At 43.8% G+C, this 288,358-nt stretch overlaps 1 protein-coding gene across 1 annotated transcript; it reads left to right on the forward strand.

The window, feature by feature from the left end:
• The first annotated feature begins 21,940 nt into the window (after positions 1–21,940).
• Positions 21,941–187,170, forward strand: KLHL14 (kelch like family member 14). Its single transcript, XM_078685674.1, has 9 exons — positions 21,941–22,102; positions 24,577–25,556; positions 64,222–64,343; positions 137,927–138,016; positions 139,915–139,993; positions 172,347–172,537; positions 173,083–173,241; positions 176,755–176,912; positions 184,126–187,170. The coding sequence occupies exons 2-9, from the start codon at positions 24,637–24,639 to the stop codon at positions 184,264–184,266; spliced, it is 1,860 nt and encodes a 619-aa protein (XP_078541800.1). The 5' UTR covers positions 21,941–22,102; positions 24,577–24,636; the 3' UTR covers positions 184,267–187,170.
• The last annotated feature ends 101,188 nt before the right edge of the window (positions 187,171–288,358 follow it).

Raw genomic sequence — 288,358 nt, forward strand, 5'->3', positions numbered from 1 at the left:
TTGATACTTTGATGTACGGAAAGACATCCTCAGAATCCCCCCTTCCCAGCCCGTTCCCATGCAAGGCTACAGTGGAAGTCCCCGCCCCGTTCACAACAGGTGATGATCATTGCGCAGCTGGGTATTCCGCCGATTCACGGAGTGTGCGGGTTTCGATCGGATCTCGTGGGATGGGGGGGGCTTTGATCATCTCGGGGGTCCTTTGAGGAGGGAAGCTTCCTATTGTAGGGGGAGGGGCAAGAGATTGGTATCGGCAGAGCTAGGTGTCGGCCTGGGAACGGGGAAGACAAACGGGCACACGGGAAAAAGGGGTTTGCATCAAAAAGGGCCGGAGGTCATGACGGGGAAGCAGGGAGGTGTCGCGCTGGGAACAGGATGAGGGCCTGGGGCAGAGCAGTGCCGAAGAGGGGTTTATGACTCAAGGCAGGTGCAAGCAGGGGGTGGTCAGCGTGCAGGCTTAGCGAAGGCAAAGGGCTATGTCAGGGGCCAGCGGCATGCAAAAGGGTTTGTTCTGATCGGGGCATCTTAAAATGGCGGGCGCGCACGACAAAAGTGTGGCATCAGGGGAAGAGGCAAGATGGCGCAGATAATGTTCACCAAAACGCACTAATTTTCCACAACCACATTCCACCTGCTCTCAAGAGTCTCAATTGAGTCCCAATAGAAAGAAGATGTATCTTCAAGACAGCTTGAATCTTCAACAAACCCTTTTATACAGCAAATCCTAAATATTTAGACAACAAACTTTTGAGAGAGGGTAGAAATTGGGCCCTAAGAAACTCCAACGCACTCCTTCGCATCCCTCACAAACTGAAGGAAAAAGTATCTCAGAAATGCTCTTTCCCAAGTAACGTCCATGGATTTGGAAGTCACTTCCTACAGATCTCCGCTGTAATCCTTCCTATACTTGTTTCAAACGGAACTTCAATCACCACTGCTGAACAAATACCTCAACTTGCTCCCCCTCACTTGCTACACCAACAGGATAATTCAATAAGGTACCTGACCCAAACCAACGTGTTAATCTGTCACCAATGCCTAAGATGTATAATGTTGTACTATGTGTTACTTTTAGATTTACTTATATAATGTTGCACTTTTTTTTATTCCTTCCAGGTGTATTATGACAACATTGAATCCTTCTATCAGTTACTATGGTCTATATTCACGTCTTTTAAAGTGCTCTGATACCCTTGGGTCAAGCTAGCGCTATATAAAACTCACAAATAAATGAATAGGAATGAAGTAGAAAATACTATGGATCAGATCAGAAATTAATAAATTGATTTAGATAGTGTTATAGCACAACTAAGTGAGGAATGGCCTAATTTGTATTTAAAACTTTACAGCTTCACTTGCTCATGTAATTCTGCATGATAAAACGGAATGTACCTGCAAAACATTAAAGCTTATATTTCTCTATGTTAATGGTCAGAAGACAATAGAAAAGATTTTATTATTGGTTGACTGCTCATAATATTGAGGGTATAACTTTATTCATCATCTATTGATGTTGCCAGTGGACCCTGACAACAAACCAGAGTATCTGAAGTGATCTGGTGATGCTTGTCATGCATTTTACAGAATTCTCTGAAAAACCAAAGGGTCATATTATTGATGGTGTTAGCATGGTTTCAAATTTGATGCTAGCTTTCATTCACCTGAGAATGCAAGAAGTTCTCAAAACAGACTGTGATATACCATTTGGAGAAAAACATGTCATAATGGGTAATTTCCTCTTTTAGCTAACTCCTGTGAAAGGACAGCTTGTTTTAACATGTTGCTACAAGAGCAAATGCAAAACTGTTTAGGAAGTATTGGAAATGTCAATATATTGTTATACTTCCAATATGCAGAATTAACAAACTAATTTGGCACTGGCTGCAAATGTGAAGTATGGTACTATGCTAAAAGATTTTAGAATAGCTGTAGTAGCTGCAGAAGCTAAACTGAACTAAAATGTAAGTGCAGTCAATCCATTAGCTAATATGTTTCCAAGCAAAGTTTAGGTCCAAGTATAATGCAGGAGTTGCAGCAAATGTAAAAATACATTTTGTATGTATGCTTCATTCCAATGTTGGATGAGTGTGCGCAATTTAATGAAGATTACAGAAGCAAGAAATTATTGAATTTAAATCTATAGATAAGATATAGCACCAAACACTCAAAGACAGAGGACAACATCAGATGCAGTAAAAACTATTGTATCTTATCAATTTACTGATTCATCTTGAGTGGACTGCTACTGAAATGTAAGAGTGAAGCTTTTATTTTAGTTAATTGGAGACATTCAGCAGATCCAGAAGAATGATGACAATGAAGGGCACTGTCAAGGCTACTGAGTAAAGTACAGAAAAAGAAAAATGAGTCCTAGTCAGCGACTTATTTTCGAGATCTTGTTGATTTCTGTGAAGGTAAGGTGAAGTGCAGTTCCTTCTTTCGGTTCTACTAAAATTCATAGAAAATTAGAATAATCAAATCAATGATTACTTAGGAATTAGCTACAAGTGGGAACATGAATGTGTGAATTGTCACTATTCTTCCAGCACTGAGATTCTTTCCGAGCATTTGGTCTATTTAAGTATATCACATTACAAATCAATATCGCTTGAAGAGTTCCTAAAACAGCTGGGCAACACAACACGTGTTCAAACTGTAGAGCAGAAGTGGTTTCAGGTTTAGTCATTAGAGTAGAGTAGAAAAATATGTAAGCTTGATGTTAACAGATGCAAATTAGATGGCATGAAAGCAAACACTGATATCACAATTTTTAATAAGGTGAAGTGTCTATAGGTCAAAAAAATATACTACTGTGTGAATATTTTTTTAGGAAGGAGTGATCATAACATTTAGATATTATTCTATCTGAAAAAATAGTTCAGGTTGGACTGAAAGAAACAAGTTTTGTCTTACATAGTGTGAAAGATTGCCAAGAAACTTGAGAAAATCTTATCTATTGTTTGATGTACCCCAAGCTCTAAAGAATATAGTAATATGCATTGTAGAGAAAACTATATGTGTATAGATTTTCTTTTTTAAATGAAAATATGTTGTTATTCAGCTCCAGAAGGATGACAATCACAATAGCCTTCCAAATTATTTGTTGTTACTGCTATGGATAAAGATATTCTTTATCACACAAGCAAGGCGCTCCTCAGGGGGATCCCTCATCTTAGTAGGGGTGGCTCGTTGCCGGTGGATCGACCGGTATTAAATATCACAAATAACACAGAATTCCGTCGAGCACTCAGGTCAAAGTATCACACAGGAAGCCATCCTTTAAGTCAAAACATCCTGGTTTATTGCAGTCATTAACCAAATGTAGATATTCTTTTGTATACGTTTGTTAGTCTATCTACTTATTTCTAGAATTCAATTTCCTTACTGGATGTAAAATTGACTAGTCTCATAGACAAATCCTAAATATTTACCCAATTGCTCTACAATGACAAATATTTATTAGAAATGTTTGGAATGCTGAAGCCCTACAGTGAATTGCAAGTAGTAATAAGGTACATATGGGTAAATTGCACTCAATGAGAACAAATATATATATAAGTATATAATATGTATAAATGTAAAGGCCCGTTTGTATGGTTATCCCTATTTTTGTTTAATGTTATTGCTGGTTTTAGGCTGCTGTTCAGTGCCTGGTGTATGTGTTCTGACTCCTAAAACATGGAGAAATTGGCTAACCCCTGATTGGCTTACGTAACTTTCTTATAAGGCCATAGGATATGGTGCAGCAAATACACCTATTATTAGAAAAATACAAGGGAACCCAGGGCGCAATCAGCTAAGGACCTTGGGTAGGTACTTATTATCAATAACAGCAGTCCTTAGTAAGGAAGGGGAATGTACAAAAAATGATGAATATAGACTAAATAGAACTATATTTTAAGAAATGCCCAGCCGGACACTTTAATGTCTTGATAAGAATAATAGAAAAGGAATAGAACACAAAGTGTGATTAACGTGGGACACCAGCCGATGTCCAGCCAACACACCAGGGGAACACAAACAGGGAGAGAAATAGTAGGCAAAATTGGGTCATATAAATATCATAGATCATAAGTAGACAATCCACAGTATACACATATGCATGTTCAATTTTGTGTTCACTATGCATTTAGTGCATTTTTGTCGACGACGTTTCGAACCATACAAAATATCGGTTCATCCTCAGGACAGAAATGATTGCCTAAAGAATTAACAATTTAGCTTGAACCCACTATATAGGAGTCAATATGCCATGCAATAACAAGGAGAATAAACAGGGGAAACAGAAGGAAAAGGGAGACATAAAAAATGAAACATGTCAGTTAATCAGTCCCTTAACTTAATTTATATATGCAGTGCCCCACTCATACCATGCCAAGGTGTCGAGGGCGGCAGAGTGCGGTTTACATGCAGTGAGCTTGGGGTTGTTAAAACGAAGTATATGCATTTAAGGGGCACGAAATCATGTTATTCAATCGGACTGGCAGTGGTGGGAAGGTGCAGTGTAGTGAAATAACGAGGCATATGTACTCGAATTAGTGAAGTGCGGCTCGCTCAGACTAGGGCGGTGCATTTGAGAGGCACAAACCCTTTTTAATCACACTGAAAATAGTGAGGAAGTGAAGGTATCGCTACCGCGAGGAAGAGGCACTCGAATTTGTGAGGTACGACTAGAAACACAGGCACAACGTGATTGGCTGTGAACAGTTAACAGGAGTGAATGGATACGGGGGCTTACCGGTGGAGATAAGCTGAAAGTCACTCAGCCAGGGATGGGCAATAGTTGGAATGAATTTCTAAAGAAAAGGAAATTGAGCGATAACAAGGAATACAAAGTAATCGCAAAGCAGGCTGACCCCAGACGGGGAGAAAACTTACCAAATGGTGGGGCCAGCGTGAAATCTGGAGGAAACTGAAGGGGGATTAGACTCTGACGGCGTAACACGGATAGACTATGTGACTACCGACAATGCGCTTAGAGAGCTTACCTAGGGGAGCGATAGCTTGGTCCAAAGATCTGTTGGCGGGGAAAAAATAATAGGCAGTATAAGAACGAATACTAAGTTACAGAGCCGGGGTGCTCGAGCGAGGTGCACAGCTGCAATTGCCAATAGCTTACCGGAAATTGATGTAAGTGCAGGTCCACAATGGGGGTCCTTGCACGGCGTGAGGAAACCTTCACGAAGAGCAATCAGCTCTGAGTGTCAGTAATGGGGAAACAGCTCCTAGTCACGTGGGGGTGAGTGTCCAATAGACGCGTGGCTCAAAGTGTCGGCCATTTTGGATAGGGCGCCCAGTGCAACTAATTAAAACCGACAACGGACATAGTCGATGCTAGCGGCGACCCTCTTGAGTGTACTATGTGCGAAAAAGTCCGGAGTGATAATGGCAGCATGCATAATTACGAGCTCGACGGCTCGGGAAGTGAGAAGTGTGCCATAAAAAGGTGCCCCGTTAGGCAATCAACCAGTGACTTATAAAATTAAATATAAACCAGGCAACAATTAAACACTGTTCTGATAAAATGACGAGTGTGTTAAAACAAAAGTAAATTAGGGGGAGCCAGTCAAGGTCATGTACAATTTTGCAAAAGTCAGATATATTGTCCAGCCACAACAAGGAACATTCATGTGTTATATGGCGCAAGGCAGGGCTAGGGTCTAGATCAGAGAGGTCCAGTCCTCCGTACGGTTCAAACCAGTGTGCAGGCTCTGGGTCTTAAGTATCCAACGCAGTTCCTCTTTGTTCATTAGCTGCTGTAGATTCCCTCCACGATTAGGGAGTTTTATCACAGCAATGATGGTCCACTTGAAGTCCATTTCAGTGTGTGACAGTTCAGTGAAATGCTGCACAAGAGGGGCATTCAGAGTTCTGCATCGTATTCTGCTCCTGTGCTGGCACATTCTTGTACGCGCTTTCTGGGTTGTCTGCCCTATATAAATCATAGAACATGGACACACAATAGCATAGATGACATTTGTACTGTTACAATTAGAGAATTCTCTGCGAGCATACTTAATACCATTGTGCGTGAATTCCTTGCCTTCTATAGTGCTATCACACATAGAGCAGTTACCACATTTCACATGCCCTGTTAGCCTTGGAAGACCCCAGAGGTTGTCAATTGTTGCCAATTGATCTGGAGCAGGTAATGCTGCGCGCACAAGGTGGTCTCTTAGGTTCTTGGATTTCTTGAAGGCAAACATAGGTTTGTCCAGTTGGAGTTGGCCTGCATTCAATACTGGCCAGTGTTTTTTGATGCTCTTGGTGAGTGAGTTAGACGCTGGTGAAAAAGTCGTAACACAGACCAGCCGGTCCTGTGCTTTCTTGGGTTTGGGTTCTAACAGTACTTCCCTCGGGCAAAACCAGGCTCTTTTAAGTGAGGATCTTATAAGTCTACGTGGGTAGCCCCTGGCACTGAGTTTGGTACTAAGTAAATTTGCTTCCTTAAAATAGTCGTCTTTAAGGAAGCAATTTCTTCTCAACCTCAGAAATTGTGAGTAGGGAAGGGAGTCACGGAGAGCTCTGGGATGGTTGCTCTTGTAACTTAACAGAGTATTGCGCTCCGTCGGCTTCCTGTAAAGGCTGGTGATTAGTAGTCCCTCTTTGTCCTGTATGTTAAGGTCTAAAAAGGGGATGCTAGAGTGACTCGTGGTCAAGGTGTAAGTGAGACCACTACAATTGCAATTAAGCCAGTGCAAAAATTGGGGTAGAAAATCTTCAGGGTCGCTCCAGATCATGAAGATATCGTCAATATACCTCTTCCATAGGGCTATGCCACTATGGAAGGGATTTGACGGGGCCAAAATGCGCCCACATTCAAGGCTGTCCATGTATAGTACCGCTAAATTGGGGGCAAAAACGGCCCCCATAGAAGTACCTTTGATCTGGCCATAGTATTGGCCATCAAACAAGAAATAATTCTTGGATAAACAAATCTCAAGAAGTTGTAAAATAAACATGGTGGGTATGCGATGGGGTCTTGGACGTGTATTCAGAATGTCTTGAATGACCAACATAGAGTCAGTCTGTGGTATGTTGGTATACAGTGACTCCACGTCCAGAGTGCAAAGCACACTGGACGTGGAATCAAAAGGGCATTCTTGTATCAAGTTGATCATGTGCATACTAACCCGTATATAGCATTGGGTAGAAGGCACAAATTCCCTGATGAAATAGTCTACAAACAGACCCAAAGGTTCCAAGACTGACCCGCATCCTGACACGATTGGCCGGCCTCACTATTTTCAGTTGATTAAAAAGGGTTTGTGCCTCTCAAATGCACCGCCCTAGTCTGAGCGAGCCGCACTTCACTAATTCGAGTACATCTACCTCGTTATTTCACTACCCTGCACCTTCCCACCACTGCCAGTCCGATTGAATAACATGATTTCGTGCCCCTTAAATGCATATACTTCGTTTTAACAACCCCAAGCTCACTGCATGTAAACCGCACTCTGCCGCCCTCGACACTTTGGCATGGTATGAGTGGGGCACTACATATATAAATTAAGTTAAGGGACTGATTAACTGACATGTTTCATTTTTTATGTCTCTCTTTTCCTTCTGTTTCCCCTGTTTATTCTCCTTGTTATTGCATGGCATATTGACTCCTATATAGTGGGTTCAAGCTAAATTGTTAATTCTTTAGGCAATCATTTCTGTCCTGAGGATGAACCGATATTTTGTATGGTTCGCGTCGACAAAAATGCACTAAATGCATAGTGAACACAAAATTCAACATGCATATGTGTATACTGTGGATTGTCTACTTATGATCTATGATATTTAGATGACCCAATTTTGCCTACTATTTCTCTCCCTGTTTGTGTTCCACTGGTGTGTTGGCTGGACATCGGCTGGTGTCCCACGTTAATCACACTTTGTGTTCTATTCCTTTTGTAATATTCTTATCAAGACATTAAAGTGTCCGGCTGGGCATTTCTTAAAATATAGTTCTATTTAGTCTATATTCATCATTTTTTGTACATTCCCCTTCCTTACTAAGGACCGGTTATTGATAGCAAATACACCTATGACATAGAAAGCTAAATGTCATCTGTTGTCAACAGCGTTTATTGTGTCATCTACTGATGTGACAATGACACGATTACTCCAGGACTACCTATGGCACTTCTGCTGGCATCCCACCAGGAGTTAGCATCTAAGGCCATGACGGGATTCAAGGTGCGTGGTCCCACAGCAGCAAGGAGAACAGCAGGCATATCAGAGGGCCAGAGGGCTGCCTTCGCTTCTAGCGCTTCAGTTTTCTCTTAATCTTCTGAGAATCGGCTGTCTGCTCTCCCTTTCGCTTCTGTTACCTTGCTGTCACAAGTGTACTATTACATTCAGGACTTTTGATGGTATCTGTCATTTAATGATAGCTGGGTGTAGTCCCACCTTCACCATAAACTGCTCTGCTTCAGCTCCTCCACTAATTTGCAGCTCAGAAGTGTTAATGGGTTTTACCATGTCTCAACTCAACCCATATCAACTCAACTGAGAGCTGTTTTCGCTGCACAGTGTAACTTTTTATCTTATGCCATCTACAAATGTTTTCATTGCAAACACATTGCTTGCAATTACACAAGCCTGGTCTCATATTCGGTGCCCTGCTGATTCTCAAAAGGAAAGATTATATGCATGAAGGGATTGAATTGGCCTAATTCTATGGTATGTTCTTCAATTCTTAAGAAAAATATTTTTCTTGGCGGTAATGTATAACATTGTGTTATAATTCCATGCCAAATACTCTGCAATATAAACAGAAGAGTTATAAAGTAGCACATAAAAATTAGAATAGGTAATGTGCCTGTTAGACCTGTCAGCCTTAGGGTGTTCTTTCCCAAAACCTTTTGCTTGTTTCCCTCCATTTTTGCTGATTTTTTTTTTATTGCTGACTTTAGGATGATGTGCACTTTACCACAGCTAACCAGTAATAAAGTGTTTGTGCTCACTCCCGTAAACACAGTAAAATGGGCTTACACCTGATTGGCAAAGATGTATTTACTTATAAGTCCCTAGTAGAGTGCTATGCTATATACCCAGGGCCTATAAATTAAATGCTACCAGCGAGGCTGTAGCACTTACTCCGCTACCCACTTAAGTATCTCTTTAAATCAAGACCCAGGCCTGCCATTGCAGCCTCAATGCAGTTGTGAACTGCCAATTCGACTTGGCAATATAACCCCTTTGACAAACCTTAAACTACCCTTTTATTGCATACAGTCACCCCTAAGGTAGGTCCTAGCTAGCCCATAGGCAGGGTGCATTGTAATTAAAAGGTTGGACATCAGGGCCGGACTGGCTACCGGGCAGTTTGGAATGCTGCTGAGCTGGGGGGCTGATTTCGTTAATGGGGACCTGCGTGTACTAAACGAAATTCGTTTTGCTTTCATATTTCGAAGCACACGCAGGTCTCCATGAAAGAAATCAGCCCCCACTGCAGTAAAATCAGCCAGCAGCTCAGCAGCATTCCAAACTGCCTGGTAGTCAGTCCAGCCCTGTTGGACATGTACATTTAAGTTTTACATGTCCTGATAGTGAAAAACTCTTAAATTTGTTTTTCACTTCTGTGAGGCCTTCCTGTGCCATAGGATAACATTGGGTTGCCTTATCACATTTAATAAGTTCTAACTGGATTGGGGACAGATAAGCATTTACCATTTGCTATCTATGAAATTATAATGAAATATCCTCCTTAGTGGTAAAGTCGGAATTTAAATTACAATTTTGAAAATGCCCTTTAAGAAAGTTAGCACTTTCCTGCCATCTGCCATTTGGTGCCTTCAGCTTATCCTATGTCACATCACTGGGTGTAGCTGGCAGTTAGACTTTGTGGATTCCTCCCAGACTGCCACACACCAGAGGGATTAGGTGTGCCTGAGTGGGCCCTCTGCTGGCAGGATGGGGTGCACAGCTGGGCACAGCCCTCCTTGTCACTGAATAGGCTATGCCCTGCCTTCACACTAAGGACTTGTCACCACTATTCCTGTGCTTAGCTTGGAGCCAGTGCAAGGGAGTCAGATAATTCCAAGCACATCAAAGCAAAATCTTGTAGACTTCTCATACTTCAAAGAAGGCACCAGGTATTAAAAAATAGGGTCTTCAAACCAACTCTTCAGTTTATTTCTGGACCTGTGGAAGGACTCTCAGAGGACTACCTACTACTATGACCTGCTGTGTACTCCACAAGACTTCTTTTCTGCACCAGAAAGGCCTGATTGGCTGCCTGGAGCCTGCCTTGAACACTCAGAGGCCTACCCTGTTGCGTGAGCCCTGCTTCTTCACCTGAACCTATGACTAAAAGAGTGACTCTAAGGGCTAGTTTCCTGGCCTCCTGTTCAGAGCCACTTAGACATAACAGGCCTCCACCATTAGTAACTCTATTTAGGTAAACCGGGTACTCGCTCTGGGTTTTTGGTATATAAAGTCAAGGGAAACTGGGCGAGTTTTCATTGTCTCTCTTTTCCCGGTTTCTGATCCCACCATCTTGAACCCGAACCTGGACCCAATATGATTGAGTATTCACCCTGCTCTCTCCAAGTGGTGCCCCTCCAGTCCCGGACCCTTGGTGTTGGTGCTATAGGTGCCCAGATCTAAAACGTAGGATTTTTTGAAAACTTTTAGATAAAAAGTGCTCTGGAGAACCCAGAGAAGATGGGGACTAACCTGCTCATCTATCCACCCAAGGTGCATCCTTGGTTGTTCTGACTTTGCAGCACCTCCGGCTGCATTATTTTCTGCAGCAGCAAATCCTATTCAGTGGTCCTTCGCCAAAGGGCTATCCAGCCTTCTGGAAAGCTCGTCAGCTGAAGCCTCCTGACTTGTGCCGCTGGAGATTTTCGACTTCCAAAAAGGTGACTAAGTCCAAACATATAAATCTTCACAGTGACCTCATCCAGAAGCTCCCCATTGACGACTCTCCTTCCTTGGACCCTGCCTGCAGCCTTCTCCCACTGAATTTCACCTTCTCAGAATTCTTCTCCAGAATGTCTTCTAAGCCCAAAGGTAAGCGCCAACCACGGCCAATCCACTTTCTGTATCCGACCCACAATCCAACATGGTTGGCCATATTTTTTTATTTTGACCTGGTCTCACGTGACTAGATGTCTGTGGTTGGCACTTTTATCTTTTAGGCATTGGTTTTTACTAAAAACTTTAAAAATTCATAACTCCGGTACTACTGATTTGATTTTTGTCGCTTTGGTGTCAAATCATTTATTACATTTGTACTCTATTTTTCAAAATTGAGGTTGGATTTTTCTTATGTTGCGTTTTCACTGTGCTACTGTTTGAATGCTGCATAGAAACTTTACACATTGCCTTGAAGTTGAGCCTAACTGTTTTTTGTATAAAGCTACCAAAGATTGAGCACTGGTTAATTTATTGACTTTTGTAGTTCACCCTGTCAGGGATTGCAGCTGTTTATATAGCAGGGGTCACCCACATTCAACCCCCAACCCAATCACACATATCTTTTACTTAAAATATTTGTATTATATATGTTTGTAACTCATATTAGTATAGTGAAAATGCACAAGAATAATAGTTTCATATATGAAAGCTTTAACTATGTAGTACTATTTAAAATTAGGAATTTGTAAATTAAACAATAGTAATGTTTAAATGTCACATACATAAGTCAATACATTTAACAAAGTAAATTAATAACGGCGGTGGATGGAAGTCCATCACAAGTAATAAAGTCACTATCTTGTTAGATCGAGTGAAAAATGTCAATAATTTAAATCTGAGCTCAGCCCCTGGTAGCTATGGCACAGAGCAGAAAATCTTAACTTAAAGAAAATAATCATATCATTTGGAACTACCAAAACGGTTAAAAAGTCAAAAACACAACACAATAAAAACCTCACCTCAATTTATAGAAAGATTTAAGAAACAAAATGACCCCAAAACAACAATGGGGAAACTGAGATATGAATTTTCTACGTTTTGGATAAAAACAGCACCAAACAGCACCAATCGTCAAATGTAAGTCAATGGTCGCTGTAGACAGGGATCGAGGTGGAATTTCTATGGAACCAAAGGCTCGATGCCGGAAGCAAGTTGGTCCCAAAAGCCACTCTGGAGATTTGGAGATTTCTCACAGAAACTTTTCAACGCGACACAGAATGGGACTTTTTCACTTTTTTGGAGGTGCAGAGGTTTCCACATGGAATGAAGCTGATATTCAGTCTGATGTTGTGGAACAGCTGGTCGGATACTTTTCGGGCAGGTCCCACTGAAATTTGGAGTTCTGGAGGAAACGTTTTTCAAACTTTCTTCTGGTGCCCCAACAACCACTAAAGTACACTTCTTAAGCTCCCAGGGCCGAAGGGAAGGCACACAAAGACTTAGGGTGTAAGCAGAGCTGAATAGCAGGGTGCAGTCCTGGTCTAGTTGTTATTATTTAACTGGGCACTTTAGGGTAAGGCCTCTTGCAGCTTTTTGTAACCCTGGCGCCACAAAGGAGGTCAGTCAACTGACCCGTGGAGTTTGCTTCTTGTTGTCCTGGGGACAAATGGGAGCAGGTCCAGTCATTCAGGTCCCCTTACAGGTCTAACACATCATGCACAGTCTTTTTCTGTTGTTCCACAAGTCCAGAGAGTGTTCTAAGGATGGTTCCTTGTGATGTCACATTGATGCCTGTCATCAGCTAGTGGGTGGGAGAGACCCCTTGCCCTTCAATAACCAATGGGGCAAAAGTTCCAGAGTGCAACCCTACCTATTTTTCAGTATTTCCTGTTTGTCTTACTGCAAACATGCCCAAAATGCCATGTGCCAGCGCAGTGCCAAGATGGTCAAAGTCTTCAGCCACACTAAAGCTGGGCACTAAGAGCTGCGGTGTGTATGGAAGGGTACTTTGAAAATCCCTGGAGTTGTCTCACATCTAACTCTAAAATCCAGTTTGAAGCAGTCCTTGGACACACATCAAAGTGGGAGACAGAAGAAAATGAGGGTTCTTTAGCAACCAGACTGGGAATACAACATAATTGTGCTCTAGTCCTTTTTGACCCATTGCAAGAGTGCAAACATTTTATATGCACCTCAGACCAACCTGTCCTGTAGGATTTTACACTATTGTGCCAAACTGGTGGCAAAAGCCCATTCCCTAAATATCCTGCTTAGCTCAGAGGAGTCATCCCTGCCCTTTCAGGTCAACCTTCCAATCACAGTGGTCTCTTCTGTAGCTTCTGCAAGGAATTTCAAACCTCATTGAGGTCAATCACTTGATTGCCAACTGCTGCAGAGCTAATGTACATTACCTGCAGCATCTTCAGGTGGAGAAAAGGTAATTTTCTAAATGTTACTTTCTCTAAATATTTATTCAAAATCCAATTTCACCATTTAATCACACTTTCGATAAATATTACACAGATTGGTTGAATTGTTTTTCTATCTGGTCCCAAATTCAAGATAGCTGAAATTATATTTTTATTTGTACTCTACTTTTCTCATAGGACAACCAGAGACTTTCACAGTGAAAATAGTGTTTGTGGCCTTGTCAAAGCAGGGACATGGAAACAACATCTACATGTACCATTTTTAAATAGTATGCACCCTACTATGTGGGAACAAGGCCTGCAAGTGGGTGGCTTATTCATATTTAAAAGGAAGGTTTTTCCCTGGTCAAAAGGGTTATTGTAACAAGTCGGGCTGTAGATTACACTGGAAGTGTCACGAAGCTGACGCCTGGTGGACAGTCTTTGGCTACGGCTGGGACAGAAACAGTTCTTGTCTGCCAGACTTATTGGCAACCACTTCCAGTAGCCTTGTTGATGCCAACAGAAGGAGCGCAGAAGCAGAAAGTGCCTTACGGAAGAGGCCAGAATTGGCCCCAACAAGGAGGAATAGGACCTAAAGCTAAAAAACCTCCACACAGACGTCAAGGTGCTAGACTGGACTTCAGGCCAGGATTCAAGGAAGTAAAAATGGTCAGAGAGAGACGCAGGATCTCAGCAGGTTATTCGTGGTGTGGGCTTTTGCCATTCCTAGACACATATTCTCTGAAAACTAGCTCTCTCCTGTGACTTTACACACAGCATATGGATTAAGCAAGAAGGTATTGAGAGACAGGCTGTAGAAGATGCCACACAGCAAAATCCCTCTTCCAAATAGTGTGATGGTTATACTTCTCAGTAGTAATTTATGGTCCCACCGGCAAGAAATGATCAAAATCTAGTCCCGGATCTACTAACGCTAACCATGCTAAGTATCTGCAAAATGCTGTTTGAAATTCATCAAACAGCACTAAAGTTCTAGACAAATAACTTTTCAACTCCTTATGACTGCACATATCTATATATATTCACTGACAAAACCAAAGGTGAAAATGACATTACAGTTAGTAGTAAATATCAGTTAAAATGAAACTTTTTAAACTCAAAAAACAATAAAATTCACCAGTTATACTTAACTGAAGTAACTGAATTTGCACTCCTGCTGTGAACAGTGTTGTCATCAATGATGCAGTTTCAGATGTCATATTGCTTTTATCAATGATCTTCTAGAACATGTCAAGAGTGATGTAATATGCGAGGTCATAAGCAGAAAAAGGCAAGGGCACGAGTTATAGTTGAAAAATAAACAGGGGTTGTGTGCCTGACCCCATGCCATGTGTGGAGTTTCATGTATCTGCCGATCCATTGTGACTCTCACAGCGACACCCCTGGAGATTTGCTCCAGATCTGCGAAACCACTGCAAAGCCCCTGGGCTATCACGCGAATCCCTAGAAACGCCCCCAAGAAACATTTTTCTTTTATTTGACTATGGGAATCCCTCTGAGATGCCTTCACAAGGCCCAGGGGATCTTATTTTGCTTATTGTTTTAGGACTTGGGGCCGACTCCCTGAGTCTTTAGATGGTGGCGCAACTTTTTCTTCAGGCTGTGGCCCGCCAATCACAATATGAAGTTGAGCTCACAGATCCGTCGCAAATCCATTGCGGATCCTCCATAGCCTGACATATCTATATTTTTTTAACCTTAAGTTCTCAAAAACTACTGAATGGAATTACAACAAATTGCAAAATGCACACTTTCTGGACCAAGATCTAGCTTTCTGCCAAATTCTGTTCAGCAGTTTTGGCAGTATCACAGTTCAATTTTCCTACCAAAAAATAAATGGCGAAAAAGCATTTTGGGGCCCCCATACTTTTTCTCAGCCCACACTTGATGGATCACCCAAAAAATTTCCACGAAGGAGCTAAGGTGGATGAGACTTTTTGGGAAAGTTTCGTGAAGATTCATCAAATGGCAGCATAGTTATAAGCAAACCAATCGCATTTATGTTTGACGGCCTTCCCGGGTCGTGGAAGGAGCTCACCTCTGGTTACAGCGGGTCCATGGCGGCATTATCTGATGCTGCCGCAGCGGAACGGAGTGAAGCAGGCTCTTTTGCAGAGAAGAGTCTGCTGAAAGCAGGGATGACAGCTGCAAAGCGGGGCAGAGATCTTCACGAACATGTGCAAAAATGATTATTAATGGACATTAAAGACCGAAGGAAGCACCCACTGAGGTTATTAATTAATGTGCACTTCGTATCCCAGAATGCCGTTAGGCCACGCCCATTGGGGCAGGATTCAAGAAAAGTGCACGCTGAGAACGCTTTGCCGAGTCTTTCCAAAGCCACTGATGAAAGGATTGAGGTTCCTGAAACGCGTTTGGCAAATTGGATGTAACTGCCTGTCCTGAATGTTATCTCTGCTGGCAAGCCGTCATTAAAACATTGGAGCTTGTATTCCATCTCCGTGTGGCTCATTTCCAAAATTGGGTCTGCAATCGAATTTATGTTTGACGGCCTTCCCGGGTCGTGGAAGGAGCTCACCTCTGGTTACAGCGGGTCTATGGCGGCATTATCTGATGCTGCCGCAGCGGAACAGAGTGAAGCAGGCTCTTTTGCAGAGAAGAGTCTGCTGAAAGCAGGGATGACAGCTGCAAAGCGGGGCAGAGATCTTCACGAACATGTGCAAAAATGATTATTAATGGACATTAAAGACCGAAGGAAGTACCCACTGAGGTTATTAATTAATGTGCACTTCGTATCCCAGAATGCCGTTAGGCCACGCCCATTGGGGCAGGATTCAAGAAAAGTGCACGCTGAGAACGCTTTGCCGAGTCTTTCCAAAGCCACTGATGAAAGGATTGAGGTTCCTGAAACGCGTTTGGCAAATTGGATGTAACTGCCTGTCCTGAATGTTATCTCTGCTGGCAAGCCGTCATTAAAACATTGGAGCTTTTATTCCATCTCCGTTTGGCTCATTTCCAAAATTGGGTCTGCAATCGAATTTATGTTTGACGGCCTTCCCGGGTCGTGGAAGGAGCTCACCTCTGGTTACAGCGGGTCCATGGCGGCATTATCTGATGCTGCCGCAGCGGAACGGAGAGAAGCAGGCTCTTTTGCAGAGAAGAGTCTGCTGAAAGCAGGGATATCAGCTGCAAAGCGGGGCAGAGATCTTCACGAACATGTGCAAAAATGATTATTAATGGACATTAAAGACCGAAGGAAGCACCCACTGAGGTTATTAATTAATGTGCACTTCGTATCCCAGAATGCCGTTAGGCCACGCCCATTGGGGCAGGATTCAAGAAAAGTGCACGCTGAGATCGCTTTGCCGAGTCTTTCCAAAGCCACTGATGAAAGGATTGAGGTTCCTGAAACGCGTTTGGCAAATTGGATGTAACTGCCTGTCCTGAATGTTATCTCTGCTGGCAAGCCGTCATTAAAACATTGGAGCTTTTATTCCATCTCCGTGTGGCTCATTTCCAAAATTGGGTCTGCAATCGAATTTATATATATATATATATATATATATATATATATATATATATATATATATATATATATATATATATATATATAGCAGTTAACTCTCCCCGAATTCACATCCAGCGTGAAAGAAAGAGCACGGACCACCACCACCATATATATATATATATATATTGTAAACTTAGACACCAGGGGTGGCAACAGATTGGATAAGCTGCAGACACTGTAATATAGATTAATTATGGAGTTCAACACTAATATCCCCAATGGTTGTAATTCTGATGAGGAGTTATATGTACATTTCTAAAAAAATCTTTTTTTCTCCTTGTCTGCTCATGCCTTGTTGTTCTCTGCCATGTTTTGATACCTGTTTTCTGGTTGTATTGCAGTGAGAATAGGAAGGGACTCTCATCTAGCTTAGCTGGTTCTGAGAGGACATGGCTTCGAGTAGCATTCCATCTCAATTTTTTTGCCCACCATACCACTTCAGTTTAGAACTAGCCATATGCAAATCAGTTTAGAACCTGTTGTAATAGAAACAATAGTTTTTTTGGTGAACAACCATATGGCATGACACTAAAAAACTTTTATTACTCCACCTCTTTTATATGATGTAGAAGAAACCTTTGAGACTTGAGGACATGAATGAGAACTTTCCTTGAAAAAGCGTTCATCAGGTTTAGTGGGATGTATACTCAAGCAGAACACACTAAAGGATAGACACAACGCTTTATACTAACTTTACTTACACTATCAAAACAACATAAATGTAAAGCAATTGGTGTTGTTGTTGATTTAGTCCCATTACAATACAAAATATAAATATGGTGGTAGTTGATACGTTTTATGAGATGGAATTTTACATGTTATTCCACAAAGTACAAAGCACTGCAAAATGGTTCCTTGCTTTCTGTTGGAAATCTGCCTTTGACATGATTATACTTTCTTTAATGCCCAGTAGAAGAAGCAATACTTACCATCATTTTATAGAGAATTCCACGTCATACCATCTGCAACCTGATTGACAGGATGAAAGGACAAATCAGAGCACTGAACAATGATTGTGCTGTTTTAATATTCAGCATTAGAATAATGTATTAACTTTTATATAAACATTTGATTATGTATAATAAATGCAACCAATATCCAAAAGGAGCGCTTTGGTCAATAATTTTCACAAGCTGATTGCCTAATAGTCACGTTCAAGGAAATTCCATAGGCAGTCTTAATGAATATCTAGTTGATATGTTTTATTTCCAAAACTTCTAATTTATTCAATCCACAACTCATCATAAAAGACAATTAGCCAATGTGTTTCGTCCACACTGGACATCGTCAGGGCTTAAAACTTACTGCTGAGTGATTATTTCCTGATACCCGTTTAGGCTTCGTCCATCTGTCCCCTTAATTGAGGTTTATATCTGTTATTCTACACGTTCACATCCAACGCGTCATCTTATCCAACCGGTCCGATAATTCCCACTTCTATGGCGATTTGGAGATAAACAGCCCAGTGGCGGTGGGACTACTGAGAGTAGAGCGCTCCTCAAACAATAGTGACTGATAACCAGTATTTTACATCTGTGCGCACACTTCTAAGCCCTCACCGCTTGTCGATTTGTTTGACTGATGTATAATAAATGCATGCATATTTCAAAACACAGTTTCTTCTTTCTTGCTGAAAGTTCAGCATGCCAGTCTTTATCATTACTTGGTTCCAAGTTATTTTTTCCCACAGCTAAAGCTATGGCAAAAGATGTACTGTGAATACTGTATTGAGAGCAGATTTCCACATTACTATGTAACATTATAACATAAAAATCTGCAGGAACTGAAGGACTAAATTGTCCCACTTTTAACTATATAGGTTGAGGTATGTTTTTTTTCCTTTTCTATTCTGTGTTTTATTTGGCCAGTATCCCTCAACTTGATATGCCAAACTATTGATGCTGCCACCTGGTGTTCCAAAATCTTGTGCGAAAAATGTCCCATATGCCCTTGTAAATGATCTACCTAAATATGAAATACGAAATGAATTCTGCACTATTGTACAATTATTGAAAACTTCAATGGGCTATTATATGGGAAGGTTATATTGTGGTAGTTACCTACATGGGGTTACACTAAGGATCAGCATGCAATGGCATCAAAGACATTTTGTGGCATCTGAGCATGTATATGTTGAACAAGGCCCTAATCACTGGTTCCCGTAATGGAATTTATGAGTGATGTTTACAGGCCCTAACTCTTGTCCCGCTGAAAGGATTCAGCTTGTTTACAGACAACATACACAAGAATATTCACTGGACACAACATTGGATCCCTGTACTAGCAATAAGTTACTTTGGTACCTATTAGAGGACGTAATGCCTTCTTCTGCTCACTTTTTCTTCACTTGTACTGCTGACCCACCCTTCCAGGTCTGGGACTGGTATTAAATCTCACATGGTTTGTCAGGATTAGTGTCTACTTAGTTAATACTTTTAGGCTCCACGTTGCCCTTAGCCCCTGCAGACCCTCCTTGAGTTCATTGCTCCTCACATTATCTTCCACTTAACCCAACCTCTTTCTGAAGCACTCTCTACAAAGCAGCTCCGGGAAATCTTCAGGAACGTTACTACTTTACTAGTGAGGTGGACCATCAGGTCAGCTGACATATAGCAATGCTAATATATGTTTTGTTTTACCTATTCTCATCATGCTAGCAAAGATTTTCACTCAATCCATCAAAACCTCAAGCAAAGGGAGCCCTCCTGTTTCAATTCCTTGCGAACAGCCATGCCCTTTTGTTTAGTTTGTTGTGATCTATCAATCCTACGATGCTGTTTGCTACTGTCAGATAAGGGAACTATAAAACATCTCTCCTAAATGATAATATTTTAGAGTAGGCATTCTGGGGTAAGTTAGATGTCACATCAAACCAACTGTCATTCACTAACTGACAAGGACTTGGTTTCTAAACCATGGAAAGTAGATTTGCATCTGGCAAACTTGTATGTTGATCGAGTTGAGAAAGGAGCCATACTTATAGTGACAGGTAGTCTGATGCTGTTGACCACCTTTAGTAGAAGCAGAACTTTACTACGATAAATCACTGCCACCACAAATGTTAACTTACAAGCAAAACCTGGCCAATGAAGATCATGCATGAGAATCGTCGCCTCCATCAAAGCAATACAAATCCACACATCTTAGTGTTTTCCTTGGAGTAGAAGACAGCCGTATTAAATTTAACAAAGGAGGAACAAGATGAAACCAACTCTGCCGCCATTTTGGGGAAGGACTCCTATGTCTTTGGGTGCCTTTGTATGGTGACATGGCTCAGTTTTCTTTAAGATTTTCGACTTGACCATTTGACAAAGGAAGTCATATAGTTTCAGTGTCTTCGTGCCATGGGACCATGCCTTGTGTGCCCAAGACAAATCAGAAACATACTTTAATCAACAATTGTCGACTAGGAAGGGAACAAATGTAATAGTAAAGTGCATGTCACAGTCCTTGACATTAAGGCTATGTGCACTTAAGCGGTGTGTGTGTGTGTGTGTGAAGGTTGCACCGTTACCAGGCGTGACACAGGCCCGTATATATGTGGGTTTTACATGTATATACTGCAATGTCTAATGTGTGAATGGCAAATCTGAAAAAATGCTAATATCTCAAGAAGAGCTGACGGTGAAGTTCAGAGACGGTCTTGTAACCAGACAAAAAGACAGAGCAATGTGCTTTCAATCAAGATCGTAAATCTTGCATGGTGCGATGGAAAAATGTTAGATGTAACTATTTACTATTTGTGGCAAGTACTAGCTTTTCTTTATAGCAAGCACTGGGAGACGTTTTGTGTGTATTATCCCGCCCCAGCAGCGCCAACACAGCCGACAACAAAGTACTGCTAAAAACAAGTGCAGAACTCTGAGCAGATGGAGAGCAAAACAGATGTATACTGTCTGTGTACTTGTCATCTGAAACACAACACCACACACGCCACGAGGAAGTTTGCATATAGCACAGCGCGACCCCCAGATCATAAATCTATGCACGAGAAAGATGTAGTGGAAATTTCGCTCTCTTTTTTTGGAGGAGGGATTAGGAGTTTATTTTTGTCATCTCTGCGAGACAGCTACTCATTCATCCAGATCACAGCTAAAAGGAGAAAAAAAGCTGGTCACAGAAATTAGCAGTTTCAGCTCAGCAGCAAAGTCGCCAGCCTGTGAAGGCAGAGAGAAATTGACTAATTAGCAATGCGCACTAAAACTTGACGGTTCTTTATAGAGAGAAGGGAGGGGGCAGAAAAAGAAGGGGAAGGGACGGGGCGGTGGGGGCCCCCGCTTTCCTCGCCCCCTCCGTTCTTTTTCCAAAAGATGTTTGAAATCGCAGTCATTTACGCTCGACAATTTTTACAATAGCCTTGAGCCATAATTTTGCGAGTCTCTCCAGCAGCCATCCCCCTGCACGGTCTCCCTCCACCGGCCATGCACGACCGTTTCTCTCCCCAACCGTGGATTTCCTATTACTCTCGTTACGACTCACTGAGCCCCAGGCCCAAGGATAATGATGTGTTGTTTCTTGGTAGCATAATTTGTCACACGTACATTTTTTTTCCTTCTTCTTCTCTTGCAGAAAGCCCTGCTCTCTCTTCTCCCCTTTCTTTCTCTCTTCCATCCCCTCTCCCCCATGCACGCGTTCCCTGACTGTTGCTAATTCATGGGGGATAAAGATGATGAACGGCAAAATAAATTGTAAAGAGTGACTGCTCTGGAGTTGCTGGAACAAGAAGAGGGTTTTTTGGAAGCAAGCGACCAAAATCTCCTTTATAAAGGAAAGAGGATTGATTTTGTTTTTGTGTTTTTTGGGGGGAGGGCTGCTGGAAGTGGACCCTTTACTTCGGACGGCCGGTGGTCGCTGGACAGGTAAGTTTTCTCGGGCCTTGTTCGGTCTGTTTCCTGTGTTGTGTGTGTGTATATGTCTGTGGTGGCGTTGTTTTTTTTCTTCTTTTTTTGTGAAACGGGGGGCGGGGTGGATAGTGCGCGAGGAACCCTCTTCGGAGAATAAAAACTCCAATTGCAAAAAAAAGAAATGGGCAAAAAGGGAAGGAAGAGGAAGAGGAGGGGAGGGGGAGAAGCGGGGGGAGGTTGAAGGATTGACCGGGTCCAGCTGAAGAGAGAGAGGCGCTTGGAGATATCAAAAGATGTCTTTTCATAACAAGCAGGTTGGGGTGGCACAAAGGGCGCCTGGTCCGACGAGAAAAGTGCGAGGGCTGGCTGAAAGCAAGGCGAAAACAACAACAGACAGCCCCTGGACGCCCGCGAGGAGTGAGCCGCGATGGAGTTAGGAGGTATCCGGTGCTTGCGGTTGTCTGCGCGGGGCGAGTGGGGTATTCGTGCGGACAGGCTCTGTGTCTCTTCTAGCATTCAGAGGGGCTGTGTGGGCGCTGTTCTGCGAGACTAGTGCCGGGGTGCAGTGCGGGCTCGGTCGCGTTTCAGGCTCCCCATTTTGTGAGTGGGGTAAGGCGGTGTGTGCGATTGGGCAGAGCGCGCGGACGCAGCACTGCGGTGGCCGCGTGCAGTCAGCCCAGAAGGAGCGGCGCGCGGGGCCCCGTGCCCGCAGCGGGCTGTCTCGCGGTCATGCGCGCGCGGAGCCCTGAAGGAGCGGCGCGCGGGGCCCCGTGCCTGCAGCGGGCTGTCTCGCGGTCTTGCGCGCGAGGAGCCGCCGCCACTCCGGCTGCCTGGGCACCGCTCGGTCAGCGCCGGGAGAGGTAGCGGCGCCTGGCGGGCGGAGGTGGGACAGCGCCTGCCCAGGCTGAGCACAGGGAGAGGGACGGGGGCAGGGACCAGTCACTGCACCGCCGCTGCCCCTCAACTTCCGCAGGGGACCGGCGGCGGCTGCGTCTTCACCTGTCGCAAGACCAGCTTGTAAATAAACCGTGCCGTATCGAACGGAGAGGGAATATTCAGGGACATTTCGTCAAGCTGACCCTCTGAAACATCCATTCAATGTCATTTAATGGAAAGTTGCAACCCTGCTTATCATTTTATATCTAGGGGGACATGCTCAGGTTGATCATGTTTTGCAAATTGAAATCTGCGCTTTGTGGATCGCAGGGTCCAGGAACTCGGAGATAGATGTGGAGAGGGGACTGAATGTTGGGGTACAGGAGCGTTGGGGGTTTGGACCATGACATTGTGTATTTTAAGACAAAACGTGTTGGTGGGGCTGGTGGGACTGTCTGGGGAAGTATTGTTTTTTTTTAAAGTGCTATTATGTTAGTGTGCAGCCTTTTATGATAACATTAAAACACAACAAAATAAGTAGCAGCAGAAAGAAATTGCTGCCTGTATCCGACCACCAAAGCCTGCTTATGTTATGGTGTCTCCGTATCAAGGAGCCTTTTGCTGTTCCTCTTCCAGGGCCCGACTTAGAAAGTTTGTTGTCCTTGTCAGAGAGGGACGAACGCAAAAAACACACCCTTGTGTGGAAGGAAGTTAACTGACTGCGAGCCACTGACTCGGACTCATTTTATACTGCAGCCCAAATACATTTACTAGTCTAGAGACTGTAGGACCAGGGCCCAGATGGAAGCCCACGTTAATTGACGTTTATTAAATGCTGGAGCAAGTGTCTACCAGGTTATGAAAGGAAAGGCCACAATCACGTATATTACGGGGGTTCGTATAGATTTTACTGAAAGTGTGCTTTTGTCCATTTCTGTCATGCGTTGTTCACGTTACACTAAATGGAGTGTACTTGCACATTAGGAATTATTTGCATGTTCATATACACCTCTGTCAGATCTTATGACTTACCAAGAATGCACTTACCTCCTAAAATCCTGCACATATGTCTGTCTGTATTTGCTAGATTGATTGTTACTTTGTGATCGGACACCCAGAGGTGTCTATGACAATATGCTTCCATGTGTTGGGCGACTCAAGTGCAGGATTGCAGTCAGGAGGGGTTTTCTTGCAGAAATAATCATTGCTAATGGACACGATTAAATATGCAGCTTCTTGCGGTTAAGACTCACTTGTGCATTTACTTATCATGAAACACACAGTGGCTGGTTAACACGGTTGTAAAGAAAATCTCCAGGGTGAAGAAAAAACAATACTATTCAAATATGTTGTGATGTTAATGTGGCTCATCCAGAGAAAAGTGTTCCTGACCTTAAGGCAGGACTATAATACATGAAACATTAAAGATGCCACACACCAGTGCCAGTCTTCAGGCCTCCCTGCTGTTCTGAGACACTATGTTCTGGGCAGCAGTCATATGATGTCATCATCTCACTTCTTCGCCCTACCTAGAGGTTTAGTATATCACTTCATTGTACACGTCTTGAAGAAAAGTTCTAAACAACATATGACAGGATTCAATAGACAAGAACTCTACAAGTATCAAACGACAGCGTTTTCCAGTTTACTACTAGACAAGAAAACGCCAGGCTAGTCAAGCTTAGCTGTTGCATTATGTACCTAGCTTAATGTATTTCTGTCTGATAAGAGGAAATCACCAAATTTGTCAAATACACTTTTAACTCGAATGACATAATCAATCCTTGTTCATTGAATATTCATTTGGTAGTTGATGCCTTTGTTCTGCTCTGTTCCTGTTCACATTTAGAGGGGACACAACGCAGCTTAGGGTTGAATCATGCCCAAGCTCAAAGCGTCCTTCATTCTTTGGCTCTAAGATATCCCTTCTTTGATTTTTTTTCTTGTTCTTGAGGAAGGCATCTACATGGGTACTTAATTGCTACAGTGCCAGAAGCAACTCTTCTACAGCTTATTTTTTATTCTCTTGTTTTGACAGGTTGCATCGGACGTGTGCCCACGAGTGCCAAGCACCAGCTTCCCGAGCTTCTCTGCTGCCATGTCCAGGTCAGGAGACAGGACGTCCACCTTTGACCCCAGTCACAGTGACAACCTGCTGCATGGCCTGAACCTGCTCTGGCGGAAGCAGCTCTTCTGTGATGTGACGTTGACTGCACAGGGCCAACACTTTCACTGCCACAAGGCCGTGCTTGCCTCATGCTCCCAGTACTTCCGGTCTCTCTTCTCCTCCAACTCCTCCTGCCACCCTGGGTCTCAGGATGGTGGAGGGGGACTACGGGGAACCCCTGGGCCAAAAGATCAAGAGGAACCAGGCACGCCCTCATCATCTCCAGATGACAAGCTGCTTGCAGGAAGTCCGCGGGCTGCTAGCAGCATCAACAACCTGGTGCTGCAGGGCTGCTCTTCAGTGGGCCTGAGGCTAGTCCTTGAATACCTTTACACAGCAAATGTCACCCTCTGCCTGGACACCGCCGAGGAGGTGCTGTCAGTCAGCAAGATCCTGCACTTGCCACAGGTCACCCGCCTCTGTGTACAGTTCCTCAACGATCAGATCTCAGGGCAGAATTACAAGCAGGTGTGCCGCATCGCAGCGCTACATGGCCTGGAGGAGACCAAAAAGTTGGCCAGCAAGTATCTCCTGGAGGACGTGCTCTTGCTCAGTGCTGATGAGTTGCGTGCCCTGCTGGATGCGCTGCCCCCACCTGTCGAGTCTGAGCTCGCTCTCTTCCAGATGGCGGTGCTCTGGCTGGAGCATGACCGCGAGACCCGCATGCAGTATGCACCCGAGCTGATGAAGCGCCTGCGCTTTGCCCTCATCCCAGCACCTGAACTAGTGGAGCGGGTGCAGAGTGTGGACTTCATGAGGAATGAACCTGTCTGCCAGAAACTGTTGCTGGATGCTATGAACTACCACCTGATGCCCTTTCGGCAGCACTGCCGGCAGAGCCTAGCAAGCAGGTAAGAACTGGTGGCCCATGACCTACTCATAACACTGTGGGAGGGGCTTGTTATTGGGGAGAAAGGAAAATGCCCTTTTTGAAAATCAGTTGTTAAGGGTTCTTGTGACGTAAACTCCAAAGACATCAACAGTTATAGCAAGAGGGGAGAATTCCATGGTTATGACGTACATGGGGAAGGTTTTTAGGAAGAGCCCAAGAATTTACCTGACAAAACCTCAATGGACTTTTTTTGAAGGAGAAACACCTATATGTTGTAAAAGGTATACACACACAACCATGAAAGAGTTTCAAGACTGGAGGCTTATGCTATAGGAAGGGTACATAAACTAGTTTTGGTGCAGAAAGGCCTATTTCTACCCTTATTAATCATGGGATAGTAGCTATGTGTACCCTCAAACATTGTGGCAATAGATCATTTAGGAAAGGTTATTTGAGTGCATGCTTAGGGATTTTGGAACACATAGAAAGGGATTCTGGTAGAGCAGTAAGAGGTGTTCAAAAATTTAACCTAGGGACATAGAACTATTACATATGAGATCTGTGTATAAGCAGAGCATAAGTTGAATGAATGGGTGTTTGGCTTAGGAATTACAGCAGTGATTGTATCATAGATGTAGATATATCAGAAATGTGGGTATACTGTGAATATCACAGAATACACAATCCAGTATACGGCTACTCCTGGTATGTATGTCAATAATACATACCAGGAGTAGCCGTACACTGGATTTTGCTAAATCGTTAATGGTGAAGTGTGGCCTGTACTATGTAGAGAGTACTATGTAAGTGCCTACATTCATTCAACCAAGAACACCAATAATTTTTTACTTTAGATCAGTGGTGTTGGAACAATTTTCAGAGTGGGGGTGCTGCTATCAGTGTTGCATCACTAAGGCTACAGGGATCATAAAAAAACAGCTTAATTTGAGCCGCTGGTTTCCAATGCTCAGCACCCCCACTTATTTGCCTGTACCTGCACTTATGACAGCTGCCACTGGTGGTGCTGTTTGTGTAATTTAAAAATGAGCAGAAAAACAGTTGTTTGTTAATTCAATATACATTAAAAACAACTAATACCTGCCACCCAAGCCATTCTTAAAGCTTTGGCGGCCTTGAACAGTCTGAATGGTCACACTTGTAGCAGTGTGATGGTTAGTAATTGTGTAAGTACAGTGGCAATGTGTGGTGCGAACTGCAGTGGCCTCCTGACATCCCAGCACTTATGTTTTTTAAGCACTTTAGAAAACCTAAGCATCATACAAAGAACAAGTGTAGTAAATGAGTCACACTCATTCAGCAGGAGAGTGGTACAGGGTGTAGTATTTAGCTTGTAGGGCATTTTAAAGCACACTGATGCAAATATATTACTAACACACGGTGTGGTAGTGCCCTGGAATTAACCGACAACACAAAGTTCTTTGAAATGGCAACTAAAATTGCATAGACAGGTAGTTTTATTGATAAGACTATATAATGTACAAACAATAATATGGGGAAACCGACTTTCAGCAAATATTTATAATTTGCTCATCACCAAGAAAAGTGTCTTGATTTGTTTTGATCCCATTTAAACAGTTGTTTCCATCACAATTAAAAACTGCTAAAATGTGGTTCGCATGTTTACTTTCCTAATGGTTGATACATGTCTCCATGGTAAAAGAATAGGCAGCAGTTTGTCAAAAGACGAAGCTTGTCATCTGACTCCTTTCTTTGAACAAACAAATGTGACAAGATAAGTACAGTGTGTAAAGGCCTATGTATTGCTCCAGCACCCTCTGAACTCCAACATGGTTTTTGTGGGGGTCTTGCACCCCTACTTCCATTAACTTTGCTGTAGATGTGCAGGAGCAACCAATATGGGTGTTCTGCAGGGTACCAGGAACAGGCATGAAGAGCAGAAACTCACTGATCTTGAAGTGCACATGTGGAATGGCAGTACATAATATCTTGAAATATGAAAGGGTACTTAGAATTTAAATTGTATTCACACTAAATGGCACTTGAGTACATAGCCACAAAATGTGCATTCTTTAATCATTTTAGATTGTGAAACTTTGAAAAAATAAGCCTGAGTGTACTCACCTTGAGCATATATTTTCTACAACATGGTGTAAAACTAGTAAGGCTGAGGCCCTCATTGTGAGGGGCTTTGCTCCTGTGGTGATACCACATGTGGTAATACTGCAATGATATTTCCAATGCCAGGGATCATAGGAAATAGTAGGTGGCATTACTGCAGAGGGATCTCACCTTGCCATATATTACACAATAATATAACTTGGATTCTGCTGTCTTTCCACCACCTCCCTCTTGATTCAATTTCTCTCTCCCGCATTGAACTTACACTCTTTTTTTTATAAGTAAGCGACGAGGAGCGTTAGTCAGGGCCACTGCCAACGACGTAAGAAGACGAGGGATGAGTCAACTTCCCCATGATAGCAACAGTGCAGTGAATAACAGCAATTTATATCCTTATTTTGTGTTCAAACGGATTTATTTAAAAAAATACAAATAGAGTATAACAAGTGCGGATGCAAAGTAGAACAAATATGCACAATCCATTGTAGAGAGTTGGACAATATACAAGACACTGGATAACAGTATCCGTAAAGTCCACTATATGAAGTATAGATAACAATGATGGAGTTAACAATTGAAAAGTTACCAATAGGAGAGGTGAAGGCGAAGAAGAAGCCACACATAGTCACAGCTTACAAACCATGCGTTACACAATTGTGCGCATACTCAATGGCCCGTTCTGGCAGGAACTTCAAAATGGGCTCAAATTCCGCCAACCATGTTAATACAGAAAAAAGTGAATTCCCAGTGACCTGGTAACATGAAGGAAGTCTAGTTTGAAAGAGTTACAAGAAAGCATGTTAAGAAACATTGATATCAGAAAATATAATAGTGCGAATACTGAATTGTGTTAGAATAGCAGTAATCACCCGATTAGAACTGAAGAAGTACAAGAAAGAAAAAAAACCTGAAGGAAAGTGTTTTACAACTAAACCATTAGAATATGTAGCAGCACGCCCCTGTCCATCAGGCTCACATGATCACTTGTTCACAAAATATTTAAACAATAATGTATTCGAAGATCATCTCAGTGATCATCAACAAGCTTCACAGGTCCCTGTGCTTACCTATGCCCCATTCAGCTGACATTCATTATCCCTATGCTGCCCAGTAAATTTATGCACATTCATGAAGATCTGGAACCGGGAGCCTGTTTGTAACCATTTTAAACTCTGACGCTTATTTCATTGTGAGCAGCTCACTATAGGAAGCTTGCTGGTAACTAGAAACTAGGTTCCATAAAAACAAAAAAACGCTCCAGTCAGAGTCGCATGAAGATGAGAGGCTAAAGCATACAGAAGGACCGAACCAAATCCAAGGCAAAATAAACTGTATCCACAAATAATATCTCTTAACAATCCACAGTTCCAAATAACTTTTCTATGACTAGCTGATCCCTCTTGTTTTTTTAAATGAACTTTTAGCAGACCTTCATAGTAACATAGCAAATTTCTTCCAAAAAGAAGAGTAACATGATTTCAGATGACTTCTCATCCACAACTTAGATGGCCACCCAAATTCTTGCAAGACCAGAATACACTCTTAACAATCTACACACTCTGAAATCAGGGATTACACTGATAAAGCTGTTCTTGTTTTTTAACTGAAATATTAGAAAACTGCCTTAATTACTTCCAAGAGAAGATGGACATAATTACAAATTGCTTCACATCTGCAACTTGGATGGCCACCAAAAGTCCTACCAAGTTTGTGTTCAGTCACAGCCGAATACACTCTTGATAACCTTAAATTAGGGTTATACTGATTAACCTGTTCCAAAATTAAGCATTGAAAAGACATAACTGGAGAGAAACCATTTACACGATAATTAGTTTTAGAATTGCTGAAACTATTGCTTTTTTTATTTTAAGAAAAGTCATAGCAATCAGTACTAGGTGACCACAAACCTTCCAGTAGTAGAAAAAATACTAGAGAAAGCATTTTTCATTTAACTGCAAGCACATTGCAGTATTGGGGGTTTATTTCACGTTAGATGATCAGGCTCTGTGTGAATATAACATAATCTTTTTAATTGTAAGTCTTAGACAATCCATACTAATGCAAATGAAGTAAACATTGCATTGTGGCTCTGGAATTTCTTTGCCACTAGTTTTTGCTCCACATCACCAATCATACAAACCCACCACACCTCCTTGGAGCTGTAGCCTATTGCTCTGAATCATCACAGGGTTGGGTCAAACTTTTCAGAGACCATATCAGCGACAAATTGCTTTTTGATGGTGCCCCAGAAGGCTTACTTTACCCATTTTATTTAACAAACATATTAAATGTATTCAAATCCTCACTAGGAACCAGAAACGATTAAAACCTGGGAGAGGCGATATCCCGAAGCTTGAAAGTCCCATATTAAAGTTATGCTTCTGCCCTAAACCACCATAAAGAGATCTTGTTTGCTGCTGTCCTTCCTCCTACATACTGGGTCACCATCACTCCAGCCAAACAATCATAATATGTAGGTGTCATTGTGAATGGTGTTTTTACTATTAATCATCAGAAACAGTATCGTCTTTTCCTGTGAAGAAGGAGGGGCAGCATTACATTACTTTTCTGATCTCAGTAATGTTAAAAGAAGTGGTATTATACACGGCATATCACCGAGATGATCGTATGAAGTCACATATGATGTCACATACCTTAGTTTAGGACTGGTGACCGACAACACCTAAGCAAAGCTAAGTCTCAGCAACATTTCCTAACAGACTTACTTTTTTATTAATGCTCAGAATGACTCAGTTCTTGACAAAACTCATTACTCAGTATTCGATGACAACTAGTCAGACTTTCAATGATGGCCATGGTGATTCAGGGAATGACAATGCCCAGAGTCTGAATAATGCCCAAGATGACTCAGTTCTTGATAATCTTTAGACGGAACTTCATCAGTTCTCAGTGTGTTTGTTGCACCCTTCCAGGTCACGGAACTGTGTCTGGAACGTGGCATTGCCAGGGACAGGCCTTAGCCTCAGAACACACACACTAGATTGGAGTGGTACCTGGGCTGGTTAAAAACAGAATACCTCATTCGCATGTAATTGTTTTACTCAGAGCTGAAGTACACATTTATGTACTGTGCAGGGGATTTTCCTACTCCACAAGGTCCCTGATTACAATTCTTGTATGTGAATGTAGCCCCAGCTTCTGTTTTAGTTGCTGATAAGATGACTGCAGCTAGACATTTCTATAAGTACCTATGTTCTTTGTTATAAAACAGTCCGTGATTATGATTGTATCTGCTATATATTAAAGCCCATCTTTGATGTGAGCATTTTCAGTGCATCTTATAGTATGTGTTTTCAATATTTTTCATGATGTCTGTGAAGATATATTATGAATAGTCATAATAAAAGGGGAAAGGGGCATGTCCAAGATAGTACTCTGGTCGGACGCATCGCGTTGAGGCTACATATTCATCTGGGCACGGTTGCAACAATCCTTCCTGATCTGGAGGCCCAGGCTGCCATTTTGCCCCCCTTGCCCATCTAGATATACTGGGGCCCTGGATGAGTGATGCCAGCAATGACTGTATTGCAGCGGCGGAGAGTGACCCGGGCGCAATATCTGCAGCCTGTTTGTTTCGGCTGTGGCTGCTGCATTCCCAGCTCATAGTGTACGCTGCCATGAGGAGGGAAGCACCGCTTCAAGAAGCAATCCCCCTGGATAGTGTGGGAGCCGTGTTTAGCAACGGCAGCGCACCACCTTCTCTAAAATTCGGAGGCATTTCTGGCGCTGCTGCACCCGACGATGAGCACTTCCCCACTGTTGGGGGAGGAGCGGCGACTCAGCGCAGAACCTACGAGGCAGAACAGGCGTGATGCCTACAGCTATCCCAGATACAGACTGCAGTGTGGGGAATCTCCGGTTGGGGTGCCCAACTCCCTCCTATATGGGTACCGCTCTATTATAACATGCTACGTGGAGGACCGGCCTGAATTCCCCGAAGGAACTGTAGGGGTTTCTCCAGGGAGAACCCCGGGGTGTATATCCATAAGTGACTGACAATCTGGACCCGTATTAGCACTGAAACTGGGGGCCTTCACAAATCACACCCTGTGTTTTTCCCAATGAGCCATGGGACTGACGGGCCGGTTGCCTCCTTCTGTGCACTCCACTGAGGGCATCCGGGCAGCGCTACATGTCTCAACATTGCGTGAAATCCACAAAGTTCTCCTAATCTTCAGGCCTGAGTTGTGACTGGTATTTGGCCTCCCTCAATAAGCACCTCATATTTTGCGGCATCCCCTAAGTCTGTATCTGTGACAGTGTTAAACCTCGCTACACCGAGGCGATCTCTGGATTTTGGGACCGCTCCAGCTCATCAGCACTTCTCCTGCAGCTCCTAAGATATATACTGGACACCTGCCTGCTGACTTCGGAGAGGCTGGTGCAGACGGTGAGAAGCAGCATGACCAGGCCTCCCACCCGACCTCTGAGACCTGCGCTGCCTCCATGGGCACAGCGGTGCATGATAACTGCAGCGTCTTAAGCACCCCTACAATACACAGGCTTCCAAGGCATGTATGAGACCCACCACCTACTTTGCTCTACGGGATTGGTCACACATGCGCTGCAATTGTGACGCCTGAGGTTCCATAGCTGGACGATTGAGCCCACGCTCCTTAGGGGTGCCCCTCAGATGGTAGCGCTAGAGACATCTGGTGGCATGATGCGCCCTAAGGGCTCTAAACCTCCGCCCCAGAAATCCATTATGACCAAGCTATCGGCCACCCGACTTCGGCGGAACCAATCCGCCAGCTGGAGCGTACATTGGAGAAGCACACAGGCAATGGCCATACAGGGCTCCAAAATTGCTATGGAGACTCAATTGGGAGCAATACAAATCGAAACTGTGCTTCTACAAGCGGACAGGGGCATGCTTGTTGAGCGTGTTGATTAAGACTGTATCCAAGCGAACATCCATTGGGCCCAAGGTGCCGACTTTGCAGGACCAGGTGAAAACATTGCAGAGAGAGGTGAGGGGCCTTGCACCGAGAGCTGAGAACCCAGAGAGGTGCTCCAGGTGCAATAATATTAGCTTGATGGGGTTTTCTGAGGGCTCAAAAAGCGCTAAAACTGAGCTGTTCTTAGAGTAATGGCTGACAATGACAGTACTGGCTGCCAGTGTCCCAAAACTCCTTTTGTTTTGAGAGAGCGCATAGGATTCCGGGTTGCCCGCCATCCCCCTGGGTTCACCCCCGTGCCCCATCATAGCGCGCATTCTCAATTTTCAGGACTGAAACCTCCTACTGCAGCTATTTAGGGTGAAGGGCCCCTGGACATAGAATGGTGTCATGATCACAGTTTACCCAGGTTACACCATTGAGGTCCATTGGAAGCGCAATACCTGTGGGGCAGTTAAGGCACAACCCCGCACCTTGGGCCTCTCCTATGCTCTACTATTTCCTGTCCGCCTGTGAGTGGTGGACTTTGATTCAACCGATTTCTTTTCCACCCTAGAGGAAACTTGGGTGTGGCATACACAAACAGCTTGACGTCTCCGGTGATGGCAGGCAGGGCTGGTCTGATGGGAGGCTGAAGTACTGCCGCTGTCCACACAAGACATGTTCCCACCCTACGAACAAACAAGCAGCTTGAGAGAGGGCACATGCGGGTGCTAAGGTCTCCACACACAGCACCAACAGGTTCCAAGCCCTGGCCACAGACTCTTATTTGGACTCTGAGCTGGAAATTCCTGGCTCCACTGCTTCCGGGAAAGGTTCTTTGATCACCTCACAGGGCTCTCCTAAAAGAAAGATGTTGGATCCTTATGGACTCCTGCAGGATGGTTAGCCTCGATCAGTACAGTGACTGCTGAAACTGTCAGTGTGCTGGGAGGTTTGGTACTTTTGTTTTGTGGACAGAGAAAGTGGGGCTTACTACTTAGATTCTCCCTACTAGGTTCAGATGGTTTCCCTTGCGACACAGTAATCTAATTGTTCACGGTGCTTGGCCAGCCCCCCTGGACATCCCAGCAGGACTTTTCAATTGTTGATGGTACACATCGCATTTAGGTTTCTTCTTTGAGACATGATGACACAATGCTCATTGGCTTTCAAGTCTAGGGTTGGGTCGTTTTGTTGTGTTGCAATTTTGTGTGTTTATTTTCTCCTGGCTGTAATGGAGGGCTCCTGGGTACAGTGGGTGACATGCTAATTGGAGAGAGGTACTGCCTTGCATGCTTTTGTTTAGGGTACACACCATTAACGATGACCACCTCTTTTAATGTGTTAACCTCGAATATTAGGGGCATGGCGACACCTATGAGACGGCATAGTATAGCCACACTGACCCGACCTTGGTGAACTTACTTCTGGGCTGTGGGATCACCCGAATCCTACATGTCAATTAGTAGCCCCTTGCAACTTCTCCTTATGTCTCCCCTCCCCCGCGCTCCATTGGGATCATAGATATTGTATCTTCTGCTTTCCCTCCTGGCCTCCCCACTTCGCACTCTGTGGGGGGGCGACCTCCAGCCGGAAGCTATAGTAGGTGTTAGCATTGTTTTTGAATTCATGCATTGTTTTTGTATTCATGCACTGTTGGTTATCATTTTACGGACTCTATGCAAAACCCTGTAAGGTGTTGTTAATTGTCTCTCTTAATATGCTATGAGGTCCTATCTACTGAGCCTTGTGCTTCACTTTCATATATCGATTGCCAACTACTCAATTACAGTTGCTGTTCCTTGTATCTCTCGGAGATCAAACTTACGGATGTACGTTTCACTGTCCAGTGTATCCTGTATGAATATATCTTGAAAATGCCAATAAAGATATTTACAAAAATAAATAAACAAATAAAAGGGTAAAGGGCTGAGACCTTATGAATAACTAGAGGTCTTAGACCTACAATACATTATCTAAAAGGGTGATACCCTCCCTGATTATAAATGAGTACATCTTTGATCTCTGTGCAGATTCATAAGTATCTGTTGCTATTTTCTTCATGGATATTCATATGTGTTGTTTTATCATTTTTTAGTTTCAGTGCAAGTAAAAAAGATTTGTGAAAAACAGTGAAAAGGAAATAATCTGTGTAGTATTTTGACAGACACCATATGAATTAGATAGTGACTAAAATCAGCAGTTCTTCATAGACATCAGCCTGATTTATGTTTAAGGAGGAGGCCCTGTTCTACAGTGATAGTTTAGGTTCCAGTGCTCCCTCACCATCTAGGAGTAGGAGAGAGAATATGGACAAAAGCCTCGTAGTGAAGTTCTTCTTGTAAACACACTGTAGTTTTATAGTTCTAATTATTTTGTTCCTCTTGCGAAATGTGATGCCACATTTGCACACCTTTGTATTAATTCTGGCAGTCTTCATCAGGGTATGGGTATGGTGTTGTTTGCTATTTATAGGTCTGGATGAATCCAATGCTGCCTTTCTTGGGCAAGCCTTTTGGGCGACTTATGTGGGGAGGGTGGTTCTGTCAAGCCTTCTGTCGCCTGGTGACACTTTGTATGCAATGCATTGCTGGGGATATAGCCTTCAGCACTGAGCTGTGTTTTAACAGCTGCCTCACATATGACACTCTACTTTGATTCTTGTAATTCTTGTATGGGAATTAAGGGGCCTATTACGATGGAGGATTTTCGGCATCCTCCGGGCCGGTGGAAGCTACCGCCGGCCCGGAGGATGCGGAAAATCCTCTGCGGACCCACCAAAGACCCACCGCCACATTAGGATGGCTGGTGGGTCCTGGTTTCCGTCCGAAGCTTTTGCGCCGCGGTTGGCTTACAACCACGGCGGAAAAGCTCTAATATGGTGACGGTGTCTCTCAGACACCGTCAGCCAGATTAGGATGGGCTGTGCAAAATGCTTTTCCGCGGCGGGTTTTCCGCCGTGGAAAAGCATGTGTAACTTCACTGCGGGGGCCCGTTGCGGGCCCCCTGGGTGAAGGGGGGTGGGGGTGCACATGGGGGGTACCTATGGTACCCCCCTGCATTGGTATGCAGAAATCGGCAGGCACCACATGGTGCCTGCCGCTTTCTGCATACAAATGCAATGTATGCATTTTTACCATTGCGGCGGATGCAGCTTGAAGCCGCACCCGCCGCAATGGTAAAAATAGAGGATGTGACCGCCAGGGTGGCGGTCACATCCTAATTGCACAGGAGGGAACTCCGCAGGCCATGCGGAGGTTCCCTCCTACTCTATGGTGGCGGACGGACTCAGGTCCGTCCGCCATCATAATCGGCCCCTAAGTTACTTTGTTTGTCAGGACTTAAAGTTAACCTTTTATGGTGCTCGTGTTTGGTATAGGCATGATATCCTGAATGGCTGTGCCTGCCTGGGATTTGTGTTTTTAGTGTATCTAGTTTCTGCTTGCCGTGTGTTCATCATTAGAGAAATGTATACTTAAATTGTGGGTGAGGCGGGGCCAGACTGGGTGGATGTTCTCCTAAAGTGTTGTTGCTACATAATGATGGCCTTGTGACCCTAAGATTCGTGGGCTGTTTATTGAGGGAGCTATGTTTATTTTTGGACAATGCTTTGAAGATGAACGCATCATATGATTAGTTTTTACACATAGCCATATTTCCAATTAAGCTAATACATCAGAGAAATTTGTTTATTTTAAACCGTTTTCCATGATTTCAGACTGTTTACAGGAATGGAGGACTAGAAGATACACATCTCTTCGTTGTTTACCTGGATTATATGGTTTTTGTTTGGATACATTTTAGAACCATGAGTACAATTAACTTGCACAAAGCCACACAGAGGCTTAGCCAATTACCAGCTCATGACAAGTTCTTTCATCGCTCTCTTGGGCTACGAAATTGGTTGTGACACAAAGATGCTATTTGCTGTTTTCTTCTCCTGAATCACTGGCCTTCTAGATGCTCATAAATTTTATCCTGATTTGGTGCAGGGTTGGTATGTGGTGAACCTACTGAATCACGCTGCATGCATGACCAGGAACAATGATAATCACACCTTCACTAGTGGCCAGTCTGCAGAGATTTGGCATAGAGCTGCCAACACTCTCATCTGAACTGCTAAGCATCAGCTCATAATCACTCTAGAGGTCAGTGTGGTGTCATGTGTACTACAATATTAATACAGTAGCACAAAATAACATATACGATGTGGGTGCAAGGGTGTCTTGACTGCAGCTGATGATGGACGCGCAGATGGCATTGAATTGTATCGTGCAGGAACTTTGCTTTAGCAGCACATTTATGCGTCTGAGGCCACTAATGTTAAAGGGACATTCCACCCAAAATGGTTTTCCTAGTATTTTCCTTCCAATCTCTGTCCCTACATTCTTTGGCATTCAGTGCAGCACACTCTGTCCTTATTCACCACATACACAAAGTCCTTTTGTACATGTCTGGAGATTGTGAGGTCTGTTGTGGGAAAGGTGGTTTATTGACCAATGAGCCAAGAGATGTTTGTAATCTAGGATGACACGATGGAAGAAGCAGGAGTAAGAGGGAACATGGTTGCTGGGCCTAGCATGTTTGTTTTATTCTAAAGTTTAAAAAAAGAAAACTAAATGCATTGAAAGAAAAAGAAACCTGAAGTTGTGGTTAGTTCAATTAAAATGTCTTCGCAGAACTTTCCTTTTACTCAGGATAATATTTCGAAAGCAATTCTAACAGTGTCTGAACTTTATGTCTGTAGGTACAATGAGTCATTTTGGCTTCATTTCAATATTCTATTATGACTGTTTTAGTAACAGAGGGCCATATGTAGGTAATATGTGTTGTTGCGATTCTCAAATTGCGATTTTTAGGGAATCGCAATTAGAGAATCGCAAAACGCAATGTAGGTAGGATTAGCAAAATATTTAGCGAAACCCCCCTATTCCTTATTTGCGAATCTCAAATTGAGATTCGCAAATAAGGAATACCGTTCCATTCATTCCTATGGGCTAAAAGGCCCATAGGAATGAATGGGAAGACATTCTCAATTTGCGATTCTCACTTAGAGAATCGCAAATTGAGAATGCAATTTCAAGGTTGCAAGGGTGTCAGTAGGACACCCTTTTGCACCCCTGAAATAAACATGTGTGCACATGTGGCGCACATACATGCCCTAAGGGCATGTATGTTCGCCACAAGGCACTTTGGAAAATGCAAAAAATTGCATTTTCAAAGACATCGCAAATTACCACCAACCTGAAGTTGGTGGTAATTTGCGATTCCTTAAGCCAAAATCGCACAACTTGGGTGCTACCTACATTGCATTTAAGGAATCGCAATTTGGGATTCCTTAAATGCATTCGCAAAATAAGGAATCGCAAATTTTACGATTAATTAGAGGGTTGGATTGGTATGAATGCCTGAGTAGGCACAGATTTGGTCACCCTTCACCCTCCTGTGACCTACAGTCCTTTCTACGAATGCTACTCCCAAATTGACCCTCTAAGTAATCTGTTGTGATGATGACCTACAATTACCATTTAGGGTCGAAACATCATTGGTACTCTAAGCAGAGCGACAGTTACCTCCCTTATGCAATATATCCTGTGCAGTACAGTGGTGGTATATTGAATGTTGCTCGCATTTTGATTGACATTGCGATCCATGACTTTTATGTGAGATTTAACCATCATTAGCCGTTTTCCATCTTAATCCATATGTCAAAATTCCTTATCAATGTTAAAGATAAGTAGTATTGGTGGAGTGAAGCAATTTGCCTAAGTGTTTTGCAAAGTGTTATTAAGCTGTTAGTTCATTTGAGAGGTATTTTGATCATGTTAGTCTACAGATGGGGACCTGATATTAACACACAACTTGCCCAATTCCTATTGGCAGTTTAAAACACCACTTGAAGAAAAAACACCACAGTTGGTTCTATTCCCACAGGGACCTTGAAACATTTTCCTTTCTTTTTTTGCTTTTTTCTGTGTTGATTTATTTCATGTAGAACTGTTACTAACTATGTGGAGGCACCATATTGCTTGAAAGGAAGCAAGAAGAGGGCATCTGCTGCACTAAGCTTGTTCCCGCTATAAAATGGTAATGAGCAAAATTTGGCCACACAGACAAACTTTCAATACTGATGGGATTAATTTTAATACAATATTAGCAGAAAATGCAATTTGTATCACACAGACTTATACCTAAAATATCACACTTATAATGTCAGATAGCAGAGATCTGGAGAACTGCAATCATCATATTAATATTGATGTTTTCCGGATAAAGTTTCAGAAAAAAATAGAGCATCTGACAAATTTGGTAATTTAGATATCGTCCATTTAAAATGCAAAGAGTGCATGTGATTAAACCTTAATAATCAGGCCAATAACAATTGACAATTTTACACTACAATTGACCTATTTCAATTATTTTCAATGTTTTTGAAATAGCAATATTAATTACAAAAAATCCCCACTCTGCAAGAAGTCAAGTGTATTAGAAAAGCATTAGAGCAAAGAATCATTAGAGACCCATAAAGACATTGTTAGAATGATGAAAAACGTTTTGGAAACAGAATTCTAGATATAGTTGAAAGACGTTACCAAATATAGTTGACACATGGACAACATTCTGTTAACTCACTAACTTCAAATTGAATTGTAAATATGCTAGCTGCTGCCTTGAACAGCGACAGACCCAAGAAATATTCTGTATTTAAAAAATTCAGTCCACTTGTTATTTATAATTGTGCTTTATCACATTGCGAAATGGTGGGATGAAAATGTTCAATTTGTGACTCTCCTTCTGACCACTAATATTTTTCTATACATATACCCGAGGTTTCCAAGGACCAAACTTTATTTCCTTAAATAGGCGCTACATTAGCTGTATTGCTTCACTTTTGAGATGGTCCATGCCACGCCTCGGGTGGGGCATTGAACAGGAGGGCAGTGTAGGCTGTAGCTACACATGAAATGCTCACCATGGGGACACAGTTATAAGTTCCCTTAACATTGAATATCAGCTGTGCTATATAGCCACATCTTACTATAAAATGTTCGTTGTTGCATTGTTATACTGCAGCATAGACACTTCATAATTAATGAGATACTGAATCTAAGAAATTTCAATGATGCTGTTATCGTGACTTGTGAATGGAAGAAAACATTAAATTGATATTCTTATCTCATAGAAAACCATTGTCTATTTTCAGTTTTGCCACACGATACTGAGGAATATTGGTTATGAATGACAATACATTTCACACCAACTTTCACTCCAAAACACCTAGGCTCCAACTGCTGGCTCTACATCTTTCTGGGAACAAATATCAACTGGATCATCAGATAGGGACATAATAGATATGTCGTGTCTGATCTTAAACGTACACCAGTGCTCATTGTGCCGCATGTGTGGTCTTGATTTTGAATATATATTCACTAACATGTTAATATATTTAGCTATGCAAATTGTGTACACGTTGCACATTATAGGCAATGCTGCATAGTTTATCTAAAGCTGACCCATTTGTTGTGGCAGATTTTATGAAAAAGCATAAAGTTAAAACTGATCATCATTTCTCAAATTAACATCTATCCATCAGAAAATTAGTTAAGTTCCATCTTAAGTTTTACGTATTTCGTGCCTTTTCATACAATGCACCCAGGTTGTGGAATTCCCTGCCTCTCCGTCTACGTACGGAATCGAATCTATCGATTTTCCGTAAGCACTTAAAAACTCTGCTCTTTTCACATCCGGATTAGGAAGGCGGTCTATCCTCACAGCTCTTGTTATCTGCTAGCGCTAGGACGCCTCCGGGTAACTACCGCGCTTTATAAATCGTCTTTCCATTCCATTCCATTCCATATTTCATCCTGATGAAATTTAGTTTAGCAGTTAATATGGCTTCTAGAATTTATGATGTTATTGTTTTATTCTAGTTTTTTACTTTATTTAGAACTAAATCCTGGATAAAAATAACTTCTTTTCCTATTTGATAAACATTGGTGCGGAATGGGTGCTGTATTCTAAAAGATGCTACGCGAACAAATGATGGTCGGAATGCTGAATAAATCATATATTCACCCCCAGTCAAGAGATCAGGGTTAAATCCATTGTTCTTTTGCTCACCATACCACTCCAGTGTATTCTAAAAGATGGCGCTTATCAAATTCGGTTGAGCTATGTAGCTGTATAATCTAAGAGCACATGGAAATGCACAATGGATAAGTCACCAAGGCATGATTACCCTGCAATCTCTGTCACAATTGCTCACATCTCTGTAGCATATTTTATAATCCCACAAGTTTGAAGTCAGATGAAATTATTATTATTAACTTTTATAAAGCTCGTAGCTACCCGGAGGTGTCCCAGCGCTCACGACTAGACAGGAGTTTACCACAGGCTATACAACTGGTTGTTGGAAGAGCCAAGTCTTAAGAAGTTTCCAGAAGGTAAGCAGATGGGATTCAGCTCGGAGGAAGAGGGGCATTGCGTTCCACAGTCTAGCCCCATTGTAGTCAAATAACCTTCCTCCGCTTCTTGCTCTATTTATTTTCGGGGTGACTGCTAAGTGGAGATGGGTAGAACAGAGGCATTTTCGAGGGAGATAGGGGGTGATCAGAGGTCTATTAATATCTGGGCCATTGCCCCAGAATGTCCTATGGGCTATGCACAGGGCCTTAAATTTAACTCTGTTGGTAGACAGGTAGTCAGTGTATGAATCTCAGTATTGGCTTGGGTGAATTATTTTTCGGTACTCCCATAAGTAGCCTAGCCGCATAGTTCTGGGCCATTTGGAGTTTCCTTAACGTTGCAACAGGAGCTCCAAGGTATAAGGAGTTTTTATAGTCCTAGGACCAGGGACTGAATCAGGATCCACCTGGCACTTAATGTCAGGAGGGGAAGAAGCTTGTGCAGAAGTCTCATAGTGCCAAAGCATGCTCCTGTTACTCTTACCCCTTGGTCTTCAAATTTAAAGGAACTGTCCAGCCAGACACCCAGGCTTTGTCTTGGCTTTGGGGGCGGGGGCAGGTCCTAGGCAGTTTGGCCAGACCTATTTAAGGTCCAGGCCGGAGATGTTACCCAGAAGCATTAGTTCAGTCTTTCCACCGTTTAGTTTGAAGCATGAGTGTTCCATCCATGAGACCACTTCTTCTAGGCAGGTTTCCAAGTCCGAGGAATGGTTACGCGGGCCATTAAGGGAGATTACCAGTTGGGTATCATCTGCGTAGGTGTCTATTTTGATCCCATATGGCAAGATGATATTTGCCAGTGGCTACATATACACATTGAATAGTGTGGGGCTCAGGGAGGATCCCTGAGGGACTCCATAGCTGAGTTCCAAAACTTTAGAGGTGGCTTCCACTGAGAAAACCTGGAGGGTCCTATTCTCTAGGTATGACTGGATCCATTTGAGCGCCTCCTCTGAGACGCTTCTCCTCCTGAGTCTCTCCCCTAGTAAGTTAAGGTTCACCGTATTGAACACTGAGCTTAAATCTAGGAGGATGATGGCTTCTGCTCCCCTTTGATCGAGGATCAGTTTGGATCGAGTTATAATTTTAACATACACACATATACATGGCAACACCACATATAAAGCAGATGGGGAGGTAAAAGGCCAGGGACACACAAGAAAACATGCAATTCATTTCCATCAGGGGATCACAGAAAGTTGGCAAAAGTGTTACCTTTTTGCCACAATGGGGCAATGTATATTCAACATCTCTACCTCTTTTATATATTTTTCTAGCTTAAGCAATTCAGCCACTTTAGTTTCAGAGACAAAGATGTTTAAAACTCCTAATTCCTGCCCCTTGAACAATGTATTCTTTCTTTGATGTATTAATTGACTTACTGATAGGTAACCCCTCCAATAACCCTACTACTACAGCATGATTTAGCTGGGATGAATCAGGTTTGGAACCCATCAACTTCCCAGGTGAGGTTTACCATGTTTCCCACAACATTATGATAGCAAAACTCTTCAGAAAAAAATCGACTTCCTTGTTATCCTGCTTGGCTCCCCTGCTTGCTAGATTGTAAAAAATTATTTGTATCCTCTTTCTCCATTCCCGAGAATCACTATGTATGCTTCATGTGTTTCTGAATCTAGGTCTGTCCCCAAAAGCAACCCTGACTCCTTACCTTTCTTTTTTATCTTACTTCCATTTTTAGTGTGGTTCTTTAATTTAATTCATGCTAAATGGAACATCAAATGACTCGGGTGTATTCTTTGGTCTATTGTACATGACTGATTTGATACCCTTTAGTTCTTTTCTTTTAACCGCAAGGGTTATAGTTGTACCTTGTCAAGGAACACCTACTTCAGAGAGCTTGTGAACTGTAGCTTCCACTCTTTCAAATTTTGGTTTTGGTTTTTGTGGGGCTGTGCTATCGGCTTGAAGCCATTTTGTTCACTTGAGTATTCCTCTATTTCTAATTTACCAGGCACGGTTTATCTTCCTCCTATGTCATGATTCTTTTAACTGCCAGCCTAAAGTATTCCCTGGTGGCCAGGTCACGGTTGTACCCTTTGACTTTCGATTCTGTGCCATTTTACCATATTTCTGTTTTGTTCCATTCTCTTTACTCTGTCCGGATCATATACAATTTTCACTTGATGGCATGGGCTTACCAGAGGATTTTTCTTCATGAGATATTCTTACAAAGAGGAGTCCCCAAGTAATATCCCTATACATCTCCATTCCCTTGACCGTTCTGGGAACTTCATTCTTTTGACAGTCTTTAAGTCTGACCATCACACTGCTTTGCTCTATTTGTTTACTCAACCACTTATTCACCATTGCTGTAAAAAATTTCATTTCAACTCCACACCCTTTATTGGCGTTATTATGAATGCATATGTTTCTTGTATCTTTAATAGAGTATTTTCATTTATTAAATTCATATACCTCAGTTAAAGATCCCTTTTCTATTAGGAGCTTGTATGCTACTAGCCTCCACTTTTCATCATGAGGGTCACAATCGACATTTCGTACAAATTTCCAAATTCATGGTGACGAGTCAACCTGTATAACACTGAAGGATTTGGTTTTACTATACTTCCTTGAATTCCACTGCTATCACCCACGAGTACTTATTTGGATGCTTTTTCGGCCTTCATCACTTTTGCTCCCTTGGAGTCAATCAATTTGTTCCTGCAGTCCTTCCAAATTACCAGCATTTACTGTTTACCTTCCCCCCATGCTTGTAGCTGAAGTTGAATATTCTTTGTCATTAACTTCATTTTTTCCAGTCATATTTGAGTGGCTCTCCTTTTTTTACCTTCTTCTTCCTTCCAAACTTGCTATGCTTTCTTATTTTTTGTCACAAAACAGGGCTATAAGAAATGTCTCATATCCCCTTGTGGAACCTGAGCAAACTATTGTTTATAGTGAGGTGTCATTCAGAAAGGCATTTCAAACTTTAACGGTATATTCAATAAATTACATTGACAATTAATGAAGAGAAAAAAATAAAGGCCTAAAAACAAATGAACCAAAGCACCATGTAAACCAAGCTTTGGCAATTCATTAGAAACCATCTTCACAAATATATATATATATATATATATATATATATATATATATATATATATATATATATATATATATATATATATATATATATATATATATATATATATCAAACAGGAAATAACATGCTAATTGCAAAGAAGGTGAATACATGGTGCAAAGTGATACAGAAAAGGTTACCCAAACATGTTAAATAGACATAGATAATGCCTTGGATTCAGTGACAGTGCTTCTTTGCTGCTGTATTCCAAAGGAGAGCTGATGCTGTGTCGGTGGTATACAGTGCTATGAATGATGGTACATGTATATTAATGCTTCTTGATCTCTCATTGTTACTTGACATAAAGGACCATGCTGTGCTCCTATCTATTCTATCCACTTGTGTGGGTATTAAGGAGACATACTTGAATTGTTAATTTCCTACTATTTTGGGGATCCCCAGTTCATTACGGCTGCAGACTGTGGGTCACACGTGTGCACCTGCAATGTAGGGCAACCAAGGTTTCCAATTGTAAATCGTTTTTTTCTTTATGTAGGAGTATGCCTATGTCGTAAGGTGTCACACTTGATGGACCTTCACTGCCCAAAGATTGTATTGGTGCCATTGAATGCTGTATGTTTTATTATCTATATCTTCACATTCTTCCTCTCCCATTCAGCCCTGGCTGTCCCTGCTTTTTTGCCTTGGCGTCCATTGGAATCCGCACCAGTGGTTGACTCTCTTGGTATCTTTCTTCATTCTTTGTCACTTACTTTACATTTACAAACGTTACCAAGCTCATGTTTTTCTACTCTCTCTGTTGAGAACCATAAGCATGGACGTCATTTTAGGGTCGCGAGGGTTTGCAACTGCGACCCCTGGCTTACCCCTTGCTACCCCTGCCACTGCTTTTGCAACCCCTGGCCTCAGAGGTGAAACAATCAGTGCCTACAAAACAGGGGCAGCTCTTCCTAATGGACGCTGGTTGGAACTCCACTTGCCTGGTTTCGGTAAAAAAAAAGTATTATACAAATAGTAAATAGTTGTGTAATAAAAAATGTAGTGCATTAGCTGGATAATTGACCCATCTGTAAGCTATGGTAAGTAAAAATACTGTTAAATGTATGTTGCATGCATGCTGGCGGGTGATAGTGTGCTGTGTGCACAGGAGTGTGTGAATGTGTTAGTATGTGTAAGCATGTGTGTGTGAGTCAAAGTGAAGGTCAAGCGGCATGTGATGTCACTTCAGCTACCCCAGCATTTTGGTGAATTGACATCCATGCCATTAAGCCTTTCATTTCTTCTGATTTTTTTATCAATAATCCAGGACTGATTCTTATAAGACTCTATGATTATTTATAATGCTCTTCATATTGGTCATCACAATGCTGTCTTTCATTTCGCATGATAATTGCAAGATAATTAGTGATTGTAACCAATTTTTGTTAAGCACCGCAGTTTGCCCCTGATTCAATATTCAAGCGAATATGATTGATGCTTTCAATTACTTTATTCTCTCAAATACTGTGTATGTGGAGGAGAAGATGTAAATTGCCACTGGAACGGGATTTAGGAGAAGCCAGGATTTATGTTACTTACACACGATGTGATTACGCAAAGAAAAGTTGTGAAACCAGTAGGTAGGCAGGGCTATACAGCTCCGCACAGCAATGAGTTTTCTGAATCTATAATTTTGTTGATTGCTTTAAAAATAACTTGTCTGCGGACTTGTTAAGGTTTGATGAATTTGATGTAGCAGACAGCTGTGTGTTACTGTCTCTCAACCTTGTTGGTTGGAGTTTACCCATTTGCTACAAGTTTAGAGAATACCGCTAGCTGACAAATGGAGTTCTGTTCTCTGTGAAGTAGTTTAACATGTTTGTTGATTGTTCAGGTTTTGTCTCTAGGTGACAAAAGGAAAACAAGCTACAGCTGTTATTTGTGTAGTTTGTCTGATGAATAAATTTATGAAAGACATGTCACCTTGCCAACCACTGACACAGTAACACATTTTCAAATTCTGTATTGCGCTAATATTGAGTAACAAACAGGGTGTTGACCCAATGTAAACTTTACTGTTGCACACATCATTTGGCTTGTTCCAGTGTATGATTTAAAGGGAACATAGAAATACCAGCGCTGGATTGGATGTTCAGGTTCTGACTAGGGAGGTACTTATGATGCCCTGAGAAGGAATGTATCATATCAGTATTACATCAGGTTGAGAAAGTACCATTACATTCCTGGTTACATTGGGAAATAGTTGTTGTTTTGTCTTGAGAAGCTGAATAAGGAGAAAAAAACAAAACCCAAGGATCTGGCTGTGTGACTCAAACATGGTGTATGAGTACAGATTGGTTTACTTGGTTTGTTTATTTGCTTTGTGTTGAATAATTGTGTAACGTATTTAAGAGCATAGACGGCACTGAACAGTCTTTCACAGTGAAACTCTCTGGAACACTTTGTGGAGATTTGCCAGATTTCTTTCCTGATTCTTTTTAGAATTGTTTTTTTTTTTTTTCCCTTATGTACCGTCCAGATTCCTGAGATCAGGAGATCAGGAACTACTATGTGTTCCCAGGGCCATGAAGGCAAGAAAGGGGGGAAGAGCCCTATCGGTAGCGGGTCCAAAGTTGTGGAACCTACTCCCGAAGGAAATTAGAGTATGTAGGGAACATTTCCCTTTTAGGAAAAAACTTAAAACATTCCTCTTCAAATCTCTAATTGACTGATCTCTTGCCGATCTCTTGCCGATTTCATTAAAATGTTGACGAGTCTTTCTGTTCTCTGGTTGTGGCCTAAGGCGCGGAGATATTCCTTCGGGAATCGATTCACAGCGCCATACAAACCTGAAAATAAAATAAATAAAATAAATAGAAAGACATCAAATATATACCTGTTTACACAGGCATATAGTAAAGCATGATAATACAACAAATACACTGAGTAAAAAAAGCACAAGTGATTTAGGGTCATAAGTATGAAAGTTAATTTTGCGATTCTCAAATAGCGATTTTGAGGGAATCGCTATTTGAGAATCGCAAAATGCTATGTATGTCGGATTCGCAAATAATTTTGCGAATCCTACATATTCCTTAATTGCGAATCGCAAATTGCAATTCGCAATTAAGGAATACCTCCCCATTCATTCCTATGGGCCTAGAGGCCCATAAGATTGAATGGGAAGACATTCTCAATTTGCGATTCTCAATTAGAGAATCGCAAATTGAGAATGCAATTTCAAGGGTGCCAGGGTGTCAAAAGGACACCCTTTTGCACCCCTGAAATGTGCATGAGTGCCCATGTGGCACACATACATGCCCTAAGACAATGTATGTGTGCCACATGGCACTTTGAAAAATGCAAAAAAGTGCATTTTTCAAAGAAATCGCAAAATTACCACCAACTTGAAGTTGGTGGCAATTTGCGATTCCTTATAGCCAAATTGCACTTTTTCTGGGTCTCATACATTGCATTCAAGGAATCGCAATCGCAAAATAGGGAATTGCAAAATTGTGATTTCTTATTTTGCGAGGCTGTTTTGCTTACATACATACCACTTAGCTATTTTGCGATCATAAATGGCGTTTGCGATCGCAAAATTGCCTTCATACAAAGGGCCCTATGTTCTATAAGTGAAATTGCACCAAAATCAAAGGAATTATTTTGTATTACTAATTCTGTGCCTGTTGTATAAACCCAGCGACCAGATCATATTATAGAAGTCCCCATGTCTTCAAGTCCACAAGTGGCATTGCAGCTTTTATCTAGACTAGGCCTTAAAGCAAGATGTAGGAATCACAAACACTTAAGGGATTATGTAACTTTTTCTATCTATACAGTGTAGATGTTTACCTCGTCTGACAACCCCGTTGTCTGAAAGAGTTGTTGCTCTGGTGGTATGGACTTATATCTTCTTAAATCTGCTATGAAAAATCAATCAATCGCTGGACACAGTTCAAACAAGTAAAGGGAAGGCTACATCAGTCCAATTCTAAAACGTTTTGAACAGCAGAACTAGTTTCCATAATATTGATGAACACATGTCCACCTATATCCCCCCGTATGCCATTGTGCATCAGAAGGGGAGCGTTATGAAAGCTGGTTGATGGAGTTAAAGATCAGGTGTGGTACTGGAGGGATTAACAGGGGGGCACCGCAGGTGCCCCCTCGGCCACCAACCGGAGGCTACAAAGGAAAGAGGGCCCTGCTCGGGGGCCTCAAGCACACTTTTCGACAGGGTTTCCATGTCGGAAAGGCCGGCATGGAAACCCTGCCGGAACCCGTGCATCGTAATCCGAACGGCGTAAACTGCCATCCGTTTGGATTACAAGCCAGTTCCGACTGGCCGATGGGCTCCTTGAGCCCATTGGAAGCCAGTCGGAATGACCAGTCAGTTTCAATTCTGACCAGCTGAAAACCAGCCAGTCGGCATTGAAACTGACGATGTCGGTGGGGGGCCTTAAGACTGACATCATAATAGGCCCCAGAGTTTTTACTACTTGAATAGTACTTTGTAAACCAACCCTGTGTATTAAAAGGTTGATTCCCAAATGATAACTTGCAGGGTTGTCGCAGGATGACCTGGCTAATTATCATTCATTAGGCAGGTTGGCCATGATTGAACTGCTATCACAGGGATGTTTTCCTTCATGGTGCAACAGACCATCATCCCTCTGATTGCTTTTCAAAACAGAAAACCTTTTTTGTTGAAGCAACCCAGGTTCTTTGAGGAAACCCGGGCTGTTTCTTAAAAAGAAATTTTTTTTCCATTTTGGAAAACGTCAGTGAGAGCAGGTAGTGCCCAAGGGACCACTGCCAACTCCCACTGAAGCTGCCACTTTGATTTCCAAAAGGGAAGAGGTTCAATGGGGACCCCTTACTGTTTACAAACCAGTTACCACCCAACTTTTGAGAAGGTAATAAATAAATGGTTAGAGACCAGAAATACAGTTGCAAACCATTGATACATACCTTCTCGACTCACAATTTGGAAGGAACACCCTTAACACTCTCCGTTCAAACTTCACTTCGATATGGGTTATCAAACCCATTTTGCAATTCAGAAAGGTTTCTGAATCAGAAAATGGGGGAGTACAGCAGAAAAGGTGATTTATCGGTCACAACTCTCATGATTGAGGGTCGTGGATGCTACATCAATACATCAGCGCCTAAGTAATAAAGGTTAGAGTAGACAAGAAGTAAAATAGTGTACGAGGAAAGCTGACAAAGTGGAACACTGAACCACAAAAAGACTAGCATCTTCTTGAGCTCTTTTTTACTCTTATTAAAAATATTTGTGTGTCTATTGAGTGAATAGTTTTTTCCCAGCATCCTTCTAGATTACAATGGGTACTAACCACTTCCATGCTAATGACAAGGTCAGCTCGTCATGCAGTTTACTGGAGCTGTGCTTATGACGAGTTGACCTTGTCATGAACAATGGGAATTCATGAAGTTTAGCACCCAGCGGGAATTGCCTTAGCAGGCAAGGTGTTATTATATTAGTTGGTGGGGTGACCGTGTTGGTGGTGGTCTTATTTTTGTGTGGGTACCATGAATATACTCTACGTTGACAAATATTTATCAGCCCTGGTGTCTGGCATTCGGTTGGGTGGCAAAAGAAACTCTTCTGATTTATGGAGGAATTGGTAAATGTTCTGAATATTCATCCCAGTGGTGGATTCTGTAGCGGAAGTACCTCCACTATTCTACCCTCAACCTTACAGTGGAGATAAATCCACCGGAGGATTCTCCTCAGATGAAGACCACGCCCATGGATTACTTAATACTTTTTCCACAGATCACGATTGTCCCTTTCCATCCTATGTTGGATCAGACCATGGTCTTAACAAATGAATGTATTTGCTTTGCGTGCTTCATTCTAAGACCCTACTAAAATGAATCATTCTGCATATGCTGCATCCCATAACTAAAGAGTTACTTGCACCGGTCCAAAACTGGGCAGAAATTGGGACACCATTTTGTACAGCTCATTTCCCTTCCATCTTGGGTAGCCTTTATTGTGAAGGCTGAGAGTAAGAAAAGCTACTTTTAAGCAGAGCAGTACAGCTGTTGTAGAAACAGTTTTTCCACCATGACCTTCCAGTCATCCACAAGTCTACTCCAGAGACTGTTCAGCGTGGTAAAAACAGGCTTGTAGGCAGTGTCTGAAAATACTAACAGAAGTACTCCATGTGCATTTACTGAGCAGATTGCTGGTCGTCAATTCAGTGAGTTTTTCACATCTGCTGTCGGGAGCATTGTGGGAAATATGTAGCCTAATCTAGCAACATTACAAGATACAGCACTTTATTAAGGGTTCCAGCAGTAGGTGAGACAGTGGCCAACTGCGCAAAAGAGGAAGTTTTTGCATTATAGTGCGACCACCTTCTCCCTTTGCAAAAAGTCACAATCCGCCTATCTGATGAGTATTAAGGCCGCAGGAATTAGATTACACATGTTTGGACAGAGGCCTGTATCAAACAGCTGAGATCTCTCTCTGAAGCATCTACATTTACAATATGTGTGTACTGCATCATCTGTTTTTTAAAAGAACCGAGGTCACAATGCCATAAAAAGTAGCATGTTGGGAATGCGATATATGGGGCGTGCATGTATTGGTTTCTGAGACCACTATTTTTACCTCTCGATGTCTACAGCCTGCACAAGTAGTGTAGGTAAACTGTTACATTTTTATTATTTACTCTACGAATTTTTCCCGCTTTAGCAGAGGGATGCCATTCTATACTCCGCAACTACACAATGTTTGCAAAGCATCAACACTTAATTTGAGCCTGTGGTTTCCGGTGTTGAACACTAGCACTTAATTATCAACGCCAGTGCTTGTGACAGTCTGCCACAAGGTGGCGGTGTCTGGCTAATTTCGAGATGTCCACAACAACAGTTAATTATTAATTCAATATACATTAAAAATGAAAATAACCTGTCGCCTATGCCTTCTTATAGCTTTGGTAGCCTGAAATATTCTGAACTGCCACACTTGTAGGAGTGTGATGGTTAGTAGTTTTGTTGTTACTATCACCAGCAGCATGCCAGGGCCAATGTGTGGTCAAGCTGTAGTGGCTTCCTGACGAGAGTCCTGGCACTTATGTTTTTTTGGACAAATCAAGCACTGCAAAGTATTTATGCATTCCTTTGCTCTTGTGAAATTAAATGGGGAGGGATGCATCTTGGCTGCTAGCTTCCCCATGCCACTCGGAAGGGTTTGCAGTGCTTGCATTGCGATTCATAATGCCCATTGCAAATCTCGATGAAGGTGTGCATTGCAAATTGTGACTATGTATTTGCAAAGTCAGTTGCACTAGCTTTGCAAATGCAAAGCTGTTAGAACATCAGGCCCATAGCTGTATAGAAAGTGTATTAGTATTTGTGGTGGCCAGAAAGTGGCAGTACATGGATATAGTAATTACTCCGCAGGATACCCTTCATTTTGTATTATTATGCCCGTTTTATTCATTGCCCAGGCGCCGATTTTTAGTTAGTTTGCTGAAAATGGCTAAATTTAAGCATGCTAAGGTGGCCCTATTATATTTACAAATGGCCCAAGATCCCCTGACCCTGCTCTGTATCACGAACTTCTTGAGGTTAGCAGTAAAATTGAGAGAGACAAGAGGGACCTGCTGAAAGAAGCCCCAACAAGATCATGTGTAATATGTGGGGGTTTGATGGGGGCTTAATGAATTGCAATCGGAATAGCTTTTGTGTTTTCTTGTAAACTGCATATTATTGTCATTTTAAATTGTAGTTTTATGGTAATCTTGTAAAATGCTGAATAAAGTAAATATATATATATATATATATATATATATATATATATATATATATATATATATATATATATATATATATATATATATATATATATATATATATATACACTGTGAATGTAGACATGTAGACTGTGTATTCATATGAGCATTTCCATTTTAGTAATCGACATGTTTATTTTAGTAATCTCTAGTATAGATGGATACTTTTAAATCTAAAAGAAAAAGTACTTGAATCATGCATAGCTTTAGTTATTACTCTTTGTCCCCATTCCTGTTTTTTTTGCTCCCAGTCTCATTAGTTTGGCAAGGCCGCCAAACTTTGGTGAGGCTCATACTGCATAATGACAAGGAGATGTAGGCAAACGGCATACAAGTGGTCGGATGCTGTTTTGTGTACATATAATTGTAATGTGGAAAAGACAACAAGGATGTTTCAAAGATCCTTGGAAAGCAGGAGATGAGAGAAGTTTGGGTGCAAGGAGGGGGGTGAGTAGATGCTTGACTGATTGAAAAACGTTTATTCTTCTGAATTGTTGGCAGTGTTAATCTTATCAAACCAGGAGAGCTTCTCGTAGACATCAAGCTGTTCCTACCTCTAGAGGCCGTATCACCTGAAGCAAGGCCTGGGATCGCAAAGTTAGGACCAGTGGTTAATTTGTAAAACAAATAAGTGCGGGGGCTCTCGTTAGGAGGCAACTTGCACCAGCCCATTTCTCCTGTTAGCTCCGCCTAAAACAGAACCAACTACTAACCATGAAAGTAGGGAGCAGATGTAGCATAATGGCCAGAGCTGCCAACTTCGGAGCTGGGGAATCAGTTTCGGATGTCAGCTCAACATCCTGTGATTCTGGGCAAATCACGTAATCTCCCCGTGCCTCCCATATACTAATGTGTCCTTAACGGCGCCAGTGTTGAGGATTTTCTGCCTGGGCTGAGTACCGGAAACCACCGGCTCAACTTAAGTACTGGTTAAGACCCATACTCTGCCACAGTTCTGGGCTGTCCAGTTTCTTAAGTAGTTGAAGAGCTTGATCAGTGCTATTTTACCACCATAGACATTGGTAACTTGTTGCTTGTGGTAGGAACTTTCAAGGCATGTTCTGCTTTTCCTGGTACTATAGTAGCATTTGTTTATATATTTAAAGTAAACTACAGAGCATAACACAATCCCATACACAAAGCAACATAACATCACAAAATATGATACAGCTTTTCTGACCAAATAGTCAAAAAAGAATGGAACACAATGCAGCACAATGTAAAATCACATGGCAACAACGGCACAAAAACACAGCAACTCAAAACACGACGGAATACATCCCCATCGTCACACAATTCCACACAGCAAATGTGCACCGACGTTCTTGTCACATGTTAGCACTTCCAGAATTTTTTTTCTCAGGGTTCTGGGATAAAAGGTGTTTGATGCCTGAATTTCCCACCATGGACATGAAATAGCACCACAATGGTTTGTGATCTGCCCCATTTTTTTTGTGCCCGATGCCATCTTTAACAGCACATACACCGCCCTCAGTCCAGTCTCCGCAGCAGTCAGTGCGCGCTACCTGCAAACTGATTGAAAATCTTCTCTCTGTAATCTTTATAATCCATGACGACTGCACCACCCCTTTTATCAGCGTTTCTAATGACTCTGCTCCTGCCTTGTATTGTATCAAAACTGATGTTCTGAATATTAACTTTCGAGCATCCTTCATATGCTGTTGGTGTTTTGAAACAATCATTACCTCCATGTCTTGCATAATGTGTAGTTTGAAACCTTTTTTTTACCATAGTTGGATGAGATTTTATTATCAGAATATAATGCTAATAGGTACACCTTATTCTTTCTCGCAAAACTGAGCATCTTTACATACTTGCCACCAAACTGCTAAGAGGTTTTTTTGCCGGCATGTTAACGGCTTCATTCTAAATTGGGCTAAATGGTAGGAAACCGATTTTTGCGTCCAGCTTTTCATTGTGCGACCCTTAAGGGATAAGGACAAATTCTTCTCATTACATAGCGTTAGAGTGACCATGTCTTCAAGGTCCTATCTGGAGGAAATTACGAATTGAAAACTATGTAACAACGCTCATACTGTGTGCAAATTAGTTGCAAAACCGTCTCTGTGTGTTTTTCTTCCTTTTGCTCTGCAGATATAATGAGGCACACAGATGACCAAGCACAGTGCGCAAACTCAATATTTTTAAGGGTGTCTTAGCACTAGATATGACAGGGCAACCTGGAATGTGGCCGCAAGACTTCCTTAAGCATTTATACTCCGCCACTTCACACCTCAAAAACTTTATTTAATACCAGGTCTGTGGACATTTGATGTGGTTTAACAGGGATGACAACAAATGGCCCAGCAGGCTTATAGTTTTCTAAGGTGGAGAAGTGTGGCTCACTGGTTAGAGGAGGCAGACCCTGAAGCAGAGGTCAGACCCGGGACCAGGGTTCAATTCCCGACGCGCCAGGGTCTTGAGCCCAAATATCCACGGACTCGATAATTCTCGTTTCGGTGCCTACTCGAATCACGGGTTCACACTCTGCAGCTCTGGGCATTAGCTGCTTAATCTCCACTACGGCCCCCCGCGGCGGGATGCCTGGCTTTCACCTTGGGGATGCCCAGTACGGGTATCTCACAGGGAAAAAGCCAGGACGGGTTCCCAAGGCAAGCGCCGAGATGCCTACGGGTAATCGAGCGCTATATAAGAACGCATAATAATAATAATAAGGACCTTGGGCCAGATGTACAAAATCGTGTGTTTGCGATTTCCTAATAGCGAATTTTAGCGATTCGCTATTACGAAATCGCAAACTGTGATGTCCAACAGGGTGTTCGACACTATTAGTGACGCACAGTGGGTCGGTGTGGCAAATGGGCCTGTCTCAATTCATGAGGCAGGTCGCAATTTGCAACCCATTTTGAAGGACTACAATCACAGGGATAGTGGCCTGCTGGGTTCAACAGACCACCATTTCTGTGATTTCTTTTTAAATAAAGCAATGTTTTGTTTTGTAATGCAGCCCATTTTCCTTGAAAGGAAAACAGGATGCATTTGAAAAAAAAAATGAAAAGCTGCCATTTCATTTTTTAAGAGTAGGCAGTGTTCCGTCGGACCTCTGCCTACTGTTAAAAAATGTTGGCGCCCACATTCACTCGTTTGCGAATGGATTACCACCAATTTGAAGTTGGTGGTAACTGCAAATGTTTTGCACCTGCATTCCCGGCTGCAAAACCTTCCTACATACCAGTGCAACTCACTATTAGGAAGGAACGCCCTTAACTCGTAATAGGTTAACGACTCGCAAAATAGGGTTGGTACATGCCAAACATTTTCCCGGTCTGGACGTTTGCAAGGGTTAAAATGCTTTGTACATCTGGCTCCTTGTTCTTAAGCACAATGAAACATGATAAAGGCTGTGCCTTACAACAGATTGTAACCGCAAGTGTGTAAAATCAGCAAAATTGAGTGAATTACGAAATGAGAAGCTCAAACTGTAGCAGTACTGAGAAGTGGTGGCCCTTGTCATACTCGAAGCTGCATTCATGGTGGAGAGGAGGCAGCTGGTTATGTATCCAACTATGTCCTCGGATTGGTAGGCTGGGTTTCTGGTTTGAAATAAATTCATGGTCAGTGTACATAGTATGCAAGGGCATGTCTTGGTGTTTCACCCATGGCACCAACAGGGCCATGAGTTTGGAGGTTGGAAAAGTGAGTCTTAGGTTTTCATATCTTGAAAGAGCTATTGTTTTCCCCCTTAAACCGGCGATCTTGAGCCCTGGCCTCTTTAAAAGATTTTTCATGGCAGTGGTATAACTGTTAAACACAGCACTGAACTTCTTTCTGTCATACCGTGGTTACTGGCATTGTCTTGACCAATTATGGAACACATTAGATGTGCGGCGCTCAATCAATCAAATTAAACCGAACTTGAAACTGAAGGTTGGAGAGGACAGTCTACATTTAGACTGTAAATCCATTTCTCTACAGCGTCCACTTATAGTCTGTTGTCGAGGTACTCTTCATTCTAAATAAAAGACCGGTTCTCTCTGTTATTGATCCAGAAATTCGATCATCTTGAATGAGATTGTGATTTGCATTGCTTACAATGGGAGGTGTTCAGGGAAGTTCTACAAGAACCTACAGATACAATAGAGTCTGTTACCACATTAGAATTGCTTCTGTAGGTTACTTTAACATACACATAACGAAAGTTGTAAAGGCGTGGGCAGTTAAACAATCATACACCTATGGTCTCTATTCAATGGTTGCAATAAACCCTCTGTTTCTTCTATTACTACTGAGAGAACCATACAGACTACTGGTAAATAAAAAAGTATTTTACAGTTGTGTGCAGCATTTTCTCTGGCTCATTAGTGAGTCCACCGTTATGGGACAGTGTCTGTCCCGGGTACAACTGTTGGGTTTCTATTCTGTGTTTTTTTCCCTGCGTTTTATATGGCACAAACTAGACCCGAAAATATCAGAGCGCTTTACATGAGCACCAGTTGTGTTACTGACAGACACATTCATTTATGCTAGGCACGGGGAGATTAAGTAATTTGCCCAGAATAACAGGAAGTTGAGCTCCCCTGCCGAGACTCAAATACGGTTCCCCAGCTTCGAGGTTGACCGTTCCAGCTGTTAGGCCTCACTGTTATACACAAATTGGACTGACCAGATGATCTCTTTGCACCCTTAATTCTCCACTGATAGCTTGGCAAAGCTCAAACCAGAAGTTGGTAGAAGGTCTGGGACTCATGTTCCCTGTGACACGGTATTAGCACATAATACAGTGTCTCCACTTAGACGTATATCTTTCAAATTAAACATCCATTTATTTAGTGAAGAAAATATGGAACCGTTAAAATACTGCACTCCAAATAAACCAGAGGTTATTTCACAGTTTTATTTTATTGTTTATGTAGGAAAATGATAGGGTTGTTTTACCATTAGAATCTATGGGCAATGTTATCTTCATCAGCATCAAATGCATTGCTTATTAGCAAAAATTGTTAGAATACATAAATATATACGGTATAATAAAACATACGGGTTGATAAAGCTTTATTTTTTAAAGAGTTGTAAAACTTTACAGTCTGCCAACCTATTGCAAACACAAGGCGCTCATAAAAATAGTTCTACAATGTACATATGCAGACAAAGGCTTTTTAACGTTTAAATAGTACTCATTTGACTTGACTAATATACTTTACCAATCTGGCAACCAACTGTGGTTAGGGGGAATTTAAGCACACAAGATGTTATGCCCCATCTTGTATTAAAATGTGATTTCACATTTTTCATTACTGAGTACTGGACAAATGTAAAGTATATAGCTTAGTAGTGTTTCCTTGTATTTATTTCAAAGCCTGCACATGTCTCAGTTTTCTACCTCTAATTCCCATGGGGAACTGATTTCCAGAATATTGAATTGCACACACCTTAGTTTTAGAAACCCGAGTCAGTGATCTTGTTAAAGTGAACCCTAAATCAGTTCGCTTGCATTTCTTGAATTCAGAAATATCTTGGAAATAAGAATGCATTTCAGGTTGTTGTTTACCATTGACCTTGAAATATAAATGAGGGATTTGTGACTCAGACGTTATCCTTACCCTGGACAACATAAGAGCACCAAGTACATTTAATGTATCACAAGGTGAGTGTTTCATCGCTGCCTTGTGTTAGGTGAAGTAAGACGATGGAGGTAATTTCCTATATCCTTAGTACGTTCTATACTAATACACAGTATTTCTTACAAATTTCATAAAGTTAGTTTTAGCTGTTGACATGCGGATTGCTTGCATAATGCCTTTTAGAAAAAGCAGCTAGTAGACATCCTTCCTATGTTTTGTGTTGTCATAATATAACCTTATAGCCGGCCGTAGTGGTCTATACCGCCAATAAAGGCCCACTCCATTCTTAAAGGCCCGAGCCAAAGGAGAGGGCCTTTAATAACAGAGCAAGATTTTAATGCCAGTATAGGCCGGCTGACTACAGAGGGTTATAAGGTTATAAGAGCATTCCGCCACTAGGAATTTAAATGCCCTCAGGCTTCTTGAGGCCTTTGTTCACAGCAACAGCTGTGAAGAAGTACTTTGTAATGTTGGAGCTCCGGGCTTCTACCGGCCATTAGAAGCCCGGCTCCATTGTTTTCAATGGAGTTGCCAACATTCCAATGTTCTAATGATGATGAGACACAATAGAGATTTGAAGCCCTTTGCCTTGGGGTGGTACAGCCTACACTACAAGGATCTCTTTAATTGTATTCACAATCTTTTGCTAAGTGAATTTTCTGTGCCATTAAAAATATGCTTTCTATTTTAAGGCGAGGGTGAGTGTAGCGTGATAAGGAGGAGGGGCAGATGAAGGAGAGGAGAATTTGGTAAAGAGTTGTAAAAACTTTTAAAGAGGACTTGGGTAAGGGCAGTCAAAGACTGCATCATCTATAGGATATAACACTCTAGGAAGTCAAACTTTGATTTAAGCAATCTTCAAATATTCTGCATGCTATGTTTTGATGTTTGACCTTATTTGACACAGTTTTAAAAGTGCTAAACTATAAGAAAAACACTCAGTACAACTCAGTTCTTTTGCTAAATATGTTTACTTGCTAATGTTTTGAAGAGAAAACACGTTTCAAACATCATTCTGAGAAGTCTGGAAAATGAGAGAAGCTGGAAAGTGGCAGAAACTAGAATTCTTCAATTGTCTCTTTCCAGATAGACCCAACTTTTAAAAAAGCATTGGAAAAGCCAATAAGTGTCAATTCACTTTGGCATTCGGTGTGGTGGGTACCCAAGGGGTCGGTGGGAATGGATAGCAAGGGGTGGGTAAGTTGTGGTAATTGGGGTGAACAGGTGGGTAATGGGACAACAAAAAAAAGCACTAAGAAGCAGCCAGTGCTGGCAGATTCATTGCAATTTTTTTTTCTTCTGGAATGGTGAAAAGAAACATGGACGGGAGGGAGGAATGGGGGTGTTAGGCAGAGAAGAAACAGGGGCAAATAGAAGGGATGAGAAGAAACAGGATGGGGTGGATGGGGGAAGATAAAAAAAAAGTGCTATGACGCAGCCAGCGTTTACCACATCAAAAAAGAAACCGTACCTGAATCATAGTGCATGCAGGGGATGGCCAGCAGAGGGACACAAATTAAATGTATTTAATCTGTGCTTGGTCCATGTGTCACCGAAAGAAAAGGAAGTGACACATGTCAAGTGTAGCCCAATTAGAAGTCCGCAAAGAAGAGTGACAATGCTGCAAATTAATGGCAAGTAATGGGCTGGTTCCACACTCATTATAGAATACAGGAGTCTTGCAAGCTAGAGATCATATGTAGAACATGTTCATGCAGGTGAGATCTAAAAATGCAAGACAAAGACACCAGGGAGCCAAACATAGCTGCCACATTCAGCTTGACTCTGCCCTATCTGTATCCACTATAAACATTACACTAGATTCCAGGTTACCTGTTGAGGACTAAAGTCAGCTTCAGGGTTTACGCTGTCACTTCCACCTTTTTCTTTAACTTTAGGGCTCTGCATGTTCTTCCGTATGTGAATATACTGTGATGTTTACTCATTGCTATTGTGAGCAGACATATTTCATATGGATTCAGCTAGCATAGTGCAAACAACAATTAGTCAAGAAAAGATTTTGCTCCATGGATAATTATGTGATTTTCAAGGACAGCAGAAGAGAGTATCTTTGTACCAGGATACCTGTTCGTATGGCACACTGTAATCACAAAAGAAAACTATAAACTAGTGTGCTGATTTACTCCTACATAATATTACATCTGTATGGTGGAAAATAATAAGGCACAAAATCTGCTCCCTCAGGCAGGGATTGGCCCTTCCAGGACAAGGAAGCCCTGGAAAGTTTTTGAACCCCCAACAAACTCCTAAGCTTGTGGGCACTCGCAAACCTTTCCTATGCATATTCTTAAGCTGTATACTGAAGGAGATTCATTCAGGTTAAGGGAAAAAGTAGATCCATGCTCAAACCGTAAATGGGGAGAGAATACACCTAAAATTGGTATGGGTGTGGAGGAGGAGATATCTGCTTAAGGAGAAATATTTTCTCCAAGGATTGAAAATTGGCATGTAGAATAACATTTAGTTTTCACAGTTACCGAGTTGTAAGTTTATACTATGTAAAACCATGCATGCAAAAAGATGCCCACATAGGCTTAAGTGGGAATTCATAAATGAATTTTGGAACTCTACTTGGGAAACTGCAACAGTTGCATATTTTGTGATTTCAAGAAAAAGGTAAATTCACTCCAACAGCATGAATAAATGTATGGGAATAGATTTGCATTTTTCTTTTTGAATCGGGCCACAAATATTTTAGACCGTATATTTGACTATTACATCCACACCCAATATATTCCAAACTTGGGCCCAGATTTACTAACGTTTTGTGCTGGGTTGGCGACACAAAAGTGAGGCAAACCCCATGCACAGATTAGGGTTGGGATTTACTATCCAACGTAAACCAGGATTTGTGTTGGAAAGTATCCCAAAATGAAGCAAAGTTGATCTATGTGCTACTTTGCCACAAGGAGGGCTTGGGGGAGTTCTGTGGGTGGTACCTGGGCAGTCCAATCCTACCACCCATTAGTTCTGATTCAAATCCCTATCTACGAACATTTGTTGAAAGGGATTTGTGCCAAAACCTTACGCCTCCTCGAGGTAAGCATAACAAGGAGAAATCTTTCATTTCTTTTCTTCTTATTTTCCGAAATGTACATGTGTCTCGCATTGTACAACCCACAAACAAACTGGGGAAAGCTTTAAGGGATAGTTTATTCATTGGAAATGTCTCCCTCCAGTGCAAACCTACGCTTTAGAGAGCACACACATCCTTGCACTATTGCACAAGAGTGTCTGCAGTGTATCATGGGTTTGGCCTGTTGGACAACATACCTGTACTCACACCATCAGCCACCAGCCACACCGCCACCATTACACATGGGAATTATCACTAGATTAAACATATTCTTACCCGGTCATAATGATCTTTAACCAAAGATATGACACAAGGGTCACCATTTTGATGTGTTGTTTTGTGGTCATTCAAGGGAGTACATTGGTGCTGAAAATACACTGCCCATGTTAACTGTAATTCACGCAACAGAAGTTACTGTTATGATGACTGTATGTTTCTGCTGTTTGCAACATGCAAGAATTTTTTTTTTTATATATTTTTTTTAAAAGAGTGTCAGCGGTGGCACATGGCAATCAAAAGTATGCAAACGGTGGGAGAGAAAAAATATTGAAAAAATGCACCGTATATATAGTAAATATGATGCAATTTTCTCTCTTTTATCCTTGGCAGCGCAGTAACTCTAGTTGCTTCTCTGAGGGGCGTCAAATATTTGTAAATATGGGCCTATGTGCCTTAGAACAGATTCATAAACTACACCCTCATAAGTTACCAGCACAATGGTACCGACTGGAACGGGGACCATTAAATATAAACCTGGTACTTATTTATGACCCATGACCTCTTAATCTAATCCGGATTCTTAGATCTTATCTTTGGTTTATTAGTGTATTTCCATGTTTCTGCCCAAAAAACATTTGAACCTCAGGCCTATTGACCAGAGGCAGAAACTTTATAATTTCACTCTGCCAACCTATTTACCATTCCAGCAAAAAGGGGAAGATTTGGAAAAAAAGACTTTCAGAACTATATCGAGAACATTAAAAGCATAAACCCCATAAACGCATTAGCCTAAAAAATATCTAGCTTTTTACTGTTTAAAATAATCCACAGGCAACAGATGTACCAAACAGTTTTTCTCAAAGTTCAGAATACTTGTACAGCCACCTTGCTGTGTTCTTGAAGAGTATAATACCAAGATGTAGTGTAGTATCTGGGGCCACCCAGCTTAGCACCTCCCACAGGCATGGATAGGGTCTTAGGAACCATTGGGCAGGCAGAAGGCCAACTGTCAACACAGTAAGAGCGGAAATGACGTTGTAGGTAGTGTTGGGAGGCAAATGTGGATTAGCATAGGGGCGGGATGAGTAGCAAAAGACCCTGTAGTGCACTGTGGTTGCTGGTGTAAATCATTGTGTCTGATACATAATGTAGAATGGAATGTTTTTTAGTGTTTGATCACACTTATGGACCCACTGTGGTCATTCCTATCATTTGATCAGATTGATAAGTAGATTATTTTATCTAGCACATAGATGAGAGCCCTTGACAAGTTTTTAGACTATCTATTAACTTTGTGTATCTCGCTTTTCACAGAAATATGACCTCACTTGGGTGTGCATCACACTGTTATGTCATTAATAACTCTTGCGCCTCAAGTACAAGTATTCAAGATATCTAGTGTTGCCCTAATTTGGTAACCCCTCCAACGAGGATTCCCGATTAAAAAACTCCTTAATAACTACCCACTCTGATGATCATTGCGAAGTTCCTCGGATACACAGTTGATGGGGTATTGAAAGTTTCAAAGCTAGTCCGCTCGAAAATCTACATTTTTTTTTAAATGTGGGTAGCCATACAGTGCACAGTTTCCTGTAGTTAAGAAAAACATGGTTTGCAACAGTGAGGACATTTTCCAACTAACACAGGAGGGCACAAGATTTGATAGGGGTCGGAACTAGTGCCACATGGCAGCCATTTGTCCTGTTCCTGGCTCTGATTCCCCACACTCCTGCACAAAGCCCATCCGCACATCACTTCCTGACTTACACCCATGTTTGGTGGACATTATACGTCCCATATGTCAGCATGATTTTTTCCACGAAGTTTAATATTTAAATGCAGACTTTTCTGTTTACAGCACAGAAGATGCAGTCCCATATAATCCATTTAGAAATGTTTCTTCATTCTTTCAAGTATCTGTATTGCAGTTTATATTCTAGATACACTCACGACAAGGCAGTACTTCCGTAGCAAGGCCCAATGCCACACTGTCACGCCATCCTCCACTGGCACCAGCCGGTGATAGAGGGAGGGTCCTTCTTCCAGAATCACAGTTTCTTCCTCCAGGATGTCCACCAACCAACATCATGGAGCAGAGAAAGGTCTTGGGGCGGGTAGTTAACATGGTCAGGTGTCATAAAAAAACTGCAGCTACTAATTAAAGGCTGAAAATTGCGAGTCTGAAAAAAGGCTACCCATTTTGAAAACCAAATTATATATACAGATATGATAAGTGACGCCAGATCAACATATTGTGTACTGCATATGTTGGACATACTTTGGACTGAATGTCTTATGTCTTTTAAATATTGTGCTCCAAACGTTTTGGAGCGCAGAGCTTTTATAATAGTGCTATATTCTGGCAGAGTTGTCACTGAAAGTACTATGTGTGACTGGGGTCTCACGGCCTACCCGTTTGAGTCACAGGTCTACGGCAGCCATTAGCGTCGTGAACAGGAGGGCATTCATTAGGTCTGGCGTTAGAGGCTGGGACGCACATTAAGCTGCCTGCGAGACATGGCGCTCATCTACTCCGGAACTGCCAGGCAGATTGGGAATTGCTGTCACGGTTAATGGCGGCGGATTTCCAGCTCATGAGGAGTGGGCCGTCTCTCCTTACAGAAGGTGCCCCCGGGGGAAATGGGGCGAAAGTAAAACACGGGCAAGGAATTTAGAGTGACTTTTCACAGCTGAGTGGGTCCACACGGCCTTATGAGTGCCTCACATTGGCAGGTCCCAACTCTGGAGAGGGTCTAAGCAACAGTACGGTCTCCGCGCGCTCATGGTGCTGAGGCAGCCGCCAAGGCGCGGGTCAAGAATGTCAAGGGAGGGTAAGGAGCTGTGTTAAAAATAGGGAACCGTGGTAAATTAACAAAATGGCAGAAGTGCATGCATGTAGACCTTAATCTGCAAGTTTTATCACACACTTACTATTCATGCATGTGCACTTCATTGTCTGAGGAGGGAGTTGGCTCTCACACGCGACGTATAACCTTAATTCTTTCAAGGTTCTTTGAGTGTAGAATGGCTCATAATAATGATTTTGACTAATAAGATTTTTGACATGCAACTTTAATGCTTAACCTTACTACAACTCCAGAGTATTTCATGTGTAGTCAACTGTAAAAAAAGGGATGATTTAAAGGGATAATATAAGAAAAAGGTCATTCAAAACGAACCTCTAACAAATTGCATAAAAGGGAGCATATTATTCCGCAAGTAGAAGGATGTTCAGCTTTCCTGATCATTTTCCTGCTTCCTTCCTCAAAACAAGCCATAGGTCTGGCAAGGGGGAAAAGGAAAAGGGAATACAGAGAATAATAGTACAAGGTTGTGTTTGGTTTTACATGGTTCTTCTGTAATCAGTTCTGCACTCTATGTCTGAGGTTATTTACCACAGTTTCTCCTTCTTTTTTGGGTGAAGAATTCGATCCAACAAGAAAATGTTGTTGCTGGTTGGTGGATTGCCTCCTGGGCCAGACCGGCTACCCAGCAATCTGGTGCAGTACTATGATGATGAAAAGAAGACCTGGAAAATACTGACAAGTAAGCATGTTATTGATAGCTGACTTTGTAGTGTTGATACCTGTTTAGAAATTCACATGAAAAAGGTACAAAGAATAAGTGTTGCTTTGAAGGATGGAAGTGTGGTGTGCCTTGCGTCTACCTATCTGCTTGTCCTTCATTCTATTTTGGTGCCTAGCTATCGATCTACTAGTATGCATCTATATCTATATATTTGTATCACTTCACCGGTCATTGGCGATGTCTTGTGTATGTCAATGTGTTATAAGGCCAAACAAATATTCAGTGTCTATGGGCCACATGTATCATTATTTCAAATAGCGATTACCTAATTGCAATTCTCTGCAAATAATAATATTAATGAGGCAGGTCGTAATTTGCGACCCATTAGGAATAGCTAAAATCGCAGTGATGCTGGCCTGCTGGAGTCAGCAGGCCACTATGTATGTGATTGCTTTTAAATAAAGCAATCGTTTTTTTTAAATGCAGCCCGTTTTCCTTAAAGGAAACCAAGCTGTTTTTAAAAAAGAAAACTTCAAAGTTTTCTTTTCATTTTTTAAGAGCAGGTAGTGGTCCTTGGGACCACTGCCGCCTCTTAAAAAAACATTTTTACGAACATTCACAAAGGGGAAGGGGTTTGGTGGGGACTCCTGCCGGTTCGTGAATGGGTTACCACCTACTTTATTAAGTGGCAAATTGCAAATGTTTTGCGATCTCATTTTGGTCACAAAACATTCCTACATATTGCTGCGATTCATTTCAGGAAGGGACTTTCTAAACACGCCCCTTCCTAACACTGAATCAGTATGTATTCACTCCAAATTGTGATACGGTAACATGTTACTGAATCACAAATTGGAATTCATACATACCAAAAATATTAGAAAGTTTAGATAGAGAGGCTGTGTAAACAGTTGACAATGGCAATTTGCTTCTTTGAATTTAGGGCAGTACTAGCAGGTTTCCACTTGTTTCTTGCTTTCACTCATTTTGTGGGCCTCTTTAGTGGTGTGCCTGTAGTTGTGAGTGTTATCTGTTCACTTTCTCATGCAGTTGGTGAATGTCGGGAGCCCCGGTAGAGTCCTACATTGTTCTGGTCGGCCCTCGCTCCTGTAGAGTGTTTGACTGCACGTGATTTCCCCAATGCAATGGGATTCGGGTTAGAGTTACACTGGTTATGATTCCCCGTCCAACTTCCTGAAGGAATCAAATCTGACTTTTTTGTTTGCGCTCAGCAGGCGTATGTGCCCCAGACCTCCCAGAGGCACGAGCCACTGCATTTGTCAATAAAAACTACATTTTAACTGTCAAAATCCCCCAAAGCTACATGGGTAAAATAAATGACTGAATCTGCCACATAAATCAAACTTATATTTTGAGAAATGTACTCCTGTTGACAACTTGTGTTTAAACTGTCGTTGTTAGCCTGTGTCTAAAAACATATCATCTTACATATACATAGAGGTAAGTTATGTAATCCAGCCCATGTGGTTTATATTTCTTTTTTTTCAAATAGAAGACATTACCAATATTTTTGTAGTGAGGAAAGTGAGATATTTAGCGCTAGAAATTATGATATACTAAGCAAGGAGAGGATTTGATGGGTTAGTAAGTGATATATTGGCAAGAGGGAAAGTCCTTTAAAAATTCAAACGTGAATACTTGAGTTGCAGAGATGGCAGGCTGAAGCAAATTACATTTCAAAAAGTGTCAGATTGTCTAGGAGAGCTGGCAGTTGGAAGACTTCATATATTTGCCTGTTACTTGGGGTATTGCAGCTTTGAATACCAAAAGGTTTATACAGTCACTTAGTTTGATGAACTACCACTAAGGTAAAATAAATAATACCTGCTGTATAGGGCTTTCAGATGTAAAAAGGTATTTAGTGCAAGGACTTAGTACGATAATATGCATTCCCTTAAAGTTATGGTTAAAATTGCACTCTTACATTGCTTGGTGAAAGATGTCTTATTATTGCATGTTTTAACATGTTTTCTTGGGTACATCAAAGGAGCCGTGCGTCATTGGACAATAATGTATTTCACTTCCCGTTTATTTCTACGCTTGAATTATCAGTTTTTCACCTATAAGATTGTCTATCACCACCAGGAAGAACTAGATTTCAATTTGTTGCATTTTTCTGCACATTGTAAGATAATATTCTTTAATAAAATGTATATCTACAACATGGCAGCCTTCCACCATTGGCTTACGTTTATTTTAATTCCTTTTGATCAGTATCTGCTTAAATATATTTTCGAGGGTACTGCACTATTTCAGGAACCATATTCAACCTACTCAACAACAGTCTGTGATTTCGGAGTCCCTGGACCAATTTAAAGGAACATCCAAACCCAGACCTGAGTTGCAACCCGGAGCTGCTTCATTGTTTAGCAAGGGCAAAGTGGATGCAGGTTTTGCACCCTAGACATTTTAGTGGTAGTTCACATACACAGATTGCATTATCCATAAAATGTTGTATTGTATTGCTTTAGGGTCTATACAGTGCTTCTATACCCCTTGTGAGGCCAAAGGAGTATTCTGTGTTGTCGAGTAAGTAGTGACTCAGTATATATAGACTAGACAAAGGCACTGTGCGCTCTGATTTTATCATGTTCCCAGGCTCCTTTAAACTGTATAGTTGAGAAGTATTGGTTGTAGGTTGGACTATTTGGGAAAAGTTAGTGTTGCGAAGAGTATAAGAATAGTCACAACTATGCATACAGGTGCTTACATTGCTTTGCATAGATATTGTTATAAACAGAAGTTGCCTTAAATGTCGTCTCTATGGTGCTGGGTTTCTAACACCATCTTGGGCAAGGTTGGAAAGAAGAAACACAAACCCTCCAATAATATCTTGTTCACCAAGTGGTGCTATTAGATTTAATGCACAAGGACAGTGAGAACCATTGTTAGTTTTTTTATACATGACAAGGAAATTGTAGAATATTTGTAACATTTTTACTCTTGAAATCACCTTAATTGCTTTTAACGGCCGGTGATTGTGTTTTTCTTTTGCTTCTGTAATTAAGGCCAGGGATGTCATTGGTGTTTGTAAAGCTGAAGATTACCTATATTACAGGGAATGGCAGCCCAGCTCTACTTGTGACACTGCTATTCCATTGGGGTGTCCCCCTTATATTGCTTTGTGCCACATCCTGACCTCAGGTCTTATGTGATCTTTGGGAAGTTCAGAGATATATTGGGAAACATGTCAAGTTTTTGTTGACTCGTAGTTGTGAACTGTCATCCACTGAGGTCTTCAGTTAGAGTTTTACTATATATTAAATTGATGTAGAAGAACATGTATTGATAGTAACTGTTTGCAGTTTGTGGCTGCTTTTTAGGACGAAGCCTACCAGAAAGCACAGCTTTCTAGTTTGCTGAAGACATCTTGGGGACATTTAGAAAGCTGACCTAGAAATTCATTCTCCCTGTTGCTTACCATTGGCTTTGGGGGTTATAACTCACATTTTCTGGCTTTCTGTCTGCTGGGTTTATTTGCTGTAGGTGGAAGTCCAGCTTGAGCTTTCGTCCTTTTGTCCAATTCTTGTTTTCAGTATTATTACATAAAATTGCTTTCTTTAAACGGGTCTTTAAATATTGTTCCTATCTTGTCACATTTGCTGTGCATTCAAAGACAGAGGTCAAATGTCAAATTCTCTTTTCCGAGGGAACTTTTCTTTCTCAGACTTCACAATCAGAGAATGTATCTGTCAATCCTGCCGAGTATCCATGTAAGAGGAGAGGGTGTAGGATGTACTTTCTTCTAGCACACATATCAGAATTAGTACAAATGAAGCAGATTTTATTGCAATTCTAAAGTTTGGTGGAAACAAATACTTGAATATGATCAAAGCACATCAATACCCTAGGTGATGATATTTGCAAGCATTATCGTTTGTTCGCACTATAACCATATTTTGGGGCTAATGCAATGGTCATTTCAATTGAAAACGCGTTGTTTGCAATAGCAGTGCTCCACCACACCATGCATACTCCACACTACGCCACTCCACTCCACTCTATGCCCTTCTCCACCCTATGCCACGCCACTCCATTCTAAAACACTCTACTCCACTGTACAACATATTACTCCACCCAACGACCCTCCACTCTAAGACACTCTTCGACACATCACACCACTTAACTTCACACCACTCCAATTTACACCACCCACTCCAAGACACAACACACCACTCCAATCTACACCCCTCCATGCCACTTACTGCACTCTAATCTCCCCCACTCCAATCTACCCAAATCCATTCCAAACTATCCCACTCCAATGTACCCCAATCTATCCCACCCCACAGCACTTTACTACAATCTACCCAGTCTACTCCGCTTCAATCTACTCCACTCAACTCAATTTACCACACTCCAATCTACCCCACTCCAATATTCCACACCCCAATTTACCCACCCAACTCCACTCCACCCCACTCCAATCAATCAGTAGATTTGTAGAGTGCTGCTTGTCTACCATGAGGGTATTCAGGTCCTGGCAGGGTCCATTGATTAGCTGAATAGCTAGGTTTTTAGGGACTTAGGGCAACTAGATGGGGAGGTCCGTAGATGAAAGGGTAGTTTGTTCCATGTCTTTGCTGCTAGGTAAGAGAAGGAGCAACCGCTGCATCTGCTACGTCAGATGCATGGTGAGTGTTAGAGAAAGGGATGTGGAGCTGAGGTTTCTGGTGGACTGATGGAAGGCCAGGCAGTGGTTCAAGTAGGCAGGTCCACAGTTATGTAGGGCCTTGTACGCATGGGTCTGGAGCTTGAATTGGCATCCTTTCTGTACAGGGAACCAGTGGAGTTCCCTGAGGGGGGGTGATATGAATCCGTCTATGGTGATCCAGTACGAGTTTGGGTGTGGCGTTCTCTATGGTCTATAGTCATTAGAGGCGGTGAGATGTGATCCCTGCGCAGAGAGCGTTGCCGTAGTCCAGTCAGCTGGAGATTAGTGCCTGGGTGATGATGTGTCTCAAGCTTTGGGGGAGCCATTTGAATATCTTCTGAAGAATGTAGAGGATGAGGAGGAGCTACGATAGCAACCAAGATGGCCGCGTGAGTTCCCGCCTCCGCCGACCTCCGGCTCCTGCCAGTAGATCCTGTCATATATCCTGAATTTGCGCCCTGCCTTCTTGTGTCTGAACTGGTCTGGATCGAAATGGTGCAATCCTGAGATTTGTGCCATTCCGGTGGAAAAAGATACGTCGTATGGCACTTTGCAGTCTACACCAGCTTGAAAGCCGGGGTCTCGAGTACTGGTCCAGCCGGGCTGAAGTTGAACAACATCGGCCGTGGTTGTGTGACAGGGTCCGGTCAGCTGAGGTGGCAAGTATTCTTTTAACCCGCTACGGACGGCGATTGGTGTGCTTGGTATACATTGAAAGAGGGGTGACGACACATAATTGCAGCAGCGAACCGGGGTTCCTGGCCCGGTGGCCCAGTTTTGGGAGCGGCCGGTGCTCGCCGGGTGGGGTTCTCCGCCTTTGGTAGCTGCGTCCAGACTATCATTGTCGCCAACGGAGTGTCCCCCTCTGCAGTCTTCCGTTCCGCATCCACTTGTTTTCCCCTTCGAGGGACCGGGCTCTCCGGAGCCGACACTATGATTGAAACCGAATGCAGTGTTGTGGAAGGAACCGGTAGTATCCCGTCACTACTAACTGTGTTGGCGGCCATAGGGTCATTCCATGAGTGTATTGATGCACACCGACGCACAATGATGACTTGCTTGACTGGAATTGCGCGGACCGGACCGGAACTACTCGAGATGCCCTTGATGGCCACTTCGACGGGGGATCCAGACCCTGTGCTGTGGGAGGTGTCGGAGCCTTTGAACGGTGTTGTGTGTGAACGGAGAGAACACGAAGTGGTGACTGGATCGTGTGGCCTACGACTACTGCTGATTATGGATGGACTACCTGCTGATCCCCTTCCGGAACCCAACGCTGGGAACTGTTGTCGGCCTGGACCTGCGTTACTCCCCTATGTGTCTATGCCGCTAAGATGGCGGCCGCAACAACACTGTGCATCCGTGAGGGTTAGGGGAGTCTCGGACCCTGGGGGAGTTATTGGCACTCTCCACCCTGTGCTACATCCTAGTTTTGGTTTTGACTCTGTTCCGATCTATTTATGTTTTGACTATCCTGCTGAAGCGGCTATTCGTCCGGAGGGGGTTCGGGTGTCTGCTCGAAGGGGACAAGGTTGAGATTGAGAGACTGAGTTTCACATCGAGTCTCGTCGGACACGGGGTTTGCGATGGTACTGTCTATGGAAGGCGGGGTGGTATTTGAAGTTTCCCCTGTTACGCTACGAATTTACAGCTTACTACGTTTTTGATTTACTTCAGGGGATTCTTGGTTCGGGCGGCGGGAGGGGGGACCGGGGATATGATAGACGATGCCCTCCTCCGTTTTTTCCTTCTTTTAGGGCTTAGTTAGCTGGGGCGACAGGCACGCTGCTAGTGGGTTGGGCTGTAGCCATCTGCAGGGGTGCAGGGTGGGGGGGATGGTTTTTTTTTGTTTTGTTTCTATGGCCTTCTCTTCTTTCCTTTCTTCTTCTACGAGATGTGGGTGGATTATCCTGAGCTGTTCTGTTTCTCATATTCGGGTGTCATGTGTTCTGGCTATAATCATCCTGATTTTGCAGGTGGACGGGCCCTGAAGGTTTCAGCCTAGCTGGGTTGTGGATTGTTATGTCCTTGCTCCTGCTACGTATTTGCTAGTGTTGACGTCTCAGTCATCGTTTAATTGATATGTACCCCTTTATTTTATTTGCCTGTTCACCTCCGCAATGTGCTCCGTTGTATGTTACCCGATGTATGAACTCACTCTCTTGTTATTCTTCAAATAATAAAAATATATATAGAAAAAAAAAAGAATGCAGAGGATGAAGAAGCAGGAGGAGGGAAGATAGTTGATCTGAGTCGTCATGGTTAGCTTGTTGTCCAGAATGAGGCCATAGGTTCCTACCATAGTCAGTGTGGGTAGGAGTAGGTATGAGTTCTGAGGACCACCAGTATGCAGTACCTCTGTCTTATCTGTGTTGAACTTTAGGCAGTTATTCTTCATCCAGTTGGTGACGTCTGTCATGCAGTTGTAGAAATTGGTTTTGGTGGTGTCTTCTGAGAGGGAGAGGAACAGTTGTGTGTCGTCGGCATAGGATATGATGTTGAGTCCATAGGATTTGGTGATGTTGGGCAGAGGTGTCATATAAGTATTGAAGAGGGTGGGGCTGAGCAGGGATCCTTGGGGTACTCCACGGATGATTTCCTTGGGTTTGGAGGAGACGGTCAGAAGGCGGACTTTTTGTGTTCTTCCAGAGAGGAAAGCGGTGATCCATCTGAGAACAGCTCCTTGGATGCCTATGTTGTGCAGCCTTGTGATGAGTGTGTGGCGGGAGACCATATCGAAGGCTGCAAAGAGGTCTAGGAGGATCAGAGCCTCAGACTATCTTCGGTCGACTAGAGCTTGGATGTTGCCTGTAGCCGCAAGGAGAGCTGTCTGTGTGCTGTGGTTGCTGTGGAAACGAATTGGGAGGAGTTGAGTAGGAGTCTGTTCCAGATGTGAGGAGAGTTGTTGGTTGATGGCTTGTTCTAATACTTTGGATGGGAACAGGAGCAGGGAGATCAGTCGGTACTTGTTAAGTTTGCTGGGGTCTGCTGATGGTTTTTTCAGTAGGGTGTTGACTTCTACATGTTTCCAGTCCTCAGGTAAGGAGGGTGTGGCAATTCAGGTGTTGAACAAGGTGGTGAGTACGTGGCTGATTCACGTTTCACCTAGGTTGAAGATTTGGTGAGGGCATCGTCAGTTGGGTCCCCTGAGTTGATCGAGTTCATGATGGAGGCAGTGTCCTATGGGGCAAACTGGCTCCATTTGGTCAATCAGATGTCTGTGGTGGTAACAGGGTCATTGTGGTGTTTGAAGAAGTCAGTGGCCTTGGGCTAGGGTTTGACGTTTCTGTAGATGTCGGTGATCTTGTTGTGGAAGAAGTTTGCAATGTTGTTGCAGAGTTCCCGTGAGAGGGTAATGTTGTTTGTTGCAGTTGAGGGGTTGGAGAATTTTTTGACGATGTTGAGGAGTTCTTTGCTTTTATTGGAGCTCGATTCAATGGGTGAGGCTAAGGCCTTTTTTCGATTCTCCCAACTGTCTGTAATGGAGGTTGAGGACTATCTTTAAGGTGGTCTTGTGAGTTGTGTCCTTGCTGGTGTGCCATTTCCTTTCCAGTCGTTTACTGTGTTATTTAGCGGTGTTGAGGTCTTCAGTGTATCAGCTAGCCTACTTGGTGGATGTTCTGTGGGTGTTGTTGACGTTTCTGACATTCTGGTCTAGGTTGTTGGAGAGGATGGGGTGGGTGGTGTTGAGGACATTGATCAATGTGTCCTTCGAGACTTTGCTCCAGCTGCAGTGGGGAGCATTGGGTAGACTGAGGGCAGAGGTCCGTGAGCTGGCAATGTTGAAGTGGACGATGGAGTGGTCATTCCAGGTGAGTTCTGTGGTGTGGCTGTACCAAATGCGGTTGCTGGAGGTGATGATGGGAAGTAGCATGTGGTCTGAGGTGTGCATGGGGTCATGGATGAGCTGGATGAGCCCAATGTTGTTCATGTTGTCAAGGAGGTTGGTAGTGTTGAGGTCATTGTGGTCATCAAGATGAAGTTGAGGTCGCCTAGGAAACGTTTGTTGTTGGAGTCGAAGGTGAGGGGGGCGAGGAAGTCAGTGATGAAGTTCCAGAAGGCTGGACGTGGTCCTGGATGTTGGTAGGCGAGGGTGCCCCTGATGGTGGTTTGGGGTCAGACGTTGAGGTATTACAGTGGCGATCTTGGGCGTGGAAGTGGGGTTGAGGCCAGGGCTCAGTGAGGAAGAGGACATTGGGTGTGATGGTATAGAAGAGGTCCCACTTGTTTTGAGTGTGTTTGCATTGAGAGCGTGTGTTCAGAAGGGCACTTGCGAGTTGGTGTTTTTGTTCAAGTGGTGTCTCTGGTGTGTTGAGGGTGGGCTTGGTAGGTGGGCTGGTGTGTATGATGCAGCAGGTGAACTAGCAGTGGGTGCAGGTGAAAGGTCCTACCATCGAGCGCGGGTCAGTGGGGTGGCAGTGTTTGTTGTGGCGTCCAGGGTTAAGGGTGTAGAGCTCGGCGATGGTGTATCTGCAGGTGGCAATCTACCCCACTCCAATCTACCCACTCCAATCCACCCAATCTACCCCACTACACTCTACCCTAATCTATCATACTCCATTTCACTCTACCCAATCTACGTCTCTCCACTAAACTCCATTCTACCACTTGTCAACCAAATCTACCCGACTCCAGTCCAATCTAACCCACTCAACCCAAATCCACCCTACTACATCCCACTCTAATCTACCCAACCCCACTCCACCCCAAACTATCCTACTCCAATCTGCCCCATTAAATCCACCCTACTACAATCTACTCCACTCCAATCTAATCCAATTCACTCTAGTCCAATCTGCTCCACCCTAACTCAATCTATTCCACTCCATTCTACCCCAGTCTACCCCACTCCAAACTAACCCACACCTATCTCACTCCAATCTACCCCACTCCACTCCACTCCAATATACCCGCTTCCCTCCAGTCTACCCTACCATAATCAACCCAACCTATCAATTAAAGTCAACCTATCCCTCTCCTGTCTACCCCATGGCACTCTACCCCACTCCACCCTAATCTACCCCCTCACTCCAATCTACTCCTCTCCACTCTTATCAACCACTCTCCACTCCAGTCTACCCCACTCCAATCTACCCCAACGCACTGCACTCCACTCTTCCCCAATCTACACCACTCTATTCTACACCTCAATATATCCCAATACACTCTACTCCACTCCAATCTGCACTATTCCAATTTAACTCAGTGCACTCCAGTCTACCCAACTCCACTCCAATCTACCCCACTCCACCTCAATCTACCCCACTTCATCCCAATCTATGCCAATTTAGTCTACCTCACTCCTTCAACCCAATCTACTTCATTCTACTTCCCTCCAGTCTATCCCACGCCACGCCAGTCTACCCCACACAATCCAATATACCCCACTTTTCCAATCTACCACACTCCACTCCACCCCAATCTACCCCACTTCAAGCTACCCCTATCTACCTGGACTTTATTTAGTTTTACCGAACTATAATTCACCCAATCTACCCCACTCCAATCTACCCCAATCCACCCCCTCCACTTCAATCGACCCAAATATTTTTCCCATTCCACTTTACCACAATCTACCCCAATCTAATCTACCCCAATCACCCCCACTCCACCCCAAACTACCCAAATTCAATCAACACCACCCCACTCCAATCTACAATGCAAATCTACCCATCTCCCCTACTCCAATCTACCCCACTTCACCCCACTCCAATCTACACCAATTCATCACACTCCATTTTACCCTACTCTACCTCATACCAATCTACCCCATTAAAATCTACCTCACTCTACCCCACTCTACCCCACTCCACACCACTAACGTTTAGCCATGCTGAACAGCTGCCACACTGGTGTATATAGTGGCTAAAACACATTGCAAAGCCAATAGCTCTCGAATAGGAGAGACTTATTAGCTTTGCCAATGCTACTTGCTGTGGTCGCTAACGTCTGTTTATGATCTCAACTTGTTCACTACTACCACTGCAAGAAGGATGATGAGATAAGAGGCAGTGAATTTCAGCACAATGCTCATATGATTCTGCTTTTCTTCTGCTCAAAGCTCAAGACTGTTACCTCTGTTGCATGCCCTTTCTTCCTCTGTATCCAGGTCCATGGCATACTGAAATTTGTAGCAGAGCTTGGCCCTTGATGTTATTATTGGGTGTTTTCGTGGTATTTGACATCAAGTGAACATATCTACAAAGGCATCAGAACTCTTTACTGAGTATTATGAGCTGCCGCACATAGAACTGCTGAAACACGATATGATGGCAAAATTTACTTGTAAATCCCGAGTAAATGGCGCGACCCATACCCAGGGCCTGTAAACTGAATGCTGCTAGTAGGCAGCAGCACTCATTTTGCCACCCACTAAAGTAGCTTCATAAACATGTCTCAGGCCTGCCAATGTAGCCTGTAGTGCAGTTTTAAACTGTCATTTCGACCTGGCAAAATAAACCTTTCACCAGGACTACACCTTCCTTTTTAATACCTATAAGTCATCCCTAATGTAGGCCCTAAAGTTTCATAAGGCAGAGCACATGGTATTTATAGCGTGGGTCATTTCCTGGTAGTGAAAGACTCCCAAAGTCCTGTTTGACTGTTATAAGGCCTATCACTCCCATAGGCCAACACTGGGTCACCGTAGTTTAAGGTTCAGGATAAGGTAGAGATAGGGGGCCCTATTCACAATGAGCCTCCACTATTGTGATGAAGAGTCTGCAGTCACAGCAGGATCTCCACAGTTGTGGCGGGATTTCCGAGCTGCAATTTCTCATTGCGGAGATCCCTCCACAAGTGCAGAGATCCCGTCATGAGTGCGAAGGCTCTTTGTGAATCGAGCCCATGCTGTTTACATTCAAATGACTTGTAAGTTAAAATCATTTTTTATGGTGAAGACAGATTTTAGATAACAGTTTTGAAAATGTCACTTTTAGAAAGTTGCCATTTTCCTGCCCCTAAGATTCAGAGTCCTTCCAGCTGCTTGGGCCTGGTAATGGCTCCCCCATTAAGGATGCATATTTGTACTCGACAGTGAACAGTGGGGCCTGGGTGTAGCTGGGAGAGGGCCTTCCTGACAGAATGATGGGAGCGGAGCTGTACCCTGCCCCACTTACACTTCAAAAGGCTTTGCCTACAGCACACACAAAGGAACTTGACACCAGGCCTGCCCTGCCTTGTGTCACCCAGACAGTTTGGAGTCCTGACCAGGGGAAGGGGAAGAACTTTCCAGAACCAGTGTTTGGGGAAGAGCAAGGAGTCCCCCACACAAAGACTGACACCAGGTATAAAAATAAGACCTTCAGGACTCTTCTTCAATACACTCCTGGGCCTGTGACAGATTCAGAAGAAGGACTACCCCGATGCCCGGCTGCCAGAAGGACTACCCTGTGCCTTGCTGCTGGAAGGACTGGCTTGCTGCCCTGCTGACCGAGGAAGGATGGCTGGACCTTATCCTTTGCCCCAGGACCACTAGAGTGACTCCAAGGGCTAGTTGGCTAGCCTCTTGTGTGTGCTACAGGGTCACAACAAGCTTCAGAGGCCTCCGTGTAACTGCCCAGCTAACCAGCTGCAATTAGACCAGACTGCACTTGCCTGAGCCCTGCCGATGGCCTTTGCAGGAGTGAGTCCTGATCCCCAAGAGGTGCCCTCCCAGGCACTGGCCCCTTGGCTGGTATCAGTGGGAGCTCCTACATGAAAAAAGGTGAAAATCCTAAAGTTAGGGTTCCTCACAACTGTGAACAGGCCCACTTGCGCTAAAACTCTGCTGCCCACAACGAACTCCAACGCGAAGCTCCAGTGAGTCCTGATGTTCGCGCCATCAGCAACAGTCTGCGAGCTGGCAACATGAGACCTGCACTTTGTGCTACAGCAACAATAGACCATGGCGACCACCAACGTGAAGCTCCAGCAACGACCGGAACTTCATGCTACAGCAATGACCATCCTTGGCATTCGACCTGCTCTTCACACTGAAAGCCTCCTCCTCCTCCTCAGTGCCTCGTCCAATGATAACACAACACTTACTGCCACACTTGAGAAAGAAACTCTTCAGCGGGCCCAACCTGGTCCCTGTATCCAGACCCACGGTCACTCATGTGCAAATAACACTCGTTACAACGCATGCGTTTCTACGCATGCCATTACAACGCAAGTCGTTAAAACGACACTTTGTTACATCACATGCCATTACAACGTAAGTCATTACAACGACTTGCTGTAGGGGGCGCTTGAGTTTGGAATAGTATAATTTACTATTCCAAATCCAGTTTGTGCAACAGTAGAAAAGGTGTTGGATTGAAAATCCAACAAATCCAACACCTTCTGACCCCTACAGCAACTCGTTGTAACAACTTGCGTTGCAATGGCATGCGATGTATCGCATGCGTTGTAAACAAGGTTTCCCTCATGCTCAGCCTGAACTTGTGGCATTTCCCAGTTCTACTATGACCAGATGACGGTGACTGGTGCTTTGTGCATTTAGTCGCTATTATCAAAAAACACTTACATATTTAATATCTTTGGAAATACTCATTGGATTTTTGTCATTCTGGTATCATTTTATTTATTAAAATTGACTCTATTTTGCTAAATTGGCTTGTGATTTTTCTTTTGTTTTATTTTCTCTTTATTACTGATTGTGTGCTGCATAAATACTTTATACGTCAACTTGACAATGATTGTGTCTGTTTCCTTACGGCTCCCTCAGCCATTACCCAAATGTTCTACAATTGCCCAATAAGTGTGTCACTACAAAAAGTTCCAGGGCCGTGTTGCATTCCTTAGCTCAATAAAATATACACCAGTAAAAAGCCGCCTCTCAAGAAAAATGCTATGAGCTGATTCAAATTATTAGAACAGAATGTGACAATAAATGGCAGAATATAACCTGCAGCAGGAATTGGGAGGCCAGCAATGATCATTAATGAGTATGTGAAATAGGACACACCTGTAGAACTGCTTCAGATAGTCTTACATGCCTTTGGTAATTGGCCCCGAAACATGTAAAATAAAATTGAAATATTTATATAGTTTGTAGAAACAGCAAGAACTGTGCCTTCTCTGCACTTTTACCAGTAGGGAGTTGGCTGGTTGGAGCAATTCACAAAAGCATGTAACAGTAGGTAACAGAGTACTCCTGTAGCTCTACATACCATACTTATAAACACTTTCATGGTATATAATCATTTTTTCTGGAAATGCCAGAATCATTTTCCTGCTGGCTGGCAGCATGGAGAGATAGTCACATACAAGAAAAGCAGTCAATGCTGTGATGATGTCTCCTATGCAGAGGCAACTTCATTTCCACTTCAATTGGGCAGAGGTACTAGGGAGAAGGTATTCCATTCTCTTGTCTAACCTCTACCGCTTTAGAGGAACGGCTCTATATGCATTGGCCTCGTAGTCTAACCAGTGGTTATACACTGACAACGGCATGGTGGGCCCTGAGAAACAGAAAACCTGGGGTACGAATCGTAAATTTTAGGCGTTTACATTACTAAAATGTTCCACAATAAATATTAATCATTGGTCTCTTGGATTAAAGCACAGGGTATTTTGGTGTTAGTTCAGTAAGTTTTCTGTGCAAACAAGGGTCAAGTTGACTTCAAATGGGGACCTTTGTTTGAAAATGAGGCTCTTTGATGCTGCATTGCATAAAAGACATGGGTGTTGGCTGCTCTTCTGGAGGTCAGCAAATATTTGTGCAGTAATACTCATTACACTAAAGAAGAATGCATGGTGTGGAAACACAATTTGACTGACCCCTCAAATCCCCTTACGTGGCGTGAAGCATTGCAAGGAATGTAGGGAGTCCTGATTGTAGTGTCTTGATAGTAAGCGAGCTAGGGCCCTTGCAATTCTGGGCAGACTAAACAGGAATTAAGTCATCTGCTGGGAGGTGTTATGGTGCGGTTATAAAAGTTATGACGCTATGCATGCAGTGTGTGGTTGTATGCTGAGGAATAAAGACGTCTGTTACAGAGCTCCGTGTGTGGCGTGTTCGTTTGCATGCTCCTAAGCTTCAGAAGACGCTACAGTGATGCCATGCTAAATGCAGTGCGCTGAGATTCTGTTGAGGTGAGTGTCTTGTTGTCCTGTAGATGGTAAGTAAAACTCTTAACGCTTTCATAACGCCTTAGCTGCGGCCGTTATTTTGGCGCAGTGCTGAGCGTTCCAGAGAGTGGGCGGGGACGCACGGCCGTTGAACGTTCCCTACACCAGCCAGGTAGTGCTCCGAACGTTCAGCGGCCAACGGCAGCAGCTATGAGGTTAGAGTGTTGTCTCCTGCAAAAGTGCAACATGCAGGTTAGAGCAAGAGTCCAACAGCACATTAGAGACGCGCAGGTACTGATATCCGTAGTTGTGATAATTATTGGACTTGCCTTTCAGACAGTCTGGCACTGCCAGATGTGCCAACTTGTATCCTTGTTTCCTGGATCCACATATGATGAATAGATGATGCCCACAGCAGCATATCATGACGAAATAACGACAACCGGGCAGGACATAGTTATGTATCTATACAACGATACATGTATAATCAGTGCTTAATTTGACCCAGTGGTTTCCGGTGCTCAGCACCGGCCCATAACCCTCAATACTAGTGCTTTTCATGAGCACCAGTTAAGGACACATTAATTTACGGGAAAGTTAAGGATGTTGAGCTGAGCCCGAGACTTGAACCTGGTTCCCCAACTTTGAAGTCTGCAGCTCTGGCCATTACCCCACATCCTCTCCCCACTTTTATGATTAGCAGTTGGATCTGTTTTAGACGGCACTAACAGGAGAAATGGGCTAGTGCAAGCTGCCTCATGATGAGAACCCTGGCACTTATTTTATTCCCTGGCACTTATTTTATTTTAAATAAATTAACCACCGTGTATATTATCACACCCGAAGATCAGAGCTACTATGTGTTCCTTTTCGTTCAGAGCCCACCCCAGCTACTGATTATCGAAAAGCAGTCCAGAATCACTTGGCAGTTATCACACTTGCAAATCTTTAGTAAAATATCTCCAGTGTCCTCTTTCATTTTGCTATTCCGGCTGACCCACTTTCTGAACTCTTCTGACAGTCTAGAGAAAGCAGCTTCACCGCGTGACCTTTTATATTCCGATTTCTCAAACAATCCTTTCCCCAAGATCAAGAGGGCATTGAAAAGTAAACAATAGATTCTTCAAATATATCCAGGATTTTTTTCAATGACTTGTATTTTTATTAAAGTCTGTTGTTTACATGCATGCGTTTAAACGGGCAAGAACAGCTGAGGTCCGCTAGTTTTATAGAGCATAAAAAAAGGCTTACAAAAGAAAGGTGTTGCTGTAAGTCAATTGATTTAACCCAAACGTACGAAAATGGAAATTTATCATTATGAAGCAATTAGCAAATATGCATAGAAACAGCCGTGTACCGTTTCATTGGACATTTTAACATATTTTTTTTAATTTCCACATATTTTTATTAAGATTTTTTTTTGTACATATAGTCATTACGCTTTGTCGTTACAGGGTGGCAGCCCACATTTATAGGCATAGTGTATTGTAAGACACGTGCATAAAATGCTGTCAAAGTGTGAATAATACACTAAATCTAGCTCTTCGAAACAACAGGAGTACTGTTTCAAAGCGCTAAATAAAGCAAGTGGTTATTAATTATTGTTTTAAGGAAGAACCATTTTGACCATGAAAGAAGGTTCTAGTGTTTCAGCAGTCTTGTGCCGAGAGACTTCACCATTATCACGCGTCTTGGATAAGTGTAAAATAGATGACGCTATTTACAAACAGCGACTCACCCAATGAACATTTGTGCTAAAATGAAAATTATTTTTTTCTTTACGTTCCAGTTTTCTGCTTCTGTTACTATTATTAACATTTATGCGAAAACTTTGTTGATGCAGAGTGAAAATGCTTTTCCTTTGCATTTACTGTAGGTGCAACTGCTGTGTTATAAATGAAGTTATCAGGCACCATTCATCAGTCTTTGCAGTTGTGCCCCAGCACTATGAAGTGGGCTGCACGCGCAGTGTCAAATGCGACACAAAGAGCCTGGGACCTAATTGTGCATGTGGAGGTGTTGCCCATGCAAATGAGCCCCACTAGCCTGACTGGCTAATCTGTCACTGACTTGTGTACCTTTTGGTGCTTGCAAGCGATTGATAAATGACCACCGCCAGGGTCAAGTCAAGTCAAGTCATAAAATTTATATAGCGCACTACATACCCAGAGGGTTTCAAGGCGCTTAGGAAGGGGGGGGGTGATTATTTGTCAAATATCCACGTTTTAAGCTGCTTTCTGAACGCTAGGTGATTCTGGGTGAGGCGAAGGTAAGCGGGGAGTGAGTTCCAGGTTTTGGCAGCCAGGTAAGAGAAGGATCTGCCTCCCATGGTGGTCTTGTTGATGCGAGGTACAGTGGCGAAGGCTTGGCTGTAAGAGCGGAGTTGGCGGGAGGGGGTGTAGAAGGACAGTCGAGAGTTGAGGCAGTCTGGTCCGATGTCGTAGAGTGATTTGTGTGCGTGGGTGAGCAGTCGGAAAGTAATCCTCTTATTGACGGGTAGCCAGTGGAGATCTTTAAGGTGACCAGAGATGTGTTCGTTGCGTGGGATGTCTAATATGAGCCTGGCTGAGGCGTTTTGGATTCGTTGTAGTTTATTCTGGAGTTTAGCGGTGGTACCTGCGTAGAGGGTGTTTCCGTAGTCCAGTCGGCTCGTGACCAGAGCATGGGTGACTGTTTTCCTTGTTTCGGTGGGGATCCAGCGAAATGTTTTTCTGAGCATGCGAAGAATGTTAAAGCAGGAAGACGATACGGCGCTGACTTGTCTGCTCATTGAGAGTGAAGAATCCAGGATGACGCCAAGGTTCCGTGCGTGGTCTGTCGGGGTGGGAGCATTTCCGAGGGCTTCTGGCCACCAGGAGTTGTCCCATGCAGAGGGGGAATTACCTAAGATGAGGACCTCTGTTTTGTCTGAGTTCAGTTTCAGTCGGCTTTGTTTCATCCATTCGGCGACTTCTTTCATTCCTTCGTGAAGGTTAGTTTTGGCGGTGCTGGGGTCCTTGGTGAGAGATAGGATCAGTTGAGTGTCATCTGCGTAAGAGATGATGTTGAGGTTGTGTTGGCGGGCGATGGCCGCGAGGGGGCTCATGTATACGTTGAAGAGGGTGGGACTGAGTGAGGATCCTTGTGGTACGCCGCAGATGATTTCAGAGGCCTTGGACTTGAATGGTGGGAGGCGGACTCTCTGGGTTCTTCCGGTGAGGAACGAGGTGATCCATTCCAGTGCCTTTCCTTGGATTCCGATGTTTCTGAGGCGTTGTAAAAGGGTGCTGTGGCAGACAGTGTCGAAGGCTGCGGAAAGGTCGAGGAGGATGAGGGCGACTGTGTCTCCATTGTCCAGTAGAGTTCGAATGTCGTCTGTTGCTGCGATGAGGGCGGTCTCAGTGCTGTGTTTGGCTCGGAAGCCAGATTGTGAGGGGTCGAGTGATTTGTTGGCTTCGAGGAAGGCGGCGAGCTGGTTGTTGACAGCTTTCTCGATGACTTTGGCCGGGAATGGAAGAAGCGAGATGGGGCGGTAGTTTTTGAGTTCGGTGGGATCTGCTGTTGGTTTTTTCAGAAGGGCGGTGAGTTCAGCGTGTTTCCAATGTTCTGGGAAGGTAGCGGAGTTGAAGGAGCAGTTGATGACGTCTCGGAGGTGCGGAGCTATGACGGAGTCTGCTTTGTTGAAGATGTGGTGAGGGCAAGGGTCTGTGGGGGATCCAGAGTGGATGGAATTCATCAGGCGGATGGTGTCCTCAGTGGAGATAGGGTTCCAGGCGTTAAGGGTGTTAATGGGGGAAGATGGACAGCTGATGGTAGGGTGGGTTGGCTTCCGGGTTGGTTGTCAAAGCTGTTGTGGATGTCAGCAATCTTGTTGTGGAAAAAAGAGGCTAGGGAATCGCAGAGGGTTTGAGAGGGGGTGATGTCGTTGGAGTTGGCCGAGGGGTTGGAAAATTCCTTGACGATGTTGAAAAGTTCCTTACTGTTGTGGGCGTTGTTGTCAAGTCGATCCTTGAATGCTGTTTTCTTGGCTTTACGGATCAGTTGGTGGTGAGTACGGATGGCGCTTTTGAAGGCGTCTTTGTTGCTGGTGGATGGGTCTTTTTTCCAGGCTTTTTCAAGGGAGCGGCACATTTTCTTGGATTTCTTAAGATCATCGTTGAACCATGAAGCCTTTTTGCTGCCAGGTTTGCTTTGACGTTTCTTCAGTGGTGCTAAGGTGTCGGCGGTGTTGGATAGCCAAAGGGTGAGGTTGGAGGCGGCTTCGTTGGCGTTGGAAGAGAGGGCTGGGGAGGTTTGAAGGAGCGATGTGGAGATCTGCTCCGTGGTGATTTTGTTCCAGTTTCTTTGTAGGGTTGGTTGGAGGTGGTTGGTGGGTTTCGGCTTGTTGTAGGTGAAGTGAACGCAGCTGTGGTCAGTCCAGAGGAGATCCGTAGTGTGGCTGAAGGAGACATGGTTGCTGGAGGTGAAGATGGGGTCGAGTGTGTGACCTGCGATGTGGGTGGGGGAAGTGACCAGTTGTTTAAGTCCGAGGTTGGCGAGGTTGTCTAAGAGGGTGGTGGTGTTGCGGTCGTTGATCTTTTCAAGGTGGAAGTTGAGGTCTCCCAGAAGGATGTAGTCTTTGGAGGGGAGCGCGTGTGGGGTGATGAAGTCCGTGATGTCTTCACTGAATTTTGCGCGGGGTCCTGGTGGTCTGTAGAGGAGGGTGCCTCTGAGTGTGGTCTTGGGGTCGATGTGGATCTGGAAGTGAAGGTGTTCGGAGTTCACGAGGTTGGCGTCAGAGCTGGTTGAGATGCGGATTGATTTCTTATGGACGATAGCGATTCCTCCTCCTGTATGGTCGGTGCGGTCCTTGCGTGTGATCTTATAGTCTTCAGGGATGGCAATGGCGATGTCAGGGGCGGAGGAAGCGTTCATCCATGTTTCCGTTAGGAAGGCGACGTCAGGAGAGATGGTGTCTAGTAGGTTCCAGAGGTCAATGGCGTGCCTGTGGACCGAGCGGGTGTTGAGAAGGATACATTCTAGGAGGTTGGGGTTGGGAGTCTGTGTTGTGGTCGTAGCGGGGATGTTGGCGGTGCCGATGAAATTGCAGGAGTAGCAAGAGAACGGTCCATGGGTGCGTCCCGGAGCGGCTTGGACGCAGTTGGGGGGGCGACCGGGGTTAAGGGCTAGGAGGGTGGCAGCATCGTAGGTAATGCGGTGGGGCTGGGCAGCGCGAGGGGCAGGGGGTATGGCGCTGGGCGCGGTCCAGGCGCGGACGGGCGTAGACGGGCTTACCTTTGGCGCACCTTCGGCGCGGGTTGGGCGCGGTCGCTGCGCGTGAACGCTGCGCGCGGGAACTACTGTCATATATGGATAGTGGAAGGGGAGGGGCGAGGGCGGCTCAGCTGGGAGGCGTGGCGGGCTCAAGGGACGGAGCACAATAACAACAAGCACAAAATGGAGGGGAGGGCAGGGCGCCGGGGGCTCTTACAAACAATGCGCAGGAATGGTCAATGAATGAAAACGGAATGCAGACGCTTTAAATATGGCAAACTAGTTACAATGCAACTTAGAGATAAGCACGATATGAAAAACTTAACTGCATGCGCTTTTAAATCGCCAAACTCGGACACAGTGCAGCGAGAGTAATAAGCAGGTAATGAAAAGCTAAATACTGAATTCACACGCTCTAAATACGCAGATCTTGGAGTCAGAGCAGCATAAGAATAACGATACCACTTTCAGAGGGAGCGCAGGCAGGGTAGCGAACACTCGAGGCAGGAAGCGAGGAGTGAATCACAGCGCCGTGAGGACAGAGGACGCGTTTTAATGTTAGTGGGAGGGCGGCTCAGCTGGGAGGCGTGGCGGGCTCAAGGGACGGAGCACAATAACAACAAGCACAAAATGGAGGGGAGGGCAGGGCGCCGGGGGCTCTTACAAACAATGCGCAGGAATGGTCAATGAATGAAAACGGAATGCAGACGCTTTAAATATGGCAAACTAGTTACAATGCAACTTAGAGATAAGCACGATATGAAAAACTTAACTGCATGCGCTTTTAAATCGCCAAACTCGGACACAGTGCAGCGAGAGTAATAAGCAGGTAATGAAAAGCTAAATACTGAATTCACACGCTCTAAATACGCAGATCTTGGAGTCAGAGCAGCATAAGAATAACGATACCACTTTCAGAGGGAGCGCAGGCAGGGGAGCGAACACTCGAGGCAGGAAGCGAGGAGTGAATCACAGCGCCGTGAGGACAGAGGACGCGTTTTAATGTTAGTGGGAGGGCGGCTCAGCTGGGAGGCGTGGCGGGCTCAAGGGACGGAGCACAATAACAACAAGCACAAAATGGAGGGGAGGGCAGGGCGCCGGGGGCTCTTACAAACAATGCGCAGGAATGGTCAATGAATGAAAACGGAATGCAGACGCTTTAAATATGGCAAACTAGTTACAATGCAACTTAGAGATAAGCACGATATGAAAAACTTAACTGCATGCGCTTTTAAATCGCCAAACTCGGACACAGTGCAGCGAGAGTAATAAGCAGGTAATGAAAAGCTAAATACTGAATTCACACGCTCTAAATACGCAGATCTTGGAGTCAGAGCAGCATAAGAATAACGATACCACTTTCAGAGGGAGCGCAGGCAGGGGAGCGAACACTCGAGGCAGGAAGCGAGGAGTGAATCACAGCGCCGTGAGGACAGAGGACGCGTTTTAATGTTAGTGGGAGGGCGGCTCAGCTGGGAGGCGTGGCGGGCTCAAGGGACGGAGCACAATAACAACAAGCACAAAATGGAGGGGAGGGCAGGGCGCCGGGGGCTCTTACAAACAATGCGCAGGAATGGTCAATGAATGAAAACGGAATGCAGACGCTTTAAATATGGCAAACTAGTTACAATGCAACTTAGAGATAAGCACGATATGAAAAACTTAACTGCATGCGCTTTTAAATCGCCAAACTCGGACACAGTGCAGCGAGAGTAATAAGCAGGTAATGAAAAGCTAAATACTGAATTCACACGCTCTAAATACGCAGATCTTGGAGTCAGAGCAGCATAAGAATAACGATACCACTTTCAGAGGGAGCGCAGGCAGGGGAGCGAACACTCGAGGCAGGAAGCGAGGAGTGAATCAGGGTGCAGATGGTTTACCAATTGTCCACAGACTAAGGATTTCTTTTTACATATCTTTTACTTTTTTTAGTTTAACGCAAATAAGAAAATACAAAAGACAAATAAGATATAAAATATGTTTTTGGGGAGCTGCATAGATACAATCAGAGGTTTTCACACTAGACATCGCAACAGCCTCCAATCACTCTAACAAAATACATAAAGAATGTCTTTGGCCCAAGCCTTTCCCCAACCTGTCCATGTTAGTGCCCTCAGGTGAGTTTTTATGTACACTGCAGGAGACTGATGTCCATGCTACAGAAAAAAAGCCTATCAATGCATTACCAAGGGGACTACTGTCAGGGTCAGAGTGGCCTACAGGGGAATCGAAATTTGCCTAGCTTACGTTACGGCAAGTTTCAATTCTATTAAGGACACGGAGGCGGGGATTATGCTTTTCTTTCTCCGCCATTTATTAACCATACACAATCACAGCACCCTCAGAAAAGCTTCCACAAAGAAAATGCTTAAACACCAATAAAAAGTAAGCATTCCATATAAACTGATAACCAATAAGTCTTGACAAACATCATTTCCCATAAAACCATTGTGACTGGACCAGGGTTAGTCCTTCCATAGTGTCCATAGTCCTTAGATAGGGAGTCCCTTCTCTCTGTTCCTCCTCTTTCTTCGTGCGAATGACGCTCCCATCTTACTGGCCTTGCTTGGAACCGTCATTTCTTAGGAGAAAAAAACAGAACAGCGTAAGCGTTGTACCGGGATACAACACCTGCCTTCAACCAGAAGTTAACAACAACATTGACTTTTACTAAACACAAGTCTTAAAACCATTAAAACGTAGCTACTTACTGGCATACGGGTGGGATGTCACTCGGAGACGTCCTGGGTGGGATAATCCTCGCCTCCGTGTCCTTAATAGAATTGAAACTTACCGTTACGTAAGCTAGGCAAATTTCGATTCTATGGCAGGACCGGAGGCTCAGATTATGCTAGTTTAAAGCTTACTCACCACCAAATGAGCCATATCCACCACTGGCTTGAAGTAAAACTTCTTAAAGGTGGAATCCGAGGACCAGTCTGCAGCCCGCATTAAGTCCTCCAAACAAGCTCCTACAGAGAAAGCCTTAGAGGTCATGGCCCCTCTGGCGGAGTGAGCTCCAAAACGCTAGGTATCAATACCTGCCTCTTGCATGACCCAGCATACCCACCTAGCTATGGTGGGGGAAGAGACTGCATGGTGTGGTTTTCGTAAGGCAATCAACAACTGACGCTCGCCCGGAGGGCGAATATCCAAAGTCATATCCTCATAAGCTCTTAGACATTGAACTACACACAATTTTGGAACATCCACAAAAGCCAGATACAAAATCGTTCTAGAAGCCGACTTCGTGCGGCGTCCAATCGTAAAAGTGACTCCGTTCGGTGAAAACACTCGTGCTGAGACATCCAACGCACGCACATCTGACACTCTTCGACAAGACACCAAGCATAAGAGCATAACCAACTTGGCCGAGAGTTCCTTCAAAGACAGGTACTTATTAGGCTGCCAGGACAGAAACAGTTTCAACACCACATTGACGTCCCAGAGGACGGAATACCGAGGTTTCGTCGGTAATGACAACCGGATACCCCGAAGAAGTCTGCACACAAAAGGGTGTTCTCCCACCGGCGACCCGTCCACCAGGAGATGTGCTGCCGAAATTGCCGAACGCATGGCATTAATGGTGCGGTACGCAAACCCATCCATGGCCAACTCCGCCAAGAAATTCAGGATGGGAACAATTCCTGTGACCAAGGGATCCAAGTCCCGTCGAAAACACCAACGTACCCACCTAGTCCAAGCGGACTTGTAGCGCTTCGACGTACTGATTGCCCAGGCTTTGGACAAAAGCCCTTCAGCCAATCGCGAAAGGCCTGGGAGCGACCAGCGTCTCCTGAAAGCCTCCATGCCATGAGGTGGAGAGAACCCTGAACGATGAGAGGATGCGGCTCCCGATCCGGGCTGAGAAGCAGGTGAGGAAACCGGGGGAGTAGGATTGGAGAATCCCAAGAAAGTTCCAGAAGAACTGGAAACCAAACTTGGTACCTCCAGAGCGGTGTCACCAATACCAGATCTACCATCTTCCGGCGAATCTGGGCCGCCGTCCGCACCACCATCGAAAAGGGGGGAAACGCAAAGGGTCTCTCCTGACTCCAGTCTTGGAGGAATGCGTCTGTGGCTTCCGCCAGCGGATCCGGACTCCAACTGAAGAACCTCGGAAGTTAATGGTCCAAGCGGGATGCAAACAGGTCCACTGAGAAAGGGCCCCACAGATTGTTCAGCCAGCGAAAGACCTGAACATCCAACATCCACTGACTGGAGTCCCGCAGGTGTCTGGAATGCCAGTCCGCTACCTGATTGGCCTGGCCTGGCAAGTATTCTGCCGTCACAGAAACGTGATGATCCAGACAATAATCCCAGAACTCCTTCGGCAAATTCGCCAGGGCCCGGGATCGTGGACCCCCCAAATGATTTACATAACGCACTGCGGATACGTTGTCCATCTTCAACAGTACACGACTGCACCGAATCTTTGGTCCAGCAGCGTACTGCAAAAGAACCCGCCAGAAGCTCCAGACAGTTGATGTGCAACTTCTATTCGTTTGACGACCAGGTGCCGCCTGTGGAGAAATCTCCGCAGCGTGCCCCCCCGCCGACCCTGCTGGCGTCGGACTCGATAATGAGATCTGGCACTGAACCGAAAATCGCCCGACCATTCCAGGCTTCCATGTGTGCCAGCCACCACGTCATTTCCTCCTTCACATCCTCCGAGAGAGGAACCATCTGCTCGTAGGACATGCCTCTGCGAAGGTGGTGAGCTTTGAGGCGTTGAAGGGCCCTGTAATGAAGAGGGCCCGGGAAGATAGCCTGGATAGAAGACGACAGAAGTCCCACTACCCTGGCGACCGGCCGTAGGGATGTGTGGGACTTTACTACCATCTGCCGCAGGACATGTCTGATTTTGGACAGTTTCCTCGACGGAAGGCTGAGAGAGGCTTCGACGGAGTCTATGACGAACTCCAAAAACTCTATCTTCCGAGACGGAACGAGGAACGACTTGTCCCCGTTGATAATAAAACCTAGCCCCTGTAGCAGAGACACTGTCAGGCGCAGCTGAGAATGCAATCTCTGAGGACATTGTGCCATCAGCAAGATGTCGTCCAAATAGACGATCAACCGAATACCTTGGCCCCGCAGGAACTCCACTACCGGGTGTAACACTTTTGTGAAGCACCACGGGGCCGATGACAGCCCGAACGGCAGGGTGGTGAACTCGAACACCCGGTCCCTGCAGAGAAACTGCAGGAAACGCCGATGCGGGGGATGAATAGGAACCACCAGGTAGGCGGCCTTGAGGTCCAGCCGCACCAACCAGTCCCGTGGGAGGAGGACATCCCGAAATGTCGATAAACCAACCACCCATTGAATTCCTTGAGGTTGATTACTGGCCGACGACCGCCACCGGGTTTGTCCACCAAAAACAGATTGCTGAGGAAACCTGGGGGATGCCGAGCTGATTGACAAATGGCCCCTTTGCGAAGCAGCTCCGCGACCTCGTCGTCTATAAACTGCGCATCTGCCGCTGAAAAAACTATAGGGCGTGGAGTACCCACCTGTATGGGCTGATTGTAGAATTCGATATGGAACCCGCGGACGGTTTGCAACACCCGCGCGTCCGCCGTAAGCTCTGCCCACGCCCCCTGAAAGGCCGCTAGCCGACCGCCAATCTGTACCTGCTTCGCAGGGATAACACTCACCGTTCGAGTTGGTAGCTCCAGCGTTCTTCCTGTAACCTCGACCTCCGAAGCGTTGCCCCTTGTAGGGTAGAAGTTGGTGAAGTTGGCTGAGGTGTTATTCTGCCCTCGCCCAGAGCATTGCCCTCTATTGCCGGCATTCTGCCCGCCACGGCCGGTCGCGCAGCCTCTACTGCGACCGGCCCCTTGGGAGAAACGTTGTTGGAACACACGTTTGATACTAGATTGGGCCTTATCTAGAGAAGTGAAGGTTGACACAAACTTGCCCAACTCCTTAATAAAAGGCTCCCCAAAGAGACCTCCTTGGGCAACTGCCCCGACCTCCGAGGAGGCTAGGTCCCCCAGCTTTGGATCAAGTTTAATCAAGAAAGACCTCCGGCGTTCGGTCGATAGGGCCCAGTTGGCGTTGCCTAAGAAAATAATCACCCTCTGCGCCCAATTCGACAGGACGTCAGGACAGATGGTAGCCCCCGAGACCTTGGCTTCCTCCGCCATATCAAGGATTTTGTTAATGGCCCTACCGCATCCAGCAACTTATCTTGGCATGACCGCCAAGAGCGGTCAATACCTTTACGTGGATCCTTCATGAATTTTGCCAGAAAAGTCGCCATCTTGGCATCCAAGTCCGGCGTCATGGCCTTTCAACATGGGTCTAGGGCACTCCCCACGTAGACACCCCCAGGCCTCTTTCTCTAAAGGCTTGCGCAGTAGACTCGCCACGAACTTTGCCACCTTGTCGCCCGGGGCCCAGGCAGCAGATGGCAGATGGATGATCTCATCCGGATCCAGCATGCCTGAGCTGTCCCGAGGCAACTCGGCGGCCGAGCTCGAAGGCCGCCAGGAGCGCACCGATTCCCCATCGTCCTCTGAATCCGGGGAATCGCCTGGGGATGAAGGGGCTGTCTCAGGAGCCACCGTAGGGGCGGGGGCCGAGGACTGCTCCGGCGGTGGCGCGGTCGCCTTTGCCAAAAAAGCGTCACGCAGACGCTCAAAGGCGCCCTTGTCCACCCCTGGGCACCCTCGGGCAACCCCTCCCTGCAGAGCTTCTTGGGGGCAGGAGGGCCCTCCCCTGAGGGACCTGGGAGGGAAAACGCCGCTCCCGTGTGGACTTGTGTGAGTTTGGCGCACTCCTCTACAATGCGCGCCGAGAGGCGCTCCTCCGTGGGGCCCACAACATCAGTAACACAGCGATAAATGGAGCTATCCACTGCCTGATAGAACTCCTCGTCATTTAGATAGGATTGAGACTCCTCCTCATAATACTCTCCCTCCATACTGCCAATAAAATCAGCCCTGAGGGTCTCCTACTCACTGCTCAACCAGCGTTGGAGTCCAACAAATTGGGGCAGACCTAAGAACTGCAATGTGTTTAAAAAGCCAAGCCACTGGCAGCATATAGGGCGCACTCAACCGCCACAGCGCGCTGACCCTCCTCAGAGGGACCAGGTCTGCCCCCTCATAGCGCGCAACCACACCAAACCATTAAGGAGTGCAGGTCCTGCCAGCCGGCGTCAAACGCGGTATAACCGCTGTACAGACCCCCACAGGGGCATTCAAAAGGAGTTCTGGGGGCTACAGACCTGGGAAACCGGGCGTTCAGTGAGGGGACTTGAGGGCAAGCTCCGGGACTGTTAATCTCCTCAGCGCGGTGCCTCAAAGCAGAAAAACCGCGCTGGGGATCAACGAGACGTGGCAGTGCCCTCTAGTGGGCGGTTGCACACCACACTTCACTCTGGAGATAAGAGACGCGATAGAAGCGATAACGCCACTTCCGCGACTCCGTCGGGGCTCTGTGGAAACAAAACAGCATCAGAGCCCCCCCCAAACCCCCAATAAAACAATATTCGCAATCTTTCCCCCAACAGCATAACACAACACTGGGAGAATAGGGAAAACACACTTAACTGGCTGCGTGAGCAGCGAAGAAAGAGGAGGAACAGAGAGAAGGGACTCCCTATCTAAGGACTATGGACACTATGGAAGGACTAACCCTGGTCCAGTCACAATGGTTTTATGGGAAATGATGTTTGTCAAAACTTTTTGGTTATCAGTTAATATGGAATGCTTACTTTTTATTGGTGTTTAAGCATTTTCTTTGTGGAAGCTTTTCTGAGGGTGCTGTGATTGTGTATGGTTAATAAATGGCGGAGAAAGAAAAGCATAATCTGAGCCTCCGGTCCTGCCATAGAATCTGGCGGTACTAGAGGGTGCTGGTCTGACAAATCAGTGTGTGGGACGATTTTGTGTCTGTGTGCCTGTTTTATGGCTTGATAGGTCGATTCTTACTGTAGATTTTCTTGATATTACCACAAACATTGCCAGCTCCAAACTCAAATCCATGCAGTTTCCCATACCATGCATACAACTTGTACAGCATGCCTTTACCAGTTCAAACAAGCAAGATTCCCCCTGAGGATGATTCGTGCGCCATACAAATGAGTTTAAAGTAGAATAAAAAGTAAAGATTTGCAAATATGGACCACTTTCTGATCTGATTCACTAATGAGGCGCACTTGCCTGTTTGCGTACTGTGCCCCTGTTTGAAGGTACACTGCAGCGCAAGCAGGGAAACTGCGCCCTATATGTAATAGGGCCCCAGGTATTTAAAAGACAAACAACACCTAAGAATGCTGATCTTCATTTAGAAAGCTCCTGAAACTACAGTTTTTTTTGGCCCATGTGCAAACTCCAAAGCCTGTGAAAAGGCTTGAGTAGGACCCTTTTTAAAGAAGGAATGAATTCTAGATTTTCTGGAGCAGAATACATTTCACAAACATACATTTGTCATGTCATTCACAAGCCGAACCTTTTTTCAATATCAACTCATGGAACCTAATAATTTCTTTGAGGTGTAAGTCCAAGAATTAACTCAGAAGCAAAATCTTATTATATATGAATCACTGGAAATTTATACTGAAACAACGGCATTGGAGAGTGCATGTTTGTTAATTACTGCAAAACTAGCAAAAAAGGATTATTTTGGATCAGAGAATAAAGTTTTTAATACATTTGTGGCAGACCAATGTGCACGTTTTCATTTATAGCTACTATATTAGCTAGTAAAATTAGTTTGAATGAATAATCACAGGTTTGAGTACAGCTCTCAAAATTCCAGCCTAAAATATTTTATTTATATAATGTGAACGGGAAGGTCTTCAACAAAGTGTGTGATTTTTCTTTTCAAGTGCACGGTTTCATTAAACGCTTAGGGCCTTATTACGATGGTGGTAGGACGAGCGTCCAACCGCCATCGCAGCGGGAGTGGGACTTCCCGACAAGTGACCGAAGGTCCCACCCACCATATTGTGATGCGACCGCCATGTAGGGCAGTCGGGAACATCCCTTTTTCTAATGCAGCTTTTTGATGTGGCCCGGAAAAGGATCGCAGCACAAGCCACAATAGAAAAAGGGATGTTTTAAAACATCCATGCACCATGTGCTAGGCACCATGTACGTCCTGGTACATGGGGCATGGATGTTTGGGGGGCCACAACATGTGCCCCCAAGCCACATAGTGGAGGCCCACAGGGTACGGGGGGCCCTGCTAGGTGCCCCCACAGTCCTTTTCCGACAGCCTGGAAAGACTGTGGTAAATGAACATCGCAATCCCAACGGCAATGCTTGCGCAGACACAACCTTCATTGTAGGGATTACAGTTCGACCGACACCATGACAGGCTCTGCCTGTCGGAGGTGTAGGTTTGTCCCTCTGACTGCTGCGGTCCGGCCAACCACTGGTTTGTTTTTGTGTTTTTGGACTTAAAGTGTGCATCTAAATCTTTCATACAGAGTTTAGTTGCCCCCAGGCTTTATATAATTGTTTCCCTGTGGTACATATCATTCTCTCCTCAGGAATCACTTCTTTAATGTATAAGTCTCTTTTTCAGATTAGTCAGGAGGTTTGTGGTGGGGTTAACTAAGTGGGGCCTTTGTGGAGTTTTGCATCCATCTCGTTCCTGTCCGGTGAAAATATAAATCTCAGACTGACATCTGGGCGGCTCAGGTTTGCACCAATCCCTATTCCTCTTTCCATGTGAGCTTGGTTAGTTAGAGAAAGACACTTTGTGTCCACAAGTGAGCTGTAAATTGATAGAGCCTGACTCTTGATAAGAGGTGTGCCAGTCTCTTTAAGGGCTACGAAAGTTTCCCATCCTACAAGAAGGAAAGAGCACTTCCATGCTCAGTATGTGGCTCTCAATTAAGGGGCATATACTTGTTTCCCAACACTTACATGCAAGGTAGTTAAGAAGCCTTATTTTATCCACTGATACTTTGAACAGCATTTTGATTTGCCACCTAATTCTGATAGAATCAGTACTGCTTAGTTGCAGCCAACGATGTAGACCCTGAAAGTGGCCTCTGGGTGAAACTCAGGGGAGAAATAAGGAATTACCAGGGCAGTTGCCCCCCAGAATTACCAATCCCCCCTGTGAACAAGCTGGTGCCCATTTTTAATGGGCACCAACTTATTCCAAGTAGTAAGCTCACCCTCCTACAGTAATTCCACCGTGGAGAGTTATCCCGTGTGCATCCACTATTGGTAACTCCAAGGTAGAGGAGTTCCTAGGAGAAGTAAAAGTCCACTTGGAAAGAGCAACAATGAAGGAATCAAAGAAAACACCCAGCCACTGCAAAAAAGCAGAACAAAAGAAGCTTAAAAGATGTATGTAGTGTTGGAAGATCGTTGGTGCTGCTTAAATGGTGTGTATAAGTGTTGCTTGCTAAAACACAATTTTAGGGCAGAGCAACACTAGGAAGCCACTTATGGTACCCCAGCAAGGGCCATTATATTTCTCTCAGAAGATGTAAAGGTTTCTTCAAGATGAGGAAAGGAGCAACAAAATGTGACTTCATACATGGTAGCAAAAACCATTGCACCTGCACAGACTGAGACTGGAAGTAGCAATACTAAGTGGTTATTGTTTCATATATAATGATTTTTTTATTACATTTTGAGGTAAAAAATTAAACCCAATAAATCTCACTTACCATCCAGTTCGGTTGTGTGTATGAATATCTTTAGCAAAAATATTGCCTGAAAATATTGTATTCTAAATATTGTGTACAAAAATATTGCCCCATTGTGTGTAGATTTTCTATTATTAAATCGAAAGTGGCAATATTTTTTAAAACCATATGTAGCACACAATATTTTTGGTCAAGCAACATTTTCATATAATACTCAGGTACGTTACCTCCAATTCCATTGTGGGACAAGGCAGATTTACACAGCAGGCACCAAAAATGATACACTTAAGACGAGAGGACAATGTTACCAATACAGTAATCAAATTTAACATCAATCCATTCTTTACCAGATTTTTCTCCCAGTGAAGTAATAAAGACCTCCTTTGGCAGCCCTTTATGCTAATAGCCTATGTTGTCACTGTAGTAGGCCCCTTCGGTAGCTTCACACAACTCACCCATAGACCAGCAAACCAAAAACAAAGTTATTTACTAAAGATTTTTTCTCAATGAAGGAGTGCCTAAGTCAAGATAATGTATCCCGTAGCCTTGCGAAGGTTTACACGTAGCTCATTTACTATTTTACATTGAGACATATCAGGAGATCCATAGAAAAATTTGATTGCCATCTGCTAACTGGTTGCTCTCATATGTGTCTTAATATTTCCTCAGGTGCTTTTAAATACAACTCATCTCAAAGATGTCCCATGCTTTACACAATCTGCTGCAGTGTGCTTTTTTGTGAGCGATGTCTAGATTGTCTGGTGTAATTTTGACACTGTCCTGCCATCTTCAAAGAAAATCTGGAGCAAAGCTTGGGCAACATGGTCTTCGATGGACAAGAGTTGTTCGTTAGGATGTGGTGTGGCAATCTGGATAAACATATTAAGAAACCTAAAAGTTCACTTTGAAACTGTTGGAGGTGATCTCGCTTAGTAGATTCAACTGCTCATTTATAATTCATGTGTGGTTATCGTTGCAAACGGTGGTTAATGTTGGAATGGGTGAAACCCACTGGCAAAAAAAGGACATTATTGTTTCAATTCACCCTATCTTGTTATTTGGTGGCCAATCTATATACGTTGGCATTTCCAAGGCGCCAGATGAAAACAACGTCAGAGGAAGAGAGTCACAACAGATCTTTTCAGCATACCAACTATGATATACAGTGGCATAGCCATCTGTCTTCATAAAGGCATCTGTTATGTTCCAGAGGCCCACAGCCAAGACAATTGTGCAAGTTGCAGTGAGGTGATAGGCGGACTGAGGGATCAGGGGAACACAACAGCGAATTCATAACAAGAACAGATGAATTAAAAGCGAGACCTTCATCAGGATCGCACCCACAGCTCTGACATCCATGATGACTAACCGAGTCCTCTTTGATACATGGAGGGACTATCCTAGATGATATGGCGTAATACTATTTTCTAAGTTTGATACCGACATTTTCATAGACAATATATCTTTCAGCAGCTCCCTGCTGACATACAACCAACTCACGCAAAGGTAGTGTCCCTGTCTCTGATCAGGCACTAATCAATGTTTGTTCATTTAAATATTCAAGGGACAAATACAACTTAAATAGTAGATTCAAACCTGCTGGGGTAAAATCACCAGGATATAAAAAGTGATCCAAGAACAAACAAATAGTTATTTGTGATAGATGGAATGGGGGGGTATATGACAGGTCCCAATCTAATTTTAAAGCAGCTTTGAGGGTCAAACTGAGTTCCAATAAAGCCTAATGTGACTAGGCTTTAAAACTTGGTCACCATTTAATCTACTTCAAATCCATAGGAAAGTAAATAGATTTAAGATGCAACTTAATTATTTCGGTTTGGCCACAGACAAAATGGTATTACTTATTCTGCAGCAAACTTGTTATCAAAAAGGCATCAACGTTGATAGCCGCTTAGCTCATAGACTCAAAGCTACACTTACTCAATCCATATAGAAGAGGTAACCTCTGAAATCTTGCAGCTAATTACCCCAAAAGATCAGACCTTGAAGCTTTTAGGGTTTTCTGTCAAGCCCTGTATACGGCAAACATATTTGCTGATTGCCACCCAGCCACATATTTCATTATTTCAAGTCTACTAGCATTACATATTTCTAAACCCATACTTAGAGAATAAATCAAAAGCAATTAAGAAGCTAAAACCTAAAACAGCGAGTGGATTTGAAGGCACTGTGTACAAAGCTTTTGCATCAATTGTGCCGTAGTCCTTGTGCCTTTATTTCCCTATTTCACTCCTTTCTGCATAGAGGTACAGGGATGAGCTCTGTTGCAGAGTATGTTACTTCTACTCAATTTAAGCCCAGGAAACAAAGCACGTTTTTCTCTTTTTCAAGACCAATTGCACGCCTCCACATTGATGTAAATATTTGTATAACTTTGGTAGCCAAGAGGTTATAATTCCTTATGCCACAACTGGGTTACCCTATCACTCAAAGTGTATCCTAAGTATGCAGATGCAGCATAACATATGCGGAGTAGCCCACTTACCAGGAGAAGTTGCAGTTAAAAAGATCCTGGTGGCTCTGTTGCGTTTCTGTGCCTAGAAGACATTTATTCGTGTGGATCTTGCATATATGGACAATTTACTAGTTGGTGCAGGATTTTTGGAATACTTCAGGAAATGGATATTAGCTAGTCCTATTCGAACGTCAGCTAGGATGAATATGAGAGAGTAGTTTAAGTGTACTTAACATATTTTCCCTCTTTTACCACTTCTATTTACCCTCATGGTTGAGCCACTGACCAGGAAGAAGCAGTTGATTCCGAGAATTTGAGGGATCTGGTTTAGACACGGGAAAAACAAATTGGTCATGATTACTGATGATTTGCCAACCACCTTCTGATCTGTCAGAAGTCTAGCCAGTTTCAGCGTTAAGGGTGAATCCGAAATATGGAACATTTTACTTTTGACGACCCGGATTGCCAGATTTCAGACAAAGATATTAATTAAAACAGACACCAAAAAGCATGAAATATTAAGGTGTCCACGTAACTAGCTCTATATCTAGGCTGGTTAGGGTCAGCATTCCAAGACATTTTGCTGTTATTTTTTACGATCTCAATAAATGCACAGACTTTTCATTTCCTGGTTTATAATAATTGAAACAATTAAAATGAACAGATGTTCCTGCTTAAAAATCACCGTTGTCTACGTACAGTCTAAGATTTTAAAGTTCATGTGGGACAGGGGAAAAGGACATGAATAAGAGTGACCGTGTAATATCGTCCAATATTCCCACTGAGTGGTACTGGTGGCATTATAAGCATTTAAATGCCACCAGAACACCAAGTTAGTAAGATAGAACCATAATATACAAGGTACCTGTTATGCATTTTTACATGGAATGTTCATTTTGGGGCAATTAGATATAAAAAGCTGTTTTCTCCATAGTGCAGCTAACAATGGGTAGTAATTGGAATTAGAATGCTTAGGCTTTGTTTACTTTTCTAAAAGTGAGGTTCAGTGGATTTACGCAATTCTGTGACTGCAGTGTTTACCGCATAATTATATTTCTGCATTTGTCACATATTTTGCAAATTTGACCAAAAATGCTGTTTCTATGATAAATGGATAAAAGTATTACTGACGGAGAATGTGCTGCATTATTTGAAATGTTTGCTACATAATTTAGATAACCTTGTTTTTAATGTATTCTTCTGTGCTGCATAATCCTATCCACGTTAAAACTCTGCAGAGTGGTTTGGGAGATGTCATAATGATGATTAAATCCTTATTTCACAGGCAAGTGTGAAATATTGTATATATTTTATGGTTCTTTGTGAAATATGGGGTTTTATGCCACTACATTTTGTGCAACATCCTTTGGGACTCGGATTTGTGTCCAATCAGACACTACTAGAAATTTGGGAATGTTGAGAGAGAAGACTGCCTGGTGACTTAGGCTTTGCTTGTTTTGTCATCCATTTCAAAAAGACATTTTCACCTGGACTTCCTTTTAAATATTTGAGAGTGAAATAGGAGTAGGGTCTTCTGAGAAATATCTTCCAAAGGCAACAGTAATCTGTTTAACGAAGTAAAAGGGAGCTAAAACTGCTAAAGGGACAAGTACTTCATGGAAACAATTATTCGCAGGTTCAAGGGCGTGAATACCATCCATGTACAGAAAATTACATATAGTTTTAAAAGACACACGTCCAGCCTTTCACTAGGCACTGGGAAAGCAATCTAATATGATCTTAAGGAGAAGAGAGAAGAGGAAAACTATGTGAAGACGTGGATAGGAGCACACGTATCATGCAGCACATGGTCATCGTGAAGGGTATTAGAGCACTAGTAAGTTGGAAAGATTAATCCTAAATACATCTGTCGATTGTTGAAGTCTGTGTACTTGGTGGTACTACTATAACAAGGCACTATCTTAGAAGAATATATCTCTTTACTACGCATGCGATACATCGCATGCCATTACAACGCAGTCGTTACAACGACCGTGGTGTTACATTGCGAATCATTACATCGCAGGTCGTTACAATGACTTGCTGTAGGGGGCGCGCTGGATTTAGGAACAGTATAATTTACTATTCCTACTCCAATTTGTGCAACAGCAGGGAAGGTGTTGGATTGTAAATCCAACCCCTTCTGCCCCCTACAGCAAGTCGTTGTAACGACTTGTGATGTAATGGTTCATGATGTAACAGCGTGGTCGTTGTAACGACTCTGAAGTAATGGCATGCGATGTAAACGCTGTTTCCCAAGTGTATCACAGATATGAAAGATTAGCTGGAACTGTTGGACCCAGCTTTAGTGCTCATAGGATTCATAGACTAGTTTTTGAAGGTTATGACACACAATGACAGATCCTACTATGGCACTTGACAATTGTAATTGTAATTGCATTTATATAGCGCTTACTGCCCCTGACGAGGGGTTTAAGTGCTTTTTCGGTGAGTAGCGCGCTACTCCGGAACCCAAAAAGGATTATTTGTAAATTAGTATACGGAAATATGAAATTAGTTTGAGTCGTGGACATGTTAGTCTGTTATGTTATTTGATAGAAAAGGATAGTGGAGGGATAGAAGAGGAAAGGGTTTGCATTTATATAGCGCTTGCTACCCCTGATGAGGAGTTAAAGCTCTTTTCGCCGGTTGGCGGAAGTATTGTAGGAAAAATCCAATATAACTTCATGGCACAAATGCCACTAGAAACTGTGGAGGGTACTAATGTTGGAACACATGACTCATCAGTGTAGGACAAGCAAAGCAGCTGTGTGTCAGCATGCAAGCAGTGATTGAACCAAAGCCGCTACAAGACTGATTCCTTCAGTATGATATAAGTTATGAAAACACAAAGGCAGCGCAGGCGCTTCTCAAAGGCAAGGTAAGGAAGCAGCGTTGGGGCACCAGCTAGAGTTGGAAAAAGCCCAATATATTGCATGCTTTCTCTTTATCCGGAGTGCTCCAGGGTGAAAATAGCATGTTGCCTGGAGAACTTAACTTTATTGCATCATGGGAGAAGGGTGGATGGAGACAATAGGGTGTCATGTAAATTGAATATCTGGCTCCCACTTGTTATTGGATAGCACACAAACTGGATGAATCAGTGCGTTAAATGGCAGATACTTGTGAGACTATGGAGGTCATGAGTTCAAATCCCACCAAGGGTGACTCAGCCTTCCATCCCTTCAAGGTTGTTGAATTAAGTACCATAAATGGGGCAGCAGTGACATTTGCTGTTGGATAGCACTTAGATACCACACAAGTGTGGTACGAAATCTGCATTAAAAAATAACTAATTAAAATCGCGGTAGTCGGTGTGGGGCTGATTCCTTTCTTTCTTTTGTAAAACTTAAATAAAATGCATTGCCCAAAAAATGTAATCTCAAATATATAATATATAGATATAATATTTGTGAGCTGAGGGGAGCTGCAGCTTCAAATTCCGAATTAAGCCACATCGCATATTACTTCCAAACAACCCACTGCTAAGTCAATGATGTGTTACTTTCACTTTCATTATATGTTTTTAATCAGAGCGTGACATCGCACTAGACATAGCGACGCTTTACGCTTGGTCTCACTTGTTTTTGTTAAAATCTTTGACATGATTAATTTTACTTTAATGCCTTTGTCTTGTTGTAATGGTATGGCTGATGGGTAGGAGCCAGAGTGGAAATACACGCTTGCTATCATCTCACCTACTGCCGGAGCATTAACAAAATATTCATTAGATGACAGAGGAACAAAAAATCTGTCTACCGATGCAAGAATTATATCCCTTTCTATCTCTAGAATGATCTCTGCCAAGGTGCAAAAAGCTGCATTTTGTGGGGATTTAATGCTTCCCTATAATATTGTGACAGTAGTGCCTTGCCATATCATCTGAGAGGAAAGCTGTGATATCTGGTATATGCATATTCTTTTTAGGTCTGACGATATCCAGGATCTTTTGATGTTAGTAAAATTATATATATATAGATACACACACACACATAGACATATACACGTATTAACTACTGGCAGTCGCGTGTAGGTAGTTATCGTAGATAAGATATGTTTTCCATCTGAAGGGCATTTTTTCATTGGCCAATAACTTTGGCGTCGTTTGAAGAAACTTCGCAAAATTTTCAAAACTAGTTTGGCACTCACTGAAGCTCCTGTCTGGAAAGTTTCCGGGTGATCCGTTAAGCGGGGGTCAAGAAAAAGATGGGCGGTGGTCCCATAATGCTTTTTCTCCATTTTAATTCCCATAGGAAGATTTAGACACAGCTACAACCCGAACTGCTGAACAGAATGACAGCAAATTTGGCAGAAAGGTAGCTCTTGGTCCCAAAAGCGCTTTTTTTGTTAAATGGTGTAAATTCATTCTGTAGTTGCTGAGAAATTTAAAGAAATTCCCAGTTGTATATATGGGAACGCGGTGGATCTGCGACCTATCACGATCTCATGCTGAAATGCGATTGGCTGCCAACACTTCAAACCAGAAAGTGTTGGCAGCCATCTTGTGACTCGATTGAACAGAGTCACATGAAAAAAGGTTAAAAAAAATGGAAAGGGGGCAGGGCAGAAACACTCTGGGCCTCTAGGGCTGGTCCCATAGGTACCAGGGCCAAAAAAAGCATTTTTTTTTTACAAATGCGATGGGAGTCGCGCTGGTTCTGCGTCTCCCGCCCAAAAAAAAAAATGCGGTCTCCGGTGCTTTGATAAATAAAGTAGCAGCGGGAGTCCTTGTGCGTTGTGTGCCGGGCGTGTGCGTGTTCAGGCCCTCTTTTCATGTGCCAGCCAGTAAAATATGAGTGTGAGTTATTTCAGTGCCTGTTACAAACTTATAAGGTGCCAGTTGGCAGTGTAGACACTTGGCCTTTGCTAACCTTCCATAGCTGCAGTGAAGGAGCAAGAGTACAGTCCATGGTGGTCATGCAGCAGAGCACCAGCACTGGGATTGTGATATGTGTTGGCAAAAAGTGATCCCCTGGCAGCTGGATCACTGTTGGACATACTTTGAGCAGTGCACATGGCAGGGGTGTCCAAAGTGATCACAAGAGTGCTGGAACCATATGAGATATTCAGGATAGTCACTTTTTAATTGAGTTCCACCTAGATTTATTGTATGCAAATTTACGTTCTTGGGATATCCTGAAAATCTGGCCTGGATCTAACTCTTGTTCGTCTATGTCGGACACTCCTGGTATACGACTACTACGTTATAGGTCGAAGTGTTTATATTCCTGATAAGATTTTGAAAGATCAGTAACATGCTAAAGTTTACTTTGGACAGTCACTTTGCTATTGTTTGAATAACCCTGTGGTCAGAGTGTAGTAAAGCTTCAGAAGAATCCATGTATAAGCACAAAGACACCATAAAATAAGAACAAGTAAATTTAGAAAGGCACTTTAGAACCATGAGTAGACGGGTAAGGGTAGCACCATTATAATTCATAGAAACCAACAGGGATCGAGAATGAGATTATTTCTTTGGAGCTTCCTAAAATTGTCTGATGGCTTTCGTAAATCGGCCTATAGAATATCGTCTAGACAAACTGCATCATAAAATTGGTGCATTAGGGGTTGTTACAGAATTACATTGCACCATAACATCGAAATTGTATTGTTGCTAGAGGATACCAAAGGGCAACAAATCATTTTTCCTGAGGCTCTGAGAATCCGGGAACAGGGTCTGTTTTAGGTACAGTGAGTCTATAAATTGTTACCCTGAATAATGATAGTTACATACATCATTTTATTGCTTCATATTATAGGTGCACAAGTTGATACGTGCTTTAGAAAGCGACAGAAGGAACTCTTCTGAGATGATTTGAACATTTGCTCTCTTCAAGATCACAAATCACAAAACTCCACGCGTTTGAATCTTTGAATTACCGCCTCCATCGAGTGAAATGTGATGTGCTGCAAGGATTCATCCCATGAGCTCATCTATTCAACGTCTACATGGAACCTGTAGCCATCTCTAGTCATCAATATGCTAACGAGTCCCAGATACACCTATGTATTTCTGAGCTTCCTAGCCCTGTTACTAACTACTGTTACCACACATATCGCAGTTTTAACTTTTGTGATAAAAACCAGCAGGTCGAAGCTTGTCTGGCATTTACCGGAACGTGCAGATTGTGGTGCGGTTAGTACAAAAATCAGCATGTTATTCCCCAAGACAAGTAATTAGTTGGTATTTGTTGCATCCTATAAATTTTATCAGGTGCGATAATTATCCTGCCAATTACCAGGCCACTCATAATGAGGGCCTCAATGTATTCTAAAAGTAGTTTTTGCTGGAGCACACCTATATTAAGAGGGTTAAATGCTCAGTTGTATTTTGGCTTCTGGAGACTTCACAAGCACTACATCTGAGCAAGTCATCTAGAATTCGGCTGCAGTAGGGGATATCAGGTAATTGAATGCAGTCTAGGAGAAATAAGCATTCACAACCACGATCTCACACCATCTCTTTGTAGATGTCAAGTCCACTTTGCAGAATCATTTCCAGAATACTTCATTTAAATTTAAAGGCCTTTATTTTTCAAATTGGACTCCACTCTATTTACTGAGCTTAGATGCCTCTGAGAATGTCTGTCTCGGGATTCAGCGCTAGGGATTCTATTATACCCTTTTCCCCTTATAGAAAAAAGCCGGTTTGATATTCGGGCTCCTTGCACATAGGTGCAAATACCTCATTTAGGTGGACTTGGGATTCTGAGGCCGTTTGTGCACCTTGTGTGGTCTTACTTTATGAATAAATGTTCACTCTTCTTCTCTTTTGAAAGATACACCCTTTACTCCTGGATACCAGGAAAAACCTTCAAATGTCACATAGTTTTGTGCAGTCATATTCCCCACATCCAAGCAGTACTATGATTTGACACATTTTTTCCAATTTTCCAAATTATTGTAATGCATATGTATGGGATAAAAAGCTTGGTATCATTTAAGAAATAGCTATGAGATTGCCTGCTGGGAGGATTCCCTCGCCCTATACCCAAAAAGGTGGGTAATCAATTGCTCGACCTAGCCCTGGTGTTGACAAAGTAGTATCATAGCTGGGGGCACTCTTTTTTGGGGGGGGGCAAGGTGAGCAAGTCGTCTCTGTCAACTACCACCATCCCCCTGAGAACAAGTTGTCTGCCTGCCACTAACCATCCCCCCTCAAACAAGTTGGCCAGCAGTCTCCCGCTCTAACCTGCACTCGGCGGCAAACTTAGGGGCCGGCCCCCGGGCTGCAGTGGGTCTAGCTACAGCACTGTCGCAAAGCAGCATATTGCCATGACTCTGAAGGCAAGACAAGGCCCTACGTATATTAGGTGACACAGCGATGTTGAACAATGGGCTAGCGCAGAAGAACACGCCTTGCTATCAGAAGAGGCATGTGGTGTGAGTAGGCGCCCCTTGTCTGACATGTGGCGGTAGGTGACGCAGAGCTTTGTTGAATATACACTCTCACCCTAGCCCAAAACACATCCTCCACTCAGGCAGATGATTAAGTGCAAGGTAGTTATGGAAGCTCACGACACACCTGAGATATGATCTGAGTGATGTGCCCCAAGAGCGCTTAACTATGAGTTTGATAATAACTTCAGAAGTCCCTCGTGCACTGATTAATAGAATACTGTCAGCTGACAGGTGAATTTTGCTCACGCTGGTTTAAGTTTGAAATGTATATTAAACCGGGGAACCTCATTCCTAAAATGATTATGTACATTGTTCAGATACGCACTAATTAAAAACTGTGTTCAGATGTACTGTATGAATAATAATAAAAATAATAAAAAGAGGTTTTAGAAAAAAAATAACTATGAAATTTTAAATGAAAATAAATATCTTTTTTCTGTAAGGCACAAGTCATGAGGTGGGATCCTAGACCCCAGATATTCAGTTGACTTTCGTTTCCCGTAAAAGATACAGGTCCTGAGATACTCTGTGTTTTTTCTGCAGTCCTCACTGTATGCTTCCAAGTACTCTGCCGCTTAAGGACCCAGTGCATCAATGTCCTTCTAAAAGCCTGCCCTCAAAATGAGAGAAATTGAGTAGATGTTCAACTAAATGGGTTAGAAAGAGGTTTCCGAGTCACTAAGCTGCAGCTCTCCCAGTTCTTTTTGGGTGAAATGTTTTGTAAAGTCTTCTTGAGTTAACCTCGCTCCAGTCCCTATCACTTGTGATCTCCATCGCGGTTAAGGAAACACTGTGAACTCCTTCAAGGCCAGAAACCTTTGGTCAGAAGAGAAGAAAACATTGCAAGGTAGCAAGCTGGTGCATCGATTTATGTCCTTCCACCTGTTCTTTTCCAGGCAGCGTGGTCCTTATGTATGTTGCATAGAATGCACAGCATCAAATCAATATGATGGCAGCCAAGCACAGTCATGCGGCACTTCTGTAATATGGATATAGGCCTGATTATGAGTTTAGCATTGTGGGAGCAGGGTGGCACTCCACCGCCCTGCTCCCACACCACCAAACCTCACCGCCAGCCGCCCGCCAGATTATGAGTTTTCTTGTGGTCTGGCACGTAGTCCTTTGGCGTTCCCAAGGCGGTGCCTATTAAAAGGCACCACTGTGGGAACGCCAAAGGCCGTTCCTGCAAGGCAAAGATTGTGCAGCCCATTCCATGCAGGAAAGGTGGCGCTTGCAGACAGGGGGTACACCATGTGCCCCCCTGCATGCATCCTCAGGCCATCATCACCACAGGCTCATGGCGGGCTCACCGCCATGAAATCTGTGGCAGTGAGGAAACTCGTAATATGCTTGGCAATGCCGCAATGGCCCCACCAGCACATTGTTGCCCTCAGACTGGGTCATGGATCCCTGGTGGTTGCAGCGGTCCAAGTTGTAATACAGCGGTCGGACCACTAGTGTGGCGGTCCCTGACTGCCACCACATCTCCACCGTGAGTCTGCCAAACCGGTAATTAGGCCCATAGTATTTTGATGTTTTGCAGGTTGCTGGGTAGAATAGTTTTTTATAACCCAGTTGACTAGGACTGGGATTTGTGTGTTGAATTGTCTGTGAAATGACATTACCACATTCTTGTGTTTTCTAAAGCGGCAAGTTACTGCCATCACCCTCCCCTCTGGCTACCTTCCATTTTACTGATGTGAAAATGTTATTAAAAATATGGTCAGTCTCTCCAGAGTCTAATGTGAGTTCATTAGTATTAGTTGAACTGAATAGTTTACTAGAGCTTCCGGAAAACACTGGACATCTTCCTTAGGGCAACGCATTTCACACCAAGCCTTAAGTTTAGTTGGTAGACCATTTTCAGCTATCACACCTTTCATGTAGGATCGTACATTATTAATTACATAACATGAATGCATTTCATATACTTAAATACATTGAAAGGGGTTTTGGGATCATGGTAGCTGTTGGAAAAAAATTACTTATAAAGGTTTTGTTGATAATGGTTAAGAAGTAACAATCTTTCGGTAGCTGTGTTTCAGCTTTTCCTAGTGTAATTCTTCCCTCTGATTCCAGCTTGTACTGCAGTATTGGGACTGACATGTAGAGACGCTGAGATTTAAATGGTGCTGTGTGTTAAATACTGGATAGTATTCTTCTACTACTGTAGGATGTGTAAGGCAGTCACCAAGGTTTGGCCCTGGCCTGGTAATACATCCTGGTTCTTTTTTTATGAGAGTCTCTGGAACTTGAGGTGTTGTGTATTATCTTGTTTTGGTGCTGCATCATAGTATACAGCTTGTCTATTTTTTAGACTGAGCATGTCTCAGATGTTTTTGAGACAGCTAATGTAAGATGACTTAGGTCATGGTTTGTCTTTGTTCATAAATGTAACTGTTATGCTGAGGAGTACAACTAAACTGTGACTTTTTGTTGCCAACAGTTGCCTTATCTTAGTGCCTTGATTCCTTCCCAACTATTATCAATCAGGTGTATGCTGTTTCTGTTAGCATGCTTTACTGCATACACAGTATCTGGATTACTTAATGGTAATCTTCATTAAACTAGTTTTACTGTTTCTCAACACTGTTCGTATTTTCGGGGTGATTACACTCACGAGGAAATGGCAGGTGGAAGTCCTTACACCATCCAGACATCTATTGGCATCCACATCCATGAAAGTATTTTGATGTGGAGGTAAGAATAGGAAATCTATGCTTCCCTATATTCATATAGTTTGCCTCTCAATATTATATCCTCGATATTCTTGTATCGCTGTATTCTGGGGTCGATATACATTAGTACAATCGAGTATTCTGGCGTTTACATAAAGCTGTGTATCCTTGGAATGGAAGACAAGACCATTTTAGTGATTAGAGCCCAGCGTAAAGGAAAAAAATATATAACAATAGCATTTGGCTCAATCTCTGCTGTTTGACTTCAGAGAGCTCTTCATGCACAGAGGATTAATATCAAGGCTGTTCTCATGTGCAATGGTTGATTTGCCAGGTCGCCTTACTGTATGTGTTCTCCTTCAGTGGAGTGTGAAATGAGGCGCATATCCAGCATTCTGCATTTCAGCCTGCAGGAATCTGCATCTTAGGTTTGACAACTGAGCTGCGGAGAGCATTCTAAGGTGAAATATTTCATGGAAAGTAATATAAAGTAATCTCTTGCTTTTTTTTGGAAGAGCAAAGTGTATCTTGCATCTCAGTCTCTCAATAAAGTCCTTTTTGTAGCATACTTTTATTATTTTCAGGATCCGAAGCAGTGAGGACTCAACACCCTCTCTTGTCCTTTGTAGACTCAGCTCTGGTAATTGTATTACCGCACGCCTCTCCTTTATGGACATCGTACAAGAATGAGAATGCAAATTTTCATTCTTTTTGGTCCCCCACATGTCCAAGTATGGCTGTTTGGTTCCGTTCTTCACCTCCATTTATTGTGTTGAAGGTCATCAGAACTTTTTGCCAACCGAGTAGTTCTGAAAATCCAATCAATTATTTGGTACGGAAGTATCTCAGACCAGTGATCTTGAAAGGTCTGATTTTCTCCTTCATCTTGACATTCCCTCAAGTAAAAAAAAGAACAATTGATGGACAGAATGCCAAACAATTTCATACATTCATCCTCATTTTGCTCACCATGCCATTCCAGTTTGGGCCCAGCCATATGCAAATCGGTCTTGATCCTGTGCCCAATTTGAACACGTTCAGCCCGAACTGCCAGGCCAGGTCCTGCCTGAACTGGAAACGAGCATCCTAGGACCGGTTTCGGGGTTTTGCCCCTCATCAGCCAGGATAGCTTGACTCTAGTGTCATGGAGAGCACGGAACCCACATCTGGACATACCCACCCCACTCAGGGAGACACATGCAAAAAGAACAATTGATGGACAGAATGTAGAACAATGTCATACAGTCACCCCAGTACAGAGTTCTGGGCCTAAATCCATCCCTTTTTTGCTCACCATGCCATTCCAGTTTGGACCCAGACGTGGGTCCCTGGCTCACTTTTCCACTGGATTCAAGCTAGCCTAACTGATGAGGGGTGTTACCCCGAAACCGGTCTCACGATGCTTGTTTCCGGTTCAGGGAAGATCTGGCTTGGCAGTTCGACTGGACTGTTCCCATGAGGCACAGGGTCAAGACTGATTTGCATATAGCTGGGTCTGAACTGAGGGGGCAAAGTGAGCTAAAGAATGATGAAGGATTCCACCCAGATCTGTGACTGGGGTTGAGTGTCTGAAATGTTTAAGACTTCCGTCCATCATCTCCTTGTGTTTACTTTGTTTGCCCTAAGTTGGCCGGTTATGCCCTGACTTGGATCTCTTGCTCACTTTGCCACTGCATTCAAGCTAGCCTGGCTGATATGGGGTGTTACCCCGAAACCAGTCTCAGGATGCTTGTTTCCGGTTCAGGGAAGACCTGGCTTGGCAATTCAGGCTGGACTGTTCCCATGAAGCACAGGGTCAAGACTGATTTGCATATAGCTGGGTCTGAACTGAGGTGGCTAAGTGAGCTAAAGAATGATGATGGATTCAACCCAGATCTGTGATTGGGGTGAGTGTCTGCAATGTTTCAGTGCTCCGTCCATCATCCCTTGTGTTTGCTTTGATTCCCTCAAGTACCCCTGACTATTTATCTAGGATGTGGTCCCACAGCTGTTCTCCAGTGGGAGCCATATCTTCTAATTTTGTGATGATGCCAAGGATGATCCACTTGACAAACCTGGTAGAACTTCAAGATATCCTTCGGATTCACTATTTGTTCTTCATCCATCTGATCGGGTTTCAACTTAAAGTGTCCCCTTGGATTAAGATCCAAGCATTCTACTTCCAGTATACAATTTTACCTCTGAGGCTGAATGAGGCTCACTATGTCTTTCTATAGGCCGAATCCAACAAGAATTGGCCTTATAGCCCCAACGTTGGCATTGAGCTAATGTTTCACTGTGACAGGGAGATATCCATTGGTTGTCACGATTATTGCTGTTCAACTCTAATAGAAATTTCAGCTGACATCATAGAACTTCAGTATTCATAAGCATCATCTTCACAAACAATGTGGGCCCAATGTTTACTTCTAGCTGTCAGAGTGTCAGTGGTGTAAGGCATTCTGTTGTCAGTGCTCTCTTGTCTTTAAGCTCGGTACAATGATGTCTCAGAGTCCAGGAATGCAGAATGGTGTGCATCTTTATGATCCATGGGCTTTCTTCTGTTTTTCTTCTCCTGGCTCATCTTACCAAGTTAGTCTCTGTCTTCGAAGATTTTGCATGCCTGATCTGAGTTTCTGAGGTTAAGAGAATAGTTTCAGTGGGGGCTGGTGCTGGATAACTGTTGCTTGGTAGGCCCCCACAACCCTGGATCCCATCAGTTGTAACTTTGGACACTAGCTGATTAAGACAGAGAGTGACGATTGGTGCTATGGACTATAAAAGCATGTTGGGCCACATCTGAATAGTTTTACTCTTCCAACGGATGAGAGGTTTTCTAGGATTGCGGAGGTAACAAATATTTGGAGAAAACCTCATTGCTTACTAGTTACGGTGTCAAAGTTGGTCTTCTTTGTTGAGAATTCAAGCCTGCTCAGGTCTTAGTCATTTCCATGCCTAAGGGCTTTCTCTCACTAAACGGTTTCAATACTTTTCTCTCTTCTTTTTTGCCTCAGTGTTCCCAATATGGTGTCCCCTCGTTTCTTCCACTTTTTGCACAGTAAGTCTTGTCTGGTATGCAGACTTTTTTTGAAGACAAACATTTTGCTGCCTGTACTGCATCACCTATTTGAACAGCACTGCAGTTGGAAGTGGTGAAATGCTTGGGGGAAGGAGAGCGGGATCAAGTGGGGGGTGGAGGGGCATAAAACAGCAGCAATCACCATGGGCAAACACTGGCTTTGAGAATTATGTTATGTTATGTTATCAGCACTTATAGAGCACATGGCTACCCCAGCAATGGGGCGCCCCAGCGCTAAATTAGATAGAGGCGGACAGAGAGGAGGTAGGCTAAAGATTGGAGAAAAGCCACTTCTTGATAATTTTCCTAAAAGCCCAATGTTCTTGCATGCCATGGGCATCAAGAGGGATGTATTCCACAGGGCAGGTGCCAATCCCCTGAAAGAGTGCCCTCCTGCTGTGGTCCTGCCCACCTGCGGGACACAGGCTAAGTGCAGGTCCGCAGAGCGCACGGCTCGAGCCGGAGTGTACACCAAGCATAACTCGCTCAAAATTTGTGGACCCAGGCCATGCAGGAACTTATGTGTGGTGCATAAGGGTTTACAGTAAACTCTCTGTTCTATAGGTAACCAGTGAAGCCATCGAAGGAGGTCAGAGGCATGGCAATGTTTAGGTAGTGCAAAAAGCATGAGGGCAGCCGCTTACTGAGCCCGTTGAAGTCTTTTCGTCACAGCTTTGTTGTCGTCAAGTATTAGCCCATTACAATAGTCTAGACGTGACAGCACGGTGGATTGAACAATCGTCTGTTGGGGGGTTGTGTAGAGTGGTGTGGCTCACTGATTAGAGGCGGCAGAGAACGGCCCGGGACCAGGGTTCAATTCCCGACGCGGCAGGGTCGTGGACCAGGGTCAGCGGACTCGACAATTCTCGCCTCGGTGCCTACTCTAACCAGGGATCACACTCCACAACTCTGGGCATTAAGCTTGCCTCATCTCTACAACGGCCCCCCACAGACGCCGGGGATGCCTGGTTTCACCTCGAAGATACCCAGAAGGGACCATCTCACAGGGAAAGCCAGGACGGGTTCCCCAGCGGTCTCCAGCGCCGGGACGCTTACGGGCAGCCGTGCGCTTTACAAGTCCAACACATTTACATTTACATTAGAATAATCCCAAAATGGGTTTCAGAACACGTAGAAGACCAACACAGTTGCCCTCCACAGCCTTAGCATGCACCTCGAACAAAAGGGTGACGTATATAAGTAGTCCCAGATTCTTAACCACTCTTTTCGGCTGGGTAAGGGTATCAGGGCTTCAGGCCACCATTGATTGCCCCATAGATGGGTTTCTCGGCCCATCAAAAGCACTTCTCACTTTGCTGAATTCAATTGCATGTAGTTGTCGGCCATCCATTCAGAGATGGCCATAAGGTTGTCTTGAAATTTTGACTGATCTTGTTTAAAATTGCTGGAGAAAGTAAACATCAATTGGGTATCATCGGCGTAAGATACAATAGCCATGTTTCGGGCTTTAGCCAGAAGGGCGAGGGGGCGGACGTAAATTTTAAATAGAGTGGGACTCAAGGCAGATCCTTGAGGAACACCACAGCCGAGAGGATGGACATTGGAGGTTAAGGGAGGAACAGAGACCTGGAAAGACCGATCTGTCAAAAAGGACGCTGTTGCATTCTGCTTTTCCTTTCTTTCTGTCCTTCTTTAGTGTTGATTATAATTACCTCAGCATAGATCTATGATGTCACATAGAGTGCTGGGTGTGTATGTTTGAAATGACAGTTGATTACATCTGAGGCTGAGCAGCTACCTGTTGCTCCCGGTGGGGATTCATCTTAGACTTTACTGAATAAAATTCTTGTTTATATCCTGTACATCAATTCCTGATGACTAAGAATAAATCTGGATAAAGCAATGCAAGGACCTTTCATCATTTATTTAATTATTAAATTTTACACTGGCGACGATTACGGAAGAAACTACGCGTGATGACACTACAAAAGAAATTGAAATGAACTACCAGAACTTCATGCCAACCCTTTGATTTCCCCACCGGTGTCTACAACATCTGACAGCCATAAGTAAGTCGAGAGTTGGTATGAGCGTAAGACAAGCTGAAGTATTCCTAATGATTGGATATTTAAATTGCCGCCTGCTAAATTAATTCCGTCTTGAACAAACTAAAATTGCCACTTCTTGGATCAAATTTACAATTTATAACATTTCGAGAAAAGGGATATGAAACACACCTCAACCGGAGACAAGTATCGAGTTCCGGTGTGAAGTGAACTTGAAATAAGAAATGGTGTGACTTCGAGTAATGTTCGTTGTTATAACATAAGGCAGTTACTAATTTTAGAACTATTAAATTTATCATCTTCAAAGTGGAACTATTTAACTAATCAAAATTAAAGTGGCATATTGGACATGACGTTTTCATTTCTTACGGAGATTTACCAAAACACAAAATATGACATCGACAAAAGACGTGCAGTTTTAATTTGGGAGTGTGAAAATTGCAATGTTTCGAAATTCAAAGTTTCTAGCGCAATTTGGGTGCCTGACAATGATTTTTCACATATTACTTGGAATTTTACTCATGAGGTGATTTTCAAAAAAGTAACGACTTACGAGTACATGACTCGAGCACCTACATCGTCTTCGGGACACTGTGTGACGAAATTTCAGTGGCGTAATCATCACCTTGACAACGGATTACTCTCCATGTTCACTCCGTCCAAGCTAACAGCTGATGTCATCACTTTGCTTACGCAGCACAGCGCACGCGACGCAACATAGCGTCAATACGTCAATGGCAGCCATTTTAAATTCACTTTGCCGATATCATCGTCAGAAATACCGAGAAATATTGCCTACATCGATCGGAAACACAAATTGACAACTTTTCATTATTTTGTGAAAACCAAAATCCAAAGGTACTTTGAAAATATTTAGTTACCTATTGTGACTCTCAACTACGCTGATATGCACAGCTCAAGAACGAGTTATAACGTGCACGATTCAGAAATTCAGTATGCTCATCTGTTTCATGGATGACAGTTGAGAGATAGCTCCAATATTTCTTTATGTAAAGTGCAAACTTTAAAAGTTATACTTTCTTATCTACAGTTAGTATACATAATTTAATTTTGTTTGAGTTTTCCAGTAATTGGTGATTTTGTTTATTTAATGAAGAGAGCCATTCATATGCTTAACTTAGGTTGAGGTGCTCTGTTTTGTTTGATTCAGATTTTATTGATTGCAGACATGCATATGCTCATACGTTTATTACAGTCAATTTCATTTAGGGAAATATTGAATATGTACGTTTGCAGGACCACATTAGTGCCCAAACTCTGAAGTGCTCCATTCCTTTTAATGTGAGGGGTTCTAGTACTTCATGGTTTTAGGAGTTTACGGTTTGCATCCGATGATAAACCATGTTTTAAAAAAAAAAATTTTTTAAATCTTTTGAAGAGCTTTAATGCTTGTTGAACCACATATGTGCTCTAATAATTTAGAGATGTTCAATTAGTTCAATGTTTGTAGAAGTATTTTATTATGTGAACCACATTAGTGCTCTGACAATTTAAGAGGTGTTCACATGGTTTGATGTATACAGGGCCACAGGATGCTCATGTATAGAACCACAGGGGTTCAGTATATTAAAGAGCCACAGGATGCTCATGTATAGAACCACAGGGGTTCAGTATATTAGATGTTAGAACCATAGGGGTTCAGTATATTAAAGAGCCACAGGGTGCTCATGTATAGAACCATAGGGGTTCAGTATATTAGATGTTTAAAGAGCCACAGGGTGCTCATGTATAGAACCATAGGGGTTCAGTATATTAGATGTTTAAAGAGCCACAGGGTGCTCATGTATAGAACCATAGGGGTTCAGTATATTAGATGTTTAAAGAGCCACAGGGTGCTCTATAATTGATTCAATGTTTGAAGAGCCGATAGTTGTTCAATTTTAGAGATGTTTTTCAATGATATGAATCATTTAAATGCTCCAATGTTTTTCATTGTTATGAAACATTTAAATGCTCTAATGTTTTTAGAGGAATTCATATGTATTTTACCTAATCCATATATTTCCATTCTTGTGGATTTGTTATGTTGTAAGTGACGGTACTTACTTTCTTACTTTCACCTTTTAATGTTTTTACCTTTTCTTATTTTGTAGTTGTTTCTATTTCCATTCATGTGGATTTATTATTTTGTTTCTTACTTTCACCTTTTAATATTTTTATCTTATCTATTTACGTTACTTCCTTTCATACTTTCACCTATTGATGTTTTTATCTTTTCTATTTTGTTGTTATTTTTATTGTTTTTATTTCTTTCAAGGGGAAAGATGTGTTGCATTCTGCTTTTCCTTTCTTTCTGTCCTTCTTTAGTGTTGATTATAATTACCTCAGCATAGATCTATGATGTCACATAGAGTGCTGGGTGTGTATGTTTGAAATGACAGTTGATTACATCTGAAGCTGAGCAGCTACCTGTTGCTCCCGGTGGGGATTCATCTTAGACTTTACTGAATAAAATTCTTGTTTATATCCTGTACATCAATTCCTGATGACTAAGAATAAATCTGGATAAAGCAACGCAAGGACCTTTCATCATTTATTTAATTATTAAATTTTACAGACGCGAACCAGGCCAGGGCCTTGCGTTGACCCCAATCTCCTCTAGCCGATGTTGCAAAATCCTGTGGAAAAGGAAACCATGTCGAAGGCCTCCCTGAGATCCAGTAGGATCAGTGCCGAGGTTCTGCCCTCATCCAAAGCAGAGTGTATGAGTGTTTGCCCTGCCCTGAAATATCCTCAAATCTTCATGCCCTTGTACCACCAGTATAGTAGTAAGTCTTTTTGAAGGAAATGGTGGTAGAAGATGCTTTGTTTTGCATTTTGTTCTTCAAAGATTATAATGATACACTTGTCTGGTTTTTACCGTGTTCAATTTGCAATCACAACTCTTCCTAGCCATATCATTTTTACCTGCTCAGCTCATTAGCAGCAGCTATTATTTAGTAACGGAATAGACTAGAATAAAATATGGTTTTCTAAAGCGTGACAGAGTCACTCTTTGTGTAACCAGACCCTGGAGCAATTGAATTAAACATGGTGGAATCGAGGACGCTATGACGGCAGATGAAATCCAGCTTTCAAGGACTTTTCTTCAATTGTAGGCGATTAGTTAACACTCTCGGGCCAGGAGGAAGACTGTTCAAGAGTGTGTGGGACACAGTAGGACATACATGGGCCTCCATCCTGTGCTAGACCAATTGATGGTAAGCGGCTCAAAGGTGGGGAAGGGCGAAGAACATATCTGTGTAGACGATCTGGTGGTGTCCTAGAGAGCTTTAAATCCACCGTGTCTGATCTGCTAGAGGAGAGGTCGGTTAGATGGACTGTTTTAACTTCCACAAATGTGCCTGGAAAAAGAAACAAACGTAAATATGCAGGATTTTATATAAAGGTTGTGCCATTATTCCTTCAAAGAACAATCAGTTGTGAGGAGATTTTATGAGAGCCACATAATATTGGACACTATCATTATTTTCTCATTGAATTGCAGTTTTGTTTTGAAGTAGGCTTTGGCCAATAAAGAAAACGGAGATATCATCCTATAGCTTTAGGTTATTATGAACAAGAAAACATTAGATGCCATCAATGTGCACGCTATGCGCCACCTTGCGGCCTTTTTTAAAACTGCAAGTGGAAAAAGCTCGGGAACGATGAAGCACTTCAAAGGGATCCTGGCTTGCAAACCAACGATATATATATATACATTTTTTTTTAAATATCTTGATCGACGGTAAATAAAAACGTCTTACATGGTCTACATGACCTACACGTTGAAGGTCTGTTAAGAACCGCCTTCATATCTTACATTTTCCAAGACGGTGCGAACCCTGAAGAAAATGATTTGACAGCTAAAATGCAAGCACATATTAAACAACGAATGACTGAGAGTGTGCAGACAGCCATAGCGTTCTTGATGCCATGGCTGGTTGCTCATCGCGCTTTTTTTTTTTTTAGATGAAACTACTTTCTCTTTTTGCATTTTATTGGCTGCAGAGATTGCTCAGTGGGTTAGAAGCCTGTTTATATTTTGCACGACTCAGGAATAAAGCTTTGGCTATCTCTACCGTTCGATAAATTATGTTGCACACTTTCAAACAGCTGCCACATTTTCAGATCGTCTATGTGTAACATTTCCACGGCTCCGGAGTACGGATGAGTTACATTCTGCGGCCAAATGAGTGACACTTCGAGTTAGACTTTCTCACGAGTAAAACCACGCAGTGAAGCCCATGGAAAGAGATACATATCAGAAACTGACTCCTTTTGAGGAAAGATAAGCCCTAAAAGGACTTGAAACAGCTGTTATCCGAGAGAATGCGGAGTGGCAGGGCAGGTTCAGCAGCCACGCCAGTAGACAAGGCCTCTTCTGATCAGGCGGGTGGCTACCGGATGTGGTGTTGATTATTGTTGGCAGAGGCCTGCCAGGGCTGGCATCAGATGATGTGCCTTAAGGTTACTGCAGCTCTTTTTGCTGCAAAGTGCTCAGAGGCTGCCTGCTTGAGTGCTTGCTAGGCGCTGCTACTGTGAGTCCCCAGGCTTGTGCAGCACTGCAGCTTTTAGGTGTGCAGCTGCACAGACTGGGTGGGTATCCCAGTACACATGTGTCTCATGACCAGAAGAGGGCACCAGTGGGTTTTTGTCAGGGCATGAGTCGGGGGTCCACGCGGGTGAATGGCGTCCACCCACTATTTTCATAGGGTGAACACCGTCCACCCTGCCAAGAAGTTGGCCCCACTAAATAATGTGCTGAAGTCGCCCCGGTGTAACTACCAAACACCAGGACACTTTCAGCAGCGCCTGCGCGTTGTCGGCTTTCAATCTGCAGCAAGCAACAACTTGCCGGCGGGGAGGGGGCTGTCTTAGTGCAGACTCCTGCTGGGCCCATAACAAAGGCCGAATTTGAGAGGTCATCAGGCCTCATTTTGTTCCAGTCTCCTGGCTGGGAGCAGTCTGGAGTTTCACACCTAGAAGCAAATGCAGCAGAGGGGAAACAAAGGTTAGCACTTCACACATACTTAAGAGAGACAGCTTTTCACTTTGTTCAGGCTCTGTTTACTAGATATGCATGCACTGTAAGAATGTCAGATGTGTTTGTCTCTCCCAGTAATTACATAATATTAAATGTAATTTATATAGCGCTTACTACATCTAAGGAGGCGTTGAAATAATTTAAGTACCACTATTTTTTCTTGTATAGCGTTACTCATCCCAAAGCAGAGTGTCAGAGCGCTTTACATCACACCTACACATTAAACTCCTGGCTTGTGATGCCACTTCCTATGATGTCAATTCCTGTGATGCCACATGTAATGTCATGCGCCGTGATGTCATGTGCCGTGACATCACACATCGTGATGTCGCACACCGTGATGTCACTTGCATACTGCCTAACTAGGTTAGTCTCCCTACGTTTTTGTTGACTCAACTTAAGTCAGCAATATGCAGCAAAATGTCTAGGGGGAGGTGGGACCCTGGGAGCGGAGTTGATGATACTGCTGTACACCGCACTAGCAACCATCACAGCCCCTAGCGGGCACTTGTGATTGACACGCAGCACACCCTGTTAGGGTTGGAAAAGGGTTGGAAAAAAAACACTAAGCAATCCTGGACACCGAACAGAGAAGGCGCCGGATCCACTTGAGGCAGGGCCAGGACCCCTTTTATGGTTTTAACATGAGAGAGAGACTATTAACACGGCCCAGAGGCCACAGATTATTTGTTTATGAAGGAAGTTACAAAGTAACAACTTTTATGCCAGCAGCATGGGCCATCTCTATGAGCAACGAGTCACCTCTACTCGACCTGGGCCTTGCAGGCTATTATTGCCCGAGGCAGCCGCTCACAGCATGCGCACAGGCTGGTATCTTTACTATAATGGAGCTGCCTGCAGTGCCTCGCCATACTGGTAGGAGTTAGTAGTGCATGAAATAAGGTTTGAGTGCAGTGCTGTGAACGCCAGCACTAAAATGCGTTAGTCTAACCCCTGATACGTGGTATCTGTCAGTGCTGATAATAACGCACAGTAATCAAACATCAAGAGGCAATTGGGTTTGAATTGTGAAATACGTATATCATTATTTGTAAACAAGCCTCAGCTACTTTGCAGTCTGAAATCAGTAGAAAACTAATGACATAAAAAGCTTTAAAGTAGTACGTATCTTGCTATTGTGCTTTTGGCAAAAGAGAGCAAAGGGAAAATTGGTTAGTTTCCAAACACTAGTTACCCGTAGTGTATTTTACACTGTTTATTAGTCCTACCCCCATATTTGCTCATAACATTCCCTTTGCACTTACTCTCCACATCTGTGCTTTGAGCCCTACCAGACCCTATAGTTCGTTGTCCCCATGCTGCTACCCCTCTCCTCTTTCTGTTTTCACATTTTTTTCAACCTTCCTCTTCTGAACTGCCTTTCTTCCTCGCTTCAGGCTTTTGTGTGGTTCTGAAACAACACAGTCCTCTTTTCCCTGTCTCGCTCAAGAAACCTCATATGCGATTCCTGTCTTTGCTCCTAAACCCATATTTGCCTCTTTCTAACACTCTCTCCATTGGAGCGGAGAAGAGTTGCTCCACTTAAGTGCCACCCAAAGCCCCAGAGATGAAAAATAAAATCGTGATTCATTAGAATTTTATTTTTCATCATCCTAAACTGTGCGTCAAGACGGGTAGGGCCTGCTGAGTGACAGCAGGGAGGAGTGGTGGGCTGAGGGCTGCCTTTGCACGGTTTAAAGTGCGCATTGGCCAGCCGTCTTGTGACGGCCAGCCACATTAAACCTCTCAACCCAGCTGTCTTAAGACAGCTAGGTTGAGAGCAAGTGCAGGGCTCCAGTGCATTGCGAAGCACCAAGAGAGGCCGCTCCCACCAATGAGGGCACTGCTCACATGCTGGTTAACAGAACATTAGCAGGCCAGGATCAGTCTAGGGAGCTTTCTGAGGCCTGCCCTGCAGTCCACGGCAGAAGAGGTCGGAGTAAGGAGGACGTCATTCTTCACGATCCGGTAAGTGTTTTTCTTTCTTTCTTTTGTCTGCCTGGGCGCGCACCCATCCATTTGCCCGCCTCCCCTTAGTAGATGCCAGCTGCCACTGTGCTCCAGGGTCTCCAGGGTCTAGAAGCTCTCCAAGTGGCAAACAGGCAACATAGCTAAGCTGCATAAAATAACAAAACGAAATAATTCGCACATAAACTAATCAATAAGTACCATTGTCAGTGTCTTATTGTAAAATCCCAAAGTGGTAATGGAAAGTGTTCAACTTTGCTTGGAAGGAACTGTGAGTAAACCCAGAGCTGCAGTCCATCACTTGTATTAGCTCATTGGTCACTTACAAGAAAGGAACAAACGTAACACCAATCATTCCAGCCCCAAAACCAAATTAAGAAGTCGAGTGAAATATCTAGATCACGTTCTGTGTACTAAGAACAATCAGCAACACCTTTGTATCAGTTTTCACTGTTCAAAAAGTCCCAATGAAGGTCATTGTCATTGGTTGTATCTCTGAGGGACCCCTTTATGCATTCTAGTGCCAAATAATGAGCTCTAATACTAATTGTAAGGAACTAGAACAATGGTACACTGAGCTAGGAAAGCATTTTATTTGAAACTTACAGCTCGAAACAATTAGTTTGGAAAAATTTGGAATTGAACTTTGATCGCTAACAAAACCTATATTGGCTTGACCACACAAATGAGCTAGGACAAGAGTTAGAATACTAAACCTACTAATTTGAGGTAACGACAATAAAAGATAATAATGAGCACCATGGAAAGCCTGGAACCCAAAAAGGACAAGAACTGAGGCATTGTGTATGTACATTTGAAATAGGATGATTGAAAGGGGCCATGCTGCAGGAAAGGCGTTGTATCCAAATGCAGGCTTTATTTGGGCATGTTCAAGGAACAGAACAGCATTTTGTAAAAATGTCTACTCTAGGAAATTGTTTATATATTTAAATGTCAATAGTAGACACAAACTCCCTCCTGAGAAGTGTTGTACAAACAAGGATTTGCTTTGCAAAAGGTCTTGCATTTGCGAGAGTTTAAGCTATTGGCATTGTAAATGACAATGCCTTTTATTTATGTTTTAAAAACCAAAACAAAAATAAAAGGCATTGTCATTTACAATGCCAATAGCTCGAAATTGCGTAAATGCGAGACCTAGTGCATTGCAAATGCTTGTTTAATATGGCCCCTTGACAACTTTCCTCACCTTTGCTTGTTGTTAAGAACACTCAAGGGGAAAAAGAAAACACTTAAAGGCGTGTATGGAGCAGAAAATTGTACATAGCTAAGCATCAACAAGTGAATATTTTCCTCCTCAGGGTTCTTTGGTGACGTAAGCAAAGTTACTTGGAACGGCTCTGTGGACAACAACCCGCAGTTGTTATTTTCACACATAAAATCCTTCTACAAATAAGGTAATAGTTTCTGTGAATTATCTGAACTCTGCTTTGCAGTGCTGCCATGAGTATAGTTCTTGGAATAAGACCCGTATTCCTGAGTAGTGAGCCAATAGCAGCATTCTATATGATCAAATTACGCAACCGTGACCTCTCGCGAAGATCTTGACTACACGCGGTGTGTCGTGTTACAGCTTTATGCAAATTACGCTTGATTGAGTTTGTGTTTTCATGAGAAACTCTGACGAATCGCATGAAACATTTAACCAGCTTATAATTATTTCAGTAGCACTTTAAAATAATGGCATATCAATTAAAATCGAAATTAGTGTTGAATTACTCTGGAATTAGAGTAATGAAATCAACCAACATTAATGATGTTATAAAGAATACCAAATGAATTCATAATGACCGGTCACGGGCATATTTATCTGAAATTTAAAAACAAACGCAGTCGTGTTGTGAAGGTTTCGACAGGCCACTTATCTTCACAGGCTTCAGTATCTGAAGCCCTTGATGAAATAGAAAATGCAGATACTGTCAAACATTCCTTTATAGCCTTTAACTTATGGAACACTAGAGTCCTGTTTCTCTTCCCTTGTGGAAAGTTTGTCATTTAAGTTAAAAGTCCTCATGTTGGCACCTTCCCAGCGTTTGTTATTGGACTTCAGACCTGTTTGGAAAGTGCCTCTCCCAGTAAAGTGACCTTTTTAAATGGAGGGAAGTGGGTTCAGATGACAGTCATGATAAATGCGGTCATGTTCACTCAATAAAAAAAGACCCAGTGCATTTGAGGATAAATCAGTGAAATGTACAGCCCCACCTGTCTGTCTCCATCATTCATTTCCACTGTCACTTCCACAGTGCCTGATGGATCACAGTTGCTGTAAAATTAGACAGCCTTTAATCTCATTTCATCCTGATTAGCTTCTCTTTACCCTTTCCCTCTAACTCACTGACTGACACGCTAGGCGCTCACGCCGCGCACCGCGCTCTGAGCAAAGAGCACAACTTATTCCCCACTTCCCATCTTTCAGAGAAATCCACTTTTTTCTCCCCCTTATCCATAGCTCAGCTATTGACACCATGCTCAGGCCTTGTAAATATGACTAATATTCGAATTAAATCACATTGGAAGTGAAGCAGAATCACAGGACACCGTAAATGTGGCTTGGGTTGTTAATTTAGCACAGGATTAGGGAAAAAAGCTACAGTATGAAAACCAAGGATCCTTGTGAAAATGAAGAAGTGGATGGGCTTTGCTGTAACTAGTCCAGAACTTTTATTGATTTTTGGAAAGGCAGGTTGTTGCTACATAGGCAAAAATACGTACATTCTATGTTTTTTGCTACCATAAAACATCACTCATTTCTACAGAAAGGAATAGGACACCACTATGATAGGTAACATTGAGTTAAATAGCATTTTGTGCAAATAAGCACGATTTGTCTGTGTATGTACCTGCCTTCTCGGTCTCTTCTGAAGGAGCCATTGTTCAGAACTAGAGGCATTAATTGACGCAGGTCTTTGCATATAGTTCGGCCGCACTGGGGCCATCACCCCCTCCAATGCAGAAAAGTGAATGGTTGCCTCAACACGTTTGACCTGTTTTAAAAATAATTTCAGATTTACTCTTTTTTGTTTCCTTCTGTGAAGTAAATTAACTTTGTTTAATTCACAAGATAAGTATGGAGTACTCCTGAGAACGTGTGACAGTAAGTTTCCAAAGATTAGTTGAGGAATTAATTTCTTCATTCCTGACTTCTGGAATGTGAGCATTTTTTCACATACATAATAGTAGCAGATGTACCACCACACAAGAAAGGATGTGCCACTTAAACGAAATTATATTTGTTTTTTTTATGTGTTTTTCCCCACTGAGACATTTTTATTTCCTCATAGGAAAAAAAACCTATTTCATAAACCGCCACAACGCTGTGAGGTGTTACCAGTCCATTTTCCCTTGGCTGCAGATTCATACCAGACCTAGATGGGAGTATATTTCTGGTTATATCTAATGTGGCAATGTGTCTGCCAAAAGTTTGTTAATACCCACAGCAAAATCAGAAGCACCTATCAGTAGTACTTTTTCAAGAAGAGGTCATTGAGAGTGCTGTAAAATGCATTAGAGTGCAGGCATTAAATTGGTGACTAGGAATTATTTAATTTAGTATAAGACTATTTTTGAAATGTGTTTCCATATGTTACTGAAATTAGTTGACAATTTTATCTTATCTCTTATGGTATTTTCTAGTTTTACTTTCCAAAAGGTTCAAATCCAGCAAAGTGACCTGCAGTCACAATGTTTCATGCTATTGATTTAAATCTCCAAGACAGTAAAAGGATGCAAAGAAAATTATTATTGTGCCACAGTGCAAACTACTTGCTTCAAGGCCCCAACCAACAACTTCCAGAATTCCAACCCTTTGGTGAAAAGTTAGAATCAAACTATTTCTGGTCAGTGGTAACGTTTTCCCTTTTTCTTTGCTTGGTTTCCTGTGGGGGATGTATTCTTTCAGTGGAAATCTTTAAAGAAGAGCAGTGTCTTATAATAATGTCCCCAAACTAGTATACATCTTAGTTAGTTGGATTTTCCCCTCAGCATGTCAGTACAATTGATGTCTGATTGAAAAGTCCTATCCACGTGCTAATAACTTGCTGCTGTAGTAAAATTAACTCTCATTTGAATTTGTTTTACAAATCCATTGCCATTAAAATGGATTCGTTCCTACACCAAAAGCCAATAAAATGCCCTTCAACAAGAGACTGGGGTTAATAGGATGCAGGAGACAACAACTAGCCAGAAACCTTCCCCAGGTCTCACAGGCAGAGTATGTCTCCCCCATTGGCCGCTGTGAGGTAGACCGTTCTGTCTGATGGGATACTATACAGGTAAAGGCCAAAATGTCTCATTACATAAGGGTACTGCTTCCTTAGAAGAAGTCCTTAATTTGAGAGCAACCTTTGGTCCAAAAGAATTCATCATCCATCGCTCCTAGTTTTTCCCAAATTTCTTGGCAAAGTTTAACTTTTTTTAGTTGAAAAGACAGGGAATAAATCTTTATAATGTTCTACACCAACAGAAGATAGAAGGGAGCTGAAGCTCTCATTCTGACTTCCTGGTGTCTGGCTTTGTGGTATGTCGGAGAAAGAGCTGTGATCCTGTGTGTGCACAAGAGTGCCTGGTTTCTTCCTACTCGTTAGGCGCCCACACACACACTATAATTCCAGCGCTACCAAACTTTTTTGGCAAACTCTGAGGTTTGCTGCATGGAATATATGGTTGGCTTCAATAATACATTGACCAGGCCAGAGATAAGGAACCATATTTTCTGAAGCACGGCCCAGCTCCTCCATTTCTGCACCCTGAGGTACAAAAAGGGTACATCAGTGACACATTTCAGTTTATTAGATAACAGATTTATGATATCTACTCCAAGGCAAGACAGGCCGCACTGATCAATTCAGTGGCGTAACACAGGCCCCCGCAAACCCCGCAGTGCGGGGGGGCCCCAAGCTGCAGGGGCCCCCCTCAGCACAGTACTAAGGCCTGAGAGCTCCGGATTAAATCCGGAGCGGGGGCCCCTCCATGTACCTAGCAGGGGCCCCCCTTAACTTTCGTTACGCCACTGGATCAAGTCACTGGGAAAGTAAGTGAGGCACACCAGTAAGTTCTGCATGAGATGGACATTGGCAGAAGAAATGTGAGTGAAGTAGAGTGTTTGTGTGCTGGGGAAATGGTGTATTTAACTAAAAGCTGATGCACTATGGGGAAGAAAGACGTGAAGGCCTGATTTGTTAAAATCTTGTAAATCTCCTGATACTTAGGCATATTCCTATATGCAGTAGAGCTTTACAACTCAATACCCAGTTCACAAACCCTTTAGAGACATGCACGACTTCTTACACTTCTCGCCATACCCCGGTGTTCCATGTCGAATGAGAGACATCCAGTGACACAGAGAATGGCTTAATACACTGTGTAGAAGAAGCAAATCTTTCCCATAAATCAACTATTTTTGTAAAATAATCAAGCAATATTTGAGTTCATCCCACTACAATAACTAATAATGACTGGTCTAATGTAAGAAACAAATACACATTACATAGCCAAAGAAATGACGAATGGCATGTGTCCACTAACTGGTACCACTTAATAATATAAATTATCATGAATTAAAAAACATTTCTCAAGTAAATATACACACATTTTTTAAATTCTATAAATTCTCCCAATAGAAAAGTGTGAAATTGTATTTATGAATTCACAACATCCCCTCCTTGGTAATAGAGATAAGCAGCATAGCCGCATCATTCATACTCTCACCATCCGAGATGGAAATACCGTTTTGTTGCATTCAATTGAAGAGTCTGTTTAATTTAAAATGCTTTTTTTTACAAAATGGATAGAAAAGGTTGCCTTGCAGACCTCCTTCTCTTTAAAGTATATTTTTTAGAAGTACAATCAGTAAGGGCCTGATTATGAATTTGGCGGTGTGGGAGCGGGGAGGCATGGCACCGCCTGCTCCCACCCTGCCAAACTCACCTGCCGACCACCCACTGGATTAGTACTTGTAATCCGGTTAGGCGGTCCTGTGGTGGCTGGCCCACGGTGCTGCCTTTGAAAGGCTAATAGGAGAGCCTTAGAAAGGCAGCAATGTTGGACAGCCACAGGGCATTCCCGCAAGGCTTGGACTGTAAAATCCATGCAGTGCTGGAACCGGGAGTGTAAAAAGACAGGGAGGCACACCATTTGCCCCCCCATGCACTGAGGCACCAGGGGGGCCAGTAGCACCCCCTAAGTTTCCTCACCACCACCCTTTTTATGGCTGACTCACCACCATGAAGAGGAGGGCAGTGAGGAAATTCATAATATGGTTGGCGGTGCCCCAACCACACCATCAAGCATATTGTGGCCTCAGACTGGCGGCTCTCTGGAGGTTCAACCATTTTACTTGTAATACAACAGTTGGACCACTGGTGCTGTGGTCCCCAACTGCCACCGCACCTCCACCCCAAGTTTGGCGGTCCAACTCCTAATCAAGATCTAACTGCTGAGGGGAAGATTTAGAAGGACTCGTGCATCCCTACATATTAGCAGGGATGCGCCAGTATCGATGCAACACTCAATTCTACACTTACGCCCCCACAGATGTGTCGCATTTACAGTGCTGCGCACCATGGCGCAGGGATAGACAGATGCATGTCGCATCTGATGGCGTAAGGGCGGCGCATTGCTGGAGTCGTGTCACAAGCACAACGCAACTCCAGCAATGTTAAGGGACCGCCCATACCTAATGTGCTGCGCCACTCAGCGTAAGGTTTCGCTGCAGCGGCCTCTGAAAAGTGCACTGCGTCACTTTTATGAGGATTTTTCCTACTGAACGCCCACCCTCCGGGGCACATTTACAAGCCCCATATGACATTTTTGCGCCGCTGTTGCGTCACGTTTCGTGACGCAGCAGCAGCGTAAAAATGCGGCCCATTTTCAACTTAACGCATCTAGGGAGCCCTGCGTCACATACCTGCGTCAGGTATAATGTATGCAGGGTGGGGGCTCCAACGCAAAAAAGCCTCGTAGAAGTGACGCAGTGAAATCTACAAGATTTCACTGCGCCACTTCTAGGGCGCCACTGCGTCAAATTCTTACGCCTGCTTGAAGCAGGCATAAGGTGTGACGCAGTACAATGATGATAGGCCTCCCCTGCATTGCTGGGGTTGCGTCGTGCTTGCGACATGACTCCAGCAATGCGTGACTTTTGCGTCAACAGATGAGTCAGAATTTCGGACACATCAGAATTTCTGAAGCATCTGTCAATCCTTGCGCCATGGTGCACCGTATTGTAAATACGGCGCATCCATAGTGGCTCAAGGGTTTCTAATGGTGGTGCAGGGAAAGTGACGCATCTTTACAGATGCGTCACTTTCTTGTAAATCTGCCTCTCCATATATTAAACCTGACGCAGGTTTAATATGGTGTAGGGCTTTACAACCTAGAGGCGTCACTTTGTAAATAAGTCGCAATGTGGCTCATGGTTTACGCCACGGCTGCATCACAGAAGTGACGCAACGGCGGCGTAAATGTGTCGCAAGGGGCTGGTAAATCTGCCCCAGATAATCTTGTTTAAAATCTCGGTTGTTAGCAAGAACTACCCCTTCAGTGCTATACTTGGTGTTGAATCCCAAGTAATATCGAGCTCCTATTCTCATTCTGAACCCGTCACGAACCCTTTATACACAAGGTCCACAAACTAATCATGTTTCGCACTTTTTTCTTCACAAGGACATTTTGTATATGTAATGTATCTCCATCTTTCACACTCCATGCAAAAAAGAGGGTGTTTCCACACACATTGTGCACTACTTATGCATGACTCATTCAACTATAGTGGACCACTGAAATTGTGTGTAAGTAGGATAAAAGTATGTTGCAGTGCAGAGTTAAGTATACTATGCAGCCAGAATGTGTGCATTAACCTTCAGAATTCGGTATATTCTGGGGCTTCATTATAGAGATATGTTTCTTTTTAACAGATATTGATGCAAAAGGCATACTAGCGCTATGCATTTGACAATGGTTTCATAAGAAAGAAAAGATCCTCTTGAAACTGTTTTTCACTAGCAAATACTGATTTGACGTTGCCTTGCTTGGAAGCCTCGTTTAATGAACATGCTCCCTTCTAATTCTCAGAGCAAAATAGCTAGTCTAGAATATACAATGGTGCACTAAGCGGAAAGAAGTCTTCATGTGCACACCTCTTGTAATAAAACGTGTTTTTTTTTATTCTGCATATCAAGGTTATATGTTAGAACATAAGTGTTCATGTTTAACAAAGCAAATCATTTTTATGTTATTTAAATAGGCTGCTATTTTTTTCATGCTTCAGGCAAAAGCCCTTCTCGTCCAGTCCATCAGTTGGGAACATTATTGCTGTCTGGAAAAATTTCCCTTCATTAAGGCCATTTTAATACCTGAATGTAGCAATCAGCAACTGAAATGTGACTAGCTAGCCCCTGCAAATTATCCATACAGGAGAAATGGCATGAACAACGCGGACAGAGCCAACTGTGCCACGGTTGCCTTAACCACGCATATGACTTAATCACGCATATGCGTGGTTAAGGCAATGCGCGGTCTAGATGCTGAAATGGGCGGGCCCAAGAACAAGAATGATCGGGAGAGGACGCAGTGAGGTAAGTGAGGCTGCGGCTCAGTTTTGGAAGTGTAGGGGGTAGTTTTTAAGGGTCGGTGTCGTTTTTAGGGCATTGGGGACAAAGTAGTTTTTAGGACTCTGGGGGTCGGGGTAGTTTTTAGGGCTCAGGGGGAGGGTCGGTGTCATTTTTAGGGCTCAGGGTGCGGTCGGGATACTTTTTAGGGCTTGGGGTATCGGGGTAGTTTGTAGGGCTCAGGGGAGGGTCAGAGAAGTTTTTATGGCTCTGGAGGGGACGGGTTAGTTTTAAGGATTCAGGGTGGAGTTGGGGTACATTGTGAACTCGGGGGACAAGGTAGTTGTTAGGGCTAAGGGCAGGTGGCGTAGTGTGTGAACTTTACCACACATCCCTATACCAGTCATGCCTTTACCACGAAATTGCACTGTGAAGGAATGCGTGGTAAAGGCATGCGTGGTAAAGGAATGCGTCGTTCAGATGCATTCTTGGTTTAGGCAGCGTAGTAGAGGCATGCGTGGTCTAGCCATGCGTGCCTCTGTCAACACTGCACTGCACTTTACGTGGAGCATTTGTTTGAGTAAATTTAGTTCCCTTTGAGCTAGAAATGCTTTTGTTCAATTCCTTATGTTATGCAACAGATGATGGAATATGTGTCCATAGTGACAAATCCATGACTCCAGGGGCCCCTAGGTATAAGTTTAGGGTATATGTGAAAATTGCATTTCAAATGTTGGTAAAATCTATGGGTGCTGAAATCATTACATTGCATGTCTCTAACCACTACTTCCCATGACACTCTCCTAGGTATGCCCTCAGGGCACTTCTTATGAATGATGGAAAAAATGCATACGGTTTGAAACTTCTGACTCCTAAGTGACATAACCACATGCTTGTAATGGTCATTGAATCTTTGAGAAGGAAGAAAATGGTTTAACTGAGGAGCTTGAAACTTTTTCGATGCATAAGTCAGTCTTATGCATTGTAAAATAACTGAAAATCAGGCCTAGGACATGTGCAGCTGTTTGTAAAATATATGAAATGTGTTTGTATGAGATTGTGTAAAGTTGGTAAATGTGATGGAGAAAGGTGGAGTGGGTCTGTAGCAGAGAGTTATCCTGCAGGCAATGGTGTGAGCTGTGTGCATATGTCTTTGTGTGATTAGGTATGTGTGTGCTTATGAGAGAGGCAAGGTGTGCTTGTATCGGAGAGCTCTATGGTTTGCATGTGTGTGAGTGGGGTTTGCTCTGTGTGGCAGCAGCCCAAGTAGCTCTCTGCTGTCTAAATGTAATGAATTTGTGTCATCAGTCGCCCTCTTCACTTACTCTTTCGGGATAGGACTGGGACAGAAAATAGGCCCAGGCACCAAAATAAAAGTGCCCCCCATTAGCGAATCAGGTAGCTAAACAAAGTGGCCCACATTTACAAATAGGGCATTTTAGAACATGTGAAGACACCTTGTAAGGGTATTTTGCAAGGTATGGCAGACTGCATGCATTTGTGCTTGTTGCAAGCAATGTCTGTTTTAATATCATGGAAACCAACAGGAAAAACCATCCCACCATATCATAAAATAGGCCTACAAACCACCCAAAAACTGGCCTACTCACTGATCTATCAGGTCAGCCTCTCTGGCACTGCCTGATTGTCCTGTAGGCAGGTCCGACCTTGCACACTTCCTATAATCTAATCTCCACCATTTTCATAACCAAAGAACTCACCAAGGTGATAGTATAAGAACCAAAAACTGCCATTTCCTATGTGATTTGAGAGCACTCTAGCAACAAAAATAGGGCATTCTTGAACATGATGTAGCAGCACTGACATGCTCACGCTATTGAAAAGGGTGTAAATGAACTGTAAGAAACACACTGAATGGCCAAAAACAGCATTTTGTTTTGGCACTTCTGATTGTCATCGCCCACTACATAAGTTATCGAAGAGGATTTGAGTTTTGCCCTCATGATGCTTCCTAATTCAATACAAAACACATTCCTCACCTTTATCATAATTTATAAAAGTTGTGCAATGTTACTGTTGTGTTGAGACAAAGGATATATTCCCTTCACATGAGCCTCCAGGACTCTGAAGTCCCATCCTTTGAGAATCCGTTCTTCCACTACTTCAATCAAACAGGATTTATAAATTGTGGCTAGTCACCCAGAGAGTATCTAGGCGCTTGCAGGCCCCAGAGGCTTATTCGAACAGTCAGGTTTTGAGGGCCATTCGGAATCCCAGAAGTGAAGTGATGGTCCTGAGGTGCGTAGGGAGGCTGTTCTAGGTCTTAGCTGCGATGTGGGAGAAGAAGCGTCCTCCACTTCTGCTTCGGTATATGCAGGGAGTATGGGCAAGTGTAAGGGAAGTGGAGCATAGTCTTCTCGATAGTTGGTGGAAGTTCAGGCGGTGGTTAATGTAGGCGGGTCCTTGGTTGTGTAGAGCCTTGTGTACGTGGGGCAGCTGCTTCAATTGGCATCTCTTCTGTACGGGGAGCCAGTTGAGATTCCTGAGGTGGGATTTGATGTGGGTTCGTCGAGGAATGCCGAGGTTGAGCGTTGAGCTGCAGCTTTCTGTATGGTCTGAAGTCCTTGTAAAAGGTGTGCAGCAATTACTACATAGAGGTCATTGCAATAGTCCAGTCCACTGGTGTTGAGGGCTTGTGTCACAGTGTGTCTTGTGTGCAGTGGCAGCCACTTGAAGATCATATGTAGCATGCAAAGAGTGAGGAAGCAGGCAGAGGAGACGGCGTTGATCTGTGATTTCATGGTGAGCTTGTTGTCAATGATGATTCGGGGGTTTCTGATGTGGTTGGAGGGAGTGGGTGTGGGTTCTAGGTCTGATGGCCACCAGGAGTCACTCCATGTGTTGCTGCTGTTGCCAAAGATCAGCAGCATCATGTCTTTTAGGATTTGGGCATTTATCATTACAGATTCCTTTTTGTACAGAATCTTTAACATTTGCAATCAGATGGTGTAACAGTAATAGCCCTTTTACAGAAGATCTTCACCCATTTAATGAAGTCGGTCTTTGTATGCAAGTCCCAAATCTACATCAAGCTCATATGAACAGAAGGATAACCTAATGTGGGCACATGAAAGAAATGAAAAGAGGGGCATCTGCAAGCTCTTAGAGTCTAATGTCCTCCCAGCAAAAGTCGCACATGACTCACTTGGAGCACAGGTTTTCCTTGATATGTCAGTTAATGACCTTCTCATCGACCCTTAAACCTGAAGATTGAGTACCATAAGGCTAACCAGGCACTAGTTCCTAGTCTGTACCAGTGTGCACCCTTAATGGGTGCACCCAGGGCAAATTGGGACCAGGCAGCTTATTGCAACCTGCACCTACAGGCGGCTGTCCCTTAGGAGTCGCCGGACCCACCATGCCTCCTTCCAGAGGGCATCAATAGAGGCACACTAAGCTTTGCCTTGCTTTTTGGATGACTGACAGCTAGTGCACACTCCAACATCCTCTTCAATGCTTTTTGCTCATATCGGTACTGTGGTGTGAGCCCGTGGGCAATAGCGTTCCCTCATTTTGATGGGGCCATGAGCCTATGGAGAATGAGGGAACGTGACCTTCACGTTTCCGGATTGTAATTAGTGTGCCTTGGAAAATACACAGTAGTGATTGCAAATGGGGCTGCACAAGTCTGTGTGTCCCCTTCTCTTACAGGAAAGTGCCCCAGCTGCCCATAAAACAGACATAAGCACCTGTTGTATCCCAAGGGCACGTCTCTACTCCACTTCGAGCAGGAGCAGTTAGAGCAGGCAGACCTTGATGCAGAGCTCTGGCCAGGGACCAGGGTTCGATTCCCCCCTCGGTGGGTCTCCGGCTCATTAATTCCCCTGACTGGATATTCCCGCCTCAGTGCCTGTTCTGATCATGGGTCCCACGCTGCAACTCTGGGCAATAGCTTGCTTAGTCTCCACAACGGCCGCAAAAGCGCTGGGATGCCTGGCTGCACCTGGGGGGTGCCCAGGAGTGGACATTTCTCAGGAAAGCCAGGAAGGGTTCCTAAGCGGTATACGGACAGCGCCGGGACACCTCCGGTGGAGGTAGCTGTGCGCTTTACAAATTCCGACATTTTACTTCCCGGACTCTATTCCCCCTTTCAGAACCCAAGAAAAAAGTGTGTGATCCCAAAACAAATCTTGTTGTTTCACTCTGCCTCAAAATTACAACAGTTTGTAATTTGAAAGTGTAAAAAACACTATCCTCTACAGTTACGTAGTCCCCTCGTCATCACAGCCTGGTTTCTGTAACCTAGTCCTAGTCTTAACCTAGTATTAACTACACCCATATACTGATATATATTTCAGAAACTCATTCTCGAGAAGCCCCCCCCCCCTCCCAACAATAACAGCCTCCGTAAAATTGTTCACCACCCTATCATCCAGGTCTGCACTATACGCACTATTAGGAATAAAAATAAAATGTAAACATTGGATAATTCAAATTTGAGGCATTGTGGCCGTAAACACCAACGCTAGATATTAAACAAGACTTTCATTGCGCAATTTAAATGATGTTCTTTTCTTTTAACAACATTTTGAAGAAAACCTTTTTTAATCCTATAGTGTGCATTTAATATACGATATCTCGCAGCATTAGTCTGTAAGAGTAAATAATAAATCGAGTGAGATGCGAGCTGTGTAACCCGCAGAATTCCAGGCGCGAGGCAGCCCGCCTTTTTGGCAGTGGCGAGCAGAGGATGGCGTCGGAGCTGGCCCTGAGTCATATTGATTTCCCACTGCACTGGTTTCCTAAGTGCTCTGTTGATCCGTGTCAAGCAATAAGTTCCCTGCCTGCGCGTGCACATCACCCCCATTTGTCCTCACCTAGATTTAAGGTGCCATTTGATGAGTTGAACAAGGACATCATTTTGTGCCAGTGGCCTGAAAGAGTTTTATATGATATGAAAGCTTATCCCGTGCTTTCTTACATTTATCATATCATTGTATTACACTGGAAGTGAAACATATAATTCTGTTTTATACACGGATCATGTGTCGCGTGCCGTGGAACAGCGCAGTAAAAATGCAGTGTATGCTTCTGCCAGTCCTTATTTGAGAATCTTTAAACAACATTCCATGTGAGCGGGCGCACAGTGGCATAATGATAGTATTTACTACAGTTTTAATCCGGCTCCTTGCGGTTATTGCGTCATTCTTTTGATTACTACTATTAAAACGTGTGAATAAAGTACACTTTTAAAAACCAGCATCTAAAAATATCCATCTGCATAAGGAAGACATCATCTTCGCAAGATCAATTGTTTTAATATTTGCTATTGCAAAAAAAAAACAGCAGTTAAATTAAAATACACTCAGAAAAATCAGCTTGTTTTTATCTGTAAATATTCATAGGTGGATGAAGAGTTGTGTCTCTAACCAGTTACAGCAAAAAGGCACCAGCACTAAGCCACCAGAATCTCTAGGGTCACGAAAATGACCTTTGAGATAATGGCATCACAGGAAGTGATGTCACAGGAAGTAGATAAAAGAACCATATTTTATGCAAACATTTTCATATGGCCTCACAATCTATCTGTGGGAGGTACAAAGGTTTACATGGAAAGAGAAGTTCTCTTAAGAAGTCAACAATGCTACATTGTTACATTTGACTGAATGAAAGGGCTTTGGGAAGCGCTAAAGGGAATGAAAAAGGGGGCATGACCTCATATACCTCAGTAATGTTTAACAGCACCCCAGGTACACTATTCACCATCACAACCTGTCCTGTTGCAGAATCATATAGTCCTCGGATTTCAGAATCATAACTTGTCACCCAGTTTCAAAGGCATGACATTTATCTCTAGTTGTAGGACTACTGCTTGTCCCACTCATTCGAACAAGGCAGGTACATCCGTTTTGGAAGCACTGCCTGGCATAGTTTGTCCACCTGCTCCAGAATCATAGCATTTTCTGTAGTCTCCAAAAGATGACATGGCTACCGGGCTCAAAATATTGTCCAATGTTATCTGACACATTGCATGTCAGACAGGTTATGAACTATGGCAGGCCCACTGTTTCAGAATCATGACTTGACTACTGGTTTATGAATAAAGGCATGCCTTCTTAATGAAGAATCAGGTAATTTCCAGCAATTTCCGGAACTATTCCCTGGTTTCCTGAGCCAAATATGCCAGATTTCCCCAGCAAATGAGCAATGGATCACTCTACAAAGTAGGAAGTTAGGGACCATTTCAGGATTCTGCAAACAATTGACTAGGGGTGAAGGCAAACAAGGATGATCTGAAAGAGTTAGGAGCATCCTTGTTGCTGGCAGATGAGGTCCTCATTGAAGATAAGCATGTTTACCATCTTTTCGAAGTGGACGAGTGAAGAAGCAAATATGATCTCTTGTGGGATTTGCTGTTCCAAACTGAAGTTATGTATCACAGGAGAACGTGTCTTCGTTTCGTTTTCGCTTCTAGAATTCAGGTTTGGGGATGCGTCTTCTTTTTGTTGCATGGGACTCATTCATGTATTGGGCTTCCCTATAGGAAGCCTATCTCTGATCGCATAAAGGTCCTTCACTTGCTTCTTGTCCACAAGTGCATCCTATTGGGGACGTTTACAACAAGGCACTAGGCAACATTTGCCCCAGATTAATGTGTTTGGGAAGTGCAAAGTCAGACAGAGGGAGTGCAAAAGCAGTGAGGTGGGTGACATAGACCCCACTAATGGATGCCACTTGTTTTAGATATGCCCACTTGGGTTTTAAGAAAAGCACGCATGTTCCTGCTTATGTATGTTGGTTATTAGGGTCAGCGATAGCACACATGTTCCTGATTTTGTATGTTGCTGATTAGGGCCAGCCATTACTGGCGGCGTCACATGGCTATGCTCTTAAAGTTTCAGTGTCCGTGTCTTTCCCACATTATCATCCTTAGACCCAGAGATCATTTTACGAACCTAATCCATACATTTGATGACACATGATTGTGTACCCCATAGTTTAAGTAATGACCACCACTGAGATAAACATTCAGAGTGTACACAATTAGCATGATTTAATCATTCCTTCAAACTGTGTTTCAGCATCACATAACATTTTATAAATAAACAGTATATTGGTGGAGGTGACGGCACAGTGCTCAAGTGAGTCAAATGTGTAGTAAACATCAAGAAACTGAAGATACATGCACATTAAATGTACATGTTTTGACTGAGTAATCGCTGTGAGTCAAAACAAGATGATATATTCCTCTTTATGTTTTCGCTAGGAAAGTTCACAGAGCAAATTCGGTCCAAAACAGGCATGGTTGATATTTTGTTCCTTAGGAGATAATCTGTGGGGCTCTTCATCCATCACAGTTAGAAACTTTTAATGTAGTATCCATAGAAAAATTAGAGCAGTGCCTCCGAGTGCGGATGTCCTAAAGGTAGAAAAAATACTAAACAAGTGTGGTTCAGGGACCTACTTCTGGCAGTTACTTGTGAAGAAACCCATATGACTTGTACTCCGAACAAGAACAGAAGCCAGATTGGAACCGGAAGCAGTCCTGAGGCTTCTGCAAGGTGGGCGGTGTTAAGTAAGAGCCTGTCACATTCCAGACTCTACCGCAGCAAACCAGCATTTCAGATGTATTAGCTGGTGGGCAATGGAGGAGTTATGGGCAGCATGAGGGACAATGACAAGAACGAAAGGCAATGGCAGGAAATGGGAAGCGATGGCAAGGTGGGCAGTGACAGAAGGGGGAATATTTAAAGGAGGGAAGTGAAATGATGAGCATTGACGCAAGAGAGAGGCATAGATGGGCGAGAGCGACATTGACTAAAACGATGGGAAGTCATGCCAGGAAGGTGAACACCTACGTGAGAGATGCAGGATGTCCAGGAGTTCCGGTCCCATGTCTCTTGTGTCCGCCACTGGTCTCAGCTTTGCTGTGAGTGAAGGTCGGGTCAGAGATGTCTGGAAGTCCATGTCCTGTGTCGCAGATTCTTCAGGATCCGGCGGGAGACTCGAAAATGCAGACCGGCAAAGATGCTGTTGGTGCCTGTTTGAAAAGGGTGGTCACTCCTTGACTACAAGGGAGATGTCTTCCATCTTCCAGTCAAAATGGAATGTCGAAGGTCCAGGATATATGTTTCAGAGTTTCGTCCAGGGTAATCTAAAGTCCTAGGGACTGGGATCCTTTACTTATACTAAGTTTAGGGTTTGGACTAACTTTAAGGTCCCTCCTAGGGGTGGACCTGGGGTGGGGGTGGTTACACCCCTTCCCCTTTGTCCATTTTCGCGCCAGAGCTGGGGCTGAGTGCCCCAGCAACCGGTTTAAACTGGGAAATGCATGGAACACCTAGTGTGCCCCAGGCAGTGTCTGAAAAGCATTCACTGAATGCAGCCCTCCCTGCCCCAATACACAAAGAGCCTGTCAGGGGAGGTGCTAGCACCTCCCTGGGCAGGAAACCTATTGTCCAAGCCTCCCCTGCCAGAGTTTCGTACAGCAGCAGGAGGGGAGACTCGTGTCTGTGACAGCAGCATCCATTTTGTAATACTGGGGCTCTGTTTAACTTTAACCGGGTAAACCAGTAACTACATGTCTTCTCCCTCTAGAAGGGTGGAATGATACCCCTGCCGCCAGGATAGGTGGGGGAGGGGGGTAGTATTCCAAAGTGTTTGACACCTTACAAGACATGTTTTGATAAAGCCAAACCAAAGTTAGCAATAACCGTGAGGATTATAATGCACTTAAGAGTATATGGTATGGCTATATCACAGAACAGCTATAAGGAGATGGTTCTGAAAATGCCGAGGGGCTCAGCTCATGCTAGGGCACCCTCTCACATAAAACCAAGCACTCTGCCTCCAGGATTGTCAAGGCCTGCCACAGGAGTGACTTATAGGTGTATATGTGTCTATATGTATATATAGATATAGGTATACTATATCTAAGTAAGGGGTGATTACACCACCTTACCCAGGTTGTGTAAACAGACCTGTGGGGTCAGTTAGGAAGGCAAACCAGGGGTGGCATAATACATGCTGCAGCCCCTGGTGGGCCTAGGGTGCACCTATGACCTGGGTACCTATGGTACACTATACAGGGGCTCACAAGGGTGACCCATAAAACCAATCTGGTATGTCCCTAAAGTACATTGAGTCCATTTTGTAGAGAAAGCAGATAGACTGGGGCCCTGAAAAGCAGGGTCCCACCCAGTCCAACTAAGTCGAAAACCAGCAAAACACCAGGCAAAAAGTGGGGGTAACCATATAGTCAGATATCCACCTTCCTACAAGTACTCTGGCCGGAGAGTTCCTGATTGAATCTGGAGGGGGGATTGCAGGTGGGCCCCCTCAAGTTTTGTTACGCCACTGTGGTAGGCACAGATATCTTTGATTGTTGGTAATGTTTATGCTTTATCTTCTTCAGTTTCACAGTCCTCGTTCTTTTGGCTAAAAATTAAAAAGGTTATTAAAATTTGTTCTAAGTGCTTGTAGTTTGCATGAGTAAAAAATGTTCATAGAAGTAAATTTTGCCTTACACCATTTGTACCCCGATAACATCACAGGCTGATGAAGCCTATTTGCTGATTAATGGCCAGGGTTAGGGCAACGAGTGGAAACTACACAAAGTAAACAGGAAGTCCTGTTTACTTTCTGTTCCTGTTGCTGCCTTCGTGACCCAGAGAACAACCATAACAAGAGAAGTGCCAGGGTTTCCAAAGAGCCAATCATGTCTTGTAAATGCGGTCCCTGGTACCGCTAATTGACATCCATTTATGTGTAGTTGGTACATTGAACAACAGTTTGGGCTTGCTAACATTAAGTGTGTGTTTTCTTTTGCAGTCATGCCGTATAACAGTGCTCATCATTGCGTTGTGGAAGTTGAAAACTTCTTGTTTTTATTGGGAGGAGAAGACCAGTGGAACCCCAATGGTGAGTGCCTCTCTCCTCGTGCACAAAGGTTTCATGTAATGTGGTGGTCGCTCTGGGTTAACCGGGGCATTGTTCTGTGGCATGGAGCATCCAAGGGCCACTCGGAGCCACATTGAAGCCACTTTTGAAAGCACTCACTGAATATAACATAAATAAATTGAAAGATATGACTCTACGAACTAGATAAAACCGTAGAGAAAATACTTTTAAATATGGATAACACCAACACTGCCAGTTATATTTCTGATGAGGATTGAACAAGGACCCTTTCGTAATTTGTTTTAAAATGTTAACTTCTTCATGATCTACGTAATCTTAATTTTATCTGCGTGGGTGATGGACAGTAGTATCCCATGCCACGCTTCGGCATGGCTTAATTGCCCTCTTAAGCGCCTAGAGTGCACAAGATTTCTGTGTGCTAGTGACACCGTTTCTTTATTCACTTATATTGGCCTATGATGGTGCGAATGTGGTGCCCCTTCTGTTCCTCTGTAAAGTGGTGTCTGCTGGCTGAGAGCATGGTAAGTGTGCTAGTGCATAGACTCCTTACTCTCTGGGACTGGTAATGTCTGTAAATGCTTGAAGCCACCGGGTATCTTCATGGAGGCTCTCTTTCGTGCCCTTGCTTTGGTGTGCAGTCAGAACATTCCTGTTTGCACATAATGGCTACTTCATAGATGTGGACATTGCCCATCTGTACAAAAACCTGGATAGATACCTCTTGGCGATATTTTGCCCAGAGTACTTAAAAGAAAAACTTGTGTTGAGCTGGTGTGGTACCAAATGCCAAATCTATACACCTGTTTATTAATTTGTAAATGTTTACATTGATATTTTGCTGATCAAGGGCCAGGTTAGTTAATTGCCATGCCGCTGTGAAAAGTTCTTAGAAGACATGGTACATGTGGGGTGGCCGAATTCTCACAATTAAAAGCCGGGACAGACTGCAGACATAGAAGCAGAAGTACACTTTGGGAGTAACTAGGCATAGAAGAGCTTCAATGACAGCACATTATAGGGGGAATGTCGTTTACGACGCAACTTTTAGCACGCAGTGCTATTACAACGCGGTCTTTAAATCACATTCTATTACAACGCATGACTCTGGGGGGCGCTCAAGGATAGGGAATACTCTTAATTTACTATCCAACACCTTCCCTAGTGTCAACAGGGACTGGTGTTGGAATAGTAAATTAAAATATTCACTATCCAACACCCCTTTCTGTTATGCGTTGTAAAAGAATGCGTAATAAAAACGGCGTTGTTACAGCATGCGTGCTAAAAGCATGCGTTGTAACAACGTACATCCCATTATAGGAGGAAATTATGAACAAGTAGCTCTCCAGATGTTGACAGATACATTTTGGAATTAAACAGTGAGGGCATCGTGCTGTCTGGCATTACTTTGCGGCAGGGAGGCTTTCCAAGGATAGTGCATGGGTGTTCCCGTGCATCCACCCTTGGATTTTGACACAAACCCATATTTACAAATAGTTGTAGACGTGGGTTTGCACCAAATTGGTTCACCTGGCTGAGGCTAGTATAACGAGGAGAAATATATGTATTCCTACTTGTAATTTCTTCTTTGCATGTGCCCTGCATCCTCTAATAAGATCTACACTCATGTGTGCAGAGACTCTGAATTTGGGGCGAGGTTCTCGTACATAAAAGTATAGACAAAACATGCATTTTGTGTTTTGCAGTACGTTATGTAGTACTACAAAGTGCATTTTGAGACTCGGGCTCTAAGAGTTTATCTGAGAGGTTCCTACTTCAAATAGAAGTAGAAAACTTTCTAGCCCAAACTATTTTCAGTACTAGAAAAATAGTAGCATCAAACAATTTTTCTTGATGGTCTTACTTTATATTTTTCTTTAACATGCATTCTTCTTTTACAGGGAAACACAGTACAAACTTTGTCAGCCGTTATGATCCCCGATTCAATAGCTGGATTCAACTGCCCCCCATGCAGGAAAGGTGAGTTACTGTGTTTTCTTTCTCAACCGTTTTTATTCCTATGTTGGCCTATGTGTTTTCACAGAGCTGCAATGTGTTTTGTAAGCACTGACATATCTTGAAGAAGGATGATAAGGCACGAGGTCCATGCTGTATAAAATGCATGTCATGCCCACTTCATCTATCATTATGGGGCATGATGATATTGTAATTTTTTACAGAGAATTCATTTTATTGAGCATGTTCATTTAGTGGGCATTACCATCAAAATTCCCACAGCAGAAGCGCTGCCTCCTTTTCCAGTTCTTAAACAGGACATGCTTTTGTAGTCCAAGGACTCTTTACTGACTATGCTTTTCAAGACCATCTTCTAACCCTTTCATTTGAGATATTCCCCTCTCTACAACCCATCACATATTTTTTTCATCAGCACCTTCACCCCTTTGCTTCCTTTACACCAACCCTGGTGAACCACATCATTTATGTGGTCCACGTTATCGTGAGTTCCCACCTAGAAAATGGGGTAAAAATCAGACCCATATGCACCTTGTTGCATACAGACATGTTGTGCGCTCCCTCACGTGAACCCTTAGTTAGGACAAATCTTCATTCTTTAATGCTTTTATTTCCTCCTACCAGACTGGCATCAGCGCCTATACATCCTATTCCCGCTGTATGATTATTACGCATTCCCCATTCATAGTGAATAGCTATGCTTCATCTTTACCTCCATTGTCATAATAATCCTTTATCCCTCTCAGCCTTGCTGGCTCTTCCTACTCATTCTCCCAGTTCTATACTTAAAGAAGAATAACATCTTTATTATCATTTCAAGTAGCATGGCAGTTTGTACCTTATGGCAATACCTATTACTAGCCTAGAAAAGTATGCTTCAGCTTCTGCCTGTACATTAGTAGTAGGTTACAGCGCATCAACTGTCGAAAAACAACAATACTATATTCACCAATATCAGAAGAAACAGTTTACCAACTTGTGTAAGTAGAACAGTGCCCCCTCCTGCTTCCTCCCCGCTAGCTTCCAATCATGTACCGATCGATACATTAAGGAGTACATGCAATCCCATCTACAGGTCTTCTACTTTTAACAGAATACGAGCAGTCACTTATCTTCTCACATCCTCTCACCTCTCCTATTCAACAACTCTGATATTTGGCATTACGTAATCAGCTAGTTGCAGATTGGTCACCTTCTGGGGGGTTCCAATAGTGAGTGCGTCATAACCAGCCGCAGTCCGTGCAGGTAACAGTGGTGGGGTGGTGGGGCTGGCCGTGCGAGGGGGGATTTCTAGGGACGATGCTGAGGGAAAATTAATGAGTTATTTTTCCCTCGGAATCCCCCCTTTTTACATCCCCACTGCCGTTAGCATCACGGACCGCGGCTGTTCATAACGCCCCAAGAAAGCAGATCTTCTGCCATCTTCTCATCTCGCCAGCTTTTCTTATGTGTGCCTCACCCTTCTCGGCCCATTACAGCAGGTCTTTCTTCCATTCCCTTAGCAAGGGGGGTCTAGCACTTAGCCAGCCAATCACAGTACATCTCTTAGCTACTGTGAGTCCCAATACTGTGAATTGTCTCAATAATTTTTTCTTTGGATTGTCAGGGAGCAGGCCTAACACACACTATTTAATCATGTGTGGTACATCGCACCCTGTCACATGTTTGATTTGGGTTAACATCCTCATTCACTAGGTCATAATAATTGGGCAGTGCCATACGATGTGAAGGAAATCCGCCACAGTAGCACCATATCTAGCACAGCTATACTCTCTGATTAGGTATCTAGTGTGCAGCCTTTTGGGGGAGATATAGGCCATGTGTACTATGTTGTATTGTAGCAGTTTAAATCTAGCACTGATCGACACTTTACGCACACCTGTGTATATTTTATGCCAGTCTTTGGGGCTAATGGGCTCATTGCTTACACGCTGCCAGGCATCCTTGCTGCAGCGGTAATCACCTACCCACACGCCATGCACGATATAAGTGTTATAAACCTATGCCTTCTGGGCCCTCAGGGAACAACAGCCATAACTGACGTGCCGTGGCCGCGATTTTGGCATATTGGAGGAACTGTCCCCTACCCAAACCAAATGTCTCAATCGCATCCTGCATGATGATGAAGTGGCCCACTGGGTAAAGATCTGACAACATAATGCAACCTCCCGTCTGCCATCTGTCAACTGCCATTAACTGCGCTATCTGCACAAATGGTCGCACAATCCACAGGTCCAAGTCTGGTGCAAACGGTGCCCGCTGCATCACTCGCTGCACTGCTCTCTCTCTCAGAGGTGGCCTAGTAGTAGGATCACATGACGGAATGTGTCAGGTAGCCCTCTTCCCCTCATCATCAGTGTTCTAAGTGGATCTTCTAGTAGCAACTTTTCCCAGTTTTTCTCCCTATCCAACCTGTTGCAGGTGAGCCACCGGATACTATAATTTCAGATTCATAGTGAAGGCTACACAGTTGTGTTCCGATGGGGGATAAATCCTGACTGATCCGTGTGGATCAGGCATAGAAGATGGGGCTGCAATCTGGCCAACAATGTGCTTACCAAGGATTTTCTGATCAACATTCAATGTGGAGAACGTCCAATAGGAGCCCACCTTCATGGGGTCTTCTCTGGGTTTCAGTATCAGTACGATAAGGGCCTCTCTCATTGAACCATGGAGCATCCCTCTTTCCAGTGCTTCAGCATATACCCGCAATAGTTTATCAACTAGGGTCCCTAGGAAGATGTTATAGAATTTTGCTTTGAGACTGTCTCCCCTTGCTGTCTTAGCAGCTTTCAATGAGTGCACTGCTCCAAGCAATTCCTGTCTGGTCAGTGTGGCCTCCAGCATCTCGCAGTCCTTCGAGGAGAGTTGCAGCACTGGCAGCTCCGCCAGGTATTTGGGAAGCAAGTTGACATACGTACAGCTCGGCAGCATGGCATACACCTCAAGCAAATGATTCGCAAAGACTTCCTTGATTGCCTGCTGCATATACACAAGTGCGTCCCTGCCGGGCCCTTACTGCCAATACAGGTTGTACTAAATTCTCTGATCTAATCAGGTGTGCCAGTAGGTGCCGCCCCCTATCGTCCTTCATATACTATCATCTCTGACCAGTATGGCAAATGTGTTTTTCTAATTGATCCCACAGCGCATATACCTGTTGTTGCTGTCTATTCCAATCCCATAGGACCTCAGGATTAATGTACAGTGCTCTCTCTAGTGGCTCCAGAACTGCCTCTTGTTGTGTTAAATCTCTATCCAGTGTCTGGCGTTTACCAACTGATGTTACCATACATACTCCTTGGAGCACCACTTTCATGGTGCCCCACTCCATCGCCCTGCTGCCACACAACTCCAGTTGTGTTTGAAATATTGATCTATGGCGCCCAATAGTGTTCCTTGAAAGACCTGGTCAGTCAGTGCTTCTGCGCTGAATCCCCATAACGACACTCTGGGTGGCAGACATTCCAGAGAATATGTAATTAGCAGTGGTGAGTGGTCTGATATGTACCGGCCCAAATAGTTTGCGTCTACTACTCTATGTGTTGCAGCAGATTGAATGAGGAAGTAGTCTAGCCTACTGTATGTGCCTGCTGCTGGAGTGTAGCATGAAAATGCAAGTGTGTGCAGATGTTGAATTCACCAAATATCTATTATACCCAAGCTCGTCTGAGCAAGCGCTGATGTCATGCTGGGCTTAGTGTCTTTTTGGGGTGGGGATCTATCTAGCAACCGCGTCCGGGACGTCTGTGTACAGGGTGTTGAGGTTGTTTGGGACCGTGACGACTGGCTTGTCTCCCCACCCTGCCCTGCAGGTCACCATGTGCCTTCCATTATTTGGGGTAGAGAAGGGCACACAGCCCAGCCTTCCTCCCCCCCATTTAAACATGTCTCCCTCTCATCTTCTACTTTGCCTAGGTCACGATCAGGAGTGGATTCGACTACTGAGTCAGTTGCTGAGACAAAAGACTCCTTAGCCCCAGGCCCCCACTGATCACCTAGAGGGATACTTCCCCTTCTATTTTCACTTTTTTCACGTGCACTATACCATTAACACTGATTTATGCTTGGCCTGATGATCACTTTGACTACTGAGGCGTGAAACATGTCGACCTGATGGTTACCTGGGCACATTATGCCTACAGGGGTAACCCATTAACCTACGGGTTTTTTAGCCTGCCAAGGGTACCACTTAATTAAAGTACGTTACGTTCTCAAAAAGATCTCCGATAAAGTGACCCTTCAGGGGACCCGTAGGGCATTGCAGCGCCGGCCCGACGAGGAGCAACTGCCTGATGATGAAGCATGACATCCTTCGGGGTGTCTGAGGGCACCAAGAGACAAGACTTGTTCTCCCCCATCTAAGTCTTATACCTAGGCCACTTCGCCACCTCCTCTACTTTCTTCTTTGTACTGACAGAGGGTTAGTGACTTTCCTGCACTTCTCACGCTTGGAACAGTGTCCCCCCTTTTAGTTGCATTCATGGTGAATATGGAGCATGGACACTGGACCATTAACTAGCTCCTGGTCCCCCCCTTTCACCTTTGTTGATATAGATCTATATAGCAAGCCATTTAAAACACAGTTGAAATCTGCAAGCCATAATTACTTCAGCTGCCAGGGAGCTCTGCGTGGCTGCAAACACTGTACCAAGAAAATTGCAGTCGTGAATGTTAGGTGCATATATATTAACAAGACAGAGCTCGTGGGTATCCAGGGTGTCCTCCAGGATGACATATTGTCCATCCTCATCTACCTGCGTGTGTGACTTCTTGAACAGGCCACTTGTGTTACCCATATCAATACCCCACCCCCGGGCATAACCAGAGTTGGATATGATATATACCTGACCCTGCCATAATTTCCTCAGGTATTTAATGCAGTTCCCGCACAAATGAGTCTCCTGGGGGAATGCTATAGCAATGCCATATCTCTGGAGTTCCCCAGATTCCCCAGATTTGTCATAGAAATCTTGAGTAAGTGACAAATTCCACCCTAAATGCAAGAAAGACCCACATCCCAGCTTACTGTGCCAGAGGACGTTGGAAGCAAAAGACGAGTTCATATCAACGCGTTTCGGGAGTCAAGCTCCCATGCTCACAATGTTCTACCACCATTTTTTCCAATACACAGCACAGTGACAGTAGAAAGCGATAATGGACACAGAGTTGCGTGTGGGACTTAGCTTCGTGGAAAACAGCGGCCATATTTAAATGTGTTGCTTCATTCACACATGTATATCTATTCACCACAAACCAGCTCAATTGCAAATTATTTTCTTTACCCTAATTCTTGGTTAAAAAAAATATATATATATTTGCGGGGACTCGAGAGGCTTTTATGAATATTTTGACTGTTTCCAGTTCGCCCAGCTCTGCTGATGCCAACAACACAAGGACTGTTACCTCGGTTTCCCCACGTTACACACCCAGGTTTGAAGCATGCTGGGAGTTGCAGTGTTAGTGGTTTCACGCTGCAGCCAACGATCACATGGTTGGGGGAGGCGTGCACTGAGTAATCACGAGTGCTGCAGAGACTTAAAACAGCTGGGCGCACAGACTCTCAGTTGAGCAGAGGCGTCTGAGGAAGGCTCACGCCGAAATGCATTACGCTGTATCTGCATTCAATAAAGAACCTCTTTTCAAGTCCCCGTGTGTGGCTCCTACCTTCTGCAACGCTGGAGGGTGTTTCGGATGTTATTCGTGTCGACCAGAGACACGATAAGGAGCTCACGCTTCTCAAGTTGGCTGCCTGCTATCTGGTGTCTGCGCAAGCAGTTTGTTTTTCGTCATGGTAGTGGCATCAGGCAGCTCACCAGCGGGAGAGCAGGAAAAGCATGGGACGTTGCTCAATGGCAGTCGGTGTTTACCCGGACGGTGTTGGTACTCCGCTACCAGCCCACGACCTGGCGGACCTGTGCCCTGCGGGTTGAAGCGTTTGCGGGGACTCGAGAGGCTCTTATGGATATTTTGACTGTTTCCAGTTCGCCCAGCTCTGCTGATGCCAACAACACAAGGACTGTTACCTCGGTTTCACCACGTTACACACCCAGGTTTGAAGCATGCTGGGAGTTGCAGTGTTAGTGGTTTCACGCTGCAACCAACGATCACATGGTTGGGGGAGGCGAGCACTGAGTAATCACGAGTGCTGCAGAGACTTAAAACAGCTGGGCGCACGAACTCTCAGTTGAGCAGAGGCGTCTGAGGAAGGCTCACGCCGAAATGCATTACGCTGTATCTGCATTCAATAAAGAACCTCTTTTAAAGTCCCCGTGTGTGGCTCCTACCTTCTGCAACGCTGGAGGGTGTTTCGGATGTTATTCGTGTCGACCAGAGACACGATAAGGAGCTCACGCTTCTCAAGTTGGCTGCCTGCTATCTGGTGTCTGCGCAAGCAGTTTTTTTTTCGTCATGGTAGTGGCATCAGGCAACTCACCAGCGGGAGAGCAGGAAAAGCATGGGACGTTGCTCAATGGCAGTCGGTGTTTACACGGACGGTGTTGGTACTCCGCTACCAGCCCATGACCTGGCGGACCTGTGCCCTGCGGGTTGAAGCGTTTGCGGGGACTCGAGAGGCTCTTATGGATATTTTGACTGTTTCCAGTTCGCCCAGCTCTGCTGATGCCAACAACACAAGGACTGTTACCTCGGTTTCCCCACGTTACACACCCAGGTTTGAAGCATGCTGGGAGTTGCAGTGTTAGTGGTTTCACGCTGCAACCAACGATCACATGGTTGGGGGAGGCGTGCACTGAGTAATCACGAGTGCTGCAGAGACTTAAAACAGCTGGGCGCACGAACTCTCAGTTGAGCAGAGGCGTCTGAGGAAGGCTCACGCCGAAATGCATTACGCTGTGTCTGCATTCAATAAAGAACCTCTTTTCAAGTCCCCGTGTGTGGCTCCTACCTTCTGCAACGCTGGAGGGTGTTTCGGATATATATATATATATATATATTCCGCGCACTTCTAACTCGGTTGAGTTAACAGATGGCAAGCACTCAGATATCCGTTTTTTAGATGTTTTTATTCACAAACCCCTCACCCCCGACAGACGCGTTTCGCTTCCCAGCTTCGTCAGTGTCGATTAGTGTACACAAAAAATCTCAAATTTAACCCTTTGCTCCGCCCCACATTTACAACAACATAGAAGATGGTGCATACTACCTCCTATGTCATTGCGGAAACCATCTTAGAATGCATATCAACATGACCATTTCTTAGGCTTATCATGGATTAAAATAAAGTGCTCAGTGTCCATTTAAAAAAAGACTGTGTCCATAATTCATTCATATAGTGCATACGCGCTTAGGACATGAAAAGGAAAAAATTATTCTGATTCTATGTAACATCAAGTCTAATTATCTTATGCTTTTATAGCAATCCCTCATACTTCTGTTACTGTTCTTTCCCTTATTTTGTTGCTTTGTGTCGCCCTGTATGGGTAGTTATTTCTGTATAAACACAAACCACATGGTAATCGAAGCACTCATTGAGTTCTGATAAGTATTCTTTAACATTTTTTCCCAACAACAGATTCCAGAAAAATTGTTTTCACCGCATGATCCCATGCAGTAATTAGAGGTGCACCCACATTTCCTCATCGTTATTGAGGCCCCAGGGGGCCATCGTTTTGAGATCTATAATATATTTTGATTCGAGCACTCGGAGCGCCTTAATTCTGTCCCCTCCACGTTCTGAGCGGTCAATCTGATCTATGCAATAGAAACTCAACAAGTCTCTATTACTTTGATGTGACTCTGCGAAATGGCGTGCCACCGGGTATGACTTATCATTTTTAACGATGGCACGCAAATGCTCTAAAATACGCAGTTTGGTAGGGTTGATTGTACTCCCTATATATCGCTTTTCACATGGACATACTAGACAGTAAGTCGTGAACTCCGAGTTACAATTGAGGAGTTTCTTAATTTCTCTGTTGGGTTTGCCCTCATTTGTTCGCCCAGGATAGCTTGCAACTTTCTTACTGTTCTTGCACGCCTTACATCATAGGCAAGGAAAAATCCCTTTGCTTTGGACATTTTAACTGGCTGTGTTATGGGGGAGAAGTGACTATGTACTAGGTGATCTGCTAATGATTGACAGCGTCGATATGAAATCAACTGCTTTTCTGGGAGGTGTTTGCTCAGTACATTATCTGTGGCCAAAATGTGCCAGTTGTTCTTAAAAATCTGTACTAGCCCCCCTGCCTTGGTGCTGTAGTCTGTAATCATTCTTATTGGTTCCTCACTTTTGTGGAGTGTTTTAACAACCAGGAGATCCCTCCTATTGACTTTGGAAGCCTTTTCTGCAGCCTGCCTAAACAAGTTGGTAGAGTACCCCCTACTCTGAAATCTAGATTTAGCTTCTGTTTTAGCTAGTTGGAAATCTCCTTCCGCCGAGCAGTTACGCTTTAGGCGTAGGAGTTCCCCATAGGGGACATTTTGTATTAGGCTCCGCGGGTGATGGCTAGACACGTGTAATATCGCGTTTCCCGCTGTCGGCTTTCTATACAGTCATGTCTGTATGTTCTCATTTTCTATAAAAACCTCCAAGTCAAGGTAGCAAACACTTGTGGCACTTATAGTGCTGGTAAACCGAAGAGTATAGTCGTTGTTGTTTAGCGCGGCGATGTAGTCCTAGGCCGAGGCACGGTCGCCGTGCCAAACAACAAAGAGGTCATCTATATACCTACTCCATAATAAAATATTATCTGTCCAATGATCATAGGCCTCCCCCATGCCCCGTGCCTCTCCCACCAGCCCACTAACAAGTTTGCGTAGCTGGGGGAGAAGCACGAGCCCATAGAAGTCCCTCTCGTTTGCTTATAGAGTTGGCCTGAAAATATGAAGATATTATTATAGAGGCAAAACTTAATCATATTTAATACCATGAGATTATGCTCATAATACATTTCAGGCTTTCTGTCCAGAAACCATTTGACTGCCATTAGTCCATTTTCATGGGCTATACAGGTGTATAAATTCACCACGTCCAGAGTTATCAAAAGCATATCTGTAAGAAACAGTAGTTAGTATTAGATTCCTTACCTTAGAATATCCCCAGGCGTCAGTCTGGATCCGGAAACTTTTGCGTAGCAGTACCCCTGCGCGTCGGTAGGCGTCGTCTGCAGGCGTCCCCTGCGGCTCCGCGTCGTTGGCGTCGTGCGCCGTGATGACGTCGCTGGAGTATATAGACGCCGCCTCCGCGCGCAGGAAGTCCTGCGTATCTCTCACAAAAAAATAAAAAAATAAATATATATATATATATATATATATATATATATATATATATATATATATATATATATATATATATATGTATTACACGCACATTATTTTGACAATGACCTAGAAGAGCAGTGCAGATGGGCCTCTCGCTCCTATTTTGTGCTTTGTGCGTACTTCTTTGGAATTTTTTTATTTTAATTTACCTTTCTAAAAAGGCCAACTGCATCATGATACATGCACACGCAGGTGCAATGATGCCGGCATGCACACTTGGCGCCTACATCATGACGCATGTGTGGACATCGGTAAACCAGCTTAGAATGGGTTTTCTGTAATAGAAAATGAGTTCCAAGATGGCCAGTCATCCGTGTGCTTGCACCTATTTTCTGTGCACGTGTGCCATTGCAAAGAAGCATTGGCCAAGCCAGTAGCTCAGCCTTTTATACTCAAGATCTAGTGGCCTTGCAAGTGTTTGTTGTAAGTGTCCTGAGTGTTGATGTGGCGTAGCAGACCTGTCACTCAAAATCACTTTTCAAACTGTAAATTAAAGTCACTTTACCTGTGAAAGGGCAGCAGTGTATAGGACGGCAAGTACACAGAACATTACTGTCGTGGCAGCGGGCAGAAAAAAATTAAAAATATATAAATGAGGAAAAAATGATGATCTAATTCCTGGTAAATTGAGAACAATGACCCATGAAGGACTATAAAGAAAGTGAATGTCAAGATAATTTATTAATGTAGCATCATCTACCTCATTTTTCACTGTGTTGCACAGAAGAATCATATCCTCAGCAAGGTGCAGGAGCCTTCAAGCACAATGTTCCATCATATTCATAACCCCATAACTCATATTCTGTAAATATGCAGTGTGATGTCTCAAAGAATGAGCTGTGCTGTCAAAACCACACACCTTAAAAACACAGTGAGGCCTGAAGCATGGTAGCATACCACAAAACACCCAAGGAATTTAGATGCTGGAAGGAAGGTTCCAAATAAATAGGAAACCAATACTGTTTATTACATGTATTTCTGTGTTCTCGCGCATTCCTTTTGTACTCTTAATCTATATTAACGTCTGTAGGTTACAGACTACCACAACTCACCCAATGTATTAACAATGACCATTATCCCTTTTAAGGATTACATTACTCTAATTGTTATTCACTCTAAAGCCCTCTGATGCTCATTGGACAATGTATGAAGGCTGTACGAGCTATATAAAAAAAATAATGATAACATATAAATACATACAATTCAGACATTACTTTTGTGGGTCAATTTTGAAACCAGCCTGTTTTTGTTTGGGGGGTCCAGTAATGTTTTAACCCCAAAGGGTTTTCTAAATTGAAATCACCCATTGGCATTTATTTACACTGTGTACCATATTTGCATTACTTGAAAATGTATACAGTGCTTACATCAAATCATTGGGATTCTTTCCAAAATTAATGGATCTAGTTGCAATTTGATATTTAATTGTTGTTTAATTGCATGAATTTGTCATAAGTCTGTCATTAAACAATAGATTAGCACATCCATAAAAACGATTTTTATTTTATCCGCCGAATTTGATTTTAAAATTCTTGTAAAAAAATACATGATTTATAACATGCAAATTAAGCCCCAGTCACTTGTATCATATAGTCTATTATACACTGATTTATATTGCTCTCCGGTAGACCTATCGAAATCGAAAAAGAGCATAAACTCTTGACCTCGGAATCCAGGTCATACAATGAAACCCTCGAGGATTCTTCCCATCATTCCCAGAGTGGAGCAATTTCATTATCATAAAAGGTCAAATTTGGAAAACTGATTATTTTTTTTTTACTTCATTTGAACTTTAGGACAAAATGCTATTTCCCTTATCGCGCAGACATCTGAAATGTTTAAGGATCATCCATGCAAGTTTATGAAGGCATTTAAATCTGTTATCCCTTAGCAGTACCCCATGTTTCTAAAAGTCATAGTTTATACACGCACTGGACTGGTACATGTGGCAGCTATAGTATGTACTTCTTGAGGGATGTTGATAAAGTTGGTGGGCCTTCGGTCAAGGAGAAAAGCATCACAGCCGGACTGGGAACAGAAACCAGCCCTGGCAATTCCACTTGACCTGCCCCAGGTGCGGGGGGGGGGGGGGAGGGGGGGGGGGAGTTCCAAGATGGTGCCACTGAGAAGCGCCGGCCACGGGCGGTGCTTGTGTCAAACACTGCTGGCGCTTTAGTTGCAGGGGTCAAAACCAGCCCTTATGGGTCAAAAAACGGCTCCCACCCTTCCACCTCACTGGGAAAATGCCTGGTGCCCACTACGGTCAGTCCGGCCCTGTAAAGCATTCCAGTGCAACAGTGCCATATTGAGAATGGTTGCAACTGTTATGTGGGCTTGACAGTTTGGGGGTCATGAGTAGGGAATGAGAGGTAGGCAAAAGAAGCTCAGGAAAATGTTTTATTGCAAGCATCGTATATAACCAAGAACGCATAATGCAAAAAGTTACCTCATTTCCCTGGGAGTTGGGAGAACATTCTGCTAGATAATTTTTCGAAAGGAACACAGTTATTTTACAGCACAGGCTTTTGGATACAAACGTGAAATACTTCAATCTGTAAGGCCCTGGCACAATACCTAGAACAGTATTTGCCTGTAGTATCCTATAAAGTATTTGTCTATGACACAGTTGTGTGGTGATCCATCAGGGATGTCGGAGCTGGATAGCAGAGCATTCCACGGACAGGAAGTCCTGGCAACGGACTCCTGACCCTTGAACCCACCATAGGTATTCATGTGTCCTGTGTGGCCAACCCAGCAGCCAAGCAAACAGGGCCTTCATTCAATTAATCAGGGTTCTTATTGAGCGCTTATAATCACCGGGCAAGTATAAGGGGGCAGATACAAAAACTACAATGAGGGGGAGGAATTGGAGGAGCAGGTGTTGAAATGTAAGGGACAGAATGAGGGCTAGGGTAACATATATAGGCTCCTGATTGATGTTGTTTTACCTGCAGATAGGTCAACCTGCTATCAATGGCTGCTTTAAACAAATACAAGTTTAAGAAATTGGGCTATTAGTTGAGGGGAAGTGTTGACCCGTCTTGAGCAATAAGTCACTAAAGTCACACCTCAGATCCCCTCACCCATAGCCCACACCCAAACGACTTACTTTCTCCTTCGTTCAATAGCCACTTCCAACCCCTTGTATTTTCGTTTTGCCATCGGCTAGATGGGGAGTTGCAGTGGCCACTGATGTGGAGTTGCAGTGGCCACTGGGCCCCTGAAAGACTGGCATCTCAATTCAAGAGAGGTTGGAAGTGGCTATCAAACGAAGGAGAAAGCAAGTCATTTGGGTTTGGGTATTGGTGAGGGGGTCTGAGGAGGTGAATAGAAAGGAGACCAAAGCTCTAAGTAGGGGAAAGCTAATTCGCATGTATAACAGCAAGTTATTACTAATGAAGACCCAACCCATGTATGGTCTCCGGGTAAAAATCAATAAACCTCTCGCAGGCAGGGGAAGTGAGACAGAAAACGGTGCCCTGAAAATATGAAGTCGAGTGTGAAACTGCGAAAGAGGCCATCACTGATAAACGAACAAGTACCAGAGATGTTATAGTCGCCCCCAAGAAAAAGAAGTAACAGATGCGGGGAATTCGGACCTGCAGCAACAGGTACCACCTGCTGCTTGATTCTCAAAGCTAAGTAAAGAACTTACCAGATGCCAATACTGCTCCCTTATTTAAACTCTTTTAAAGCTTAGTCCTATTGAAATCAAACAACATGGACTGCAGACTTCTTTTTCTGTCTGAAATAAATCTTTTCTTTTATTTATTTTTTACATATCAAAATTTGAACATTATTTTCTTCTTTTTTATCCTACTCTAACAACACACTCATTTAGCATTCTCCCATTTAGTCACTCACATCCTGTCTTCACACACTCTTCACTTTCATTCATTTGCTGCACATACCCCATACACCCTATATTTTATGAAACTTTTTAGTCCCTATCTCTATAACTAGCCATAATTAACAGTATACAACACAAAAATTCAAGTATTCAAAGTGATTGAGACTTTGTTTGAAAGTCTTATGGCTAACAACACATAATGGTCTACACGTTTCGAACTCTTGCCCTTTCTAAAGTTCTCTTCAGGACCACGCAGCTGAAACACAAACAAATAAACGATACTTAGATTTCCTCTTAAAACTCCACACTCTATTCTTACCACTTGGTGACTTATTATATGGAGAAGCTCACCTTCTCTTATGCTTGCTTAATTCAATATACACCTTTCAATGACAGACACTGTAACTAAATTAAATGAACAGATAGTTTTTAGTGAGTGTACTTATTGTGTTCATTGTTAGTGCTGATTTGTTGTTAAAGAAAAACTTACGTTCGTATTTCGGACTTGAGCCTGGTTGTCTGAGTAAAGGAGGAGTTTGAACGGGAGACGCCTAAAAATAAAAATAAACGGGGGGGCGTTAAATGAGCTTCCTTTTGGTGGACACTAAGCTTTCTTCATGTGTCTGCATCTTGGTAGAAGCACACAATGGCTTACTTGGGCAGAAGTATTATTGCACGCTGGGGAGATCGAACGATTCTTTTTCTCCACTCAGTATAATTCACCATGGGCTCACCTGCAAATTGAACCGACAATTTTTTCTTTAATTAGCAACCTTTATTCTAAACACTTCCTCTTTTGAAATCCTACAGTTATGACGATTCTTACCCCCTACTGTCACTAGAAACGATTAACGAGCCTCTTGAGTCAGTCGGAGCGTCCGCAGCTGCGGCGTCTATTCGTCAGCCGGCTTCGGAAGAGAAACACGGAGTCAGTTATATATTCTTCTTCTTTGGTCGTATCTGTGGTAAATAAAATCATAATAGATGACCCTTCGTTGGCGTTTCTCCTATGCTTGGCATGTTAGGGGTCCCAGCTCTCTAGAAGTTACCTCGTATTTTAATCTAGGTCCAAGTCAATGGCACTTCCGAGACGCGTCTTTGCGTGCATTCTCTCTGCAACGGTGCGTGCTTAAGGCGCTGCCTTATTACGCATTCATCGAGGCTGATTCGCCGCATGAAGAGGCTTCCTAGGAGTTGTAGTAAATGTGCTGAGTTTCTGATTTGGTCACGTATTCCTTATATTCTTTTCGTGGCATATATATATATATATATTACCTACTGGCGGTCGCCAGTAGGTATATATAGTTAGGATTTCTTCCCTATGGGATTTTTGAAAATTCTATGTCTAATAACTTTGGCGTTTGTGGACGGAATTGGCTGACATTTTCTGGAAAATGGAACATTTTGTTTCTGAGCAGCCCTTGGAAATTTGGGGGGGTTTCGTCAAGGGGGGGCCGAGAAAAAAGGGGGGTCCCAAAACGTGTTTTTAACATTGAGTTTTCCATAGGGCGGTTGGCCTCACTTTTAGCCCGAACGGCTGAATGGATTTCCATGAAACTTGGCAAAATTGTAGGGACTGGTAGCCCGATGTGCCTTTTCTAGGTCTCAATATATGTGCTCCAGTGGATTTTGAGAAATTAACGTTTAAAAAAAGATATATATCTGTAAGCGCGCTCCGGGCAGCGCTCCGGTCCGCGGACCTTAAGCGTACCGGAACTTCGCGTAGCTAAGCTGATTGGCTCTCCGGTGTCTGTCAACATTCTAAACAGTCCGGAGCGGCCGCCATCTTGTCTCTCGGTAGGATTGAGAGACAAGAGGAGGCCAAAACAAAGGCGAAAATGACCATAAGGGGGCATACTAGATCCTCCCTGACCCCCTAGGTTTAATGTGGAGGTTTTAAAAGGGCCACGCGGAGCAAAAAAAACAAAAACATTTTTTTGTTTTTTTTGCGTGGGGAGCGCCCGGTCCGCGAACCGGGAAGCGTTCTGGGCAGCGTACTGCAATGAAAAATGAATGATAGACTTTTCAAATGCTGTATGTTAATTGATTGTTGTTTTTGTTGATTATTTTTTATTTTCTTTATTTTTTAAGCATTTTTTTTTATTGTGATTGTGTTTCATAATTTATTAAACTTTCTAACATTTCATTGTCAGAAATTTCATAATTATCATGGAATATACATTGTAGTCTCTGAGGGTGTAAAATGTCCTCATTTGCAAGGAGGTTATCTACTGCTTGTACACATTGCAGTAGTTCATTGTCCCAAGTTTCATCGAAAAATTCAATGTCAATTTGATCAATTGTATCAATCAATTCTTGGCTGCTCTCTTGCAGGTCCATTTCAAAAGAAACTTGGTTTTCGCCTTCCATTTTGCCTGAAATTTGGATTAAAAAAATATATATTAGTAGAGATAGGGCAATGTTGGGAATAATTTTAGATAGGCATTTTTTATCAGTGAATTTATCTTTGGGCAGTGTATAGTATCAGAGTGGAAGTAGGAATATAAAAAAGTGTATGTGATTTAACGTAAGTAAATTCATAATTATACAAGAGAAGCCTAACTCCATCCATAACTATAACAGAGAAGTCTCTCTAAATCTATAACTACTACAGAGGGATAGTATATATCTATCAGAAAAAGTTTACCATATTAACTTATAGTGCACAATATACTTCAGTTTTAAAAATAAAAACTTACCTTTAGAAAGAAGTTGAAGGAATTAGTGAAAATACTATTGAAATGTACAGCAAGAAGTAGTAGTCAAAATGGCTGTGTTTTCTTCTCTTCCTTTATATATATTCAGGTATATAACCAATGAAATGTCAGGTAAAAAAAATAGAAAATGAAAGTAACATTTTCATTGGTTGTCAATTCCAACACTTCAGATGTGTTTTGTGAAGTAATTTACCTCAGGGTATTTAGAGAGGTCTACAGGCTAAATGACTAAATGGAATTCCAATCAAATTTGTGAAAATGGTAGGGATTGGTATGTAGTATGAGCTAATCTATATTTGGTGAAATTGTCTCCAGTGGCTTTTCTGTGAACTACTTTCCCACCTTTTTTGATGGTGCGCTTCCCAGAGAGCGACCCGGTACGCGAACCGTTGAGCGCCCCGGTTCGCGAACCTTAAGCGTTCCGGGAGTCCACCATTTTGTGTTTCGGTCGAATTAAGATACAAGATGGAGGGCAAATAATGTTCAGAATGGGTAGAAGGGGGCACGGTAGAGTTATCTTGACCCCCTAGGTTTTCTGAGGGTGGCTGAGGAGGCTTATATGTGCGAAAAAAAAACATTTTTAAAAAAAAATTCGCGAGGTTAGCTCCCGGTTCGCGTACCGGGTAGCGCCCCAGGGAGCGTACTTTGTTGGAAATTAGTGAAAAATGTTAGAGTAAAATAATAATTGTGAGTGATCAGATGTAGGGTAGCTCTGAGAAGAGCTTTTGGGTTTATGGTACATTTAGGTACTTATAAGTAGGTACCAATGCACATTCTTAAATTCAGAGTGAAAACTCTGTTGCCCTCATCTGAGAAGTGAACTCCATCTCCTCTGTAGATATCTTGCATGTAGTAACGCAAGTTATTGTTGTACAGGAAGCCCATTCCATGGTCTCTCATGTAAGCTGAAACAGATTTGTTTACATGCTTCCTCGACTTCTCAATTTGTGGACAAAATTGGTTTGACCACCTCCATTTCTGTCTTTGGCATATATTTGAATATACCAAGGCAGTCTGAGGAAAAAGTGCCATTAATTGCTCAAAGGTGTCCTTTAAAAGCATTTCCAGACCTACACCAGTCAAAGTGCCCAAGTCATTACCTCCACAGTGCACAATTAACAGGTCAGGTTTGGGCAAATACATAAAGGTTTTCACCAATGGTATCAATTGGTGACATTTTAATCCTCTGTGGCCAAACCACTTAATTTCCACATCTTGTAAATTGAGGTTAGGTAATTTCCTGTTTTCAACGTACCTTTGAGCCCAGTGAATATAACTATGTCCAACAATCCAGACAGAAAACATGGTGAGAGAAGGTTCTCCTGCAGTCAGATGAAGTGTGGCAATGAAATGGCAGTTGAAAAAATGAGAGTTTAAAATGAAAAAAACTGTGGAGTTTCTGTGTTCATGAAGCAGTAACAGTGATTGGTGGATTTTGATTGCTGAAAACAGAAAGTTAGGGTGCACGGATGTGTTCTTTGAAAGATGTATTTTGAATGGTCAATAAAAAATCATTAAATGAAAGAATGCACTGGATATGCAGGTGCACTGAGAGTTCAGAGTTCAATTGCAACAAAGTTGTGTGAACTTGCAAACACCAGAAGTCTTCCAAGAGGTGGTTGCCATGCAGAAAAGACAGAAAGGGCAGAGGGGGGAAGGGTTTTCATTTGAAAAAAAGTGAGGGAAGAGTTTTGATTGGGTGACATGAGAGATATGTGTGAAGAATTACAGCATTTCTGTGCTTTTGATAGCTGCAGACTCTGGAGTGCATACCTTTTGCTCTGCTGAAGACAAATTGGTGTGTTTCTGAGACTGTTTTCAAACTCAAAGTATTTGCTAAGGTGAGAAAATATTTCTTTAATTTAGATAGAGAATAGTGTGCTTTAAGGAGAAAATTATGAATTATGTGGCGCAAATTGCTTGTAAATATGCTCCCACCTGTGCATGGAAAATTTAGATTTTGAATGTTTGTGTTACATAGCCATGTTAAAAGTGACCCAACCATGCAGGAAAGGCAATCAAAAAACGCTTTTATGTGTCTTAAGGACATTTTAAGTAATTTTCCCATGTGCAGTGTTTTGAAATTATGATTTGAAAATCGTTTTTGAGGTAAAGGAATTGTTTTTAAATTTATGACAAGGACATAATGGTGTATGCTTCTTTATAAGGCAATTGACTGTCCCTGATGTTATTTTTCCCATTTTAATGTAAGACTTTTCTCTGTGGCGCAAATTGCTTGTAAATATGCTCCCACCTGTGCATGGTAAATTTAGATTTTAAATGTTTGTGTTACATAGCCATGTTAAAAGTGACCCAACCATGCTGGAAAGGCAATCAAAAAACGCTTTCATGTGTCTTAAGGACATTTTAAGTCATTTTCCCATGTGCAGTGTTTTGAAATTATGATTTGAAAATCGTTTTTGGGGAAAAGGAATTGTTTTTAAATTTATGACAAGGACATAATGGTGTATGCTTCTTTATAAGGCAATTGACTGTCCCTGATGTTATTTTTCCCATTTTAGTGTAAGACCTTTCTCTGTGGCGCAAATTGCTTGTAAATATGCTCCCACCTGTGCATGGCAAATTTAGATTTTGAATGTTTGTGTTACATAGCCATGTTAAAAGTGATACAAACATGCTGCAAAGGCAATCAAAAAACGCTTTTATGTGTCTTAAGGACATTTTAAGTAATTTTCCCATGTGCAGTGTTTTGAAATTATGATTTGAAAATCGTTTTTGAGGTAAAGGAATGTTGTTAAAATTTATGTGCGCCATATGCCCCCAAATTTCTTTTTCAGGGGTGCAGCAGGGTGTTATTGAGACACCCCTGCAGCTTTGGAAAAATTCCTAATTTGCGATGAGCAAATTGTTAATCGCAAATTGCACCATCATTTATATGAGCCTCCTAGCCCATGGAAATGAATGGGTAATTTGCAATTAGCAATTTGCTCATCGCAAATTTGGAATGGTAAAGAATCGCTATTTATTCCTTAAAATTCGCTATTTTGGAAATGCAAAATAGTTATATGATACATATGGCGGTTGATGTCTAAGAAGATAAGAAGCTTAGGGATACATTTATGATGACTGGCGCAATGAAGTTGACATCACTTACTTCATTGGTAGAGCTTTACATGTATTATGTCCTCTGTATTCTTCATCAAGCGTAACTTTAATCTGCAATCCTGAGTAGGCCTCACCTTAAACAAACCTCTGGATAGGCCACATCTTATTGTCATCCTGAATTAATCATTTAAAATGCTAGGGACAGATTTATGATAGGTGTATGCCTTTTTTGCGCCACTTAGAAAACACTGTCCATGGGGAAATGACTTAAAATGTCCTTAAGACACATGAATGTGTTTTTTTAAAACGTTTGCAATTTTTTTGGGTCACTTTTAACATGGTTATGTGACTCAAACAGTCAAAATCTAAATTCGCCATGCTCAGGTGGGAGCATATTTACAAGGAATGTGCTCCATGGGGAAAGGTCTTATAATGTAATATGGGAAAAATGACATCAGAGACACTGAAATGCCTTATAGAGAAGCATACACCATTATGTCCTTTTCATAAATTTGCAAACCATTACTTTTCCCCAAAAACGATTTTCAAATCATAATTTCAAAACACTGCACATATGGAAATGACTTAAAATGTCCTTAATTCAAAATTTGCTATTCCTTATTTTGCGATTGCACTGAAGGATTTGCAAATTTTACGATTCCTTAAATGCAATGTATCAAACAAAAAATATGTAAAAAATGATATTAAGGATTTGGAAACTACCACCAACTTCTAGTTTGTGGTAATTTGCGAATTCTTTTCAAAAAGCATTTTTTTCTAAAAAACAAAAGGTCCCATATGACGCCCATACATGTCCTTAGGGCATGTATGTGTGCCATATGCCCCCAAATTTCTTTTTCAGGGGTGCAGCAGGGTGTTCTTGAGATACCCCTGCACGCTTGAAAAAATTCCTATTTTGTGATGAGCTAATTGCTAATCGCAAATTGCAACCTTCATTCCTATGAGCCTCCTAGCCCATGGAAATGAATGGGTAATTTGCAATTAGCAATTTGCTCATTGCAAATTAGGAATGGTAAAGAATTGCTATTTATTCCTTAAAATTTGCTATTTAGGAAATGCAAAATAGTTTGATGGTACATATGGTGGTTCATCTGTAACAAGATAAGAAGCTTAGGGATACATTTATGATGACTGGCGCAATAAAGTGGACATTACTTACTTCATTGGTAGGCCTTTACATGTATTATCTCCTCTGTATTCTTCATCAAGCGTAACTTTAATCTGCAATCCTGAGTAGGCCTCAACTTAAACAAACCTTTGGATAGGCCACACCTTATTGTCATCCTGGATTAATCATTTAAAATGCTAGGGACAGATTTATGATAGGTGTATGCCTCTTTTCTGCCACTGTGCGTCACTTTTATGATGCAGCGGCGGTGCAAAAGATTTGCTATGAGGCGACAACATTACAAATTGATGCATTTAGGCAGATATGTCATGGTGTAAAAAAAACGTACCACATGAAACCGATGCAGCAGTGATGCAAAAGATGCACCATGTCGCAAGACAGGCCTCACTTGGGGCCATATGTATCAAGCTAATTAGCATTCGCAAAGATCAAAATTCTACGAATTTCGGCCTTTGCGAATGTTAATTAGACAAATGGTATGTATCAAACAAGTTTGATGCAAAATAAGGAGTAGCAAAATTTGCTATTCCTTATTTTGCAATTGCACTGAAGGATTTGCAAATTTTTTTGAGACTACTTAAATGCAATGTATCAAACAAAAAATATGTAAAAAATGACATTAAGGATTTGTAAACTATTGTGGTAAATTGGTGGTAATTTGTGAATTCTTTTCAAAAAGCTTTTTTTAAAAAAAACAAAAGGTCACATATGACGCCAACACATGCCCTTAGGGCATGTATGTGTGCCATATGCCCCCAAATTTCTTTTTCAGGGGTGCAGCAGGGTGTTCTTGAGACACCCCTGCACCCTTGGAAAAATTCCTAATTTGTGATGAGCAAATTGCTAATCGCAAATTAAACCTTCATTCCTATGAGCCTCCTAGCCCATGGAAATGAATGGGTAACTTGCAATTAGCAATTTGCTCATCGCAAATTAGGAATGGTAAAGAATCGCTATTTATTCCTTAAAATTCGCTATTTAGGAAATGCAAAATATTTTGATGATACATATGGCAGTTCATCTCTAACAAGATAAGAAGCTTAGGGATAGATTTATGATGACTGGCGCATCACCAGGGATGTTCCAGTCATCCTGCGCCGCTGTTCCGCCACCCATGGTGTGCTGCATTTACAATGCGGCGCAGCATGGGGCAAAAACGGCACAGATGCGTGACGCATCTGTGCCGTTAAGGTGGCGCATTGCTGGAGTTGTATCTCAAGTGCGATGCAGCTCCAGCAACGCTCAAGGGTGCACCATCTCCACAATGTTGCGTCAAGACCTATGCCTGCTTAAAGCAGGCGCAGGGTTTTGACGCAGGTTTCTCCTATCTGATTGTAAATGCGGCACACCATGGGTGGCAGAGCAGTGGTGCACGTTAACTGGTGCATGCCTGGGGATGTGCCATTTAACATAAATCTGCCCCTTTACATTTAAGTATGTGCAGGGGACACAGAGTCGGTGAGGCTTATCCAAGGTTAAGAAGAGATGAGTCCTGTTCAGTGAAAAATTAGACATAGGCTTCACCTGCTCAGCATCGCTGGACATGGCTAAATAATAGCTGCAAAATTTTACTCTTGTTAAACAATTTTTCTATTATAATCTCTGAGATTTGTCTCTTACTCTGCAACATCTCATTGTTGTTATCTTTCTTTAAAGATAAAGACAACCTCAACATGAGCGACAATCTGCAATCAGTTGATTTTGACCTCATCATTGAACTTGTAATTGAAACATCAGTGGATGTTGATCCCTTGGATGATTTAAATCCTGAGGATGAAGAAGAGCGTGATGAGGATGCAGATTTGTCGGAATTATATGAAATAGGATGGGAAGCTGACCTGCTTGAGCCTATGGAAATATAAACATTTATTTTTAAAATTTATAATTAATAAAAAGTAAAAAGGTAAACCGTTTAATTTAAAAATAAAGACACCTTCAAAAGCAGGTTATGTGTAGTGTCTTCAATAAAATATTAAAATATGCTCATAAAATTAGATCAGATTCACATATAAAATAGCATAGGTAACATAAATATAAATGTCATTTCTTTTCTGGTATTTCTGTATTGTAAATTTGCAAGGACTAAAAAATCTTCTATTTAAAATGTCAAGTAGTGTGTTAAGTTTTTGATCACTGTTATCGTTTTACTGTTTGGTAATAATGGTTAATAACATTTTTTATTATATTTTACCACAGATTCAACTGCAGATCATTTCAAGATTTCACCATGCCTACAATAGAAAGACAGAGAAAGGCTGCAAAACGTCAAAGACAGCAGGTGAAAAAAAATAAGCAGCAGTCCTCTAACAAAAAGATTTGTCAAGTCACGAAGAAAGCACCGGGTAAGAGCACAAAACAATTCATAAGAAATATGTGTAGTAAAAAAAATATTACTACAGAAAATGTTTCAGTCCATAAAACGAGAAGGAAATCAAATGGAAAGGAAAGGCCAATGAAAAATGTTACTGCTAGAGCAAGAGATAACTCTGTGCATGATAGTAGAAGGAAACAACAGTTTAGGGAGATTCGTAAACGAATGTTCCGCAACAGGATAATTGGCAATTTGTTAAAAAATATTAAGAAACGTCAACAGAAACTGGTTTTTTATAAGAGAAAAAAAAAAGTTGAGAAAGTTATTGATCAGGCATTTGAAATTAAACGTAATTTATTTATTTTGATAATCAATAGAATTAGGAAGCTAAACAAGGCAATTTATGATTTCAAAAGAAATAGTAGATGGAAGAGAATAGTTAATCGTAGTAATTTTTGTGAAGTTTTTTCTGGAGAATGGATGCATAGTTCAAGCTGTGAGGCATTTTTTAATGAGGAGAGTTATTTCCAGGATAATGATTTGGTGCATGCAGTTGACACCAGTGGTCGTGCTTATGAAGTGAAAGATGGTTGTCCAGTTGAAAAAGAAAAACTTGTGACAACAGAGGCAGAAGAGGTGTTAGGTAATGAGGTTTTAGGAAGACGTGCTAAGGGTCCTGTGTACACCTGGAAGTGTAGTAGTATCTGCAGTGTGAGACAGGATTCCATCAATTTGCTTTGTGATTTTGTACGGTCATTTAATAAGAAAAGTTTGAAGCAGAAAATAAGGTTGTTGCAAGAATTAGATCCTTGCAGAGTAAGAGAAGTGACAGGTTTGCATGGTCATTCACTGGCTTGTCTTTCCAGGAGAGTATGCCAGAGTGTTTTTCATCATTTCAGGATGCTAGCAGTGCATCATAACAAAGTGAGGAAATTAGTTAGAATGTTGTATTATGCTAAGAGTCCAGCAATTATGCTTAAACAATTATGCGCTGCTCTTTTGCATGGTTCTGAAATAGATGTGAAGAATATATGTGAAGAAATTGAGTTTTGTTACTTTGGAAGTAAAGAGGAGAATGTTGAAATTGAGCAAGAAGAAGAGGGTCATGTGGAAGATAGTGTACAGGTTTCCAGTACAGATAATTTTCAGAGGGAAATTGCGACATTTGAGGTGAAATCAAGTGAGAGGCCTAATTTCACTTGTGTGTGTTGTCGACGCACTTATTATAAGAATCAGACTAAGTTAGTGGATTTATATGCAAAAAGTGAAAGGGAAAATAATAGTGAATGGAAGGATTTTGCAACATACTTGATGGTAGAAAATTGTTTTGATTTGGGATTGGATCAACGTGTGTGTACTTATTGTTGTTGCAAATTAAATCAAAACCAGATGCCTGCTAGAGCAGTTCATAATAATCTGGAATTGGTTGAGATTCCTTCTGAATTGAAGGATTTAAATACTTATGAATCTATTTTGATTCAAAGTATCCATCCCTTTCAGGCTATTGTAAGAATGGAGCCAAAGACAGGGAAATTGCCTCCATCAGATTTACAGAGAGGATTAAAGGGAAGAGTTGTTTATTTGCCTCTAGATTTGAAGAAAAACATTAACACAATTGGAGTAGAAAAAGTGGAAGAGGAACCTCTGGTTATCTTAGTTAATGGGGTTCCGACAAAGAATAAGAAAATATGGCAAGATTTAGTAGATGTTAGGAAAGTTAAAAAGGCAACATTGTATTTGAAAACAAATAATAAATACTATAAGAATGTATATGCTGCAGAAGAGGAAGTAAGTGAGGAAGAGGATAGCGATTTGTGTGCTGGTCAAATTGAGAAAGTAGAACCCTCTACTAGTGAAGAAATATATGAACATTATAGTGTTCATCCTTTGCATTCCAAGGAAGTCATGGGGAATGCTATTGAGTTGTTTCAAATGAAACAAGCCAAAGGGAGTCCCATTAGTGTTTGGGAGGAAAGTTTGGAAGCTCGGTGTTTCCCACAGCTTTTTCCAACAGGTCAGGGAGGAAGATATGATGAGCGACCTCATCAAATTCCTGCTTCTGAATACCGGACTTTGCGATTGTATGCAGGAGATGCTAGGTTTCGACAATGCATTCCTTATTTGTTTCATCTCCTGTTTGAAAGCGATCTGTCTGGACTGTCATATGCAGTGAACCACATCTTGAAAAGTGGTATACACATGCAAAACATCTCGGCAAGTGACTTTATGGATAAAGTCAATGTCCAAGACAGTATTTTGGATTCTCACCTGATTAATCTCATGGCGTGTCAGCGTGGTACTAATGAGTACTGGTACCGTCGTCATGGTGATTTAAAATGTATGCTGAGGAACTTAGGTACTCCCACATGGTTCCTCACTCTGAGCTGTGCCGAGTATGGCTGGGAAGACTTACTTGAATTTCTACGAGAGGCAAATGCTAACGTAGATAACATCGAATTCAAGACACCTGGAGAACTGTGCTCTTTGGATCCAGTCAATGTATGTAGGTACTTCAATCATAGATTTGAAGCTATGATGTCTTTCATCATGAATAAGAAGAATCTACCTCTTGGAGAGGTGTTGGATTTCTTCTGGAGAAAGGAGTACCAAGCAAGAGGTGCTCCTCATATACATATGTTGCTGTGGATCAAGGATGCACCTAAATTTGGAACGGATCCAGAAGACTCAGTGATGAGTTTCATCCAACAGTATTCTACGTGTGCTGTTCCAAACGCAAAGGAGAAGAAAAGCCTAAGAGAAAAAGTTCTGCGTTTCCAAAGCCATCGATGTGGAAAGTACTGCCGTCGTAAATTCCGAAACAAGGACAAGTTCTACACTAAATGTCGTTTCGGCTTTCCACGACCGGTGATTTCTAAAGGAAGAGTAAACAGTTTGATGTCTTCGCTGCGACACAATGTCATGAAGAAATCACCTAAAAACACTTACAATTTGAAGAGGAACCAAGAGTCCAAGTACATCAACGACTACAACCCGGTGATTTTGTCCATGTGGAATGCTAACATGGATATACAGTTTGTGGCTGATAACTGTATGGCTGTGGCTCGGTATGTGACATCTTACATCACCAAAAAAGAGAAGACAGAATTGAAGGATATGTGGGAGGACATTTCCCATGAAAAGAGCCTCAGCAAGAAGTTGTACAGTTTCAGTCTGAAGATGTTGTCGCATCGAGAAATCGGAGCGTACGAATGTTCTGACCGGTTGTCTTCAGCAAGTCTCTATGCCAAGTCCAGGAGTATCGTTTGGGCGAGTCTTGGTCTTGCAGCAACGCGTAATCGAGTTCTCAAACCTGTGCGGGAAATTGAGTATTTGGCGGAAAAGGAACCAAACAGTACCGACATTTTGAAGACAAACATGTTGGATACATATTATCCAACTCGAAGCAGTCACCTCGAGAATGTTTGTCTGTATGAGGTTCTGCAAAATTACATATTCAAGAGGAACATCAAAGAAGATACTGAGAAAGGAGTGTATGCTGTAATAGGAAGTGAGGGATGTCTGGTCAAGCAAAGAAAATGCCACTTGGTAAACCATCGAAAATTGAGTGGTGAATCTCCTGAAAAAAAGGAGTTTTTCTATTTAGCACTTTTGCAACTTTTCAAGCCTTGGCGTGCAGAAGAGGAACTGCTTGGAGATTTCCTCTGTTACGAAGACTCTTTCAATGCCGCCAAGGAGACCATAGAATGTCCTGCTTTTCCCAAATATGTAGAAATGTTGAATGCGGAAATTGAGCAGGAAGCAACGATTGCAGCCGAGATTGCCAGAAACAGTTCTCAGGACAGTCAGAGTTCTGCTTCATTGAGTCAGGATCCACTAGGAGGACCTGTTATCGAAAATGAAGCTGCCACTGCTATGAATGAAGTGGAAAGAGCCATGGCACATGCTCAAGAGGATGCGGTTAACTTAGAAGAGTTGGAAAGACAACTCAACGTTGAGCAGAGGAAAATATATGACGAAGTTACCATGCAAATTGATCATGGATTAAGTCATGATAAGAAAGAGTGCTCATGTACGTCGTTGAAGCCTGTCCGACTGTACGTGAGTGGAGAAGCGGGAACTGGAAAAAGTTTCCTCATTAAAGCAATTTCATGCTATTTGCAGGAAAGGACAGAGTCATCGCTGTCTTGTGTTGTCACTGCTCCAACTGGACTGGCAGCACATAATATTAAAGGGATTACTTTACATCGTTTACTGATGCTGCCAGTGGAGCATGACAACAAATTACAATATCACAAGCTATCTGGAGATGCTTGTTTTGAAGTTTCAAGAATCTTGAGGAAAATGAAACTTCTTATCATTGACGAAGTAAGCATGGTTTCCAATGTCATGCTTGCCTTTGTGCATTTGAGGATGCAAGAAGTTCTCAAAACAGAGTATGATGTGTTATTTGGTGGCAAACACATCATTGTTTTCGGAGATCTTCTGCAGCTGACACCAGTGAAAGGGCAACCTGTGTTCAAAATGCTCACGCATGAAGATACCAGGAAGTGCCTAGGCAGCATTGGCAACGTCAATATATGGTTAAACTTCAATTATGCTGAACTGCATGAAAATATGCGTCAGGCGAAGGATGAAGTTTACAAGACTATTCTACAAGATGTTAGAATTGGAAAAGTGACCGAGCATGGGAAAGAAGCTTTACATGCACGATTACTGTCAAATTTATATCCAGAACAAGATGTTGTGCCTGAGAATATTTTTCAGAAAATTACTGAGAAGAAATCTGGAATATGTTTGATGCCAACTCTTGCAGAATGTGCCAAATTTAACAACAAAATGTTGCATTTAGAAAAGCAAGAGATTGTGAAACTGGAAGCTATTGATAGAGTAGAGCATATGGGATCAACAATTATTTTGTCTGAGAATCTGAAAACAAAATTGGATTCATTAGAGAAGAGTATATCTAAAACTGCAGGTTTTGAAAAGACTCTGAATGTGTGCTTGAACTGCCGTATAATTTTAAGAAGGAATTTACATGTTGAAAGAGGTCTGCTAAATGGATCAATGGGTAATGTTGTTGATTTTGTGAAATACAGAAATAGAGATGGAATTGAATTTTTAAAAATTAAATTTGATGGCATTGAGGAAGTACAGCTAATTGCTCGTTGTTCTGCTAGATTTTTGCTTGTAAAAGACTTATATGTTCGCCGTAAGCAGTTTCCTGTTTGCTTGGCATATGCGGTGACAATCCATAAATCGCAAGGTTTAAGTGTAGACAGTGCATTGGTGAATATTGGCAGTTCTGTGTTCAAGGAGGGTATGGCATATGTGGCATTGTCACGAGTTAGAACTTTATCGGGATTGTACTTGATTGAGTGTGATGTCACAAACATTTGTGCGGATCTAGATTGTGTTAAGGAATACAATAGGTTAAGAAGAGAGTATGCGCCACATTTGCCTCAGTATCCTTTGTTTGAGAAACGTGTGGTAGGCCGGAAACGAAGGAATGAGAACAATACTGGGGAGGTTGTAGCAAAAAGACAAAAAGTCAATGAACCTAATATTACAAGCAGAAACAAAAAGGATTCTGTTGAAGATGTTGTTGGTTTTCAGTTTGAAAACAGTTCTGGTGTCAACTGCTATGCTAATGTAGTGGTTAATGTTTTGTTTTCTCTAAAAAATGTAAAAGAAGAGATTGTGGTCAATTCTGATCAAAGATTTTGCAGTTTGTTAAATTCTGTGTTAGAGAAATGTAGCACTGATAGAAGAAACATAGAAAGTGTGTCTGAAATTCGAAATCTGTTAGACAGATGTTCAGGCCAAACACAATTCTCTCAAAATATTCAGCAAGATTGTCAGGAGTTTTTAATGTATATGCTTGATGTATTACATGCTGAAGGTGTAGATGTAGATCAGCTGTTTGGGCTTTCTTATCAATGGCAGCATGACTGCGAGAACTGTATGGTATCAAGTACTACTAGTGTAGACTCAGAAAGATTTATATATTTAACTTTGCCAGACAGTAAATCAGTCTCCTTTAATAAGCTAGTAAAAGCAGCTGATCACAACATGGAGTGTAGCCAATGTAAATCTGAAATGATGTCCACATTATTTATACGAACATATGGCCAGTATGTCATTTTAATGTTCCAACGATGTAGGCCTGATGGAACAAAATTGACAACTTTAATAAAAAAATTTGTAGCTTCGCAGTTGTCAATATCAGGAAGGACTTTTGTAACTGCAGCAATTATATATCATGACGGCCCTTCAATAACATCAGGACATTACACAGCTTATTTAAAGTCTAGAAATGGCTGGTCATTCTGCAATGATTCTGTTTTAATTTTCACAAAAAAATTGCCGTATGACCTTAAAAACTCTTACCTGGTGTTTTTAAAACCAAAATTTTAGGGAAATAATCTCGGGATGTGCTCTGTGGAATTTCAAGAAGTTCTAATGGCTCCTACACAATTTGGCCTTGAGGATAAGTGTAGTTCAGAGACATAACTTCTAACCATAGGACTGGACATTATGGAGAAATACGTGCACTTTGAATGAGTTCAGAAAAACTGTTTCTTTTTATAAGCTAATTGAAGCAGCCAATCAAAACATGGAGTAGAGGGAATGTAAGTCTGCAATGCTGTCTACTGTTTTACATTGCTTTGTGATTAAAAGTGATGTAGAGAATTAGATAATTGTAGTAGTCATAGAGGTAGTGTATGTCTGCTTGTATCAGTGTCATAGGAAAAGTAGAACATGACTGAGCAAGAAGGGGAAGATATTACTATTCCAGGATTGTGAAAATGATCTTCAACATTTTAATTCTGAAAGTTGCGGAAATGCCAAATGACGGGATTGGCTTACAAGAAATCCAAGAGTTATAAATGGCTCTGACCAGATTTGGCCTTGTGGAAAATTGTGGTAGAGAGCAAGAAGTCATTTATTGCATGTAACGTGTTTTTAAAAACGATGGAGATTTTCTTTCAGAAAGTGGCGGGCTGAAAGTAATAACAGCACAAAAGAGTGTAAGCTGTTCATAGGACATCCTTGGACGTCATGAAAAGTAAGTTAACTTTAAGGAGTTCTGAATTTTGATTTCTGATGTTGTATGGGTTTTTAAACACAATCATTTTGATTGTGTTTTTTTTTTCCCGCTGTTACATGATGAATACCTTCAAGTCACTGTTTTTAGTGAATTTTGATACATTCTGAGAACAGCAAAAATAAACCATTTAACATGTATAATTAATTCTGTACTGTTTGCATTTATGATGTATATGTAGAACTGTGTAGGAGGCATGGAGAAGGTGAGGCTTCTGTAAGTGTCAAAGTTGTTGCATGCAGTGCTGCACTTCTGCGTATTCTTTCATATGCTAGACTACATCTGCACAATGAGATACCTAAGCAAAGGAAACACAAGTGATGTGATTGTGAAATGAGCAAAATAAATTGCATGTATTTCAATTACATCACCTGTGTTTCCTATCATTACGAATCACATTGTGCAGATCAAGTTTAGGTCTGTCCAGGGAAACATAGGAGGTTTGGACTTTGTTGAAGAGTGCAGTGGACATGACTCACTTCATTGGTAGACCTTCACATGTATTATGTCCTCTATTCTCTTCAACAACTCGAAATTTCATCTGCAACCCTGAGTAGGCCTCACCTGAAACAAACCTCTGGATAGTAGACATCTTATTGGCATCCTGAAGCAATTATTTAAAATGTTAGTGTGTTGCGACACTTTTCTGAAACAACAGCAATGCAAAAGATGCACCATGTTTTAAGATAGGCCTCACTTCATCTGCATCAAGATACTGTAAAGAGAGTAAATATGTTTTAGTATATGTTTGAATAAGTAAGGTGTGTATAACTGTATAGTTGAGAAAATGGAGGTGTGATTGATTCTTTGCATGACTGACTAGGTGTCTGAGTAACTCCATGGATGAGTGACAGTCTGTGAGTGTATGTTTACAGTGAGTGTATCTAAGGTTATATTAGAGTCTGAAGAGGTTCATCGTATTATCACATGAATGATGTCATCAGTGATGTGATCAGTAATGTCAAATGAGATGTCATCAGTGATGTCATCAGTGATGTCATTTGAGATGTCATCAGTGATGTCATCAGTGATGTCATTTGAGATGTCATCAGTGATGTCATCAGTGATGTCATTTGAGATGTCATCAGTGATGTCATCAGTGATGTCACTGACCATGTCATGAATGATGTAATATGTGACATGATCAGCAGTGGATTGCGGGTGCGCGATATATAGTTAGTACAACTAACTATATATGGAATTTCAATGGTTTTGTGTGAGTAAAATAAGGTTTTTTAAATGCTAATTCCTAACTATATATGGTCTATAACCTATGGTTTTTTCAGTGAATTTTCAAGGTTTTGTAAATGCTAATTCCTAACTATATATGGTCTATAACCTATGTTTTTTTCAGTGAATATATATATATATGTGTTCCTTAGGTCTGGGGTATTTTATCACGAACTCCATCCTTTACAAAATATTGGACCTAGATTAAAATATGAGGTAACTTCTAGAGCGCTGGGACCCCTAACATGCCAAGCATAGGAGAAACGCCAACGAAGGGTCATCTATTAGGATTTTATTTACCACAGATACGACCAAAGAAGGAGAATATATAACAGACTCCTTGTTTCTCTTCCGAAGCCGGCTGACGAACAGACGCCGCGGCTGCGGACGCTCTGGCTGACTCAAGAGGCTCCGGTAATCGTTCCTAGTACCAGTATGAGGTAAGAATCGTCAAAACCGTACGATTTCAAACGAGGAAGTGTTTTGAATAAAGGTTGCTAATCCAAGAAAAATGTGTCCGTTCAATTTGCAGGTGAGTCCATGGTGAATTATACTGAGTGGAGAAAAAGAATCGTTCGATCTCCCCAGCGTGCAATAATACTTCTGCCCAAATAAGCCATTGTGTACTTCTACCAAGATGCAGACACATGAAGAAAGCTTAGTGTCCACCAAAAGGACACTCATTTAACAGGCCCACGTTTATTTTTATTTTTTCGGCGTCTCCCGTTCAAACTCCTCCTTTACTCAGACAAGCAGGCTCAAGTCCGAAATACAAACGTACGTTTTTCTTTAACAACAAATCAGCACTAATAATGAACACAATAAGCACACTCACTAAAATGTATCTGTTCATTTAATTTGGTTACAGTGTCTGTCATTGGAAGGTGTATATTGAATCAAGCAAGCATAAGAGAAGGTGAGCTTCTCCATATAATAAGTCACCAAGTGGTAAGAATAGAGTGTGGGGTTTTGAGAGGAAATCTAAGTATCGTTTTTTGTTTGTGTTTCAGCTGCGTGGTCCTGATGAGAACTTTAGAAAGGGCAAGAGTTCGAAACGCGTAGACCATTATGTGTTGTTAGCCATAAGACTTTCAAACAAAGTCTCAATTACTGTGAATACTTGAATTTTTGTGTTGTATACTGTTAACTATGGCTGGTTATAGAGATAGGGACTAGAAAGTTTCATAAAATACAGGGTGTATGGGTTATGTGCAGCGAATGAATGAAAGTGAAGAGTGTGTGAAGACAGGATGTAAGTGACTAAATGGGAGAATGCTGAATGAGAGTAGAAGTTTTTATGAGAAAAAATTGTTGTGTGTTGTTAGAGTAGGATAAAAAAAGAAGAAAATAATGTTCAAATTTTGATATGTAAAAAATAAATAAAAGAAAAGATTTATTTCAGACAGAAAAAGAAGTCTGCAGTCCATGTTGTTGGGTTTCAATAGGACTACGCTTTAAAAAGAGTTTAAATAAGGGAGCAGTATTGGCATCTGGTAAGTTCTTTACTTGTTCAAGGCTATGCCTTACTGTTGGGAGCCTAAACCCAGTGGTGTTATTTGATTCTCAAAGCTGGAATAAAAATCTCTTTAGTGCGTCTTCATGAGATTACTGCTCGAATGAACACTGCATCTTCAAAGGGTCTGTACGTCTGATTAACCTGCACTATTTCTGTGTTTTTTCATACTAGGAGGGCGAGTTTCTACGCATGCCGACTGGATAAGCATCTCTACGTGGTTGGTGGACGAAACGAAACCGGATATTTGTCCAGCGTGGAATGCTACAACCTGGACACAAATGAATGGCGCTATGTGTCGCCCTTACCCCAGCCGCTGGCTGCTCACGCAGGAGCAGTGCATCATGGGAAGATATACATTTCCGGTAAGGATTATCTCATATTTAAATCACAGTAGGCCCTAGGGCACCTATCTGCTTTGTATGATATATTTTAACAGCTGCTAGATGTTAAACAACATTGCCAGTAAGTTTGAACTGCCCACAAAGACCTATGATCCACAAACTTTTGACAATGAGAATAGGAAAGCTCTCCAGGCCCGAAAGTCAGAGCCTTATTGTAGTATCTTGAAGAAAAATACTTGTGTTCCAGACATGAAAGTTCTCAGTTGTTTGCCTGCTGGGTCTGGTGGCTCAGTGGGTACATACACCTGCTCCAGGAATCTGTCTTAGTCCTGGCTCAAATCCTAGCAGGGACACTCAGCAATTCATCGTTCTGAGGTAGATGAAATGAGGGCCATTGAGCTGGTTAACAATAAACATCTGTAATTCCAGAGACCCAAGGGTGCAAGTATGCTTTACAAAACAGGATATTTGAATATGAAGGCAAGGCTATCATGCCAAGGTGTCTTGATCCTGTCTGACCAATCCAGTAGCTACATTTTCACACCAATTCAACATTCGATTTGCAGGAGGTGTCCATAATGGAGAATATGTCTCGTGGCTGTACTGCTATGACCCAGTCATGGACGTCTGGTCGAGAAAACAAGACATGAACACCAAGCGAGCCATCCACGCCTTGGCAGTCATGAACGATCGGCTGTACGGAATTGGAGGGAACCATTTGAAAGGTAACACCAGCAGTACCAGTGTGATCATACTCTTGATGGGTAGATTAAGTTTCTTTAGCCGCAGTTTTGGGTCCAAATCAAAATGGTATTAATAATGCTCATTTACAAAGAACTGGTTTCCTAAATGGAGTTAAACATTTGTGGGGGGCTAAGATCACCTTACGTAAGGTTAACATCAGGGCCACTGGAATTATGCGATGGTTGCTACAATTTTCACATAATTGTAGATTTGTCGCATTTGCCACAAATCCATTACCTGCCGCATAATCTACAAATTGTTTCTAGCTCAAACAGTTCAAAAGTTAGTAAAAACTTAGCAACACTTGTTGCAGTGGAAGGCCCTTTGCAAAGGTTGACTGTTCGCTTTTCTGTAGCTTATTGCTATATTTGGGTATTAAACTGGTATGAAAGAGGTACAACTAATGATCAGCTAGGGTTAACAAGCTTAAAAATGACAAAATAATGAGGTTAAGCTATCACAAAATGTGCCGCATAATGCTGCATACTGTGTGTTTTCTTGCCACATAATTTACTCAAACCTGCTGCATAATTTGACCCTCCCCTGCTGCATAATTCCTGTGGCCCTGGTTAACATAAAGCAGTGAGGGAGATGTATAAATCTTTGTGTCAATTGTTTAATGGCAAGAACATTATTATGTTGATGGTAAAACAACCACATCGGGTAGCAGTTGTGGTTACTGTTAGGTAGTAAACTATGGCCCATTTAGCAATAGCAAAGAATTCTGGGTGATGTCTGATGCCAGTAGGAACACACCACCAACAGCACATCTATGGTCATTGCCTGGTGGATTGCAGAGATATGCAGGGCATATGCAGTCCCCCCACCTTTTCTGACAGAACTGAAAGCCGATTTAGCATTGTGGAGACTGTGGATGAAGGAAAGTGTCGAGAAATTAGAGTTAATACACCAATGCCAGCAGTGCTTAATTTCAGCCAGTGTTTGTAGATGGGGCTCACTGGTACTCATTTGTGAGGATTTGCACTCATTTTTCCTCAGCAGACTGATTCAGATCAAGAGAAGCAAAAGACAAAAGTGGGAAAGATGGTGAAAAACGTAAAAACAGTGACAACGAAGGGAAGCAGGGATGAAAAAGAAATTGCGAGAGTGAGTTAGAATGGTGGGGAGTGTCTGGCATGAAAGAAAGATGCATGAGGTGGAACCAAGAATCAAGACTACAAAACTGAAGCTGTGAATCCAGAGGATTCATTTCCACACCAGGCAGGAATGATAGTGTTTGGAGTGAATAAACTAGGCCTGCTGTTATACTGCCCGCCAGGGTAGAAATAGATTTTCCTTAATATTCTCTCTCTGGCCAGGTATAACTCCAGGTGGAGAGAAATGAAGTCCGTCCAGGGAGGAAATAATTTTCTCTATTAGAGGCAAAAGCACCATTCCAGAAACTAAACATAGTTAGTCCATTACTGTACACTTTGCCAGACTTTCCACAGGCTAAAAGTGTTGTACAAAAGTGATCCTTTTGCAGACTTTTTAAGAGTGGTACCACAATTCCTAGTTCATGGAAAGAGGAACTTAAATTTAAAGTCTGCCTTTTATTTTCAGAAGTACTATTGGTGTTAGCAAAGTACCTGTAGAAACATTGGGACATATTGCTGAGCTGTGTAATAGGGAAAGCACAGGAATGCGCTGTATTTAACATTATATGGCGCATTCCTGTCTTTTCCCAGGGCTGGCACACAATGTGCTGCCTAGCGCCAACACAGGCACCCTTGCACCATGGTGCCTGCATTGTAAGGATTGTTTTGTGCAGGAAAGGGCACCTTCCTGCACAAAAACAATCCGCTGAGACGTGTTCCTCTTTCTATGCGTGCAAACGAGGAGAAATAATGATATTTATCCTTGTTACGCCTCACTTGGGAGGCGTAGCATTTTGACGCATTCCCAGCTTTGCCAGTTTTGGTACATCTGGGAATGCTCCAAAATCCATGGGTGGATTCTTGGTAACCCCCATGGAACACCTCTCTGGGGTAGAGAAGCGCAATGTGGCAATTTGCACTGCGTTGCGTTACCCTGCATCTATCAAACGACACAAGGCCATACGAGGTGGCCATGTGTGGCCTGATAAATCTTACTTAGTAGTTGCGTCGCCCTTGCGCCCCTTTGCGTGGCGCAAGGGCAACACAACTGCCTGATAAATATGCCCCATTGTTTTTGCATCAACAGCTGAACATAATATTTTTCAAGCACCCTTCCAGACCCACCTCAAACACCAACATAGTACAGTAATGGTGATAGCGTACAGTCCAGCCGCGGCCGGCAGTGGGAGTAACTGCAGGGCGGTGACGTGGGGAGGGGGAGGGGCATGGTGGGGGGTAGTAATGTATGGATTACGGAGCTTCCCAGGTAAGTAACTATTTAAATGAATAAAACGAATTTTGTTGTGTGCACTGCATCCCCAAATGCGATGCACTGCGCGAAACGAAATTTGTTTTATTTCCATGTTTATTTACCTGTAAAACTCCGTAATCCATACATCACTACTCCCCACCCTGCCCCTCCCCCTCCCCACGTCACCGCCCTGCAGGTACTCCCACTGCCGGGCGTGGCTGGTACAGTCTGCCCATCTCAAACCACAGCACTAGATGCAGTAGAATCGCTGATTAAACCCTAGTAAGAGCTTTCCCTTGCCCTGAAGAAAGCTAGTCCCCTGCTCAATGTAAGTGCTGTGTCCCCGGATCCCAAGTCAGCATCTGAAATCACACAGCTGAACCATGATTGAAGCTTGATGCCGCACATCGGCAGCCATGTGGGAGCAATACCTAATGTTACTTCTGCCTTAAGTGCTGAGCAAGGCGAGAGCTGCGGCCCATGAGACACATAGCCTGGATTATCACTTCCAAGGCAGGATGCTGGAAATCCTTGTGGGATAGGGGGCATTCCTGATTAACAAAACAATGGCAGCGTAGCTCTGTCGAGCAAAGAGACCCCTGCCTAAGACTTTGTATGCAAATGCAATAGTGTTACTTTGAGGCAGGGGTAGCGTACAGATGAAAGGAGCTTCAAAATCAGAGGACATCCGTGCAGAAACTTAAAATGTATTCATGTATTGCAACTAAAGCTATTCATAGTTAGAAGAGCCCATATTCATTATCAGAAGAGCCCATTTAACGTGTATTTATTTATTTATTTATAAAGTTTTATGTAGCGTGAACTTTACACATAAAAAAGCACTGATTACAAGGAAAGAATGAGAGGGAAAAGAAAATTATTGTGTGAAAGATTGGCTCAAAACAACAAATAAAACAAAACAATAGTTGATCCTGAGACTTTAGACGAGCAGAAGAGTAGACAAGAGATCACAAAATGAGATGCATTTGCAGCCATGTGTATGTATACCTATGAATATTTTCATTTCTGGTGCCAGAGAGCATGCCCTGCGCTATATGTCTGAAAATGTATGTGTTTTCATAGAGCAAGGGGAGGCTTGAATAATTGCTAAAAAGTTTCACTTATATCCACCCAATGTTCTCTAGGTTTCTCCCACCTGGACGTCATGCTTGTTGAATGCTACGACCCGAAAGGTGACCAATGGAATATTCTACAGACTCCAATTTTAGAAGGTCGCAGTGGACCAGGGTGTGCAGTGTTGGATGACAGCATTTACATCGTTGGCGGTTACAGCTGGAGTATGGTGCGTGATGTAGATGATCCTCAATTTTTGCCACACCTAGTCATTCTGCTTCCTAAATTCAACTAGAATACACTATAAAAAAAAGTGATATCACTCAAAACTTAGGGGCAGATTTACAAGCCCCTTGTGCCGCTTTTGCGTCACTTTTAACATGGGAAAAGTGACGCAAAAGTGGTGCAAGGGGCTTGTAAATCTGCCCCCTAGAATCTTTTGGGACCATGGTAATTTAAAACGATAACGCAGAGATTTGGCATATAGTCATGAAGATTTCTATGTGTATGTCCTTGTAGAGCATCTTGTATGAATTTCAACTGAGCTGATGTATTCTATCTAGTGTTAACGTACAGGACGCAGTCAAGTGCTTAATTTGTGAATGAGATAGAGCCGGTGCTCAAATCTCTGCTCTGAAACACTGGTGCACTTGAATGTCCGCACACGGATTTCCAAGGCTGTTTATTTCAAAATCAACCTCATTCATCTTTAATTCACGCCCCATTCAGTTTTCTCTCACTTCTGCAGGTTCCTGCTTTCTACCTTTGTGACTGTGTTTATGTCTTTCTCTTTCTCCATCGTTCCACTTTTTGATTTTTTCCTCTCTTGATCTCAGCAAATGTCTAGTGCAGATAAATAAGTGCCAGCCCCCAAAATTAAGTTCTGGTGCCCCGAAATCAATGGCCCAAATTAAGTACTGTGCACAAAAAAGGTGTGGGGTCCTACTACTAGTCAGCCTGGACCTCAATAGTCGCAAAACAGAACAAATTGGCTGATCAGGATTATTAATGATAGAATTTGGAACCACACAGCCAAAGCATGCCGTGTAGCCAAGGGATTAAATATTACCCAACAAATTTAGTTGATTATATGTTTTCCTTAAGTGTATGTTTCCTTTATTGTCATATAGTTGTATATACTTGTATATATTCTTTCACGTTTTTGCACTAACTGTTATGATGGAGTGTCTATTTGATGTCATGTGTTTTTTATGTAATAATACAAAATTATTCTGAAAATGTACTAAATTTGTTGGGTAATATTTAATCCCTTGGCTACACGGCATGCTTTGGCTGTGTGGTTCCAAATTCTATCATTAATAATCCTGATCAGCCAATTTGTTCTGTTTTGCAAATTAAGTACTGGACACAGTGTCCTTCTTTTATTAATATTGTTTATATTATTGTTTAAAATTAAAATATAAAACAGGCTACCATTCAATCCCTGAATAAAAACCGGTCTCTAATTTGCTTATTAGAGGCGATTTGTGATGCCCCTGGTCGCCTGTAATAAAGAAATGATGTAGCTTCTCACTGTAAAACCGTATTACTGTTGAGTCCTGATGTTTCAATGACAATGCAGAGCCAGCTGCAAAGGTAAAAGGCAGGGCACAGACCATAATTAAACATGCAGTCTAAAGAAAGGAAAACAAAACTGACTTTTCCTTCTTCTGTTCTGTTTTTCAAAACAAAGCGTGATAAGCAGAAAAGATATATTTACGTCACGATTGTTAGAAATAAGGTTTCCGGTTGGCTAGGGTATGCACCTAAGTCAGGCAGAAACCACCACTCTAGATACATTCTGTATAACCCTTGCTCACCCCCATGGTAGCTTGGCACGAGCAGTCAGGCTTATCCCAGAGGCAATGTGTAAAAGGAGAAGTGTGGCTCACCGGTTAGAGGAGGCAGACCCTGATGCAGAGGTCAGACCCGGGACCAGGGTTCAATTCCCGACGCGGCAGGGTCTTGAGCTCATAATGTCCACGGACTCGATAATTCTCGCCTCGGTGCCTACTCGAATAGTGGGTTCACACTCTGCAACTCTGGGCAATAGCTTGCTTAATCTCCACTATGGCCCCACCGCGATGGGATGCCTGGTCTTCACCTTGGGGATGCCCAGTAGGGGTAATCTCGCAAGGAAGGACCAGGACGGGTTCCCAAAGCAAGCGCCTTGAGACCTTACGGTGATAAGGTGCTATACAAGAGCGTATGATTACGATTAAAGCGTTTGCGCAACACACACACACACACACCAGTGACACAAAATGTATACACCACCAAAGAGACTGTATATAACACATAGATCACTTAAATCATAAATCCCTTTGCCAACTAGGCAATTGTCATTACGTTATAGGTAGTGCAATAAAGTAAGTACTTATAGGTTGCCCACATCATGAAAACATCACCCCCACTGCACATATAATGTACACTCTGAAATGATACTCATTATCCTATCATTGAAGGCATAAAGCGACACATATCTTAACATCTGTGTTGGACATGCAGCAGTTAGGTTAGGGAGAGCAGACACATGAATCATCAACAGATCACCCGAAGCACCTCAGAATCTTTTAGTAAATATTTAGGTCATGGAATTCCAGTTCAGTAAAACAGGAAAAACACAAGTTGCCGTATTTTACCCTTTGTGTAGAAATCACAAAGCCATGCTATAAACACACATACAGCAACACCTGGACTCCTAATACTTGGCATACGTTACTCCTGTTCTCTACACGTAGGCTACTGGGCCACCTGTCCACCTACAACATGGACTACGGTAATTACTGCACTCGACTGAGGACCTCAATCGAAGACTCACCCGTCATTGGGAATCATGACTACTGCCCCCAGATATGTCTCCAAATTTGTGGGGGGGAACACACCCACAGCCTACTTCAGCGGGTTAAACCATACTGGGTTGGCATTTGGTGGACAGCAGCTGCTGCGATGTGGGTTTGTGCGGCTCCTGCCAGTCCCTCGAGACCGTGCGTGAGCTGCTCCATTCTCCTGAGGAATGAATGGAGGCAATTCCAGGGACCGCACTGGTCCTCTTAAACATTACAACCTGCCATACTACGGACAATTACCCCCAGATACAGGCTAGTGGGAGCGCACACACCACAGGCACGAGCGGGGACACCACTGCTGGTCCCCTGCATGCAGGATCACCAGTGTAGCTGCCTGAAAGTGCGCGGCGCAGCTACTCACTAAGTGCAGCCCAACTAAGCCCTGTGCCTACATCCAGGCTTTACCTGCCAGCACCATAGCTTCACAGCCATTGAGGGAAGACAGGATACAGACGTTGAGCCGGTGCAATGTCACGTGAGTATTGGAAGTCTCACTCCATCCTGGGGTCACCCACTATCTCCTAGACAACACGGGGGTTGGTGGAGTTCTTGCTCGTCGGCTTTCCTTGTTGTCTCATGCAAAACGCACATTTTTGAGCAGTGGAGAGCATTGCTCGTATCTGGAAGTTTCAGGGGGGCCCGCACCACAGGCGATGCTCGGCAGACAGCATGTCCTGTGGCCAAAAAGAAGGTTGGAAACCACACAGTGGCATGCTGGGCTGCAGGAAAAATAAATCACTGACTTCTGGCCCAAGATCAATGAAAGATGAAGTGCTCACCACGGACCTCCCTGTACCAGCGCTCAACATCTGCTTCCTTTTGTAGAGGTAAAGAACAGGCCAGTCTTTCTCCTGCACCCGAAAAAAGATACAACTGTAGGCCAACCCACCCATCACTCATCAAGGAGAACACTCCTAACACAGCGCTTCTTCCAGGCAGGTTCCTTTTGATCCAGAAAGGATCTTTTGAAGTCTTTGATTTCCCAGAGACTTCCAACAGGAGGCAAGCACACAATAGTCCTTGGAGATCTTCTGAAGCAGGATACCACAGCAGGGCAAAAAGAGTCATTTTTCTCTGCCATAAATAGAAGCAGTAACTGCAGGCCAACCCACCCCTCACACAGAAAAGGTACCGCTCCTCACACAGCTCTTCTTCTTGGCAGGGTTGTCTTGTTTTCAGAAGCGATCTAAAGTTCTGGGGTTTTAGGTCCATTACTTATACCCCATTTTCTCTTTGTTCTCTTTGTGTCAGGGGTCTATGAGCTCAGTCTGAAATAGGTCTGTCCTTCCATGTCCAGCTTGACCGCAGGAGATGGAGACAGCATTGTGCAAAGGAGACACAGTCTATTCAGGTGCTAGTGAAAACTCCTCCCACCACTCTAAATGCAGAAAGGTCGATTCTACATGACTGAGTCACCCAGGAAAGGCAGGACACACTTCAATACCCCTTGTGATTGCCTAGCATGAATGCACATCCCCAGCTCCTGTCACTCCAAAACTAGACGGTGAATACACAAACAGGCAGTGGCACACTGAATGGTAAAGCAAGAAAATGTCCACTTTCTAAAAGTGCCATTTTCAAACATACAATTAAAAAAACACCTTTACTAAAAAGGTTTTTTATTAAATTCTGAGTTCAAAGAGTCTAAACTCCATTCCTCTATCGTGTCCCAATGTAAAATTACACTTGTAAGATGTTACAAGGCAGCTCTCATGTTAATCTATAGGACTTTCAATAGCGAGAAACGAAATGCACAGTATTTCACTATCAGGACATATAAAACACACTGGCACATGTCCTACTTTCACATACGCTGCACCCTGCCCATGGTGGTACCTTGGACCTACCTGAGGGGTGCCTTACATGTAAGAAACGGGACGCTTAGGTCCTGGCAAGTTGGTGCACCTGCCAGGTCGCATGGCAGTTTAAAATTGTGCACGCAGGCACTGCAGTGGCAGGTCTGAGACACATTTACAGGGCTAGTCCTGTGGTAGGCACAACCAGTGCTGCAAGCCCACCAGTAGCATTTGAATTACAGGCCCTGGCATACTCAATGCACATTATTAGGGACTTACCATTAAATCAAATATGCCAATCATGGATAACCAATCATAATCACAATTTACACAGGAGCACAGGGCCGGGCTCTAGGGCGGTGCGACCGGTGCCAGCGCACCGGGTGCTGACTCTTTGAGGGGGCACCAGTTTGGAAGTATTTTATGGTTTTAAAAGCACCTGCTGCTGTATTGCTGGCCTCCGCAATTTTCATTCAAAAATAAAAATGTCAAGATAACTTGGTGATTAATGTTCTTCCTGGAGAGAGGAGTTTTGTCAAGTGGAAGTTTTAGCTCATTTTATGGAAGCACAGAGGGTTAAAGCACCTGCTGCATATAATGTGTACCATGCAGATCACAGAGTGCATATAGTTTAAGTAGGTCAGTGCTTTTGTCAGAGAGATCCTTTTGTTACTAGCAGTGTAGATGTTAAAATCCTAAAATGGAACAGTGAGCTAATAACTGTCATCAAAGAGCTGCATGCAAACTGCAAGGTATAGATTAGAGCATTATATTGTTTTCCTCCGTCTTTCATTATTCTAATGTTTCAAAAAGGGTTTATTTTGATAAAACAAAAATCCTTATTATTAAATGTAACCCCCAACCATGGAGTTGTGTTTTAAATTCTAAGTATGTGCTTCTCCAGACCAAGCACTATAACTATACTGTCTACCAGTATGGATGACATGCAACTCCTGCACCTTGTAGGCGTCTGTCTTATGTAACATTACCTATACACTGACTTAAACACCTATGATTGATTTTCTCACTGTAGTGTTTGTGATGTAAAGTGCTCTGACACCCTACACTGGTAAAGGTGGCGCTTTTAAATACATCTGAGAGAGAGTGGTTATGGAGACGTGAGGGGGTACTGGTAAAGGGTAGTAGTGTGGGAGGCGCCACCAAACATTGTCGTACAGGGTGCCACCAGTGCTAAAGCTGGCCCTGCAGGAGCATATGCAATTTAGCACTGCTCAGCAGTGGTAAAGTGCCTTGAGTCGTATAGCCAACAAAACAGGGTCAGTAAAATAGGAGACAAAAAGGCAAAAAGTTGGGGGCTAAACCTGCAACCATATACTTTTTTTCCACTCCTTAAGTAATTATAGAAAAGATAGACTCTCTCGTCATGTTTCTACACATTCATAGCTGTGGTGCCTTTTTTTAAATCTGACTTTTGTTAAACTGGTTCTATTATTGTTTTGCAATAAATATCTAACTTCTTTTTTGGTGTGCTTAATGTTGCCCTAGAAATTCTACTTTTATCTTTATGTGTACAAACATGCTATCCATTTCTTATGCAAAAGCAAGTCTCCAGTTAGTGGAAACAGAATACTGTGATTATGCATTATAAGGAATAAAGTACCCCAACCCATATATTATAAAGATACTGCAAGTCACCTTGGAGTGCAATGACCTTATGAAGGAACTTGGCCTTCAGCCTAATTCATCTATATGGTCACAAAACTCCATAGCAACTTGCAATATCCTTATAATGTGTGGCAGGTGGTACTTTATTCCACAAATACAGAACAAAGAAATAGCACAAACATTCAAGAATACTGAACATAATAACCAACTTCCTTGCTGTACATGTGTTTTCTAACAATTTTCTGATCACCATAAGAGTAAGCTCATAGCAAAACTGCACATTACAGTGATCAGTGTACACTAATTCCATAAGAATTTCTCCAGTTAATCTAGAAGACAAAAAAAGAAACAAAGTAAAACAAACAAAAAATAAAGACAAAATAAATACAATTAAAAACAGTGCCCTTCTAAAGACAGTAGTAACAATGTTTAACGTTTGACTGTAAAATGTAGGCATTTGCCCTCAATAACACAAGGTCCTTTCACTGGATATACTCAGGCCTTCCTCGAATCCTAAGTGAATCAATGAAACCCAATCACAAAGGATAACTGAAAGGCACATTTGTTGGCATTTTCAAAAGAAACATCAATGAACGAGTGATCAGTGGATCTGCACATTACCCTTCTGAACCTCTATACGAACATTACCATATTATTTTATTTGAGGAAGGACACGAGGAAGCATACAATGATACTATTGAAACTAATTTGTATCCTCCTGTGTGGGTCAACTGAGGACTTTGGCCAGTTTCTGGTATTCTAGTTGTTCTAGCACCTAGCTTAACGTAATTCTTGCAGAAAAGTACACCGTTGTGTAGGGTTCCAAGAACAATCTTCCTTACCATTGAAAATATTTAAAACAGGACATGTAGTTAAGAACACGCACCCTGCTCTATATTGTAGACCACAGTATTCAAAATTAGCACATGAGGGCTGTAGCCATTGCAGATTTTCAATGTAGTAAAAAGGAATACATTCAGATACAGTGAATGGAAATGGACATTCTTTAAACTGCCATTCATTGTGCTGAAAATCTGGCATGAACCCAGAACTCTTAAACATATGCTTGACACACCGTTTGTGCACTTTTATCAGTCATCCAAGCTTGTGGTCATAGTATACTTGTATTTGCTTGTACAATGTGTCAAATAAGTTTTGTTTGTGTTTTCAGGGAGCGTACAAGTCTTCAACAATATGCTACAGCCCAGAGAAAGGAACCTGGACAGAATTAGAAGGAGATGTGGCTGAACCCCTTGCAGGCCCCGCGTGCTCAACAGTCATACTTCCGGCCTGTGTGCCGTACAACAAATAGTATCCATCCGAGCATAGCTAAAATGAACTTTGTTTTTTCCTGCAAAGTCATGGCAGGTGACACTAATATTCTGCCCTAAAAGGACTCATTGAAATGAAAGACAGATGTAACCAACTCTTTATGCTATTGTAATGCTTTCAAAGCAAGCTATGTGAGGATGAATGCCTTTGCTGGACCAATGCTTGTCTTCCAAAAGAGATCCCAAGACACCCCCTAAAAAAAAAAAGTCATATGATGACAGACTTTAACATTTCAAGACTGAATGACTTCTTCCTTCATCAGTGATTCTCTAACTTAAAAAGTGAAGACGAAGCGGTCAAACCAGGACTAGCCCGAGATTGGCACCCCTTGTGATACCACCTCACGTCTTTGTAGCTCTGAGTAAGCAACAACCATACTTCCCGCTTCAATGTGGATCTTTCGTTAGAGTTTTCTTTCACCAAACTGTATATAAATCAACTTACAGGTGTTCTAATGCACAACCATGAATGAAAACATGATTTTTCGTGAACACAGTGCATGGCACTACAAGCTATCTGGTCTATCTTCAAATCATAGAGCTGGTAAATCCTGTTGGCATGGCAGTGATACCATATCACTCATCTCTGTTTTGAGAACAGCTCATTCCTTTTCAAGGCTCACACTTGGACAGCAGGGTGATATCGGCACACCAAATGAAAGAGCAGTGGAGGGACTCTGAATAACTCTTACTGGAAATGCTGTGAGCTTTACTAAAAAACAAGTCACACACTTATTCTTTAGAAATGCTCTACCACTAAGCAACTGTATCTGTGCAGGCCAGACATTGAAATTCGGATTTCAAAAGTGTTGTATTTTTTTCTTTAACTATTGGTGTAATTTTTATATCGGTTGCATTTCTTACATAGTGAAATTGAACATAGGTGTCCCGCTCGCAGCCTTTATGTGTCTCAAGGCAGAGGCTGGTCAATCCAGTCATGTAAAACATGAGCCTCTAGGAGGGCTTTCAAGCTATAGAAATTTATTTTAAGAATCAGCCGATGGGGCTCTGTCTGCATATTCTTTGTCATAAGACATACTGAGAAAAGGGAACCAGTGAATATTTGGGTGGCTTGAAAGCAGTCTTGGACACTTTTTTCAACTGTACATGTTTTTTCATCATCTTGGGAGAGTTTCTTTCATTTCATGTTTTTACAACCAAGTAAAAATGTAGTACTCCGTCATAAAACAAATATGGAGTTATTTAGACATCATAAAGCCTGTTATATACAGTTTTCACTTGAAAGAAGGAAACATTTGTTGGGGCGGTCCCCATGTGATATGTCCATATGTCCATTTGCTGCATTGCACTCTCCTAATGGAGGTTATTTTGTGGACAAAGAATTTGCTTTTCCAATAAAATAAAATGTTTGAAGAATTTTTACTTCGCAAGACATCTACCCTCCAATGAAGCATCTTTTACAAATATTTTACTTGTTTCTGTTTTTATTAGCTCTCTAGACAATGACCCCATAGACATACGAAGGCAATTATACACAAAATGTATTTTTCTTCCCATGTCTGACTCCCATTAGTTTCTTTGTCCAAGTGAGCAATATTAATTTTTGAGTGTTTTTTGGAAGGTCGAAAATCACTGTAACGGCCTCTGTCCAAAATTGATAGTTTGGCTCTAGAACTAATAGAAGATATGTATGTTGTTTACTGAAAAGCTGAGCTTGCTGTTTTGTAACTCCTGAAGCCTCTTTCCTTGAAGACACACTCCATGGGCTAACTAGCCTGAATGAGCATCATTTAGGCGAAATAGTGTACCGTCAGCTCTTCATTCAGTTGTACATCACTGCCACTGGGACAATTGCCCAGGCTTCCGTTGCATTGATGAGATCACAATTTTAAAAGATTTTAGCATCAGTATGAGGGGGACTCCAAGGAACCCAATTTCAATTTGCAACCTCAAATACTAACAAACAAAGAAAGGGGGAAATATACTCAGTCCAAAGGCCTATATGGGACTTCAAGGTTTTGTTTTCCTCAACTGACAGAGCTGGTGCAGGCCTATTTTACCATTTGTTATTACTTGTCTACATGTGGGAGTCGCAGATGAAACCTCTGCAGTTTTCCAAGCTACTCATTTCTTTAACATTGAACTCACTGTGTTCTGAGTGTTCCCATCTTGTTTAAATTGTGTTATCATAAATGCTTTTCTGCATTTACTGGTACATGTTAACAAAGTCGGGAAAAAACAATTTGGAAAGTTTACTACTTGCATTCTATTTGGGGTGGGATAGCAGTTCAACCAACTATGTGCAAATGAACATTTTCATCAAATCAAACAAGTGTTTGGTTACTAAGCAACATTAATACAAAACTGGTATGGAAGGTGTGTGAGCAATCATATGTGCTTTAATCGCCATGATCTTTCTGCAATAATAGTGTGAATCTTTAGTTTTTCTATGACATCGTACTGAATGAATCATCTTTTCCATGGAGAATAAGGAATCAGTCCTTCTTCTTAAATGTATGAGGCAAAGTATCCCATGTTTTTTAACCACCAGAGGCCACATTCCGCAGGGTGTCACTAATCCATGATGTAGCGAGAGCCCGCTCTGACTGCTGTACAGTAGATCAAAATCCTTGTCTGAGGAATTTACATTAGATGTAAAGTATTTTAACTGCAACCAATGTGCAATCTTTTGAGTCTCTCTTAAAAAGTTTATTTACTGTCTTTAAGTTGTTCTTTTTTGCAAGGTAAACTAAAGCATTTGTGAGAATTCTGGGCAATGTACATTTCTGAAAGGCCTGACACTGGAGAGTAGATTGACTAAAAAAGTCACAAAGATTGTATATTTTGTACAGTATCCAGATGTGTAAATGAAGCTTGCTTGTTCGGGAGTAAACTTTAAATAAAACTTTATGTAATAATTAAAATCTGTGCCGCAATCCTGTTTACTAGATAAAAACGTGTCCATATTCAACACTTGGTGGTTTTAGTTTTGTATAAACGTGGAAACATTGTTGTTTTGTAGATGTACATGGCAAGCATTGTAGCAGCAGCACCAGTTTAAATTGCATTTCAACGTTTTGAGATATGTTGAATAAGGGCCTGAATTATACATTGGTGCATGGTTCTATGTCTGTCAAGGCTGCAGAGTAAAATACTTTGTTACCCTGACGGGCCTGCTGTCCAAAGTTAAAGACGTCCCCTGGCCCCGTTGACATTTCTTAACATTGGCTGGAACCACCCTCAAAAGCAATTTCTGTCAATGTTGGAAAAGTTTGATGGACCACTCTGTCAAACATGACAACCCTTCGTCAAACGTTTATGAAGTTTTACATTCTTCAAAAACAAACTCCCAAATTGGGAGTTTATTTTTGAAAAAATGTAAAAGTAAAGGCCCCCACACTATGGCAATATTCTTCCATTGCCTGTGGGTCATTGTCTGTGATGGACAGCGAAAAAAGCAGTCTGACTGTGTTGGACTTGGCCCTTCTTGCAGGGTTATCCCCAAACATTTTGCTTCTTCCTCCTATTTTTTCCTGACCTGTTGTTGGGTTTAGGACTCTGGGCACTTTACCCCTGCTTATCAGTGCTAAAGTGCATATGCTCTCTGAGTAAATCATTACTATGATTGGCATATTTTGATTTACTGGTCAGTCCCTAGTAAAGTGCACGGGGTGTGCCGGCGCTGGTAAATCAAATACTACTAGTGGGCCTACAGCATTGATTGTGCCACCCACATGAGTAGCCCTGAACAGATGTCTCATGCCTACCACTACAGTGCCTGTGCACAGTTTTCTAACTGCCATGGCGGGCGCACCCCCTTGCCAGGCCCTAACCTTCCCTTCTCTTACATATAGGACACCCCTATGGGAGGCGCAAGGTACCCACTGGGCAGGGTGCAGTGTATGTGAAAGGTAGGACATGTACTGATGTGTGTAACATGTCCTGATAGTGAAGTGCTGCTAATTTCATTTTTCACTATTGAGAGGCTATCTTGCCCTACAGGACAGAATGGGGAATGCTTTGTAACATTTTACAAGCATATCTTCCCATAGGGATAAGATCAAGAAATAACATTTAGGCTCTCGGAACTCAGAATTTAATAACACATCTTTTACAAAAAAAAAACAAAAAAAATGTTTTTTAAATTGTGTGTTTGAAAATGTCACTTTTAGAAAGTAGGCATTTTCTTGTTTAACCATTCTGTGTGCCCCTGCCTGTTTGTGTACTGACTGTCTGGTTTTGGAGTGACAGGGGCTGGGGAGTTGTATTCTCTGAAACAGCCACCGGGGGGGATTGATGTGTGTCCTGCCTTTCCTGAATAAGTCAGGGCTGGGCTGAATAGTTCTGTGCTGCATTCAGAGTAGGGGGAGGAGTTTTCACTAGCACCTGAATAGGCCCGGTCTGCATTTAGAGTGGTGGGAAAGGATTTCACTTGCACCTGAATAGGGCCTGTCTGCCTTACACAATGCTGTCTCTACCTCCTGCCGGCCAGCTGCACGAGGGGACAGAACTGGTATGGACAGGGCTCAGAGACCCTTGCACAAAGAAAACGAAGACATTTTGGAGTATAAGTAATAGACCTAAAACCCCTGAACTTTAGACTACTTCTAGAATCAAGAGAAACGTTTGCCAAGGAGAAGAGCTCGAGAAACTGAGGAGAACTTGGGGAGAGGAGTTAGCCTAACGGCTAGGGTGCTCGACCTCGGACCTTGGGATCTGGGTTCGAGTCTCGGTAACGACGCCAAAACCTCCTGTGATTCTGGGCAAATCACTTAATCTCCCCGTGCCTAAAATGAATGTGTGTCCGTCCTCATGTAACGTAACTGGTGCTATGTAAAGCGCTCTGATACTTGATTCGGTTTGGGTCTAGTTCGCGCTATATAAAAACTCTGCAAGCAAAAAAAAAAAAAGAAGTACTGCCCTTACTGTGTGTCTGGGGTTGGCCTGCAGTTGCTGTTTCTGCCAAGTAAAGGAGTAGGACTTTGCTGTGTGCTGTGCTGTGTCCAACTGCTTGAGGAAAGTGTCCAATGGCTTGAGTAGAGCTTGCCTCCTGTTTTAAAGTCTCAGGAACACAAAGACTTTACCCGCAGCTCTCCTGAACTTCCTTGCTGGAAGTTCTGACCTGCCAAGAAGTGCCTGTGACTGTGTTGGGCGTCTGAAGGTTGATGCTGCTGCTGGGAGCTGGAACGCAAGCAAGAAAATCGACGTATCGTTCTTCTTACAACAGTTTTCCGATGAAACGCCATGGTGCGAGAAGAATCTCCCTGCACCGCCGCTGCTGAAACCGCACCTGTCTCCGCTGCAAGAATCGATGCATCGAGGGATCGCGGCTGAAGAAACTGACTCGGTGCCGCACGACGCCACCGCATCATTCACCGATCATCGCCCCTGTGCAGCAGGTTTTCCCTGATGCATCACCCGCAGATCGGAGTCGTCTCGGAATCAATGCATTGCTTCCCCCTACAGACTGGACCCGACGCACCGCTCCCCTGTGTCCAGCGGAACTGTCGCATTGCATCCACGAAGGTCTCAGGAATCGATGCATCTCTTTGTTTTTCTACGCTTCCCATCGCTACAGCTATTTGACTTGGTGAATTCTGTCGCAACAACAGGTACTCTGCAAAAAATCACGCATCCATAGTTTTCTTTGGACTTATTTCTAAAACCCTTTGAAAGTAATTTTTCGTAATACTTATATGTTGGATTTTTGTTAAAGGTTAGATTAAGATACTTTATTTTTCTAAACCGGTGTGGTGTACATTTGTGGTGTTATCACTGTGTTACTGTGAGTGTTGGTACAAATACTTTACATATTGCCTTTGGGATAAGCCTGTCTGCTCGTGCCAAGCTACCAAGGGGGTGAGCAGGGATCATCTAAAGTGAGTATCCCCCTTACCCTGATTAGAAGCAAGGATCCCTATTTGGGCAAATATACCTACCTCTGCCATCTAGAAACCTCCAGTTCTAACAGACTGCCAACTCTAAATAGGTTGGGTGAGATGGCTAACCTCTGATGGCTCATATTCAGTTGGGTCGTCAGAGGACCATTTCACCAACAGAGCCAGAGTAGGGTCTTTCGTCGACTCAAACTGAGGTGAGTGACTAATTGAAGAGGGAGGACAGGCAGTTTGATTGAAAAAGTACTACTTTATCAGTGCGATGGAGTAGCCTCTCGCCAAACTCTAAATCAGGGCCTAAGGTTGTACAAAATGCTCATCAGTGTTCATTAAAAAGAAATACTGGTCTTTCCAAATGTTCCTTAAAATACATACTGCCATCATTGCTAATTAGTAATACAGTCCTTAATTGTCATATTTTACATTCTTATAGTCATTTATGGTGGTGGTGGTGATGAATTCAGATATTTCCAATTTACCAAAGATTCTGAACAAAATATGAAATATAATTGATTTTCCCCAATCACTCTAGGCCCTATACATTAAACTTTTTTCTGGCTTAAGATAAAGATAGATACACAAAAACATTTGCCTAGGTTAATCCTTACTCCTTGTTCCCTGAAATGACAGACTTTTTCCCTTTCCAAAAGATTTGTTAATGCTGAAAATCAGCCAGTATGGTCGATTTTCTAGTATTGCAAACCTAGGATTAGGCCTGGATTTGTGGGCCTACCTGTAAAAGTTGATGAACAACCACAAACCCATACCTTTGTGGATATTCATCAACAATAAGCTGGCCGTTTTCCACCTTGAAAATATCTGCTCATTTAACCCTGCCATAAATGTGAACAAATGTGTTAAAAGAGTTAAAATGAAGAGGAAAATATCATCAAATTGATGATGTTGCAGGGCAAGAGGTTCCTCCACGGGGAAATATTTTCCCTGTAGAGAAAGGAAAAGAAATGTGTAAATTCGCTTTCATATTCTTTTTCCAAATGCATGCAGGAATGTTACATACACGAGTCCTCAAAAGCTGTGATTGTTGTAATTTTGCAATGGTATTCCTAGAAATCATTTAGATTTTTTTTAAAGTCAGGAATGTGCTAAAAAATGTAGAATCATGCCCACTGTGGATCAATAAGTATTAGTCTCCTATTGTTTTTTGAATAAATTCAATCGGTACTGGTTGTGTTCACAACAATGATACAAAAAATAGCCTGATCAGAATTCAGTTGTACACAAAATCAACCTAAATTAAAAAACAATGGCCCCGTTAATATTTAACTCCCTGTGAATGGCGTGGATGGTAGCTCAATTCCAAAATACATTCATAGATCTTGAAATTATTTCAGGACACATTGTCGTCAGAATGTTATGACAGCTGTTCAGTTTGCAGCAAATCAAGACCCATTTGGGTTACAGAATACTCCTTCAAAATTAGAGGAGTATCAAGTCCTGCATATTACAAAAGCCATTGGCTATGACGCCCTCGTACTATGGCAGAAGGGACATCGCCATTTTTGTGATGGAGTATTCCACCTGCCAAACTCCATCAGGCACATGCATCAAAGGAAAAACCGGTCGCAAATGGGCAGATTCTCAGAATCTGCCCCTTTGCGACCGGTATTTTTGCATTTGGGATGCATCTTTATGCTATAAAGAGCAGACACATGCACAGGAGGCTTGTTCAGCACCAACAACGTCTGGTGCCAATCCGACTTGAGGGGGGCAGCGTGGGGAAAAAATAACAAAAATAAAAAGTTTAAAACCCTTACCTTTCTGCTGCCGGCCAGCGTTCATCTGCTCTCTGGCCGGCCCACGCTCTTCTGCTCCTTTGTCGTGCCGTGCCTCACTGCTCCTGGCACTACAATCCCCAGGATCACAGGCACCCAGGCTCCACCCAATTCCACTGCTTCTCCCAGTATGAGAGAAACGCTGGGATTGGGCGGAGCAGGCTAGTTTAACGCTCTGTGGGGACTGGGAGCCTGTGTCCTGAGCACTGATGACAGCCTGGAGATATCAAAGTGTGCAAGTGGTTCTGGCCAGCCGTGGACGCCTGGTCAAACCTACATGCCCACTTTCAGTGCCTACTACAACGACCCCCGTTGAAAAATAAAATGACAGTAAAATCGTTGTATTGTCACTGTGTGCTGGCATTTCGCCAGTGCGGCGATGCTCCTCCACCACAGCGGAGGAACCGCCCTTGTTCCGCCCACAGTAGCAGTGCGCCCAGACTGCATAATTCTTGCCATGTAACCCTTACAAATATTGTAGGTACATCGGATATGTTTGGTAGCTTAGAACGCTAAATATTGGCACTGCAGCATCTACAAATTAAAAACATGAAAGCTGTCTTGAAGGTAAGCATTGAAAACATCAAAGATGGCTTAGATAAGCTCAAATTCACCACTGAGAAGGGACAAAGTGTTTGCTTGAAACCAACTTACAAAGACTATTACCAATTTATGCACGGTTTTACGGCAAGAAAATATAAATAATAGCTGCATGGATCATCAGTTGATGTGTTGATTAGAATAGTTCACAATATCTGTTAACCAGCTGTCACACCGTACTGCCAGCTTACCAAGGCACACGGTAACCATGCAGGTAGAGAAGCAGCACTACAGCAAGGATGTTGCATTTGGTTTTGTGCAAATTGCCAGTGCTTTGGGGAATATACAAACTTCACACATCTCAGCTACTGGTGAATGAGGTGGGGATGAACGTAAAGAGGCTTCAAGCCTCTGTAGCAGACGTAGTGTGTGTTGCAGACACTTTACAGGTAGTGATGTCTCAGGAACTCATAATTCTGATCCCACAGAAAGGGTAAGTGTTGTGAGAGGTAGAAGGACGCATTAACCCCCTCCCTCCAAATAATGGCATCTCAACAATGATCAATTCGAGGATGACAAAACCAGAGGGAAGATCGCTATAGCGATTGGCCATTTCCTGAATGAATACCCCCCTGAGGATACCTCTCTCGCCATCAGATGGGATGCTTTGAATACCTCTCTCTGAGGGCTCCTGATAAACCTCACATCTATTAAAAACAAATCCCTAGCCAAACAACTGACCGACATAGATTCTAAAATAAAAATGTATGTGAATCAATCAGACATTCCAATGGTTCAGTTGAATTTATGAGACTGCGCTACTTCCAATACGAACATACTGAGCAAAAGGGCTCAGAAATGTGTAGGGATTGCCTCTGCCAGAAACGTACTGTCCAGAAACAGAGCTGGGAAAGCACTGGCAAACTACCTGAAATACACAAAGAACAGAGCCATCAGATACGCTATCAGGAACAATCCCAGGAATATTGTTACATCATTCCAAAGCATTCTGGAAACGTTCCAGGTCTCCTATGCCAACCTTTATAACTCTATCAAACCAGTGCACTGGGATACTTGCAATGATTATCACACATGCGTCTTTCGACAACTGTCCCTAGAGGACCGGCTCACTTTGAATGCACCAATAGAGAGGGAGGTGACTCTAAAGGCCATTCACAAAATCTGGTCTGGGAAAGCCTTAGGACGCAATAGCTATACATCTAAATTCCACAAAACATTTACAGATCTGATTGTCAATCCCTTTGCATCTGTATTCCGATAAAACGCTGACTCTGGCTGCTTTACCAGCTCTGCAACAGAAGCCACAATAGTGGTCATCCAGAAGGTGAGGAACAATCCCCTGGACGTTAGGAACTTCATACCCGTATCATTGGTTAGCCTTGATTGCTAAATCTATGCCAAAATCATCATGCAGAGACCAGAGAAGATCATTCTAAAACGTATTGCTCCCTCCCACACTGGTTTCCTGGAGGGTAGATTAGTTGCTGACAACATGAGAATATTCTGCCATCCACTTGATAAGGCAAGCCGCATTGGGTCCCCAACAGCTGCGCTGGCCCTCGAGACAGAAAAGCCTTTGATAAGGTCTCTTGGACTTTCTTGCATGCACCTTTGAGTAAATGCCAATTGGGAGGGAACTTTATCCACTTGAAAATGGCGCTCTACTCCAACCTGATCACGAAAGTGAGGGTTGATGGTCACCTCTCCAGACCCCTCTCATTAGCTCAGGGCACTCGGTAGGGTTGTCCTTTGTCCACGTTTATTCCTGCCATTCATCAAACCACTCTTGTCTTCACTCAGATGCAACAGTAACATCAAGGGTGGGCACTTCAGCTCCGGTAGGCTGTTGGCCATGCTGATGATGTGCTAGTATTCACTCAAGATGCAGACTAAGCCATCCCTCACATTATGCATGAGGTAGAAAGATTCTCTTCAGTGGCCGGGTACTCGCTTAACAGAAACAAAACTGAGGTTTTCCAACTAAATGTCGATTGCACCGCACCAATACTGGGTTACTCGGGCCTGACGTGCCAATCAGATGCCCTCCAATATCTTGGCATATGGTTTGGCAAAGACATAAATACCTCTTGAGTTATCAATGAAAACAACAAAACACTAACCAAGATTAAAGGCTTACTGAATACACGGTCTCCCAAACACAATACCTGGTGGAGACGGACAGAAACAATGAAAATAATGATAGCCCCATTGGTTGAGCATGTTTCCTATGTCCCTTTCACTTGACTTTTTTCCAAAATGTGGACAAACAAATCTCTGAGTTTCTTTGGAATGGCAAAAGGGCCAGCATCTACAGAAATATTCTGAAACGGAGTAAGAACAGGGGAGGCCTCAACCTCTCAGACTTTCTGAGATATCAATGAGTTGTCCTGGCGGCTCAAGGCTATTGGTGGCACTGAGTGCAAGATGATGGTTCACAGCCAAGGTTACAAGTTGAGTCTCAACTAATCTTCCCTTCACCCTTAAGCTCTACTCTATCTATTCGTAATATTGCAAAATCTCTGCACTTTTGATAACTTATAAACTAGTCAAATAAACAAATGCCTTAGGTCAGAACAGGCCTTCTTATGGCATAACCATAATATTAAAATTGATGGAAAAATTATTATTTGGAAATCATGGGCAATCAAGGGCATAAATATTATGGGAGACCTGAGAACCTCTCTTAACCCCATACCCTTCTCCACCTTGCGTGAAAAATATGATCTTCTATAGAATTCTAAATTCTTTTTAAATTAAAGAGTATCACCCAGAAATTATCACAAACGTGTACTCTCGAATTCCTTGGTTTACTTGGCCACTCTAGAAAGCTGGGACACTTGGTGTCACGTCTTTATAAATTGCTTGAACCCCTCCAGAATTATCTATTTAAGGGATTAAAAAATAAATGGTCTTCATATACTTTGGAATCCCCCCCACCTTGTCAGAAGCAGCAAGGTGAAACATCTGTCCCTCCCCCTTTTACAGAAAAATGTACCCTGGCTTTGCCTCAATCCAGATTTTGGTCTTTACACAAAACAGACTGGACACCGGTGGGGCTCTACAAACTAGGTCTCCGTAAAACAGACAGTTGTTGACGATGTGGGGAAGGGACGGCTTCCCGCAAACATATGTTCTTTACCTGTATATTGCTTTATTCATTTCGGAGCAGGATACACCACATGATTGAAGATATCTTTCAAATAACGTTCACAAATGGCTTTTTAACAGTTGTATTAAATGTAAATGTAAATGTAGTATACTTGTAAAGCGCACAGCTGCCCCAGCAACGGGGCGTCCCGGCGCTGTATAACTCTGGGGAACCCGTCCTGGCTTTCCCTGTGGGATGGTCCCTGCTGGGAGTCCCCAAGGTGGAGCCAGGCATCCCCGGAATTGGTGGGGCCGTTGTGGAGATTAGGCAAGCTAATGCCCAGAGTTGCCGAGTGTGATCTCTGATTAGAGTAAGCACCGAAGCGAGAATTATCGAGTCCGCTGACCAAGGTCCACAACCCTGCCGCGTCGGGAATTGAACCCTGGTCCCGGGCCGACTTCTGCTCTCGGGTCTGCCGCCTCGGGTCTGCTCTCGGGTCTGCCGCCTCTAACCAGTGAGCCACACTACTCCACATTAAGAGTCGCAAAAAGAACTGGTGATGCACAGAATGCAGAACAATGTCACACATTCACCCCAGTACAGAGATCTGAGCCTAAATCCATTGTTTTATTGCTCACCATGCCATTCCAGTTTGGACCCAGCCATATGCAAATCAGTCTTGACCCTGTGCTTCATGGGAACAGTCCAGCCCGAACTGCCAAGCCAGGTCCTCCCTGGACTGGAAACAAGCATCCTTGGACCGTTTTCGGGGTTTCACCCTTCTTCAGCCAGGATAGCTTGATTTCAGTGGCATGGAGAGCACGGGACTCACGTCCGAGCATACCCGTCCCACTCGGAGTGACAAATACAAAAAGAACTGGTGATGGACAGAATGCAGAACAATATCACACATTCACCCTAGTACAGAGATCTGGGCCTGAATCCATTGTTTTTTTGCTCACCATACCATTCCAGATTGGACCCAGCCATATGCAAATCAGTCTTGACCCTGTGCCTCATGGGAACAGTCCAGCCCAAACTGCCGAGCCAGGTCCTCCCTGGACTGGAAACAAGCATCCTTGGACCGTTTTCGGGGTTTCACCCCTCTTCAGCCAGGATAGCTTGATTCCAGTGGCATGGAGAGCACGGGACTCATGTCTGAGCATAGCCGTCCCACTCGGGGTGACAAATGCAAAAAGAACTGGTGTTGAACAGAACGCAGAACAATGTCACACATTCACCCCAGTACAGAGATCTGGGCCTAAATCCATCGGTTTTTTTTTGCTCACCATGCCATTCTAGTTTGGACCCAGCCAAATGCAAATCAGTCTTGACCCTGTGTCTCATGGGAACAGTCCAGCCCGAACTGCCAAGCCAGGTACTCCCTGGACTGGAAACAAGCATCCTAGGACCGGTTTCGGGGTTTCACCCCTCTTCAAAATGCAAAAAGAACTGGTGATAGACAGAATGCAGAACAATGTCACACATTTATCCCAGTACAGAGATCTAGGCCTAAATCCATCGTTTTTTTGCTCACCATGCCATTCCCGTTTGGACCCAGCCAAATGCAAATCAATCTTGACCCTGTGTCCCATGGGAACAGTCCAGCCTGAACTGCCAAGCCAGGTCCTCCCTGGACTGGAAACGGGCATCCTAGGACCGGTTTCCCTCTTCAGCCAGGATAGCTTGACTCTAGTGGCATGGAGAGCACGGAACTCACGTCTGAGCATACCCGTCCCACTCGGGGTGACAAATGCAAAAAGAACTAGTGATGGACAGAATGCAGAGCAATGTCACATATTCACCCCAGTACAGAGATCTGGGCCTAAATCCATCGTTGTTTTGCTCACCATGCCATTCCAGTTGGGACCCAGCCATATGCAAATCAATCTTGACCCTGTGCCTCATGGGAACAGTCCAGCCTGAACTTCCAAGCCAGGTCCTCCATGGACTGGAAACAAGCATTCCAGGACCAGTTTCGGGGTGTCACCCCTCTTCAGCCAGGATAGCTTGATTCCAGTGGCATGGAGAGCAAAGGACTCACGTCTGAGCATACCCGTCCCACTCGGGGTGACAAATGCAAAAAGAACTGGTGATGGACAGAATGCAGAACAATGTCACACATTCACCCCAGTACAGAGATCTGGGCCTAAATCCATCGTTTTTTTGCTCGCATGCCACTCCAGTTTGGACCCAGCCATATGCAAATCAGTCTTGACCTTGTGACTCATGGGAACAGTCCAGCCCGAACTTCCAAGCCAGGTCCTCCCTGGACTGGAAACAAGCATCCTAGGAACGGTTTTGGGGTTTCACCCCTCTCCAGCCAGGATAGCTTGATTCCAGTGGCATGGAGAGCACGGGACTCACGTCTGAGCATACCCGTCCCACTCGGTGTGACAAATGCAAAAAGAACTGGTGATGGATAGAATGCAGAACAATGTCACACATTCACCCCAGTACAGAGATCTGGGCCTAAATCCATCGTTTTTTTTGCTCGCATGCCACTCCAGTTTGGACCCAGCCATATGCAAATCAGTCTTGACCCTGTGACTCATGGGAACAGTCCAGCCCGAACTTCCAAGCCAGGTCCTCCCTGGACTGGAAACAAGCATCCTAGGAACGGTTTTGGGGTTTCACCCCTCTCCAGCCAGGATAGCTTGATTCCAGTGGCAAGGAGAGCACGGGACTCACGTCTGAGCATACCCGTCCCACTCGGTGTGACAAATGCAAAAAGAACTGGTGATGGATAGAATGCAGAACAATGTCACACATTCACCCCAGTACAGAGATCTGGGCCTAAATCCATCAATTTTTTGCTCGCATGCCACTCCAGTTTGGACCCAGCCATATGTAAATCAGTCTTGACCTTGTGACTCATGGGAACAGTCCAGCCCGAACTTCCAAGCCAGGTCCTCCCTGGACTGGAAACAAGCATCCTAGGAACGGTTTTGGGGTTTCACCCCTCTCCAGCCAGGATAGTTTGATTCCAGTGGCATGGAGAGCACGGGACTCACGTCTGAGCATACCCGTCCCACTCGGTGTGACAAGTGCAAAAAGAACTGGTGATGGACAGAATGCAGAACAATGTCTCACATTCACCGCAGTCCAGAGATCTGGGCCTAAATCCATCGTTTTTTTGCTCACCATGCCATTCCAGTTTGGAGGCATCCATATGCAAATCAGTCTTGACCCTGTGACTCATGGGAACAGTCCAGCCAGAAATGCCAAGCCAGGTTCTCCCTGGACTGGAAACAACCATCCTAGGAACGGGTTCCGGGTTTCACCCCTCCTCAACCAGGATAGCTTGATTCCAGTGGCATGGAGAGCATGGGACTCACGTCTGAGCATACCTGTCCCATTCTGGGTTACAAATGCAAAAAGAACTGGTGATGGACAGAATGCAGAACAATGTCACACATTCACCCCAGCACAGAGATCTGGGCCTAAATCCATTGTTTCTTTGCTCAGCATGCCATTCCAGTTTGGACCCAGTCATATGCAAATCAATCTTGACCCTGTGCCTCAAGGGACCAGTCCAGCCGGAACTGCCAAGCCAGGTCCTCATTGGACTGGAAACAAGCATCCTAGGACCGGTTTCAGGGTTTCACCCCTCTTCAGCCAGGATAGCTTGATTCCAGTGGCATGGAGAACATGGGACTCCCGTCTGAGCATACCCATTCCACGCAGGGTGAGAAATGCAAAAAGAACTGGTGATGGACAGAATGCAGAACAATGTCACACATTCACCCCAGTACAGAGATCTGGGCCTAAATCCATCGTCTTTTTACTCACCATGCCATCACAGTTTGGACCCAGCCATATGCAAATCAGTCTTGACCCTGTGCCTCATGGGAACAGTCCATACCGAACAGCCAAGCCAGGTCCTCCCTGTACTGGAAACAAGCATCCTAGGACCGGTTTCGGGGTTTCACCCCTCTTCAGCCAGGATAGCTTGATTCTGGTGGCATGGAGAGCACGGGACTGACGTCTGAGCATACCCGTCCCACTCAGGGTAACAAATGCAAAAAGAACTGGTGAAGGACAGAATGCAGAATTATGTCACACATTCACCCCAGTACAGAGATCTGAGCCTAAATCCATCGTTTTTTTGCTCACCATGCCATTCCAGTTTGGGCCCAGCCCTATGCAAATCAGTCTTGACCCTGTGCCTCATTTGAACAGTCCAGACTAAACTGACAAACCAAGTCCTCCCTGGACTGGAAACGAGCATCCTAGGACCGGTTTAGGGGTTTCACCCCTCTTCAGCCAGGATAGCTTGATTCCAGTGGCATGGAGGGCACGGGGCTCACCTCTGAGTATACCCGTCCCACTCGGGGTGACAAATGCAAAAAGAACTAGTGATGGACAGAATGCAGAACAATGTCACACATTCACCCCAGTACAGAGATCTGGGCCTAAATCCATCGTGTTTTTGCTCACCATGCCATTCCAGTTTGGACCCTGCCATATTCAAATCAGTCTTGACCCTGTGCCTCATGGGAACAGTCCAGCCCGAACTTCCAAGCCAGGTCCTCCCTGGACTGGAAACAAGCATCCTAGGACCGGTTTCGGGGTTTCACCCCTCTTCAGCCATGGTAGCTTGATTCCAGTGGCATGGAGAGCCCGGGACTCACGTCTGAGTATACCCGTCCCACTCGGGGTGACAAATGCAAAAAGAACTGGTGATGGACAGAATGCAGAACAATGTCACAAATTCACCCCAGTACAGAGATCTGGGCCTAAATCCATCGTTTATTTGCTCACCATGCCATTCCAGTTTGGACCCAGCCATATACAAATCACTCTTGACCCTGTGCCTCATGGGAACAGTCCAACCCGAACTGCCAAGCCAGGTTCTCCCTGGACTGGAAATAAGCATCCTAGGAATGGGTTCGGGGTTTCACCCCTCTTCAGCCAGGATAGCTTGATTCCAGTGGCATGGAGAGCACAGGACTCACGTCTGAGCATACCCGTCCCACTCGGGGCGACAAATGCAAAAAGAACTAGTGATGGACAGAATGCAGAACAATGTCACACATTCACCCCAGTACAGAGATCTGGGCCTAAATCCATTGTTTTTCTGCTCACCAAGCCATTCCAGTTTGGACCCAGCCATATGCAAATCAGTCTTGACCCTGTGCCTCATGGGAACAGTCCAGCCCGAACTGCCAAGCCAGGTCCTCCCTGGACTGGAAACAAGCATCCTAGGACCGGTTTCGAGGTTTCACCCCTCTTCAGCCAAGATTCCAGTGGCATGGAGACCACGGAACTCACGTCTGAGCATACCCATTCCACTCAGGGTGACAAATGCAAAAAGTTGGCAGTTCGGGCTGGACTGTTCCCATGGAGCACAGGGTCAAGACTGATTTACATAGATGGCCATGTCTGAACTGGGGTGGCGTGGTGAGCAAAATAACAATGGATTAAACCCAGATCTGTGACTGGTGGTGAATGTTTCGCCAATGTGCAACATTCCTTCCATCATCTTGTGTGTTTTGCTGTTCGCCCTATGTGGGAAGGGTATGCCCAGATGTGGGTCCCGTGCTCACTGCACCACTGCAGTCAAGCTATCCTGGCTGATGACGGCTGATAGCCAGAAACCGGTCCTAGGATGCTTGATTCCGGTCCTGGGAAGACATGGCTTGGCAGTTCAGGCTGGACTGTTACCATGAGGCACAGGGTCAAGACTGATTTGCATATGGCCATGTCTGAACTGGGGTGGCGTAGTGAGCAAAATAACGATGGATTAAACCCAGATCTGTGACTGGGGTGAATGTTTTTTCAATGTGCAACATTCCGTCCATCATCTTGTGTGTTTTGCTGTACGCCCTATGTGGGAAGGGTATGCCCAGACGTGGGTCCCGTGCTCACTACACCACTGGAGTCAATCTATCCCGGCTGATGACGGCTGATAGCCAAAAACCGGTGCTAGGATGCTTGATTTTGGTCCAGGAAAGACATGGCTTGGCACTTCAGGTTTGACTGTTCCCATGAGGCAAAGGGTCAAGACTGATTTGCATATGGCTATGTCCGAACTGGGGTGGCATGGTGAGCAAAATAACGATGGATTAAACCAAGATCTGTGACTGGAGGTGAATGTTTTGCCAATGTGCAACATTTTGTGTGTTTTGGTATTAAGAGTCGCAGCCAATCCATCCCCTGTCTTTCCCTGACACAAACTGCTATTATAAGACCTTATGCTAGCGTGGGGTACTAAGGCGTTCTTGATGGAGTAGTAATCAAAGTCCAAGACCCCTGTTAAAAATGGTGGAACATGTTATGTTCCACCAGAAGCTCAGACAACATAATGTACATAAGATTGCACACTACACCAGCACAAGACAACTATGGGACTGCTTTGATGAGTATTTACAGAAATCCAAGCCGCCTTTCAGACTACGCGGCCATGGGAGCCACATAGGCGGCTCAGGAAACCGATGGCATGCTCTCGACATGGCCAGTTTTGCCCAATGAACGACCTTGCCGGTTCTGACAATACTAACCAATATGTCCCCCTTTCCTGTCCCCCTCTTTTCCCTCTTCCCCATATTGCTTCTTGTACTCTGTGGGCCTTTCCTTTCTCTTTTTTTCTGCCCCTGTTTTATCGGGGTTCATTTTCTTTTTTTTCTAAATTTAGCCTTTTCTCTTAATTTGGCATGGCACATTTCTATGGGACTATCAAACCATCCGCTCCCTGGAGGGAGATCTTCCTAACTACTTTTGGATGCTGATGGTGTTGCTCTATTTCCCCATCCCCCAGCATGTTGATGAACCCCCTCCTTGAAATGTATTGTATATGTTTTTGCTAAGCTCAAAATCTCAATAAAATTGGCCGAAATAATCTTAATAAAAAGAAAGAAGCATTAACAACATTTGTAACCTCTTGTTACTTTGTGTACATTTGTTAAAATTTGTTATTTGACAATATGTACTTGTTTGAAAATCAAACTCCTTTATGAGAGAAACCGACACAATTTCCAACATAGATAAACCTGAAATAAAGGTAAGACAATTTATTTTCAAGCAAAACTGTTGTCTAGTGTTTCATTATACATTTTGGTTTGTAACTTACATTAAAAATAATGCATAGATAAGTCTGCAGGTTATGCTCTCCCTTCTTCTGCTCTTGAGGCATCCTGTGTGTAATGTGGTTGTGGTTGCTGAACCTCATCTTTGAGTCGCTATGTTGTGAAACATAGTATATGTTTCAACTATCTTGCAACTTACAAAACTTGTGGTTGTACGTTTTTTCTGAACCGGGGGGCAGCTCTACAGACACTTGAATTATCGAATAATTGTGTCAGAATGAGTGATGATCTAGACAGAGATAGGCTAGCAGCGGAGCTTTTTGACAACCTGTGCAAAGGCAGTACTGTCAGTGAAGCAGTCAAAAGTGGGAGCCAAACTAAGAATGAGGGACTTAAGGATAAATTTGTGAAGTTGGAGAGGTAAAAAAATCTGAAATGTCCAAGTGGTTGGACGGAGCCACCCTTAAACAATATGTGAAGCTGAACAGGGTGCCTAGAGGGCTCCGTTCTCAGATCATGCCAACATACGATGATCTGGATGAGGATCTATTGAATGTATGGGAGAAAGAACTAACCTCAAGCTCCGTGAAACTAATGGAGATTCTCATAGAAAATGCAGTCAGGAAATTATTAGTAGAGATTGCTCAATTAGAGGGTGAAATTACAGCACTTAACCTGCCCGATCCAATAACTAAGAACTATGAAATTCTGAAGGGTATCTTAGGAGCACATCAAAATGATATTAAACAGAGAAAGGCTCGCAAGCTCAAGCGAGATGAAATAGATTATAATACTGAAAGGGTTTTTACCATTTCTAAAAAATATGACTACCTTATGCAAGTGGATAAAACCAAGAAACTGCCGTAGACATTATCAGAGAGCTCCAGCACCACTTCTCTAAGTACTATTCCAACCAGCAGTAGTGATACAGAAGGGGCGTCTGGCTCACGGTTAAGACAGATACACCCTTTAGGGAACTCATCTTTCCAGCAAGAGGTGAACCGTATAAAGAGGGGAAACCGGGAACAAGCCAGATGTGTAGTAACGACAAGAAAACCAGAAGAGGAAAGAAAAGAACAGACAGGAGGAAACAGGGCTGGAATGAAGACGAGGTCCTGGGACAAGAAGGAATAGCAATGGGGGAGAGCCAGGAGGTGGAAGTGATTAATCTTTCAGACACTGTACTCACACCAGAGATGACATGTTTATTGAAGAAGGGTGTGGGTTATTGCCCCAGTTCACAAAGTGATATGTGTGACACAAAGATAGATCTGTTTAAATTCATGACGTTTGAAGCTGAAGAAATACTTTTCACTCAATCCTAAACCAAATAAAGAAACTACCTTGCAATTGTGTAGTGTAGTCTCTAACTCACTTACGATAAATGATGTTCAGGATACAGTAAACTTGCTTTCAATCACTGAGTTGGAGGAAGACCCTGTGACAATAGCCAGGGTACTGGATGATCTAGACATAAGACCTGACTTAACCATAACAAGTGGACTAAAGGGGAAGTCCAGATGGTTACCGAATCTGATAGGTGGAAATAATATAGAAATATTCCACCGCTTAGTTCTATCAGATTTGGACAAAGAAAGTAGTGGCACATCTCTAAGGGGGTGGGATAGAGATAATTTATCTACTCAGGAAAGAGAAGCACTTAGGAGTTTGAGAGAAAATACTGAACTAATCATCATAAATGCGGATAAGGGTGGAAATATTGTTTTAATGAACAAATCTGATTATGACAATGAAATTTACAGTCAACTGAATAATCCAATGTGTTATGAAAAAGTAGTGCACAATCCAATGTATAACCTGAGCAATCTGATTAATGGACATTTGAAGCAGTGGTATGAACAGGGATTGTTGGATAACGATGAGTATTTATTTTTTAAAGTAAATCGCCCTAGACATCCCTGCCTGTACACACTACCAAAAATACACAAGGGTCTCCCATTTCCACCGGGGAGGCCTATTGTTTCAGGGATCGGGGGCCAACGGAGAGCCTGTCCCAATATGTGGATATATTTCTTCAACCTATAATGGTAAATCTGCCCTCTTATATTAAAGATACACGACATGTCTTGAATATTTTAGGATAATGCTCTGGAAATAGGAGTGGGTTCCACCCCATGCTGGGTGCACTGCTTAAATGTCCGCAGCATTCCATAAATGCCAGCAACTCTATTCTTTTATCCCAAAATCTTTTTATTTTATCATAGTAATCCAAAATTCAACAATTCTTCTTGCTTGTGCGCAAATCACAAAGAGACGTTTACAACTTCACTCGATTCTTAACGAGGCAGAAATGCTAATCCAAGCCTTATTCTGCGCCACGAGAGTGTGCGTAAATTGTTATCCACATCCATAAAACTTGTTTTCCCAATGCATTTCGGGCCTTCGGTTCGGCCCTTCGTCAGGGGTTTATGTATCTAAAATACAAAACACATTAATTTAGGCAATGCTAAACCCAATCCCACTCAGTGCTAAGATGTACAAAACAACTAATAACGCTCTTCCGAATCAACGTTTTCCCGCTAACAAACGTAGCTTAATGCTACTCGTTACAATGAGTGCCTTCCCTCTCTTGAGTGTCTTTCACCCTTCGTTCCCCTCCCATTCCAACCTCTGTCCGTGTTCCCCTAACCCCACCTTCCTCACATTTATCTTCTCTCACGTAACCCCTATGCTCTAATCCCACCTATGTATTTACTACATTACCCCACCTTTCAAACGGTTGTATCCTTTCAATTATACCCACTTCCCTGCTGAATTCATCGTGATAAGCTGTTCATACCTTTCAAGATAATCACGTTCTCATTCTTTCACCTCCTTTACCATCAGACCGGTATCAACAAAATGTTTAACACCCTTTGAACCGCGCCTCTTATATCCGAGTTTGTATCCACCCCTCTCCAACACCTGTTCACTATGAATTCCCTTATCATGCTCCACCTCGTTTCGTTTTCTCCCCTCCCACTTAACCATCGCCTCCATTTCCCACAAAGCACTCCGTGTGTAAACCTTTCTCTTATATCTACGACTCTATTTATTCTTTTGGTGACTGAACTACTACCTTTATCTACATCATCTCACTAGGTAACCATTACTATTGCCCCGCCCTCCCGCAGATGTAAAATCTAACGTTGATTGTTTGGTGTACACATGCCGCGGTGTTCAAAACATTTTTTTGCCCAACCCAAACTATTATTAAGCACTGATATTACCGTCTTCAAGTTATCTTACAGACGTAAACGCATATGCCATCCTTTATATGTAATGCATAAAAAACAGATCTTATAAAATTACGAATCTTATGAAAAGTTTTGTGAACCAGCGTTTAAACAATTGTCCCTTTGTGACGTTTTGTAATCTTTGTCAAATTTTCCAAAGTTTTTCAGTGGGTGCTCCTTGTCCTGCGGGCTGAACATATTCAAAATTGCACTGTAAAGGTGACAGAGTGCACACCAATATTGTCTTTTTTATTCAACATTGTTCTCTTTCGTCGCGTGCTTATACCCGGAAAGCGCGGTCAGCCCAAACCAACGCTGTTTACTGATAATGCTCTGGAAATAGGAGTGGGTTCCACCCCATGGATGTGGATAACAATTTACGCACACTCTCGTGGCGCAGAATAAGGCTTGGATTAGCATTTCTGCCTCGTTAAGAATCGAGTGAAGTTGTAAACGTCTCCTTTGTGATTTGCGCACAAGCAAGAAGAATTGTTGAATTTTGGATTACAATGATAAAATAAAAGGATTTTGGGATAAAAGAATAGAGTTGCTGGCATTTATGGAATGCTGCGGACATTTAAGCAGTGCACCTGGCATGGGGTGGAACCCACTCCTATTTCCAGAGCATTATCAGTAAACAGCGTTGGTTTGGGCTGACCGCGCTTTCCGGTTATAAGCACGCGACGAAAGAGAACAATGTTGAATAAAAAAGACAATATTGGTGTGCACTCTGTCACCTTTACAGTGCAATTTTGAATATTTTAGGAGACATCAGGTGGAACCCGGGTATGCTACTAGTTACCCTGGACGTGGTGTCATTGTACACGAGTATTAAAAATGAGTTAGGTCTGAAAGCTCTGCACCACTTTTTATCTAGAAAACAAGCCACACAATGGGAACATGCACAGATGGTACTAGTAATGACTGAATTAATTTTGTCTAATAATTTCTTTTTATTTAATGGAGAATGGTTTAAACAGACCCAAGGCGTAGCCATGGGCTCTAAATTTTCACCAGCATACGCGAACATCTTTATGGGCTGGATGGAGGAATTTCTCATCTGGGGCCCAGGGGCAAGTGGCTGGAATGAACATATCCTGTACTGGGGAAGGTTCATTGACGACTGCTTAATGATCTGGACTGGTCCAGAACAGTTACTTAATGAATTCTTCAACTACTTGAATGGTAATGATTTGAACATCAGATTTACCACTAACTATAGCTCAACTAAGATATTCTTCCTAGATGTAGAATTGTACACGAAAGGAGGGAACATTCTCAGCAATATGTAGCGAAAACGAACTGCATGTAACGCGGTGTTGCACGCTAAGAGTGCGCATCCTAAACACCAGAATAAAGCAATCCCATTTGGGGAGATGATTAGAGCAAGAAGAAATTGCAGTGAAGACCAACACTTTATGGATTGCCTTAAAGACATGGAGGGGAGATTCCTCCGCAGAGGTTATTGTAGACTAGATATCAACAAGGCTAAACAAAGAGCATTAGAAACTAATCGCCTATCCACCTTGAAACCAACAAGAAGGAATGTTGTAGACGTGGAGACAATAACGGTCATTGCTATTTATACCCCAATTAGCGTCACCCTACGAAACAGTATGAGTAGACACTGGCACATCCTGAAACTGGACAAAACTTTGTCTAGTCATATTGGAGCACACCCGCAAATCACATACCGTAGAGGGAGAACGTTCGGCACATTACTAAGCCCCAGTTATCCAGTTAAGAAACCAGTAACATGGTTAGATGAACATTCCAGAGGGTTTTACAAATGTGGGCACTGTGGGGTTTGCAGAAATGCCAAAGATAAAACAAAAGATTTCCAGATTGGAAATGGTAAAAATTATACAGTTTTAACCAATATCACATGCAGTACAAAATTTGTTGTATATATTCTTGAATGCAAATGCTTTAAAATATACGCGGGAAGCACGATCAAAATGCTCAGAGAACGTATTAGTGAGCATCTGAGAGCACTTAAACATAATGACATCAGATACCCAATAGCTGAGCATGTACACAACTGCCCTGCCCAAAATGAAAATAAGAACTTTACGTTTTTTGGAATTAATCAAGTGAAAATGGATCCAAGGGCGGGCAACAGGGAACTTAAGTTACGGAGATGCGAGGCAAGGTGGATCATGCGTCTAAAAGCTGTGGAGAACGGCATTAACTTTGATCAGGAGCTTCAATATTTCTTAGGAGATTGAAGAAGAATATCATACAATAGATGAGATTCGAATGTGTACAAGAAATATGTGCTAACTTGCTGTGAATGTACCAGAATAACCAGAAGGTATTGGTGTTATGATCACCCCTCTATTTTTATCTTTTCCTTTGCCAAAATATTTACACTGTAATATTTTCCTTTTTCATGTTTTATGTTGAGAGCATATCCTGACCTTCCATATTGTTGAACGGCACATATATTAATTATCGTTCTGATCATATGTATATTTGAAGATTATTTGACCAAATGCCTCCTCAAACCACAGTATATTTCTTGAAATGTCTCAACCTTGACCCATATATATAACAGATAACTTTCGACTGTTGGCTCGAGTATTTGCACAAGGATAGAAGGATTTCAGATTAGTATTACCACTAGGGATTTGTTTATGAAACTAATAAGCAGAACAGAGTATTCTGTTACGTGTTACCAACTTTCATGATACGAGTACTTGTATTATTTAGATATAGACACCTCGTCCAATATGGTGTCTAGGACATCTTAACTTGCTGGTCCTTTTTCTCTTTTATTGATAATCTCGAGGCACCTAATGCTAACATTTGGACCAGCGTTATCTGATAAAATATTCTTAAAAAAATTGACCATAATTAACGATAATTATTGTCGCCACATTTGACGTTGGTGTTCAATAAGAACCTTTAAATAACTCGGCTTTATAAGTAGTTTTGACATATTAAATACTAGAACGACTGCTTTAATACCATTCTAAGATGGTGTGCATTAACATGTGCGCAACGTATTGCGTCATCGGTATCTGCGCAAGAGTACAACAGTGCAGACCCGGAAACAGGACGTGTTCGCCTGCACACGGGCGGGACGCAACTGAAGGATTGCTTTGTCGGTATTCCGGTGAGAGACAGTATCAGGGGAGATAGCAATAGTAAGCAAGTGTCTTTTATATAGCACGAGAGACTTTATTAACTCCTCACACTATGGCTTAACTTTCAGGATATACAGACAATTGAGTGGCAGTGTATTGACACTCTAATGAGATACTTTGAAAACTGCCATAATTTATTATACGTGAACCGAGAGAGAACAAATGGGCATTTCGAAACTTCATATTGAAGGTAAGGGTCTTTGGGAATATAGACCCTCCCTACAAATTTTAATGCTCACTATATGGTTATTTCTCTAATGGTACCTCGCATTGGGGGAAGACATTTTGAGACATATGAATGCACAGCGGAAGCACGGATAGTCAGCGAATAATTGGGATGCTCTTGCATTACTCTTTTCAGATCAAAATATTTTGGAAATCTATTGGTCAGCAGGAAGAAACTTCAATAAATAGTTTGAAACACTGGGAAACAGAATATCGGGATAATATAGATTGGAGGCAAAGAGTCCTGTAAGGTAGGCAATACGTATTGGGTTATAAATAGTGCCTGATGCCATGCCTCGTATTTTATATTTTTTTGTAATCAAGTTTACTCTATAATAATGACAGGTCAATATTACTTTGATAGGTATCATAAACAGAAGAAAACCGTAAGGTAAATTGCGTCAATAATGATGCGCCACTTATAAATGTCGCACAAGGGTTATTTAAACTTAAAATACACTGTGGCCAATGAGGTTGATTTTGGATTTTCACGATGTCACACAAACTGTCAGCTGAATCATTTTGCTCTATCAATGTGAATATACTTATGTTTTCAGCCTCAATATTTCTTGCATACATAGGTCAAATGACCAAGGGATGTAAAACAAGTGGTGTTTTAATACACTAAATTGATGCACAATCTTGAATAGTTCCCATGCACTTGGTTGCAATGTTGTGGGCTTTAACAACATGAACTGAGGAGTTGAGATGTATGTTACAAATACATTATTCTGTATTGTTTCCAGCCCTGACGAAGCCGCAGGTTAATCGAACCACGGCGAAACGCGTTGGCTAAGGGAGTGGAATGTGATGGGAATAAAGAACAAGAATTGGAAAAGCCCCACTATTTATTTCTGAGGGGAATTCGTCTTCTGTTTCGTTTTGATTAACCCGTACTCAGTTTTTACTTGTATCTGTGTGCTCCTATACAATTATTATCTCGCAACTTATATTAGATGTATATTGGAGAGCACCATCACTTTTATGGACACAGTGAAAGTGACTTTTGAGCGGTCCAAATGTCCTTCTCTGATCTTGTGGATTTCTGGGGAGCATTGTAGCGGTACTCTTTATTTGTTGGATTGTTAAGGCATGGTGTAAGAAAACCATGAGCGCAAAGCATAATCGCTTTCTCCTGAAATATAAAAAGACACAATAGGCAGGGCCATTGCAATTGAATGTATGACAATACAATGCATGCTTTCACAACGCATGCCATTACAACAAATTTTTTACAACGCAAATACCATTACAATGAATGTTTCTACAACGCATACCATTACTACGCGATGTAATTTAAAAGCATTAAAAGAACCATTACAACGAAAAACATTACAACGCATAAAAAATAATACTTTTTAAATAATTCTGTAAAATACCTCCTGGGACGGGATGCAGGGAAAATAGGGGTTTTGGGTGGGGAAGTGTATTAAAATGTGGGAAGCAACTGAACTGTGAATAAATAATTGTAAGGAAAAATGTATGTTTTATTTAAACATTTTTAGAATTACAAAACTAATTTTTAAACTGCTTAAAAACTATAGTATCATACAAGTGGAAAAAAACAATGACATTCAATTTTATATATCATTTTATAAACTCTGAATATCCATGTATTAACGATAAAAAAAATGTTGTTGCATAACATAGAGTTTTAATAGAGATTAAACAGTTGTTTAAATCCTGTATTCCAAAACAGATAAATTTACAGAAATAGCAACTTCAAAAAGAGAATCCAATAACCAGCTGAATACCATTTTCTTCTAACTTCGATACCATCCACAATTCATCCAAATTACATAAAAGGTAAATAATAATATAAAATGTACTAAGTTATCAATTAACCTCTTTAATTCCTCAATCAGTTACCAAACCCAAAAAAAGCTCACAAAACTTACATTTTCTTTTTTAAATTTCAAACAGCTGAACGAATTCAGAGAATTCAGAGATCCCCCAAGCAAAAAGAAGATCAACAAAGTACATCAACCGAAAGAAGTAATCAAGTTATAAAAAGGTAAACAGAAAATAAATTTTATTTTGATACACAGTATAAAAGTACTAATTACTATACAAACTCTAAGGGATTTTAAAAGTAGGATAAGTGCTGCATTCTACAGAATTATCAAGTACTAATCTAACTCCCACGATGTATTAAAATAAGGTAAGTTAAGGATAATGCAAGTGTATTAATGATTATTGATACTCCACAGGGTTTTTGAAGTAAGGTAAGTGCAGGATAGTGCAGCTGTATAACTTTCTATTCTAACTCCGGAGGGGTGTTGAAATAGGGTAAGTGCTGGATTGTGCAGGTGTATTGCTTACTATTTTAACTCCAGGGGGGTCTTGAAGTAGGGTAAGTATAGGATAGTGCAGGTGTATAACTTACTATTCTAACTCCAGTGTGGTGTTAAAGTATGGTACGTGCTGGATAGTGCAGGTGTAAAACTTACTATTCTTACTCCAGGGGATGTGTTGAAGTAGGATAATTGCTGGATAGTGCTGCTGTATTACTTAGTATTGTAACTACAGTGGAGTATTGAGGTAGGGTAAGTGCTGGATAGTGCTGGAGTAAAACATTCTATTCTAACTTCAGGAAGCTGTTGATGTAGAGAAAGTACTAGATAGTGCTGATGTATTATTAACTATGATACCTCTAGGGAGATGTTGAAGTAGGCTAAGTGCTGGATAGTACAGTTCTGTAACTGAACTCAGAATATCCATGTAGTATCGAAAATATTAACATAAAATACAATTTTAATCATTAGAAAATAAACTGTTTTTTAACTCCTGTATCCCAAAACAGATACCTTCAAAGAAATAGCAACTTCAAAAATAAAAACCAAAAAGTAGCAGAAGACCATCTTCTTGAAAATAAGATACCATCCAGAATTCGTCCAAATATAAAAAAAGGTAAATAATAATGTAAAATGAAGAAAAATATCAATTAACCACTTTTAAATCTACATCGAATTACCTCTCCAAAAAAAGGAACACAAAACTTACATTTATTTTTTTAAATTGTAAACTGCTCAACGAATTTAAGGATCATCAAAGCAAAAACAAGAACAAAAAAGTACATATACAGAAAGAAGCAATCAAGTTATAAAAAGGTAAACAGGAAATACATTTTTATTTCCTTGATAGTGTAAAAAAACTAATTACTATCCAAACTCTAAAGGAATGTATTGGTCAGATGTATAACTTAGTATTCTGACTCCACATGGGTGTTGATGCAGAGTAAGTGCTGGATAGTTCTGGTGTATAGCTTACTATTCTAACTCCAGGAGGGTGTTGAAGTAGGGTAAGTGCTGGATAGTGCAAGTCTATAACTTACTATTCTAACTCCAGGAGGGTGTAGAAGTAGAGTAAGTTTTGGATAGTGCAGCTGTATAACTTACTATTCTAACTCCAGGGGGGTGTAGAAGTAGGGTAAGTGTTGGATTGGGCAGGTGAATAACTTACTATTCTAACTCCAGGGGGGTGCTGGATAGTGCAGGTGTATAAATTACTTTTCTAACTCTAGGGGTGTGTAAAGTAGGGTAAGTGCTGGATAGTGCAGATGTATAACTTACTATTCTAACTCCACAGGGGTGTTGAAGTAGGGTAAGTGCTGGATAGTGAAGGTATATAACTTACTAATCTAACTCCAGGAGGGTGTTGAAGTAGGGTAAGTGCTGGGTAGTGCAAGTCTATAACTTACTATTCTAACTCCAGGAGAGTGTAGAAGTAGGGTAAGTGCTGAATAGTGCAGCTGTATAACTTACTATTCTAACTCCAGGGGGCTGTAGAAGTAGGGTAAGTGTTGAATTGGGCAGGTGTATAACTTACTATTCTATCTCCAGGGGGTATTGAAATAGGATAAGTGCTGGATGGTACAGGTGTATAAATTACTATTCTAACTCCAGGGGTGTGTACAAGTAGGGTAAGTGCTGGATAGTGCAGATGTATAACTTACTATACTAACTCCACAGGGCTGTTGAAGCAGGGTAAGTGCTGGATAGTTCCGGTGTATAATTTACTATTCTAACTCCAGGAGGGTGTTGAAGTAGGGTAAGTGCTGGATAGTGCAAGTCTAAAACTTACTATTCTAAATCCAGTAGGGTGTAGAAGTAGGGTAAGTGCTGGATAGTGCAGCTTTATAACTTACTATTCTAACTCCAGAGGGGTGTAGAAGTAGGATAAGTACTGGATAGTGCATATGCACAACTTACTATTCTATCTCCAGAGGGGTGTTGAATTAGGGTAAGTGCTGGATAGTGCAGCTGTATAACTTTCTATTCTAACTCCACAGGGGTGTTGAAATAGGATACGTGCTAGATTGTGCAGGTGTATAACTTACTAATCTAACTCAAGGGGGGTGTAGAAGTAGGGTAAGTGCTGCATAGTGCAGCTATATAACTTACTATTCTGTGGAGAAGTGTGGCTCACTGGTTAGAAGCGGCATACCCTGAAGCCGAGGTCAGCCCGGGACCGGGGTTCAATTCCCGACGCGGCAGGGTCTTGGGTCAATGTCCGCGGACTGGATAATTCTCGCCGAGGTGCCTACGCTAACCATGGGTCCCACTCTGCAACTCTGGGCAATAGCTTGCTTAATCTCCACAACGGCCCTAGCAGCACCGGGGATGCCTGGCTTCACCTTGTGGGTGCCCTCTCACAGGGAAAGCCAGGACGGGTTCCCCAGCGGTATACAGCGCCAGGACGGTCCGAGTGATGGGGTAACAGTGCGCTTTACAAGTATACATACATTTACATTTACTATTCTAACTCCAGGGGGTGTTGAAGTAGGGTAAGTGCTGGATAGTGCAGGTGTATAACTTACTATTCTAACTCCAGGAGGGTGTAAAAGTAGGGTAAGTGCTGGATAGTGCAGTTGTATAACAAGCTATTCTAACTCCAGGGGGCTGAAGAAGTAGGGTAAGTGCTGGATAATGCAGTTGTGTAACTTACTATTCTAACTCAAGGGACTGAGAAAGAAAGAAAAGATTATTTTAGTCAATGACATTTTTAAAAAGACTGTTTTTTAAACGATTTTTTTAAAGTACAAATATTTTTTTACAACACAATTTTTTATTCATTTCAGATAATGTGATCAGATAAAACTGCCAAATATATAATATCAAACAAAGGAAACCGACTGTTAAAACATGCAGGATACATATATTGCAAGGAGAGAATTAGTGAACCAAGAAGACATTGGAGGTGCGTGCAATATTACTCAAGCCATTGCAAAGGCAGAGCGGTTACTCTAGGTGACACAGTTGTTAAAGCATCTGAACATAACCACTCGGCCTCGGCAATGGACATAGAGGTAATAGAAACAATTAACGAAATGAAGGATATTGCAAGCACCTCCAATGACTCTTCTGGTTCAATTTTAAGGGAGGTTGCCCAGCATGTCCCTAGTCATGTAGCTAGCAGTATGCCAATAATACCAAATCTGAGAAGAATTATTCGAAGAAAAAAACAGGCAAGTAACCCACAAAGAACTACTCCTCAAACCTATTCTGATATTCAAATTCCTCCTGAACTCACTCTTTCTATATCTAATGAACCTTTCATCCTGCATGATAAACAAAACCCTCTAAAACGAATTATTATCTTCAGCACACCCCGTAATCTTGCCAAGTTAGAGAATAGTGAAATTTGAATGATGGATGGGACATTTAAAAGCACGCCCCATCCATTCACACAAATTTACACTATTCATGCAAAAATTAACAATACAGTTATCCCCTTAGTGTACAGTTTGCTACCTGACAAACAATCCACAACGTACACTGAACTTTTGACATTGATTAAATCAAAAACATCAAACAGAAGTCCTAGGAAAATAATAATCGATTTTGAATTTGCAATAATAAATGTTATTACAAAAACTTACACGGATACCCAAATTCAGGGATGTTTTTTCCATTTTTCCCAGGCATTTTGTCATAAATTACAAAAAACATCCCTAGTTGTGGATTATGCATCAGATAGCAAACTGCAATTTGAATTAAAAAACTAACTGCACTTTGCTTTGTTCCTCCTGATAGTGTAGACGAGTACTACACTGCAATTACTGAATGCTTTTAAGAGTTTTTATCTCGAATAAAGCAAATTTGACTGACTGGCAATTACTGAATCTGAATTTTACACAGCAAACGAGGAAAAATTGGCACCCTTACTAAATTATTTTGAGTACACATGGATTTGGCATCTAAGCAGGTCGGGTCGCAGGAGGAAGCCACGTTTCCATGTGGAGTCGTCGAACTGCTGCTTATTGTTCACGGGTGAATTGAAGCCCTTTATTGGACCTTGAGGGTAACTCTAATCTTTTGGACCATCGGAGCCGACGCCGTGGGGAGTGCGGGACTGCGAGAGCCAGAGGGCTTTGCACGCCAACAACTGGGCTCACCTGGTGTCTCTTCCCGCCCCTCCTCCTCACCTTCCAGCTTCCTCAAATACGACTCGCGGCCCCCGCTCCGCGGGCGCCGCTCGCAGTTGTCGAACTGCTGCTTATTGTTCACGGGTGCATTGAAGCCCTTTATTGGACCTTGAGGGTAACTCTAATCTTTTGGACCATCGGAGCCGATGCCGTGAGGAGTGCGGGACTGCGAGAGCCAGAGGGCTTTGCACGCCAACAACTGGGCTCACCTGGTGTCTCTTCCCGCCCCTCCTCCTCACCCTCCAGCTTCCTCAAATACGACTCGCGGCCCCCGCTCCGCGGGAGCCGCTCGCAGTCGTCGAACTGCTGCTTATTGTTCACGGGTGCATTGAAGCCCTTTATTGGACCTTGAGGGTAACTCTAATCTTTTGGACCATCGGAGCCGACGCCGTGGGGAGTGCTGGGCTGCGAGAGCCAGAGGGCTTTGCACGCCAACAACTGGGCTCACCTGGTGTCTCTTCCCACCCCTCCTTCACACCCTTATTTCAGGAACTCCCATAACGCTACCGCGGGACGCGCGCGGGCGCGCGCCGGGCGCGCGCCGGGCTAAGCCCTGGCAAAGGGCGGGCCGTCTGTGGCCATCAGGGGCTGCAGGAGGCTGGGCTGGGCCCACTCCATAACATTTATCCTTTGGTGCTATTTTCTCCTGTTGATCAATGATTGTTGTAATTCGGGGTGCCCCGAGTGCCTAGGATGCCTACAGACATGTCTAACTCTTTACCTTCTACTGTTGGGGTCTCTATACTTGGTCCCTTAGACAAATATTTTGCAAGGGCAACCAAAGAAATAGATAAAGAACTTTTGTTAGCGGAGAAACGTGCGGAGCGCCGCCTCTCCATAGATCTACTCAAAAAGAAACCATTGATTTCTCCCCAAAAGGAACCCATATCTTTACAATCTGGTAACACAAGTAGCTTGGAAACAGATGCTGAGTTATTTAGCACCGACCATATTCCACTTATTTTTCAAGATCACAGCATAACTCCTGCTCTAATTGACATCAACGATGACGGTACCCTAAATGGCCCTCCTATTAATTCCAACTGTCTTATAGATTTAAACTCTCCCGTTGTCTTGGATCTTGTCTCCCAATTTCAGTCAACTTTTTCCAATCAACCAATCGACATTGACGCACCTAGTGGAGAAGTGTGGCTCAATGGTTAGAGCGGCAGACCCTGATGCAGAGGTCTAGCCCGGGACCAGGGTTCAATTCCCCGCCTCGGCGGGTCTTGGGCTCAAAAATTCCACGGACCTGATAATTCTCCCCTCGGTGCCTATTCCAATCATGGAGTCCCACTCTGCAACTCTGGGAAATAGCTTGCTTAATCTCCACAATGGCCCCCACAACGCTAAGGATGCCTGGCCTCCACCTTGGGGGTGCCCAGGAGTGGACACCTCACAGGGAAAGCCAGGATGGGTTCCCCAGCGGTATTCGTACAAGCGCCTTGAGACCCTTGCGGGTGAGTAGTGCGCTATACAAGTATCAATTTACATTACATTACATTTACCTACAGAGACACTTCCATCAGCCACTGTTAGTGCGACTAAAGACAACTCCAAGAAACTCCAGAGGGCACACCACTCTCCACCAAAGAAAAGAAGGAGAAAAGGCGGGGAAAAAAAGGGGAAAATTCTTCGAGTGTAATCCCTTCTCTGGTAGACCCCAAGGATAAACCATCGGGTCATCCAGAGAGGGATGTCTTAATAGGTACTCAATCCCCATCTATTCCAGGAGAACAAACACCGTCGACCAAAGAGACAATGGAGATGTTTGAACGTCTCCTAAAATCGTATCTGCTCCCACTTACAGAGAGAGTCAGAAGCTTAGGGGAAAAAATGGATAGCCTTCTGGCAGCTTTCTGCCCTAGTGCAAATTCCAACCTCGTGAAACCCAAGGATCCGCCCCAGATAAAATGCCAGCCAAGCTCTAAAATACCGAACATAGGTAGATCACAGAAAGAGAAAGAAAATCCAATATTCAATAGTAAAACTGCTCCCCCAAACACTACCAAGCAGACGGTTGTACATGACATACATAAAGAGAAGCACATGCCAGCCCCTAAAAAACCGCCTCCATTCACTAATGCTCCAACTATGATCCCGGGGATAGTCAAAACCCAAAGAGTAAATTCAAATCGTAGGAATATAGTGGAATTACCCCCAGAGTCAGCTAATTATGTGATCATTCTAACTGGTGTCCCAATTATTCCTAATGGAAATACTGAATATAATGATAATCTTAAAAACAAAGTTATCTTTTGGTTGCGAAACAACAGACCCCTCCCTCCACATCTAAACGGAGATATAATCTCCGTCAGACGATGTAAATGGGTGGGTCCTAGACCCAAAGATATTGAGGGGGATGTTGTGATCGTAAACTTTAAGGACCATAGAGTGGTCACACATATTAGCGACTGGTTTCCAGGAAGAAGTGAGGGGGGAGTTTCAACTCGTAACTTGAGTTATTTTTATCCCAAGGCTCTGTTTATACCCCCTAACCACCCCCCAACCTGCCGAAATGTTAATCCTTTAAATTTAGCCTACTGTGCATCACATTTTTCTTGTTCTGCCAAAAACTTAAATAATTTTTTCCCTTTTCCTTCACGTCAATGTCCCCTTAGATATTTCCCTCCGTCTAATAACTTTTCCAATCCTACTAATCCTAACGAGTATTGGAACATTCCGCGGCATAATTTATATGAACCTCTCTCTGGGCTTGATTCAAACGAATGACTCGACCTGCCACTTTCTGATACGGAGGTCACTCAAGATTGTCTGGGTGTCTTTGCTACATTAGATAAAGTACCAACTAATGATGAGGTACAGAAAGTAATGGCATGCCAGGTTGGGAATGTGAAGTCTGATTTACATAGAGGAAATCAAGGCACAAGCTTGGAAGTAGATAAGGCTGAGGTACAGGATGTAACAGCATCTCAGGTTGGAAAAGAGGAGATTGACATATATAGAGGGAATCAAGGCAGAAGCCTGGAACTTGAGAAGGCTGTTTGTGGAGATGGTGAAACCAACAACATCTGCTCCCACCTTAGGAGGGACGATATACTAGTAGAGGTTATTTTAGGCCAGAGTGAGGGTGACCCTTTACTATCTAGCATGAATGTATCCGCACGGGTGGATTTGGCAAATTATCCGGCACCACTGAAACTTATTTCGTGGAATCTAGCTGGTCTACGCAGTAAGGTTCAAATTGAGGAGTGGGTGGAGCTGGTGAATAATCAGGATATTTTAATTTTTCAAGAGACCTGGGCGACTGACCCTATTTACCACCATGGGTATCTTAATTTTCACAAACCAGCTTGCAGGACAGGAGTGGGCAGACCGTCAGGGGGTTTATGTGTCTGGTTAAGACAGTCACTGGATTATCATATCATAGAGGTGCCCACCACAAATCCTGATATCCTTGTGATCAAGCTTTCAAGACCTGGCTCCCAGGCAATACTTATTATAAATGTTTATGTACGGGGAATTCCAGGTGGACGTAGTCCAACTGGTATGTTTAATGATTTAGAGTTTATTCTTAACCAAGTTGGAAGGGAATCCTTCATCATTCTGGCAACCGACTTAAATTGCACCTTTGAGCCTTACTTTGGAAGTGAGATGGACTTCCTGGTAGAAGAGGATAAACTTTGGAAGATTCCATCCTTAGAACTAGTATCTATTAAGAAAGGGACAGAAGCAGCTTTCCACTGGATGGGGTTCTGCCTAGAATGGGGTCTGAGAGCCGTGAACGGGCGTACCCCTTCAGACAAACATGGGAAGTATACATTTGATAATGGCCATAGGACGAGTAGGATTGACTACATCCTTATTAGGGCTGAGTGCTGGTCCTCTCTGATTGATATGATAGTGGTGGATCGCCCTGAGAGTGATCACAATCCACTGGCACTCAGCCTAGCTCTTGATAGTAATCACCGGAAGGGAGCCTCGCATCACTGTGCCACGGCAGATGTGTTCTTGGAGAATGATAGCAGAAGGGTGCAGTGGTGTAGGGTTGTGGAGGAGCCCGCCATCCTAAAAATAATTTCAGGGAAAGTCGTGGAGGCAACGCTTGCTATGGAGAATACGACTGACCCTGTTGATATCTGTGGGTTACATGATAATCTTTTTAACTCTTTGAAATCACTTTTTTTTACTTAAAAAAAAACGGGAAAAAAACCCAAACACCACTGGGTGGGGGTAAATGGTATAATCGATTGTGTCGTCAAGCCCATATTGACCTATTAGCAGCACTCAAGTCACGTGCAGCAATACGGAAGGGTAGGCTGGAATATAAAAAGTGCCAGAAGGAGGCTAAATTAGCTTGGGATGACAAACACTGGCAGGATCTTTATGAGGCCAGTTTATCTTCCAACCAATCGAGGTTTTGGCATGTTCTTAAGTGGGGGAATTCTCATGAGTCCCAACTCCCCTCCAACTATGTAGCGGAAGAAGGATGGGTAGCACACTTTGGGGCATAGTTTAGTAACCTTGATCCCCTAGTAGCCGCTGGAGAAAGTGTGCGTGTGGCCCGGCTAAGAACTCCGGGCCTAGTCCCCCTCTTTGATCGTATAGATGTAGAGCTGGCCCTAAGCCTGACCAAAGGGGGGAAAGCTCCCGGCATAGATTGCATTCCCCCAGATCTTTTTAAATTTGATCAAGCAGCTTGGGTCCCCTATATATTGAAAGTCGCTAATGCTGTGGCAGATGGAGCCCCGATACCAGACTCATGGCAGGGGGCGGAAATCCTTCCAATTTTTAAAAAGGGGGATCGCTCCCTGCCAGCAAACTATCGCCCGATCAGCCTTATTGACGCCATCCAAAAGATCCTCTCACGGATGGTGCTGTTCAAGATCTCAGCATGGATGGACGAAATGTCAATACTGTCACCCATGCAGGCTGGCTTCAGGCCCTGCGTAAGCACAATAGATCAGATTTTAAGATTTATTCTTATATATTGGAAGGTGGTGGTCTTAAGTGGAGGTGTGATCTATGCGGCCTTCGTGGACCTAAAGTCCGCTTTCGATTTGGTTCCAAGAGTCAAATTGTGGGAAGCTCTGACACAAATGGGACTGCTGAAGGACCTGTTGGACATATTTATAAGACTTCATGAGAAAAATTAGGCCCAGGTTCGATGGGGTATGCAGGGCCAAGTCACCAAAAAGTTTCCGGTGACACGAGGAGTCCGCCAAGGATGTGTCCTTGCTCCAACCCTTTTTCTTTAATTCATTAATAGAGTTGTTGCATATTTTTCGCATACTCCCACTGATGCCCCTAGTTTGGGCGGTATGAAGTTTCACCTCCACATCTTTGCGGATGATACGCTCATACTTTCAAAAACACAAAAGGGGCTGCAACTGGCACTCAGCAAATTTGTAGAATTCTGTGATGCTAATGACCTGCAGGTCAACACAAGTAAAACCAAGTTTATGGTTTTCAATAAAAATAGACCAAGATTAGGTCAAGTAAGTCCTAATGGCATAAATTTGGAACAGGTAAATGAGATGACTTACCTGGGGGTGGTACTAGATTATAGATTAGGATGGACTGCCCAGCTAGATGTATTGTCATTAAAATTCTCTCAGTTGAGTGGGACACTTGTTAAGGAGCAGAGATCCTCCTTAACCAAGAGAATAAGCCCAGCACTTAAAATATATAACATCAAGATTAGATCGGCCATTGTATACGGAGCAGATCTTTGGAGCTATGTCGATTTGTCCCAACTCGAGAAAATCCAAAATACGTTTTTACGAAACTTGGTGGGTCTTCCACAATCGACCCCTATGCTTCCATTATTGTTGGATCTGGGCTGTAACCCAATAGAAGAATTGGCAAAACTGAGAATCATCTTACTCTGGAGGAGAATTTGGGTAACCCCTGAATTGGCTGCAATTGCTGCGGGAATAGAAGATCTTAGACATATAGTGGGCTGTGGCAATCTCCCTTGGTTTAAAGCAGTAAAATCTATCTTGTCAGATATGGGCCTTATTCAGCTATGGTCTGACCCCGGGAGCAATGTGTTCCCTTCAAAAAAGGATCTCAAGGACCAGTTTTGGGCTGTATACAGAAATAAGTTGATTGTGGAACATAGCTCGTTAACTCTTTCTGGCAGGTTTTTGAGTCATAAGGTGGACCCAGTTCTGGAAAGTTACTGGGACGCCATAACAATGAGTATTGATAGAAAACTTTTTCACCATTTTAGAATAGGAACGCTACCTTTGAGATCGTTTACACATAAATGGAAGGGTGGGTCTGGGAATTCGTGTCCATGGTGCAAAGAACAGGAGGAAACTGTGGGTCACTTCTTTTTTGTTTGTCCTGCATATGTTGCACCACGGAAAAAATGGCTGAAATTAACCTGTAGAAACCTTAACATTAGAGGGGGCAATGAGGCCTTATGGTTGCTAGGGACGGTAAAATCACTCCCAGTGGCCATAGCAGTAGCTAAATTTTTAGGCTGGTCCTGGATCATTAGAGCTAGATATCTACAGCGCTAGTTTACTCTTGAATAACCTATGAGTGAGATTATATGTACGTCTTTTTGATAAAATTTAATTAGAGCTTTTAAGATGTGACTTTGTATTATGCAAATTATGTATTGTTTTTTTTTAATGTTTTAATTGTATTTTTTGTGATGTCTTTTATGGTGAATTTTACCGAAATAAAGACGTATGAAACTGGAAACTGGTGGAACTGCTACACGAACTGCTTAGAAGGAGAAGCAAAGACAAACAATGCCATAGAGGGATGGCACAACTCCTTCAATCACACAATTGAAAAACCTCACCCAAACTTTTATCATTTTTTGGAAACTTTGAGGAAGGAGCAAAGTTTCCAAGAAATGAGAAACTCACAAGCATTAACAGGTAGTCTAAACCCACGCATTTCTAAAAGATCTAAAGAAATGTCTGAAAAACTATTGGGTACCTTACAACAATTTTCGTTGTGTGTGGCTTTAGACTACCTAGATAATGTTGCTCACATACTACATTATTAACTCTACCTACACCATTACTTTCCTGTTTTGCCCTAAATTATTTAAACAATCCAGCTAATTTGACATTTTCTATTTACATTTTTTTTTTCAAATTAATAAGTCGGTCACCTTACCTTAGATGTCTTCTTTTTTCTTTTCTTTTCTTTGAAAATCCAAACCAAATCCATGCTTTTTTTAATCCATCGACAAATCCACTCCATCGGAAAAAAACAATAAGGAATGCTTCAATGGAAATAAGCATTCACCCCAAAAAAAAGAAAAAATCCATTCTCCAAAGATGGTAATCCATTCAAAATTAAAAAAGACCTGATGAAAAAGATTGGTTCACAGTATTCCCAAAAATAAAAATCTTCTCCTATTCCAAACGATTTCGAAATCCAAAATCCAATAAAAAATCTTCTCCAAATCCAAACGATTTCGAAAAACAAATCCAAATGAAACATCGGTCCATCTTCTTTTTTCTGTTTTCAATCCCAATCTTGGAAACACACAATCCAAAGAATCTCCAAAAAATGTCACTGCTTTCTTGATCCCCAAAAATATGTCCAAAATCAAAAATATTTCTCCAAAACAAATTGAATCTTTCGAAATCGATCTTCTTCTTGATCCGGTCTTTGCAAAACATTTTTTTTTTACAAAATAAACATTCATATACAGGTTTTTACAGTATTATAACCATTATAAATATATACAAATTACAATTACATTTTTGAAAGTAATAACAGGTGACCCAACAACTGTATGCTCTAGAAAATATGTTCATTTATTTTTTTTAAATACTTTTTACTTATCATGTTTTCCAAAAATATTTTTAAAAAATATATTAAAACATCTCTAATCATAATAATATTATTGAAATTAGGGTTGTGCTATTATTAAGAAATATTAATCCATGTCTATGTAAAAGTAATTGAACTGATAACTAATACATGATTATTAATTACTATTCTAATACCTTATTGTTAATAAATTAGGTTAAGTGCTGCATACAATAGGATAATACCTGGAAGGGAAATACAATTAAAATATTAACTAGATAGTGTAGGATAAATATTTTACCACATGGGGAGTATTATGTGATTTTTAAAAACATTTTTAAGAGATTATTGGTTTTTTTTTAGTTATATTAAATTCTGTCTAGTGCTGGAATAATAATTAGTATTCAAATAACTTTTTTGTATAAATATTTTAGGCAAAAAAAATATTTTTAATATTTGAGTAATTATTACTATTCTACTATTCTAAATCCATTACATTTCATTAGTAATAAATAATAAAACTAATACTGAAGTATTATTAACTATTCCAAATCCTAGTTTTTTTCCCCAAAAAAATGTAACTACTGGGAAGTATTTATTCTTAATACTAATACTGAAGTAATACATTTCAAGTTTATTAATTAATAATACTACAACAGGAGTATTCATTATTAGGGGGTATATACAATTAAGCTAAGTAATAGACATTTTAGATTAATTAATTTAACTACTAGGAACTACTAGTTGGGTATTAAAAACATAACAGGAGTGTTAATTTCTAAACCAAATACTATTTAAATTTGTTTAATTAATTAAACTACTGGTGAGTATTATTTTGGTGTTAAAAATATTTAAAATTAAAAATATTACAATTAAATAAATAAAATAAGAATACTTACGTTGTAATAGCATGTGTTGTAAAGGCACTTGCGTTGTAATTGATTCGTTGTAAAGGTAGTGCGTTGAAAAAGTTGCGTTGTAATGGATGTTTCCCATTGAAATTACGTGCATGGGGAAGACCAAGTTATGTGTTAGGGTTGAGTAAATTATGCAGAAAAGGCAAATTATGCGGCATAATGCAGCACATTTCGTGATAGTATTACTTAATTTGTTTGTCATTTGTACTCTTGTTAACACTGTCTGAGCATTGGTTGAACCTTATAAGTACCAGTTTAACACCAAATTATAGCAATATGCAACACAAAGGTGATCAATCAAACTTTGCAAAGGGCCTTGCGCAGCGCGGCAACATGTGTCACTGTGTTATTAGTAACTTTTTGAACCACTTGTGTTACAAACAAACATTTTTTTGTTGAAATCTGCAAATTAAGCGGCAGTTGATGAATTACTTGGCAAATACGGCAATTTGATAATTATGGGAAAAACACAGCGGCCGCACAGTCACATAATTCCAGTGGCCCTGCAAGTAAATAATTACTTTGTTAATCTCTGTCTCCAAAATCTCCCCCAAGAAGGTGTGTATAAGGCTATTGACACCATCTTGCCACCTACTTCAAAACTGACATGTAGAACTAACCCTCCTGCTCCCTGGTTTACTGATACCCTTAGAATAGAAAGGAAACAATGTAAAATCCTAGAAAGACAGTGGAGGAAACTGTATGCTGAGGAGGCCAAGTCTGAGTATGTGGTGGCGCTCTAAATATATCATGCCCTTTGTAAATCAGTGCGTGCCAAGTACTTTACTGAAAAGATTTCCAGCTCTTTTTAAGGTCGTGAAGGAACTTTCGGCTGCTAGTAACATTCTGCCTCTGCCTTCTTTTTCACAAAACTAGTGCGATGAGTTAGCCAGTTTCTATCAAGAAAAAGTTAATAACATTCATTGCTAATTAGCAGCAGGCACGTTAAAGACAAAGAGCTACATGCATTTGGTTGCCCCTACAGGAAGTCATGAGGAAGTCACTCTTCCGGTCAATAAGTTGGAGGAGACCACCAAATTAGGTCAAGGTCCTATTTGGATCTTGCATCACTAAAGAATACGCTGCAATTCATTAAGTCTGGCTCTCCGTTGGACCCTCTCCCCCGCTAAACTTAGACTTTTAGATTACTCCGTTTTAACTGTCATTCTAAAGCTTCTTAATACCTCTCTGAGTGAAGGCATTGTACCCCAGAATTGGAAGCACGCTCTGGTTCTCCCACTCCTAAAAAAAAAAAAGATTTGGACCCTTCCTGTTAGTCAAGTTTCTGTCCTATTTCCCTCCTTTCTGTCTTTTCCCAAATTTTAGAAAACATGTTATAACAAGCAGCTTTCCATATTCATGGAGACCCATAAGCTTCTCCATCCTTTGTAGTTCGGTTTCAGGGCAGCACACAGCACTGAGTCCACTCTTCTTGGGGTTACTGAATGTCTTAGACAACATCTTGACCCTGGAGGCCTGGCAGCTCTCATTCTGCTTGACTTGATCACTGCGTTTGGCACAGTGTCTTATTCTATCCTGACTGGCAGATTTGAGTCTTTGGGTATAGAAGGCTTTGCCTTGAAGTGGATGATCTCCTTCCAGTTCTACTTGGCCAATGCGAGATCTACGACACTAGTCCCTCAGGGATCCATTCTGAGCCCCTTGCTCTTTAACATCCATGTTCATCCCATAGCAGATGTAATTGAGAAGTGTGAACTTACCCTCTTTTCATACGCAGATGACACTCAGATCATCTTTTCATTATCAGACGGCCAACATCTTGACCCCTCGTTGCTTCACTTGCCCCTGAGGAATATCTCCTTATGGATGAACAAAAATTTGCTGAAGCTTATTGGCAATAAAACTGAGGTCCTGATCTTGGGTAAGAACTAGGGGTGGGCGGAAGTTGCGTAATCGCGTTACACAAATCTCCGCGAAATGGTAAAAAATCTCTGCGAACAAGCAGAAATTCCGCGAACACGTGGAATTGCTTGTACGCGATGCTTTTTTACTGTTCGCATTCGCTGTTTGCGTGCTCGGGGGGAAATTTGTCACAAATACGCATATTAAGAACGCGAACAAGCAAAGATTTCGCGAAGCCGCGGAATGCAGAATTTTGGGTAATTCCGTGTTTTCCGCGGAACGCGAAATTACCCAAATTCCGCAAATTCCACGAGCGGAACGGAATTTGCCGCCCAGGCCTAGTAAGAACCCTGATCTCTGGGGACCTAGCCACTGGCCGGCCACCCATGAGCCTCAACCCACCTCATCTTCTAAGGTCAAGAATCTCAGTTTTATTATTAATGATAAACTTTCCTTGAAGCCACAGGTATCTAAGATCACTGCAGCCTGCTTTTCAGTCCTCAAGTGGCTGAAAAAGATCATTTGGTTAATCGCCTTAGCGGCTCAGAGAACTGTCATTCAGGCTCTGTTATATCCAGATTGGAATATGGTAATGTGCTGTACCCGTGTGCCGATAAGGCCTTAATTCGACACCTGCAGACTATTCAGAATGCGAATATAAGGCAATGTGCTATATGTTCAAGTCCAAACATGCCTAGCACCCTTATACACTGGTGATTCCTTATGTGCCTACCCGTCTGCTGAGATCCTCTAACCTCCCGCTGTTCGCTACGCCCAGGTTTCGACTAACCTGCATGAAAGAACGCTCTTTTGCCTACCTAGGTCCTAAGTTGTGGAATTCTCTCCCAGTCACTCTTAGGAACTGCAACTCCTTACTTGCTTATCGTAATAATCTGAAGACATGGCTTTTCTATCTCTCTGTTGGGGTCACCGTTATCTACCTGTATTCTGTGCCGGGAAAACCCCTCGGGGCACCTGCGCACACTATAAGCCTGTCAAATAAATAAATATAAATAGCATATGTCTAAACATAAGGGAGTATTGTGTGTTGCCTGGGAATCTTGCAACTTTACCTGTTAATATGTTGGATGCATTACAAACCACTTGGATGTTAAGGGACTGTGTATTATTTCTATTTCTAAAAAGACACTCATGGTGAGATGGGGGCATATAGGAGGAGCATCAGTACCATCTATACATCCAATAAGTTTTGAGAATTTAGCTAGTTTATAAAATATAATCTTTGTTAATTGTAATGCCTATGCAGTAGTAGGAAAAGTAATATAAGAATTAATTCTCACTAGCAGTGCAAAACCTCTGAAAAACCTGGATAGTGCATTTTAAGAGATCCCATCTGATGCAGCAATTACACTTTGATAACACCCAGAGGCTTAGAGGTGCAGTAAGCATAATACCTGCACATGGGTGGGAATAGAATTACTCCTAAGAGTGTTTCTCGCTAACTGTAGCTTATTTTACATAAGAGGTGCAAAGACTACACCACTTAGCCTGTATTTGTCAAAAATGTCATACTCTACTTGTTGAAAATAATAACCATGATTCTCAATATGTGTTTGTGTCTCCTCTTCCTCCTCCTCGGCAAACCAGACAGTATTCTCATCCTCCTCACCATCATGTGCAATGCAGCCATTGTAGAAACCACTGAATTGTCCTGGGACTGTTTATATAGGTTGCACCTGGTTACCACCTGTTTTGAATTGGTAGTAAATTGCTCTTGCAAAATGACCATTCTGTACCTCGGAAATGTGGCCATGCAAGCCAAGATGGCTGACTCGTAACCAGGTCGCTCCACCCCCTAGGTCCTTTAGCCTACTCCATTGCATTGCCCAGGTGCCATCGAGTGGATTCACAGCATGCCATGAGACTGGATTCCCTCCTAAAACCTACCTGGCAAGGATCTCGCAGTGATTGGTGCAGCAGAGCTCCATTGGGCTTCACCAGCCCGGGCGGTTGCTCGTGGTGTGGACAGGCAGCAACTGGAGCTGCGGCCCTCTGGCTCCTCTGAAGTTCACCCTAGGGGCGCCCATGATCTCATGAGGGTCTATTTAAGGTTGGCAGACTGCGCTTCGGACTTCTTGCCTGCCTCCAGAGCTCCTGAGAGGACGCCAATGCCAAAGGCTGTGAGAACAAGAGGACACCTGTCCATGGGCTGTCACTGAGGGCATGATCGCAGGACTTGGCACCCCCCAACATTGCCACTGGGAGCTGAGGTACAAATGCCTTCTTCTCTGCCACCTAGTAGTGGGTCCCTGCATGTGGCTTTCCTCTACAGGCACACCTGGACATCCTGCAAAAAATACTCTTGCGGCAAACAGGTCAGTCCTCACTGCATCACTAGCTCTAGCTGCTTGCTGCTCATCAGACCCTCTATTTCCCTGGCTTGCTGACACTTTGGATGTTTTTTTCTACCCTGCACAATTCAACATTCTAGGATAAAGATGGCTTGCACCTTGCGCAAAGGGACTTGGCAGGGCTGTTGAATCTCATTGGGGGCTAACTGGACATTGCTGCCCTGCCTTCTCTCCCACTGGTCAGACTGGAAAGATTGGATGGTTGAGTTGTGGGGAGCATGTGGCCTCTACCCCTGTGGCCTCTGCCTGCTTATATTTTTCTCCCATGCCACTGCCGCCACTGACAATCAGATGCTCACCTCTGCACTAAGGTAGTGTTTTGGCATTCATGGCAGACTTCTTCGGAGGTGGTGGGCTGCTCATGGTGCAGGTTCCCTCAGCCATCCTCCCTCCTCCGGGAGGCCCATAAACTGGTGCTGCCACCTGATTGTCCACCACTGTGATACTATGTGGACCAGCAATGGCAAATTCCATGCTGTCTGCCAGCATGGCCCCTCTATGCTGGGGGTTCCTCAACTACAGAGCCCCCCTTGCCAACTTCCACTCCAACTGGCCCATGGGATGATGCTAACAAGCTGAACTCCATCCATGCCACCATAGCAGGAATCCTCTTCACTAGAAACCAAAACAGATGCATTGTCTGTGTAACTCACACTGCATCTCCCGCATAGAGTCAACACTCTCCGACTTTAACCTCCCCTGATGGAAGACCACTCTACACTCACAGACATCCTTGACAGTGTGAGGATACTGAGGGCCGTGGAGAAATCTCAGGATCATGAGAATCCCGGAGGGTGCAGAGGATAAGGACCCAATTACTTGCTTTGAGACCTGGATTAAAAGTTTCATGCCTATGCATAAACATACTCCTTACTTTTCTACTGAGCGAGCCCAAACTGTTCTAACATGCAGACCCAGCTTGGCTAGGCACCTCACCCAATGGTTGCCAATATCCTCTATTTTAGGGACCGTCATAAAATCCTCTGAGAGGTCCGGACACTACCTCCACTGGAAGCAGACAACCACCTCGCCCTGCTGTTTCCTGGTTATACAATAGCAGTCCAACAACAGCGTTCCTCTTTCCTTGGCATAAAATGCAAACTCTGTGAGTTAGGACTGCAGTATCCCTTTTTGGTCCTGGCCAAGCTCAGAGTCATCGCCGGTCACACCATTCATCTCTTTGAAAATCCTGCAGTGGCACGGGAGTGGACGAAACAAAGGGTGCCCTTGACTAGGGAGATGCAGTGGCGGACTGTTAGACCTGGCATATCTTGGCATGATTACCCATGACTTTTTGCCTCTACCTCCTTTGTTTTTAGATGCTTTGGGTACTTTGTCACTGCTGATCAGTGTCAGAGTACAAGTGTTCCCAGTGTAAAGTGTAATGGTAATTCGATGGCCATGATTGGTATGTTTGCCTTACTAGTAAAGTCCCTAGTGATGTGCACTGTGTGTGCCAGGGCTAATAATGCAAAGGCGCGCGGAGAAGGGAACTCAGGCCTGCAGTGTAGGGCCTCTGCACAGTTTGCTAAGTTAGCATGTTGTCGTGACAAGTGCAGCTACTTGTCAGGCATTACTTTCCCTGTTGCTTACACATTGGGCACCCCTGTGGTAGGTCCAGGGTAACCCTTGGGCAAGGTGCAGTGTAGGTAAAAGGAAGGACATATACTGAGGTGTGTGCTATGATTTGACAGTGAAAAACACCACATTTAGTTTTCACTGGTGAAAGGCCATTCTGCCCATAGGACAGAATGGGGGAGACTGGGTATTGTGTTTTGTTAGTCTAGTTTCCTATACGTTTATAATGGAGAGGTGAAGTTTAGTATATATGAACTCACAGCGTCATAACACATCTTTCTATGAAAGTGGTTTTGTCACTGTGTGTTCAGAAACTACTCTTTGAGAAAGTGGCTGAGTTTTGTGCTTTAAGCATTTCTGTGTGTCTCTGCTGAATGTGGATTGACTGTCCGGATCTGAGAGGTGAGAGGAGCTGGGGGAGGTCTTGACCCAAGGGAGGGGTTGAGATGGTACCAGGCTGACCTGCATCTGGAGAGTAGGCGAGGAGAAGCCCCGGGAGGTGAAGAGGCCTGGGCTGCTGCTATAAAACAATTGGCCCATCACCTGCTAAGTGATTAAGGATCCAGACCCCCAGTATTAAAGGGAGAAAGGTGACACTGGGAGGGAGATACCCAGAACTGATTTAGGGAGGCGGCAGGGACCCCTGAGCACAACAAAAGACATTAAGTAGTATAACTATGAGAGCTGAAACCCCTGAACATTGAAATGAAACAGAAATGGATTGAGATTGAAAAGGCTTGGACCCATTTCGTGGTCAAGAGGTACCTCCGCTAAGGAAGGAGCAACTGAAGAGACTGCTGGGAAAAGACCAATCCTTGCTTCGTGATCTGTGGCTGCTCTGATGTTTGCTGTTCTAACCAAGGAAAAGGCTGTTGGGAATGTGCTTGGAGGCGCTGGGTCCCCCTGCTTGACAAAGATTTTGCTTTGTGCTGTGTCTTGTAACCCCAATGGCCTGAGGTGAGCTGGCTCCCTGTTTGGAAACACAGGAACATAAAAGTTTCAAGCGACGTGATGGGTGCGTGTTTTGGCAGCTTGAGACCCTCGGGAGGTGTGCCCTATTATCTTGGACACACAAGGAGAAGTGAGACTCAGACTCGCTTGGTGTGCGTCGTGGTGCACAGGAGACGTTAGAGAAGAGCGCCTGGTCAACGTGTGCACAGAAGCTGAAGTGAGTTTTGGCCGCGCTTGGTGCGTGTCATGTTTGCACCACAGGCGTTGGTGAAGAGCGCCTGGTCAGCGTGTGTACCGAAGCTAGAGTGGGACTCGGACACGCGGGGTGTGTGTCATGGTGCACCGCAGGTGCTGGTGAGGATCGCCTGGTCGGCGTGTGCATCGGAGGTTAAGTGAGTCTCGGACACGCAGGGTGCGTGTCGTGGTGCACTAGAGGCAATGGTGAGGAGCGCCTGATCAACGCGTGCATCGGAAGTGGAGTGAGTCTCGGATGTGCAGGGTGCGTGTCAGGGTGCCTCGGAGGCATTGGTGAAGAGCGCCTGGTCATCGAGTGCACCGGAGGAAAAGTGAGGCTTGGACGGGTGAGCGTGTTAAGGTGCGGCCGAAGGCGTTGGTGAAGAGCGTCTGGATATCGGGGCACCGGAGTTGGAGTAAGTCTCAGTGAAGTAGCGTGCGTGCTTTGGTGCAACCTGGCACATTGGAGGTGATCGGCTGATCATTGTGTGCACCAGAAGAAAGTGAGTCTCTGCAGCGCGGTGGGCATGTCTTGGTGCCAACTGAGACCCCAAGAAGGAGTGCCTGGTGAGCGTGGACTCGGAGTCGACGTGAAGTCCCATCTGCGTTGTGTGTGTGGCTGCGTGCCAGAGGAGAACCGGAGAGTGTGGTGGTGAACATTTAACCAGAGTAAAAGTAATCTCAGGGGCGTGGGGTACATGTGCCCTGCAGCCACCTGAGACCTTCCTAACAGTCTTGGCCTGGACCGGCAGCCCTGGAGGAGCTGAGCTGCCAGGTCGAGCCGCTGAGGCCCGTTGAGAGAGTTCTGCATGGGAGGCCCAGTTCGAGGAAGGAGGAGAGTAGGGTCGTGCCCCCTGGTAACGTGGATTACTACCTGGGCAGGGTGCGGGCTCGGAGAGACACTTTTATTTAATAATTCATTTGTTGAGCGCATGGTTACACCAACGGTGTGTCCCCGCGCTTAAGACATAAACAGATGAGTGACTACAGTTTCTGAGTGGGTCCTACATTCTTCCCTCATATGAATTGGAGAACAGCCATGTCTTCTGCTGTTTACGGAACACTCTTTCGCTGGGTTCCGATCTTATGCAGATTGGTAGGGTGTTCCAGATTTCGGCCGCCAGGTACCTGAAGGAACGGGCTCCTGTGCGGGCTTTAAAAATTCTAGGGACCTTCACTAAAGCCATGTCCATGGACCTTAGGTTACATCCGGGGATATATTTAGTCAGCAGTGGTTGCAGATATCTGGGGCCTTTGTGTGAGAGGATGCGGTGGCAATACCACATCGCCTTGAACATGGCTCTTTTTCCACTGGCAACCAGTGTGGGGTGTCAAGAGCCTTCCTAGGCTCTTGACACTCTCTCGGCCTTTAAGTCCTTCTGACGATGTGAGCCTTTGCTTCGGCTCAGAGTGGGGCCCATACTGACGAAAGGAATGGCAGTACAGGGGCCAAAGTAAGAAGCTGTACTATGTGTCATCGTTGAACCGTGTGGGGGGCAACTGTTATCGAAGAGGCTGATTGTCGTAATACACATTGCCAACTTTGCTGCTAACTAACTGCCCAACTGTCTTATGACGCCTGACATTATTATTGCATAACGAAGTACACGACTGTAGCGCTACGCATTGCATTATTTCTCTCTTGCCAAGTACAGGATTGTAACAGCCCACATTGCATTATTTCTTCATTGCAAAGAACCTGATTGGGGTGTGACGCATTGCATTATTCCTTCATTGCGCAGTACATGAATGTAGCGGGTCGCATTGCATTATTTCTCCCATTGCAGGTACCAGGGTGTATCGTTACGCATTGTATTATTTCTCCTTTGCCCAGCACAGGATTGTATCGTTACACAGTGCACTATTGTTTGCCCATTGCAACGTGTGTGATTCTAGCATTGCGACCAGCATAGCATTTTGAAAGCAGTGGTTAGGATTTTAACCTACCAGCCAGCCAGAACGAATATTACCCTTTATTCTATGTTGGCTTATGTACGTAGTGTGGTCTGATCGTATATCTTTTTGTATAAAGTTTATACTCGTTTTTATCAAACTTGTGTGGAGTCCATTTGTGGTGTCACCAGGGGTTGCTGTGGGCGTGGTTGCACATACTGAACACTCGTGCCTTGGAGGTAGGCCTTGCTGCTCGTGCCAAGCTATTAAGGGGGGTGAGCAGGGCTATCTCAAACAGTGTCTATACTTGGCCTAACGTTGAGTGGGGAGCCCCTGGTCTTGCACTTGGTGACAGTAGTGCAGGACTGGTACTCCAGCTTCCAACACAGACTGTGAGCAGTTCCACCAAGGGCACATTGGCAACACCATCACCACCACACTGTTCACAATCCCTGTGATATGAGCCTCCCCAAGAACAATCATACAGCATATTATTGACATTCACATCGAGCCCCCACCTCCACCTTCCACCCTTATCACACCATTTCTGGGGACCCCGAAGAACACTTCAACTGAGGTGGACTCTGCCACACCCCGTCTGTCGTACTTGGAGGAGGATGAGGTTTCCCTGGTCAATCCACAGATGACAGACAATGTTTTCTGACCTTTGCCACAAGACTGGACACCCACCTAACTGCTGTGTTTTCTAGAAACTGGCATGTCGATGAGGTGCTAATTGAACTGTCCTGATTTCTAGATACTGAATCCACCCTTGTGGCCTTTTCTAATGCAAAATGTCCCTGGGCTCCCACCCTTGACATTTTCCATGGTTTGGCCTCCTCCAGCATTGTTGGTTCCTAATCGTATGTCGTTTGGACAGGGAGCTGTTTGCCAAAATCGTTCATTTTTGCATAAAGCTAGGAGTTGCTGGGTGGCTTCCCTGTGTCTTTGTTTGCTCTGATGGGGAGGGGTGGGACAACACTATTTCCCTTGGGCACGCACTCCTTTACTGCTTGTGTGAACCAATGCCTCCTAGCTGCCGCCTTATTGCAGGCGGGGCCTTACCCTCAGGTTGAGGTAAATACACTTACATGGAATGTTCTGGAGATGCGCAGTGCTATGCATTATGCAGTCTTTGCCTATCTTAAATGCGGAAACACCCATATTGCAATGCTTCAAGAGGCACACTTTACTCATCTCGAAGCACAGAAGCAGCAGCAGTGCTGCAGGCATAGGTGTTTACTACTGTCAGGGCTTTAAGTGGGCCGGGTCTCAACGGGTCTGGGCGCTAACAGTTTTTTAAAGGGGTCCTCGAAACCGGTCTCTATTGGGCTCTGTTTTGAACCCTGGCGCTTGCTGTCACTGCAGTCCGGAAAAAAGTGCCAGGGCACAAAACAGACCTGTTTCGAGACAGTAGGCACATCAATGTGCACTGCTCACACTGCTCACTTCTCTCTAGTGGAGAAGTTATGGCATGTCGTCATGCCAGGTGAGCGTTGTGAGGGAAGGGAAATCCTTTAAAGAGTCATTTTCTTTCTGGATTTCACTTCTCTTTCTGAAACGCAAGAGCAGCAACATTGTGGTAGGGTCACCAGGGCTTTAATTGGAGGCTATTTCAATATTATATATAACAAGCCATGGTTGCAGCTTATTAATATTATAGCCTTATAGCCCGCCGTAGAGGGCTATACCGGCTATTAAAGGCCCTCTCCAGCGTTAAAGGCCCCGAGCCGAAGGCGAGGGCCTTTAACAAGGGAGAGGGACTTTAATAGCGGTATAGCCCATCTACGAAGGGCTATAAGGCTATTAGGACATTCTGTCGCTAGAGGACAGAATGTTCTAACAAAAAAGAACAAAGCCTTATAGGAGCGCGAGGGGATTGGAATCCCCTCAGGTTCCCTGAAGCCTTTGTTCACAGCCAGAGCTTTGAACAAAGAAGCATTGGAATGTTGGAGCTATACCAGCCATTATAAGCCCAGAGCACTCCATTGTTTTCAATGGAGCTCCCAACATTCCAATGTTCTAATATGCAACTAATAACCCTTGACAAAGCCAATAGTCCTTACTTGTTGTAGGTATGATGTTACTTTTTGTTTCCTATATCTGTATGCAATAACAGAAACAGCAAAATACAAGTCGGGCTGCACACTATGCTATACACAGATTTTTAGCGTAAGTGTTTTAAAGCCACGCCCCTAAGTACACTGGACACAACCCTTTGAGAGAACCCCCCCCACCCCCAGTTTTTTCATCTCACTTAAAGCCCTGACTACTGCCTACTCAGCGTTCTCTCAGGGAGCTCTCATGTGGGTACAGGTGGGATCATCGTTTTGCCCAGAAGCCTCCCTATTGTCAAGAGGCTCTTGAACCCGGAGGTCGGCACATGTTAGTACGCGGCAGCCTTGACAGTAATGCAATCATTCTGGAAAACATCCCCTCCTACCAGCACTGCACATTCTATGATCCTTGATGCGCTCTCTGCACGCCTAGCATACTGGGCAGACATCCTCTGGTTTTCAGGGGGGATTTCAAATGTTTGTAAGATGTCTTCCTTGATCAGCCCCCACCCCCCCACCACCACCACTGGTCCCAGGTATTTACACTGCTAAGCACTTTGTTAATTGGGTGGAACTCTGTCATGTTTGGTGCCAGCACTACCAGCAGGTTAAGTCTTACTTTTTCTATTCTTCCCCACACAACCTTCATGTCCACCTTTATCAAATCCGAATCTCTGCATCTCTCTGCACGCCGTTCACACACATACTCGACTTGGGCCACGCAGCCTCGAATGACAACGCCATTGCGGCCAGCCTTGGCTGCTGGGTGTCTATCCCTGCCATTTGACCAGACGCATGCAATCTCAAGGTCCCCTGCTTCTGTTCCTTGCTGCATGAAGCTGGGGAGGATAATTTTCCCTTAACACTGACGCAGCCTTCTCCAATGCTTTAAAATGGAAAGAATACAAAATGGCGATCTGGGGGTCATTGTATCAGCACACAGTAGCCATACAGAGAGCCATGAATACTGAGCTGCAATCTGTTGAGGGCTCCTTGCTCTGCCTTGAAACTGCAACGACCGGTGTGGACGGCGATGTACGCATCGCAGGCACCACCCACACGTGCCTAGTCAAGCTGTGTGAGAGACAGAGTAGTGTTAATTACAAAAGTCCATTCCAATAAACATAAACCTGCAACCTTATTGATGTGGCTGATCAACCAAGCTTATGCCCATGATCCCATCACCTCCATCTACACTGTCCTGGCATTTTTGCTTACGACAAGAACTACATAGATGATGCTTTTGGGATGTTGAATCCCAGCTAAATTACATTGCCCCACATCTCTCAAGAACAATAGCTGGCGCTTTGTGCTCCAATCACAAAGGAGTAAATACAGGGTGCCCTGCTCGCACTGTGGCCAGGCAGGATACCAGGCCCAAATGGCCTACCCCACAAGTTTTATCGAGCGCACTCTGACCTCTTGACCCCAAAGCAGGACCAATTATACAAACGTGCCTTTGTGGAGAGCATCATCCCCCCCTGGAGGCACATGGTGATGATGTGGTGTCCATCCTCAGCCTCCCACAGACCTTTCCTCGTACTGGCCACTCGCCATACTGAACACTGATTATAGGCTCCTCACCATGATTCTTGCAGACCAGCTCTTCCCCTTCCTTCAACGGCTAATCCAACCAGGTACCTGGCATGAGCATCTCCTTAAACCCCCGCAGCCTCTATCAGGTCTTGGAATTTGCACCCCGTCTTTACCCTTGTGCAGTTTGCTTGGCCTTAGACCTCAAAAAGGCCGTCACTCCCGTTGAGTGGCTGCATATTTGATGTACCCTGTAGGTTTGACTTGGGGGATCGCCTACTGCATTGGATTCAGATTCTCTATACTAGCCCCTTGCCAACGGTTTGGACTGGCCGTCTTATTTCTCTCCCTGTGTCTATTCAGCGTGGCACTAGATGGGGTTGCACCCTCATTTTTGCCTTAGCAATGGACCCATTGGTGATCAGACTGCACTGTAGTTTAGGTGCCTGGGACATCCCCATAGCTGATGGCCTTCATGCTGTTTCTCTCTGTACAGATGACGTGCTGCTTTATCTTCAAGATGTCTGCATTGATCATGTTGAAATAGTCTATCCCTGAACGCGTTCCGTAAGGCGACCGGGATAAAATTAACTGTAAAAAATCCTGGGTGTTCCCACGGTCACTGCATCAGCCCGAGTCCGAGATGGATGGATTGTGGGGAGGGATCCATGGTGTATTCTGGGGAGGGACCACTCTCTTGGCACGGATTCATGATTTATCACCCAGACCGGGACCTCCTAGACAGTAACATTACAAAGGGTAAGTGGCCTTTTGGAGGACTCTTCCTCTCTCTGTTCTTGGGAGATTTTTGTTTTTGAAAATGGTTATTTTGCCACAGCTCTTATATTATTTTGTGTACTTGCCTCTGTTCCTCTCCTGCTCATTCTTCCGCACCCTGCACAGGTTACTGGTTGAACGGATCTGTGGCAGTGGCCGCCACCAGGTGGCACTAGCAAAGCTGTGGCATCCGACTGATCAGTGAGGTCTAGGACCTACAAACATTGAACATTATTATTTAACATACCAGCTGGCTTGTTGAGCTCCACTTAGTGAACCTGACCACACTGACGGCACCAATACACCTGGAAACAATAATGGTCTTTTTCTTGTCTCAATGTAAAGCTCGGCCATTCCGATCCTGTCTGCTCAGTACAGGGCCCATGCATGCTTTAAGAGAGTTCTGAGGCTTACGGCTTTTACTGCCTCTTATGCACTAGCCATCCCTCGTCTCGATCTAGTGTGGGATGGAACTGCATTGGCGGCACCCCTTCTGCATCAATGGACAGTAGCGTGGCTGGCATCCATTGGCGAGCTCGGTTCAGTTACAAAATATCAAAACTAAAAATAACGTCCTACAAACATATTGTGTTAGAAATATCTATGTAAAAAATATCGTCATCCTATCTTTATAATGTAAATGATAAAAAATATTGTTTTCACGAATATCGCTGTCAGAAATTTCATTTTTATAATTATGTATAAGATTAAATATTAAACAGTAAATATATAAAAAAGTAACAGTAAATTAATACAATTAAATATATTTAATTCATTTTATAACAAATATAAATATACTTATTTACAAAAATAAAACACACATATATAAGTATCTATTTACATACATTTAATAAGAAAATATTTAACTAATATTTTCAACTTATTTTAGTTATATTGTAATTTTTTTTTAAATCGAACTACATATATATATATATATATATAACTCAATAACATAAAAAGGTTTTGAAAAACATACCAATTTATTTGCAAATGAAAAAATAAAAAAGTAAACAAAAACTACAATTTGCTAAATATATACTGCAGAATAAAAACATTCATAATTATTATACATTTTAAATACACAAAACCATGATATACATTTAAACAAAAGAACATTCTACAAGTAATACATATACTATCCCAACTCCAAATTATTCAACAGTAGAGAAAGCGTTGGACTCAGGACTGGTAGAATTTACTAATTCCACTCCACACATTGCAACAGTAGGGAAAGTGTTGGATTGCGGAGGGGTCAAATTTACTATTCTCACTACGGTCAGTGATCAGTAGGGAAATTGCTAGATTGCAGAGGTGTACTATTTACTATTCCCCCTCCACTCAGTAGAGTAGTAGGGAATGAGTTGGACTGCGGAGGGGTGAAATTTACTATTCCTACTCCAGTCAGTGCAACAGTAGGGAAAGTGTTGGATTGCGGAGGGGTAGCATTTAGTAATATTTTAGAAAACAAAGGGGTCCCCTGAATATGGGTAGATTGCCAAGAGCAGGGACAATGCAATGAATCTTTATAACATGTCTTGAGCAGGAAAATATGTAAATAAATTGTGGGCATGTAGCAATAAACTAGAGACTTAATCCACCAATGCATTAATCATGAAAACAATACAAAAATATCAAACACTCAGTTGTTTATCTAAAGTAGCCAAATATTTTTTTAATACACATTAAAGATAATGCTAAAAATTTCATTTAAAGAATTTTCACTCACCTGTTCACATTCCTAATTTATAACAAGTATGGCAGATATTCAGTCAGTCAAATCAATTTTATTCGGCTGAGCATGCGGCCATAAAAGTAAAAATAATACAATATAACAATAAAATCGAGCACCAACGTTAAAAATACTAATACATTTTATATTATGAAAGATCAGTGTATGCAAGAAATTGAAACCATCAATATGGGAGCAGAGGCGAATCTTCCTTAATAACGAAAGTAAAAATCTAATTCTCTCCGATTTATATAAGGTGCTTTGGCTTGAATGGTTATCACACAGGTAAAAGATGTGCTTTTCCGTCCTCCCTCTTTGGCGTGGAAATAGCAGCAGAAAGTTCACAGTGCAAAGACGAAATCTAGTCAGGTAAAATCCAGTCTGAGAGTTGATGTAAATCCGTATTTGTAAAGCACGAACTACTCACCATTACGGGTCTCAAGGCACTAGGGGCCATCATGGAAATTAAGTGAGCTATTGCCCAGAGTCACATGGTGCTGAGCTGAGCTGCACCGGAGCCAGGGATCAAACAGTGAACCCTGTGCTCCGAAGTCAGCTGCCCTGGCCGCTGCACCACACCTCTTATGATGGAGAAAGTTAAATAATATTGCAATGGGACAGAGAACCCTTAGGACACGCCTGTCTCTCTCTGCTGGTAATTGCACATGTTGCCCCTATTATGGTACACGTTTTTAATGTTAACCTGGACGTTTGAGGTGATGCTTTCAGGATTTTCAAAGAAATGCCCCAATCCAATCTCATGGTATTTTACCCTCAGATAGCGAAGCTAGGGTATCATTAGAGCATTGCCTGAATTCAGATAATCTTTGATGACTTCTCTTAAAATGTTAGATCCTCTGAAAGCCACATTTTAGCCTATAAAAGCAAAGGGGTAATGTCTATGCAGTCATCAATAAACTCTAACCCCAGTTCCTTGTGACTGAAGAGGATAGGGGCACTTTTCGGTGTAATCAGTAATATTTTATTTAATTTATACTCTATAACGTATAGCTTTTGTGATCACCCCAAACCCCATAAGTTGTGGTGGAAAGGCATTTAGCTCTATAGAGAGTGAGTAATTCTCTCACAGGCTTGTGCCCTGGTTTACATGCAAAGCAAAATAGAGCATCCGTAACCCTACTTGTCTGATGTGCTCTAGTGGTTATAAGTGGTACCCATTTCATCTTATTGTTAAATAAGTTTCCCCAAAAAGAAAAATTGTTTACCTTTTCTATTGTCTTACCCTGTACAGCAAACAGTTTTCGTTTTTGTGGTCTTAGGGCAACAAACCATTATATATGCTTTAATAAAATTGACTTTAAGATCAAGGGAAGACATAAAATCAGTAAAGGCATCGAGAGATTTCTGCAGGCTCATAGCTGTCCTTGTCATTAGAATAGTATCATCCATGTATGATAATAAAGGAACGGGTCGGTTACTGACTATGGGAAAATCCTGCTCCCTACTTAATAAAAAAGCCTCCAGTCCATTTGTATAGATTAAAAAGAGGAATGGGGCTAAAATATACCCTTACCGGACACCCTCTGTAGAGATAATCAGGTGAGTTTTTTCGCCTTTATTACCATATCTAATGGTTACTATGGTCACATGCGTAACGAAACTTGAAAGGGCCCCCCTGCGAGGTACATAGAGGGGCCCCCTTTCCAGATTTAATCCGGAGCTCTCAGGCCAGAGAACTGTGCTGAGGGGGCCCCCCTCAGCTCGGGTGCCCTCCTGTACCGCGGGGGGGCTACGGGAGCCTGTGTTATGCCACTGACTGTGGTATTTGAATGGAGACTACAGAGAAGGGTTATTAAAGCTCCTTCAACGCCTTTACCTTCCATCATGGCCCACAGTTTGTCTCGGTTTACGGTGTCGAAGACACTAGATAAGTCCATGAAGGTCAGGTGGATAGAACCTTTCCTGGCCTTCACGTACCTATTAACAATTAGGGAAAAATTGAGACATTGCTTGGTCATGCCCATCTCCCTCATATTGCATATTGGACAAGAACCCTGTGGTGGATGCCCGATCTTCTTTCCGGGTAAGAAGTACCCTGTCCAGTACCTTGGCAATTGCGTCAATCAAAGAAATGGGAATGTAGCATGCCGGATCACTCCTACTGCCCTTTTTGAAAACTGGGACCACTATTGCCTCCTTCCAAGTCGCAGTCAGAGATCCAATATTAGCTGCTTTAAAAACATTTGCTAATAAATGTGCCCTTAGATTAATGGTTTCTTTTAAAGAGATCAAGAGGCATCAGGGCCTGGGGCTTCCAGACAAATACCCTGTGCTAAGGCCTCTCCTCCACTTCAGCAACTGTGATGGACACTCTGAATTGGGTGGCTGTCATTAAGTCAAAGACAAAGACATTTTCCTTGACTCCTCCTCTAATTTCTTATAAAGAGGATTAAAAATGCCAGAGAAGGAGCTTCCCAAGCTTCCTCCAAGATCAGCGAGTCCATCTGTCTCATGTCTTCAGTGAAAAAAAGGACGATTAATAATTTCCCAGAATGTTTTTCAATCTTTTAGGGATCCTACTCTTTCCAGGTGTTCCCATACCATCCCCTTTCAAATCTGGCTTCCTTTTTCAGTCGCAATTTTATAATTATACCTTTCGGATTTGATTGGGTCTCTATCAAGGGGAATGGCTCGAAGAGCCCTTTTTAATTCCTTATGGGCCCTAGAACATTCAGTGATAAACCAGTGGACCTCTAATGAATGCCTTTGTGAGGCATTCCTAGTCAGCCTCTTGGTTATATTTGAACAAAGTAACTCAAACTCCTGAACTAGTTCAACCAGGGAGAAGTCTGGCTGCAAGCAATCGACTATTAAATAATCATTTCCTTTGATGGTATCTTCCTCAAAGTTAGAAGGGTTTACCTGCCCCCATTTTAATCTAACACCTTTATTTGGGTGGAACTGGATTGGGGGGTTCATCACCAACTCCCCCCTGAATCTTTGAAGTGAGGGAGACTATAAGAGGATAGTGGTCACAACTAGGCTTAACCGTAAAATTCTGGACAATAGTAACGGAGTTCCTAGACATTAACATAAAGTCAATGGAGCTAGCCCTGCCACTACCAACATAGGTTGGGCACTGAAGGGTAGAATTACAAACATAATTATATAGAAAACACAGATCATTTGCTTAAAAAATCAAATGTAAAGCTTCACCCTGGGGAGAGTGGATAAAATTGGTCAGGGGCTGGCCTCAGTGTCTTCCAACCCACACACACTTTAAGAGCTGTACTCACAAACCGTGCAATTAAAATCCCCAGCCCAGAAGATACATAAGGGCTGCCACTTCAAAGCTGCTTGTCTAATTTCCAGTTGGAGTGACTCTATTATTTGACAATTTCTCTCGTCAAAGAAGTTATAACACCAATTAACCAATAATATTTTGACCTTAGCTAGTCTTGAGATCATTATTAATTGGTACCAGGGCGAATAGCTTATACATTTTGCTTTTAAAGAGCCATATTTTACCGTGATGAATACCACGATCCCTCACTTTGCCCTTTTTGCTGGAGAAGGAGTTGCAGGAACACAGAGGAGCAGTAACCAACCATGATAATATCATCTAGAGACCATGTTTCTTGAAGACAAATGTTATTAAAACCTCTGATAAAGCTCAGCCAGTACTCCATTCCCAATTTTGAATGGAAACCTGCAATGTTCCAAGATGTAATTTAGAAACTCTGGGTGCTTTTTACCCGCATGATTAACCCCCAATTTATATTAACAGGTACATCAGGTGTATCAATGGCAAGAGAAACAGCCTCTTCTGGTTCATTTATCTTTTCACTAAAGTCCGACACACGCAATCGTTATGATTGCCTGTCGGCCCAACCCCGCATCCACAAAATGGTGGCGGACTCTAGCAGGCACTGTTAGCCAGATTAGGATGCTGCATCCCCACAAGCCTGTGTATGGCGGTTCAACAGCCCTTCACAGGCTGGTAGGGATATACTTTGGGGGCCCATAGCGGCAGTAATTTAATTACAATAAATGTATTGATTAATATGTATTTATTAATATTTGTTTAATTTATGTTATAGTGTTAAATGTGTAAATTAAAATATTATTAATTAATTAATAATTGGTTGTTAATTCATTTTAATTAATTAATTGGTAATTAATTATCATAATTGTATAATTAATTTTAGGAGTGTGTTGTGGTGTTTGTAGGTTTAACCCCTTCCCTGCGCCGCGAATTCCGGAGCAGTGCGGGAGGGGCTAGGGGGTGGGCGTGGTGCTCCCGTACTTATGACGTCTCCACGCCGTTATGAGTCACGGGTGGCCTGTGCTCATGACGGCATGGAGCCATCATGACCCCGCCCACTCACTAAATCGCCCGCACAGTCGGGGAATTAGTCCCGCGTGTGCGGAGAGGCAGTGGCATGACGGCTCCACACTGTCATGAGCACACGCCGCCCATGACTCATGACGGTGTGGAGCCTTCATGCGCACACATTGGGTTAAAGGGTGGAAAGTAATTTATTTTTAAATTATTAATTAATAATTTCTTGTTAAATTATTAATTGGTAATTAATTTTGGTAATTGTGTAATTAATTTTAGGTGTGTGTTGTGGTGTTTATAGGTGTAAAGGGTGGGAAGTAATTTATTTATAATTGATAAATTAAGAATTGGTTGTTAGTTAATTTAAATTAATTAATTGGTAATTAAATTTGATAATTGTGCAATTAATGTTAGGTGCGTGTTGTGGTTTTTATAGGTGTAAAGGGTGGGAAGGGTGAGAAGTCATTTATTTTTAATTGATGAATTAATAATTGGTTGTTAAATAATTGTAATTAATTGATTCTTAAATAACTATGGTAGTTGTGCTGTGGATATTATAGTGTTAAAGTTTGTGTAGTTAATTAAAGTTTCTTAGTTTTTTTATAAATAATATTTTTTTATTGATTAATTGATTATTGTGTTAAAGGACTGAATAGCGGTGAGACAATTAATGAAGTACCACACCCTTTTTAAGTTGGTAGTGTGATTACTCCTCCCTTTAGAGACTGTGTTACTATATTATTTTAAAACTTGGTCAACCAGTAAGCAAGATAGTTAAGAGACTAAACTAAGGTTTGTGTAGCTTACCAGTGCTCTCAAAGTTTTTTTGAATCGTTTATTAACAGTACCTATATTCAGATGTTTAACATGAGTCGGTTGTCTTTTAACTCATTTGTATAGGTTTTACTATTTATATGTGTGCCCACCCTTCTTTTATCCTTGGCCTCTTGGCAACAACTCTTGTATTTTTTGTGTCTGGCACCTTTTGGCACTTTACCCACTTTATATCGCAGGCACTTAGCACTCTTGGTACTAATATCACAATCTTACTACCTTACTACCTTAGGTCTTGTAATATTATTGTATGTATTTTGCATTTTTGCACTCTTTAGGCACTCTAAGCATTTTATTCAGTTGGCATTTAGCTCTCTGCAGTTGTACTGATCACAATCTGTACACCACAGGCAACAAATCAGGTCTCATCTGCTGTCCTTGTTTTTGGATCTTGTGGCATATAATTAATTATCAGGCTGCGGAAACGTAAATTACAAAAAAAACAAAAACTGCAGTTGACTCATCTTGCTCTACTATTGATTCCTACCTAGTAAAGGCGGTTAGCGCCATCAAAGTTGAAATAGATAGAGCGGAACGCCGCCTCTCACTAGGTGTAGGTACAGTGATAGAAGAAATAGCGGGGTTGGAAGTAGAGTCTACACCAAGTAATGAGCCCCACATCCACAACCGAGACCACACCCCCTACGACCAACACCCACACAAATCACCTGATTGCCTGCTACAACATCAGCAATGAAGACACCATCATGACCATGGACTACATTCACTCTGGATCCCCATCTGACCCATGGCATATCCACAGTTCCAACAAAGCCAGATAAGCCATCTCACCCCTTCTCCGTCAAAAAATCCTACATCTCCTTTGAGACAGCAACCTTCACTGGGAGCTGGGAGAATGTCGTGATCAACGCCTTACTGAATAAACCAAAGGTGGACCACAAATACCTCTAGAACTTCCGGCCCATATCCCTGCTCCCCTTCCCAGAACAAGTCACATAGAAGATTATCAACAGACAGCTGACCCGCTACCTCAAAGACAACAATATCATAGAACCAACCCAGTCTGGATTCTGCATCAACCACAGCACGGACACCGCCCTCATTGCTGCCACCAACAAAATCAGCATCCTCATGGACAAAGGAGAAACAGACGCCCACATCCTTCTGGACCTATCAGCAGACTTCCACATGGTCTCCCACGGCACCCTAACAGTACGCATCCATGACGCAGGAATCAAAGAGATTGCCCTGGTCTGGGCAACATCCTTCGCCACCGGCAGAACCCAGAGCGTCTGCTCCCACAGTTCTGATCCAAGACCACTGACACCATTCGCAGCGTCCCACAGGGATCATCCCTCAGTCTGACGTTGTTATATATCCACATGGCACAACTCACCCATGTGGCACAACAACATAGGCTCAACATTATCTCTTACGCCGATTACACCCAGCTGATCATATCCTTCACCAAAGACCCACACACTGCCAAAATCAACCTCCACAGAGGAATGAAGGCCGTTGCAAAATGGAGGAAGGACAGCAGGCTGATGCAGAATCCTGACAAATCGGAGGTACACATCCTCGGCCCCACCAGCTCAGCCTGTGACGACTCCATGTGGCCAACATCGCTAGGAACAGCCCCAGAACCCACCAACCACGCACACAACCTGGGGGGCATCCTCGACTCCTCACTCCCCATGACCAAGCAGGACAACGCCATCTCTGCTTTCTGCTTCAACACCCTCTGAATGCCCCGCAGGATCTTATAATGGATCACCTAAAATACACAAAAAACAGTCACCCTGGCCCTCTCCACCAGCTGACTTGAGTAAGGGAACGCCATCTATGAAGCTACAACAACCAAACTCCTGAGACGGCTGCAACGCATCCAGAACACCTCGGCACGTCTGATTCTCGATTGCCACAACACAGCCACATCACACGACACCCGAGAGGCCTGCACTGGCTCCCTGTCAACAACAGGATCACCTTCAAACTCCACATCCACGCACACAAAGCTCTACACCACGCAGGACCAGCATACCACAACGACAGGCTCAGCTTCTACACACCCACCCGCAGCCTCAGCTCTACCAACCTTGCTCTCGCCACTGTCCCTCACATACTGAAAAACACCGCCAGTGACAGATCCTTCTCCTACCTTGACTCAAAGACCTGGAACACCCTCCCTACAAGTCTACGACAGACCCAGGACCTGCTGCCCTTCACAAGACTTCTCAAGCCCAGGGTGTTTTGATCAGTAGCAGCCCCCCCCCAGCGCATTGAGACCGTCACGGGTAGGTAGTGCGTTTAACAAATGAATAGATTGATTGATAGATGGCTCAGCCAAAGTGTGTGTGTAGGATAGGAGAGCTGTAGATCATAGTTACAATGAGGCAGGTCAGGATGCTGGTGTGAAACTGGATGTGCAGATGTTTGACAATGCAGAGTGTGTCCATGGTGTTGGATGTGACTCTGAGGGTGTACCCCGTTAAGTTTGACTAATCATAATCCTGGATTGGGTGTGTGGTCCCTGTGGGATTTTGACAATCCGTTTGTGATGGCTAGGCAGAAGTGGTGTGCTGAGGTTGCGTACTACCACGTTACAGCATTGGAGGCTATGTGTGGTTTGTGTCAACGAGGTAATACACTACAATGTGGTTCTGCTGGAAGTAGTGTGTGTGCAGTACGAGGCACATGACGTGGTTGTACGTACACGCACTGTTATGTGTGGCTGCGTTGTGTTGTCAGTATGAGTTGCACACACAGCTTGAGTGGCTGTCATGTCTGTGTTTGTGGTAGCGTGTTACCAGGTGGATGATTGTCTGGCGCTCACTGTGTGGAGGTTGGCTGGGGTATGAGTCTATTGTGTCACATGTGTCATTAAATGAGCTGAGTGTCTTGCAGTGTGCATGTTGCAGGTGCTGACGGACCTGCCTTTGTCATGGCGGTTGTGCAACAGTGGCACAAATAAGCTGCGGCATGCTTCAATAATGGATAGATGGATGTAGGAGTATCTTATAGGCGTGTGTGTTGCTGGATTGGGCCACGCGGTGCAGCGTTGTGGATGGGGATGCAGCAGCCGGGATGAGTGAACACATGACAGCAGAAGGGGCGATAGAACATGCTAAAAGAGCACACAACCCAAGGATTTTTGCTAGGCAATAAGTGACATGTGTATGTGAAGACAGGAGTGGCTGGTTAGCCATGGCTTACTGCGTGAAAATGTGTGAACATTCACCAAAGATCACGGCCACAGGACGAGTCACCATAATGCCAAGCGGGGCACAGGACACACTGCGTCAGCAGCTGTAGCCTGCATGTTGTGTGTAGCAAGCCACACAACACATACACAACCATGTACATCATGCACAATATGGTCCATTAGCCATTACGAACAGCATGCTTGTTGTCACTGTACACATAACCACATATGACCAATCATTGTAAACAATGCCATATTGAACGCATTCAGACTGGAAAGATATCGGCGGTGACAGCAATGAGGCACAATGTACTGTGTGAAACACAGTTCCTACACAATAGGATGAAGTTTGTTGCAAGGCCATGCTGCCTCAGCCAATTTACCTACCCAGTGGCATTGCTCTGATGACAATAACACTCATGCAATGATGTTACCTGTAATGCCGGTGAAACACTCTTCACACGACTGCCAGGGACTGTCCGTACCTGTGATCATCAGAGTGGTGTGATGCTGGAAGGGTTCCATCTCCCAATATCCCCTTGGTCTGACTACAAATGACAGACACATTAGGGCGATCAGGCGAGGGAAGGGGAGGATGGGAACTGCAGGGAGGGAGATCTGAAACAAAGGAAAACAAGCATAATGATTCCATACTTTTTGTTACAGATCCACAGATTACCTTGGCACCTAGACTGTACCACTCACACCTGTGTAATGTAACCACTGCCACTGTGTCCTATTACTGATCACAGATCTTGCAATGAGACAAGATCAGATGCTTAAACACGGACACATAAAAGTTAGTAGAGGTTGTCACCAAAATGGTGCATGTATGACGCTCACTAGGCTGCTACAATGCAATTAGATCCATGCAGTCATCAACTATGTCAGAGTGTATGATTGATGCTCGCTATCTCAGTAATTGTGACGTATAGCAGTGCAAATGACACAAAGCCAACAATCCGTAGTTAGCCTTGTGAATCAGTAAGGGTCATGAAGGAAAAGTAGACATCACCCGCAAGAGCCGTAAGCAGCTCCTCAAATGAGGAAGGAAATCACCTAAACACCAGGAAGCACCATAGGAGCCAGTCATTAGCTCTTGCAACTGTGCCTTACTATGCTATACATGACAAGCATGTATAACCAAACTCAACAGCGAGTAAATAGGAACAAAGCCACAAAAACAAGCCTACCGTGACCAGGATATGCTGCACGGCACAAGAGATTTCGGGTAATGACCTCACCCGACTGGTGCCACGTAAGTGTGAACATTTGCTACAGCCCAACGTTGTGATGTAATCAGCGCAACATACCTGGCATCATGAGAATGAAAAGTTAACATCAACTTACTGAGAAGGCTAGCAAAGCAGTGTTCTCTACCGCCACTGAGGTAACGACATGACAGTTACATGACATACTGCCACAAGGGGCAATGCATCCATGCAAACAGACTCACAGGACAGTTGAGGGACATACACTGGCCCACACAGACACAACATGTTTTTCTGGAAATCAAACTGTACTTGCCCACAAGGTTGAGGGGATGATTCAGACACATCCTGCTGCACACAGTGAGGCTGCAACTCTCCACAGAGCCTGTGTTTGTGATGTCACACACAATGGCAACCCGTGGTATCCGCAATGTGTCAGGGTCAATATTAACACACATTGATGCATTCACCAAAGTCAAAACTCAACTACAGATGACTGTCAAGAAAGGTGACTGTCTTGTCATGGGAGTGGCGCAACATGAAATATGATACATGGTAATGTGACATGTATGTATGGGCCTACAACATGCGCATGCACATGAACACTTTCCACACATTTAAAAAGCATACCAACAATAAACTGCCTGTTTGGAATCCTTACCCAAACTGACATTTCCACATGTCCGTGCAGGGAACGCAGATTCATCCGACGTTGCTATCATCAAGAGGAATTGCAGGAGGACCAAGATGACACGAACAGACAACAGGCAGGGCGACCTGGAAAGGACAGGCGCACAAGGGGGCACGTACTGAATATATTCATTCAGACATGGTCATGTACAATACACTAACAATGTAGTACACTTGTACATTCAAAGTTCACTCATTGCGCTCATGTGTGTGGCATGACATCGGCACTTGTGTGACACTGCACCACAAACATCAAAGTGACATTGTATACAGTCTGCTAGACACACAGTATGCTACACATGTCACTCTATGGTAGTAGCTTGCACACTATTTTACAGGTACTCACCATTATGAGAAGAAGTTGCGTATGAGCTGATTCCGGATATCATCATCCTCCTCCTCATCGCTAGCATCCTGGCCAAGGCCTTCATCCTCAACGGGTGGATGTTCCTCATCATCAGGATCCAGGATGAGTGGCACGTCCTTCTCCACTGCCATGTTGTGCAGCATGCAGCACACAATGAAGATGTTACACACCTTGAGCGGGGCGTATGGTAGGGATCCGCCTGTCTTGTCGAGACACCTAAACCGGCTCTTCAGGAGTCCAAACGTACGCTCTATCACCCGTGTGCATTATTGTACCGCTGGTCTGCAGCAGTTCTGGGGTTGCGTAGTGGAGTCATGAGCCACGGCATGTTTGGATATCCGGCGTCTCCTACAACAATGCATCATGGCAATGAATGTGTATTGAGAAGCCGTGAGAAAGATAAATTACATTGAGACATACATGAGAAACAGTGTTTACCCACCAACAAGACATGCCCGATGGTTGCGCAGCTGCAGCATCATCTGTGGTACCCTGCTCCGCCTCATGATGAATGCATCGTGGCATGATCCTGGAAACCGTGCACAAACATGAGAAATTGTCATGTTAGCAAGACACACCACCAGGGCATTTATGGAGTGGTAATGTTTCCTGTTGTGGAAGGCCTGCGCCTGAGCCTGTGGTGGCACCAGTCCAACCTAGCAGCTAAGATATCACGTAGTACCCGGCTGAACATGGTCTTGGACATCCCCCCCCCCATCAGCTATGGTGAATTGGAATGTACCTGTGGCAAAGAAATGTAGGGCTACCATCACCTTTACCTTGGGTGTCAGCGCAATTGGATACCTGTGTCGCGGTTGGAGATGTGGTTCCAGCCTGTCCGTCAACTTCTGAATCAACTCTTGAGTGAATCTGTAGCGGCGGATGCCATCACGTTCCCTCATGGCATCCAAGTCAGGCAATGGCCTTGGCAGAGGGGGTGCCCTGCACAACATGTTTGGGTAAAAAGGTGTACAACTATCAGCAAACAACAATTACAATGTACATAGCACAATCAACACTGCTTCAACACATGAAATCACTTATGATTCTGCCATGGGCTATACATCATGGACACTTATGCCAGCTAGTTGGCACTCCTACAACAAAACTGATTCACCTGTTGTCTGTGAAATGTACATGACATGCACAAAAATGATCAGCTGGGCAGGTCTGAGTTAGCAGACCAATGTATCACGTCAGTGACACACGTCACGTCACCTGCATGAGAAGGTTGTCAACACATCCAGACAGCTGACTGCAAGGAACACACCCACGCCACATGTGCTATATATTTCACATTTCTGTGATATTCTGCATGAGTTTTGCATTTGACAAAACTACACCACAGCCATCCTCAGAATGCTGATCTGTATGTCTGTGGACAAATGCGCTATGATGCCATCACACACATGAGCTGTAGAAATGCTCCTGTGGCATGGTGTGCGTACATGTGAGACACTTGCAATCACAACACAGACCCATCATACATGCACCTAAAGAGGATTACGTTTACCGGATACAAACAGCATGTCCAATATATTACATGGCACACACATTACATTGTCATACAGGGTCATGCTGAGCGTCAATTGGTCAAGTGAGACATTGCCCCTATCCCTGGTATCATGTGACAGATGCCCGTACTGAAGAGTGTGCCATCCCAGTGTTCATGTGAAAAACAACATGTTCATGATGTTACTCGTGTGACAAGTGTCAAGGTAATGTGAACCACATAGTGGCTCATCACAAATGTCATTTCTCCACAGCCCATCACACAACAACTGTGCCACTAGATCACATGCCCTCTGCTATTTAACTGTGTGCCACACCTAGGGCCTGCTCACGTAAGTATGCCATGCCAACACATACATGGACATCCTGATATTGACCTCACACCCACATCCCTGCCATGTGTTTTCCTGTTATCACTATAGTAATGGTGCCATGCGTGAGCTTGTTGAGCGCACTGTACACATGCATTCACTAGAGCGTGTGAAATGCCCAGTACCCCACTGGTGCGCGCGTGTGTACGGGTCGTCTCACTATTGCATTGTGGCCATACGCGTGCCGAGCTTACCCCACTGGTGCGTGCGTGTGTACGGGTCGCCTCACTATTGCATTGTAGCCATACGCGTGCCGAGCGTACCCCACTGGTGCGTGCGTATGTACGGGTCGTCTCACTATTGCATTGTAGCCATACGCGTGCCGAGCGTACCCCACTGGTGCATGCGTGTTTACGGGTCGTCTCACTATTGCATTGTAGCCATACGCGTGCCGAGCGTACCCCACTGGTGCGTGCGTGTGTACGAGTCGTCTCACTATTGCATTGTAGCCATACGCGTGCCGAGTGTACCCCACTGGTGCGTGCGTGTGTACGGTCGTCTCACTATTGCATTCTAGCCATACGCGTGCCGAGCGTACCCCACTGGTGCGTGCGTGTGTACGGGTCGTCTCACTCTGGCATTCTAGCTATACCTGTCCCGAGCGTACCCCACTGGTGCGTGCGTGTGTATGGGTCATCTCACTATTGCATTGTAGCCATACGCGTGCCGAGCGTACCCCACTGGTGCGTGCGTGTGTACGGTTCGTCTCACTATTGCATTGTAGCCGTACGCGTGCCAAGCGTACCCCACTGGTGCGTGCGTGTGTACGGGTCGTCTCACTATTGTATTGTAGCCATACCCGTGCGGAGCGTACCCCACTGGTGCGTGTGTGTGTACGGGTCATCTCATATTGCATTGTAGCCATACCCGTGCGGAGCGTACCCCACTGGTGCGTGTGTGTGTACGGGTCATCTCATATTGCATTGTAGCCATACCCGTGCGGAGCGTACCCCACTGGTGCGTGCGTGTGTACGGGTCGTCTCCCTATCGAAAACTGGCGTTTGCAACGAATCACACACCGTACTTGTGTGTGGATCCCAGAAAATACATAGGGAACACCTAGGGGACAAGTAGAATGCTCAGAATGCAGGCTAGTTGTCAAGGAAACAGAGATTTGAGTGTGCTACAGGTGTTCTGCAAAATTTAGTTGGCCAAAACTATACAATGTTGCAATATTTGTTGTGTAGCTAGAGCTCAAATTGTAAACCATGCAAATGTGTGTTAGGGCCTTATGTGGAATGGGATTGGATGAAACATAGGATGCAAAGTAATCTGCCCTATCACACTGTCTTCCTGAGACTGACAGCCCCTCAGCAGCACTGATTTAAGGCTGCAGGTGGCTGTGAGAGGGCACTTGCCTGCACAACATTGGAGTGGACTACACTGCTGCTGTCTCTGACTTTCCTGGACCCTGATTTTGCTGAGCATGGAGAGGGCACCTGCATTCAGTGAGGAGGAGAACCAGGCCCTGCTGGATGCCCTCCTACCTAACTACAGCAAGCTGTATGGGAAACCAGAGGATCAGGTGAGTGATGAATGTGTGAGTGTCACTACAGCCATTGTGTATTTATGGGACAGAGAGATACAATGTAGTTTGGAGTGAGTGCCGGGTGTGTACATTGTGGTATCTACCATGCAGTGAATGATGTAGCTAAATAGTGTTTACTGCTTACCGGCATTGTGCTAACTGTGACATTCAATGCAATGTGAATCACTCTTTCTGCTGTGTCTCACCTTGCATGTTTTTTGGCCATTTTTACTGAGGTGTAACAGTGTCCCCCCCAGAGTGACAGATGAATGTACTTACTGTTGTCAATTGTTTCTCGTGACCTGTGTGGATGTTTGACAAATGCATGCTTTGAAGTAATGGACATTGAAGAGTGTGTATGATCCTTGTCACCAGGCTAATTGTGTATGTGATGTTTAGCAACACTTATGCATGGCGTATGCCACAGCTGTACCCATCTGATGTGACAAGTATGCAGTGCCGTGTGCATGACTTGGACAGTTAGCATGAGGCCTGTGTCACATCTTTGTAAAGCGTGACATGTGCAAAGTGAGGTTGTATACACTGTTGACACTAATAAGCAAGTGATCTGTGCCAGGGCGTGCATGTGTGGTCTGCTGAGAGTTCTTAGGTGTAGTGGGATATGTGACAGCATGTCACGTGCTGTCCACCACCCTGAAGTTGCATATCTTGTTCAGTGTTAGCCATGCTCAGTGAGTGATTTGCACCCCTTAGGGCATCTATTGCCTTTCAAAGGCATGTAGTGCATTGGTGTTTGCTTACAGGCCACATTGATGCAAGTCCTGTCAGCATCCTCTGCCCTGTTGTCATCGTCAATGTGGTGCAAGTGTGTGTCTTTGGGACATGGAGCAGGTGTACTGATGTTGTTTCACTTTGTCTTCCTGACAGGTATCTGCCTATGAGAAGGGGGAGATCTGGCTGGCCATAGCCAGGGCTGTCAGGGATGTCAGGTCTGTGGGGGGCCCTTACCGCAAGATCCGGAACATCTGCAAGAGGTGGCAGGACATCCGGTGCTGGAGCCGACGTATTGCCCGGGTGCAGCTGAAGCTTGAAGCTCCACGCCGGCATGGCGGCACACGTCACCTCACCCTCCCCCCCCCTGCTTTGTGTCCTGGCCGTGGTTTTTCCGGACCTCCATAGGCAGTTGCAGGAGGGACAGCAGCAAGGAGGGGGTAGGTACATGTCTGTTTGTTGTCATGTGTGTCACATGCTACCTGCAGTGTTCCGAAGCCTGGTAACACTCCCACAGTTGGGGTGGTCTGGTCAGACAGGCACTTTATGCATTGTCATTTCAATGCCCCATATTCAGCAGATGCTCTTTTACATCTCTTCCCCTCCTCCACATTTGTCCCCTGCTTTGGTTATTTCATTTTTGCGCATGTCCTCCTAGGGTGCAATGTATTAGTATGCATATTGCTTAGCAAACCATCATGTTGGAGGGAGGTCTGTGACACGTGTTGGTACCTTACCTGTTCCACGACCTGTGCACTGTGTTTGCCCTTCATGATATTTTGGCACTGATCATGAGTCTCAACATGGAGTTCAGCACTGGTCTGCCTCAGTGGCCTTTGTCCCTGGTATACTTTGTATTTCTCATGTGTTAGCTACATGTGCACACTGTCCATGTATACAAAATTTGGCTTGTGCATACTCACACTGGGCAGTGCATGTGTGCATATTCACAAGAAATGTTGCAGGTTGTTTGGGACTAATATTGATGGGCAGTCACACAATGTGACCTTGGCTTACTTAATATAGCTGCCCAGTTATTGATACTAAGATTATGAGTTTTCACTACTTGAGCTGTATCACTCACATTGACGGAGTGATTGGGGTGCTGTGCAAGGGAGGTGTGATGGGCCTGGCTGTTTAGCCTTGTCAGTGGTGTGCTGTGCATGTTATTTCTGATGTGAACTAGTCACTATGCACGTAGCCTGTTCTGCTGGACAATGCAGTCATTGTAGGATTTACAGGCGATGTTATTGGCTCACAGAGATGATTGTTCCACATCGTTTTTTGCTACATGTATGGATTGGTGGTGCAACGCAGTTTTGTCTTGGTGTGCACACTACTGTATTCACATTTCCCATGTGGTTGCGGGTGTGTCAAGGATGCATCAATGTTTTTGACATTCACAATTGTAGGCACATTAGCTTTGTCTTTTTCTGGATTTTGGACATGTGTGCCACTTCACTTGACAGCCAGTGTGTGTTATGTGCTAGCAAATGTATGGTCTGGTGATAGATGCCCCTGTGAGGAGTATCACTAAAGTGTGTGGTGATGGGGGGAGCCTCTGTACCAATCATATACTCACACCCAGTCAACAGGTCAGTGTTTTATCCATCACCTCTCTGTTTCACACTCTGCCCACAAGTTCAAACATGGTCATGTGCAAATCTGTCTGTCCATGTGCCTCATGGGAACAGTCCAGCCATAATTGTCAAGCCATGCCTTCCCTGGACTGGGAACAAGGTTCCTGGAACCACTTTCTGGCATTACAGCTGTCTTCAGCAATGCGTGTTTGTATACACATCTGTGTTTCACACAAGCCTGGCTGTAGACAGCTGTGATGCCAGTGAGAGGTGATGGAAAACTTGTTTCAGGTCCAGGGATGGCATCACATGGCAGTTCGGGCAGGACTGTTGCCATGTGGCACAGGGTCAAACATATTTGAACATAACCCTGTCTTCACTTGGGTGGCAGAATGGGCAACTGAACGGTGATTGATCAATACCTATCGCGTTGACAGGCAGTGGCTCATCATTGTGACTCTCATCCAAGTTGTGGCCTGGTCTGTTACTTGTATCTTTGTATACAATGAGCGTTGTGTCTATTACAATTGTGCATTACTAGACTTATATATGTGCAGAGTTATGTGGCATGTGACACATGATGCATGTCATGATTAGAAATGTCCCCAAATGATTTGTTGCTGATATGTCTGATGTGTACAGGTGACTGATATATTTTTCATTTTCTCCTTGCCAACAGCATCATCTCCACAACCTGAAGGAGACACAGGCACGGACCAGACAGAGGGACCCAGCAACAGTGCCACCAGCTTTGAGGAGTCGGAGGGAGGCAGTGGCACAGAGGGTGAGGGCAGTCAGGCGGCCGGACCTCATGAGCACGACACCTCATACCATGCGGACGGCTCGGATTCGGACTCCCAGGAGGAGGGGGAATATGCAGCTATGCCATCTACAACAACTATGCATGTCCCCTCCTCCTCCAGACCCATCTCCAGCCTCTCAGTTGTAAGGGTCCCTAGGGTCCGTGCTAACCCCCGTGTCTCCTTTGTCCCCGGCACCGCTGCCCCTGGCTCCCCTGCTGCCCTCAGTGCTGAGTCTGTGGACCTGCTCCGGCAGATCCAAGTTGGTCAGACGTCAATGCTGACTGTCCTCCATGGCCAAATACACATCATGACACAGTTGTTGTCATACATGGAGGGCATGTCATCAGCCATGTCTGGCCAAAGTCGGAGTTTGGCAGCCATAGAGTCTTCACTGACGGCAGCACTGCCCATCCTGCAGCGTTAGCCCCCCCCTCCTTCAGACCCATCCACATCACCCTCTCCCATACCTGTCCAATGTTACACGCAGACGCCACAGGTCAGACACCACAACAGACACACCCAGCACACCCACACGGCAGTCGAAACGCAAATCTCCACGCACCCAATCTCAAGATGATGTAGGCACACCCACAGGGAGAGGGGAAAGACGTCACACACGCATCCACAGACACACGACACCTGACTCACAGCCCTTTACCTCCACCCCCATTGCGTCCCCGGGTTCAGGTGGTAGTTTGTCTGAACTGGCAGCAGTGTGCAGCGCAGAATATTTGTCGTCCTTTTGCGCTGCACCGGCCACTGTGGAGGAATCCACCCCACCTGCACCCACTACACCTGCCCTTCCCTCTCCCGTCCCTGCGGTGTCGGACAAGGACCCGATGATGCCCCCCATGTGTCCACAGACATCTGAACTCCATGTACAGGCAAGTTTGTGTGTGACAACATCCACAACGCCACCACTGTTGAGGACATTTATTTGGACTTGCCATTGGCCTTCAGTGAGCCTGGACTCATTATTTTCGTATTTTTGATTGTGGTGCTGAATAAAGCTTTTAATTTTTCATTCTGAACTTTTGCATTTCAGGAAATTGCTTTAGCTGCTGTGTGCCTACGAGTTGGTGTAATGTTCATTTTTGGGTATTGTAACATATGTATTTTTCCTGATGGTAATGAGGTGGACCATGGTATGTTTGTGCTATCCCAATGTTGCAGCAAAATATCTAGATTGGTGTGTCTGCAGTTTGCATGCAGACATTGTCTCAAAGAGTGCCCCTTCCTCAGTGACACATGTGATCTTCACTACGGACAGTTACACAATTGTTGTGATGACGTTTGTGTTGATTCCCTATAGATTTGTAGCTTCCCTTAGGCAATGGCCATGCCTGCTCACAAATGAATTCAGATAATTGGTCAGTGCCATCCATGCTACTCACTGTGCTTGGGTTTGTAGTATGTAGTAATGCCTTCAGGGAGACCATCATACTTTATCACACTATGCATGACAATGTTATCAGCCTTGACGTTATGATTCAGATTGTAAATTTTTTATATTTGGACACACAAAATACATTTTGGTTCTTTGTATCTAGGGGATTTCTACCCTGTTACATCCATGAGGGAGTACATGTTGCACCACCTGGACATTCACATCATGTCTGGGATGTACATGACACTTTATTAGTCCATTTGTGCTTCATTTGTTTGGTGGTCTGTTACATGACTACACACTATTGAGTCATGATGGAGGGGTGTGTGCCAGCGAACTAGATGGGTGGATATACATGTGGGATCTGACAATACACCCACATGTGGTGTGTCACCCAGAGTGTGACAGGATACCATTCTCCGTGGAGTAGGTCACTGCTGTGTGTGATGTGTTGATATGCAACTATCATGAGTGTTCCCAGTTAGGGATGTAAACATACAGGCATGTACTTGCTGTATGATGTTGGACAAGCACACCCCTATGACTGAGCAGTGCTGGGAGTGCTGTGCACCCACCCCCTATACTGTTGGGCACTGCTGGGCACTGCTGGGAGTCCTGTGCACCCACCCCCTGTACTGTTGGGCACTGCTGGGCACTGCTGGGAGTCCTGTGCACCCACCCCCTATACTGCTGGGCACTGTTTGGAGTCCTGTGCACCCACCCCCTATACTGTTGGGCACTGCTGGGCACTGCTGGGAGTCCTGTGCACCCACCCCCTATTCTGTTGGCCACTGCTGGGCGCTGCTGGGAGTCCTGTGCACCCACCCCCTATACTGTTGGGCACTGTTGGGCACTGTTGAGAGTCCTGTGCACCCACCCCCTATTCTGTTGGCCACTGCTGGGCGCTGCTGGGAGTCCTGTGCACCCACCCCCTATACTGTTGGGCACTGTTGGGCACTGTTGGGAGTCCTGTGCACCCACCCCCTATACTATTGTTCACTGCTGGGAGTCCTGTACACCCACCCCCTATACTGTTGGGCACTTCTGGGCACTGCTAGGAGTCCTGTGCACCCACCCCCTATACTGTTGGGCACTGTTGGGCACTGCTGGGCACTTCTGGGAGTCCTGTGTGCCCACCCCCTATGCTGTTGGGCACTGCTGGGAGTCCTGTGCACCCACCCCCTATACTGTTGGGCACTGTTGGGCACTGCTGGGAGACCTGTGCACCCACCCCCTATACCGTTGGGCACTGCTAGGAGTCCTGTGCGCCCACCCCCTATACTGTTGCGCACTGCTGTGAGACCTGTGCACCCACCCCCTATACTGTTGGGCACTGCTGGGCACTGCTGGGCACTGCTGGGAGTCCTGTGCACCCACCCCCTATACTGTTGGGCACTGCTGGGCGCTGCTGGGAGTCCTGTGCACCCGCCCCTACACTGTTGGGCATTATTGGGCACTGCTGGGACTCCTGTGCACCCACCCCTATACTGTTGGGCACTGCTGGGAGTCCTGTGCACCCACCCCCTATACTGTTGGGCACTGCTGGGAGTCCTGTGCACCCACCCCCTATACTGTTTGGCACTGCTGGACACCCACCCCCTATACTGTTGGGCACTGCTGGGAGTCCTTTGCACCCACCCCTATACTGTTGGGCACTGAACCCTCCTGGACTAACAGCGTGGCTGAGACCTTGACGCTGCAACTATTTTCTGCTTAGCGCTTCGCGCATTTTAATCTTTGATTTTTGTTTTATTGTGTGCAATCTTTTTTAAATCTTACCCTGATCACAATAGGGACTCCTGGCCCCCACTCGCACATAATTGTACCCCGCACCGCTACTTAGCGGGTCTGGGCTCCGTGGGCTTCTTAGCTCGCCGACTTCTGCATAGGCGCCATTTTGGGTGAGGACGTGCCGTCCTAGAGTCGCAGGACCGAGCGCTCTAGCCTTGCGGCCCTCCTACGCCAGCCCTACTTAAGGCTGATTCTTACCTGGCCTGCCAGAACCCTCCTGGACTAACAGCGTGGCTGAGACCTTGACGCTGCAACTATTTTCTGCTTAGCGCTTCGCGCATTTTAATCTTTGATTTTTGTTTTATTGTGTGCAATCTTTTTTAAATCTTACCCTGATCACAATAGGGACTCCTGGCCCCCACTCGCACATAATTGTACCCCGCACCGCTACTTAGCGGGTCTGGGCTCCGTGGGCTTCTTAGCTCGCCGACTTCTGCATAGGCGCCATTTTGGGTGAGGACGTGCCGTCCTAGAGTCGCAGGACCGAGCGCTCTAGCCTTGCGGCCCTCCTACGCCAGCCCTACTTAAGCATAGCTCCTGCGCGCAGCGGTGACGCGCAGCGGGTCGCGCCTTCTCGGCGCCTGAGTCGTGCCAGAGTCCTGCCCGTCTGCGCCCGTCAGCGCCAAGGAGGCGCTAGGGCAGGGCTCAGCTCTCTGCTGGTACGTAGTTGTGCCTGTTGTTCATTGTGTATTTTATTAGCCATGTATTCCAGATCCGAGTTGTTATCTCTTCGCCCCATCTCTGGCTCCTGTGCTAACCACTCCCTGTATCCTTTGCTTGGCCCTTTCACCTGTCCCGATTGTTCCTTTGTGCTTCCTGCTCCGACCCCTATCTCTATTCTTTGTCCTGCTTCTGCTGCGTCTTTGGAGCCGACAACCTTCAAGATCTTTCATCTTAATGTTAGATCTTTGGTCAAACACCATCTTGACGTCTATGATTTACTTGACGAGGCCCCTGACATTTTTTTCATGTCAGAGACCTGGCTACATAATGACGCATCAGTAGCTATTAATTTGGCACTCCCCCCTGATTATACTATATATGCTCTCAATCGCGATTCTAGAGGCGGCGGCATCGCTGCCGCGATTAAAACTAGATATCCATGTTCTTGGAAGGTCATGGATATCGCGGGATGTGAAAGTGCCTATTTCTCGGTATCTGTCAACCCGCACTTTACCTTCTCGGGTCTACTTATTTATCGGCCGCCCGGCCCAGATGCAGCTTTTAGAGCCGCCCTTCCTGAGGCAGTTAGCTCTCTGGCCTTGAAAACTGCTAATTTTAATATTATCGGGGATTTTAATTTGCATTTTGACTCTCCTTGCCCTTCGGTAGCCAGCAGTACCTGTGCTGACCTGGAGGCTCTCCAACTCGTTCAATTAGTCCAACATGGTACACATATTGGTGGTCATATCCTTGATCCTTTTTTCACCTCTATAACATCGGCCAAAGTATTACCTCCTAGACCGATGCCTTGGACAGACCACCACCTAATTGAATGTCATCTTCTACTTAGTGATCCTCCTATAGCTGTTTCTACTCCTGCCATTCTTAGGCGCTCATGGAAAAAGTTAAAACTCCAAGATTTTCACCAGTTGTTAGGCGAGGTCCCTTTGGCCCCTTTTACAGATGTGGAGTCCGGCTACAATTCTTATTGTAGCTGGCTTACCAATGCGCTGGATAAACTTATTCCCTTTACTCTGACCAAACAACAGCGCAACCACTCCAGTCCATGGTATGATGGCGCTCTTCGGCTACTAAAAAAATCCTGCAAACAAGCCGAAAGACTGTGGCGTAAGTCCTACGACCCTGTCAGTAAAGCTGTGTACCGCACTACCACCAAAAATTACCATAGAGCCATTTGTAGGGCCCGGGCTTCGTATTTTTCTCGTGAGTTCAGTGCGAGTAGCAATCCTAGCAAACTTATTTTTAAAGCACTGAAAGACCTTGCCACCTGTAGAACTTCCAATACGGCGATCAGTTCCCTCTCTCATTGCGAGGATCTGGCCACCTTTTTCATCAATAAAGTGGAAGGGATTTATCGCACTTTTCCCAGTTCGACTGGCTCTCGGCAGTATAGTACGGCTACGGTTAAAACCTCCATGGCACTATCCTATTTCCCAGAGCTTTCTATGGAAGAAGTTGATAAGCTTGCTATTAGAGTGAAATCAGGCTCGCCCAAAGATCCTTTGCGGCCCTCACAATTTAGGGAATCCTCCTCTCTCTGTCTTCCCCCGCTTTGTGAGCTTATCAATTTGTCTCTATCCTCGGGTTCCGTACCTTGCGCCTGGAAGCAGGCGCAGGTAATTCCTATTTTGAAGAAATCTACTTTAGATCCTGGTAAAGCTGAAAGCTATCGTCCCATTTCTCTCCTCCCGTGGGCTGCCAAACTGACTGAGGCTCACGTAAATGCCACTCTTGCAAACCATCTTCATTCTGCGAATATTTTAGATCCTACGCAGAATGGCTTCAGGCCCGGTCACAGTACTGAGACTGCGCTCCTGTACATGGCTGAACACCTTCGCATGTTGGTTGATTCGGGTCATACGGCGGCACTTGTGCTTCTCGATCTAAGTGCCGCCTTTGACACTGTCTCCCATGACATTTTACTTCAACGTCTGGTTGAGGCTGGGGTAGATAAGGTGGCCCTTGATTGGTTCAGATCTTTTTTATCTGATCGCTCCTTCAGGGTCAGCATTCCCCCCTTCGAATCTAAACCACATGCGATTGCCCAGGGAGTACCACAGGGATCGGCTCTAAGCCCCACTCTATTCAATCTTTATGTCCAGCCGCTAGCTGATGTCGCCATGCGTGGGAACCTCTCCATCGTGTCCTACGCAGACGACACTCAGCTGGCGGTTGCGATTAGTGGGGCTTCCGATCTCGAGGCAGCCAAGTTCCGTGAGGGACTTATCTCTGTGGCACATTGGATGAATGATAATTTCCTACAATTGAACGCAAAAAAAACCGAGGTGCTCATTGTGGGAAAGCAAATTCATCTGTGGGATGATAGCTGGTGGCCTCAAGAGCTCGGACCTATTCCTATCCCTGTTACTGAAGTAAAGAATCTTGGGGTGTGGTTTGACTCCCATTTGAGTTTCACCACCCATACTAAAAAGACCGCTGCTTCCTGCTTTGGGATTTTGCGTCAGCTTCGGTCCACCTTCAAATTTTTTGACGCTCCCACTCGTCAGCTTATCGTGCAAGCCATGATCCTGTCCAAACTGGATTATGTTAGCTCTCTTTTTCTTGGAGTCAACCAGGCTGAGCTTTCTCGCCTCCAACGCATTCAGAACGCCGCCGCCAGGGTTCTGGTTGGCTTGCCCAAATTCTGTTCAGCCAGGAAAACCATCTATAATCTTCATTGGCTCCCGGTGGCACAGAGAATAAAGTTTAAATCTTTGATTCTAACTTTCAAAATTCTTAAACTCTCTTCCCCTCCGATCCTTCAGCATTTAATCTCTCCCTATGTGCCAGCTCGTACTCTGAGGTCCTCTGCTCTTCATCTTGCCATCGTTCCTCGTTTTAAGAGATCCAGGACTGGCGGACGTTCCTTCCAAGTTCTTGCCGCCAAGTTGTGGAACTCTTTGCCTGTGCATATCCGTGCCATCGAGGGGCTTTCTGCTTTTAGGAAGGCAGTAAAAACCTTCCTCTTTCCCTTGGTCCCCTAGTTATGTTTGCTGTGTTGTGTTCTTGGTCTCTGTCCGGTTTTTGGTTGTGTTCTCGCGCCAGGACGCCCCTTTGCTGGGGCATCTGTGCGCGTAATAAATCCGGTTAACATAACATAACATAACACTGCTGGGAGTCCTTTGCACCCACCCCCTATACTGTTGGGCACTGCTGGGCACTGCTGGGAGTCCTAGTCACCCACCCCCTATACTGTTGGGCACTGCTGGGCACTGCTGAGAGTCCTGTGCACCCACCCCCTATACTGTTGGGCACTGCTGGGCGCCGCTGGGAGTCCTGTTCACCCACCCCCTATACTGTTGGGCACTGTTGGGCACTGCTGGGAGTCCTGTGCACCCACCCCCTATACTGTTGTGCACTGCTGGACACCCACCCCCTATACTGCTGGGCACTGCTGGGAGTCCTGTGCACCCACCCCCTATACTGTTGGGCATTGCTGGGAGTCCTGTGCACCCACCCCCTATACTGTTGGGCACTGCTGGGAGTCCCAGGCACCCACCGCCTATACTGTTGGGCACTGTTGGGCACTGCTGGGCACTGCTGGGAGTCCTGTGCACTCACCCCCTATACTGTTGGGCACTGTTGGGCACTGCTGGGAGTACTGTGCACCCACCCCCTATACTGTTGGACACTGCTGTGAGTCCTGTGCACCCACCCCCTATACTGTTGGGCACTGCTGGGAGTCCTGTGCACCCACCCCCTATACTGTTGGGCACTGTTGGGCACTACTGGGAGTCCTGTGCACCCACCCCCTATACTGTTGGGCACTGTTGGGCGCTGCTGGGAGTCCTGTGCACCGACCCCCTATACTGTTGGGCACTGCTGGGAGTCCTGTGCACCCACCCCCTATACTGTTGGGCACTGCTGGGCACAGCTGGGAGTCCTGTGCACCCACCCCATATACTGTTGGGCACTGCTGGGCACCCACCCCCTATACAGCTGGGCACTGCTGGGCACTGCTGGGAGTCCTGTACACCCACCCCCTATACTGTTGGGCACTGCTGGGAGTCCTGTGCACCCACCCCCTATACTGTTGGGCACTGCTGGGCACTGCTGGGAGTCCTAGGCACCCAGCGCCTATACTGTTGGGCACTGTTGGGCACTGCTGGGCACTGCTGGGAGTCCTGTGCACCCACCCCCTATACTGTTGGGCACTGTTGGGCACTGCTGGGAGTCCTGTGCACCCACCCCCTATACTGTTGGGCACTGTTGGGCACTGCTGTGAGTCCTGTGCACCCACCCCCTATACTGTTGGGCACTGCTGGGAGTCCTGTGCACCCACCCCCTATACTGTTGGGCACTGTTGGGCACTACTGGGAGTCCTGTGCACCCACCCCATACTGTTGGGCACTGCTGGGAGTCCTGTGCACCCACCCCCTATACTGTTGGGCACTGCTGGGAGTCCTATGCACCCACCCCCTATACTGTTGGGCACTGCTGGGAGTCCTGGGCACCCACCCCCTATACTGTTGGGCACTGCTGGGCACTGCTGGGAGTCCTGTGCACCCACCCCCTATACTGTTGGGCACTGCTGGGTGCTGCTGGGAGTCCTGTGCACCCACCCTTATACTGTTGGGCACTGTTGGGCACTGCTAGGAGTCCTGTGCACCCACCCCCTATACTGTTGGTCACTGCTGGGAGTCCTGTACACCCACCCCCTATACTGTTGGGCACTGCTGGGCACAGCTGGGAGTCCTGTGCACCCACCCCCTATACTGTTGGGCACTTCTGGGCACTGCTGGGAGTCCTGTGCACCCACCCCCTATACTGTTGGGCACTGTTGGGCACTGCTGGGCACTGCTGGGAGTCCTGTGTGCCCACCCCCTATGCTGTTGGGCAATGCTGGGAGTCCTGTGCACCCACCCCCTATACTGTTGGGCACTGCTGGGAGTCCTGTGCACCCACCCCTTATACTGTTGGGCACTGCTGAGAGTCCTGTGCGCCCACCCCCTATACTGTTGCGGACTGCTGTGAGACCTGTGCACCCACCCCCTATACTGTTGGGCACTGCTGGGCACTGCTGGGCACTGCTGGGAGTCCTGTGCACCCACCCCCTATACTGTTGGGCACTGCTGGGTGCTGCTGGGAGTCCTGTGCACCCGCCCCTATACTGTTGGGCACTATTGGGCACTGCTGGGACTCCTGTGCACCCACCCCTATACTGTTGGGCACTGCTGGGAGTCCTGTGCCCCCCCCTATAATGTTGGGCACTGCTGGGCACTACTGGGTGTCCTGTGCACCCACCCCCTATACTGTTGGGCACTGCTGGGCACCCACCCCCTATACTGTTGGGCACTGCTGGGAGTCCTGTGCACCCACCCCCTATACTGTTTGGCACTGCTGGGAGTCCTGTGCACCCACCCCCTATACAGTTGGGCACTGCTGGGCACTGCTGGGAGTCCTGGTCACCCACCCCCTATACTGTTGTGCACTGCTGGGCACTGCTGGGAGTCCTGTGCACCCACCCCCTATACTGTTGGGCACTGCTGGGCACTGCTGGGAGTCCTGTTCACCCACCCCCTATACTGTTGGGCACTGTTGGGTACTGCTGGGAGTCCTGTGCACCCACCCCCTATACTGTTGTGCACTGCTGGGCACCCACCCCCTATACTGCTGGGCACTGCTGGGAGTCCTGTGCACCCACCCCTATATACTGTTGGGCACTGCTGGGAGTCCTGTGCACCCACCCCCTATACTGTTGGGCACTGCTGGGCACTGCTGGGAGTCCCAGGCACCCACTGCCTATACTGTTGGGCACTGTTGGGCACTGCTGGGCACTGCTGGGAGTCCTGTGCACTCACCCCCCATAATGTTGGGCACTGTTGGGCACTGCTGGGAGTCCTTTGCACCCACCCCCTATACTGTTGGGCACTGTTGGGCACTGCTGTGAGTCCTGTGCACCCACCCCCTATACTGTTAGGCACTGCTGGGAGTCCTGTGCATCCACCCCCTATACTGTTGGGCACTGTTGGGCACTACTGGGAGTCCTGTGCACCCACCCCCTATACTGTTGGGCACTGTTGGGCGCTGCTGGGAGTCCTGTGCACCCACCCCTATACTGTTGGGCACTGCTGGGAGTCCTGTGCACCCACCCCCTATACTGTTGGTCACTACTGGGAGTCCTGTGCACCCACCCCCTATACTGTTGGGCACTGCTGGGCACAGCTGGGAGTCCTGTGCTCCCACCCCCTATACTGTTGGGCACTTCTGGGCACTGCTGGGATTCCTGTGCACCCACTCCCTATACTGTTGGGCACTGTTGGGCACTGCCGGGAGTCCTGTGTGCCCACCCCCATGCTGTTGGGCACTGCTGGGAGTCCTGTGCACCCACCCCCTATACTGTTGGGCACTGTTGGGCACTGCTGGGCACTGCTGGGTGTCCTGTGCACCCACCCCCTATACTGTTGGGCACTGCTGGGAGTCCTGTGCACCCACCCCCTATACTGTTGGGCACTGCTGGGAGTCCTGTGCACCCACCCCCTATACTGTTGGACACTGCTGGGAGTCCTGTGCACCCACCCCCTATACTGTTGGGCACTGCTGGGCACTGCTGGGAGTCCTGGGCACCCACCCCCTATACTGTTGGGCACTGCTGGGCACCCACCCCCTATACTGTTGGGCACTGCTGGGACTCCTGTGCACCCACCCCCTATACTGTTTGGCACTGCTGGGAGTCCTGTGCACCCACCCCCTATACAGTTGGGCACTGCTGGGCACTGCTGGGAGTCCTGGTCACCCACCCCCTATACTGTTGTGCACTGCTGGGCACTGCTGGGAGTCCTGTGCACCCACCCCCTATACTGTTGGGCACTGCTGGGCGCTGCTGGGAGTCCTGTTCACCCACCCCCTATACTGTTGGGCACTGTTGGGTACTGCTGGGAGTCCTGTGCACCCACCCCCTATACTGTTGTGCACTGCTGGGCACCCACCCCCTATACTGCTGGGCACTGCTGGGCACTGCTGGGAGTCCTGTGCACCCACCCCTATATACTGTTGGGCACTGCTGGGAGTCCTGTGCACCCACCCCCTATACTGTTGGGCACTGCTGGGCACTGCTGGGAGTCCCAGGCACCCACTGCCTATACTGTTGGGCACTGTTGGGCACTGCTGGGCACTGCTGGGAGTCCTGTGCACTCACCCCCTATACTGTTGGGCACTGTTGGGCACTGCTGGGAGTCCTTTGCACCCACCCCCTATACTGTTGGGCACTGTTGGGCACTGCTGTGAGTCCTGTGCACCCACCCCCTATACTGTTAGGCACTGCTGGGAGTCCTGTGCACCCACCCCCTATACTGTTGGGCACTGTTGGGCACTACTGGGAGTCCTGTGCACCCACCCCCTATACTGTTGGGCACTGTTGGGCGCTGCTGGGAGTCCTGTGCACCCACCCCTATACTGTTGGGCACTGCTGGGAGTCCTGTGCACCCACCCCCTATACTGTTGGTCACTGCTGGGAGTCCTGTGCACCCACCACCTATACTGTTGGGCACTGCTGGGCACAGCTGGGAGTCCTGTGCACCCACCCCCTATACTGTTTGGCACTTCTGGGCACTGCTGGGATTCCTGTGCACCCACTCCCTATACTGTTGGGCACTGTTGGGCACTGCCGGGAGTCCTGTGTGCCCACCCCCATGCTGTTGGGCACTGCTGGGAGTCCTGTGCACCCACCCCCTATACTGTTGGGCACTGTTGGGCACTGCTGGGCACTGCTGGGTGTCCTGTGCACCCACCCCCTATACTGTTGGGCACTGCTGGGAGTCCTGTGCACCCACCCCCTATACTGTTGGGCACTGCTGGGAGTCCTGTGCACCCACCCCCTATACTGTTGGACACTGCTGGGAGTCCTGTGCACCCACCCCCTATACTGTTGGGCACTGCTGGGCACTGCTGGGAGTCCTGGGCACCCACCCCCTATACTGTTGGGCACTGCTGGGCACTGCTGGAAGTCCTGTGCACCCACCCACTATACTGTTGGGCACTGCTGGGCGCTGCTGGGAGTCCTGTGCACCCACCCCCTATACTGTTGGGCACTGTTGGGCACTGCTGGGAGTCCTGTGCACCCACCCCCTATACTGTTGGGCACTGCTGGGCACCCACCCCCTATACTGCTGGGCACTGCTGGGCACTGCTGGGAGTCCTGTGCACCCACCCCCTATACTGTTGGGCACTGCTGGAAGTCCTGTGCACCAACCCCCTATACTGTTGGGCACTGCTGGGCACTGCTGGGTGTCCTGTGCACCCACCCCCTATACTGTTGGGCACTGCTGGGAGTCCTGTGCACCCACCCCCTATACTGTTGGACACTGCTGGGAGTCCTGTGCACCCACCCCCTATACTGTTGGACACTGCTGGGAGTCCTGTGCACCCACCCCCTATACTGTTGGGCACTGCTGGACACTGCTGGGAGTCCTGGGCACCCACCCCCTATACTGTTGGGCACTGCTGGGCACTGCTGGAAGTCCTGTGCACCCACCCACTATACTGTGGGGCACTGCTGGGCGCTGCTGGGAGTCCTGTGCACCCACCCCCTATACTGTTGGGCACTGTTGGGCACTGCTGGGAGTCCTGTGCACCCACCCCCTATACTGTTGGGCACTGCTGGGCACCCACCCCCTATACTGTTGGGCACTGTTGGGCGCTGCTGGGAGTCCTGTGCACCCACCCCCTATACTGTTGGGCACTGCTGGGCACTGCTGGGAGTCCTGTGCACCCACCCCTATACTGTTTGGCACTGCTGGGCGCTGCTGGGAGTCCTATGCACCCACCTCCTATACTGTTGGGCACTGTTGGGCACTGCTGGGAGTCCTGGGCACCCAGCCCCTATACTGTTGGGCACTGTTGGGCACTGCTGGGAGTCCTGTGCACCCACCCCCTATACTATTGGGCACTGCTGGGAGTCCTGTGCACCCACCCCCTATACTGTTGGGCACTGTTGGGAACTGCTGGGAGTCCTGTGCACCCACCCCCTATACTGTTGGGCACTGCTGGGAGTCTTGTGCACCCACCCCCTATACTGTTGGGCACTTCTGGGAGTCCTGTGCTCCCACCCCCTATACTGTTGGGCACTGTTGGGCACTGATGGGAGTCCTGTGCACCCACCCCCTATACTGTTGGGCACTGTTGGGCACTGCTGGGAGTCCTGTGCACCCACCCCATATACTGTTGGGCACTGCTGGGAGTGCTGTGCACCCACTCCCTATACTGTTGGGCACTGCTGGGAGTCCTGGGCACCCACCCCCTATACTGTTGGGCACTGCTGGGCACTACTGGGAGTCATGTGCACCCACCCCCTATACTGTTGGGCACTGCTGGGCGCTGCTGGGAGTCCTGTGCACCCACCCCCTATACTGTTGCGCACTGCTGGGCACTGCTGGGAGTCCTGTGCACCCACCCCCTATACTGTTGGGCACTGTTGGGCACTGCTGGGAGTCCTGGGCACCCAACCTCTATATTGTTGGGCACTGTTGGGCACTGCTGGGAGTCCTGTGCACCCACCCCGTTACTGTTGGGAACTGCTGGGAGTCCTGTGCACCCACCCCCTATACTGTTGGGCACTGCTGGGAGTCCTGTGAACCCACCCCCTATACTGTTGGGCACTGCTGGGAGTCCTGTGCACCCACCCCCTATACTGTTGGGCACTGCTGGGAGTCCTGTGCACCCACCCCCTATACTGTTGGGCACTGTTGGGCACTGCTGGGAGTCCTGTGCACCCACCCCCTATACTGTTGGGCACTGCTGGGAGTCCTGTGCACCCACCCCTATACTGTTGGGCTCTGTTGGGAGTCCTGTGCACCCACCCCCTATACTGTTGGGCACTGTTGGGCACTGCTGGGCACTGCTAGGAGTCCTGTGCACCCACCCCCTATACTGTTGGGCACTGCTGGGGGTCTTTTCCACCCACCACTCAGATGTGACGCACCGTACCCCGACATTTCAGACTTGTGTGCGGCACGTATCACTGTTGCAATGGTGATATGCGGTAGCGTTTGGTGGCCCGTACCCCGACATTTCAGACGTTTGTGCGGCACGTATCACTATTGCAATAGTGATATGCGCTAGCGTGTGGCGCACCATACCCCCCCGATGTTAACGGCGTATGTGTCGCATGTATCACTTTTGTAATGGTGGTATGCGCTAGCGTGTGGCGCACCGTACCCCGACGTTAATGGTGTATGTGCGGTACGTATCACTATAGCAATGGTGTTATGCGCTAGCGTGTGGCGTACCGTACAGGTATACTTCCGTTGTTGCGGTAGGTTGTACTCACCGTCTGCGCCGTCGTCGGTTTCTATATACGAGGTCGTAGGCGCACAGGGCTGTGATGACACGCTCAACGGGGTTCATGTCGTGTATGTCAAGTACCGTGATGCCGTTGGGGCCGGACTCTGGTTTTACGGCAGTTTACAGCTCTCGTAGCAAAAGGGCCGTACCGAGTGTCGTCAACACGGATCGTACTTCCTGGTCCGGAAATGGCTGCCTATTTACATACGGACGTAGCGTACAGCGTCACCCGGAGACAATCCGTATGTACTTTCTAGTTGTACGGTGTTTGGTACGAGTCGTACGGAGTGTCGCTTTGGGTTGGAATCGTACTTGCTCGTACGTACGGGGACATTGTAGGTGTACGATTCGTACGGGAAAAACGCTCCGTACAGCTAATCGGAGCGCTTTTTCTCGAATCAGAATCGACCCCTTGATGTTAATGATTGACAGGACATTGCCCGTCTGCCCGAGGGGGAGGGGGGTACTGGGTCGACAGGCGTAGGGCTATCTGCAGATAGTGTGCATAACAAGGTCATGGATAATCTAATTATGCCCAAGTATTCATCTAGGGACATAAATATGCCCGCCTCACATTTTTTCCCATTTATCAGAAAAGAAGATAGTTGCAAGCGTGGGGGTCTACCTAGATGAAAATATAGGGCAAATAACGGAAAATATCCCAAACCCCCCGTATTGCTCTCCTGTACTAGTAAGGGAGAGGCCAGCAGCAGAAGAAATGATCAACCCATGGATAGTACAGGAAACCCCTCAGCCTTCGGCTATACCATTGTCACCGGGAATATAGCCGGATTGGTAAGTAAAAAGGATATGTTAGACTGGGTGGAGTTTATTAATATACATGACATAATTTGTTTACAGGAAACTTAGAGTACTGACAATGTTTATTTTGAAGGGTTTACCTGCTACGATTTACCAGCAACCCCCTCTATGTCTGGCAGAGTGAAGGGTGGGTTGTTAATCCTTTTGAAAAATAATTTGCCCCTGAGAGTCAAAGTGTTCAATGTAGGGTACCATTCGCAGCTACTTTGGCTACACCATAAGGACGGTTAGGACGTTTTACTGATTAACTTTTATAATTATATATTTGATTCAACCCGCCAAAATGTAGTCACCGATTTAAAGATGGAAATAGATAACCTGGTCACATCTGAAAAAACAAATGTTGCTATTGTATGGATCGGATATTTTAATGTTCCAATTTGTCCTCTGTCTATGACAAAAGTTTGTGTGTTTCTGAATGACGAAGGGGATGACTGCATACATTTCCCACACATCACCTATGGAGACACCTTAAATACTGTCCTGGTGAAATTTGATCTTGACATTATGCAATGTGCACGGGATGGGCACGGGAGGGAGATTCCAACCTTTACTGGAAGAGCTGCAAATAGTTTTATAGATCATGTAATAGTATCTGCCAATAGTGTAAATCTTTGTCCTACCCCGTGGATTGACAAATTGTGATCACAACTGCATTATCATGCCATTGCTTGTATGGGGGAATAAATCAGTAGTACAACATACTGCTATTGGTAATATTTCCCCGTGCAGACCAAATGGCACTAGAATTAGATGGAAAGGCACTAACTCAGGTGAAATATAAAACAATATTTTCCTAGAATGTGGTAAATAGATTTATGATAGTTTGGAAGTTGAGGTCAAGCCAGCCAAGATACTAACTAATTTTAGCACAATCAATGATTCAATTTCTAAATTATTTACTGCACCACCACGCAGGAAACATATGCAGATCAGGGGTTGGTTTAATCACTCCTGTACTGACTCACTGAATCAGTTAAACCTAGCACCCTCCAGCAGACCCAGGGATAAGGAGTTAGTACAAAGGCTAAGATTAGAACATAAATCAAACTTAAAACGCAGGAAGAGGGAACTGCAACACGAGGTATGGGATAATCTTGCGCTGGCTGCAGACTCATCTAATAATAAGTTGTTCTGAGAAACTGTGAACTCAACATTCCTTAAAAACGAACCCTTCCCAGAACTTATGTGCCATGTCAGCTGCGAGGAGTGGGTGACACACTTCACTAGCATTTTTAACCCATGCTATACAGTTATAAGCGATCCTGCTAACCCAAGTAAATGGTCCACCATTCCTCTAAATATTACCCTTGATGAGGTTGAGCTAGGTATCGGAAGCAGCAAAGGGGGAAAAGCACCAGGCCCGGATGGTGTACCCATTGATGTTTATAAAATTGTCCCTGAACTATGGCGCCCGATACTAACAAGAGTTTTTAATGCTGCAGTAACAGAGGGATCTCCCACTACCTGGGGTAAATCTGTTATTATGCCCATTTATAAAAAGGGTAATAAATCAAAACTATCTATAATCTATAATTTACCTACTTGACTCATCAGTAAAGATCATGAGTAGGGTTTTACTAGTAAGGCTGGAAGAATGGGTTGTGGATAATGGTATATTGTCACATGCCCAATACGTTTTAGAAAGGGGCTGGGCACAATAGAACAGTGTATTAACCTAGAGCTTTTAATTGGAAAATAAACATGTGCTAAACAGGGACTGCTTTTTTTATGTTTTGCTGATCTTAGCAGCGCTTTTGATTTAGTAGAATCCGCTAATCTATGGCTAGTTTTACTTAATCTCGGTGCGCCGCAGCCCATCATTTACTTTTTAGCCAGGCTGTACGAGAAACTATCTACAAAAGTACGGTATGGCCAAAGGGGCGAATGCACCCCTAATTTTAATGTAAAACGTGGTATCTGCCAAGGCTGCGTCTTAGTACCATTGCTTTTTACCCATTTATTAATGAAGTAGATGGAGTACTTAAAATGATACATGCGGACTCCCCCGAAGCTAAGGGCCAGGATGTCCCAGTCCTGCTTTATGCGGACGAAGCTGTGCTCTTATCCAGAACACCGGTAGGCCTTCAGAGGTTAATTGATGGGTTCGCAGATTTTATTAACGGGAGAAAGCTGTCGATTAACAAAGCCAAAACATACACAATGGTCTGTGGTGCGAAACCCAGGAATATGAAATTCTTTTTTATTGATGGCATAAAAGTGCAAAATGTAGATAATTTTTGTTCTTTAGGGCTATCTTTTGCCAGTGACGGGAAATGGAACTGTGAAATGTCTAATGTCAGGGCTAAGATGACCAAAAGTGTGCATGGGGTCCTTAAGTTTGAATCTAAATTGGGGGATCGCCGCATTAAAGATATGGCCTATATCTATAAAGCTAGATGCGCCTCTGTTGCATTATATGGGGCAGGTGTTTGGGGCCACCACCCCAGTCAAGAATTGCAAACTGAGGAAAACTCCTTTTTAAAAAAGCTTTTATGTCTGCCGGCCTCAGGATCCTCTGAACTAATCCATTGTGAAGTGAGGCTCAATAACTTGTCAGACCTGATCACACTGAGACCCCTACTGTTGTAGAGATCAAAGTGGTCAAAAAAGGAGACTATATTTACTAAATCAATTATTAATGACTGCCTGCGATTGGACAACAGTTTTAAGATTCCCTAGCTTAAATATTTAGTTAATACCTATAGAGATCTATTCAATCTGATGATCCTGGAAAACTCAAATGATATACCAGGATTGTCTAAACAGGAGATAAAGAATACCTTCCTGTACCATAAGAAAGAGTGCAGGCTGAGAACAGTATGGAAGCAAACCACATACCAGCTTTACCCTCTGCATATAGATACCGATGGCTTTCAACGCTATCTAACACTTGTCACGAGACCCTCCCACCGTTTTGTTTTAACAAGAATGAGACTGGGCCTTGTCCACCACTTAGTAGCGTTCCCCACAATGAAACATCGACCAATCTCCCCGTGTCCATGTGATGGGCATACTAAGCAGAGCACCTTGCACTTTTTACTTTTATGCGACCTGTACCGGAATTTTAGAATCGTCTATCTTAAACCATTGTTCAAGAAATATAACGCCAATACCACTAATGCTGCTATGAGCCTATTGTTCACGCTAAGAGAGCCTGAGATTTGTTTTTATTCTGCAACATTTATTTTAACTTCAATTAATGCTAGGAAAAGTATGATGTTTTAATAAAATTTTGAACTGTAATTGAATTTTTGCTGCCTTTAATGAATTCGGAACAGTGACCAGTCTCCCCATGACAATGGGATGGGCATACTAATAGAGCACATTGCACTTTCTACCTCCATGTGACCTGGACTTGAATTTTAGAATTGTCTATTTAAAACCATTGTTTATGAAATGTAACGCCAAAACCACTAATGCTGCTATGAGTCTATTGTTTACACTAAGAGAGCCCAGATTAGTTTTTATGTTGCAATATTTATTTTAAGTTTAATTAACGCTGGGAAATGTACGATGTTTTAATGAAATTTTGAAACTCCGATTGATTTCTTGCTGTTCTTAATGAATAAAACTTTGAATCTGTATATGTACATTTGCTTTTATGGGTGCTACATTTTAACCGAATAAAGCTTATTGAATTGAATTGAATTGAATTGATTATTTTGTTGATTATGTGAATAAATGTCATTAAAAATGTTGAAGTGTTTTGTTCTTGGTGCCGTGTATACATTTATGTTTTCATTAATTGTTTTGTTTGTAAATATTTTTTTGTTTAAAAGAATACTTTTTTTGTAAATGTATTTTTTAATTTATTTTATATAATATTTCTAGGTTTTTGTTATATGTAATTAATATTTAATGTGTGTTTATTTTACATGTTTATATTTTTATCTTTATTTTTTAAATATTGTGTACATTTTTTTATTTATTTACAATAAAAAAAATAAGTGTTGAGTGTGAATCGTAATTTGTTTTCTTTGCTATTCAACACTTTCCCTACTGTTGCTCTTACTGGAGTAGGAATAGTACATTTTACCCCTCCGCTATCCAACACTTTCCCTCCTGTTGTACTTACTGGTGTGGTAATAGTAATTGTTACCCCTCTATTATCCAGCAGTTTCCCTACTGTTGCATTAATTGGAGTGGGAATAGTAATTTTTACCCCTTTGCTGCGCAACATTTGTCCTACTGTTGTACTCTTTGGAGTTGGAAAAGTAATTTTGCTCCTCCACTATCCAACACTTTCCCTACTGTTGCACTCTCTGGAGTGGGGATAGTAATTTTTACCCGTCCGCTATCCAACACTTTCCCTACTGTTGCACTCACTGGAGTGTGAATAGCAAATGTTACCCCTCTGCCATACAACACTTTCCCTACTGTTGCACTCACTGGAGTTGGAATAGTAATTTTCACTCTTACGCTTTCCAGCACTTTCCCTACTTTTCCACTCACTGGAGTGGAAATAGTAAATTTTACTCCTTCGCTATCCAACACATTCCCTAACGTTGCACTCACTGGAGTTAGAATAGTAATTTTTACCCTTACGCAATCCAGCACTTTCCCTACTGTTGCATTCAGTGGAGTGGGAAAAGTAATTTTTACCCCTCTGCTATCTAACACTTTCCCTACTGTTGCGCTTACTGGAGTGGGAATAGTAATTTTTTACCCTCCGCTATCCAACACATTCCCTGCTATTGCTCTCACTGGAGTGGGAATAGTATTTTTTACCCCTCTGCTATCCAACACTTACCCTACTATTGCACTCTTTGGATTGGGAATAGTAATGTTTTTCCTCGCCACTATCCAACACTTTCCCTACTGTTGCACTTACAGGAGTGGGAATAGTAATGTTTTCTCCTCTGCTATCCAACACTTACCTTACTGTTGCTCTCACTGGAATGGGAATAGTAATTTTTGCCCCTAAGCTATCCAACACTTTCACTACTGTTGCACTCACTGGAGTTGGAATAGTAAATTTAATTATTTTGCTATCCAACACTTTCCTTACTGTTGCACGTATTGTACTGGACAATTTCATTCTAAATACATTTTTATAGTTTCATGTTTTAATTTATTCTCGAAATTATTTATATATATATATATATATTTATATAATTTTAAAATACATTAAAGATAATAGTTTATTCATTATTTTAGAGTAAATACATATATGTATAAATTATTATGTTTGTGTGTTTATTTTTTTATTACGTTTATTTGTTATATTTAATAAAAAAAATACAAATTGTAATTTATTTTGTTAAAATACTATTAATATTTAATATATATTATTTTATTTATATATATTAATCTTTTTTTTAACATCTATAGATTTTTACATCAATATTTTTGATTCAATATTTTTGTACTTACCTGTTTAGGTATAGGAGTCGATATTTTTGCAGTCTATATTTTTTTATCGATATTTAGAACAGAAATATTTTTGTAGTCGATATTCTATCAGTGAACGAACTCAGTGGGGGTCACCAGATTGCAGTAAGGATTCAGTGGTAGCCCCGCGTTCGAGTTATGATTAAGTGAGGTTCCACAGGAGTCAAAAGGTTAAGAACCTCTGCATTAGTGAATGAACACATGTTCATGAAATTGACCCGGGGAGTTTTAAAACTGGGAAATGACAGTGATGAACTGGGAATAGCATGACAATTCTCAAGCGAAGTGAGCACTGGTTGTGATGCTTGTGTTGTAATGTACCTTTTACTCAATACACTCTCCCTACAGAGGGTCTCTCTCTTGCTGCTCAGCCTGTGATGAGGTCAGATAGAATGTTGAGTGTGTTTGTATTGGAAGGGAGAATCAGTTGGTGTGGATGGGCTGAGCAGAGAGGAGGCTGCTCCTGGTGGGGCACTTTGATGGATCCGAACATCTTCCTGTAACTAAGAACCTGTGATGTTACTAGAAGAATAAATCTACTACCTTTACCTACTAGACATGACTGCGCATCATCTTTTGTTTTAACACTGGCGACGATAGAAAGAACATGCGTGAGCTACCTTGGATAGACTTGTACTTAAGAAACTGAAGAAGCGCATTTAAAAGAAGCAGGCTGGCAGTCCAGAAGCCCCACCAGTGACCAAAGACCGGTCGGCCCCGTCGTGGAACTGCCAGTGTCTGCTGAATTTGGGTGAGTGTTCCCCATAAGTGTAACTAGACAAACAGATGTTCCTGACTGTCCCATGCTCTCTATATGTCCTGCTGCCTGTTTAAATGCTGTCTTCGAAGAGGTGTCACTGTCCTGATGACCTGGTTCAGTACTACCAGTGATTGCTCTCTGCCTAACTGTCTTGGTGTGGCGGGACTAAGGACTGTGCCAAGACTGTGCAGTTGGATGACTAGGAGGACGCTTTCTTTTGCTTTGAGTAAGCAGTATGCAGTCTTAGACCTGATGTCTTCGTGGACTTTTCATCTGTCATTTTTTTAAATTTAAAAATGAGGCATGAGTCTTCACTAGCGCGAGGAGTCTTAGTTTCATGTGGGTCTCACCCAAATCAAACGGACCCATTATATCCAAACCTAACTTAGACCAAGGTTGATTAGGAATGTCAACTGGTGACAGCGGAGCCTTACTAACCACCTTAGACTTGTCATTAATGGAACACTGATAACAGTCCTTGACCACACATTCAACCTCACCATGTGGAGAAGTGTGTCTCAATGGTTAGAGCGGCAGACCCTGATGCAGAGGTCTAGCCCGGGACCAGGGTTCAATTCCCCGCCTCGGCGGGTCTTGGGCTCAAAAACTCCACGGACCTGATAATTCTCACCTCGGTGCCTATTCCAATCATGGAGTCCCACTCTGCAACTCTGGGCAATAGCTTGCTTAATCTCCACAACGGCCCCCACAACGCTAAGGATGCCTGGCCTCCACCTTGGGGGTGCCCAGGAGTGACACCTCACAGGGAAAGCCAGGATGGGTTCCACAGCGGTATTCGTACAAGCGCCTTGAGACCCTTGCGGGTGAGTAGTGCGCTATACAAGTATCAATTTACATCCATATTAGGCCACCAATATCTCTCTCTTAAGCGTGATTTAGTAAGGCTCCTACCCATATGTCCATCATGGGCAAGATTGATCAACTTTGATCTCATCAACAAAGGAGGAATTAACCTTTCACCTCTCATCAGGACATCATCAATAATGGTCAACTCATCCCTCACAGACCAAAAGACAAAAGATCAGAGTCAATACCTCTGCTACTATCAGGCCAACCGTTAATAACCAAATTCTTCACCAAAGGAAAAACCTGATCACAGGATTGAGCACTAACCCATTCATTCAGAGAAATAGCACTTTCACTCACCAACGAAACATTGACACAACCAATCTCCAAATGTTCAGTTTGATCTTGTAGTGGTAATCTCGAAAGACAATCAGCAGCCTTATTCAAAGACCCAGGTAAATATTGCACTTGAAAATGGAACTCCTCCAATCCTGGATCAGAACATCTTCCTGTAACTAAGAACCTGTGATGTAACTAGAAGAATAAATCTACTACCTTTACCTACTAGACATGACTGTGCATCATCTTTCGTTTTAACAGCTTGCTTTGAATTCGATTTTAAAAGTGAGCTCTGAGGTGGTATCCTAGGGAGTTATTTATGGGGTTGTTCTTCAATCTTTCTCTTTCCCACCTTTCCACAGTTTACGGTGGTTACAAAGATGGTTTGACTCTGGAGTAACATGAAGTCAGGGAGCTGAAAATATAGAACACATTTAGGAGCAGATTTTCAAGCCCCTTGGGCTGCCAGTGCATCACTTTTTGTGATGCACCGGCAGTGCATTTTTCTGCCCCATATTTACAAGGACAGGAAAAGCCACCCTGCATGGATTTTCCTGTCCTTGTAAATGCGGCCCCTTTACACGCAGCACTTTGCATGAAAGGGGTGTTCCATGGGTGTTGCTGTGGGTGTTCCCACGCAACACCCATGGAACCAGCGACATTTCCAGATTTACAGGAAATTGTAAATCTGGAAATGTGTCTGAATGCTATGCCTCCCCAGGGGAGGCATAGAGAGGTGCAACGAGGAGAAATGTATTCGTTTCACCTCGTTGTTTTCCTCATAGAAAGAGGAAATCACCTCTGGTGATTGGTTATGTACAGGAAGGTGTACCTTCCTGCACATAAACAATCATTAAAACAATGAACTTTTACAAGCATTCATTAAAGTTGTAAAACGCCATTTCTGATTGTTTATGTGCAGGAAGGGAACTCTTCCTGCACATAAACAATCATCCCCCTGACGCAGTCATCCTTGCACCATGGTGCAAGCAGGCATGCGTCAGCGTATGGCAGCAGGTGTCACTCCTCCACCAGGACGACCCCTAGTATCTGGTATTGATTTTTTTCTTGAACCACTTAGCAAATTCTGTGACTTCTATCTCCACCCAATAGTCATGAAAACACCCACCTATCTCAGAGACACGACCGAAGTCCTCAACCTGAGTGAAAATTTCCCTGAACCAGAGACAATCAACCTTCTATTGACCCTGGATGTGGAGGCCCTTTACACCAATATCCCCCAGGATGCCACCTTGGAGATCCTAGGAACCATCCTACATAATATCGATCCTTGGCCCCACGAGACCCCTGTTGTGTTCATTCTGGAGTGTGCCTCCCTAGCCTTAAAAGAGAATTTATTTGCCGCCAAGACGCAGCTCTATCATCAAATCCAAGGGACCAGCATGGGGAGCACCTTTGCTCCTAGCCTAGCCTGCCTATATATGGCCGCATTTTAAGTACATCCTACAGGAGAACAATCCCTACCAGGACAACATATTAATATGGTGGCGCTATATTGATCACATCCTCCTCTTCTGGAGGGGAGAGGAAGAACAATGTGTATCTTTCTGTGACTGGGTTAATACCTTAAACCCATACTTAAAATTCTCTGGCACCAGGTCCTCAGAGAGTATCCCTTTTCTAGATCTCCTGATCTCCCTACATGATGGTGCTCTATTCACGACCAACTACAAAAAGCCCATAGATAGGAGCCGCCTCGTTATGCACGACAGCCATCATCCCAAAGCTTTGAGGAACAACATCCCAGTAGGACAGTTCCTATGCCGCAATTGTAATACCTTGAGAGAGTTCGACATCCAAGCTAAGATCCTGTCAAACAATCTGACTGAACGACATTACACAAGAAGAGTAATACGGCAGGCACAGAAGCGAGCTAAGACTAACCACTGAGAAGCTCTTTTGGAGAATAGAGAAAAACCAGCACTGAGGCTCTCACATGTGTGACCACGTTCACACTGATGGAGCGAGATTTAGAAATATATTTATTTCAACTCGCAAAGTTAAACTTCCATAATAAGAATAATTATGTTAATGTGAATGGAGTGAATATTACTAACCAACCTAGATTAAATTGCAGATAATGACACATGGGAACTAATATATGTGCTTATATATGTGCTTTATGTTGCAAATGCTTGTTTGTGAAAAATAATAAATTAATCTTGTCTATTGTTTTGTCAGAATTAAATGTGGCTGTTTTATTAATGGCATGTGCTTATTTACGTGTGCTCATGTTTTGTCTTTTCGTCTTTATGTTGCACAAATCTGTTTGTTGCTTTATTTGCTTCTGCTAGGTAACATAGATTAATGGGTTAATAATTAGCAAAGGTGGGTGGGAAACAGAACAAATTCTATTTCTTTCATTAATCGATGTCTTGTGTTTGTTTATATATTAGTTTTACGAATGGGCCTAAAGAAAATGGCTGGCAGTGCTGCAGTTTATGAAACTTGACCAGAGTGAAGCCTTCACTCATGCGCAGAGTATTTTGCTGAGCTGACAACGTTTAATGCAGAATCAAATGTGGTCGAGTTGAACGTGTTCTTGGTGACATTTTCAAGGACAGGATGCTGAATGGCCTGCCAAGATCAGGAAGTAAAATTTTCTCCCCGGGAAAAGTATCATTTTGAGGAAGCAAAAAGGATGGTGAAACTAAGAACAATAAGGGCTATGATGAGGCCCCAGACTTGGTCAGGAGAGCATGAACTAATTGGGGACTGACATGGCTCAGCCAATCAAAAGTTTGGATTGACAGAAAAAATGTGCAATAGAGATACTTTAGTTAGTCAGAAAAGGTATAAAAACTGTCCCCATGGGAGGGAGGGGGCTCTTGCTGCTCATCTTCTCCCGATTCCTGTTAGGCGTGACGTGCTGACGGACAATTTGGAGCACGTAAGGATCAATAGGGTTAAATGACTTTTACCTTTATTCCTTTAGGTGAAGTGAGTTTTAGACAGGGAAGATAGGGCTTAGGTGATGGAAAACTGTTTATTCTACTTTAAATAATGCTAATTGATTTTGCTTGAAACTGTTGATTGTATTTGCTATTCTTCAAATAATGCTGCTTAAATAAAAAGAATCTAATAAAATGCACTTTCCTTGAATAAATAGTTAATAAATAAGATTTTTGAAAAGACAAGCTGGCCTTGTTATTTCATAGTCTTGTTACCATCAGCAGATCCATTTGCCTAAGTGACTTAATTAAATGCAAGGTTTAACAAAAACCATGGTAAAATCATTATACTGCAGTTGTATATAAATGTGTATATAATTTGTGAATAGGTTTTATTAATTAGGTCTCATGATTCAGTTGCCCAAAAATATGTCCTGTTAGTTTATGGTCCTTGTGAGTGATTTATGATTAATGGTGAGTATTGTGGAGTTGGGTAGAATTGTTATGACATATTTTCTATAGGGGCGCTGGATCAACACCAACTCAAACAAAATTCAGAAAGTAATTAAGAGACACTGGTGTATCTTAGAGACGGGCAACTTCACTCCAGGACCAGTCCCTCTCTGCGTTCAAACGTACTCAGAATCTGAATATTGGTCCTTACCCGTCCGAAACCCACAACTACAAGACAACCTACTCTATGGGCACTGCCCCCGGTAGAGGGCCACTTTCCCTGTGGATCATGCTTCGTCTGTCCAAATACAGGAGCCACGAAGCACATAGAACTAGGACTGGCCAGACCTTGGTATCAAAAGAGACACACAAACTGCAACACTAAGAATTGCATATATCTCATCACATCTCCCTGCGACCTACGATATGTAGGTATGACAACCAGAACCGTAAATACCCGAATAGGGGAACATAGAAGCACAATAAGTTATAAACCAACCAGTACCAAATTACAGAGCCATTTCCTTGAAAAAAAACACACCCATGACAGTTTCAAATGGACCAATATTGAATCAAACCCGAACTGGACAACCAGTACGCTGTTCAAACAAGTACAGCGTTGGGTGTTTTGCCTAAAGAGTAACTCAAGGGGCCTCTATGATGAGATTCCATGGGCAGAACTAATGACTTATTGATACACTGCCACTCCTACTGTGGATCCCACCAGGTGGGATCATCTCTCTATTACATGAGTAGTAACAAAGGGATACTGGCTTAAATTTAACACAACGCCATGACCCTTCCCCATCACTAACCTTGACGACATGTGCATGGGCCATAGCGATAATATCATCAGAATCATCAGAGACATTATGCTCCATGTCGTGTTGGGGAGGCAGGAACAACAGAATTTCTACATCTCTAGAAAGGTTTAAACATAAACATCCACAGGACAGGTGCCTACAAAGTTTTGAATGTCATTTTTAAGGAGACATCCATTACTAACAGACGCTGAGTGCAATGTGACCTTCGTTCCAAATAACACACCCTCCAAGTATGACCTACACCCTATGAGGTCACACGACATAGACACCTGTTCCCATGACATTTATGGTCAGTCATCATTATTGTAGTCACTATGACTCTGAGTACAGTCAATATCTCTACATACAGTAGTTACATATCAATTTTTGGTTTGAGTTAACTCTATGGTCTCTAGCTTTAATCCACAGAAGTTTTTTCTCTCTCTGTTAGAATGTCCTTACTGCAGAAAACAATCAATTTGGAAATAATCAAAACATCACAAGGTATTTGGACTTACCGCATGCTATTCCCGTCCAGTATTTTTAAGCATTTGTTCCCCTTTTCAAGATGGCAGCCACAGTGTCCTGTTATCAGCAGAGCACACTACGTAACACGCCAACGCGATGCTGGTTATGTGCAGCTCTCTCCCCGCTACGTCACTTCCGATCAGGAACCGACTCAGGGTACATCTAGGGCCAGCTGCCTTGTTCTCTGTTACCTTCTTGAAGAAAAACAAGGGGAACCCTACTCACATAGGAACCAGGGCAAACAATTATATCAAAGAACAACGGTTCCTGCGGTATAATACTTATTAATATATACTTAATATATGGCTTGATAGCAATTGGCACTAACACAGAGGGTTGACAGGGATGGCTGAAAGGAATACACAACCAATTATACACATCTCAAGAATGTTTTTACTTCATTATATCAGTCGTATTCAATCACATTTAAATTGTCACACAATCATGTGAATATAAAGACACAAATATAGTGCACAGTATCCCAAGTGTATATGTGAAACCAAAATAACATAATGTGGAAAATGAAAATGTATATGCACATAAGCGGCGTTTATTTGTGTTCAACCTCACCACTGTTGAAGTTAAAGCGAAAGTCACGGCACAGTGGCCCCGCCATCTTGCCCCCTTTTAGGCCCCATCACGAACATAGATAGCAGCCATTTTGTGTGCCATTGCCTCTCTGATCACTGCCAATAGCCTACATCTCTCTTTCTCTCTCTCCCCACGCCCCGACAGCCCCCGGCCTCTCCTACTTGGGCCCTAAACGCACCTCCAGCGCGACCCTGCCTCCGAGCCACATCCCGTGCTGAACCCCACACCCTTTCATCTCATTCATAAAACAGGCCCTTTTGATAACCTCTTCCTCCTTGCCCTATTGTTCGGCCTGATCCCAGGCCATTACTTAGCCCAACAGATGCAGTTTATTGCCCCTACAGTAAGACCTCGCCTCACTTCAAAGGAGCGGGGATTAATCAATGCCCTCACACCCCTAGATCCGATCGATCGCCCGCATTCCCGTTCCCAGCGGAATGTCCAGCTGCGCGATAGCCATCACGCTGAGATTGGGGTGGGGACTCCTACTGTAGATATGTGTGGGAACGGGCCTGAACCGGGGATTCCAAAGACGCCTTTTCCGTACTTCAAAGCATTACCAAGAATGTGTTGCATGTAATAAAGTAATAAACCAGTGTATAAGAGGCCAGGCCTCAGAGATGTCGAGAGAGCACCTCGAGAAGATACCCTGTTGTCTGATTCGACGTGTTCTGTTCCGTCAGAAATAAACTCCTGTTTCCTGCCTTCCAGTCTCCAGCGCCTGCCTCTTTATTTGGTAACCATTAGTTGGGTGAGAAGCGGCTAACGCCGGGCAAACCTTGAAAAGGGGTATAACGACCTGATCTGCCTGAACCCTTTTTTCATCAATTGGCGTCCCAAGCGCGGGGCCCATCAGCGACACGTGGATCCAGTGAGAGAGGTCCCAACGACAGAGTGAACGACTGCAACGGTACAACAAATAAGCTCTCGCAACTACAGGTGTGTATAACAAGACAGGGTACAATGACCAACAGTAAAAGGAAACGCAGATGCAGGTTCTTTGGTGTGAAGTTTCTTATTACAGCAAGACGTTGACTTTTCTCCAGACTTAAGAATGATAACAAACGCCGACACGTGTTTCGTCGTGTACGGGTGAGTCAAACACGACTCTTCAGGGCTTATACTCCCAATCCACAGTGTGGTTGGAGTAAGTCTGGGTCTTTAAAAGCTCAGTTATAGGCAATGGGTATTTGGTGTGTTCATATATAGACGAAACTGGTTGATAGGGTGATTAATTGCGGTAAGAGAATGGAGTTGTCCAATCCCGTAGGTAGTCTTGTACAGACTGTAAAAGCGCTGTATCCTGTTGTGTCATCAGGCGGTAAGCCGGGAGGGGATTCTTAAAGAGTGCCTTTGGTTCGTACACGAGAGACGACCGCCGGGAACAAACAGAGGAGGGATTACACGAAGCGGCGCATCGCCCCAGAGGAGACAGACTCGTTTCCTCAAGCCGGCACTCTTTAAGAATCCCCTCCCGGCTTACCGCCTGATGACACAACAGGATACAGCGCTTTTACAGTCTGTACAAGACTACCTACGGGATTGGACAACTCCATTCTCTTACCGCAATTAATCACCCTATCAACCAGTTTCGTCTATATATGAACACACCAAATACCCATTGCCTATAACTGAGCTTTTAAAGACCCAGACTTACTCCAACCACACTGTGGATTGGGAGTATAAGCCCTGAAGAGTCGTGTTTGACTCACCCGTACACGACGAAACACGTGTCGGCGTTTGTTATCATTCTTAAGTCTGGAGAAAAGTCAACGTCTTGCTGTAATAAGAAACTTCACACCAAAGAACCTGCATCTGCGTTTCCTTTTACTGTTGGTCATTGTACCCTGTCTTGTTATACACACCTGTAGTTGCGAGAGCTTATTTGTTGTACTATTGTCTTGTCTTTTGACCTGTTGAGACGGTTAAGGGCGTTTTGCCGTCTGCTCTTTACGCACTACACAACGACACGTTTGTTCCTCACACACTTTGTAACGTTTAACCCAGGTAGTGCGCCCCTGTAGTCCTACTTTTCTAAAAAACCCCATGCACAGTATCTTTGATGAACGACTGCAACGATCGGGAAGAGCTCCTGCCTGATAGACCCTTGTCTGGCAGCCGATCATCCGAACTTCACTGGTTCCGAACAGACCTCTCTCGAGTGATCTACGGTCCTGACTGGGAACCATCAGGAGTGCCACAGCAATTACGGAGAATAGAGGACGATCGGGCGCTGGAAGTGGAAGACGAGAAACTGTCCATACGGTCCGGGTAAGGTCGTGTAAACGCGACAAACTGCGAATTGATTGTTTAATTGTCATTGGAAAATACTAGTATTACGCATTTTTATTGTTTTGTCCTGAGAGATTCTCTGTCTACAAACGGGGAAGGATAGGAGTATTCCCCCTTTGCAGATAGTGAAGGGTGGGTAGCGCAGGCTTTTGCCCCCGTTGTAACCCGTCGCGCCTATTTTTCTCTCCATTTGATTGATTGTTATCCGAGCATTTTGTGTTTTGGAATTGGTTCTCTTTGGATCATTCTCTATTTGCAAACAAGCACAGAGTCGCCATACTCTGTTTAGTCTTTGCAGATAGTGAAGGATAGGTAACGCACGCTTTTGCCCCCGTTGTAATCCGTCGTGCCTATTTTTATCCCCCACTGATTGATTGTTTGACCGAACATTGATCGTTCGGAATTGGTTCTCGGAAAGGATCTTCTCTGCCTACAAACAGAGAGGAACAGGAAGACCTCTCTCTTTGCAGATAGTGAAGGGTAGGTAGCGCAGGCTTTTGCCCCCGTTGTAACCCGTCGCGCCTATTTTATTCCTCATTTGATTGATTGATTGTTTGTCCGAACTTGACTGTTTGGATTTGGTTCTCTCTTTGGGTATTCCCTATTTGCGAATACTGTAGAATAGAAAATTCTACCTAGTCTCCGCAAAATAGTGAAGGATAGGTAGTGCTGACTTTTGTCCCCGTTGTAACCCGTCATGCCTATCTTCCCCCCATTGCTCAGTAGTTGGTTCAGCCCGGACCCTTTATTAGAGGTAAACCATCTGGCTCCACCGGAGGACACCCCTAATAGAAAGGACATAATAAAGAAAATGCGGATTAGCCGCTGTATCGTGCTAGCAAATAAAGGAACATAAAAATCGTTAGGTAAACAAAAGGAATCGAGTAAAATCAGTAGGCCACTGATGAGATCTCTTTTCAACCTCACTGAAATGGAAGCATTAGGAACAACCCCTCGGGGAAATATGAAACTAGTGAGGAAAACCGAACTCAACGTCATGATGACTGCAAGACAACTCGGCTCCACCGAACACCCCGCCCAATTAACGACAAACCCTAGACAAATGTTAGAAATGTACAACACGACAGCAAAATAACAGGTTAAAACGTTTTTATTTGAACAAAAAAAATATTAAACAACTATTCACATGGCAAACGGCTGCAACAACAAACCCACAATGCATTTCGCCGTCTGCTTGACGCCGTCCCTGCCCCTCCTCCCCCAAAGTAGCAATGTTGGGCTACTTCCTAGTAGATTTTTGGGTGTCAGAAAGTCTACAAAAGCCGTCGGCGGCGGCCTGGGGTGGAGAACCATTACGCGAATAGTCCGGAGGCGACACCACGCGCCAAGGCCTGTCCCCAGGATGAACCAAGGGACCCGTTCCTGGGGCCGCGGCAAAGAGCGGCCAGCTTGCCATCAGCCGGAGAAGCCGTGGGATGAATGGCCCGGCCCGGAATGTACTAGTCTTCCCATTCTCTTCTTCTTTCGGCGCCTTGCAGGCCACGAGGGGGGGATGTCTTGCATATGCCTCCGACCCCCCCCCTCTTCATCGCCTGGTCCGGCCATAACAAATGTCAGCGAGACGCCGTGGGGTGCACTGGGAGGGAGAGGCGGCGCGGACGATCCTCTCCCGCCTCCCCAGGTGGAGGCCCCTCAGCTGCACCCCCAACGCTCCACGCACCCGGCAAAGGGTTCGTCCACTGTGGCGGTATAGGGACGCTCCACGCGCCCGGCAAAGGACTCGTCCACTCTTGCGGTGCAGCGACGCTCCAATCACCCAGCAGGGTCTCGTCCACTGTGGCGGTGCAACGACGCTTCGCCCGACAGGCTGGAGTCCGTCTGCTCTTGCAACCCAGTGACTGCCGGTGGTTGCAGATCTCCTAAAAAGGGTGGTCGACTTTGCAGGAAAGGGCCTGGCGTGAAAAGTTGGCCTGGTCGCCTGTGAACCGGAAAATGGGCCCCTGTCCAGAGGCGTTCTCCCAACTTTGAAGATTCTACGAGAGCTGCAGAGGGCCCTCGACCTCCGCGAGCCCCCGACCGCCCCCCGGATGAGAAATGGCTGCCATGATTGCCCGCAGAACGACCAAGACGTAGCCACGAGACGTTGGCGCTCT

This window comes from Lissotriton helveticus, chromosome 4_1, assembly GCF_964261635.1.
Source record: "Lissotriton helveticus chromosome 4_1, aLisHel1.1, whole genome shotgun sequence".
NCBI lineage: Eukaryota > Metazoa > Chordata > Amphibia > Caudata > Salamandridae > Lissotriton > Lissotriton helveticus.

Bases quoted from the DNA above. Each gene is read 5' to 3' on its own strand.
- KLHL14 (XM_078685674.1), top strand. From the start codon at position 24,637: ATGTCCAGGTCAGGAGACAGGACGTCCACCTTTGACCCCAGTCACAGT. The intron at 139,994-172,346 runs GTGAGTTACTGT...TTTTCATACTAG, and splicing joins CTGCCCCCCATGCAGGAAAG to GAGGGCGAGTTTCTACGCAT. The intron at 173,242-176,754 runs GTAACACCAGCA...AATGTTCTCTAG, and splicing joins TGGAGGGAACCATTTGAAAG to GTTTCTCCCACCTGGACGTC.